Source organism: Saimiri boliviensis, chromosome X (genome assembly GCF_048565385.1).
Source record: "Saimiri boliviensis isolate mSaiBol1 chromosome X, mSaiBol1.pri, whole genome shotgun sequence".
Taxonomy (NCBI): Eukaryota; Metazoa; Chordata; class Mammalia; order Primates; family Cebidae; genus Saimiri; species Saimiri boliviensis.
Window position 1 is genome coordinate 101,250,000 of NC_133470.1, and position 288,358 is coordinate 101,538,357.

Consider the following 288,358-nt stretch of genomic DNA (forward strand, 5'->3'; position numbering starts at 1 on the left):
TTTCATTGCCTCTAGGCCTTTTCAGCAGGCAGATTAAGGAGATACATGTGTGCATACCAACCTATGCATTTATGCCTAAGTGTAAATATGTAACATCTGTATTTCCATTAAATGAAACGAGTTCCTATTGATGTTCAATCCATTACCACGTAGATTATTCTAACATCTTCCTTTGCATATCTGTAAACTTCTATTCCAACTGAGAAACGTGACTCCCACCATCGGCTCTCTTCTTACTTGAATTGTTTAATTCCAGTATACATATAAAGTGGCTTCAGAATTGTTAACCCATTCCCCCACAAGAAACAACTTTATCAACTAGAGCACAGTGATTATGTAGCTTTGTTGGTTGTTCCTTTGCTGCCGTTAATTTCACAGTCTCTACTCATTTTCAAAGTTACTTAGGTCAGCACCTTTGCCACCATCTCCTTCAGTGAGATTGTTTCATAAATTTGTAATAAACTTAGAGTGTTTTGTTACATTCTATATTCTATTTTGGTATTCCTCTGACCTCTCAAATGGTTTTTAAAAATGTATATACATTAAGGATCACTTTTTGTTTTCGGAAGTTCAGTGAGTTTTGATGGATCCATAATGTTATGTATCCACAATTGTATTATCATATAGAATAGTTTCATAGCCATAAGAATCCCAGTGCTTCATGTATTTATCCCTCCCTCTTCTTCTCCTGAGCCTTTATTAACCACTGATCTTTTTTTTTTTTTTTTAAATTTAGTTGTATATGGGCTCTGGGGTACATGTGCATGTCCTGCATCCTGCAGGATTGTTACATAGGTACATACATGCCATAGTGGTTTGCTGTCTCCATCCCTACCCACCTGCCCCATCGCCTAGGTCAGGCATTTCTCCCAGTGTTATCCCTCCCCATCCTCTCCACTGCCCCCCGCCCACTGTCCCTCCCCTCCCCTCCCCTCCCCTCTAGCCCTGTGAGTGTTGTTTACTTCCCTGTGCCCAAGTGTTCTCATTGTTCATCACCCGCCTATGAGTGAAAACGTGCAGTGTTTGGTTTTCTGTTCTTGTGTCAGTTTGCTGCGAATCATAGTTTCTAGTTTCATCCATGTCTCTACAAAGGACACGAACTCATAGTTTTTTATGGCTGCAGAGTATTCCATGGTGTATATGTGCCACATTTTTTTTTTTTTGTCCAGCCTCTAATCGATGGGCATTTGGGTTGGTTCCAGGTCTTTGCTATTGTAAACAGCACCACAATGAACATACGTGTGCATGTGTCTTTATGATAGAATGAGTTATAATCTTTTGGGTATATACCCAGTAATGGGATTGCTGGGTCAAATGGAATTTCTATTTCCAGATCCTTGACGAATCGCCACACTGTCTTCTATAATGGTTGAACTAATTTACACTCCCACCAACAGTGTAAGTGTTCCTTTTTCTCTACATCCTCTCCAGCATCTGTTGTCTCCAGATTTTTTAGTGATCACTATTCTAAGTGGCATGAGATGGTATCTCAATGTGGTTTTGGTTTGCATTTCTCTAATGACCAGCGATGATGAGCATTTTTTCATATGTTTGTGGGCCGCATATTTGTCTTCTTTTGAAAAGTATCTGTTCATATCCTTTGCCCACTTTTGAATGGGCTTGTTTTTTCCTTGTAAATCTCTTTTAGTTCTTTGTAAATTCTGGATATTAGCCCTTTGTCTGAAGGGTAGATTGCGGAAATTTTTTCCCATTCTGTTGGTTGCCGATTTACTCTAATGATTGTTTCTTTTCCTGTGCAGAAGCTCTTAAGTTTAATTAGGTCCCATTTGTCTATTTTGGCCTTTGTTGCCATTGCTTTTGGTGTTTTAGCCATGAAGTCCTTGTCTGTGCCTATGTCCTGAATGGTGGTGCCTAGATATTCTTCTAGGGTTTTTAAGGTATTAGTTCTTATATTTACATCTTTAATCCATCTGGAGTTAATTTTTGTATAAGGTGTAATGAATGGGTCTAGTTTCACCTTCCTGCATATGGCTAGCCAGTTTTCCCAACACCATTTATTAAAAAGGGAATCTTTTCCCTATTGCTTGTCTTTGTGAGGTTTGTCAAAGGTGAGATGGTTGTAGATGTGTGCTGTTGCTTCTGAGGCCTCTGTTCTGTTTCGTTGGTCTATATCTCTGTTTTGGTATCAGTACTATGCTGTTTGATTACTGTAGCCTTGTAGTGTGGTTTGAAGTCAGGTAGCATTTTGCCTCCAGCTTTGTTCTTTTTGCTTAGGATTGTCCTGGCTATGCGGGCTCTCTTTTGGTTCCATATGAAGTTTAAAGTGTTTTTTTCCAGTTCTGTGAAGAAGGTCAATGGTAGCTTGATGGGGATAGCATTGAATCTATAAATTACTTTAGGCAGTATGGCCATTTTCACAATATTAATTCTTCGTAACCATGAGCATGGAATGTTTTTCCATCTGTTTGTGTCCTCTTATTTCCTTGATCAGTAACCACTGATCTTTTTAGTGTCCCTACATTTTTACTTTTTCTAGAATGTCATGTAGTTGGAATCAGGCAGTATATAGTCTTTTTAGATAGGCTTCTTTCACTTAGTAATATGCATTCAGGGTTCCTCCATTTCTCTCTGTAGTTGAATAATTCATTTTTTCTTAACTCTGAATAATAGTTTATTATATGGATGTTCCTACAGTGTCTTTATCCATTCACCTATTGAAGGACATCTTGGTTGCTGCCAGTTGTTGCTGGTTATGAATAAAGCTCTGTAAACATTCACATGGAGGTTTTTGTGTGGATGTGATTTTTCAAATTGGTTGAGTGTAAATACCGAGGAGCAGAATTGCTGGGTTGTATAAGATTATGTTCAGCTTTATAAGAAATTGCCAGGCAGGATGCAATGGCTCATGCCTGTAATCCCAGCACCCTGAAAGGTCAAGATGGGTGGTCATTTGAGCCGAGAAGTTTGAGACCAGCCTGGGTGATATGGTGAAACCCTGTCTCTACACAAAATAAAATTAAAAACAAATAGCCAGGAATGGTGGTGCATGTCTGTAGTCCCAGCTACTCAGGACACTGAAGTGGGAGGATTGCTTGAGTTCAAGGCAGCAGTGACCCGTGTTGGCGCCACTGCACTCCAGCCTGGGTGACAGAGTGAGACCCTGTGTAAAAAAAAGTTGCCAAACTACCATTCAAAGGGGTTGTACCATTTTGCATTCCTATCAGCAATGAGCAAGAATTCCTGTTGCTCCATGTCCTTGCCACCAATTGGTATTGTCAGTTTTTGAATTGTAGCTATTAATAGGTGTGTAGCGCTATTTCTTTGTTTTAATTTTGCAGTTCTTTAACAAAAAATTATGTTAAGCATCTTATGTGCGTATCTGCCATCTGTATTTCTCCTGTGATGAGATACTGTTCAGGTCTTTTGCCCATTTTAAAATTGGTTTGTTTGCTTAATTGTTGAGTTGTAAGTTGTAAGACTTCTTTGTATATTTTGAATACAAGTCCTTTACAGATGTGTGCTTTACAAATATTTTCTCCTGGTCAGTGGCTTGTCTTTTCATTCTTGTAACAGTGTCTATCACACAGAAATTTTCATTGTAGTAAAGTTCAACTTACCGAGTTTCTCTTTCATGTATCATGCTTTTGGTGTTGAAATTAAAATTTCACTTCCAAACCTAAGCTCATCTAGATTTTCTCCTATTTTTTTTTTACAGATATTTTGTAGTTTTTCATTTACATTTAGATCTGTAACCCAGTTTAAGTTAATTTTTGCAAAAGGTGTAAATAAGATCCGTGTCTAGGTTCATTTTTTTTTTCATATGGCCATCCACTTTTCCCAGCAACATTTGTTGAGAAGACGATGCTTTCTTCATTGCTTTGCTCTTGTTCCTTTGTCAAAAACCAATTAACTGCAAATGTGTGGATCTATTTCTGGACTATCTACTTTGTTCCATTCGTCAATGTGTCTGTTGCCAGTTTCACAGCATCTTGATCATTGTACTTTTACACTGTCTCTTGAAATTCAGTACTAAGAGTACACCAACTTTGTTGTTATTTTTCAGTATTGTGTTGGCTATTCAGCATCATTCCTCTTTCCTTAGAAGGTTTATATTCTGTTTGTCAATATCTGTAAGATAGTTTTCTGGGATTTTGATGCTGATTGCTTTGAATCTGTAGATCCCTCTGGGAAGGACTGACAATAATATTGCATCTTCCAATTTGTGAACGTGGAACAGCTTTCCATTTATATAGACGTAGTTTTCCACATGTAGATCCTGTACATATTTTGTATGGATTATGCATATTTCATTACTCTGGTGCTCTTGGCAAGTGAAATTGCCTTTAAATTTCAAATTCCAATTGTTGGGATTTAGGAAAGTAATCGACTTTTGTGTATTAACCTTGTATCCTACTCGTTATTTTTAAGATTCAGGAATGGATCTTGAATGTTGTCAAATGCATTTTTGGAATCTATTGAAATAACCATGTTGTTTTTTTTTTTGAACAGAAACTCAAGATTTTATTGTCTTCATAAAAGAAAAGATGACACTTAGAACTGGATCACTTGGCCTTTCTCTTTTTATCTCCTCCAAGTTCAAAATGCTTGCATCTTTTCATAGTCAGAATTATCTTAGATCTGCAGTTGGACTCAACACACTCAAGCCTTAGCATAATCCTCTTTGTAGTTTTAGCCTTTTTCCAGAAAATCGGCTTAGTTTGCCTACCATCGCCACTCTGCTTCCTGTCATAATGCCACGTTCCCTGGGCATACAGAGAATCCTTGCCCTTCTTATACTGTGTCACTTTGTGGGGTTGGTGCTTACCACACTTCTTACAGAAAGGCCAGTGGGTTTTAGGAATGTTCACTACCTTTGCGTGAGCACTATCAGCACGGAAAGAAAGGTTTTTCTTGTTTTACCTATTAAAATGGTGAATTACAAGAATAGATTTTCAAATGTTGACCCATCCTTGCATTCATCAGATGAAACAAATATTCATTAAAAATAACAGCTTGCTAGGATTTTGGTTTTTAAATTTCCCTTATTATTAGTCCTGCTTTAATAATTCCTTTAAGCCATAGATTCACTAGAAGGAGGAGTATTCTGCTACAAGTTAGGCTTATTTTATTTTTATGATTTTAAAAGGGTACTGACCTTTTGCTTTGCCATAATTTATATGCCTTTCTTTTTGTAGTCAAATGTGTTAAATATACAGAGCATACATATATATAAGATGAAAATAAAAGGGGAATGGATTAATATACCATCAAATGTAAAATGAGAGTATTATCAATACCATTGCAGTAACCTGTTATGTTTAGCACTTTTTGTGCCCTCTTTAAGAAATATTTTTCTATTTTGAAATCTTAAGGAAATTCTTCCATAATTTCTTCTAAAGTCTTAATTTTTTTTTCACACTTAATACTTAATCCATTTGAAGTTGCTTTTAAAAATATGGTGTAAGAAAGAAATCCAACGGCATTATTTTTCACATGGATTGCCAGTTGTCCCAGTGCTGTTCACTACTACATGATCTATTCTTTCCTCCAATAATCTTCAATGATACCTCTGAAATGTGTCAAATTTCCACATATGCATAGGATGCTTTCTGGTCTCTGCTACTCTATTTCTTTGTTCAATCCATGTACCTCTGCATCCATATCACACTGTCATTATTATTAAAGTTTAATAATGTCTTACAAACAGCAAGTCAGTTCCCCCTAATTTGTTCTTCATGTTTATCTTGACTGGTCTTGAGAATTTACTTTTCCATATACATTTAATTAATTTATTTGTTTAGACAGAGTTTTGCTCTGCCACCCAGGCTGGAGAGAAGTGGCACAATCTCAGCTCCTGCACTGCAACCTCTCTCTCCCAGGTTCAAGCAATTCTCATGCCTCAGTCTCCTGAATAGCTGGGACTACAGGCAGCCTCCCTAGTAGCTGGGACTACAGCCATGCCCTGCTAATTTTTGTATTTTTAGTAGAGACAGGGTTTCCCCATGTTGGCCAGGCTGGTTTCAAATTCCTGACCTCAGGTGATCCACCCACCTCGACCTCCCAAAGTGCTGGGATTACAGGTGTGAGCCACCGCACCCAGCCCATATACATTTTAGAGTCAGCTTGTCAAGTTCCATGAAAGAAACGTGTTGGGATCTTCATTGTCATTTTATTGAATTTATACATTAAACTGAAGATGGGGATGGACACTGAGTCCTCCTATCCACAGTGTAGCCCTCCTTTTAAGTTTTCTCTCATGTCTTTCAGTAAAATTTTATAATTATCTGCATATGGGTTGGTATACCTGCTTATATTCATTTTATATATATACATTCACATACTTTATATATATACTCCATATGTATTCCATATATATGAGATATATTTATACATATATATATATCTTTATATACTTATTCCTTATATAGTTTTGCTAATGTTATCTTAAAAACTTACATTTCCTAAGTTTCTTGGTTCTCTTATATAGAAGCACAGTTAATTTTTATATTCTGATTTTATATCTAGCCACTTTGTTAAACGCTTTGTCTATAGATTACTTTGAGATTTTAGTTTAGACAAATAATTTATCTCAAGATACAAGCTGGGAATTCTTATAATACATTGTTGAATAGAAGTGGCACTAATGGGCATCCTTGTCTTGTTTTTGATTTTACAAAGAATATTTTTAATTTTTAATCACTAGAAGTAATGCACACTGTAGGTTTTTGGTAGATTCACTTCTTAACAATGCTTTAAATTTTGTCCCCATTAATAATTATTGCATTTCATTGCATGTTTTTTCTACATTTATTTTTCTCCAGCTTTATTAAGGTATAATTGACAAATAAAACTTGTATATTTTTACTGTGTACAGCATGAGGTTTTGATACATGTATACATTGTTAAATGACTACATCAAGCAAATTGATGTATCCATCATCTCATATGTTTATTTTGTGTGGTAAGAACATTTAAAGTATACTCTCTTAGCAACTTTCAAGTATACAATCCAATGTTATTAACTATAGCCACCATATATACAACAGGTTTCCAGAACTTATTTGCTCTTGTTATCTGTGCTTTCGGGGTCTTATCCAAAAAAGTATTGCCTGGAACAATGGTAAGAAGCTTTTCCTTTATGTTTTCTTGTAAGAGTTTTAAACTTTCAGGTCTTATGTTTAAGTCTTTAATCCACGTTGAGTTTATTTTTGTATATGTTGAGAGATCAGGTTCCAATTTCATTCTCCAAACTCAAATTCAAATGAAAACATTGCGTCTCCACTTGCTTGTCCAAGAAACATTTAAAATTCAACCCATTCCATTCCATTCCTTTTTTTTTTTTGAGACAGAGTCTCGCTGTCACCCAGGCTGGAGTGCAATGGCATGCTCTTGGCTCACCTCAGCCTCCACCTCCTGGGTTCAAGCAATTCTCATGCCTCAGCCCCTCAAGTAACTGGGATTACAGGTGTGTGCCACCACGCCTGGCTAATTTTCGTATTTTTAAGCAGAGACAGGGTTTCACCATGTTGGTCAGGCTGGTCTCAAACCCCTGACCTCGTGATCCACCCTCTTCAGCCTCCCAAAGTGCTGGGATTACAGGCATGAGCCACTGTGCCCGGCTCATTCCATGTGTTTAAACTGAACTCCTGAACTGTCTCTTCCAACAAACCTTCTCTACCTACAGCACTTGCCAACTCAGTTAATGACATCATACAGTAATATACTGGTAAAACTGTAACAATCCCCTGTCCACAGGCATGTGTAGGGTGGTAGAGTAGAGAAGCCCCGGTTTGCAGTCTTTGCAGATTACTATGTTGCATAAATTGATCCTGACATGGCTAGCATTGAGCTATCATGCGGTCACTGAACACTGAGTCCGGAAGAGTTGGGCACGGTCTGCTTTTGCAAGTTGTATGCTGGCTCCTAAACATTCCTGGCCCTACTATTTACCCAATGGTTCAGGCCAAAACAAAAAGAAACAAAAACAAAACCTTACAATAACTGTGATTTCTCTTTTATTCTTCTCTTACATTCAGTCTCTTAGCAACTCCAGGCAACTTTATGTCTAATATAATTCCCAAATGTCACAATTTCTCTGGACCTCTCTAGTCGACTCTGCCATGATCAATCACTGAGTGACTGGGCTATCTCCATGTTTCTCATTCTTGTCCCCATCAACATATGCTATCTAACCTTGCAGCCAGGTCATCATGTTGGCCTGTAAATCACATCACGCCATGCACCTCCTGAAAACCTGTCCTCAACTCTCCTAAGTACTCAAAACACATTATGAACCCCTGGCTCTGGTTTGCATGCCCTCCCCTCTGTCACCCTCTCCTAAAGTGGGTCTCATCCATTTCCTCCTGACTCTCTGCCTCTGTCCTTCACTTTGTAGTGCTCAGTCCATCCCCACTCCATCCCTTACCCTTGGCTTCACAGCAGCCTGGAACTCTTCCTCTGCCTCTGCACAGGCAGCTCTGCTTTTTCTTCCAAGCCCTGCCCAAGGGCACCTCCTCAGCAGACCCTGCCCAACCAGTTGCAGCTCCTGGTGTTCCCTCTGCTCCTGTCTCCCACAGGCCTGTGGATGGCTTCCCCAACACCAGCACAAGGCAGTTTGTTTCATTTGCTCATTGTGCACACACTGTCTGACTGTCCCGTGAAGATGTGAGCTCCACAAGGACAGGGAATGTTGCTCTCTGGGCTGCTTGCTGCTGATCACCAGCTCCCAGCATGCTGCCTGCCACAGATGATGAATAAATGAAAGTCAGACCTGGGGTGAAAAAAAGTCACTTTTCTGGACAGAAAAGAAGGATGAGGAAGATCATACACTAAAAGGGATTTTTGGTGATGGAGTGCGCATCGAACTTTCAGCACTAATGGCCACCTCTATTTTCTCAGAATATATTTGAAGTAGAGAGGAGGCAGGTCAAGGTGTATCCAAGCTGTCTGGCTTCCACTTCAGAAAAGCACGCAAAATTATATGCAAATTTCAGAAATCATGACATCACATGAGACTTTCAGCTCATCAACTTATAAAAGGCAAAAAGGCAACATTAAATAAAGAGTATCTTGGCTGGGTGTGGTGATTCATGCCTGTAATCTCAGCACTTTGGGAGGTTGAGGTGGGAGGCTCACTTGAGCCCAGGAGTTTAAGACCAGCCTGAGCAACGTGGTAAAACCCCCATCTCTACAAAAATAGAAAAATTAGCTGGTAGTGGTGGCACATGTCTGTAGTCCCAGCTACTAGGGAGGCTGAGGCAGGAGGATTGCTTGAGCACAGAAGGTTAAGGCTGCGGTGAGCCATGACCATGCTACTGCACTCCAGCCTGGGTGACAGAGCAAGACCTGTCTTAAAAAAAAAAAAAAAAAAAGAAAAGAAAAGAAAAGAAAAGAAAGAAAAAAAGAGTACCAGACAGGCGGGGTGGCTCATGCCTGTAATCCCAGCACTTTGGGAGGCCAAGGTGGATGGATCACGAGGTCAGGATTTCAAGACCAGCCTGGCCGACATGATGAAACACTGTCTACTAAAAAAATACAAAAATTAGCCGGACGTGGTGGTGTGCACCTGTAATCCCAGCTACCTGGGAGCCTGAGGCAGGAGAATCGCTTGAACCAGGGAGGCGGAGGTCACAGTGAGCTGAGATCGCACCACTGCACTCCAGCCTGGGCAACAGAGCGAGACTCCATATCAGGGATTTATTAATGCTTATTAGTTGTATAGTTTAACTCGATTTCTGTACGTATTCAGAGTGCCAAGAAGTTAAGAGGTAGTTTTGTGTATTATTTTTTCTGATCTCAGTTTTTCAGGTCTGTCTGGTTTATCATTTTACTTTATGAAATAGTAATTTCCTAGAAACTGCAGAGTACAATGATATCCCTGTGGGGTTGATGAAATGCACCTGCCTTGCAGCTCTACCATTTAATTTGGTTTCCAGATGCTACTGTCATTTGCGACGTCCATGAGGAGAAGATGGAAGTGGTCAAACTCCATCTGATGGAACCTTGTCAAAAATCTGCTCCATCAGAGGTTATGAACATGGAAGGAGATGGTATTCTACCCAATTAATTGAATTATCTATTTAATGAGTTAACTAGTCTCAGCAAATATGGGCTGATTGCCAATTGAAAACTCTACCCATTAAAACAATAACAACAACAACAATAACAAAACATTTCCCCCTCCCCTAACCCCTAGCAACCACTGTTGAACTTTCTGTCTCTGAATTTAACGAATTTAGGCTGGGTGTAGTGGCTCATGCCTTTAAATCCCAGCACTTTGGGAGGCTGAGGTGGGCAGATCGCATGAGGTCAGTAGTTCACCACCAGCTTGACCAACATGGTAAAACCCTGTCTCTACCGAAAATACAAAAAAAAAAAAAAAAAAAAAAAATTAACCGGGTGGTGGCAGGTGCCTGTGATCTCAGCTACTCAGGTGGCTGAGGTACAAGAATCGCTTGAACTCGGGAGGCAGAGGTTGCAGTGAGCTGAGATTGCGCCACTGCACTCCAGCCTGGGCGACAGTGCGAGACTCTGTCACACGCACACACAAAAGTATTTAACTAGTTTATGTACCTCATTATATAAGTGGAATCATATAATATTCATCTTTTTGTGACTGATTCATTTCCCTTAGCAAAATGTCCTCAAAGTTCATCCATATCATAGCTCGTGAGAGGACTTCCTTCCCTTTTAAGGCTGAATAAGATTCTCTATGTGTATACTGCATTTTGTTTATCCATTTGTCTCTTGATGGACCTTTGGGATGCTTCCACCTCATTGTGAAGAATGCTGCTATGAACATGGGTATGCATATTTCTTTGAGATCCAGTTTCAGTTCCTTTGGATATATATCTAAGTGGGATGGCTGGATCATATGGTAGTTTTATTTCGTTTTTTGAGGAGCCTTCGTACTATTTTATATAGCCACTGCATCAATTCTATCCACAGTGCAGAACAGTTCTAATTTTTCCACATTCTTACCAACACTTGTTATAGCCATGCTAATGGGTGTGAGGTTTTCATTGTGGTTTTGATTTGCATTTCTTTGATGATTATTCATGTTGAGTATCTTTTCATATACTTGTTAACCATTTATATATCATCTTTGGAGATATGCAGTTATGTTTATTCAAGTCATTTGTCCAATGTTTGTGCTACCCCAGAACATGCCAAACTTTCCTCATTTCTAACTTGAGTTATTTTCTTTTATTATTATTGTTGAGTTGCAGTGGCGAGATCTTGGCTTGTTGCAACCTCTGCCTCCTGGGTTCAAGTGGTTCTCCTACCTGAGCCTCCTGAGTAGCTAGGATTACAGTTTCACAACACCGTGCCTGGCTAAGGAGTTCTTTACATATTCAGGATATTAACCCCTTCACAGATAAACAATGTGCCAATATTTTCTCCCATTTCATAGGTTGTCTTTTCACTCTATTGATTATGTTCTTTGATGCACAAAAGTTTATGTAGTCCCATTTGTCTATTTTTGCTTTTGGTGTTGTATTCAAGAAATCATTGCCAAGTCCAATATCATGAAGCTATTCCTCTATGTTTCTTCTTTTTTTTCCCTTTTTTTTTAAAAATTGTACTTTAGGTTCTGGGGTACATGTGCAGATCATTCAGGATTGTTGCATAGGTACATACGTGGCAAGGTGGTTTGCTGCCTTCATCCCCCCATCACTTATATCTGGTATTTCTCCCCACGTTATCCCTCCCCACCTGCTGCCCCTCCTCTAGCCCCCCCAACTGTCCACAGTGTGTGATTCTCCCCTCCCTGTGTCCACATTTTCTTATTGTTCAACACCCGTCTATGAGTGAGAACATGCGGTGTTTGGTTTTCTGTTCTTGTGTCAGTTTGCTGAGAATGATGGTTTCCAGATTCATCCATGTCCCTATGAAGGACACAAACTCATAGTTTTTTATGGCTGCATAGTATTCCATGGTGTTCATGTGCCACATTTTCTTTATCTAGTCTATCGTTGATGGACATTTGGGTTGGTTCCAAGTCTTTGCTCTTGTAAACAGTGCTGCAATGAGCATATGTGTGAATATGTCTTGATAATAGAACAATTTATAATTCTTTGTGTATATACCCAGTAATGGGATTACTGGTCAAATAGTATTTCTATTTCTAGGTCCTTGAGGAATCGCCACACTGTCTTCCACAATGGTTGCACTAATTTACACTTCCACCAACAGTGTAAAAGTGTTCCTATCCTCTATGTTTTCTTCTGGGAGTTTTGTAGTTGTAGATCTTACATTTAGGTCTTTTATTGATTTCGAGTCGATTTTTGTATAATTTTTACGTATGGTATAAGGTCCAGCTTCATTCTTTCGCATGTGAATATCCAGTTTTTCCAAGATAATTTGTTGAAGACAATGTCCTTTCCCCATTGAGTGGTCTTGGCACTCTTGTCAAAGATCATTTGACCACATATGCCAGGGTTTTTTTTCTGTGCTCTTATTCTGTTCCATTGGTCTATTTGTCTGTCTTTATACTAGTGTCACAAGGTTTTAATTACTATAGCTTTGTATTATATTTTGAAATAAGGAAATGTGAGTCTTCTAACTTTTTCTTTTCCTAAATTGTTTTGGCTATATGGTTCCCTTAAGATTCCATATAAATTTTAGGATTTTTTTCCTATTTCTGCAAAAAACTGACATTGGGATTTTGATATGCATTGCATTAAATCTGCAGAGCTCTTTGGGTTGTATAATAGTATAATACCTTAACAATATTAAGTCTTTCAATCCATAAACAAACATGGGGGGCTCTTTCCATTTATGTGTGCCTTTTTACATTTCTTTCATTCATCAATGTTTGGTAGTTTTATGTGTATAAATCTGTCACCTTCTTGATTAGGTTTATTCTTAAGTATTTTATTCTTTTGTTACTATTATAAATGGAATCATGTTTTTAATTTGTCTTTTGGCTTGTTTGGTGCATAGAAACACAACTGATTTTTGTGTGTTGATTTTATATCCTGCAACTTTCCATGAGAATTTATTTCATAATCCCATGTACATAGTAAGCTTCTGTTTCTGACCCTTACAATGTCTTGCAGATCACATGTGCTCTAGGTATCTTTCCGTTAATAAAATGTCTCTTTATTTTCAAGTTTAAAAGAAGAGTCTTAATTTAGGACCTTTAGACAGTGTTAGAAGAAATAAATTTCCACCACCTTCACAACAAAGTTAACCACATCAAAACCATTTAATAATGTTTTCACAACTATCTGTGAGAAATGAGACAAGTTTGCTGGGCTGTAGAATGGATATATATTTTGGTGAAGTTTTCTAGAATGGGGCAGTCAAGGGAATTGCCTTCCATAGGCCAAGAAAAAACAGTGAAACTTTTTCATATTATGATTCTCTATCAGTACAAGCTCAACTTTTGTCCTAATAATTATCTTTGAAAATACAGCTTGTTTTTCCACTTGAGGAGGGGGTCTGTTATTAACTCATCAAGCTAAACGCTATTACAGTCTGGTTTCTATAGCAGTCACATTGTCATAGCTGGTATTTGTAACTGCCTTCTTCCATTGCCCTTGTCCTCAGGAAGCACCTCAGCTGTTCAAGGTTCTTTGCCTGGGGGGGGAGGATGACTGAAATCTTCATTCCTGAGTGGACTTTCCAGGATGTCCTGCCTCAGTTGGGTTATTAGAATTATCCATCGACTTGAATCACAAAACATGGGAGTACTAAGAAGCGCTCCACACATATCAGACATATTCCTCCTTAGCCCCCTTTGTAGTAGGCACTCAATTTGCCTTTGAGAGTCAAGTTCAATCACCCTAGCCAGTACAGTACAGCCCTTCTTTGCCTGCTGATTGAGAAGGATGGGGAGTCCAAAGCAGCCAGCTGGAAGTCTTAACTTCCCATTCAATGGAGTCATTGTTGTTTCCACTAATCAAAGCATTTCTCTCTTTGGAACTAAGATTTCTAGTCCAGAAGAGCATGGAATTGTGGGGATGAGAAGCAGCATTTTTCCTATTGTATCTCTAGGGATGAACAGTGAGGTGAGGCACTTTCATTTCCATACCTTGATTGCAAGACCTGTGAATGCAGGCTACGGGAGAAACAGCACAATTTATCTATGCATATAAATGTTTGGATAGAGTATTACCACCTCCTAACAGCTGTTGCCCCTCAAGTTATTGCCACCTAGCCAAAAACACAACTGAGTCTTCCAAAGGTCATTATACTTCAGGATGAGAGGAAGCATAATAAGACCAGTGAATTCTGTGAGTATTGCTCCATCGCCACACTCATTTTCTGTGAGGTGAGTTCCTTGTTTAGAAGTGGTACTGTGTGGAATACCATGATGGTTGATAAGGTATTTTTCAAATCCGCAAATATTGGTTTTCTCAAAAGCACTGCCAGTGGGAAGGAAAATCTGCATCCAGACTAAATATCTGTTCAGGTAAGAACAAAGCACTTCTCTTTTTATAATAGAAGTGATCAATTGTAATCCACCTACCACCTGGTGGCTGGCAGATCACTCTGGAGTCTGGTGCCATATTGGGAGCTTAGCGTTGGTCTCCATTTCTGGAAGATTGTTCACTCAGCAATGACCATAGCCAGGTTTGCCATGGTGAGTGGAAGTCCATGCTACTGGACGTAGCTCCAACCCTGCCAGTTTGACCATTTTGTTTGTTGAGCCTGTAAGATTGTGATACAAGTGTTAGGGAAAGAGGCTGATTAATAAATATCTAGCTAATAAGCACATTATCTATCCAATTATTAAAATTCTGCTTTGCTGAGGATACCCTTTGCTGAGAACTCTCATGAGACCCAAATATCTTCACATTGCATGTCTGTTTGGCCAGGTCTGTTCACATATTTTTTTTTTCTCAGACCTCCTTGTCACAAAGTTTTAATCATGTGTCCTCAAAGTCCCTGACAATTCAGCCAATAAATGGGACACAGCCTATGTGTGATACATATTTATATGTCTGGGTATGTCTCCTCCAAGAAGGTGCACTGCTCAAAGTTATTCCCTTTGGGAGGATTGCCTTTCACCACTGTCCTTCAGGCCTGTCCCAGTCAGGACTGTTGTAATGCAGCTGTCCACTTCTGGCTTGTGTGGTAGGCAGGATTCTAATTACGCCCCACCAAGATTCTAGTCTCATGGTTATTCAATCCAATACTCACATGAGTACTGCTGTGGTGGGATTTTTTTTTAAATTGTACTCTAGGTTCTGGCGTACATGTGCAGATCATGCAGGATTGATGCATAGGTACATACATGGCAATGTGGTTTGCTGCCTCCACCCCTCCATCACCTATATCTGGCATTTATCCCCATGCTATCCCTTTCCAACCTCCCCACCCCCAGGCTGTCCCTCCTCTGCTCCCCTCAGCAGACCCCAGTGTGTGATGCTCCCCTCCCTGTGTCCACGTGTTCTCATTGTTCAACACGTGGTGGGATTTTTTTAATGCAAAAGTGAGTATTTTATTTTGATAACACTAGAAGAAAAACCAACAAAACACCTGTGTTCCTACACTGAAGCAAAAACAATGTTTAAGCTTTCTCGTCAATCAAATGTATTCCACAAGAAAATGTGTTCTGTGAAGATTCCAAAGCACAGGCAAATCTTAATACAATAGGCTAGGAAGCTGTAATACTGAAAATGACTCTCTTCTGACAGGGTACTTAACAAACATACCTTTTAAATTAAAATTTATTTATTTATTTATTTATTTTTAAATATATATTTTATTGCGTTTTAGGTTTGGGGGTACATGTGAAGAACATGCAAGATCGTTGCATAGGTACACACATGGCAGTGTGATTTGCTGCTTTCCTCCCCATCACCTATATCTGACATTTCTCCCCATGTTATCCCTCCCCAACTTTGAGACAGAGTCTCCTTCTGTCGCCCAGGCTAGAGTGCAGTGGCGCTATCTCAGCTCACTAAAGCTTGTTCCTCCCAGATCCAAGGGGTTTTCCTGCCTCTGCCTCCCGAATAGCTGAGATTACAGGCGCCCACCACTATGCCTGGCTGTTCTGATCATGTCCACACATGATCGCCGCCCTGTGGGGTCACTCTCCGTCGGGGTCTTTATCTCAGCCCGCGAGGGACTCTTCGTTGGGTGCTGATGTTGGCCGTGGGGCACATTTGTCCTTGGATTTTGCTCACTCTCAGCTAGGATGTGTTGGCTTTTCTTTGGACCTATTTATCCCTGATGGGGACGCCTACCGGATGCTTTCTCTTGATGCTGGGTTTTTAAATTATCATCTATGGGTGCTGTGTCCCGGTGCTGCGAGGGAGTGGGGTGCTGTTCCTTGGATTCTCTAAGTCTACGGTAGGACTTGGGGAGCTCTGTGTCAGCCATGAGGGAGGCCACCTGACCTTGGGAGCTCTATCTCGCCCCGGGTTGGAGTGCTTTTCCTCGCTTGGTTCTCAGTCCTGGAGGAGCTCTTCCCGGGGTACTACCTGACTTTTCAGCCACAGCCTCAGGTATCTGTGTGGGAATCGGAGTCCAGAAATAGTTGAAGGTTCCAGCTGTGCCACATTCACCCACTCGCTGTACAGTTAGTCTTTCATTCCAGCCACTCTGATGGGTGTGCAGTGATCTCTCCTTATGTCACACTTGCATTTCTCTGCTGATTAATGAGATTGAGCACCTTTTAAAAAAAGTTTTTATTTATTGATTTTTATTTGTTTTGAGATGGGGTATCCCCCTGTTGTCCAGGCTGGAGTGCAGAGCCACCACGCCCAGCTGTTTTTTTTTTTTTTTTTTGAGCACCTTTTTATGTGTTTATTGGTCATTTAACTATGTCATTTATAAAGTTCCTTTTCAGGTCTTTTCCCCCAGCTTTTACTGAGATGTTTCTCATTTAAAAATGGATTTGTAGTTTACATATATTCTGGATTTCAATTATACACACATACACACAGGCAAACATGTACATATATAAAAATATATGCACAATTTTAGTATCTTCCATAAATTTGTTTTGTTTTTACACAATCTCAATAATGTGTTTTAGATGAACACATCCTCCTAATTTTATTAATCCATGTATTATTTATGGCTAGTGCTTTTCATTATTTTAAGAAACATCTTTGCCTCACCCAATGCCATGACAATAATATTCTTTATTGTTATTATTATTATACTTTAAGTTCTGGGATACATGTGCAGAACGTGCAGGTTTGTTACACAGGTATACACGTGCCTTGGTGGTTTGCTGCACCTATCAAACGATCATCTACATTAGGTATTTCTTCTAATGCTATCCCACCCCAAGCCCCCCACCCTCCTACAGGCCCCGGTATGTGATGCTCCCCTCCCTGTGTCCATGTGTTCTCTTCTTCAACTCCTACTTATGAGTGGGAACATGTGGTGTTTGGTTTTCTGTTCCTGAGTTAGCTTGCTGAGAATGATGGTTTCCAGCTTCATCTATGTCCCTGCAAAGGACATGAACTCATCCTTTATATATATCTGGCAACAAATGTATATATAAATATATATATATATATATATAAATATGTATATATAAATGCATATGTATATGTGTGTATAATATATATTTTAATATATGATGTGTACTCTATACTACATAATATATAATCTACAAACATGCTTTGCCTTTTCACTCTCTTAATAGTGTCTTTTGAGGAACAGAAATTTTCCATTTAATTTTGTCTAATTAAACAATTCATTCTTTTTAGTTATGGCTTTCTTATCTTCATTAAAAACATCTTTTCTTATTCTATAGTTGTTAAGACAATATCTTAAGTATTTTCTAGATTGTCTATCCATTTTTAATAAAGTTCTGTGGAGTGGGAAGAGGTAAGAATCAAGGTTTGTATTTTCTGTGCATTTATCAAGTGCATGTATTAGAAGCACTATCCTTTCCACAGTGATTTACAGCTCTTCTGTATTTTGTATTTCCAGATTCTTTCTGGCCTCTGTGTCTTCTTCCCTTGGTGTATTTGCCTGTATTGCTCCAATACCGCAATGTTTTAATCACTCTACTCTTATAGTAAATCTCATATTTAGTAGTACATACCTACCAACTTAGTTCTTTTTCTTAAAGGTTGTCATGGCTTTTCCAAATCTTTAATTTTCATATACTTAAAAACGATCTGCATGTCAGTTTTCAGAAAACATTTTGTTAACACTGTGGAGTTTTAAATATGATTCCTATGATCATTCTGAGAGCATTAACAATAATGCCTCTTAATAATGTCTTCCAATGCATGGCAAGATTATTTTTCTCCATTTACTGCAGTCTTGAATTTCTCTCAGTGATGTTTTATAATTTTTGTGTAGTACCCTAATGCATCTTGATTTGATTTATTCCTAAGTATTTGATGTTTTTGGCACTGTTTTTAGTAGCATTTGAAATCTCATATTCTGATTGTTACTAATTGTACAGAAACACCAGTGGTTTTTATTATATCTACTAACTTGACTAAGTTCGCTTATTAATCACAATGATTTTATTCCTTTACGTTTTCTACAGAACAATGTCATCCATGAATAATGACAGTTTTATTTCTTTCCAAAATTTATACCTACTATAGTTTCCTGATGCTACTGCAATTGTTAGAACCTCCAGTAAATTGTTGAATGGATAGTGGACATCTTTGTCTTGTTTTCAAACTCAGGGAGAAATTACTGACATTTCACTATGAAGTATGGCATTTACTATTTTTTTCTGTACATATGCTAGCCAGAATAGGAAAGTAGCCCTTTTTTCTTAGTTGCTGATACTTTTTAATCACGAATGGACTTTAAACATTGACCCATGTATGAAAATGATCACGTAGTGTTTCCCTGTTTTTATTTTTTTTATTTTTTTGTTAATGTGGTGCATTACATTTGTTGATTTTCAAATGTTAAATCAATGCTGCATTTCTGCAATATTCTCCACCATGGCTGATGTATGTCTTTTTTAAGTACAATGGCATTTTAGTTGCTCACCTTTAGTTTGGAATTTTTGTGTTTAAGTTCAGAGGTGATCTTGGCTTGTAGTTTGGCTTGATCTTGTAGTTTCTCTTTCTTCTAACGTGCTTGTCAGATTTTGTTATCAGCTTTGTATCAATCTCCTAAAATGAGGACAAAGAACAGGAACTATTTTTCCTAACAAGGGTTAATACAGATTGGTTTATACATCTTCAAATAGGTGATATTTTTTATCTACTTTTGGTTGATAAGAGCTGCTTATTCCACAAGCATTCTGATTGATTTCAGTTGTATCATCTTTCTTCTTTTTTTACTTAGTGTACATTAATATAGATTCCTTTTACAGAGAAAAGAGTGTTTGTTGAGACTTGGTAAATCTTGGCTGTTTTGTTGAGACTTGGTAAATCTTGGCTCATGATTAAAAGTGAAATCAATGATTTAAAGTCTTGGTTGTATACACATTTGCAGAACTGTTTGCCATTTTTTGATTGATAGATTTTTATTATTTTTGAATATGTTCATTGATGTTTTTCAGGAAACAATGACCAATGAAACAGAGAAAGTGGCTGGTGATCCTGAAACCGTATTTAAACATCCCAGGGAATCTGATAGTCCTCCTTATCAGAAAAGGCAGAAGATGGCCCTGTTGGCAAGGAAACAAGGAGCAGGAGATGGCCTTATTGGAGGCTCTGCCATGTCCAAAGAAAAGAGTAAGTCAGCCTGTCCTCCCCTCCTCTTCATGCTGTGTCCAGTGCAGTTGGCCTCCTGCCTGTTCCCCTCCAGAGAAACTGCCCTTGTCAAGGTGAACAGTTTCACCTGACATGGCCCTTAATTTCTCAGCAGCATTTCACAGTTGTTCACATGCTTCTTCATGGAAACTTTCTAGGATTTCCATTTTCTTCAATTTTTTTTTTTTTTTTAAATTTCTTGTCCTCATTGGTGAATCCCTATCATTTTTTTTCTTTTGAGATGGAGTTTTGCTTGGCCAGGCTGGAGTGAAGTGGGATGATCTCAGCTCACTGAAGCCTCTGTCTCCTGGGTTCAAGTGATTCTCCTGCTTCAGACTTTGAGTAGCTGGGGTTACAGGCACCAGCCACCATGCCCAGCTAATTTTTCTGATTTTAATAGGATGGGGTTTTGCCATATCGGCCAGGCTGGTCTTGAACTTCTCACGTCAAGTGATCCACACACCTTAGCCTCCCAAAGTTCTGAGATTATAGGCATGAGCCACCATGCCTGACTCCTATCATTCTTTTTTTCTACCTTTCTTTTTCTTCTCTTCTGTAAATACTGTAAAAAATTTCTGAACCCCAGCATATCTCTCTCCTTCCATTCTACTCTGCCATGATGAGTCACTGAGCTACTGTGACATCTCCATGTCTCCCGTTATTGCCCCCATCTAACACACACCCTCCAACCCTGCAGCCAGGTCATCATGTTGGCATGTAAATCACATCATGCCATGTCGCTCTTGAAAACCCATCCTTAATTCTCCTAAGCACTCAGAACCAACCGTGAACTAGCTTTAGTCTGTGAGGTTTTGCATGGCCTGACCTCTGTCGCCCTCTCCTAACACAGGTCCCATCCATCTCCTGGCTCTCTCTGCCTCTGTCCTTTACCCCGTAGTGCCCGGTCCATCCCCATTCCAGCCCCTATCCTTGGCCTCACTGCAGCCTGGAAATCCCCCTCTGCCTCTGCACAGGCTGCCCCACTTCTTCCTCCAATCCCTACCCAAGGGCACCTCCTCAGAAGGCCCTGCCCAACCAGCGGCAGCCCCTGTGGCTCCCTCTGCTGCTGTCTCCCACAGACCTGTGGATGGCTTCCTCACCATCAGCCCAATGCTGTTAGTTTCATTCGCTCATTGGGCACGTACTGTCTGACTGCCCCATGAGGATGTGAGTTCCACAAGAGCAGGAAACGTTGCTCTCTGGTGGTTTACTGCTGATCCCCAGCTTCTGGAATGCTGCCTGCCACAGACGATGAATAAATGAAAGAGGTGACAGACCTGGAGTGAAAAGAATGTAACGTTTTTGTGACAAAAAAGAAGGATGAGGAAGATCATACACTAAAATGGATTTTTGGTGATGGAGTATATATAGAACTTCCAGCACTAATGGCCGCCTCTGTTTTCTCAGAACATATTTGATGTAGAGAGGTGGCAGGTTGAGGTGTATCCAAGTTGTCTGGCTTCCAGCTAGAGTATGGCGGGCTGTTTGTGAATTTGAGAAGTCATAATGTCAACTGAGACTTGCTACTTTCACCTAATAAAGCATAACAAGCTGACACTAACCCATGAGTACCAGGGACCTGTGAATGTTTGTTAGAGTTGTACTGTCTTACTTGGTTTCCATCTGCATTCATAGGGCCAGAAAATACGGGGTGGTTTTATTATGTGTCCTGGCCTCTGTTCATCAGGCCTGGGGTTTCCCCCAGTACATCCTCCCAATTATGAAATAAATAATTCCCTAGAAACTGAGGAGCACATAGATGTACCGAGAGGGGTGATGAAACACACATATCCCACAGCTCCGCTTCTCAGTTTGGTTTCCAGATCTGTCATTCATGATGTCTATGTGGAGGGGAAAGAACATGGTGAAACTCCCACTGATGGCTTTTTGTCAAAATTTGTTTCACCAGAGCTTAAGACAGGAGTTGGTATTCCACCCAGCCAATTGGATTCTCAGATTGATGACTTCACTGGCTTCAGCAAAGATGGGCTGATGCAGAAACCTGGCAGAAATGCACCTGTCAGAGTCATTGTTACCAGCAGTTTCTCTGGAGATGACCTAGAAGTCACAGAAATACTCCCTTTTTCAAGAATCCAAAAAGATATTAATGCTGAAATAAAAGGCAAATTAATGAAGGAAATTCTACATTACTTTGGATGAAGTAAGTAATATAAGAATGTCTGTTTCAAAAAAAAAAAACTCTAGGAAGTCTCTCTTTTTATGATTTAGAAGATGTGCATGTTATCTGCTGAGGCTCATTCTTTGCCAGAGTTAAGATTGCATATAATTTATGGTTGTTTTTCTTTTCTTTGACTAAAATATAGTACACCTTCTCTTTTTCTTTTCTTTCTTGGTTATTGTTTACAAGGGTTTCATTCTTATGTATATGCAGGTGTTTTCTTTTTTTTTTAATTGTTGTATGAGCTGGTATCTTTATTTAAGCATTTAAAACATTTAGCCTATGAAGCATGATTGCTGAGGTATTGTTTAACCAAGATTCACTTCTATTCTTCTTGATAATACTGAAGTTTTTTTTTTTTTTTTAACATATTCAGAACAAGAAAAAAAAACAACAACAAAAACGTCAAATTGCCTGAAAGACTGCAAGCACCTGCAGAAGTCAAGGGACGCTATTTTGAATCCATCATCAAGGAAGCAGCAAGGTGGGTAGAGATAAGAACTGTTCAATTTCTTTAAGCACTTGGGCTCAACGCAGTACTGGCAGTGAGCGTTAGGGAACTGTCCCTGCCTTGAGTTTCTCACCCTGGCCCTCACTCATAGTTATGGCTGTCTCCACAGTTACTTAGGTTAATGTTATCTGAATCTAACTCATCCTTCCAAGCCTATGGAGACTTCCATTCTCACCGTAGTCTGAGGAGGGCATTGTCCCTCAGTTGGCAGTCTTTATATTTGCTAGATTACTGCTTTTTAAGAAATTTGTGTAGGTACATAGCAGATGCATATATTTCTGGGGTATATGAGACATTGTGATACAGACAACAATGTGTAATAAACACATCAAGGTAAATGGGGGATCTATCAGCTCAAGCATTTATCCTTCATGCTACAGGTAATCCAATTATACTGTTATTATTTTTAATGTACAATTAAATTATTACTGACTATAGTCACCCTGTCTTGCTATCAAATACTACATCTTACTCATTCCATTTTTGTACATATTAATCATCTGCACTTCCCCCCACCCCCACTAACCTTCCCAGCCTCTGGTAACTGTCATTCTACTCTCTATCTTCATTAGTTCAGTTGTTTAAAATTTTTGCTCCCACTAGTAAGTGAGAACATGCGAAGTTTGTCTTTTTGTGCCTGGCGTATTCCACTTAACATAATGACCTTCAGTTCCATCCATTTTGTTGTGCAAGACTGAATCTCATTCTTTTTTATGGCTGAACAGCACTCCACTGTACCACATTTTCCTTAGCCATTCATCTGTTGGTGGACACTTAGGTTGCTTCTCAATCTTGGCTACTGTGGACGGTGCTGCAACAAACACCGGAGTGCAGCTATCTCTTCGATATGCTGACTTCCTTCCTCTTGGGAGTATACCCAGAAGTTGGATTGCTGGATCATATGACAGCTCCATTTTTAGTTTTTTGAGGAACCTCCAAACTGTTCTTCATAGTTGTTGTAGTAATTTATATTCCCACCAAGAGTGTATGAAGGTTCCCTTGTCTCCACACCCTCGCCAGCATTTGTTATTGCCTGGCTAGACTACCTCTTAGCATGCAGATGCATTTCTGTCTCCATGCTGACTGTTACTTCATTCTTCTGTCTCCCACAGTGCTTCCTACAGCATAGGTTCTTTGACTATCTTTTGGCTAATGACATGTCTCTTTTCAGGTATATGAGAGGAGACTTAATTCAGAACTTTGAGAAGAAATTGGAAGAAATGATTTGTGGGTACTTGTAGAAGAAGGATCATCACACCCCTAATGCATAATCTTGTTAATGATTGAGGAGAAAAATGATCAGATTGCTGTTTTCTAAAATGGAGCAGGATATTGCCAAAGCCTCCAAGCATGTGTTAGTGAATAAAGTGGCCCCCCAGAGGCTAGGAAATATCTATTAGTAAAAGCTAGTCTTTTTCCCTACGCATTTCATTTGAAAGGATAACTTGTTTGTTGGTTGGTTTGTTTTCCCTCCTGTGCTGATAGACATTATTAACACATCAGGTAAATATTGTTACAGTCGTGGTTTCTGCAGCAGCCCACATTGTTGTAGCTGGTATTTATAACTGCCTTCTTTCACTGCCCGTTTCTCATTCCCTTTGCCCTGGGGAAAGCGTGTCAGTTGGTCATGGTGCTTGGCCTGGCAGAATGACTCAAACCTTCATTACTGGAGTCTGAACCATTAGATGTCCTGCCTAGATGGGGATGCTATAATTTTTCATTAACTTTAATCATAAAACACAGGAGCACTAAGAAGCTCTCTAGATATATCAGGTATACTGTTCCTTAGCCCCTTGTGTAGTAGGAACCTAAATCCGTTCTTTTTTTTTTTTTTTTCCACTTTCCATCAGCCGAGCCAGTAGCAGATCCCCTCAAGCCAGTCTCTTGGTTCAGATGTACGAAGAGTTCAAACTGGTCATCTTGTACACACAACTTTCATTTCAATAGAATCACTTTTGGTTCCCCTGTTGAAAAAATTTCTCAATTCGTAACTAAGACCTCTAGTCGAGCAAAGCCAAAAGTTAGCTTCTTGAGAGCAAAGTTTGGTTTTTGAGCACAAGAAGCAAAATTTTGCTACTAGATACCCAGGAGTAACAGTGAGAGGAGGCCTGCATATTGCCTTCTTCATTCTTGAAGTCATAGATGTAGCTATGGGAAAAATAGTTCCATATACTTGATGCTGCGATACAGCATTGCCACCTCCTAGATCGTCAGCCAAGCCCCGCAAGGCACTGCCCGGAAGGCATTACTACAACTCAGGCTTTAAAATATCGTTCCGCTGTATAATTGAGCCAGCCACTTCAGGATGGTGAAGAACATCAGGGGACTCGTGTAATCCATTAGCATGAGCTCACTGCCATATTCATTTCCTGTAAAGTGGGTTGCATGTTTAAAACTGGTGCAGTATGGGATACCACGATAGTGGATACAGCCTTTCCTAACACCACAGTGTTTGTTTTCTTGAAGTGCTGTGGGTAGGAATGTAAATCCATATCCAGAAGAAGTGTCTATTTGAGGAAGATCAAAGTGATGCCCCTTTAATTGTGGAAGCAGACCAAATTAATCACCGTGCCACCTGGAAGCTGACTGATCAGTCTGGGACATCATGCCATATTGGGAAATCAGTGTTGGTCTCTGCAGCTAGCAGGTTGAATAGTCAGCAGTTACTGTAGTGAGATGGACCTGGTAAATGAAAGTTCATGTTGCCAAGCCCATGAATAACCTCTATCTCAGCCACCATAATCATGATGCACCATTACTGCTTAAAAGATAGAGGGGTGCACCTAAGGACGTGTAGATGTGGCTCAAGTAGCTTACCGTGGCCTCAGCGAAGACCACAAGTATACGGCTACCTCAGTTCTACAAATTTAAGAAGTTAGACCTGCCAGTAACCCAAATGAGCTTGAAAACAGTTTCTCTCCGAGTCTTCAATTAGTCACCAGCCTGGTTGATACCTTAACTTTGAATTTGTGAGATCCTAGCAGAGAAACCAATCTAGACTGCTTGGAATTCTGATGTACAGAACTGCTTATATATTTGTGTTGTTCTAAGCTGCTAAATTGGGGATAATTTGTTTTGCAGCAGTAACAAACTAATACATGTGGTACCTGCATATTCTGAAGTAACAAATGAAAATCAGTCATGATGTTTTTTTATTTTCTAGTCATCTGGTCACAGGGAGCTACACATGAGATCATGGGTATAGGATGAGAGAATTTTCTCTTTTTCTGGGCCCAATCCATGCTACCAGGGTTTCAGTCACTTGTCAGTGGGTCACGGTACTGCACAACATTGAGGTATACCCTAAAACAAGCATCTATTACAAAAAAAAACAAACGCAAAACTTAACCTTGTTGACTTTGCGCAACTACCGAAGATTGGGGATATGCCAGACCTAGACCCTTGGAAGACTGGCCTGGCATCCCAGTACATCTCCAGGAACAAACTCACTGGACCAAAAAATGGGGACGGTCAATACTGTCAGGCCCAATGGTCAATACCAAGGGATTTTATTGTGTCAGGTCATGGGTTCCTTAAGTTCCTCCTCTTAATTATCAGCAGCAGTTCAAATGTTCCAAAAGGGAGAAAGTGCTTTCTTACATACCTTTTATCCAGAGCAGTTCCCCTTCTGCCTTTACAGTAATTATGCCAGTGCTGCCACTTTCGCAGAACTCCAGGAGAGACAATATAGCTGAAACTTTGTCACTGGGTCACCTATCTGAGTCAGTACATCTGCAGGAACTAAACTAATAAGTGGACACCTCACCCAGGAAACCAATTTTTTTGCTCTATAATGTCCCTGTACTGGCACCACCTCCATTTCCTGTCAGCAAAGCTACAACCTCTAGGCTTTGCTGAGGCCATCCTTGCATGAAAAGCTCTTATTTGCCCCATCTCAACGTATCCCCCAGGGACTGTCAACATATTCTATCTAAAGATAACTCTGCCTGTGGTCAAACCCTAAAAGGGGAACTTTTTTGAAAGATCTTATTAATGCCGCCACCGAACTCTACCGTTCACTAATGGGTCCAGTAACCACTGCCAACTTAGCTGCACAAAAGCTTTCAATTTTAGGCCACAAAACAGGAGACCCCTTTTATAGGCCCTCCACTGCTTTCACCACTTTAATGCAAAATATTTTGCAGCAGAAATTTCACCATCAAACAAATTTTTGTGGTTTGCGGATCTTCAGCATATCTACAATTACCCACTATGGAAGGGGCGATGCTCGATCACCTACGTTTTCCTTATCTTTCACACGGGCTAACACATCTCTTCCTTTCGCCATGTACCAGCATAGCAAGATTCAGCTCCCAGCAAGACCCTGTATTTCCTTAAGTTTACTACTGCCCTCTCTGTTGGGATTATCATGGTCAGCCGCGGGAGGTAGAGCCTCGACATCCAACATAACCCGTTTTGGGAGATGACGGTGGCCCTCCCACAAACAGCAGAGGGCCTCGCTACGCTTCAACAGCAGCTGGACTCCCTAGCCATTATAGTCCTACAAAACCGAAAAGCTTTCAATCTTCTCACAGCCGGTCAAAGAGAAACATGTTTGTATCTGAAAGATGAATGCTCTTTGTACATCAATCAGTCTGGTTTAGTCCAAGAAAATATCAGAAATATCACCACCCACGCAAATGAAATTAACACTTTAGGAACTTCCATGGGAACTGGAAGCATTAGCTATTGTCTGCTCTGCTCCCTTTAACATTGCCAGTCGTTAACATACTTTTAGCTTTGACTTTTGGTCCGACTGTGTTTAAAATGCTGATTTCTTACTCTCTTGCTTACAGCTTCTCCAGGTCCATATGATGGTTTTGCAAGGCTTTCAACCTTGGGCTGCTAATGAGCTATCTCATGTCTTGCCCACCAGTCCTGTGAACAACGTGGTTCACACCCTGTTAGATCAGGCAGGAAGAGACTTTAGGGCCCAGGCTAGGCAGGGAGAATATGCCCCACTCCGCAGGAAACAGCTTTAGAAGAACATTGAGCGGCCTAAAACACCACACGTGTGTTATCCACAGTTCTGCAAATCAAGACCAGGAAGGCTCAACTGGCCCCTCTGCTGAGTGTCTCCCTAGGCCAACTCAAAATGGGCCGGCTGGGTGCTAATGTGCAGACTCTGGAATAATCCACTTCTGAGCTTATTCAGGTTATTGCTCATTTAGATCTAGTTCCTTAAGGTGGTGGGAGTGTGGTTCCCATTTTTTGGCTGGCTGTCATCCAGGGACTGCTCTAAACGCCTAGAGACACCCTACACTTTCTTGGGAGCACTGCTTTATCCTCAAAGAGGGCCTGCTGTGTCACATCCTTCTTGTGCTTTGACTCTCTCAGCTCTTCTTCTGCTCCTGGGTGAGGAAAATGCTCTGCTTTTCAAGGATTCCCCCGCCAGGTCTGGCCCACCCACACCACATTCATGTCTCAAGGTTACCTGACTTGAGACCTTAATTCTCTGGCAAAATCCCACCATAGCACTATTAGGATTAGTGCTTGATTGCGTATACAGCAGATGGGAATCTGGGGAATCAGACTATAGCTGTTTCAGTCAGCTCCAGCTGCTATCACAGAATACCACAGACTGGGTGGCTTCATCACCAGGCATTTCTTTCTCACATTTCTGGAGGTTAGAAGTCCAAGATCAGGGTGCCAGCACGCTCAAATTCTGGTGGAGGTCCTCTTCCTGGCTTGCAGTCAGCCACCTTGCTATATCCTAACATGTTGAAGAGACACGGAAGAACAAATTCTCTTTTCTCTAATCATAAGGGCATTAAACTCAACATAGGGTCCCAACCATCATGACCACATCAAAACCTAATTACCTCGCAAAGACTCCACCTGCAAATATCATCCCATTGGGATTTAGGGTTTCATCATATGAATTCTCAGAGGTCACACATATTCAATCTGCTCATAATGCCTGCCTACCACACAAGCCAGAATTGGACAGCTGTATTATGACAAGCCCAACTGGGATAGCCCTGAAGGACAGTGGAGAAGGGAAATCCGCCCAGAGAAAAGAACTTTGAGCAGTGTTCCTGTGTGGAGGAGAGATGGCCAGACTTTTAAGTGTGTATCCTTGTACAGGCTGTGTCTCATTGATTGGCCGAATGATCCTGGACTTTAGGATACATGATTGAAAATTTGTGACAAGGAGGTCTGGGGAAAAATATGTGGACAGACCTGTCTAAATGGACATTCAGTGTGAAGATATTTGAATCTCATGAGAGTTCTCACCAAAGGGTAACCTCAGCAGAGCACAATTGCAATAATCTGATCGATAAGGTACCTAATATCTAGATATTAATCAGCCTCTTTTTCTAACACTTGTGTCATTACCACACGGGCTCACAAAGTGGTCAAGGTGACAGGGATAAAGATTATGCTTCAGTAGCACTGACTTCCACTCACCAAGGCCAACCTGTCTACAGTTGATAGAGATATGAAACAGCCAAGGGTCCCCCGTCAAATCCCATCTTCAAGCCCAAAATGGCCTGAAGGTTGAAAAATCGGACTGCTGGTGCCAAATGAAACCCGTGATCGAGTCGAAGAACTGGCACTGTTTCTTCACCCTTTCCAAACTGATTATTTCTTAAAAATGTCCACATGTGCACTGGGAGAACAGTGTGGAGCCATGGGAATGTTGCACCTTGTGCAGGGGTAGCGGTCGGAGCCTGATCTCTTCGCTTCCTGTGTGGTGGCCCCGAATCAATCTGGGAGGTGGGAGCCTGTTAATAGGACTCCCTCTCGCTTTGCTGAGAGTATTTTTCCTTCCTTTTTTTCCTTTTCACCCAATAAATTCTGCTCACACCTTTCAATGTGTGCGCGAACCTAATCTTTCCTGGTCATGTGAAAAGAACTCAGTTTTAGCTGAACTAAGGAGCAAAATTCTACAATACAGCCATTGTTGTATGGCTGCTAGTGTATAATCTGACAGAAACAGAGCAACACTGAGCCTCTTATATGGCACCTGCCTCCAGGGTGATCAGCCAGCTACCAGATGGCAGGTGATTACATTGGACCATTTCCATTATGGAAGGTACAGGGCTGTGTTCTTACTCAAATAAGATAGTTATTCTGAATATGGATCTTCCTTCCCACCAACAGTACTTTGAGAAAATTAACATTTGTGCACTTAGAAAAACATCTTATATACTATCAAGGTATTTCACACAGAATCTCCTCTAAACAAGGCACTCACTTCACAGAAAATTAAGTGTAGCAATGGACCCATTTTCATAGGAAATCACTGGAATAACTGGTCATATTTTTTATATTCTTCTCTCCCCCCATGATCTTTTTTTTTTTTTTTGAGATGATACTATGTTTCACATGCTGGTCTTGAGCACCAACTCAGCCTCCCAAAGTCTCTGCCATCATCTTAAAGTGACTGGATCAACAGAACAGTGGAATAGACTTGTGAAACTGTTACAGTGCTAGCTAGCTGGCAGTACCTTGCAGGTCTGAGAAATTATTTTTAGGAAGCAGCGTTTGCTGTATATCTGCATCCAACATACTTTTCTTTCTCTCCCATAGTCAGGATTCATGGGTCCTAGAATCAAGGGGTGTAACTGGGAGTGTCTCTACTCTCTATTCACCCCTGTGACCCACTAGCAAAATTGCTTCCTATTTAGGCATTGCTGAACTAGAAATCTTATTTCCAAAAGGAAGAATTGCTTTCGCCAAGGGGCACAACAGTGATTCCATTGAAAAGAGATTCATACTACCAGCCGGCCATTTTGGTCTCTTCATCACTTTCCATTTAGAAGCAAAGGAGGGGGTCATCTACCGGCTTGGGATGATAAACCTGATGATCAAAGGGGGATTAATTGCACTAAACCAGGGGCTAAAAAAGAGTATATCTGCTGTGTCTAGAGAACTTCTTAGTCCTCCCACGTTTTTTGATTACACTTAATGGAAAATTACAGCAACCCAATCCAGGCAGGATATCTAATGGTCCAGACTGTTCAGTAATGAAGGTTTAAGTCATCCTGCCAGGCTGAGCACCATAACCAGCTGACATACTATCTCAGGGCAAAGGGAATGGGAAGTGGATAGTGAAAAAAAAGACAGTTATAAATATCAGCTACAACAATGTGAGCTGCTGCAGAAACCGGGACTATAATACTTAATACCTTGGTGAGTTATTAACTCATCCCCCTCCTCAGGTGGAAGAACAAACCAACAAACAACAAAAGTACAGCTTTTACTTACTATCAGAGATTTATGAAACTTTAAAACCTCCCACTTATTTTTCTTAGCTTCTGGAAGGGAATTCTCTTCACTTCAAACTACAGGGAGCTTCAGCAATAACTTGTTCCATCCTACAGCATAATCTCCTTGTTTCTCCTTGGTCTTTGCACTAATGCAATTATTTTTTTCCTCATGTGCTTAACTTTTCTGGGATGGCAGTGGGAATCTATTTCTTTAAGCACCTTCTTGAATTGCTGAATTAACACAACTTTTTTAAACCTGAAATTAAAGAGGTATTCCGTTAACCAGAGGATACTTACAGCATCTATGATATGTAAGAAGTAGTAGTGGATAGAAAATAGAGTTTACAATCTACATGCAATAGAAAATGCATCCTCATGGAAAAATAAAAACTAGAAAAATAGGAAGTGAGTCAACTGAGGGCTCATGCCCACTTCCAGATTATGATAAATTTGGAAGGCTCCATGGCATTAGAAGGAAGTGTCAGAATAAGATAATATTAACCTACATGCCTGTGGAAATAGCATGAACTATGATTGAGGGCTAGGGATTAGGAAAAACAAAGCATGGTTTGTTCCTGCTCCTGTCCCAAATTGGGCACAAGTGCTTAAAACAATAGAAGAGTTTCCTTTTGCACCTACCTTGCTGCTTCCTTGGTGTTAAATTCAACAAATTGTCCCTTGACTTTCAGAGATCCTTGTACTTCTTCAAGCAAAATGAAAATTCTTTCATAATCTGAAGATACTTAAAAAATATTATTTCTACAATCATAAAAATGAAATATACCTCAACCTTAGTGCATCCACTACCACAGTATACATTTTCAATAGGCTACAATGTTACATAGTGTTTGTGTTTTGCATGTTTAAATCACAGCATCTGTATATTACTAAGGAAATTATCACGAACACTAACAAAAAAAAAAAAACACTTAAGCAGATGTATTAGAAATATTCAGTGAAATTAAGGAGAAGCCATGCTAAACTATATACAGATCCAATACAGCCAAACAATGAGCTCAAGAGGCAGCATAATTGTGTTCTAAATAATAGAATGAGAGACTTCTTATGCTTTGATTGATAGACATTCTTGCACTACTTACTTCGCCCAAACCTTCTAACTTCTTTCATTAATTGATATTTTATATCATCATTAATTTTCTTTGTCATAGCAGGAGATATTTGTGGCACATTTGGCAGAGTTTCCACTAAAGACATTGCTGTGACTGGTGAGTCACCTGCAGAGACGCTGTTGTTTTGGGTTCCTACCACAAACTCATTACTATTAATTTTGTAAAGCAGCTCATCTTTGCAGAGACTAGTGAAGTTATAAGGGAAAAGAATCCAGTGGGTTGGGTGGCATACGATCTCTTGTCATATTTATAAGGTCTGGTGGAGCAGAATCTGACAGGAAGCCATCAGGAGGGGTTTGACCATTTTCCAACTCCTCCTCCTTGATATCGTTAAAGACAGTAGCATTTAGAAAACAAATGTAAAAGCTGAGCTGTGAGGTAGGTGCATTATGTCACCCCCACAGGTATATCCCTCTGCTGCTCAGTTTCTAGGAAGTTACCTCATAAAGCAGGAGAATATACCAGGTGGCTATCTGAGATCCCTCAAACTGAGCTCAAGAAAGACAATACAGCAAAACCACCTACTTCCCTGCAGGACACTATGCATGCATACAGAAACCAGGTAGGACAGTACAACCAATACACAAAAATGCACAGATCCCTGGTACTCGTAGATGAAGTGCCAGCTCCTGACAGATTACTACGCCCTGGTGGAACCACTGACAAGGAGTTATCAGGTGCTTCTTGGCCATTTTTCATCTTCTTCTCATAGAGATTACGATTGCTGGTGGCATCCGGAAACAAAATGAAGAGGTCGAGCTATGAGGTAAGTGCATAATGACAACCCCACTGGTATACCCCACTGATGCTCAGTTTCTAGAAAATTATCCCGTAAAGAAGGATGATATGCCAGGTGGCAATCAGAGAACCCTGAGATTCAGGCAAGAAAAGATATTACCACAAAACCACCTTCTTCCCTTGATGACACTATGTATGTATATGGAAATGAACTAGGACAGTACAACTTATAAGAAAACATGTACAGATCCCTGATACTCATGGCTGGAAAATACCAGCTCCTGCCATATTAATAAACCTTGATGCAACAGTTGACAAGAAGTTATGAGGTGCTGGTTGGACTTTTTGTATCTTCTCTTCACAGACATTGTGAGTGATGGTAGCATCTGGAAACCAAATGAACAGGTTGAGCTGTGAGGTAAGTGCATTATGTCAACTCAGCAGGTATATCTCTCTGATGTTATGTTTCTAGGAAATTATTTCATAGAGCAGGAGAGGATATGCCAGGTGACAATCTGAGACACCTCAAATTGAGCTCATGAAAGATAATATAACAAAACCACCTTCTTCCCCTTATGACGCTATGCATTCATATGGAAACCAAGTAGGACAGTACAACTAGTAAAGAGACGTACACAGATCCCTGGGACTCATGGCTGGAATACCAGCTCCTGCCAAACTAATAAGCCCTCGTGTAACAGTGGACAGCAAGTTATCTGGTGCTGGTTGGCTGTTTTTATCGTCTTTTTGCCGACATTGTGAGTGATGGTAGCATCTGCAAATCTAATGAACAGGTTGCGCTGTGAGGAAAGTGCATTGTGTCAACCCCACTGGCATATCCCTCTGATGCTGAGTTTCTAGGAAATTATTGCACAAAGCAAGAGGACATGCCAGGTAGCAACCTGAAACCCCTTAAATTGAGCTCACAAAAGATAATAAAACAAACCACCTTCCCCTCTTCATGACATTATGCATGCATATGGAAACCAAGGAGGACAATCCAACTTACAAGTAAACATACAGAGATCATTGGTACTCATGGCTGGAATACTAGCTCCTGCCAAATTAATAAGCCCTGGCAGAATAGCTGACAAGATGGTATCAGGTGCTGGTTGGCCATCTTCCATCTTCTCTTCATGGACATTGTGAGTGACAATAGAGTCTAGAAACCAAAACAAGTCAAGCTGTGAGGTAAGTGCATTATGTCAACAACATGTATGTATGCCTCTCATGCTCAGTTTTTAGGACATCATCTCATAAAGCAGAAGGATACGCCAGGTGGCGATCTGAGACCCCTCACATTGAGCTCACAAAAGATAATATAATAAAACCACCTTCTTCAACTTATGACACTGCATGCATATGGAAACCAAGTAGAAACAACTAGTAAACAAACATACACTGATCCATGGTACTCGTGGGTGGAATGCCAGCTCCTGACACTCATGTAATGGTTGGCAAAAAGTTATCACGTGCTGGATGGCCACTATTTATCTTCTCTTCACAGACATTGTGAGTGACTGTAGCATCTGAAAATCAAATGAAAAGGTTGAGCTGTGAGGTACATGCACTATGTCAACCCCATAGGTATATCCCTCTGATGCTCAATTTCTAAGAAATTATTTCATAAATAAGGAGAGGATATGCCAAGTCTCTCAAATTGAGCTCACAAAAGAAAGTACAACCAAACTACCTTCTTCCCTTGATGACACTATGCATACATATGAAAACCAAGTAGGACAATCCAACTTACAAGCAAATGTACACAGATACCTGGTACTCATGGATGAAATACCATCGGCTTCCATATTAATAATCCCAGGTAAAATTGTTTACAAGACGTTATCAGGTACTGGTCAGCCATTTTGCATCTTATCTTCATGGACATTGTGAGTGATAGTAGCATCAGGAAAATATAATAGGTTTAAAATTTGGAAAGAAATAAAACCATCATTAGTCACAGATGGCATTGTTCTGTACATAGAAAATGTAAAACAGGCCGGACTTCCTCCAAGATGGATGAATAGGAACAGCTCCAGTCTGCAGTTCCCAGTGAGAGAGTGACAGATGAGTGATCTCTGCATTTCCAACTGAGATACCAAGTTCATCTCATTGGTACTGGTGAGACAGTAGGAACAGCCCAAGGTGGGCAAGCTGAAGCAGGATGGGGCATGCCTCACCTGAAGGGCACAAGGGGCCAGAGCACTCTCTCTCCCAGCCAAGGGAAGCCATTAGGGACTTTTCTGGACACTTCAGTACTCTGGCTCAGATATTGCACTTTTCCCACAGTCTACACAACCTGCAGACCAGGAGATTCCCTCTGGCACCAACAATGCCAGCACCCAGGTTTCCAGCATGAAACTAGGTGGCCATTTTAGTCTAGTGGCACCTGGAATGCCAACGAGACACAACTGCTCATTCCCCCTGAAAAAAGGGGCTGATGCCAGGGAGCCAAGCGAGCTGGCTCAGCAGGTCCCACCCCTACGAACACCAGCAAGCTAAAATCCACTGGCTTGAAATTCTCACAGCCAGCACAGCAGTCTGAGTTTGACCTGGGATGGTCGAGCTTGGTAGGGAGAGGGGCACCTGCTATTGCTGATGCTCCAGTAAGAGGTTTCAACATTGCTGTGTAAACAAAGCCACCAGGAAGTTTACACAGGGCAGCTCAACAAGGCCTCTCTGCAGACAGATTGTCAAGCAGATTCGCTTGCTGGAAAGGGCATCTCAGAAAAAAGCAAAAGAGAGCAGATCCTCAGGGACTTACAAAGCCTCCAGCTTCCTGGGATAGAGCACCTGGGAAAAGGGGCGGTTGTGGGTTCAACTTCAGCAGACTTAAACATCCCTGCCCGGCAGCCCTGAAGGGAGCAACGGATCCCCCAGCACAGTGCTTGAGCTCTGTTAAGGGACAGGCTGCTTCCTCAAGTGGTTCCCTGACTCCCCGTGTATCCTATCTGGGAGACACATCATACAGGAGAGCTCTGGCTGACATCTGACAGGTACTCTTTTGGGACAAAGCTACCAGAGGACAGAACAGGCAGCAACCTTTGCTGTTCTGCAGACCCTGCTGGTGACTCCCAGGCAAGCAGGGTCTGGAGTGGACCTCCAGCAAACTCCAGCAGACCTGCAGCAGAGGGGCCTGACTGTTAGAAGGAAAACTAACAGAGAGAAATAGCTTCAACATAAACAGAAAGGGCATCCACTCAGAAACCCCATCCGAAAGTCACCAACTTGAAAGACCAAAGGTAGATAAATCCACAAAGATAGGAAGGAACCAGCACAAAAAGGCTGAAATCACCAAAAGCCAGAATGCCACTTCTCCTCCAAGGGATCACCACCCCTCACCAGCAAGGGAACTAAACTGGATGGAGAATGAGTGTGATGAACTGACAGAAGCAGGCTTCAGAAGGTGGGTAATAATAACAAACTTCTCTGAGCTAAAGGAAGGTGTTCTAACCCAATGTAAGGAAACTAAGGATATTGAAAAAAGGTTAGATGAAATGCTAACGAGAATAACCAGCATTGAAAAAAACATAAACGACATGACGGAGCTGAAAAACACAGCATGAGAACTTCACGAAGCATACACAAGTTTCAATAACCAAATCGATCAAGCAGAAGAAAGAATACCAGAGATCAAAGATCAACTCAATGAAATAAAGTGAGAAGGCAAGATTAGAGAAAAAAGAGTGAAAAGAAATGAACAAAGCCTGCAAGAAATATGGGATTATGTGAAAAGACCAAATCTACGTTTGATCAGCATGCCTGAAAGTGATGGGGAGAACAAAACCAAGCTGGAAAACACTCTTCAGGATATTATCCAGGAGAACTTCCCCAGCCTAACAAGGCAGGCCAACATTCAAATACAGGAAATACAGAGAACACCACAAAAGTATTACTCGAGAAGAGCAACTCCAAGGCACATAATCCTCAGATTCACCAGGGTTAAAATGAAGGAAAAAATGCTAAGCGCAGCCAGAGAGGAAAGGTCAGGTTACCCACAAAGGGAAGCCCATCAGACTCACAGCAGATCTCTCAGCAGAAACCCTACGAGCCAGAAGACAGTGGGGGCCAATATTCAACATCCTAAAAGAAAAGACATTTCAATCCAGAATTTCATATCCAGCCAAACTAAGCTTCGTAAGTGAAGGAGAAATAAAATCCTTTATGGACAAGCAAATGCTGACAGATTTTGTCACCAATAGGCTTGCTCTACAAGAGCTCCTGAAGGAAGCACTAAACATGGAAAGGAACAACCAGTACCAGCCACTGCAAAAGCATACCAAACTGTAAAGACCATTGTTACTACGAAGAAACTGCATAAACTAATGGGCAAAACAACCAGCTAGCATCAAAATGGCAAGATCAAATTCATACACAACAATATTAACCTTAAATGTAAATGGGCTAACTGCCCCAATCAAAAGACAGACTGGCAAATTGGATAAAAAGTCAAGACCCATCAGTGTGCTGTATTCAGGAAACCCATTTCATGTGCAAAGACAGACATAGGCTCAAAATAAAGGGATGGAGGAAGATTTACCAAGCAAATGGAGAGCAAAAAAAAGGGGGGGGCGTTGCAATCTTAGTCTCTGATAAAACAGACTTTAAACCAACAAAGATCAGAAGAGACAAAGAAGGGCATTACATAATGGTAAAGAGATTAATGCAACAAGAAGAGCTAACTATCCTAAATATATATGCACCCAATACAGGAGCACCCAGATACATAAAGCAAGTTTTAATGATCTACAAAGAGACTTAGACTCTCACACAATAATAGTGGGAGACCTTAACACACCACTGTCAATACTAGACAGATCAATGAGACAGAAAATTAACAAGGATATCCAGGACTTGAACTCAGATTCTGGACTAAGTGGACCTAATAGACATCTACAGAACTCTCCACCCCCAAACCACAGAATATACATTCTTCTCAGCACCCCATCGCACTTATTCTAAAATTGACCATATAATCAGAAGTAAAACACTCCTCAGCAAATGCAAAAGAATAGAAATCATAACAAACAGTCTGTCAGACCACAGTGCAATCAAATTAGAACTCAGGATTAAGAAACTCACTCAAAACCGCACAACTACATGGAAACTAAACAATCTGCTCCTGAATGACTACTGGGTAAATAATGAAATGAAGGAAGAAATAAAGATGTTCTTCAAAACCAGAGAGAAAGAAGATAGAACATTCCAGAATCTCTGGAACACATTTAAAGCAGTGTCTAAAGGGCTCCACCAGAGAAGTGAGGAAAGATATAAAATCATCACCCTAACGTCACGATTAAAGGAACTAGAGGAGCAAGATCAAACAAATTCAAAAGCTAGCAGAAAGCAAGAAATAACTAAGATCAAAGCAGAACTGAAGGAGAGAGACGCAAAAAATCCTTCAAAAAATGAATAAATCCAGAAGCTGGTTTTTTGAAAAGATCAACAAAATAGATAGTCGGCTAGCCAGACTAATAAAAAAGAAAAGAGATAAGATTCAAATAGATTCAATAAAAAATGATAAAGGGGATATCACCACTGATCCCACAGAAATACAAACTACCATCATAGGTTGCTACAAACACCTGTATGCACATAAACCAGTAAATCTAAAAGAAATGGTTATATTCTTGGACACTTACACCCTCCCAACACTAAACCAGGAAGAAGCTGAATTCCTGAATAGACCAATAATAAGGTTTGAAGTTGAGGCAGCAATTAATAGCCTACCAACAAAAATATGTCCAGGCCAGATGGGTTCACAGCTGAATTCTACCAGAGGTACAAAGAGGAGCTGGTACCATTCCTTCTGAAACTATTCCAAACAATATAAAAAGAGGGAATCCACCCTAACTCATTTTATGAGACCATCATCATGATATCAAAACCTGGCAGAGATACAACTAAAAAAGAACATTTCAGGCCAATATCCATGAGGAATATTGGTGCAGAAATCTTCAATAAAATACTGGCAAACCAAATCCAAGAGCACATCAAAAGGCTTATACATCATGATCAAGTTGGCTTCATCCCAGGGATGCAAGGCTGGTTCAACATCTGCAAATCTATAAATGTAATCCACCACATAAACAGAACCAAAGACAAAAACCACATGCTTAACTCAATAGATGCAGAGAAGGCCTTCAACAAAATTCAGCAGCCCTTTATGCTAAAAACTATCAATAAACTAGACATCAATGGATCATATCTCAAAATAGTAAGAGCTATTTATGGCAAACCTACCAGCCAATATCATACTGAATGGGTAACAACTGGAAGCATTCCCTTTGAAAATCGGCACAACAATACCCTCTCTCACCATTCCTATTCAACATAGTATTGGAATTTTTGGCTAGGACCGTCAGGCAAGAGAAAGAAATAAAGGGTATTTAAATAGGAAGAGAGGACGTCAAGTTGTCCCTGTTAGATGACATGATTGTATATTTAGAAAACCCATTGTCTCAGCCCCAAATCTTAAGCTGATAAGCAACTTCAGCAAAGTCTCAGGATACAAAATAAATGTGCAAAATTCGCAAGCATTCCTATACACCAATAATAGACAGAGAGCCAAATCACGAGTGAACTCCCATTCACAATTGCTACAAAGGTAATAAAATACCTAGGAACACAACTAACAAGGGATGTGAAGGATCTCTTCAAGAACTACAAACCACTGCTCGAGGAAATAAGAGAGGACACAAACAGATGGAGAAACATTCTATGCTCATGGTTAGGAAGAATTAACATCGTGAAAATTGCCATACTGCCCAAAGTAATGTATAGATTTAATGCTATCCCCATCAAGCTACCAATGACTTTCTTTACAGAATTGGACAAAAACACCTTAAACTTCATATGGAACCAAAAAAGAGCCCACATAGCTAAGACAATCCTAAGGAAAAAAAAAAAAAAAAAAAAAAAAAAAAAAAAAAAAAAAAGCTGGAGGCATCACGCTTCCTGACTTCAAACTATATTATAAGGCTACTGTACTTAAAACAGCATGGTACTGGTACCAAAACAGAGATATAAACCAATGGAACAGAACAGAGGTCAGAAACAATGCTACACAACTACAACCATCTGATCTTTGACAAACCAGACAGAAACAAGCAGTGGGGAAAGGATTCCCTATTTAATGAATAGTGTTAGGAAAACTGGCTAGCCGTATGCAGAAAGTTGAAACTGGATCCCTTCCTTACGCCTTATACAAAAATTAACTCTAGTAGAGGCCTAACACCATAAAAACTCTAGAAAAAAACCTAGGCAATACCATTCATGACATAGGCATGGACAAGGACTTCATGATTAAAATACCAAAAGCAATGGCAACAAAAGCCAAATTAGACAAATGGGATATAATTAAACATAAGAGCTTCTGCACAGCAAACAAAACTATCAATAGACTGAACTATCAACCAATAGAATGACAAAAATTTTTGCAATCTACCCATCTGACAAAGGGCTAACATCCAGAACCTAAGGAGAACTTAAACAAATTTACAAGAAAAAACCAAACAACTCCATCAAAAAGTGGGCAAAGGAGATGAATAGACACTTTTCAAAAGAATACTTTTATGCAGCCAACGAACATACGAAAAAAAGCTCATCATCACTGGTCATTAGAGAAATGCAAGTCAAAACCACATTGAGATACCATCTCACGGCAGTTAGAATGGAGATCATTAAAAAATCAGGAGACAACAGATGCTGGAGAGGGTGTGGAGAAATAGGAATGCTTTTACACTGTTGGTGGAAGTGTATATTAATTCCACCATTGTGGAAGACAGTGTGGCAATTCCTTAAGGATCTAGAAATAAAAACACCATTCGACCCAGCAATCCCATTACTGGGTATATACCCAAAGGATTTAAATCGCTGTTATAAAGACATGCACACATATGTTTATTGTGGCACTGTTCACAATAGCGAAGACTTGGAACCAACCCAAATGCCCATCAATGACAGACTGGGTAAAGAAAATGTGGCACATATACACCATGGAATACAATGCAGCCATGAAAAAGGATGAGTTCATGTCCTTTGCAGGGACATGGATGAAACTGGCGATCATCATTCTCAGCAAACTGGCACAAGAACAGAAAACCAAAGACCACATGTTCTCACTCATAAGTGGGTGTTGAACAACGAGAACACATGGACATAAGGAGGGGAACATCACATACTGGGGCCTGAGGGTGTGGGGGGCTAGGAGAGAAATAGCAGGGTAGGGGGGGTTGGGGAGGGATAGCATTATGAGAAATACCTAATGTAGATGACGGGGCAATGGATGCAATGAATACCACCATGGCATGTGTATACCTATGCAAAAAACCTGCATGATCTGCACATGTACACCAGAACTTAAAGTATAATAAATAAATAAATAAGAAAAAAAGAAAATGTAAAACAATAAAATCAGTACAGTGAATAAGAAAATTTAGTCAGGTTACTAGATACTATAAAATGACTGGTATTTCTTTGTAATTAATAGCAACAAATAATTAGAATATAACATTTCAAATGTCATTAAAAACAGTACCAAAAACATCAAATACATAGCAATAAACCTAATCAGAGGTTGCAGTGAGCTGAGATCACATCATTGCACTCCAGCTTGGGCAACAAGAGCAAAACTCCATCTCAAAAAAAAAAAAAAAAAAAAAAAAGAAATAGAATTATGCTGATAGATATACCCTACTAAATATGAGATTTCCCATAAAGTTAGAGTAACTAAAACAGTGTGATATTGGAGCAATGACTGGCAAATACACCAAGGGAAGAGGATGCAGAAGCCAGACACAATCTGGAAATACAAAATAGCCAGATTTACCACAGAAGAGCTCCTGTAAACCACTGTGGAAATGACAGTGCTTTATAATAAATGCATTTCATAAATGCAGGGAAAATACAAACCTTGACTCTTACCTCATCCCTCTCCAAAACTTTACTGAAGATGGACAGACAATCTAGTAAACACTTAAGATATTATCTTCACAAGTATAGAATAGGCAAGGATGTTTTTAATGAGGGTAAAAAAACACTAGCCATAAAGAATGAATTGTTTAATTAAATATAATTAAATGGAAAACTTCTATTCCTCAAAAGACACTATTAAGACAATGAAAAAATGAAGTATATTTGTAGATTACATATTATATAGTATATAGTATAGGTTATACATATGAATATATATTAATTACACACACACCCTCACACACACACTGTATATGTGTATATATATGTGTGTATATATATATATATATATACACACACATATATTAGACAACAACTGAGTGGAATCCAGAATATATCCAGAACTATAAATCAATTTTTAAAAACCAACATCCCAATAAAATTTGGGGGGAAAGCTGAATATGCACTTCATAAGAGTCATACTCTAATATGACTTTAATAATCACATCAAATACACCAGAACTCTGACTTTACTCAATTCCATGAATATTTATTTGATATGAATGGAAGATCTAGAAGAATACTTAGAATATTATCATCATGGCATTGAGTGATGCAAAGATGTTCTTAATAAACAAAAAGGACTAGCCCTAAATAATGCCCTGATTAATAAATTTAAGATAATCTGTTCATCCAAAATACATTATTGAGATAGTCTAAAAGCAAAATAAATTTGTAAAAGATACTAAAATTGTATATGTATTTGTATATATGTACGTATGTGCCTGTTTATAACTGAAACAGAATATATGTAAACTACAAATCCATTTTTTTTTTTTTTTTTTTTTTTTGAGACGGAGTTTCGCTCTTGTTACCCAGGCTGGAGTGCAATGGCGCGATCTCGGCTCACCGCAACCTCCGCCTCCTGGGTTCAGGCAATTCTCCTGCCTCAGCCTCCTGAGTAGCTGGGATTACAGGCACGCGCCACCATACCCAGCTAATTTTTTGTATTTTTAGTAGAGACGGGGTTTCACCATGTTGACCAGGATGGTCTCGATCTCTTGACCTCGTGATCCACCCGCCTCGGCCTCCCAAAGTGCTGGGATTACAGGCTTGAGCCACCGCGCCCGGCCCAAATCCATTTTTAAAATACAAACATCTCAACAAAATTTGGGGAAAAAGACCTGAAAAGTAACTTCTGAAAAGATGTAGTTAAATGACCAATGAACACATAAAAAGGCACTCCCCAAAAAATCAATAAATAGCTGGGCGACATGGCTCAGGCTTGTAATCCCAACACTATGGGAGGCTAAGGTGGGTGGATCACTTGAGCCCAGGAATTGGAGACCAGCCTGGGCAACTTGGTGAAACCCCGTCTCTACCAAAAAATACAAAGATTAGCCGAGCTTGGTGGCGTGCACTTGTAGTCCCAGCTACTTGGGAGACTGAGAAAATAGAATCGATTGAACGCAGGAGGTTGAGGTTGCAGTGAGCCGAGATCACGTCACTACACTCCAGCCTGGGCGAAAGAGCGAGACCCTGTCTCAAAAGACAAAAATCAAGAAATAAAAAAATATATATTTTTAAAAATGGTGCTCAATCTCATTAATCAGCAGAGAAATCCAAGTGTCAACATAAGGAGAGATCACTGCACACCCATCAGAATGGCTGGAATGAAAGACTAACTGGCTGGGCATGGTGGCTCAGGCCTGTAATCCCAGCACTTTGGGAGGCTGAGGTGGGCGGATCACGAGGTCAGGATATCAAGACCATCCTGGCCAACATGGTAAAACCCTGTCTCTATTAAATACAAAATATTAGCCGGGTGTGGTGGCTTGCGCCTGTAGTGCCAGCTACTCCGAAGTCTGAGGCAGGGGAATTGCTTGAACCCGGGAGGGGGAGGTTGTAGTGGGCAGAGATCACACCACTGCACCCCAGCCTGGGCGACAGAGTAAGACTCCGTCTCAAAAAAAAAAAAAAAAAAAAAAAAAAAAGAGAGAGAGAGAAAGAGAGAGAAAGAAAAACAGAGAAAGAGAGAGAAAGAAAGGAAAAGAAAGAGAAAGACTAACTCTACAGGGATTGAGCCAATGTGGCACAGCTGGAACTTCTGAATATTTGACTCTGATTTCCACACAGACACCCAAGGCTGTGGCCCAAAGGTCAGACAGAAGGCAAAATAAGAGATCATTCAGGACTGAAATCAAGTAACGGAGGAAAAGCACCCCACCCCAGGGTGAGGCAGAGCTCCCAAGGTCAGGCAGCCTCCCTCATGGTTGACACAAAGCTCTCCGAGTCCCACCATAGACTTAGATAATCCAAGGAGTAGCACCCGACTCCCACCGTGGCACCAGGAGACAGCACCCACAGATAATAATTTTAAAATCCAGCACCATGAGAAAGCATCTGGCAAGCGTCCCTACCCGAGATAAACAGATCCATAGAAAAGCCAACACATCCCAGTTGAGAGCGAGCAACAATCAAGGACAAGGACAAATGCACCCCACGACCAAAAACACCACCCAAAGAAGAGTCCCTCACGGGCTGAAATAAAGTCCCCGATTGAGAGTGACCCCACAGGGTGACAATCAGGCGTCCGGGGCACAGCCACCCCCAACCCAGCTCCTGAGCACAGAGTCCCCAAGACAGAGTACCCACTCAGGGCTGCTACCGCAGAAACACCGGCCACACCCGAGGCGGACACAGGTAACCAAGGCAGGGTCCCCACCCCGGGCTCACATCACTTCAACAGGAAAAGTTCCTCACATTACCGAGAGGAAGCCCCCAAGAAAAGGCCCTGGCCCCACCACATAGCCGAGACGGGGTGCCCAGGGAAAACGCCCTCATGGCTGACACAGGAGCCCATGGCGGTGTCCGCAGAGTGGAACCACATCACCCAGGGAGCCCGTACCATACACCCAATGGAGAACACCCCAGAAAAGACACTTTCTGAAGACTGACCTTGCTGGAGAAGCTGTGGCGGCACCTCACAAAATGGCAGTGACGTTGTGGTGCCTCCCCCTGGTGGAACTTTCTAGAAATCTGCCTTCTAGGAGTTGTGGGAAATGTGCCCCCTAAGGCACTTGTGAGTGATGCGCATGGGATGCGTCTCACCAGAAGCATGGATCCAGTAGGGGATGGAAGGGAAGCTGCCGGCCACTGCGTGCCCTGCCCCAGCCAAACACTGTGAACCTGGGGGCGCCAGAGCCAGGACCGGGTGCCCCAGCCCTGACAACCAGGCAGCGGTAGCCGTCCCCTTCGCTGACTCTGGCGCCCTCTACAGGCGTCATTCAGTAACAACCGCACAGCCGTCACAGGGAGAGAAACGCAGAACCTTCTCATACAGCAGGTTGAAATCGCTTGGGTAACATAGCCAGATCCTGGCTTTACAAAACCACCAGCCAACCAAAAAGAAAAAGAAAATCACAAAAATTAGCTGGGCGTGGTGGCATGCAGCTGTGACCCCAATTACTCGGGAAGTTAACATGGGAGGATCACTTGAACCCAGGAGGCAGAGGTTGCAGTGAGCCGAGATCACCCCACTGCACTCCATCTTGGGCGACACAGCCAAATCCTGTCTCAAAAATAATAGGGTGAATTTCTAGCTGACAGCCAGTAAGTTGATGTCTGGCACACTATATAAATAAAAAAAGAAGAAACATATGTCATCATCGTTTTTAAAGCAGAAACTGTGTTAAACTGCAACAACCTATTCATGAGAAAAAAATGTAAACACATTTAAGCAAGGTCTCTATCATTCAGTGTGATACTAGGTGTGGGTCTGTCAGAAATCCACTGCACACATTATTCCTAGGGGAGAAACCTTAGATACATTCTATGTAAAACCAAAACATGACAGAATTGCCCACGGCCATCATTTCTGTGCAACACAGTCATATAGGAATTCCTAGCTTACACTTGAAGATGATGGATGGCATATTCACACAGAGCCAGCTATCAGACAATTTAATTAAACACAACCTCTGAAAATGATGCTTCTCAGGGAGTTTTGGTGGCATGCTAAATAATGGTGATTAGGCTGGCCGTGGTGGCTCATGCCTGCAGTTCAAGCTACTCAGGAGGATGAGGCGGGAGGATCACTTGAAACCAGAAGTTCGAGGTGGAGTGAGCCATGATTGCACCACTGCCATTCAGCCTGGGAGACAGAGGGAGAGCCTGTATCAAAATAATAACAATCTTAGTATAAATAGTGGTGATTGTCTGGAAATAGAGATTCTAGGGAAACTCCAACCAGTAGCCCCCTGCAGTGACTGATAGTTTGCTGGTATTCGGAGCTACCAGAGTTGTGATGATGTTTGTTCCAAGGCTACCATGGAGCAAGGGAGGGGCATGCGGGAATAGAGCAAGTTAAAACACTACAAAGCTTATGGTTTGTAGTGTGATTTAGCCATTTTTCTTGAATAAATATTCTTCAAATTGTTGGAAGCCTATGGTTAATTCCCAGAATTCCAAGAATCTTTATGTTGACAATATTTGACACTTTTTTTTAAATAAAGGAGTGGATTTTCACTGGTCTTTCCTCCATAATTCCAGTTGTCTTTTCCTATATGTTAAATTTTAACCTAACTATAAATCCAACAAATAATATTATAATTAATTTATGTTCTCTTTTTTCCTGTATGAAAACTAATATAGGTGGTGCCTGCATATCATTCACCTCTATTGGTAAACTAGCCCTGAGGTACTGTTTCTTCAAGCAACTGGTTATAGTGTACTCCCCAAAGGGATATAGGTACAGATTGAGAGAATGTATTAGTTTTATTGCCCTGTAACAAACTACACCAAACTTAATGGCTGAAAGCAACACCAAATTATTATTTATTATCTCACAGCTCTGCAGTTCAGAAATCTGGGAGGTCTTGACTTTGTTCTCTACTTCAGATATCAAAAGCCCAAAACCAAAATTTTGTGCATCACTGTTCTCATCTAAAACATAAGGGATGGAATGCAATTCCAGATCCATTCAGATTATTGACAGAATCCAATTCCTTGCTGCTGCGCAGAACCGAAATCCTTGATTCTGGCAGGCTGTGAGCTGGGGCTCACTCTCAACTCATAAAGATGCTCACCAGGTCTTTTCATGTGGTCCCTTCCCTAACTTCAAGCTAGCATCTGCATGTCAACTTCTCCTCATTCTTTGTAACTATCTCATCGTCTTGTGCTACCAGCTGGAGAAAAAGCTCTGCTTTTAAAGCCTCATGTGTGTAGGTTAGGCCAACCTAGAGAATTCCTCTATATTTAAGCTAACAGATAAGTAACCTTACTTATATCTGCAAAATCGCTTTTGTCATGCTACGTAACATAATAAGGGGGTGAAATTCATGGGGACCATTTTAGAATTCTCCCAATGGTAGATGGAGAAAGTTGTGTAGCAGGATTACGATCCGTGAGGCATTGGCCACTTCATCATGGAACTTACTTTTCAGGACCTGCTTGATCTTCTACACACCACTTACATTTAATAATGGGGTGCTTCTATGCATACCCATTGCTGTAATTTGGTGGGTCAGAAAGCTCCTAGGATAAGACAGGCATCTCTAAGTAGTATTATAATTTGGCATCCATGATCAAGGGTCACTAATAAATTAAATATGTTTCAAAAGGATCAGAATGATGTTTGTCTTCAAGACATTCATGTCAATTCAGAAGTGGGGTGCTGTAATCATTGAGAAATCTAATAATTTGTCTTTCCCATGTACTTTAACCTTAGTAAAGGGCTATGGGCCTTCTTAGAGTAAGAATAGGAGGAAGAGTAATGGTACAAGCTTTTTTTAAATTTTAAGTTCTGGGGTTCTTGTGTAGAGGGTGCAGGTTTTTTACATAGATATACACATGCCATGGTGGTTTGCTGCATCCATCACTCGTCATCTACCTTAGATATTTCTCCCAATGCTATCCTTCTCTCATCCCCCCCACCTTCTGCTATCCCTCCCCTAGCCCCCCACCCCGACAGGTCCTGGTGTGTGATATTCCCCTCCCTGTGTCCATGTGTCCTCGTTGTTCAACACCCACTTATGAGTGAGGACATGCGGTGTTTGGTTTTCTGTTCTTGTGTCAGTTTCCTGAGAATGATGGTTTCCAACTTTATCCATGTCCCTGCAAAGGACATGAACTCATCCTTTTAATGGCTGCATAGTATTCCATGGTATATATGTGCCACAATTTCTTTATCCAGTTTATCATTGATGGGCATTTGTGTTGGTTCCAAGTCTTTGCTATCATGAACAGTGCCACAATAAACATAACGTGTGCATGCGTTGCTATAATAGAATGATTTATAAAACTTTTTCAGTCTAGAAAGCTCACTCCTCAAGAGGCCTTGTCTTAATTCATGAGGTTTTAGGTCTATAAACTAGTCGAGTCTGCAGTTTGATTGAGGCACAACCCTTCAATCATCATGGGATTAAGGAGGGATATGTTTGAAATTCAGAAGGTCCTACAGAGCACCTCTTAGTACTCCTGTGTCCAGTGATGAAAATCAATGGAAACTACAATGGCCTAATTCAGTCAGGACTGCCTATGGCCATGAACCTCAAGAATGGAGGTTTCAGTCACCCCACTAGGAAAATGTCTGTCACCATGGAAGGTGCTTGCTGAGGAGAAAGGGAGTATGAAATGAGTAGTGGGAGAAGTGACTACATGACCACAGGCAGAAACAAGGACTATCCTAAGTCTTTGTTTCTGTTTTTGTTTCAGAGTAAAGAGTATCTCTTCCTTATTTTATATGAATTCATTTGCATTATATTAATGTTTCATATATGCCTTATATATATGTGTGTGTGTGTATATATGTATATATGTATGTGTGTATATATATATATATATATATATATATATATATATATATATAAAATATTTTTGGTTTTGATCCCCTTTCATCTCATCCCCTGATCTCCTAGCACAAGATGTGCTATTAAGTTGACTTTATTTTTCAGTATTTAAGATACAGGATATTAAAGGCACAGTGTGAATTAGGTAGCAGAAGTTTGAACAAGATTTAAGAATAATGCAGGACTTCAGTGTCTTCTTTTGATAAGGAGTTTGTGTTTTCTTGGTTGCAGGTGGGAGAGTTGTACCACGTTAGGGAGAATTGTGATTTGTTATTGTCTCTATGCAGAGATTAAGAATGGCATAAGGAGATGGCATGGATACCAAAGTGACAAGGGTATACATGCAATTTGTCAACTTGGCTAGGCAGAATTATATTAGCAACAATCCTCTTTCTGGGAAGTATCTGGTGTTCCCCGTTGAGGTTCTTTGAGCATTGTGCAGGGCAGAGGATAGGAAGCAGCAGCCCTTTGTAGCTCACACACATTGTTGCTACTCTCTCGATTCACCTTGTTGGTATGAAGCTGCAGTCAGACCTGCAATTTATCTTCCTTCCCATGGATGCTCTTTCACTTCTCTATCTTCTGGGTCAGGTGTATGTGTTTAGCTCTGTGACAAACAGCTCTTCCTGGCTTCTGCAGGACACCTTCGTCACCAAGATCAGAGGCAACAAAAATGAACATGTACCTCCATCTGCCCTCATAATGTTCCAGATCATGTTTGTGGGTTTCAGCCTGTTTGTTATGTCGCCATCCTCAGTAGAGATGACAAAAGCCTTATAGAGATGACATTACCACCTTTCACAATTGCATAAGACCAATTCTTTTTAACAAATCAATCAATCTGTGTATCTACCCACTGCCTTTATTAAGCCTCATCGTATCACCTGCTTATAGAGTTGTGTAGTTTTACTTTATGTTGATAACTAGTACACACGACCTGTCTTGAAATCCATTTTTTAAAATTTTGTTACTGTTAAGGTCCATATTTCATATTCAAGCATGAACAAATACCACTGTTGACACTGAGTGCAGTTTTTAATTCTAAATTATGTTCTTATTTTAATATTCTTAAATAAAACAGTACAATTTACTTTTCTATGGAGGAATAACAAAGCACAAGAAAGACAACTAGGCTGGGCGATGTGGTGGCTCATGCTTGTAATCCCAGCACTTTGGGAGGCTGAGGCAGGAGGACTGCTCGAGCCCAGGAGTTAGAGACCAGACTCGGTAACATGGCGAGATCCTAGCTCTTAAAAAAAAAAAAAAAAAAAAAATTAGGAATGGCGGTGTGTGCCAGTAGTGCCAGCGACTCGGGAGGCTGAGGAGGGAGGATCGCTTGAGCCCAGGAGGTCAGGGCTGCAGTGAGCCAAGATCCTGCCACTGCACTCCAGACAAGGCAACAGGGCAAAACTCTGTCGGAAAGAAAGAGAGAAAGAGAGAGAGAGAGAGAGAGAGAGAGAGAGAAAGGGAGGGAGGGAGGGAGGGAAAGAAGAAAGAAAGAAAAGAAAAGAAAAAGAAAGAAAGAAAAAGAAAGAAAGAAAAAGAGAAAGGACAACTAGAAGTTTCTCCAGCATTAATGGACTTGTGAAAATTTCAAAAATATTTTATTTATATATATGAAAAATCAAAATCTTTTTGTACACAAAATGTTTGTGAATGAATAAAAACATAACATTACTTATAAATTTAAACCGTTGTAAAACATTAAAGGAAAAAACACACAATATTTTGCTCTTTTTGTGCTTTAAAAGCATAGAATGGGCTGGGCGCAGTGACTCATGCCTATAATTCCAGCACTTTGGGAGGCTGAGATGGGCGGATCACTTGAGGCCAGATTTCGAGACCAGCCTGGCCAACATGGAAAAACCCCATTTCTACTAAAAATACAAAAATTAGCAGCATGATGGCACACACCCAGCTACTCATGAGGCTGAGGCACGAGGACTGCTTGAACCAGGTGGAGGCAGAGGCTGCAGTGACTTGAGATCATGCTACCACACTCTAGTCTGGGCAACAGTGCACAATTCTGTCTCAAAAAAAGAAAAAGCATAAACTGTCCAAGTAGTATCTAGAGACAACAGCCTTACAGGGACTGCTGCTACAGCTCCAAATTATTATATCAGGCCAATTCTAAGAACTTCCTTTATTATATATATCGGATACACCCCCCCACACAAACGTATATGTATATATATGTGATGGGGGTTATATATAATATGTTTAATGTGTATAATGTGTATTATATGCATAAAGGGATATTATAAAGTGTGTGTGTGTGTACATATCTGTCACACACAGATATCCTGCCAACATACACACACATAGGTATAATGTGTATTACATGTATAATGGGAAATTTTAAAGTGCGTGTGTGTAAAGTGTGTGTGTGTGTGTGTAGAGATTTTAAAGTGTGTATATACACACACACATACTTTAAAATATCTCATTAGTTCTGCCTTTTTGTGGAAACACACACACATATCTGTTGAAACATTCAGTCCATATATATATGTGTGTGTGTGTACATATATAGTCACCCTCCACTCTCATGACTTAATCACCTTCCAATGGTTCCACCTCCTCATAACATATATATATATTTGTCTGGTTTCTAACTCCTGGGCTCCAGCAATACTCCTGCCTCAGCCTTCCAAAGTGCTGAGATTACAGGCGTGAGCCACTGGTCTTGGCCTAGTTGTCTTTCTTGTGCTTTATTATCTTAGAATAGTTTGGTCAAAGTAAGGAGTATTAAGGGGTTGATCTCTTGTTTTTGATGTACTGTAGAACATGAAGAAAGAAGCTGTTAAAGTTTTTGCTCAAGGTCTGAATGAAGAACCTGAAAACATCTACGATTGGCCTAAAAAAAACTGCTATCTCCTATAGCCACCAGGCCAAGATTTGGGAAAATAAAATCCAGTCTACTCCTGCGAGTAGCTAAATTACAACACAAATTGAATTCACAACCTTTTCTGTTAGGGCACTAATAGGGAGAAATCAGATATTGAAAACTGCAATAGAAACATACAGGTTTATGCCAATCAATCTGGGCACCTCGAACTGTGTTTTAGTCAGTTAGGGCTGCCATAATAAAATACCATAGACTAGGTAGCTTATAAACAACAGAAATTGTATTTCTCACATTTCTAGAGGTTGGAAGTCTGAGATCAGGGTGCCAGCATGGTCAGGTTCTGGCGAGGGCCTCTTCCATGTTGCCAGGGCACAGAGAGCTCTCTGGGGTCCCTTTTATATGGACACTATTCCCATGCATTAGGGCTCCACCCTCATGGCTTAATCATCTTCCAATGGCTCCACCTCCTCATAACATCACAATGGGAGTTAGGATTTCAACAAATGAATGTGGCGGGGGACACAAACATTCAGTCCATTGCGAATCCCTAAATTCTGCCAGTGTCTTTGCCAATAGAAGCAGCCCTCCTGCTCCTCCTGCCTGAGGTTCCCCTTTGCCCAAAGTGCCTGTAAGGGTCTCACCTGAGATTGTTGCCTTGAAGGGCACCACTGCTCCTCCTCTGGAGCTACCACCGCCACGCTCCATTGCTTCTTAACCTATACTTAAACTTTAGCTTCTGCTGGCGAAAACAGTGAGTTAAAAACTGAGCCCTGTCAGGAGGTGTGATACTCACCAAAACTGCATAATTTTTCCAATACACAGTTTATATAGTAGTCAGGGGTTAACATGTGAAAACAGTTCTTAAGGCTGGGGTATGAAGGTGGACACCATATAATATTGGATGTGGCTTCAAATATTTGTGTGCAAGTTTTGCTGTGGATATATGCTTGCAGTTCTCTTGGATATTTTGCTAGAAGTGGAATTTCCAGATCATCTGGAAACTTTATTATTAAATCTTTGATGAAATGCCAGACTATTTTTCAAAGATGCTGCACCATTTTACATTCTCAGCAGCATCAGTGAAGGGTTCTAATTTCTCCACATCCTCTACAACACTTGTTAAGTACTTGTTAATAGTTACCCCAGTGAGGTGAAGTAGGATCTCCTTGTGGATTTGATTTCCATTTCCATAATGACGGAGGACATTGATGATCTATTCCTGTGTTTAAGGTTGTAGAAATGAGGTCCCAGTTTCTTTGCTGGGTGACACAGCCAGGGGCCACTCTCAGCTCCTAGGCTCTCCAGCACAGCTTCATCATGTATTCCTGCATCTTCAAAACAGTAAATCCCAGTCAAAGCCTTCTCGTCCTTTGACTATCTTGTACTTCTTTGTGTGCTCTCTGGTAGAGAAATCTGTCTGCTTTTATTTGTTTTAGTTGGGGTGTGGGTGGGGTGGAAGTGTTGTTCGTTCATTTGTTTGTTAGAGAGAAAGGGTCTCGGCTCTGTCTCCCAAGTTGGAGCGCAGAGCCTCAAATTGCTGGGTTCAAGTGATCTTCTTGCCTCAGCCTCCCAAGTAGCTGGGACTACAGGCATGCACTGCCACACCTACCTAATTTTTTAAAAATTGTGTTTGGAGACAGGGTTTTACCATGTTGGCCAGGCTGGTCTCGAACTCCTGGACTCAAGTGGTCCGCCCGCCCCACCCTTCCAAAGCACTGATTACAGGCATGAAACACTGTGCCCATCTCTGTCTGCTTTCAAAGGACTCAATTGAGTGTGACAGGCATATCCACAGGGACAACTCAGGGATAACTGAGATAGGGATATTATGCCATCTGCAAAAGCCCATCCCAGCCAGTCACTGCTGGAGTGGGCTCAGAGTGCGTGGCTGGGTCTTGCAGGTCCCTGGCTGTGGAGGGATGAATGTGCCCAGGAAGTAAGGCTGCTCATGGCACAGGGAAAAAAACGGCCTGGGGTGGAACTCAAGTGGGGCTTCTCCTGGGTCAGACCCGGGTGCTGAGGCAACACTGAGCCCCGGTGGCTCCTAGTCTGAGCTGCAGCTGCCAGGCGAGGATGTGGAACCCCGGTGTGGGGGACAGCTAAGAGCCCTTGGGCAGGCACCCCAGGACACAAGATAAGGGCAGCCACCAGAGCCAGCTCCAACTACTACAGTCCAAGGCAATGGCTGCGTGGCTATCCGTTCTACCAATGTTCTCTCCTTTCAGCGTTAGTTGGTAGTACCCCAAAAAGTTTCCAGGTAACGACCCCAGACATTGCCTCAGGTACCTGAAGAAGAATGCAGCTTTGAAGATGGGGTGCTTAAAGCCAAGAATCCCGACTCCTTTGGCCATATCAAATGACTTTGATATTGTAATTTGCATTTGTGTGGGAAAGGGTCAAAATACTCTAGGGGTACACTGGCATTTAATTTTTCTAGAGAACAATCACTACTTTACCTCATACTTTTACCTTCAAAAAGATGTGGCTATCAAAGTGGCAAGAGTGCCCTGAATGTGATGTTCTCTTTCTAAGGACTTACATTGCCACCTGCAGTTTCTACAGCACTGCTGATGAAGTACATATAAAAACTTGGAAAAGAAAGGAAATTAGTATACAGAAGAGGTATCTGCACTCCCATGTTTGTCGCAGCACTATTCGCAATAGCTAAGACTTGGAAGCAGCCTAAGTGTCCTCCAACAGATGAATGGATAAAGAAAATGTGGTACATACACACAATGGAGTACTACTATTCAGCCATAAAAAAGTATGAGATGCCATCATTTGCAACAACATGGATGGAACTGGAGGCCATTACATTAAGTGAAATAAGCCAGGCAAAGAAAGACAAACTTCACATGTTCTCATTCCTTTGTGGGAGCTAAAAATTAAAGCTACTTAACTTATGGAGATAGAGAGTAGAAGGATGGTTACCAGATGCAGAGAAGAGTAGTGGGGGTATTGGGAGAAATGGGAATGGCTCGTGGGTACAAAAATATAGTTAAGTAGAAGGAATAAGATGTAGCATTTGATAGCACAACAGGGTGACCACAGTCAATAATTTATTGTATATTTAAAAATCACTAAAAGATTATAATTGGATTGTTTGTAACACAAAGAAAGGATAAATGGTTAAGGTGATGGAAACTCTATTTACCCTGATGTGATTATTACACATTGTATGCTTTATCAAAGTATCTCATGTAATCCATAAATATATACATCTACTATGTACTGACCAAAAGGAAAAATGAAAAAAAAAAACCTGGAAATCCACAGAACACAGTATGGGTCTAGCCTTCACCTGGGATGCCAATCAGAAGTGGATTGAATGCAATTGAATGCACAGACATTTTCTCCTCTGCTGGTGATTATAACTAGGACTGAACTCTTCAATATTTGTACCTTGGCTTCCAAAATTCTGGAAAGCGCTAGTTGCTCAAGTTCCTAGGGTTATTCTTTCTCGAGACTCTAGTATGCACTGCAAGAAAACCTGCAGGCCATCCATCAGAGTGCCCAAATGGAGCCACTCTTCAATAACAAGCACTACACATTTCCAAAAACTCTAATTGTATCAGTGAAAAGTTTACTATGGCAGCCATTTCACCACCCAGGACAATTGGAGAATGGCAGATAATAGGGATCATTAACTCTGTCAAAGCTGTAGAAGACTGCAGTGAAGAATCACAGTTACAGAACCAAAAGTGATGGTCTTCTATTTTGGATGTTTGTACAAAGAGGATAGACAATAAAAGGGTCAAGGAACAGGTTTCTGCTTTAATACAAAAAACTAACATAGAAACCTGTAAAGGTGTCCAAGTATAGTAATCCTTTTCATGTATATCTGGATAAGATTTAAAACTGAAGCTTTCTTTTTTAAACTTTTAAAAATTATAGATGCAGAGGGGTACATGTACAGGTTTCTCACATGGGTATAATTGCATAATGCCGGGGTTTGGGCTTCTAGCAAACCCATCACTCAAATAGTGAACACAGCATCCAATAGGTAGTTTTTCAACCCTCTGACCCGCTCCCTCCCTCCCCTCCTCCTTCCTTTTGGAGCCCTCAGAATCAATGGTTTCTACCTTTATGTTCATGTGTACCCGTTGTTTAGCTCCCACATATGAATGAGAACACGCAGTATCTCATTTTTTGCAAGGCACACTGGCTCACGCCTGTAATCCCAGGATTTGAGTCAGAAGTGGGCAGATTGCTTGAGGTCAGGAGTTTCAGACAAGGCTGGCCAACATGGCAAAACCCTGTCTCTAACAAAACTACAAAAATTAGCCAGGGCCCGGCATGGTGGCTTGAGCCTGCAGTCCTAGCACTTTGGGAAGCTGAGGCGGGTGGATCACTTGAGGTCAGGAGTTCGAGACCAGCCTGGCCAACATGGTGAAACCTGTCTCTACTAAGAAATACAAATAGGCCAGGTGCAGTGGCTCACGCCTGCAATCCCAGCACTTTGGGAGGCCAAGGTGGGCAGATCACGAGGTCAGGAGTTTGAGACCAGCCTGGTCAACATAGTGAAACCCCCTTCTCTCCTAAAAATACAAAAATTAGTCAGGCGTGTGGTATGCACCTGTAGTTCCAGCTACTAGAGAGGCTGAGGCAGGAGAAGCACTTGAACCCAGGAGGTGGAGCTTGTGGTGAGCCAAGATTCCACCACTGCACTCTAGCCTGGGCAACAGAGTGAGACTCTGTCTCAAAAAAAAAAGAAAAAAGAAAAGAGATACAAATAATTAGCCAGGTGTGATAGTGTGTGCCTATAGCAGCTACGCAGGAGGCTGAGGCAGGAAAATTGCTTGAACCCAGAAGGTGGAGGTTGCAGTGAGCCGAGATTGCACCATAAACTTAATCAAATTGTTGTTCCAACTGCAGTTGCTATACTATAGGTGGTTCTGTTGCTTCAGCAACTGTAACATCCCTGGGAACCTGATATATAATATTGGATAGGTGAATGTTTTATTTTCTTTCTGTAATTGTCACAAACAAGAGATTGAGATCAGCTAGGAAGGACAGCAATGTACTATCACCTATTTCAAGCTTATATCAACTTTCTAGGCTTACATCCTAAATGAGTCCTTAGGGACCCTGACCACCATTCCCTTACACCAGATGTGACACCATTCTTTGAACTGATGACATTATGCTGACTGAACAGGAGGTAGCAACTAATCCAGACACATTAGCAACACACTTGCAAGACATTATGTGTGAAATAATTCCCACACAAAATCAGGGGCCTTCTAACTGAGTGAAATGTTTAATGATCTAGTAGGCCCACATGTCAAGATGGTGCTTATAAGGTCAACAGCAAGTTCCTACATCTTGGCTTTCATACCACAAAATAAGGAGCACAGAATGAGTTGCATAATAGATGCTTGTTTTAGCACATACCTCAATGTTGTGCAGTACTGTGACCCATTGACAAGTGACTGAAACCCTGCTAGCATGGATTGGCGCCAAGAAAAAGAGAAGCTTCCCTAATCCTGCAACGTGGTCTCACGTGGGGTTCCCTGTGACCAGTTGACTAGAAAAAAACAAAAAAACAAAAAAATATTATGCCTGATTTTCATTTGTTACTTCAGAATATACAGGCAGCACATGTATTAGTTTGTTACTACTGAAAAACAAATTATCCCCAATTTAGCAGCTTAAAATAAACACAAATATATATGCAGTTCCGTAGATCAGAAATCCAGGCATCCTCGATTTGTTTCTCTGCTTAGGATCTCACAAAATCAAAGTCAAATTATCAACCAGGCTGCTGACTGAAGACTCAGAGACAAACTGTTTTCAAGCTCATTTTGGTTACTGGCAGGTCTAACTTCTTAAAGTTGTAGAACTGAGGTAGCCATATACTTGCTGTCTTTGCTGAGGCCACTCTAAGCTACCTGACTACTTCCATATCTCCTTAGGTGCACCCCTCTATCTTCTAAGCAGTAATGGTGCATCATGATTATGGTGGCTGAGATAGAGGTTATTCATGGGCTTGGCAACATGAACTTTCATTTACCAGGTCCATGTCACTACAGTAACTGCTGACTATCCAACCTGCTAGCTGCAGAGACCAACACTGAGTCCCCAATATGGCACCATGTCCCAGAGTGATCAGTCAGCTTCCAGGTGGCACAGTGATTACTTGGGTCTGCTTCCACAATTGAAGGAGTATCACTTTGAACTTGCTCAAATAGACACTTCTTCTGGACATGGATTTTCATTCCTACCCATGTCACTTCAAGAAAACCAACAACTGTGGTATCAGGAAAGGCTGTATCCACCATCGTGGTATCCCACACTACCAGTTTTAAACGTGAAACCCACTTTAAAGGAAATGAAGTATGGCAATGGGATCACACTGATGGAATTTCACTCGTCTCCTGATGTTCTTCACCATCCTGAAGTGGCTGGCTCAATAGAACACTGGAGGATCTTTCAAAGCCTGAGTTTTAGTTGCAGCTTTGTAACAGAGCCTTGTGGGGCTTGGCTGACAATCTAGAAAGTGACAAAGCTGAATCCCAGCATCAAATATATGGAACTCTTTCTCCCATAGCCACATCTATGACTTCAAGAATGAAGGAGGCAATATTCAGGCCTCCTCTCACTGTTACTCCTGGGTATCTAGTAGCAAAATGTTGCCTCTTATGCTCAAGAAGCAAAATTTGCTGTAAAGAAGAAAACTTTTGGCTCTGCTGGACTAGAGGACATTTTACACATTGAGACATTTTTTCAACATGGGAACCAAAAGTGATTCCATTGAAATGGAAGTTGTGTCTGGCCAGGCACAGTGGCTCACACCTGTAATCCCAGCACTTTGGGAGGCCAAGGTGGGCAGATCACCTGAGGTCAGGAGTTGGAGACCAGCCTGCCAAACATGATGCAACCCCGTCTCTAATAAAAATACAAAAATTAGCCAGACACAGTGGCGCATGCCTGTAGTCCCAGCTACTCGGGAGGCTGAGGGTGGAAAAACGCTTGAAACTGGGAGGCAGAGGCTGCCACGAGCTGAGATTGTGCCATTGCACTCCTGAACTCCAGCCTGGTCACGTGATAGAGGGATATTCCACCTCAAAATCAAAACAAAACAACAACAACAACAATAGATAAAAGTCATGTCTGTAAGCTGACCACTTTGGACTGTTCATTCCGCTCCACCAAACGACAAAGGAGGACGTCCACTACTGTCTGGAGTGATGGAAACTGACAATCAAAGAGAGATGGGGCTCCTACTACACTAGGGGCTAAGAAAGAGCATGTCTAGACAGCTTCTTAATTCTCCCGTGTTTTGTGATTAGAGTTAATGGAAAATTACAGCAACCCCATCCAGGCAGGACATCTAATTATTCAGACTTTTCAGTAATGAAGGTTTGAGTCATCCTGCAAGGCCAGGCACCATGACTAGCTGACATGCTTTCCCCAGGGCAAAGGGAATGAGAAATGGGTAGCAGTTATAAATACCAGCTACAACAATGTGGGCTGCTGCAGAAACCACGACTGTAATAGTATTTACTTAATGGGTTAACAGTATCTACCAGCACAGGTGGGAAAATCAACCAACTAACAAATAATTTATCCTTTCAAATGAAATGCTTAAGGAAAACGATGAACTTTTACTAACAGAAATATTTTAGCTTCTGGAAGGCCATTTTATTAACCAACACACGCTAGGAGGCTTCAGCAATATCCTGCTCCATCATAGAAAACAGCAATCTGATCCTTTTTTCCTCTCAGTCATTAATGAGATCATGCATTCAGGGTGTGATGACCCTCCTTTGAATAGTAGCCAGAAATCTTTTCTACCAGTTTCTTCTCAAGGTTCTGAATTAAGTCTCCTCTCATATACCTGAAAAGAGACATGTCATCAACCAAAAGATAGTCAAAGAACCTATGCTGTAGGAAGCACTGTGGGAGACAGAAGAATGAAGTAACAGTCAGCATGGAGACAGAAATGCATCTGCATGCTAAGAGGTAGTCTAGCCAGGCAATAACAAATGCTGGCGAGGGTGTGGAGACAAGGGAACCTTCATACACTCTTGGTGGGAATATAAATTACTACAACAACTATGAAGAACAGTTTGGAGGTTCCTCAAAAAACTAAAAATGGAGCTGTCATATGATCCAGCAATCCAACTTCTGGGTATACTCCCAAGAGGAAGGAAGTCAGCATATCGAAGAGATAGCTGCACTCCGGTGTTTGTTGCAGCACCGTCCACAGTAGCCAAGATTGAGAAGCAACCTAAGTGTCCACCAACAGATGAATGGCTAAGGAAAATGTGGTACAGTGGAGTGCTGTTCAGCCATAAAAAAGAATGAGATTCAGTCTTGCACAACAAAATGGATGGAACTGAAGGTCATTATGTTAAGTGGAATACGCCAGGCACAAAAAGACAAACTTCGCATGTTCTCACTTACTGGTGGGAGCAAAAAGTTTAAACAACTGAACTAATGAAGATAGAGAGTAGAATGACAGTTACCAGAGGCTGGGAAGGTTAGTGGGGGTGGGGGGAAGTGCAGATGATTAATATGTACAAAAATGGAATGAGTAAGATGTAGTATTTGATAGCAAGACAGGGTGACTATAGTCAGTAATAATTTAATTGTACATTAAAAATAATAACAGTATAATTGGATTACCTGTAGCATGAAGGATAAATGCTTGAGCTGATAGATCCCCCATTTACCTTGATGTGTTTATTACACATTGTTGTCTGTATCACAATGTCTCACATACCCCAGAAATATATGCATCTGCTATGTACCTACACAAATTTCTTAAAAAGCAGTAATCTAGCAAATATAAAGACTGCCAACTGAGGGACAATGCCCTCCTCAGACTACGGTGAGAATGGAAGTCTCCATAGGCTTGGAAGGATGAGTTAGATTCAGATAACATTAACCTAAGTAACTGTGGAGACAGCCATAACTATGAGTGAGGGCCAGGGTGAGAAACTCAAGGCAGGGACAGTTCCCTAACGCTCACTGCCAGTACTGCGTTGAGCCCAAGTGCTTAAAGAAATTGAACAGTTCTTATCTCTACCCACCTTGCTGCTTCCTTGATGATGGATTCAAAATAGCGTCCCTTGACTTCTGCAGGTGCTTGCAGTCTTTCAGGCAATTTGACGTTTTTGTTGTTATTGTTTTTTCTTGTTCTGAAGATGTTAAAAAAAAAAAAAAAACTTCAGTATTATCAAGAAGAATAGAAGTGAATCTTGGTTAAACAATACCTCAGCAATCATGCTTCATAGGCTAAATATTTTAAATGCTTAAATAAAGATACCAGCTCATACAACAATTAAAAAAAAAAAGAAAACACCTGCATATACATAAGAATGAAACCCTTGTAAACAATAACCAAGAAAGAAAAGAAAAAGAGAAGGTGTACTATATTTTAGTCAAAGAAAAGAAAAACAACCATAAATTATATGCAATCTTAACTCTGGCAAAGAATGAGCCTCAGCAGATAACATGCACATCTTCTAAATCATAAAAAGAGAGACTTCCTAGAGTTTTTTTTTTTTTGAAACAGACATTCTTATATTACTTACTTCATCCAAAGTAATGTAGAATTTCCTTCATTAATTTGCCCTTTATTTCAGCATTAATATCTTTTTGGATTCTTGAAAAAGGGAGTATTTCTGTGACTTCTAGGTCATCTCCAGAGAAACTGCTGGTAACAATGACTCCGACAGGTGCATTTCTACCAGGTTTCTGCATCAGCCCATCTTTGCTGAAGCCAGTGAAGTCATCAATCTGAGAATCCAATTGGCTGGGTGGAATACCAACTCCTGTCTTAACCTCTGGTGAAACAAATTTTGACAAAAAGCCATCAGTGGGAGTTTCACCATGTTCTTTCCCCTCCACATAGACATCATGAATGACAGATCTGGAAACCAAACTGAGAAGCGGAGCTGTGGGATATGTGTGTTTCATCACCCCTCTCGGTACATCTATGTGCTCCTCAGTTTCTAGGGAATTATTTATTTCATAATTGGGAGGATGTACTGGGGGAAACCCCAGGCCTGACGAACAGAGGCCAGGACACATAATAAAACCACCCCGTATTTTCTGGCCCTATGAATGCAGATGGAAACCAAGTAAGACAGTACAACTCTAACAAACATTCACAGGTCCCTGGTACTCATGGGTTAGTGTCAGCTTGTTATGCTTTATTAGGTGAAAGTAGCAAGTCTCAGTTGACATTATGACTTCTCAAATTCACAAACAGCCCGCCATACTCTAGCTGGAAGCCAGACAACTTGGATACACCTCAACCTGCCACCTCTCTACATCAAATATGTTCTGAGAAAACAGAGGCGGCCATTAGTGCTGAAAGTTCTATATATACTCCATCACCAAAAATCCATTTTAGTGTATGATCTTCCTCATCCTTCTTTTTTGTCACAAAAACGTTACGTTCTTTTCACTCCAGGTCTGTCACCTCTTTCATTTATTCATCGTCTGTGGCAGGCAGCATTCCAGAAGCTGGGGATCAGCAGTAAACCGCCAGAGAGCAACGTTTCCTGCTCTTGTGGAACTCACATCCTCATGGGGCAGTCAGACAGTACGTGCCCAATGAGCGAATGAAACTAACAGCATTGGGCTGATGGTGAGGAAGCCATCCACAGGTCTGTGGGAGACAGCAGCAGAGGGAGCCACAGGGGCTGCCGCTGGTTGGGCAGGGCCTTCTGAGGAGGTGCCCTTGGGTAGGGATTGGAGGAAGAAGTGGGGCAGCCTGTGCAGAGGCAGAGGGGGATTTCCAGGCTGCAGTGAGGCCAACGATAGGGGCCGGAATGGGGATAAACTGGGCACTATGGGGTAAGGGACAGAAGCTGAGAGAACCAGGAGATGGATGAGACTTGTGTTAGGAGAGGGTGACAGAGGTCAGGCCACGTAGACCTGTAAAGCTGGTTTACAGTCTGTTCTGAGTGCTTAGGGGAGTTGAAGATGGGTTTTCAGGAGCAACATGACTTGATGTCATCATTTACATGCCAACACGATGACCTGGCTGCAGGATTGAAGGGTTTGTGTTAGATGGGGGCAATAATGGGAAACATGGAGATGTCACAGTAGCTCAGTGACTGATCATGGCACAGTGGAAAAGAAAGAGAGGCCAGCACTTTGGGAGGCCAAGGCGGGTGGATCACGAGGTCAAGAGATCGAGACCATCTTGGTCAACATGGTGAAACCCCGTCTCTACTAAAAATACAAAAAATTAGCTGGGCATGGTGGCACGTGCCTGTAATCCCAGCTACTCAGGAGGCTGAGGCAGGAGAATTGCCTGAACCCAGGAGGCGGAGGTTGCGGTGAGCTGAGATCTTGTCATTGCACTCCAGCCTGGGTAATAAGAGCGAAACTCCTTCTCAAAAAAAGAAAAAAAAAAAAGGAGAGGGAGAAATGCTGGGATTCAGAAATGTTTACAGTATTTACAGAAGAAAAGAAAAAGAAAGGTAGAAAAACAGAGTGATAGGGGTGCAGTAGCTCATGCCTGTAATCCCAGCACTTTGGGAGGTTGCGGTTGGTGGATCACCTGAGGTGAGGAGTCTGAGATCAGTGTGGCTGCCATGGCGAAACCCCATCTTTACTCAAAATATAAGAATTGGCTGGGTGTGGTGGCTGGTGCCTATAATCCCAGCTACTCGAGAGGCTCAGGCACGTGAGTCAGTTGAAACCTGGAGACGGAGGTTGCAGTGACCCTAGATGACGCCACTGCACTCAAGCCTGGCCTACAAGAGAGAAACTCCATCTAAAAAAAAAAAAAAAATTAGGGATTCACCAATAAGGACAAGAAATTTTAAAAGAAGATTGTGGAAAATGGAAATCCTAGAAGCTTTCCATGAAGAAGCAGTGAACAACTCTCAAATGCTGCTGATAAATTAATGGCAGTGTCAGCCAGGACTGTTGACCTTGACAGGCACAGTTTCAGTGGAGGGGAACAAGCAGGAAACTGACTGCACTGGACACAGCATGAAGAGGAGGTGAGGACAGGCTTACTGACTCTTTTCTTTAGACATGGCAGAGCCTCCAATAAGGCCATCTCCTACTCCTCGTTTCCTTACTAACAGGGCCATCTTCTGCCTTTTCTGGGATGAAGAACTCTCACATTCCCTGGGATGTTTAAATGCATTTTGAGGTTCTGCAGCAACCTTCTCTGCTTTAATCCATCATTGTGTCCTGAACAACATCAATGAACATTTTCCATTCATGACAAAAATATAACAATCAGAAAATGGCAAACAGTCTGCATATATCAATACAATCAAGAACTTCAATCATTAGTTTGACTTTTAATAATGAGCCAAGACTTACCAAGTCTCAGCAAACACTCTGTTTTCAGGAAAAGAAAACTAATTTTAATGCATGCTAAGAAAAAAAAAAAAAGAAAGAAAGAAAGAATGAATGAATGAAAGAAAGAAAAAGAAAACTACACACCAATATCCATGATGAACACTGATGCAAAAATCTTCAATAAAATACTGGCAAACCGAATCCAACAGCACATCAAAAAGCTTATCTGCTATGATCAAGTAGACTTCATCCCAGGATGCAAGGCTGGTTCAACATAGGCAAATTTATAAATGTAATTTACCACATAAACAGAACCAAAAATAAAAACCAAATGATTAACTCAATAGATGCAGCCCTTTATACTAAAGACTCTCAATAAACTAGGTATCAAAGGAACGTACCTCAAAACAATAAAAGCTATATAGGAGAAACTCACAGCCAATATCATACTGAATGAGCAAAAACTAGAAGCATTCCCTTTAAAAACTGGCACTAGACAAGGATGCCCTCTCTCACCACTCCTATTCAATATAGTACTGGAAGTTCTAGCCAGAAAAATTAGGCAAGAAAAAGAAATAAAGGGCATTCAATTAGGAAAAGAAGTCAAATTGTCCCTATTTGCAGATGACATGATCGTATATTTAGAAGAACCCATTGTCTCAGCCCAAAACCTCCTTAGGCTGATAAGCAACTTCGGCAAAGTCTCAGGATACAAAATCAGTGTGCAGAAATCATAAGCATTCCTATACACCAATAACAGACAAACAGAGAGCCAAATCATGAGCGAACTCCCATTTACAGTTGCTACAAAGAGAATAAAATACCTAGGAATACAACTAACAAAGGATATAAAAGATCTATTCAAGGAGAACTACAAACCAAATCAAGGAAATAAGAGAGGACACAAACGATGAAAAAACATTCCATGCTCATGGTTAGGAAGAATCAATATTGTGAAAATGGCCATACTGCCTAAAGTAATGTATAGATTCAATGCTATCGCCATCAAGCTACCATTGACCTTCTTCACAGAACTGGGAAAAACCACTTTAAACTTCATATAGAATCAAAAGAGAGCCCGCATAGCCAAGACAATCCTAAGCAAAATGAACAAAGCTGAAGGCATCAAGCTACCTGACTTGAAACTATACTACAAGGCTACAGTAATCAAAACAGCATGCTACTGGTACCAAAACAGAGATATAGACCAATGGAACAGAACGGCCTCAGAAGCAACACCACACATCTACATCCATCTGATCTTTGAGGAACCAGACAAAAACAAGCAATGGGGAAAGGATTCCCTGTTTAATAAATGGTGTTGGGAAAACTGTTGGGAAATTCCATTCTATTACATGCTAGCCATATGCAGGAGGCTGAAACTGGACCCCTTCCTTACATCTTATACAAAAATTAACTCCAGATGGATTAAAGATTTAAACATAAGAACTAACACTGTAAAAACCCTAGAAGAAAACCTAGGCAACACCATTCAGGACACAGGCACAGCAAGGACTTCATGACTAAAACACCAAAAGCAATGGCAACGAAAGCCAGAATAGACACATGGGATCCAATTAAACTTATGAGTTTCTGCACAGGAAAAGAAACAATCATTAGAGTAAAGTGGCAACCAACAGAATGGGAAACAATTTTTGCAATCTACCCATCAGACAAAGGGCTAATATCCAGAATCTACAAAGAACTAAAGCAGATTTACAAGAAACAAACAAACAAACCCATTCAAAAGTGGGCAAAGGATATGAACAGACACTTTTCAAAAGAAGGCAAATATGCAGCCCACAAACATATGAAAAAATGCTCATCATCACCGGTCATTGGAGAAATGCAAATCAAAACCACATTGAGATACCATCTCATGCCACTTAGAATGGTGATCACTAAGAAATCTGGAGACAACAGACTCTGGAGAGGATGTAGAGAAAAAGGAACACTTTTACACTGTTGGTGGGAGTGTAAATTAGTTCAACCGTTGTGGAAGACAGTGTGGCGATTCGTCAAGGATCTGGAAATAGAAATTCCATTTGACCCAGCAATCTCATTACTGGGTATATACCAGAAGGATTATAAATCATTCTATCATAAAGACACACGTGCACATGTATTCATTGTGGCACTGTTTACAATAGCAAAGACCTGGAACTAACCCAAATACCCATCGACAATAGACTGGACAAAAAAAATGTAGAACATATACACCATCGAATACTATGCAGCCATAAAAAACGACGAGTTTGTGTCCTTTTTGGAGACATGGATGAATCTAGAAAACATGATTTTCAGCAAACTGACACAAGAACAGAAAACCAAACACCACATGTTTTCACTCACAGGTGGGTGATGAACAGTGAGCACACCTGGGCACAGGGAAGGGAACAACACTCACAGGGCTCGGTCGAGGGGATGGAGGGGAGGGGAGGGGAGGGACAGCAAAGGGGGATGGGTGGATGGGGAGGGATAACAGCAGGAGAAATGCCTGATCTAGGCAACGTGTCGGGGGCAGAGGGATGGAGACAGGAAACCACCATGGCATATATATATATATATATATATATATATATATATATATATATATACCTGTGCAACTATCCTGCAGGATGCAGGATGTGCACATGTACCCCAGAGCCCAAATACAATTAAAACAAAAAAGAAAGAAAAAGAAGAAGAAAAATGGTACAACCAGAATCAATCAGAATGCTTGCGGAATAAGCAGCTCTCATCAAACAAAAGTAGATAAAAAACGTTATTACTGCTTTGAAGATGGATAAACTAATCTGTATCAACACTTGCTAGGAAAAATAATTCCTTTTCTTTGTCCTCATTCTAGGAGATTGATACAAACCTAATAACATTTGACAAGGACATCAGAAGAAAGAAAAACTACAAGATCAAGCCAAAACTACAAGCTAAGATCACCCCTGAACCCAGACTCCCAAATTCTAAACTAAAGGTTAGCAAATAAAATGCAATAGTACTTAAAAAGAACTCCATCAGCTGTGGTGGAGTATATTGTATAAAGGCAAGAATGATTTAAAATTTGAAAATCAGTAAGTGTAATGCACCACATTAAAAACAACAAAAATACAGAGAAACACCACATGATCATTATTATAGATGGGTCAATGTTTAAAATCTATTCATGATTAAAAACTATCAGCATCTTAGAAAAAAAATGGGCTACTTTCTTATTTTGGTAAGCATATGCACACACACAAAAAATAGTAAATGCCATACTTCACAGTGAAATATCAGGATTTTCTTCCTGAGTTTGAAAACAAGACAAATATGTCCACTATCCATTCAACAATTTACTGGAGTTTTTTTCTGAAAAGTGCAGTAACATCAGGAAAATATGAATAGGTTTAAAATCTGAAAAGAAATAAAACTGGCATTATTTAGAGATGACATTGTTCTGTACATAGAATATGTAAAAGTATAAAATCATTATGGTTAATAAGCAAATTTACTCAAGTCACTGGATATAATAAAAATCAATGGTATTTCTTCATAATTAATAGCAACAAATAATTAGAATATAAAATTTCAAATGTCATTAAAACAGTAAAAAAAACACTGAATACTTAGAAATAAATCTAATCAGGATGTGCTACAGCACTACACAAAAATTATAACACATCACTGAGAGAAATTCAAGACTGCAGTAAATGGAGAAAAATATTCTTTCCATGGAATGAAAGACAGTATTGAGGCATTATTGTTAATTCTTTCAGAATAACATAGCAATCATATTTAAAATTCCACCATGTTAACAAAAATTTTTCCAAAAATTGACAAACAGATCATTGTCTTAAGTATATGTAAATTAAAGATTTGGGAAAGCTGGCCGGAGGCGGTGGCTCACACCTATAATCTCAGCACTTTGAGGGGCTGAGGCGTAGAGATCTAGAGATCACAGGGTACAGAAATTGAGACCTTCCTGGCCAACATGGTGAAACCCCGTCTCTACTAAAAATACAAAATTAGCTGGGTGTGGTGGTGCGTGCCTGTAGTCCCAGCTACTTTGGAGGCTGAGACCTGAGCATCGATTGAATCAGGGAGGCAGAGGTCGCAGTGAGCTGAGATTGTGCCACTGCACTCCAGCCTGGCAACAGAGCGAGACTCCGTCTCAAAATATATATATTTAGGAAAGCTAAGACAATATTTAAGAAAAAGAACTAAGTTTGTAGACATACACTACTAAACATGGGATTTACTATAAGGGTAGAGGAATTAAAACAGTATGGTATTGGAGCAATGATAGGCAAATACACTAAAGGTAGACGACACAGAGGCCAGAAAGAATCTGGAAATGGAAAACAGCTAGATTTACCACAGAAGAGCTCCTGTAAAACACTGTGGAAAGACTAGTGCTTTTTCTTTTTTTTTTACATTTAAAAAAATTTTATTTTTGTACCTATTTCTAGGCAATTTCTTTTTTTTCTTTATATTTATTTCTTTTTATTTTTTAATTGCATTTTAGGTTTTGGGGTACATGTGAAGAACATGCAAGATTGTTGCATAGGTACACACGTGGCAGTGTGATGTGATTTGCTGCCTTCCTCCCCCTCCCCTATATCTGGCATTTCTCCCCATGCCATTCCTCCCCAACTCCCCACCCCCCATTGTCCCTCCCCTATTTCCCTCCAACAGACCCCAGTGTGTAGTGCTCCCCTCCCCGACTAGTGCTTTTAATAACTGCACTTCACAAATGTAGGGAAAATACAAACTTTGACTCTTACCCCATCCCACTCCAGAAAATATTACTAAAGATGGATAGTAAATCCAGTAAAAAACATAAGATATTAGCATTACAGCTTTAGAATAGGTCAAAGTATTTTTGATTAGGATTAAAAGGTACTAACAATAAAGAATACATTGTTTGATTAGACATAATTAAATGTAAAACTTCTATTCCTCAAAAGACAGTCTTAAGAGAGTGAAAAAGCAAAGCAAATCCGTAGATTACATATTATATAATATATCATATAGGTTATATATAAAAATATACATTAATCATATATATGTATATATCTGACCAAAAAATGAGTGGAAACCAGAATATAACCAGAACTACAAATCAATTTTAAAAAATAAACATTGCAATAAAATGTGCGGGAAACAGCTGAGTACTCATCCCTAAGAGTCATACTCAAATATGACTTCAATAATCACGTAAAATATACCCAGACTATGACTTTACTCCATTCCATGAAAATTTATTTGAGATGAATGGGAGATCTAGAAGACAGCTTAGAATATTAGCATCATGGCACTGGGCCAGGCAAAGATTATTCTTAAAATAATAGAAAGCAACAGCCCTAAACAAGAGACTGATTAATAACATTAGGAGAATCTGTTCATCTAAAACACAATATTGAGACAGTGTAAAAGCAAAACAGATTTGTAGAAGATACTGAAATTGTATGTGTATTTTAATACATGTACATATATGCCTGTATGTATGTGTGTAACTGAAACCGAGAACATATATGTAAACCACAAATGCATTTTAAAACTACAAACATCTCAATAAAATCTGAAGGAAAAGACCTGAAAAGGGACTTCGTAAAAGACATATTTAAATAACGAATAAACGCATTTAAAAAGCGCTCTAAAAATAATCAATAAATAGCTGGGCACGGTAGCTCACAGCTGTAATCCCAGCACCTTGGGAGTCTGAGGCAGGCAGAGGGCACTTGAGCCCAGGGGTTCGAGACCAGCCTGGACAACTTGGCGAAACGCCGTCTCTACCAAAAAATACAAATATTAGCCAGACTTGGTGGCGTGTACTTGTATTCCCAGCTACTCAGGAGGCTGAGTCATGAGAATCGATCGAGCCTGGGAGGTCGAGGTTGCAGTGAACCGAGATGGTGCCACTGCACTGCAGCCTGGGTAACAGAGCAAGACCCCATCTCAAAAAACAATCAAAACTTAATAAATAAACACCTTAAAAAAAAAGTCCTCAATCTCATTAATCAGCACAAAACTGCAAATGCAGACATAAGGAGAGATCACTGCATACCCATCAGAGTGGCTGGAATGAAAGACTAATTGCACACCGAGTGTGTGCATCTGGAGCCTTCAAACATTTCTGGACAGAAATGTTTCCCAGACACCCAGTGGGTATGGCTGAAAGGTCAGACAGTTCCTGGGGGAAGAGGTCCTTCAGGACTGAGAACCAACCAAGGAAAAGCACCCCAACCCGGGGCAAGATAGAGCTCCCAAGGTCAGGTGGCCTCCCTCATGGCTGACACAGAGCTCTGAGAGTCCCACCATAGGCTTAGAGAATCCAAGAAACAGCACCCCACTCCCTCGCAGCACGGGGACACAGCACCCATAGATGATAATTTAAAAACCCAGCACCAAGAGAAAGCATCCGGTAGGCGTCCCCATCGGGGATAAAAAGGTCCAAAGAAAAGGCAACACATCCTAGCTGAGAGTGAGCAACATCCAAGGACAAATGTGCCCCATGGCCGACATCAGCACCCAATGAAGAGTCCCTCGCCGGCTGAGATAAAGCCCGCGACAGAGAGTGACCCCACAGGGCGGCGATCATGTGTCCACAGGATGGCCACCCCCACCCCAGCCCTAAACACAGATTAGAGTACCTAAGGCAGAGTCCCCCTGCAGGGTCGTGGCCTAGCGGGGAAGAAGCACCACCACATCCGAAGCTGACACACGCGACCAAGGTAGGGTCCCCACCCCTGGGTTCAGGTCATTGCAGCAGGAAAAGTTCCTCGCATCACCAAGAGGGAGTACCCAAGAAAAGCTCCCCAGCCCCACAACATAACCGAGATGGAGTGCCCAAGGAAAAGACTCCACGACGGCTCACACAGGCGCCCACGGTGGTGTCCCCAGAGCGGAGCCACATCCCCCAGGTAGCCGTACCACTCACCGGACAAAGAACACCCCAGAAGGAGGCTTTCCGAGGAAAAAGGACACCTTCTGGGGAGAAATTAAAGCATCCAGAGAAAAACTGCCCACTTACGTAAAGTCCTGAAGTCTTGACCTTGCCGGAGGAGCTGCGGCGGCACTTCACAAAATGGCAGAGAAGTTGTGGCGCCTCCCCACTACTGGAACTTTCTAGAAACTTGCCCTCTGGGAGTTATGTGAAGTGTGCCCCCTCGGATGCCTGGGAGTGATGCTCATTAGGAGGCGTCCCACCAGAAGCACCAATCTGGTAAGGCTCAAGAGAGACAGAAGGAACAGAAGCTGCTGGCCACGGCATTCCCTGCCGCAGCCAAACAGCGGGAACCTGTTGGGTGGGAGGTGGGGGAGGGGGAGAGGGGGGAGGGAGGAGGGGGGGAGGGGGAGGGAGGAGGGGGGAGGGGGGAGGGGGGAGGGGAGGGGAAGAGGGGGAGGGGAGGAGGGGGGAGGGTGGGAGATAGGAAGAGGGGGAGGGGGAGGGGGGAGGGGAGGGGGAGGGGGGAGGGGGGAGGGGAAGAGGGGGAGGGGGAGGAGGGGGAGGGGGAGAAGGGGGGAGGAGAGGGAAGGGGAGGGGGGAGGGGGGAGGAGAGGGAAGGGGAGGAGGGGGAGGAGGGGGAGGGGAGAGGAGGGGGAGGAGGGGGAGGGGGGAGCGGGGAGGAGAGGGAAGGGGGAGGAGGGGGAGGAGAGGGAAGGGGGAGGAGGGGGAGGAGAGGGAAGGGGGAGGAGGGGGAGGAGGGGGGAGGAGGGGGGAGGAGGGGGGAGGGGGGAGGAGAGGGGAGGGGGGGAGTCCCGAGGGGAAGCCTCGTGCACTGTGAGACCGCCGGCGCCAAACGGAAGAACCAGGAAGCGTGGCGTTCCCCTCCCTTCGCTCACCCTGACCCTCTCTACCCGGAGGCAGTCGTTCGTATCAACTGTACAGCGGACATAGGCAGAGGAACGCGAAAACTCACACAACGGGATAAAAGGGTGAATTTGGAGCTGACGGGCAAATATATCTTATAATATGTTTGTCTAGCCTTGATATCAGGGTAATAATTGGCCTCATAGAATGAAGTAGTGTTCCTTCCTCTGTTATTTATTTTTTTTTTTGAAATCCTTTGCTAAGTATTGGTATTACTTCTTCCTTAAATGTTTGATAGAATTTACACGCGAAACCACCTCGGCTTGGCTTCCATTTGTGGGGAGATTTAAAATGACTAATTAAATACTTTTTCATGCTATAGTCCTATTGCAAACCTCTATTTCTTTTTGAGTCAGTAATTGGTTTTCTAGGAATTTTTCTATTTTACCTACGTTGTTTAAATTGTTGGCATAAAGGTGTTCATAATGTATTCCTTTAAATTTCTTGCTTGCTCTGTGTGTGTGTGTGTGTGTGTGTGTGTGTGCGTGCGTGCGCGCGCGGGCGCACGAGCGCACGTGAGACGGAGTCTTGCTCTGTTGCTGAGGATGGAGTGCAGTGGCGCGATCTGGGCTCATTGCAACTTCCACCTTCCTGGTTCAAGCGCTTCTTCTGCCTCAGTCTCCTGAGGAGCTGGGATTACACGTGGCACCATCACACTCGGCTAATTTTTTGTATTTTAGTGGAGTCGGGGTTTCACCATTGTTGGCCAGGCTGGTCTGAAACTCCTGACCTCAAGTGATCCGCGGGTCTCGGCCTCCCAAAGTGCTGGGATTACGGGAGTGAGCCACCGTGCCTGGCCCCTTTTAATTTCTATAAGGTCAGTGTTCATAACCCCCACTTTCATTCTTGATTTTGGTAATCTGCGTAGTCTTTTCTTTTATTCTTGGTCAGTCAAGCTAAAAGATAGTTATTTTTTTTTCAACTATTCTGTGAACCAATTTTTGATTTCATTGATTTTTTTTTTAATTTCACTGATTTTCTTATCTAATTTTCATCATTCCCCCTCTCTGTTTGCTTACATTAAATACATCAATTTAAAACTTCAGGAATGACAAATGGTTTGTTTCATAAAGGAGGATCTGAAACCTTAAACATATAGAAATTCTTATGATATTGCAAGTTGTAGTCATTTTGACCAGTTAACCAGAAGGAAATTTGGTATGCTGAAACCAGACAAGTTTTTTGTACCAGGTTTTGTTAATTTTAAAAATAGGAAGTCTAGTTGGTAAGAAGTTGTTTATTGCATGAGCACTTTGTTTTTTAATATTTTAATATTCAGAATTCCCATTTTCACTGAATCCCATAAATTTATTTTTTTTTTCAGGCTTAAAAGTGTGTATCAACCAGCACATACACTATCCTCTTTGTGCTTTATCTCTGGTATTCTTTATAAGAGCACCATGAGTTAGGTACTGTTTTATGCCCATTTTACGGAAATAGAATCTTAGGGTGCATATGTAAGTAGCTCTTTCAGGTTTAACCAGTTGGAAAAGTGACAGAATCTAGGTATGCCAGATTCCGGAGATTGCACACACAAATACCATATCACACTGCTTACTACTGTGAGTTTGGCAGAGAATTCCTCGTTTATATGGAAATCACAAAACTGATAGTATCCAGGATAATTGGCAGCAGTTTACAAACCTTCTTTACCCCTAATTTGGTGATTTTGTGTGGGGTCACCTGTCCACTAATCTAATCGGATCTTAACGCTAGTCATACTTCTGAATTTGCACACGAAGCTTGTGTGTAAGGGCACTTCTCCAGGGAAAAATATTTGTAGATTTCATCAAATTTTCCAAAGAGGGTTAGGCCCACTACTCAGCGTTCCCTGGATGATAAGAGAATGCCATGTAGCCTACACCCTTCCAATGGGGAGAATAATGTCGATTTCTTTGCCAGTTATGTTCCAGTTTTTAATCAGAGTGTTCCAGTCACATACACATAGTTAGTTATGACGCATATCGCAGATGCTGGTTCCTCCACTTCAAACGAGTCAGCCAGCTCCACCTGAAGAACTTCATACAGTTGGCTATGGGTTTACAAATGATGGGCAGGTAGGACAACTAGGAAAGTGCATGTGCTCATTAATACATACTTCTCCTTTAAGCCTGAAAAGATGAACTTGTGGAATTGTGAAAATTGGAATTCTAAATATTTAAGCATTAATATTTAGAATTATAGATTTTTAGTCGGGATGGTGGCATAAGGAAGGTCAGTCTGTTCTCAAACTGAGCTGGAGGCCTAAGGGAGTTGTTTAACCTAGTGGTGTGAACCTATGGGAAGTAGTGATGGTGGACTGAGTCGTCACTTAGATAAAGTGATTTATATTATAGATCACGGAACATGATATAGATTCTAGATATGAGATTCTAAACTCTGTTTGGTACCAAGGCACCCATTGCTAAGACAGTCTGTGATCATGTGCTCTCAGGAGGATCATATATTTCAGCTGTATAGTGCCAATTTATGTACCAGTTATGTTCCAGGTATAAATCAAAGTGTTCTAGTAACATACGTAGATAATTATTGGGCATATCTGCAGATGCTGCTTTCTCCACTTCAAAAGAGTCAGCCAGCTCCACCTGAAAAACTTCATACTGTTGGCTATGTGCTTACAAATGATGACCAGGTAAGATAACTTTCTATTTCTGCCCTGATTGTGACATTCTTAGTATAATTATTTTCTCATTGGAAAGATGAATATAAACTATATGTGTTAATTCTCTTGATTTAAAAGATAAGAATATGACACAGGAATTCTCATGTGAACGTAAAATGGGAACTTTTTGGTCCAAGAGTGGATTCATTGTACTAGGAGCTGATGTTTTTAATTTTCACATTTAATGCTCGTAATTGTTCTGCGGGTGTGTGTTACTATCTCCCCTGTAATGAGAAATCAAGGCTGACAGTGGTCAAATGGCTTGCCCCGCATGACACATGACAGGAAATAGAGCCAGGGTTTGAACGCATATCTTTCTGACTCCAGAGTCTATATTCTTTCCCACTCCTCAATTAATTAGACTCTTCCTTAATTTTCCGTGCCATTATTTCTCTTTTATAACACTAGAGATAAGAATCACACCTCACTCGTAGGGATTGGCCAAGTATTGAGTTAATACATGTAAAGCATTTTGAACAGTACCTGGAGGGTAGTAAATGTTCAGTAAAAATGTTTTCACACATTCTCAGCTCCTCTTTTATAGGATGTGAAAATGCTTTGGAAAATTTTTAAATCAAAATTATAGATTATATACATTCTATATATTACATTATATATATATATATATATATATATATAATACATATTTCATTAAATATATGTTGATACTCTTTCCTGTTTAATGCAGGAGCATATTCCTTTTTACTTCACCTATTAAGTTCTGGGGTACATGTGCAGGATATGCAGGTTTGTTACATAGGTAAATGTGTGGCACAGTGATTTGCTGCACCTGTCAACCCGTCACCTTGGTATTAAGCCCAGCATCCATTAGCTATTCTTCCTGATGCACTCTCTTCCCCCCACCCCTCCCCCGAAAGGACCCAGTGTGTGTGCCCTGCCTGATGTGTCTGTGTGTTATCATCATTCAGCTCCCACTTATAAGCGAGAACATGCACTGTTTGGTTTTCTTTCTCTGCGTTAGTTTGCTGAGGATAATGGCTTCCAGCTCCATCAATGTTTCTGCAAAGGACATAATCTCATTCCTTTTTATGGCTGCATAGTGTTCCCTGGTGTATATGTACTACATTTTCTTGATCCAGTCTATCATTGATGGCCATTTGGGTTGATTCCACATCTTTGCTATTGTGAATAGTGCTACAGTGAACACACCTATGCATATATCTTTATAATAGAATGATTTCTATTTCCTTGGGTATATACCCAGCAATGGGATGGGTGGATCAAGTTATATTTCTGCCTCTAGACCCATTGGGAATCACCACACTGCCTTCCACATGGTTGAAGTAATTTACATTCTCACCAACAGTGTAAAAGTGTTCCCTTTTCTCTGCAACCTTGCCAGCATCTGTAGTTTTTTGACGTTTTAATAATTGCCATTCTGACTAGCGTGAGATGGTATCTTATTGTGGTTTTGATTTGCATTTTTCTAATGATCAGTGATGTTGAGCTTTTCTTCATGTTTGTTGGTTACATGAATATCTTCTTTTGAGAAGTGTCTGTTCATGTCCTTTGCCTACTTTTTAACGGGGTTGTTTAGTTTTCTTTTGTAAATTTGTTTAAGTTTCTTGTAGACTCCGGATATTAGACCTTTGTCAGATAGACAGATTGCAAAAGTTTTCTCCCATTTTGTAGGTTGTCTGTTCACGCTGAAGATAGTTTATTTTGCTCTGCAGAAGCCTTTTAGTTTCATTAGATCCCATTTGTCAAATTTTTATTTTGTTGCCATGGCTTTTGGCATTTTTGTCATGAAATCTTTGCCCGAGCTTATGTCCTGAATAATATTGCCTTGATTTTCTTACAGGGTTTATATAGTTTTGAATGTTACATTTAAGTATTTAATCCATCTTGAGTTAAGTTTTGTATAAGGTGTAAGGAAGGGGCCCATTTTCAATTTTTGTATATAGGTAGCCAATTCTGCCAGTACCATTAATTAAATAGGGAATCCTGTCTCCATTGCTTATTTTTGTCAGGTTTGTCAAGATCAGATGGTTATTGTTGTGTGATCTTACTTCCGAGTTCTCTATTCTGTCCCATTGGTCCATGTATCTGTTTTTCTACCAGTACCATGCTGTCATGGTTACTGTAGCCTCATAGTATAGTTTGAAGTTAGGTAGCATTATGCCTCCAGCTTTCTCCTTTTTGCTTAGGATTGTCTTGGCTATTCTGGCTTTTTCTTTCTTTCTTTCTTTTTTTTTTTTTTTTGATCCATATGAAATTTAAAATAGTTTCTTCTACTTCTGAGAAGAATGTCAATGGTAGTTTAATGGGAATAGCATTGAATCTCTCAATTCCTTTGGGCAGTAAGGCCATTTTCACAATATTGATTCTTCCTATCCATGAGCATGGAATGTTTTTCCATTTGTCTGTGTCCTCTTTGATTTCTTTGAGCAGTGGTTTGAAGTTCTTTCTGAAGAAGTCCTTCACTTCCCTTGTTAGCTGTATTCATAAGTATTTTATTCTTTGTGTAGCATTTGTGAATGGGAGTTCATTCATGATTTGGCTCTCTGCTTGCCTGTTTTTGGTGTATAAGGATGCTGGCAATTTTTGCACGTGGATTTTATATCGTGAGAGTTTGCTGAAGTTGCTTATCATCTTCAGAAACTTTTGGACTGAGATGATGGGATTTTCTATATATAGTGTCATGTCATCTGCAAACAAAGAATAATTTCACGTCCTCTTTCCGTATTTGAATACCCTTTATTTCTTTGTCTTGCCTGATTGCCCTGGCCGGAACGTCTGATACTATGTTGGATAGGACTGGTGAGGGAGGGCATCCTTGTCTTTTGCAGGTTTCAAGAGGAATGCTTCCAGCTTTTTCCCATTCAGTATGATATCAGCTGTGAGTTTGTCATATATGGTTCTTATTGTTTTGAGACGTGTTCATTCAATACCTGGTTTATTGAGAGCTTTTAATATAAGGGGATGTTGAATTTTATCAAAGGCCTTTTCTGCATCCGTTGGGATAATTATGTGGATTTTGCCTTTAGTTCTATTTACGTGATGAATTACATTTATTGATTTACCTATTCTGAACTGACCTTGAGTCCTGGCAATGAAGCCAACTTGATCATGGTGGATAAGCTTTTTAATGTGCTGCTCGATTCAGTTTTCCAGTATTTTATTAAGGATTTTTGCATCGATGCTCATCAGGAACACCAGCCTAAGGTGTTTGCTGCTGTTGTTGCTGTATCTCTGCCAGATTTTGATATCGGGATGATGCTGGTCGCCTAAAATGTAGAAGGAGTCCCTCCTTTTCAATTTTTTTGGTATACTTTCAGTAGAAATAGTACCAAATAGTACTTTTTAAGTAGGCAGGAGCATATTCTCGGGTTATCCTTTGATGACAGGACCTTTTAGTTAACCTAGTATATCCTTCAATTTCATGTTTTATCTACCACTAGTATTTCAAAGCACCTCCTACCCCTACCTGGCTCCAAGGTGAACATATTTGAGTCTCCATAAGGTTGGAGGTGGGAAAATTTACCTTTTCAATCGATCCTACCTTTCACTGTCTACATATATTGTCTAATAAAGTATTAATCAGTATTTGTTAACAAGTAACTTTAAACAACTAAAAAATAAAAATGATATTTGTTTTTTTTGTCCCCTAACAAGGGCTGAGAGACAATTATGTGTACTATATTAGAGAGATAACCATGTTTCTTGCTTTGGTTGATAAAAGCCACTCATTCCCCAAGCACTCTGATTAATCATGACTGTACCATGTTTGACTTTGGATAACACCTTGTATTTTGCCTTCTCTTGTTTCACTGAGACTACATTATAGTTGGCTTGCCTTTTCTGTGAGCATCGTGTGCGATGATGAATCTTTGACCTTTGGCTAAAACTTAATGATATAAATGCATGGCTGTGTATGCATATGAAGACTGTGACTTTGCAATGGTTGTATTTGTCTTTAATGGAATATGTTCACTGATGTTTTTCAGCAAATGAGGAGTGACAAAGTAAATCAGGTTGCAAGAGGGCATCGAAGCAGAAGGAAACGTTCCAGAAAATCCAAGAGACACTCTTCTTTTAAGAGAAGGCAGAGTACGTCCCAGTGGTTACACCAACAGGAAGGTGAGGGGGAATCCAATCTTTGGGCTTCAATCATGTCAAAGGACATTTGTAGTCTTGTCCTTGAGGGATGAACAGATATGAGCACATCTGCAAGTGCAAGGGCAAGGTTCTAATTAGGTGCAATGATTTGGAGTTGCTGCAAGTGTGAGATGAATAAAGCAGTTTCCTGAGGCAGAAGGAGCTGGTAGGCACAACAAGAGGATGGGTCTGCTCACTTTCTGCCTGTCCTCACATTCCTCTCCAACCCAGTGCAGTATGGCTTCTTCTTAGTCTACTCCGATGAAAATACTGCCATCAAGGTCACCGTGTTTGCTGCACTTTGATATCAGTTTCTCAGCAGCATGTGACACAGTCGTTTACGCCCTCCTGCATGGAAAACTTCTTGGGTCCCCAGACACCCGGATTTCTTACTCTGTTACTAAGGGCTCATTTTCCTTCTCCTTTTTGTTTTTCTCCTCTTCCTTCCCACCTCTAAATATTTCAGGGCACCAAAGCTTGATCCTAGCCTCTCTTCTCTTTAATATACTATCTCCTTAGGTGATGCTATGCTGTCTTAGAATTTTAAATGATTCACACTACAAGAACTGTCACCATTATACTTCTAGACTACGACTTGCTCCTGAAGTCCAAACTCATAAACAACTACATGTGTGGCATCCCTATAGGGTGTCTAATAGGCATATAAATTTCAACCAGCTCTGCATGTTCAAATTTCTGACCTCCTTTCTCTCCAAAAATACTTTACTTGCAGCCTTCTCTATTTCCGTTAAAGACACTGTCCATTAGGTGACACATCCACAAAGGTGTAACAAGCAGCCGTTCACAGGTATGGGATACTCAGAAGTCCTGGTTTTAGAGTTTCAGCTGCCCACAGTACAAATAATCCTACCATGGCCTAGTTCAAGCTGTCGACATAAGGTCACTGAACCAGAATCAGGAAGAGTTGGTGGCACTCAGCTCCCGTAGTCGGTTGCCTGACACCTCCTGAACACCCCTGGTATACTTTTACTTAGTAGTTCACCTCAAAATACTTAAAGTCACTTAGGATTTCTCTTATGATTCTTTTATTAGTCTCTCATTTCCAATCTCTTATCAATTTCAGCAGTCGATGCCCAGTATAAACTCTGCATCCCACTGTTTCCCTCTATCCCTCCAGTGCACACTGCCGTGATCGCTGACCAAGGTGGTACAGTATCTTCTTAGCTCTCTTTCTAATCTTCCCTCGTTTGTAGCATACTCTCTAACCCTGTGGCTAGGTAATTATGTCAGCATGCCATTTCCCTCCTAAAAAACCCATCCTCAACTTTCCTAAGCACTCAGAACAGACCCTGAACTTGTTTTGGTGTGCAAGTCGAGCCTCTGCACGGCCTGGACTCTGTCACCCTCTCCTAACACGGGTCCCATCCATTTCCTCCCAGTCCTCTCTGCCTCTGTCTAACACCCTGTAGTGCCCGGTCCATTCCCACTCCAGCCCCTACCCTTGGCCTCACCGCAGTCTGGAACTCTCCCTCTGCCTCTGCACAGGACGCTCTGCTTCTTCCTCCAAGCTCTGTCCAATGGTACCTCTTCAGATGGCTCTGCCCAAGGAGCCAGAGCCCCTGAGGCTCCCTCTGCTGCTGTCTCCCTCAGGCCTGTGGACTACTTCCCGAACACCAACCCAATGCTGCTTGTTTCATTTGCTTATTGTGTATGTCCTGTCTGACTGCCCCAGGTGGATATAAGTTCCACAAGGGCAGGGACCATTGCTCTCTGTCCTCTTTGCTGCTGATCCCCAGCTCCTGGAATACTGCCTGCCACAGACAATGAATAAATGAAAGAGGTGATAGACCTGGAGTAAAAAGAATGTTATTTTTTCTAGACAAAAGGGGATGATCTGTAGAATCACGTAAAAACCAGGGACTTGTGACGATGGAGCGGAGATAAGAGTGTTGAACTCCAATAGCCACCTCTGTTTTCTCAGAATATTTGAGGTAGAAAGGAGGCAGGTTAACGAGGGCTCACTTAGTCTGGCTTTCCTGCTGCGCACAGCATGGCATTTATAGGTGAACTATAAAAATGATATCAAATGAGAATTGTAAAGGGCAGCGAGATGATACAAAATGATGAGTGCAAGAAATCTGTGAATGTTTATTCTACTGTCATACTTACTGCATACAATCATTATGCCAAGAGATACATAGGTAGTTTTATTGTGTAATCTGACCTGATACCGGTTTCCATGTGGTAAATCCTTCTGTTTTCATGAAATAAATAATTCCATAGAAACTGATTCACACATAGCTGTCTCTCTGTGGGATGATGCCACAAAACACACCTATCTTGCAACTGAGCCTCTTCATTTGGTTTCCACATGCTAGCATCACTCACAACATCTGTGAAGAAAAGGTTAAATATGGCCAACCAACACCTAGTAGTGTCTTTCCAACTCTTCCATCAGCACTTATTAATATGATAGACTTATAAAGAGACTTAGACTCCCATATAATAATAGTGGGAGACTTCAACATTAATATTAGACAGGTCAGTGAGACAGAAAATTAACAACGATATCCAGGACTTGAACTCAGATCTGGAACAAGTAAATGTAATTAACATTTATAGAACTCTCCACTTTAAATATACAAAATATACACTCTTATCAGTACCACATCATATCAACTTAGAAGTTTAAATGAAATATTGGTTGGCTCCTTGTTTGTTATTCTCTTCCCTCATTTTCTTTTATATCTCCATTATTGAGGACAATTATAGGCATACTCATATTTAGATTCCATTCTCGTCTGGGCAATAAAGCAATACCCCCATCCTCTCTCCCTCTTCCTCTTTCTCTTTCTTCCTCTTCTTTATTCTTTTTCTAAAAAAAAAAAAAAAAAGAAAAGAAAAAGATTTTCTCTCTGACCCATGGGTTATTTAGAAGTATATTAACAATTTCCAATTTGGGAGTTTTCTTTTTCTTTTTCTTTTTTCTTTTTGAGACAGATTCTTGTTCTGTCACCCAGACTGTAGTACAGTGGTATGATCTCAGCTCACTGCAACCTCTGCCTCCTGGGTTCAAGCGATTCTCCTGCCTCAGCCTCCTAAGTAGCTGGGATTACAGGCACCCACCACCACGCCTGACTAATTTTCGTATTTTTAATAGAGATTGGGTTTCACCATGTTGGTCAGGCTTGGGGAAGTTTTCTGTTACTGATTTCTTGTTTAAGTTTGGTATAGCCAGAGAATATGCTTTGTGTGGTTTCAATTTATTAAAAATTGTTAACGTTTATTTTATGATTCAGAATATGATCTATGTGTGGGCACTTGAAAAAAATATGTATTTTGTTGCTCTTGGGTAGAGTGTTTTATAGATGTCATTTGATTAAATCAGTTGAATGTTAATTCAGGTTTTACACATCCTTGCTAATTTTCCATCTATTTGTTTATCAGTTACTGAGAAAGGAGTTATTGAAGTCTCCCAGTTTTGACTGTGGATTTTTCCTTAACTCCTTCTAGTTCTATCAATTTTTGCATCATTTATTTTGGATCTTTGTTAGTTGCATACTATATTTCAGTGTTTATTTTCTTGGCGAATTGACCTTTTTAATCTTTAGATAATTTCTCTATATTTATATCTTTATATTCAAAATAGGTTTTCTTAAATTATAGGATATTTGAGAATTAAAAATAAAATAAAATAACTTTCTTGCAGATAGCATATAGTTGGGTCTTTTTTTTTCCAATCTAAAAAAATAAAAAAAATATGATAGCAGCTGGTATTTCATTCCTGAGTACCAGCAATCAGTGTAAGTTTGTTCACTCGTTGTACTGTCCTATTTGGTTTCTGTATACACGCATAGTGTCATGAGGGAAGATGGTAATTTGGCTGTATTATCTTTTCTGGCCTCAATTTTAGGATTCTGAGATTGCTAACTGGTATATCCTCCTTCTTTATGAGATAATTTGCTAGATACTGAGCATCAGAGGGGTACGCCTGTGCGGTTGACATAATGCACTTACCTCACAGCTCAACCATTTCATTTGGTTTCCAGATGCTGCGGTTACTCACAACGTCCATGAAGAGAAGACAAATAATGGCCATCCAGCACCTGATACCGCCTTCACACCTGTTCCACCAGGGTTTGGTAATATTGCGGCAGCTAGAATTTCATCCACGAGGACCAGAAATCTGCGTATGTCTGCTTATTCGTTGTACTATGCTCCCTGATTTCCATAAGCAGGCATATTTTCATGAAGGGTAGAAGGTGGTTTTGTTTTATATTATTTCTTAGCCTCAATTTGGGGAATATCAGATGGCCACCTGGCATATTCCCTCCTGAGTTTTTAGATAATTTCCTAGATACTGAGTGTCACAGGGGTATGCCTGTGTGGTTGACATAATGCACTTACCTCACAGCTCAACCACTTCATTTGGTTTCCAGATGCTGCGGTTGCTCACAACGTCTATGAAGAGAAGAAAAATAACGGCCAACCAGCATCTGATAATGCCTTGTCAACTGCTCCACCAGGACTTGGTAATGTGGTGGCTTCTGGAATTTCATCCACGAGGACCAGAAATCTGCGTATGTCTGATTTTAATTGTACTATCCTAGCTGATTTCCATAAGCAGGCATATTTTCTTGAAGGGTAGAAGGTGTATTTGTTTTATAATCTTTCCTAGCCTCAATTTGGGGAATATCAGATGGCCACCTGGCATATTCTCTCCTGATTTTTTAGATAATTTTTTAGATACTGAGCATCAGAGGGGTATGCCTGTGTGGTTGACATAATGCACTTACCTCACAGCTCAACCACTTCATTTGGTTTCCAGATGCTGCGGTTACTCACAACGTCCATGAAGAGAAGACAAATAACAGCCATCCAGCACCTGATAATGCCTTGTCAACTGCTCCACCAGGGCTTGGTAATATGGCGGCAGCTAGAATTTCATCCACGAGGACCAGAAATCTGGGTTTGTCTGCTTATTAATTGTACTATCCTACCTGATTTCCATAAGCAGGCATATTTTCATGAAGGGTAGAAGGTGGTTTTGTTTTATGTTCTTTCCTAGCCTCAATTTGGGGAATACCAGGTGGCCACCTGGCATGTTCTCTCCTGATTATTTAGATAATTTTCTAGATACTTTTTCTAGATAATTTTTAGATAATTTTTTAATTTTAGATAATTTTTAATAGATAATTTTTTAATTTCTAGATAATTTTTCTAGATAATTTTCTAGATAATTTTCATCAGAGGCGTATGCCTGTGTGGTTGACATAATGCACTTACCTCACAGCTCAACCATTTCATTTGGTTTCCAGATGCTGCGGTTACTCACAACGTCCATGAAGAGAAGACAAATAATCGCCATCCAGCACCTGATACCGTCTTCACACCTGCTCCACCAGGGTTTGGTAATATTGCGGCAGCTAGAATTTCATCCACGAGGACCAGAAATCTGCGTATGTCTGCTTATTCGTTGTACTATGCTCCCTGATTTCCATAAGCAGGCATATTTTCATGAAGGGTAGAAGGTGGTTTTGTTTTATATTATTTCTTAGCCTCAATTTGGGGAATATCAGATGGCCACCTGGCATATTCCCTCCTGAGTTTTTAGATAATTTCCTAGATACTGAGTGTCACAGGGGTATGCCTGTGTGGTTGACATAATGCACTTACCTCACAGCTCAACCACTTCATTTGGTTTCCAGATGCTGCGGTTGCTCACAACGTCTATGAAGAGAAGAAAAATAACGGCCAACCAGCATCTGATAATGCCTTGTCAACTGCTCCACCAAGACTTGGTAATATGGCGGCTTCTGAAATTTCATCCACGAGGACCAGAAATCTGCGTACGTCTGATTTTAATTGTACTATCCTAGCTGATTTCCATAAGCAGGCACATTTTCTTGAAGGGTAGAAGGTGTATTTGTTTTATAATCTTTCCTAGCCTCAATTTGGGGAATATCAGATGGCCACCTGGCATATTCTCTACTGATTTTTTAGATAATTTTTTAGATACTGAGCATCAGAGGGGTATGCCTGTGTGGTTGACATAATGCACTTACCTCACAGCTCAACCAATTCATTTGGTTTCCAGATGCTGCGGTTACTCACAACGTCCATGAAGAGAAGACAAATAACAGCCATCCAGCACCTGATATCGTCTTGTCAACTGCTCCACCAGGGCTTGGTAATATGGTGGCAGGTAGAACTTCATCCACAAGGACCAGAAATCTGGGTTTGTCTGCTTATTAATTGTACTATCCTACCTGATTTCCATAAGCTGTCATATTTTCATGAAGGGTAGAAGGTGGTTTTGTTTTATATTCTTTCCTAGTCTCAATTTGGGGAATATCAGATGGCCACCTGGCATATTCTCTCCTGATTTTTTAGATAATTTTCTAGATACTGAGCATCAGAGGCGTATGCCTGTGTGGTTGACATAATGCACTTACCTCACAGCTCAACCACTTCATTTGGTTTCCAGATGCTGTGGTAACTCACAACGTCCATGAAGAGAAGATAAATAACGGCCAACCAGCACCTGATAACGCCTTCTCAACTGCTCCACCAGGGCTTGGTAATATGGCGGCAGCTAGAATTTCATCCACGAGGACCAGAAATCTGTGTAGGTCTGCTTATGAGTTGTACTATCCTACCTGATTTCCATAAGCAGGCCTATTTTCATGAAAGGTAGAAGGTGGTTTTGTTTTATCTTCTTTCCTCGTCTCAATTTGGTGAATATCAGATGGCCACCTTGCATATTCTCTCCCGAATTTTTGGATAATTTTGTAGAATCTGAGCATCAGAGGGATATTCTTGTGGGCTTGACATAACACAATTACCTCGCAGCTCAACCTCTTCAGTTGGTTTCCACATACTACCATTAATCACAATATCGGTGAAGAAAGGATGGAAAATGGTCCACTGCAACCAGATAATGTTTTGTCAAATGTTCTGTCACGGCCTATTTATATGACACGAGCTGGTATTCTAGTGATGAGTACCAGAGATCTGTGTATGTTTTTTTGTTAGGTGTAGTATCCTCCTTGGACTCCATATGCATGCGTAGTGTCATGAAGAAAAGAAGGTGGTTTTGGTGAATTATCTTTCCTGACCTCAATTTGATGGAACTCGAATCATTATATGATGTATTCTCCTGCTTTATCAGTTAATTTCCTAGAAACTGAGAATCAGAGGGTTATACCAGTGAGGTTATCATAATGCACTTACCTCACAGCTCAACCTCTTTGTTTGGTTTCCAGATGCTCCCGTCACTCAAAATGTCCCTGAACAGAAGATGGAAAACGGCCAATCCCAAACTGATAACGTCTTGTCAACTGTTCCACCATGCCTTGGTCATATGACTGCAGCTGGTATTTCATCCATGAGTACCAGGGATCTGTGTATGTCTGCTAATTAGTAGTACTGAATACTTGGTTTCCCTAAGCATGCATATATTCATGAATGGTAGAAGTCGGTTTTGTTGTATTTTCTTTCCTAGTCTTAATTTGAGGGGTCTCAGATGGCCACATGTCATACATCCGTCCGTCCGTCCGTCCTTCCTTCCTTTCTTCCTCTCTTTCTCTCTCTTTCTTTCTCTCGTTTTCCTTTCTTTCTTTCTTTTGAAACTGAGTCTCACTCTGTCGCCTGGGCTGGAGTGCATTGGTGCTATCTTGGTTGCTGCAATCTCTGCCTCCCGTTGAACCCGGGAGGCAGAGATTGCAGCAACCTCTGCCTCAGCCTCCTGAGTAGCTGGGATAACAGGCATGCACCACCATGCCCAGCTAATATTTGTATTTTTAGTAGAGACAGGGTTTCACCATGTAGGCCAAGATGGTCTTGATCTCTTGACCTCGAGATTCACCTGCCTCAGCCTCCCAAAGCACTGGGAGTACAGGCATGAGCCACCGTGCCCAGCCATATCCTCCCCAGTTTCTTAGATAATTTCATAGAAACTGAGCATCAGAGGGATACACCTGTGGGACTGACATTATGCATTTACATCACAGCCCAAGCTTTTCCTTTGGTTTCCAGATTCTAATGTTACTCAGAATGTCTGTGAAGAGAAGATAAAAAATAAACAAATGGCACCTGATAAATTCTTGTCAACTGTTACAGAAGGGCTTATGAATTTCGCAGGGGCTGATACTCCACCCCTGAGTACCAGGGATCAGTGTATGTTTGTTTACTAGTTATACTGCCCTACTGGGTTTCCGTATGCATGCAGTGACATGCAGGGAAGAAGGTGGTTTTCGTTTTATTATTGCGGGGGTTAATTTCATAGAAACTGACCATCAGAGGGATATACCTGTGGGGTTGACGTAATGCACTTTCCTCATAGCTTGAACTCTTCATTTGGTTTCCAGATGCTACCGTCACTCACAATATTGATGAAGAGAGAACGAAAAATGGCCAGCCCCAACCTGGTAACGTCTTGTCAACTGATCTCATAGGGCTTTTTAATATGGTAGCAACTTCTGTTCTGGCCATGAGTCCCAGAGATCTCTGTATGTTCACTTATAAGTTGTACTGTCCTAGTTGCTTTTCATATGCATGCATAGTGCCTTCTGAAGGGAAGCAGGTGGTTTTGTTGTATTTTATTTTCTGAACTAAATCTGAGGGGTCCCAGAACACCACCTTAGATATCCTCCTGCTTTATGAAATAATTTCATGGAAACTGAGCATCAGAGGGATATACTTGTGGTTTGGCATAACACACTTACCTCACAGCTCAACCTCTTCCTTTGATTTCTAGATGCTACCATCACTCACAGGGTTCGTGAACAGAAGATGGAAAATGTCCAACACGCACCCGATAACATGTTGTTGACACTTCAACTAGGACTTATTAATATGGCCGCCACTGGTATTTCACCCATGAGTATCAGGGATCTGGGTAAGTTTGTTTGTTAGTATTACTGCCCTACTTGGTTTCCATATGCATGTATAGTGTCAAAAAGGGCAGGAGGTGGTTGTGTTATATTATCTTTCCAGGCCTCAATTTCAGGGGCCTCAGATGGCAACCTGGTATATCCTCTGGTTTATGAGATAATTTCCTAGAAACTGAGCACAGATATACCTGTGGGGTTACCATAATACACTTACCTCACAGCTCAGCCTCTTCATTTGGTTTCCAGGCGCCACCAAAACTTACAATGTCCTTAAGGAGAAGATGGAAAAGGGCAAACCCCAACATGGCAACGTCTCATCAACTGCTTCAATAGGACTTACTAATGTGGCAGGAGCTGCTGTTCCAGCCATGAGTACCGATGGTCTGTGTATGTTCACTTTTTAGTTGGGGTTTCCTACTTAGTTTCCATATGCATGCATATTGTCATGAAGGGGAGATGGAGGTCTTGTTGTATTATCTTTCTTGATGTCAGTTTGAGGGGTCCCAGATGCTGCTGGTGTCGCCTTGATTTGTGCAAAACTTTCTCAGGAGCTGAGCATCAGAGGGATATACCTGTGGGGGTGGCATAATGCACTTACTTGTATCTTGACTTCTTCATTTGTTTTCCAGATGCCACTGTCAGTCACAATGTCCATGAACAGAGGATGAAAAATGACCAACCACAACAGGATAACATCTTGTCAAATGTTCCAGCAGGGTTTATTAATATGGCAGGAGCTGGTATTCCAGCAATGAGTATCAGGGATCTGTGTATGTTCAGTTTTTACTTGTACTGACCTCCTTGGTTTCCATGTGCATGCATAGTGCCATGAAGGGAATAAGGTTGTTTTGTGAATTGTCTTTCTTGGCCTCAATTTGAGGAGCTGCAGATCATCATTTGATGTGTTCTTTTGCTTTATGAGATAATTTCCTAGAAACTGATCATCAGTGGGATATAACGGTGGCATTGATGTAATTCACTTACATCAAGCTCAAAATCTTCTTTGGTTTCCAGATGATACCATCTCTCACAATGTACACGAAGAGAAGATGGAAAATGGCCCATCCCTAAATGGTAATATCATGTCACCTGTTCCACCATAGCTTGGTCATATGGTAGCAGCTGGTATTCCATCCATGAGTACCAGGGATCTGTTTATGTCTGTTAATTAGTTGTACTGTCATAATTCGTTTCCATGTGATTTTATAGCATATACTTTCCTGGTATCAATTGGAGGGTTCTCACAGGGCCACCTGGCATATCCTCCCCTGCTTTATTAGATAACTTCCTAGAAACTGAGCGTCAGACAGATATACCTGTAGGGCTGATATGATGCACTTAGCTCACAGCTGAAACTCTTCATGTGGTTTTCAGGTTTTACTGTGGCTCAAAATGTCTGTGAAGAAAAGATAAAAAGTGACCAAACGGCACCTGATAAATTCTTGTCAACTGTTACAGCAGGGCTTAGGAATTTCTCAGAAGCTGGTATTCAACCCCTGAGTACCAGGGATCTCTGCACGTTTGTTTACTAATTATACTGTCCTACTTGGTTTCCATAAACATGCAGTGTGATGCAGGGAGAAAAAGGTACTTTGCCTGTATGATCTTTTCCGGCCTAAACTTGAGGGGTCTCAGATCACCACCTGATATAGCCTCTTGTGTGATGGAACAATTTCTTAAAAACTCATCGTCAGGAGGATACACATGTGGCATTGATATAAGCACTTACCTCACAGCTCAACCACTTCATTTGGTTTCCAGATGGTGCAGTCACTCACAAAGTCCTTGAAGAAAAGATAAATAACAGCCAATCAGCACTTGATAACGTCTTGTTAACTGCCCCACCAGGGCTTGGTAATATGGCAGCAGCTGGAATTTCATCGATGAGGACCAGAGATCTGCGTATGTCTACTTATTAGTTGTACTGTCCTATTGGTTTACCTAAGCTAGCATAGTTTCATGAGATTCATGAATGGTAGAAGGAAATTTTGTTGTATAAACTTTCTGAGCCTCAATTTAAAGGATATTAGAGGCCACTTAGCATATACAACCTTGCTTTCTTTGATAATGTCCTAGAAATTGAGCATCAGAGGCATACACCTGTGGGGTTGATGTAATGCACTTACCTAACAGCTCAACCTATACATTGGCTTTGCAGATGCTACTGTCACCCAAAATGTCTGCAAAGAAGGGATGGAAAATAAACAACCAACACCTAATAACGCCTTGTCAACTGTTCTACCAGGACTTACTTATTTGTCAACAGCTGGTATTCCAGCCATGAGTACCAGGGATCAGTGTATGTTTGCTTATTCATTTGTACTACCCTACTTCGTTTTCATAGGCATGCCTAGTGCCCTGAATGGGAGAAAGGAATTTTGTTGTATTATCTTTCCTGAGCTGCATTTGAGTGTTCTCCGATTGTCATCTGGCATATCCTCTCTGGCTCTATGAAATAGTTTTCTAAAAATTGATCAATGGCAGGATATACATGTGAGGTTGTCATAATGCATGTAACTCAGAACTGAACCTCTTCATTTTGTTTCAAGATGCTAGTATCACTCACAGTGTTTTTGAGGAGACTAAAAATGCACAAGCAGCACCCATTAATATCTTCTCAATTATTCCATCAGCATGTATTAATATGGCAGCAGCGGGTGTTTGATCCATGAGTACGAGGGATCAGTATAAGTTTGTTCACTTGGGGTACTGCCCTACTTGGTTTCTACATGCATGCATAGTGTCATGAGGGAAGAATGTAGTGTTGTTGTACTATCTTTCCTGGCCTCAATTTTAGGGTTCTCAGATTGCTAACAGGTACATCCTTCTTCTTTATGAGACAATTTCCTCGATACTGAACATCAGAGGGGTATGCCTGTGTGGTTGACAATGCACGAGACACACAGCTCAACCACTTCATTTGATTTCCAGATGCTGCAGTTACTGAAAACGTCCTTGAAAAGAAGATAAATAACAGCCAACCAGCACCTGATAACGTCTTGTCAGCTGCTCCACCAGGGTTTGGTAATATGACAGCAGCTGGAATTTCATCCACGAAGACCAGAGATCTGTGTATGTCTGCTTCTTAGTTGTACTCTTCTACTTAGTTTCCCTAAGCAGGCATAGTTTGATGAATGGTAGAAGTTAATTTTGTTGTATATACTTTCCTAGCCTCAATTTGAGGGGTCTCAGATGTCCACTTGCCATATTCACCCCTGCTTTCTTTGATAATTTCCTCAAAACTGAGCATCAGAGGGATATTATACCTGTGGGGTTGACATAATGCACTTACCTCACAGCTTAACCACTTCATTTGGTTTCCAGATGCTGCAGTCACTCATAACGTCCTGGAAGAGAACTTAAATAACACCCAACCAGCACCTGGTAACGTCTTGTCAACTGCTCCACCAGGTCTTGGTAATATGGCAGCAGCTGGACTTTCATCTACGAGGACCAGAGGTCTGTGTATGTCTGCTTGTTAGTTGTACTGTCCTACTTGGTTTCCCTAAGGAGGCATTGTTTGATGAATGCTACAAGTTAATTTTGCTGTATATAGTTTCCTAGCCTCAATTTGAGGGGTATCAGATGGCCTCTTGGCATATCCAACCGTACTTTCTTTGATTATTTCCTAGAAACTGAGGATCAGAGGGATATACCTCTGGGGTTGACATAATGCACTTACATTACAGCTCAACCTCTTCGTTTGGTTTTCAGATGTTCCTGTCACTCAAAATGTCCACAAAGAGAAGATGGAAAATAACCAAACAACATCTAATAGCATCTTGTCACCTGTTCTCCCAGGACTTACTTATTTAGCAACAACTGGTCTCCCAGCCATGAGTACCAGGGATCAGTGTATGTTTGCTTATTCATTTGTACTATCCTACTTGGTTTACATAGGCATGCCTAGTGTCCTGAATGGGAGAAGTTGATTTTGTTGTATTGTCTTTCGTGAGCTGCATTTGAGTGTTCTCAGATGGCCATCTGGCATATCCTGTTTGGCTTTATGAAATAGTTTTCTAGAAAGTGAGCATCAGGAGGATATACCTGTGGGGTTACCATAATGCACATAACTCAAAACTGAACCCCTTCATTTCATTTCCAGATGCTATGATCACTCCCAATGTCTGTGAGGAGAAGATTAAAAATGCCCAAACAGCACCCGATAAAATCTTCCCAACTATTCCCCCAGCACTTATTAATATGGCAGTGGCTGTTGTGTCACCCATGAGTACCAAGGATCAGTGTACCTTTGTGCAATTGGTTTACTATCCTACTAGGTTTCCATATACGTGCATAGTGTCATGAGGGAAGAATGTAGTTTTGTTGTAGTATCTTTACTGGCCTCAATCTTAAGGTTCTCAGACTGCTACTTGGTATATCCTTCTTTATGAGATAATTTCCTGGATACTGAGCATCAGAGGGGTATGCCTGTGAGGTTGACATAATGCACTTACCTCACAGCTCAGCCACTTCTATTGGTTTCCAGATGCTGCAGTCACTCACAATGTCCGTGAAGCAAAGATAAATAACGGCCAACTAGCACCTGACAACGTCTTGTCAACTGCTCCACCAGGTCTTGGTAATATGGCAGGAGCTGGACTTTCATCTATGAGGACCAGAGATCTGTGTATGTCTCTGCTTCTTACTTGTACTGTCCTATTTGGTTTCCCTAAGGGGCATAGATTGGTGAATGCTACAAGTTAATTTTGCTGTGTATAGTTTCCTAGCCTCAATTTGAGGGGTATCAGATGGCTTCTTGGCATATCCAACTGTGCTTTCTTTGATAATTTCCTAGAAACTGAGGAACAGAGGGATATACCTCTGGAGTTGACATAATGCACTTACATCACAGCTCAACCTCTTCGTTTGGTTTTCAGATGCTCCTGTCACTCAAAACGTCCACAAAGAGAAGATGGAAAATAGCCAACCAATTCCTAATAACATCTTGTCAAATGTTCTCCCAGGACTTACTTATTTGGCAACAACTGGTCTCCCAGCCATGAGTACCAGGGATCAGTGTATGTTTGCTTATTCATTTGTACTGTCCTACTCGGTATTCATAGGCGTGCCTAGTGTCGTCAAGGGGAGTAGGAGATTTTGTTGTATTATCTTTTGTGAACTGCATCTGAGTGTTCTCAGATCGCCATCTGGCATATCCTGTTTGGCTTTATGAAATAGTTTTCTAGAAAATGAGCATCAGGAGGATATACCTGTGTGGTTAACATAGTATACATAACTCAAAACTGACCTTCTGATTTCATTTCCAGATGCTACTGCCACTCACAATGTCCGCAAGGAGAAGATTAAAAATGCCCAAGCGGCACCTAATAATGCCTTCTCAGCTATTCCACCAGCATGTATTAGTATGGCAGCAGCTGGTGTTTCATCCATGAGTATCAGGGATCAGTGTGAGTTTGTTCACTTGATGTACTGCCCTACTTGGTTTCTATATGCATGCATAGTGTCAGGAGGGAAGAATGTATTGCTGTTGTACTACCTTTCCTAGCCTCAACTTTACAGTTCTCAGATTGCTAACTGGTATATCCTCCTTCTTTATGAGATAATGTCCTCGATACTGAGCATCAGAGGATTATGCCTGTGTGGTTGACATAATGCACGAGACACACAGCTCAACCCCTTCATTTGGTTTCCAGATGCTGCAGTCACTCACGACATCCTTGAAGAGAAGATAAATAACGGCCAACCAGCTCCTGATAACGTCTTGTCAGCTGCTCCACCAGGGCTTGGTAATATGGCAGCAGCTGGAATTTCATCCACGAGGACCAGAGATCTGTGTATGTCTGCTTCTTAGTTGTACTGTCCTACTTGGTTTCCTTGTGCAGGCATAGTTTGATGAATGGTAGAAGTTAATTTTGTTGTATATACTTTCCTAGCCTCAATTTGAGGGGTCTCAGATGTCCACTTGCCATATTCACCCCTGCTTTCTTTGATAATTTCCTCGAACCTGAGCATCAGAGGGATATTATACCTGTGGGGTTGACATAATGCACTTACCTCACAGCTCAACCACTTCATTTGGTTTCCAGATGCTGCAGTCACTCATAACGTCCTGGAAGAGAAGATAAATAACGGCCACCCAGCACCTGATAACATCTTGTCAACTGCTCCACCAGGTCTTGGTAATATGGCAGGAGCTGGACTTTCATCTATGAGGACCAGAGATCTGTGTATGTCTACTTATTAGTTGTACCGTCCTACTTGGTTTCCCTAAGGAGGCATTGTTTGATGAATGTTACAAGTTAAATTTGTTGTATATACTTTCCTAGCCTCCATTTGAGGGGTATCAGATGGCCACTTGGCATATCCAACCCTGCTTTCTTTGATAATTTCCTAGAAACTCAGGATCAGAGGGATATACCTCTAGGGTTGACATAATGTACTCACCTCACAGCTCAGCCACTTCTATTGGTTTCCAGATGGTGCAGTCATGCACAGCATCTGTCAAGGGAAGATAAATAACCGCAAACCAGCACCTGATAACGTCTTGTCAACTGCTCCACCAGGGCTTGGTAATATGGCAGCCGGTGGAATTTCATCCTCCAGGACCAGAGATCTGTGTATGTCTGCTTATTAATTGTACTGCCCTACTGGGTTTCCCTAAGCAGGCATAATTTCATGAATGGTAGAAGGGAATTTTGTTGTATACACCTTCCTAGCCTCAATTTGAGGGGTATCATGTGGCCACTTAGCATTTCCACCCATGCTTTTTTGATGATTATCTAGAAACTGAACATCAGAGGGATATACCTCTAGGGTTGACATAATGCACTTACCTCACAGCTCAACCTCTTCATTTGGTTTTCAGATGCTCCTATCACTCAAAATTTCCACGAAGATACAATGGAACATAACCAACCAACACCTAGTAGCCTCTTGTCAACTGTTCTACCAGGACTTCCTTATTTGGCTGCAACTGGTCTCCCAGCCATGAGTACCAAGGATCACTGTATGTTTGCTTATTCATTTGTTCTATCCTACTTGCTTTTCATAGGCATGCCTAGTGTCCTGAATGGGAGAAGTTGATTTTTTTGTATTGTCTTTCGTGAGTGCATTTGAGTGTTCTTAGATGGCCATGTGGCATATCATCTCTGATTTAATGAAATAGTTTTCTAGAAACTGAGCATTAGGGGCATATATCTGTGGGGTTCACATAATGCACTCAACTCACAACTAAACGTTTTCATTTCATTACCAGATTCTACCATCACTCACAATGTCCATGAGGCAAAAATTAAAAATGCTGAAGGAGCACCCAATAAAGTCTTCCCAACTGTTCCCCCTGCACGTATTAATATGGCAGCATCTGGTGTTTCATTCATAAGTACCAGGGATTAGTGTACATTTGTTCACTTGGTGTACTGTCCTACTTGGTTTCCATATGCATTCATAGTGTCATGAGGGAAGAATATAGTGTTGTTTTACTGTCTTTCCTGGCCTCAATTTTAGGGTTTTCAGATTACTACTTGGTATATCTTTCTTCTGTATGTGATAATTTCCTAGATACTACCCATCAGAGTGGTATACCTGTGCGGTTGACATAACGTACTTACCTCCCAGCAAAACCATTTCATTTGGTTTCCAGATGCTGTAGTCACTCAGAATGCCCGTAAAGAGAAGACAAATAACGACCAACCAGCAACTGATAACATCTTGTCAACTGCTCCACCAGGTCTTGGTAATATGGCATCAGCTGGAATTTCACCTGTGAGGCTCAGAGATCTCTGTGTGTCTGCTTGTTAGTTGTGCTGCCGTACTTGGTTTCCCTAAGCAGGCATAATTTCATGAATGGTAGTGGGTAATTTTGTTGTATATACCTTATATCTTAGTAGCCTCAATTTGAGGGATATCAGATGACCACTTGGCATATCCACCCCTGCTTTTTTTGATGATTACGTAGAAACTGAGCATCAGAGGGAGATACCTGTGGGGCTGACATGATGTATTTACTTCACAGTTCAACCTCTTCATTTGGTTTTCAGATGCTTCTCTCACTCAAAATGTCCGTGAAGAGAAGCTGGAAAATAAGCAACCAACATCTAATAACATCTTGTCAACTGTTCTACCGAGACGTACGTTTTTGGCCACAGCTGGTCTTCCAGCCATGAGTATCAGGGGTCAGTGTATGTTTGCTTATTCATTTGTACTATCCTGCTTGGTTTTCATAGGCATGTCTAGTGTCCTGAATAGGAGAAGGTGATTTTGTTGTATTATCTTTCGTGAGCACATTTGAATGTTCTCAGATCACCATCTGGCATATCCTCTCTGGCCTTTTGAAATAGTTTTCTAGAAACTGAGCATCAGGAGGATAAACCTGTGGGGTTGACATAATGCACTTAACTCAAAACTTAACATCTTCATTGTGTTTCCAGATTCTACCATCACTCACAATGTTCCTGAGGAGAAGATTAAAAATGCTGAAGCAGAACCCAATAATGTCTTCTCAACTATTCCCCCAGCACTTATTAATAGGGCAGCAGCTGGCATTTCATCCATGAGTACCAGGGATCAGTGTATGTTTGTTCACTCGATGTACTACCCTACTTGGTTTCTATATGCATGCATAGTGTCATCAAGGAAGAATCTAGTGTTGTTGTACTATATTTCCTGGCCTCAATTTTAGGGTTCTCAGGTTGCTAACTGATATATCCTTTTCTACGTGATAATTTCCTAGATACTGAGCATCTGAGGGGTATGCCTGTACGGTTTACATAATGCAAGTAACTTACAGCTCAACCATTTCGTTTGATTTTCAGATGCTGCAGTCACATGCAGCATCAGTGAAGAGAAGATAAGTAACAGCCAACCAGCACCTGATAACATCTTGTCAGCTGCTCCACCAGGTCTTGGTAATATGGCAGCAGCTGGAATTTCTCCTATGAGGACCAGATGCTTGTTAGTTGTGCTGCCCTACTTGGTTTCCCTAGGCAGGCATAATTTCGTGAATGGTAGCGGGGAATTTTGTTGTATATACCTTACTAGCCTCAATTTGAGGGGTATCATATGGTCACTTGGCACATTCACCCCTGCTTTCTTTGATGATTACCTAGAAACTGAGCATCAGAGGGATATACTTGTGGGTTGACAAAATATACTTACTTCACAGCTCAACCTCTTCATTTGGTTTTCAGATGCCACCGTCACTCAAAATGTCTGTGAAGAAGGGATGGAAAATAAGCAACCAATACCTAATAACATCTTGTCAACTGTTCTACCAGGACTTACATATTTGTCAACAGCTGGTCTTCCAGCCATGAGTACCAGGAATCAGTGTATGTTTGCTTATTGAGTAGTACTGTCCTACTTGGTTTTCATAGGCATGTCTAATGTCCTGAATGGGAGAAGGTGATTTTGTTGTATTATCTTTCGTGAACTGCATTTGAGTGTTCTCAGGTCGCCATCTGCCATATCCCCTTCAGCTTTATTAAATAGTTTTCTAGAAACTGAGCATCAGGAGGATATACCTGTGGGGCTGACATAATGCACTTAACCCAAAACTTAACCTTTTCATTTCGTTTCCAGATGCTACTGCCACTCACAATGTCTGTGAGGAGAAGATTAAAAATGCCCAAGCAGCACCCAATAATGTCCTCTCAACTGTTCCCCCAGCACTTATTAATATGGCAGCAGCTGGTGTTTCATCTATGAGTATCAGGGATCAGTGTAAGTTTGTTCACTTTGTGTACTCTCCTACTTGGTTTCCATATCCATGCATAGTGTCATGATGGAAGAATGTAGTTTTGTTGTACTGTCTTTTCTGGCTTCGATTTTAGGCTTCTCAGATTGCTACCTGGTATATCCTTCTTTTTTATGTGATAATTTCCCAGATAATAAGCATCAGAGGGGTATGCCTGTGCAGTTGATATAATGCACTAACAGCTCAGCCACTTTATTTGATTTCCAGATACTGCAGTCACGCACGACATCCGTGAAGAGAAGATAAATAAAGGCCAACCAGCACCTGATAACGCCTTGTCAAGTGTTCCACCAGGTCTTGGTAATGTGGCAGCAGCTGGAATTTCATCTATGAGGACCAGAGATCTGTGTATGTCTACTTATTTGTTGTACTCCCATACTTGGTGTCCCTAAGCAGGCGTAATTTCATGAAAGGTAGAAGGTAATTTTGTTGTATATACCTTGCTAGCCTCAATTTGAGGGGTATCAGATCTCCACTTGGCATGTCCACCCCTGCTTTCTTTGAAGATTATCTGGAAACTGAGTATCAGAGCGATATACCTGTGGGATTTACATAATGCAGTTACCTCACACCTCAACCTCTACATTTGGTTTTCAGATGCTACCGTCACTCAAAATGTCCGCAAAGAGACGATGGAAAATAACCAACCAACACCTGATAACATCTTTTCAACTGTTCTCCCAGGACTTCCTTATTTGGCAACAGCTGGTCTTCCAGCCATGAGTACCAGGGATCAGTGTATGTTTGCTTATTCATGTATACTATCCTACTTGGTTTTCATAGGCATGCCTAGTGTCCTGAATGGGAGAAGATAATTGTGTTGTATTATCTTTTGTGAGCTGCATTTGAGTGTTCTCAGATGTCCATCTGGCATATCCTCTCCGGCTTTATGAAATAGTTTTCTAGAAACTGAGCATCAGAAGGATATACCCGTGGGGTTGGCATAATGCACTTAACTCAAAACTGAACCTCTTCCATTCATTTTCAGATACTACCATCACTCACAATGTCTGTGAGGAGAAGATTAAAAATGCCAAAGCAGCACCCAATAATGTCTTCTCAACTATTCCGCCAACACATATTAATATGGCAGCAGCTGGTGTTTCATCCATGAGTACCAGGAATCACTGTATGTTTGTTCAATTGGTGTATGGTCTTACTTGGTTTCTATATGCATGCATAGTGTCATGAGGGAAAAATGTGGTGGTGTTGTACTATCTTTCCTGGCCTCAATTTTAGGGTTCTCAGCTTGCTACCTCGTATATCCTTTCTGTTTTTGAGATAAATTCCTAGATACTGAGCATCAGATGGGTATGCCTGTGCAGTTGACATAATGCACATAACTCACAGCTCAACCACTTCATTTGGTTTCCAGTTGGTGCAGTGACACACAACATCCATGAAGAGAAGATAAATAACAGCCAACCAGCATCCGATAATGTCTTGTCAACTGCTCCACCAGGGCTTGGTAATATGGCAGCAGCTGGAATTTCACCTACTAGGATCACAGATCTGTGTATGTCTGCTCCTTAGCTGTACTGTCCTACTTAGTTTCCCTAAGCAGGCATAGTTTGATGAATGGTAGAAGTTAATTTTGTTGTATATACTTTCCTAGCCTCAATATGAGGGATATCAGATGGCAACTTGGCATATTCACCCCTGATTTCTTTGGCAATTTCCTAGAAACTCAGCATCAGAGGGATATACCTGTGGGGTTGATGTAATGCACTTACCTCACAGCTCAACCTCTTCATTTGGTTTGCAGATGCTATAGTCAATCACAATGTCCATGAGGAGAGGATGGAAAATGGCGAATCCACAACCGCATAACGCCTAGCCAAATGTTCCTTCAGGGCCTATTAATATGGCAGGAGCTGGTCTTCTGGCCATGAGTACCATACATCTGTGTATCTTCTCTTATTAGTGGGATTTTCCTGCTTGGTTTCCGTATGTGCTCATAGTGTCATAAAGGGGAGAAAGTGGTTTTGTTGTATTATCTTCCTTAAGCGCAATTTGAGGGGTCTGAGAACACTGCCATCATGTCCTCCTGCTCCATGCAGTAATTTATTAGAAGCTCTGCATCATAGGAGTATACCTGTGGGTTTAAATAAGGCATTTATTTCACAGCTTGATTTCATCATTTTATTTCCAGATGCTACCACGTCTCACAACATCTGCGATGAGAGGATGGACAATGCCCAACTGCAATTTAGTAACATCTTGTTAACGTTTCCACCAAGGCATATTAACGTGGCAGCAGCTAGTATTCCAGCCATGAGTACCAAGGACCTGCGTATGTTTGTTTATAAGTTGGGTTGTCTCACTTGGTTTTCATATGTATGCATAGTGTCATCAAGGGAAGAAGCTTGTTCAGTAGTACCTTCTTTCGTGAACTCAATTGGAGTGTTCTCAGATCGCCACCCAGCATATCCTCTCCTGCTGCATGAAATATTTTCCTAGAAACTGAGCATCAGAGGGATATACCTGTAGGTTTACCACAATACACTTACCTTACAGCTCAACCTCTTCATTTGGTTTCCAGATGCTGTAGTCACTCACAATGTCCATGGAGAGAAGATGAACAATGGTCAAAGAGCACCTGATAACTTCTTGTCATGCATTACGCCAGGGCTTATTAATGGATCAGGAGCTGGTATTCCACCCATGAGTGCCAGGGCTCAGTGTATGTTTCCTAGTTGTTTCTACTTGGTTTCCTACTTGGTTTCCATATTCATGCAGGGTCATACATCAAACAAGGTCGTTTTATTGTATTATCTTTTGTGAGCTCGTTTTGGGAGATCTCAGATCGCCACCTGGTATATCCTTCTGCTTAATGAGATAATGTCCTAAAAACTGAGCATCAGAGGGATATACCCACAGGGGTGATGTAATGCACTGACCTCACAGCTTGACGTCTTCTTTCGGTTTCCAGATGCTACTGTCACTCATAATGTCCATGAAGAGAAGATGGAAAATGGCCAACGCGCACCTGATAACATCTTGTCAGCTGTTCCATTAGGGCTTATTAACATGGCGAAAGCTGGTATTCCAACCATGAGTAACAATGATCTGTGTATGTTAACTTATAAGTTGGATTGTCCTCCTTGGTTTCCATATGTATGCATGATGTCATGAAAGGGAGGAGGCAATTTTTTTGTATTATCTTTTGTGACCTGAATTTAGGGTTTTCAGAACACCACCTGTCATGTCCTCCTGCTTTGTGCAATGATTTCCTAGAAACTGAGCATCAGGGGAATATACCTGCAGGGTTGACATAATGTATTTTCCTCACAACTCAACCTCTTCACTTGGTTTCCACATGCTACCATCACTCACAATGTCAGTGAAAAAAAGACAAAAAACAGCCAGCTAGCACCTGATAACTTCCTGCCCAGTGTTACACCAGGGCTTAGTAATTTGGCAGGAGCTGATATTACAGCCATGACTACGAGGGATCTGTTTACTAGTTGTACTGCCCTACTTGGTTTCCATATGAATGCATAGTGTCATAAAGGGAAAAAGGTGGTTTTGTTGTATTATCTTTCGTTAGCTCAGTTTGAGGGTTTTCAGATCCTCACCTGGCACATCACCTCCTGCTTTATGGTATAATTTCCTTGAAACTTAGCCTCAGTGGAATATACCTGGGGGTTGACATAATGCCCTTGCCTCACATCTCCTCCTCCTCACTTGATTTCCAGATGCTTCCATCACTCACAATGTCCATGAAGAGAAAACAAAAAACGGCCAATCAGCAACTCAAAACTTCTTGTCAACTCTTCCATCAGGACTTATTAATATGACAGGGGCTAGCATTCCAGCCATGAGTACCAGGGATCTGTGTATGTTTCCTTATAAATTGTACTGTCCTACTTGATTTCCTATGCGGGCATAGTGTCATCTAAGGAAGAAGGTGGTTTTGCAGTATTATCTTTTCTTACCTCAATTTCAGGGTTCTGGGGTTGCCACCTGGTATATTCTCATGCTTTATGGGATAATTTTCTAGAAACTGAGCATCAGCAGGATATACCTGTGGGGTTGTCATTATGCACTGACCTCATAGCTCAACCTCTTCATTTTTTTTTCCAGATGCCACCACCTCTCACAATGTCCATGAGAAGACGATGAATAGTGGCCAAGAAGCACCTGGTAACTCCTTGTCAGCGGTTCCACCAGGGTGTAGTAATCTGTCAGGAGCTGGTACTTCATCCAGGAGTACCAGGGATCTGTGTATGTTTGTGTATTGGTTGTACTGTCTTACTTGGTTTCCGTATGCATGCATAGTTTCCGGCAGGGAAGCAGGTGGTTTTGCTGTATTGTCTTTTTTGAGCTCAGTCTGAGGGGTCTGGTATTGCCACCTTGTATATCCTTGCTTTCTGACATAACTTCTTCGAAACTGAGTATCTGAGGGATATACCTGTGGGAGTGACATAATGCACTTACCTCGCAGCTCAGTTTTTCCATGTGGATTCCAGATGCTACTGTCATTCACGATATCCAGAAGGAGGAGATAGAAAATGGTCAGACCCCACCTGATGGCTTCCTGTCAGATTCTGCTCCACCAGAGCTTATAAGTATGACAGGAGGTCGTATGCCACCCAACCCATTGGATTCTGTCTCTTACAACTTCACTGGTCTCCGCAAAGATGAGCTGCTTTACAAACCTGATAGCAACGAATATGTGGTAGGAACCCAAAACAACAGTGTCTTTGCAGGTGACTCACCAGTCACAGCAATGTCTTCTGTGGAAACTGTGCCAGATACATCACAAATATCTCCCGACATGGCAAAGAAATTCAATGATGATATAAAACATCAATTAATGAAAGAAGTTCAAAGGTTTGGGCGAGGTAAGCAGTGCAAGAATGTCTATCAATGAAAGCCTGAGAAGTCTCTCATTCTATGATTTAGAACACAATTACGTTGCCCCTTGAGCTCATTGTTTGGCTAAATTGGATTGTCTATAATTTAGCATGGCTTCTATTCAATTTCACTGAAAATTTCAAATACATTTGCTTACGTGTTTTTTTTTTTCATTAGTGTTCACAATAGTTTCCTTAGTAATATACAGATGTGATTTAAGCATTCAAAACACACTATGTAACATTGTAGCCCATAAAAAATGTATACTGTGGTAGTGGATGCAATAAGATTGAAGTATATTTCATTTTCATAATTTTAGAAACACTAATTTTTTTAAATATCTTCAGATTATGAAAGAATTTTCATTTTGCTTAAAGAAGTACAAGGATCTATGGAAGTCAAGAAACAATTTGTTAAATTTACCATTAAGGAAGCAGCAAGGTGGGTGCCAAAAGGAACTCTTCTATTGTTTTAAGCACTTGTGTGCAGTTTGGGACAGGAGCAGGAACAAATCATGCCTTGTTCTTCCTAATCCCTGGCCCTCAGTCATAGTTCATGCTATTTCCCCAAGCAGTTAGGTTGATATTATCTTATTCTAACACTTTTTTCCAATGCCATGGAGCCTTCCAAATTTATCATAATCTGGGAGTGGGTGTGGGCCCTTAATTGACTCACTTGGTCTTTTCTAGTTTGTATTTTTCCATGAGGATGCATTTTCTATCTGCATATAGATTGTACAGTCTGTTTTGTATCCACTACTACCTCTTACATATCACAGATGCTGTGGGTATCCTCTGGTTAATGGAATGTCTCTTTAATTTCAGGTTTAAGAATTTTGCCTTAATTCAGCAACTCGAGAAGGTGCTAAAAAAAATAGATTCCCACTGCCATCTCAGCAAAGTTAAGCACATGAGAAAAAATAATTGTGTTAATGCAAAGACCAAGGAGAATAAAAGACATGTGTTGTAAAATGGAGTAGGTCATTGCTGAAGCTCCCTGTAATTTGGAAGTGAAGAAAATTCCCTTCCTGAAGCTAAGAAAAAAAAAAAGATGGAGCTTTTGAAATTTAGTAAATTTCTGTTAGTAAAAGCTAGACTTTTGTGGTTGGTTTGTTGGTTTCTTCTTCTACCTGAGGAGGGATATGAATTGATAAATCACCAATGTATTTAGTATTACGGCCATGGTTTCTACATTGTTGCAGCTGGTATTTATAACTGCCTTCGTTCACTACCCATTTCTCATTCCCTTTGCCCTGAGATAGCATGTCATCTGGTCATGATGCTTGGCCTGGCAGGATGACTCAAACCTTCATTACTGAACAGTCTGAAGGACCATTAGATATCTGCCTGGACTGGATTGCTGTAATTTTTCATTAAGTGTAATCAGAAAACATGGGAGGACTAAGAAGCTATCTAGGCACAGCAGACATACTCCTTTTCAGCCCCTGGTGTAGTGCAATTAATCCGCCTTTGATCGTCAGGTTCATCACCCCAAGCCAGTAGACGGCCCCCTCCTTTGCCTCTAGATGGAAAGTGATGAAGAGACCAAAATGGCCAGCTGGCAGTATGAATTTTTTTCAGTGGAATCACTGCTGTGTCCCCTGGTGAAAGCATTTCTTCCTTTGGAAATAAGACTTCTAGTTCAGCAGATCCTAAAGTCAGGAGAATAGGAAATGTTTTTGCTAGTGGGTCACTGGGGTATAGAGTGAGTAGAGACACTCCCAGTTATACCCCTTGAATCCTGACTATGGGAAAGAAAGCAAACTATGTTGGATGCAGATATACAGCAAACACTGCTTCCTAAGTGATTTCTCAGATCTGCAAGACATTGCCACCTAGCTAGCACTATAACTGAGTTCCGCAAGTCCATTGCGCACTTCTGTTGATCCAGTCACTTTAAGATAATGTGGGACAGTTAGGGAGCCTGATTTGGAGTCCAAGGCCAATGTGGTAAGACAGTACCACCTCAAAAAAAAAAAAGCTGTTGGAGGATAAGGGAATATAAATATTAAGACCAGTGAATTCCTATGAGCATGGGCCCATCGCTACACTTTATTATCTGTGAGTGCCTTGTGTGGAATACCATGGTGGTAAATAAGGCATTTTTTTTTTAACTGCACAAAGGTCGATTTTCTCAAATTACTGTGTGTGGAAACAAAGATCCATAGTCAGTATAAGTGTCTATTTGAGTAAGAACACAGCTCTGTCCCTTCCATAGTGGAAGTGGTCCAATGTAACCACCTGCCATCTGGTAGCCAGCTGATCACCCTGGAGACAGGTGCCATATAAGAGACTCAGTGTTGCTCTCTGTCTCTGGCAGATTGTACACTCAGCAATGACTATGTTACAGAATTTTGTTCCTTAGTTCAGCTGAAACTGAGTTCTTGTCACATGACCAGGAAAGATTAGGTTCGTGGACACATTGAAGGGTGAGGAGGGGAATGTATTGGTGGAAAAGGAAAATTAAGAAGGAAAGAACTCTCAGCAAAGCGAGAGGGAATCCTGCTAACAGGCCCCTACCTCCCAGCTTGTTTCTGTGCCACCAAACGGGAACCAAAGAGACCAGGCTCCCCATTGCCACCCCTGCACAAGGCACAACCTTCCCGTGGCTCCGCCCCCTTCCCCCAGGTACCCGTCAGCATGACTGAGAAAGAATCAGTTGGGAAAGTGCAAACAAACATTGACAATTCTCCTTCTGGGTCGTGGGTTTCATTCAGGACCAGCGGTCTGGTTTTTCAACCTTCAGACCGTTTTAGGCTTCAAAGTGGGGTTTTGCCAGGGACTCTTGGCTGTCTCATGTCTCTATCAACTGTAGCCAGGTTGGCCTTGGTGAGTGGAATTCGGTGCATCTGAAGCATAATCTCTATCCCTGTCACCTTGGCCACTTTGTGAGCTCATGAGGCTATGACACAAGTGTTAGGGAGAGAGGCTGATTAGTATCTGGATAATAGGTACCTTATCCAGATTATTGAACTTCTGCTCTGCTGAGGTTACCCTTTGCTGAGAACTCTCCTGAGACCCAAATATCTTCACATTGTATGTCCATTTGGGCTAGTTTTGCCACATATGTTTCCCCAGATCTTGTCACAAATTTTCAATCGTGTTCACAAAGTTCCTGATCGTACACCCAACAAATGAGACACAGCAGATACAAGGATACATACTTACAGGTCTGGCCATCTCTCTGCCACACAGGAGCACTGCTGAAAGTTCTTCCCTCTTGGAAGGTTTCCCTTCTCCACTGTCCTTCAGGGCTATCCCAGTTGGTCCTGTCGTAATGCTGCTGTCCACTTGTGGCTTGTGTGGTAGGCAGGCATTATGAATGGACTGAATATGTGTGACCTCTCAGAATTCATACGATGAAACCCTAAATCCCGATGGGATGATATTTGGAGGTAGACTATTTGGGAGGTAATTAGGTTTAGATGTGGTCATGATGGTTGGGTCCCTATGATAAGTTTAATGCCCTTATGATTAGAGAAAAGAAAATTTGTTCTTCCGTGCCTCTTCAACATGTTAGGATATAGCAAGGTGGCTGACTGCAAGCCAGGAAGAGGACCTCCACCAGAATTTGAGCGTGCTGGCACCCTGATCTTGGACTTCTAACCTCCAGAACTGTGAGAAAGAAATGCCTGATGATGAAGCCACCCAGTCTGCGGTGTTCTGTGATAGCAGCTGGAGCTGACTGAGACAGCTATAGTCTGATTCCCCAGATTCCCATCTGCTGTATACTCAATCAAGCACTAATCCTAATAGTGCTATGGTGGGATTTTGCCAGAGAATTAAGGTCTCAAGTCAGGTAATCTTGAGGCATGAATGTGTGGGTGGGCCAGACCTGGCGGGGGAATCCTTGAAAAGCAGAGCATTTTCCTCACCCAGGAGCAGAAGAAGAGCTGAGAGAGTCAAAGCACAAGAAGGATGTGACACAGCAGGCCCTCTTTGAGGAGCTCCCGAGAAAGTGTAGGGTGTCTCTAGGCGTTTAGAGCAGTCTCTGGATGACAGCCAGCCAAAAAATGGGAACCACATTTAAGGAACTAGATCTCAATGAGCAATTACCTGAATAAGCTCAGAAGAGGATTATTCCACATCCTGCACATTAGCACCCAGCCGGCCCATTTTGAGTTGGCCTAGGGAGACATTCAGCAGAGGAGCCAGTTGAGCCTTCCTGGTCTTGATTTGCAGAACTGTGGGTAACACACGTGTGTTGTTTTAGGCCGCTCAATGTTCTTCTAAAGCTGTTTCCTGCGGAGTGGGGCATATTCTCCTTGCCTAGCCTGGGCCCTAAAGTCTCTTCCTGCCTGATCTAACAGGGTATGAACCACGTTGTTCACAGGACTGGTGGGCAAGACATGAGATAGCTCATTAGCAGCCCAAGGTTGAAAGCCTTGCAAAACCATCATATGGACCTGGAGAAGCTGTAAGCAAGAGAGTAAGAAATCAGCATTTTAAACACAGTCGGACCAAAAGTCAAAGCTAAAAGTATGTTAACGACTGGCAATGTTAAAGGGAGCAGAGCAGACAATAGCTAATGCTTCCAGTTCCCATGGAAGTTCCTAAAGTGTTAATTTCATTTGCGTGGGTGGTGATATTTCTGATATTTTCTTGGACTAAACCAGACTGATTGATGTACAAAGAGCATTCATCTTCCAGATACAAACATGTTTCTCTTTGACCGGCTGTGAGAAGATTGAAAGCTTTTCGGTTTTGTAGGACTATAATGGCTAGGGAGTCCAGCTGCTGTTGAAGTGCAGCGAGGCCCTCTGCTGTTTGTGGGAGGGCCACCGTCATCTCCCAAAACGGGTTATGCTGGATGTCGAGGCTCTACCTCCCGCGGCTGACCATGATAATCCCAACAGAGAGGGCAGTAGTAAACTTAAGGGAATACAGGTCTTGCTGGGAGCTGAATCTTGCTACGCTAGTACACGGGGAAAGGGAAAGATGTGTTAGCCCGTGTGAAAGTTAGATAAGGGAAACGTAGGTGATCGAGCATCGCCCCTTCCATAGTGGGTAATTGTAGATATGCTGAAGACCCGCAAACCACAAAAATTAGTTTGATGGTGAAATTTCTGCTGCAAAATATTTTGCATTAACGTGGTGAAAGCAGCGGAGGGCCTATAAAAGGGGTCTCCTGTTTTGTGGCCTATAAGTGAAAGGTTATGTGCAGCCAAGTTGGCAGTGGTTGCTGGGTCCACTAACGAATGCTAGAGTTGGAAGATGGCATTAATACCTTCTTTAATTAAAGCTCCTCCTTTAGGGTTCGACTCCAAGTCATAGCTATCTTTTGATAGGATATGTTGACAGACCTTGAGGGCTGTATTGAGATAGGGTGAATCAGGGCTTCCCATGTGAGGTGGCCTCAGCAGAAGCTAGAGGTTCTAGTTTTGTTGATAGAAAATAGAGGTGGTACCAGTCCGGGTACATAATAAAGTGAAAAAGTGGTTTCCTGGGTGAGGTGTCCACTTATTAGTTTAGTTCCTGCAGATGTATTGACTCAGATAGGTGACCCGGTGACAAAGTTTCAACTACATTGTCTCTCCTGGAGTTCTACGAAAGTGGCAGCACTGGCATAATTACTGTAAAGGCAGAAGGGGAACTGCTCTGGATAAAAGGTATGTAAGAAAGCACTTTCTCCCTTTTGGGACATTTGAACTGCTGCTGATAATTAAGAGGAGGAACTTAAGGAACCCATGACCTGACGCAATAAAATCTGTTTGTATTGACTGTTGGGCCTGACATCCCCATTCTATGCTCCAGTGAGTTTGTCCCTGGAGATGTGCTGGGATGCCAGGCTAGTCTTCTAAGGGCCCAGGTCTGGCATATCTCCAACCTTTGGTAGTTACGTAAAGTCAACAAGGTTAAGTTATGCATTTATGTATGTATGTATGTATGTATGTATTTATTTATTTGAGATGGAGTTTTGCTCTTGTTGCTCAGGCTGGAGTGCAATGGTGCAATCTCAGCTCACTGAAACCTCCACCTCCCTGGTTCAAGCGATTCTCCTGCCTCAGCCACCCAAGTAACTGGGATTACAGACATGTGGCACCACACCCAGCTAATATTGCATTTTTAGTAGAGACGGGGTTTCTCCATGTTTGTCAGGCTGGTGTCGAACGCCTGACCTCAGGTGATTCACCTGCCTCAGCCTCCCAAAATGCTGGGATTACAGTCATGAGCCACAATGCCCAGGCCTGAGTTCAGTCTAATAGACTAACAGCATGGTTAATGACTTCTCCAGCAGACAGGCCAGTGTCTCTAAAAGCCATTAGAGTATAGCAGGCACGTGCCAAGTCTTCCAGATTGGCTCTATCTGGAATTGTGTTCTTGAATGGAAGCTTTAGAGCCTCTATGGGCTGGCAGGTGTAACGAGTAGCTTCCTCTAGTTCCTGTAAAGGCTTATTGCAAAGTTTAATTCTGGTCGTGTGAACCTCACTGGCTATTCCTTGCAGCTTGACAGCCATTGGGGTGGTTAGTAGTACTTACTAAGGTCCCTTGCATTTAGGAAGAAGTTGATCTGCTGGGGAGCCTTTCTTTCAAGTTTTTAATAGGACCCTGTCTCCTGGTAGGATTTGGGGGATGTTTTTCACTCGTCCAGGTGAGGGCAGCACTGTATTGCTGTATTCCTGGATAGCCTGTTGTACAGGGCTTAGTGTTTTTTGGTTTTGTTTTTGTTGTTGTTGTTGTTGTTTGTTTCCAGCAGAGTGTCCCTCTGTGGCCCAGGCTGGAGTGCAGAGGTGCAATCTCAGCTCACTGTAAACTCCGTCTCCCAGGTTCAAGCGATTCTCCTGCCTCAGCCACCCGAGTAGCTGGGATGAAAGGCCCGTGCCACCACACCCGGGTCATTTTTGTATTACAGGGGTTTTAACATGCTGCCCAGTCTGGTCTTGAACTCCTGACCTCATGTGATCTGCCCCCTCGTCTCCCAAAGTGATGAGAGTGCAGCTGTGAATCACCGCGCCTGACCCCTGGCTTCGATTTTGAATATATTGTAAATTAGACTGGGTTTCTGGTTTGAATAACAGGTCTAAGGTAAGGAAGGGTCTCCCAGAAGTCTTTTCAAACGGACAAAGTTTTGTCTTTTCTTTGGGTGCCACTTGTATTCTCTTGAGGGCTATAGGCAACAGAGTATACCAAGATCCAGAAGTTCCCCGGCACAGTTTCACCAGGGTCTGCCTTAAAATTTGATTAGTCCTGTTAACCTTGCATGAGGAGTGTGGCCTCCATGAGGAGTAGAGATGAAATTTAATTTCCAAAGCTTGGGCTATCTATTGGGTCATAGTTACAAGAAAACACGGCCCTCTGTCGCTCTGGAAGGAGCAGGGGAGGCCAAATCCTGTTATGAACTCTTTTGGCAGTGTCCTGGCCACTCCTGTAGCTTTCTCTGTTCTGGTGGGGAAAGCTTCTACCCATTCAGTAAAGGTGTCTACAGAAACTAAAAGGTATTTAAAAACCTGGAAGGAGGGCCTTTGGGTGCAGTGAATTTGCCAGTTCTCACCAGGATAGGTTCCTCGCCACTGGACTGAGGTTAATAAAGGAGGGGACCTTTGTTTTGTTTGCCCCCATTGTGGGTAACCCCCCATATAGGCACCGAGGAAAGAGACCTAAGTAGAACCCTGGCACAGTTAGGGCTTGAAGAATATCTCAGTTTGTAGTGTTACTACTCAGCTATTTCCTTTTGTATAATTTTTTATATAATCATATATTAGTTTGTAGAATTAGGGCTTGAAGAATCCCTTTATGTAATCCTCTATATATAATCATATAATAGTTGATAGTATGAGTGCCCAAAGAATATTTCCCTACATTATATATATATATATATATATATATATATATATATATATATATATAAATTATATCTTAGTCCATAATTGGAGGGATGCCTAGAGTAGACACAGTACAGAGCATAAATTAAGAAATAAGCAGTTTATAATCGGAGCAGTGCCTAGAGCAGACACAGTGCAGAGCATGATTTAAGGGAAAAACAGTTATACTAGGACAAGAATCCATGGCCCAGGCGGCAGCGTTCAGTACTGTAAAGATACCCGCTGTATGGCAGGCTTGGGGCGAGAGCCACTCCTCCTGATAAAGGAGTTGTAGGACCTTGCTCCAGGTCTTGTGGAAGGCTGCCCTCAGACCGGCAATCCACCTTGGTGACTGTGAACTTTATCAGCTCTTGCTACTGTGCTGCTCAAAAGGCATCTTCCCATAGAACTCATTGGAAGCTGCCAGCAGGTGGCGGTAACCCTGACAGCTCTGTCACTCCTGTGTGACTTAAAGCATCCTCCCATAAATCTTCTTAGAAGTAATTTGCCCACAGATAGAAGTATTGCACACTGCACTCTCTTACTGCACACGGCCCTTGCCTTGATGGGAATGGGCCCCTTGCTGTGCACTGTCCACCTCCTAGCCTAGGTGACCTAACGGGGGTGCACCCCTTGTTTTGTTGCTCACGACCCTATCATTATCCTTAAAGATGATTTCACTCACTGCCCTGCCCCCTAATCTATACACAGTAAATACTCAGGCTTCTGGACATTTGTGGCCCCTCGAGCCCAGCTGCGTTTCCTCGTCCTTCTGTGTCCTGTCTCTTTATTTCTCGGATCCTGCGCCTCAGCACAGCATAAGGCACACCCCACGACCCTGTGGGGCCTTCAGCCCTACACCGCATGGTAATTCTGAGAGCAAAGTTCACAGTCCTAAGTGACCTTTTTATTGTGGTTGCCAGGCCTTTACCTCTAAACACATGGTCCATCCAGGTGGTCATAGCGTCCTGCCCCATAGAGATGGAATTCTGTAAATTTTTAACAATTTTTCATGGGTGGGACTAGCAAGAGCTTTTCACCTATGAGCCTCCAACCCTCAGGTGTTAGGATCCCCTGATTTTCATTTCAAAAGAATGAGGTCGGGCACGGTAGCTCACATCTGTATGCAATTCAGACCTTTAGGAGGCTGAGGCAGGTGGATCTCTTGAGGTCAGGAGTTCAAGACCAGCCTGGCCAACATGGCGAAACCCTGTCTCTACTGAAGATACAAAAATTAGCCAGGCGTGGTGGCATGAGCCTTTAATCCCAACTATTTGGGAGGCTGAGGCAGGAGAGTTGCTTGAGCCAGAGAGCTGCAGGTTGCAGTGAGCCAAGATTGGGCCGCTGCACTCCAGTCTAAGCAACAGAGCAAGACTCCATCTCAAAAAAATTAAAAAAAAATAAAAAAATAAATGAAGAGAATGGGAGAGAGGAATAAGGCCAGCTGGTCTACAGCTTCCATAGCCGACCTCCTAACTTCCCTGCCAGCCCTTGCATTGCCCAATGCGACCGAGGAGTTTCCTTTTTGATGTCCCTGACAGTGAATGACTGCCACTTGATTAGAATCATGCAAAGCCTCGTGAAACTGCAGTATTTCTTTTCCATGTTTAATAGGGGAATTCCATGCATTTAGAAGATCTGGCTCTTTTCAGATAGCTGCATGTGGTTGAAGCACGAACAAGGCATTCTTGGCATCAGTGTGTATGTTAAGTGCCTTTCCTTGACCTAGATCCAGGGCCCTAGGGTGAGGAACCAGGATCCAGAGTGAGGGCAATTAGCTCTGCTTTTTGTGCTGAGGTTTAGGTGGCAGTGTTTGGGCATCTGTTGTTTGGTGTAGACTAACCACAGTATATCCTGCTCTTCTCTTTCCATTTTTAAGAAAATTACTTCCATCAGCGAACCATTCATGGTCTGGGTTCTCAAGAGATGTATCTCTGAGATCTATTCTGTCTAAGTAGACCTGGTCTATCATTTTACTACAGGAATGAGTTAGGTTCTCTGAAGAATTGACTGGCATGAGCGAAGCTGGAATAAGGGTGCCACAGTTTTTATAGTAACCTTGTGGGAGTCCAGGAGGAGAGCCTGATATTTGATGAGTCTTCCTCTCAAGAGCCAACGGTGGCCCTTTATTTCTAAAATTCCCTGCATTCGATGGGGAATGGGGACCTCTAAAGTACGTCTAAACGTCAGCTTCAGGGCTTCCTACACTAGAATGGTGGTGGCCGTGACCACGCTAAGGAAACCAGGCCATCCATAGGCCACGAAGTCCATGTGCTTTTATTTATTTATTTATTTATTTTAATTTTTTTTGAGACGGAGTTTCGCTCTTGTTACCCAGTCTGGAGTGCAATGGCGCGATCTCGGCTCACCACAACCTCCGCCTCCTGGGTTCAGGCAATTCTCCTGCCTCAGCCTCCTGAGTAGCTGGGATTACAGGCACATGCCACCATGCCCAGCTAATTTTTTGTATTTTTGGTAGAGACGGGGTTTCACCATGTTGACCAGGATGTTCTCGAACTCTTGACCTCATGATCCACCCGCCTCGGCCTCCCAAAGTGCTGGGATTACAGGCTTGAGCCACCGCGCCCGGCCCCATGTGCTTTTAAACGTAGCCGACTGGATGGGGTGGTTCTTCCAGTTTTTGGCTAGGACTCCTAAGGCGACTCCCTCTTTCTCTGTCACATATAAGGTGCACGGAATTTCCAGGTCAGGAGATTAAATAAGGGCCTTTTTCCTGTCTTCAAATGTCCTGGTTCGTTCCCCTTCCCATTGTAAGAGCTCAGCGTCAGGCTCTTTTGGGACCTCAGATAGAGGATGAGCCATTGGTCCAAATCCAGGAATCAGGATTGTACAGAAAGCGGACATTCCAAGAAAAGTTCTGTGTTGTCTCTTGGTTTGCGGACTAGGCAACTCCAATGGGGCTGGTTTTATTTTTCCTTTGAGCTTCCTTGCTCCAGGGGTTTTAATGTACCCTTAGTAAGTTACTCTCTGTTTGGTTAATTGTGCCCTTTTATTTGAAAACTTATATCTGCTTGCTCCAAAGAAATTTAAGACTGTGATGGTATTCTTGTCAGATGTTTCCTCAGTAGGGCTACATATTAAGATGTCATCTACATAGTGTAGGACACTGCTTTCCCTAAGTTGTAACTCAAAGATCTTTGCCTAGGGCTCATGCAAACAGGTGAGGGCTATCGTGAAAGCTCTGGAGCTATAACACCCAGGTGTACTGTGGGTGTTCCCTGTATTTGGATCTGCCCACTCAAAGGCAAATCGAAACTGAAAGGACAGATGCACTGGGATGCAAAAAGACAGAATATTTAATGTCTAGTACACTAAACCATTGGCAATACCCTGGAATTTGGGTTAACAAGGTATAAGCGTTTGCTACTAAGGGCTGAAGAGGGTTCCTGCCTCATTTATGAGTCTCAAGTCTTGTGTAAGTGGATATTCCCCATCCGGTTTTATGACTGGTGGAACAGAAGTATTACAATGTGATCGGCAGGACCCTAGTAAACCATGCTGTCAGAATTTAGAAATTAAGGGCTCCAATCCTTTCTTTGCTTCTAACTTTAGGGAATATTGTTTTTTATTGGGGTACCTATTGGGGTCCTGTAGTTTAATGACCACAGGTTGAGCTCAAAGGGCTCTTGTGAGCACCCTGTCATCCCAGATGCAGGATTTACTTGTTGTAAGATTTACATTGGGAGGTAATCTGTTGGCACTGTAGTGAGGACCATTTGGGAGGGACTGGTGCCTTTGAGTGATGTGATGGCTCTCATGATATTTAATAAATCTCTTCCTGAGACTGAGGTAGGATACTCAGAATAAGCAAGAAAGAGTGGGCCATAAAGTGATCCTTATAATGACATGTCATTAAGGGAGTAAAATAGTAAGAATGGGGTCGCTCATTGACCCCAGTTGTAGTACAACTTTTTGAAGTCAGGGTCGCAACATGAGAAGTTAATACACAGTAGGTGGCCCCAGTATTCATTTAAAAAATCTGTATTCTTACCTGCCACATCAAGGGTCAGCCAGAGTTCCAGATTGGTAACTGGAATGTTCTTTTCAGTGGGGGCTGTCTGGATCCCTGGAGCTCCTCAGTCTTGAGTTAGTGCCATCTCGAGGAAGGATGTCCCCTTTCTCGTTTGGGACTGAGGAAAACCCATTCCCCAGTGACTATCTTCTTTACAGACTGGGCATGGCCCGGGTGCAGCTGTGTGCACCCTCTGGCCTGGTGCTTCAATTGTTTGCACTGAAAGCAGGCTCCTTGATTGTCGTTACCTTGCTGGTGATCGGTTTCCAAGCCACAGGGTTCCTGGGGGTGTCTTGGAGGTTGCAGGTCACTACTGACAGAAAGAGCTATCGTTTTAGCCCAGGCTTTATCTCACTTGTTCTTGCACTGGACTTTGCCTTTCTCCTCAGCCAGATTCCTATTATGAAATACTCAAAAAGCCATTTCTATTAATTGAGACATAGGTGTTTGTGGCCCTAGTTGTAACTTCTGCAGTTTTCCCCTGCTATCTGGGGTAGACTGGCTAATGAAGTTTAGTCCTGATAACACTTGGCCTTCAGAAGATGTAGGGTTTATGTTGGTGTACTTTCGGGAGGCCTCCATTAAGCACCCGTGAAAGACGGGAGGGTTTTCACAGTAGTTAACAAGTTTTTTAATACATTGTCTGATCCCTGCCAGGAGGCATTGGATCATGTAGTCCATCCGTATTCTTCATTTCTCCACACCTGTTGTAATTCCAATCTGGGTCCTGGGAGAGATCGGCAATAGCTGCCCCTTCATGGGTGGTAGGCTGGTCAGCTGCCCTGCAGTCTATGCATCCCTGACTGGCTAGTGAGATTCTCTGTTGTTCCTGTGGAGTACGGCAAGAAAAAGGGAAACTTGTATACCTTTCCAAGTTAAGTCAAAGGCCAAAATGAGAGCCTTGAATGTGACAGTAAATGCATTGGGTTCCTCTCAGAACCGTCTGAGGTGTTTCTTGCACTGGATTAGATCATTAATTGAGAATGGAACAGGTACTTAATGGTCCCTTCTCCATTTGGACTTTCTGTAAATGGAGAAGTTTCTCTGGCTCTGGATGCTATGAAGTCCCAGTGCAGGTTATTCCAGCTGGGTTAGTTCCTACTGTACAAGGCAAAGGAGAATAAAGAGAAGCCTAAGCAGAAGTTGAAATGTGAGTAGGTTCTACAGAAGACTCATAGGGCTGGGTGTGCTGGGGACTCAGAAGGAGGTGTGCGCCCCTGAGAGCCCCTTTGTGGAGCTGGTGCTGGACTGTGGGCCCCAGGGTCCCTTCCCCTTAATAAAAGGTGATCTTCGAATGCTTCTTCATGGTTTTCTGTCTTGCTGGCTTTAACCCTACAGGTGCTGCATAGAGTTGGGTTCTGTCATAAGGCCATGAAGGCCTGCACATGGGGAAATCCAGACCACTTTCCCTGAATAGTATAGAAATGATCTAGCTGCAGAACAGTGTTAAATATTGTGTTTCAATTATCTGGCCACTTTTCCTTCTTAGCTAACTTGTACCAGGCCAAACAGTGTTACAAAACAAGGTAAGTTTTCTTTTTCTTTTTTAGCTCGTCTAACCAAATGGTATTCCAGTTTTAAAAATATGCATCCAAGGGGTGTTTCGGTGAGAGTAGAGGAAATGGCTCTCATGGTGCCAAGAGAATCCTGCAATGACATACATATACCGAGTCCAGAAGGTTGTGGGTGTCCCCATGAGCCAAGCTAGACTATGAAGCGGTACAAGGCGTTTGATTGAATTCCCGTATGACTGAGGCCCTAGGAGGTCACAGGTGTTTGCCATGCACCGTGATAGGCCTCACCAGAACTGGACATCTCCAGGCTCAACTGAGGTGGCCTCCACTGCTGGCTGGGGGCCCAGATGTCTCACTGACAAGACTTTCCCTACCTCACTGGTTTACCATTTGTGATGCCCGATTATAATACGTAGAATACCTGGATGCAATCCCTGCAACCAGGCATCTACATGACTGCACATCTTTTTTTCAGCATAGAGTTTTTTTTATGAAAATTCATAAAGCCTGGAGGGATAGGGACTCTTCACGTACCCCTCAAAACAGAAAGTTTTGTAAACAGAAAACCGGATTAGAAAATAAATCACAACAGCCACTAAGTGGCAGTCGAGTATTTCCAGAGCAACAACAAATGTGCTGAGTCTGAAATGTGGCCAGAAATATGTGACACTAAGCAGCAAAATGGCTCGAATATTGAGGGCAACCCACATGGTTAGTATAATTATGAATAGTACAGAAGTAGCAGCCAAAAGGAGAGTGGTACTTCTATTCACATAAAGAATAAAAGCGATTTAAAAATTTTCTCCACAACTTCAATGAAACAACACTGGAAAAAGCAGTGATACACAAGCAGGTGGTCCGGGACTAGTGAAAGGAAACTGAAGTCAGTGAAGCAGACAAAACTCTGTCTGTGTCATGGCACCAGAAATGCTGACGGCTGCTGTGAGAACTCGGTTCTTGTTTTCTTGGTGTAAGAATTTAACCAAGCGACACACAGCAAAGGAGATGCAACACAGAGCAATTTATTGCAGTGGAAAAATAATATTTTCAAATTTAAGTGTAGGATAGAGAATACACCCCGAGACAGAGAGAATTCAGGGTGGACTGCTTGAAAGCATGAGACAGCACTGATTCATACTGGGGAAATTCCCTTTATGGGAGTCTTCTATGAATATTCACAAGGAGGTGGGATAAAGGTGTAGCTAGCAGGCATGTTCAGGGTGGTCCTCTGGGTGCACATTTGCAGTAGCTGCCCATGCTTGTTCATACATCACGGGTCTCATTAGTATCTTAACTCTCCACCGGGGATGTGTTTCTGATTATTATCATGAGCAAAGGGTCGGTGTGAGGACAGATAAAATCAAATCACAGAGAAAATTCCCGAATGAAGATAGCTTTGCCTGAATGTGCTTAGCTACAGTGGGGATGCTGAGCCTTATTGGTGTTGATTGTATGGTCACCACGATTGCTGTGTCCCAAGGACGTGGTCACTTCCTTGACTCCCTATCCTGCCTCAGTGTGACTAGGTATCATACCTTTGTATATAAAAGAATTTACCTCACGAAAGATCACAAGAAATTATTGTAAGTCCAAATGCTTTAAATTTCTAAATTTAGGTGAACTTACAGGTGTGTATAATGTTGTTATAGCTAACCATAGGCCATCATGGGTCTTATTGGTCTCAAAAATTCAAAACAAATATTTAATGTTTCTGGGGAACTGTGTTAAATCTTGTGAGAACCAAACAAGCAAACCGTGTATTCTCACTTCTTGATTGTACACCAGATGTGGCCAATTCTGAATAAATGTTTCAGATGATTAAGTATATTTTCATTAACAATAATGTCATAACAATAGAAGAATTTTTTTAACTTCATTGAAATGAAAAGAGGAAGGCTGGGTAGAGTCTAGTTTATAAAATGATTAACAAATTAGAAGATACTATTGGCATAAAAGTACTCAGAGCTAGGGATATGATAACAGAGCACTTATGGCAGGTGTACACAAGAGTACATACCTGCCAGAATTTATGCAAAAGTAATTATGCCAAATATGAGCCTCAGTGGGCTCATTTTTTTTGCATGATTTCAATGAGGATAGGGAAATTCTCGTGTCTGTTCCTAATTATACATTAAAGTATGTCTGGAAAATATATATTTATGGGGAGATATACTGGGCATCAAGATAACATGCAATTGAGACACTAGAAACTAAAGACGGTTATCGACTATTAAAACACATAACATGAAACGACATAAAACATTATGCCAAGCACCAAGTGGCTTGTCACATGTAGATTCAAATTTTTGTGTAACTTTTTTGTTTAATAATATTTTCTGCCAAGTAGAAAAAGTTAATAAAGCTCTATAATTTTTTAAAAACATAACGAGGCCAGATGCTCAAGCCTGTGATCCGAGCACTTTAGGAGGCTGAAGTGGGTGGATTGCTTGAACCCAGGAGTTCAAGACCAGCCTGGATGACATGGTAAGATACTCTATCTAACAAAATATATAAACATTAGCTACGTGTGCTAGTGCACACATGTAGTCCCAGCTAATAGAGTGGATGAGGTGGGAGGATCACCTGAGCCCAAGAGGTCAAGGCTGCAGTGAGCTGTGATTGTGCCATGGCACTCCAACCTGGGCAACAGATCAAGACCCTGTCTCAAAAAAAATCCCAATAACCATACAGACAAGAAAGCAAAGCTACCTTTGTTTATAGCAAGTGGAATAAAGTATGTTTTATGGAGGTGAAAGTTTAACAAGGTAAATGAATGCATTTCCTTGATTTGAAAATGTTGTGAACAGAAAAGTAGAGAAATTAGAAATGTCCAAATCACCAGCTAAGAATATAAATCTTACTTCAGATTCTTTTGGGAAAACTACAATTCAAACAGAAAATTGGATGTTTATAGATGTCCTAATTTCATATTAATAATGGAGATATGACAAGGTAAACAAAGTGTTTGGAATCTTTACCTGGAGAAATATTACTTCCTATGAATACATCTGATCTACAAAAGAAGCCACTGATGTAATTTGTAAATATTTGGTTGACAGGTCTTGTAGATTTTCATCTATAATAATTAGTTTGAAGCAGAACATAGTATCAATACTTTGTAACACGTCAACATCAGGTTTGGATCACTAATCTCCCTTTGCACAGTCTTATCCAAATTTAGCCCTAAGATTTTTATTAAACAATACCAGGTGGCATCTTGCAAAAGAACTTTCAGTAAGCTGAAATTGAAAAAAAAAATCACTTCAGGTCATCATTTTGTCAAGAGAAATTGTCACACATGGCAATTCTTCTCACTGAAAATGAGATCAACAAAGTAGTATATTTTCAAAGTATGATGAGTTTGCTTCTATTGGAGCCAGAAAATAAGATGTTAATAAATTCTTTTGGGAGCATAAATAAAATATTCCAATTTAAAATAATGTTGCAAGTGGTCCCAGTGTCTCACGCCTGCAATCTCAGCACTATGAGAGGCCAAGACAGGTGAATCCCTTGAGTCCAGGAATTCAAGACCAGCCTGGGCAATGTGGCAAAACCATCCCTACAAAATATACAAAAAGTAGCCAAACATGGTGGTATGCACCTGTAGTCTCAGCTACTTGGGAAGCTGAAGTAGGAGGATTGTTTGAACCCATGAGGTTGAGGCTGCAGTGAGCCATATTGTGCCACTACACTGCAGCCTGAGTGACAGAGCAAGACCCTGTCTCAATATATACATACATACATGTATATACATATATATGTGTGTATATATATATGCATATATATATATATATATATATAGAGAGAGAGAGAGAGAGAGAGAGCGAGAGAGAGGGTAAATAACAAAAACAAATAAATAAACTAATAATGTAAGATTTGTTCACCTACTTTCCAAATTTTCAATATCTTTGCGACAACTTTAATGCCCTGGAAACACTGTTTAAAAATTTATCAAAACATGTTTATTGAGGTGCACATTTCCCCTGTGCCCCGGGCTCCACTGTGACTGCACAGCACTAAGTGGGGGCAGGGGAGTACGGCTCCCCACATCCAGGCATCGTGAGCGACTCTTCCTGGAATATAAAAAGGAGAGAAATGGAAGAAGGTAGAGGTGGCTCTGAAAGCAGATGTTTTCCAAGACCATCTCAGATAACATCTCACTGTCAACAACTGTGTCAGAGGACCACCCACGCTGCAAAGGGTCCAAAAGGGAAAATATTTTTTTAAAAGTATGCCCAAAACAAAATCAGTGCTCCAATAGAGAGGAAGAAAGTAGAATGGATAGTATGTAGTTAGGTAGCAATGCCTGCCCACAAATGAGACACTGAACCATGAAATGGATAGACTATCTGCAAGTTGTAGTGCTGTGATGAAAATAAGGGGCTGAACTCACTGAGGATCTTACTTTAGATTGGATGACAAAAAGGTCTCTCCGAGGAAGTAGTATTTAAGGAGAAATAGAAAAGATGACCAGGCGTCGTGGCTCATGCCTCTAATGCCAGCATTTTGGGAGGCCAAGGCAGGTGGACTGCTTGAGACCAGGAGTTCAAGACCAGCCTAAGCAACATAGCAAGACCACATCTCTATAAATTTTTTTTTTTTTTTTTTTTTTTTTTGAGACAGAGTTTCGCTCTTGTTACCCAGGCTGGAGTGCAATGGCGCGATCTTGGCTCACCGCAACCTCCGCCTCCTGGGTTCAGGCAATTCTCCTGCCTCAGCCTCCTGAGTAGCTGGGATTACAGGCACGCACCACCATGCCCAGCTAATTTTTTGTATTTTTAGTAGAGACGGGGTTTCACCATGTTGACCAGGATGGTCTCGATCTCTTGACCTCGTGATCCGCCCGCCTCGGCCTCCCAAAGTGCTGGGATTACAGGCTTGAGCCACCGCGCCTGGCCTAAAAATTTTTTTTTAAATAAAATAAAGAAAAATGGACAAAATGAGAAAGAGTGATTTGGGCAGAAGAAAGAGCAACTGCAAAGGCCCAGCAGAAGACACATCCCTGTCATGTTGAGGAACAGCAAAGAGGTCAGAGTGGCTTCAGTACAGGGATGGATGGGACAGGAACAGGTAGGTGGTATCACGTGTGGTTGGGAATATGAAGCAGAGGCCTTACTGTGCAAAGCTCTTTTAACTGCCCTTTCTGTGACTGCATCATCAGTCCTTCTTGGCTGAAAGGTCTAAGATTATGATTTGGGTTTTTGTTTTTGTTTTTTTGGCCTCCATTCACAATATCCATCCTGCCCATTGCGGAGTTGAGACTGGCCAAGGCAGAAGCCCGTGATTCCTCCAGTTCCTCCAGAAGCCTCAGCCTGGGACTGGTTTTTCTGCCAACCTGCTAGCTGATGCACAGGGGATGAGGCCTCAGCCTGTGCTCACAGCATTCCCTAAAGCACTTTTCTTTAGACTTGGCCCAGCTTCTTGGAACTGCACTTCTGCTCAGTTTCCTTGACCAGTGCCTCTGGACCTTGTAAAATCTGGGGTCTACCAACCTTTCATGTATTTTTCTAAATTCTGGAATCTCTATAACCTTGCAAACATTATTCCACTGGAGGCCCAAGCCTGCTCTTTGTGTCTCCTTTTCTTCACTCTTTCTTAAAGAGACTGGCCAGGGGAAACCACCTGGACTATACTCTTCCAGTAAGCTTGCTTGTTGGGATCTCAGCTGTCCACTTAGGAAACACAATATTAAGGACCTAGGACCTGCCATCAAACTCTGGCCTTGTAGATGACAGATTCCCATGTCCCCTGGGCACTGGCCCATCCTAAATCCTTCTTTCCAGTTCAGAAAAAAAAAACCCATAGTGGCTATTCTGACTTCCGATGTAGGCACTACCACTTTGGGTTCAAACACAGGTTTGCATAGCCCACTGCTGGCTGCCTAACAAACACTGTGAAAAGGCAAACAAATATACACCCCTTTTTACATTTCTTTGGTCATCATGTTTACTAATCTCCCTCACAAGTCTTACAGAGCACTTAGAACTTTCTCGAATGGAAAGATCTCTGCATACATAATTTTACGTTCTGTAACGACTTGTTCAGAAACTTCATTCTTGCTCTGAGACTAATGCATTACATACATTGGACATCCCCCTTGTGAAAGTCAGCTTTAAGCAGAACAAGAATATTCATGGACCTGCTACACATCTGCAGGCAAAACCTTGTGGAAACCATGCTTTTCCGCCTTCAGAGGAGACCTACTTTAAAGCAAAAGCTCTTTTGAGAATCATCAGGTTGTATTTGGCATGGGAGCAGGGGCAGGGAGATTAGGCCACAGGTTAGTGTCATCCCCCCTCACCAAGGCTCCTAAAAGCATTGACTGGCTCCACTGTTCCTGTCTTATTGTCCTCAACCGTCAAGATTTGACTTTACCATCTACTGACACTGGGACTTGGGTCATCTCCTCATCTCCTTTGGCCTGAACTTCCTCACCAGAAAAGTAGGGTGAGCAATTTCTACTGCACGTATTCCTCAGCAGGAGTAAAAGATATGAGACATTCCAAGTATCTGTACTATGCCTGGGGATAGTTGGCACTCAGAAAATTTGTGGGCTAACAATTAGGGCAAAGATGAGTGATACTGGCTGAGCTCCAAAAGGGCAAGGAACTTTGCTCTATAGGCTGTTCTGCTGATCCTCAGATCCTGGCCTGCAGGCTACCACAGATGATGAATAAATGAAAGAGATGTCAGATCTGGAGTGAAAAGAAAGTCACTTTTTCTAGACAAAAGGGAAGGGTCTATAGAATTTTACAGGAAGGGTCTATTCCTGTAAAAACAGGAATGTTTGATGATGGAGTAGAGATAGAATGTTCAGTTCTAATAGCCACCTCTGTTTTCTCAGTGTTTGAGGTAGAAAGGAGCCAGGTTAAGGAGGGCTCACCTAATCTGGCTTCCTGCTGTATATAGCATGGCATTGATAGGCAAACTATAAACATAATATCAAGTGAGAATTGTAAAGGGCAGCAAGATGATACAGAATAATAAGTACAAGAAACCTGTGAATGTTTATTCTACTATCATACTTGTTTACTGCATGTACTCATTATACTAAGAGGTAAAAAGGTAGTTTTATTGTAAGATCTCACTTGACCTCTGACTGCAAGATCTGGGATTTCCACATGGTATATCCTTCTGTTTGATGATATAAATAATTCCCTAGAAACTGATTTGTGTATAGTTGTCCCTCTGGGGGAAGTATGGGAAAAAAAATCTGTTGCAGCTCAATCTCTTCATTTGGTTTCCAGATGCTAGTGTCATTCACAATGTCCATGAAGAGAAGTTGGAAAATGGCCAACCACAACCTGATAACATCTTGTCAATTGTTCCACTAGGACTTATTAATTGGGCAGAAGCTGGCATGTAATCCATGAGTACCAGATATCTGTGTATGTTAGTTTGTTAGTTGTACTCTCCTACTTGGTTTCCATATGCATGCATACTGTAATGAAGGGAAAAAGGTGTTTTGTTTTATTATTTATTGTGAGCTCAATTTGAGGGGTCTCAGATGGCCACCTGGCATATCCTCCAGTTTCATGGGATGATTTCCTAGAAACTGAGCATCAGTGGGATATACCGGTAGGGTTGTCATAATGCACTTACCTCACAGCTCAACCTCTTCTTTTGAACAGAGGATGGAAACTCACTAACCCCAAAATGATAACGTCTTATCAACTGGTCCACCATGGCTTGGTGATATGGCAGCAGCTGGAATTTCATCCACAAGTACCAGGAATCTGTGTATGTCTGTTTATTAGTTGTACTGTCCTACTTGGTTTCCATAAGAAGACATATTTTCAGGAACAGTAGAAGGTTGGTTTGTTGTATATTTTTTCCTAGCCTCAATTTGAGGAATATCAAATGGCTGCCTGGCATATCCTCTCCTACTTTCTTAGATAATTTTACAGAAATTGAGCATCAGAGGGATATGCCTGTGGGGTTGACATAATGCACTTACCTCACAGCTCAACCTCTTCATTTGGTTTCCAGATCCTATCATGAATCACAATGTCCGTGAAGAGCAGATGAAGAATGGCCAAACACAAATGGATAATGTCTTGTCAAATGTTCTATCAGGGCTTATTAATACAGCAGGAGCTGGCATTCCAGCGATAATTGCCAGGCATCTATGTACGTTTGTTTATTAGTTGCAGTGTCCTTCTTGCTTTCCATATGCATGTGTAGTATCATGAAGGGAATAAGGTGGTTTTGTTGAATTATCTTTCCTGGTCCCAATTTGAGGGGATTAGATCATTTTATGGTGTATTCTCCTGCTTTATGGGATAATTTCCTAGAAACTGAGTATCAGTGGGATATACAAGTGGGGTTGACATAAAATGCCCTTACCTCACAGTTCAACCTCTTCCTTTGGTTTCCAGTTGCTATCATCAATCATCAATCACATCCTCTCTTGGTGAAGAGAAGATGCAAAATAGCCAATCCAAAACTGATAATGACTTATCAACTATTCCACCAAGGCTTGGTCATATTGCAGCAGCTGGTATTACATCCATGAGTGCCAGGGTTCAGTGAATGTTTGCTAGTTATACTGTCCTACTTGGTTTCCATATGCATGCAATGTCATGCAGGAACGAAGGTGGTTTTGTTTTATTATCTTTTCTGTCCTAAATTTGAGGGACCCCAGACCACCATCTGATATAGCCCCCTGCTTTATGGGATAATTTCCTAGAAGCTGAGCATCAGAGTGACATACCTGTGGCATTGACATAATGCACTTAACTCACAGCTCAAACTTCTCATTCAATTTCCAGATGCTACCACGTCTCACGATATCTGTATAGAGAGAATGTAAAATGGCCAACCACAACCTGATCACGTCTTGTTAACTGGTCCGACAGTGCTTATTTGTATGGCAGCAGCTGGTGTTCTGGCCATGAGTACCAGGGATCTTTGTATGTTTGCTTATAAGTTATTACTCTCTTACTTGATTTTCATATGCATGCATAGTGCCATGAAGGGAGTAACGTGATTTTGTTGTATTATCATTTCTGGCCTAAATCTGAAGGATCTTAGATCACCACCTGATAGATCCTCCTGATTTATAAAATAATCTCATAGAAACTGAGCATCAGAGGGATATACTTGTGGTTTGGCATAATGCACTTACCTCACAGCTCAACCTCTTCCTTTGGTTTTCAGATGCTGCCATCATTCACAATGTCCATGAACAGAAGATGGAAAATGGCCAACCAGCACCTGAGAATGTGTTGTTGACTTTTCCATCAGGGCTTATTAAGATGGCAGCCACTGGTATTTAATCCATGAGTACCAGGGATCCAAGTAATTTTGTTTATTAGTATCACTGTCCTACCTGGTGTTCATATGCATGCCTATTATCAAAAAGGGTAGGAAGTGGTTGTGTTGTATTAACTTTCCTGGCCTCAATTACTACTTGCAATAGCATAAGCATTTCTACATATCTAAGGTTTCAAATCCCCTTTTTGAAACAAATCATTTGTTATCCCTGAAGTTTTAAATTGATATATTTAATACAAGCAAGCAGAAGGATGGGAATGATGAAAATTAAAGTAGAAGAAAATCAACAAAATAAAAAATAGAAAAAACAATGAAATCAAAAGTTAGTTCACTGAAAAGGTGAAAAAGACCTAATAACCTTTTAGCTTGACTGACCAAGAAAAAAACAAAAAACTATACAGATTATCAAAATCAAGAATAGAAGGGGGTATATTAATACTGACCTTATAGAAATTAAAAGGAATACATTCTGAACAACTTTCTGCCAAAAATTAACTTGGATAAAATAGAAAAATTCCTTGAAGACAAATTACTGAAATAGTACTATAGCATGAAAAGGGATTTAATTAGTAATTTAAAATCTCCCCACAAATACAAGCCAAGCCAAGGTGGCTTCGTGTGCAAATTCTACCAAACATTTAAGGAAGAAATAATACTAACACTTAACAATGTCTTCAAGAAAATAACGGAGGAAGAAACACTACTTCGTTCTATGAGGCCAGTATTACCCCGTCATCAAAGCCAGACAAATATATCACAAGATATATTTGCCTGTCAGCTCCAAATTCACCCTTTTATCCCGCAGTGTGAGAGGGTTCTGCATTCCTCTGCCTGTGTGTGTGGTGCAGTTGATATTGAAGGACGCCTTTAGAGGGCGCCAGAGTCAGCGAAGGGGAGCGCTGCTCTTCCTGGGTCTCTCTGGGCTGCCGCCCTTAGTCCTACTGAGCGCGAGGCTTCTCCTCTGGACTCTGGCGCCCCCAACAGGTTCCCAGTGGCCGGCAGCTTCCCTTCCTTCCATCGCCCTTGGGCACTACGAGATTGGTGCTTCCGGTGAGTCGCGTCCCATGCACATCACTCCCAGGTGCCCTAAGGGGTACATTTCCCACGACTCCCAGGGGCACTTTTCTGGAAAGTTCAACTGGGGGGAGGCGCCACAACAGTTTCACTGCCATTTTGTGATGTGACGATTCCACAACAGTTTCACTGCCATTTTGTGATGTGCTTCTCCGGCAAGGTCAGGACTTCAGTTTTTCCCTGAATGCTTTCATTTCACCGCGGGAAGTGTCCTTTGTCCTAGGAAAGCCTCTTTTCTGCAGTGCTCTCCATCGGATGTGTGGTATGGATTACTGGGCTATGTGTTTCCGCTCTGAGGACACCGTCGTGGGAGCCTGTGTTGGCCACGGGAGAACATTTTCCTTGGGCACCCCGTCTCAGCTATGTTGTGGGACTGGGGGGTTTTCTCAGGGGCTCCGTCTAGGTGATGTGAGGGACTTTTCCTGCTGAAATGACCTGAACCAAGACATAGGGATCCTGCCTTGGTTGCCTGTGTCGGTCTCAGGTTTGGGGGTGTGTCTTCCCTGCTCAGTCACAGCCCTGAGGGGAGACTCTGCCTTCTGGACTCTGCCTGTGCTCATGGGCCAGGGTGGGGGTGGCTGTGCCCTGGACGCACTATCACCGCTCTGTGGGGTCACTGCCGTGGGCTTTATGTCAGCCCACGAGGGACTCTTCTTTGGGTGCTGATGTCCTCTGTGGGGCGCATTTGTCTTTGGATGTTGCTCATGCTCAGCTAGGATGTGTTGGCCTTTCTTTGGTTCTGCTTGTCCCGGATGGGGATGCTTACCAAATGCTTTCTCCTGGTGCTGGGTTTTTTTAATTATCTGTGGGTGCTGTCTCCCGGTGCTGTGGGGGAGTGGTGTGCTGTTCCTTGAATTCTCTAAGCCTACGGTGGGACTCGGGGAGCTCTGTGTCGGCCATGACGGAGGCCACCTGACCCTGGGACCTCTGTCTCGCCCCGGGTTGGAGTGCTTTTCCTCCGTTGGTTGATCTCAGTTCTGAAGGAGCTCTTCCCCGGGGTACTATCTGACCTTTCAGCCACAGCCTGGGGTGTCTGTGTGGGAAGTGGCGTACAGAAATATTCGAAGATTCCAGCTGTGCCACATTCACATGCTCCCTATACAGTTAGTCTTTCATTCCAGTTGCTCTGATGGGTGTGCGGTGTGCAGTGATCTCTCCTTAAGTCACACTTGCATTTCTCTGCTGATTAATGAGATTGAGCACATCTTTTAAAAAAATGTTTTTATTTATTATTTGTTTATTTATTGATTGATACTTGTTTTTGTTTTGAAATGGGGTCTCCCCCTGTCTCCCAGGCTGGAGTACAGCGGCACTTCAACCTCCCGGGCTCGAGCAATTCTTGTGCCTCAACCTCCGGAGTACCTGGGACTACAAGCACGCCCCACCATGCCCGGCTAATTTTTTTTTTTTTTTTTTTTTTTTTTTTTTTTTTTAGAGAGGGGGTTTTCCCAAGTTACCCTGGCTGGTCTCGAACTTCTGGCTCAAGTGATTCACCCGTCTTGGCCTCTCAAAATACTGGGATTACAGGTATGAGCCACCGATCTCAGCTATTTATTAATGGTTATGGAGCACGTTTTTATGTATTTATTGGTCATTTAACTGTGCCCTTTAGGAAGTTCCTTTTCAGGCCTCTACCCCCAAATTTTACTGAGATGTTTGTACTTTAAAAATGGATTTGTAGTTTACATATATTCTGGATTTCAGTTATACACACATACACACAGGCATATATGTACATATATAAAATACATATGTAATTTTAATGTCTTCTATAAATCTGTTTTGCTTTTACAGCATCTCCATAAAGTGTTTTTGATGAACAGACTCTCTTACTTTTATTACTCAGTGTATTATTTATGACTATTGCTATTTATTATTTTAAGAAAAATCTTTGCCTTACCCAATGCCATGACAATTATATTCTGTTTTCTTCTAGGTCTCAAATTCATCTCAAATAAATTTTCATTGAATGGAGTAAAGTCAGAGTCTGGGTGTGTTTTATTTGTTTATTAAAGTCATATTTGAGTATGACCGTTAAGAAGTGTGTATTCAGTTTTCCCCCTCAAATTTTATTGGGATGTTTGTTTCTTAAAAATTGATGTGTAGTTTTGGATATGTTATGTATTCCACTCACTTTTTGTCATATATACATACATACATACATATGTATATATATGTGTGTGTGAGCTTGTGTGAGTGTGGTTAATATATATTTTTGCATATAACCTATACAATCTAATCTATGATATATAATCTACAAATATGCTTTGCTTTTTCACTGTCTTAATAGTGTCTTTGGAGGAACAGAAATTTTCCATTTAATTATGTCAAATTAAACAATTCATTCTTTATGGTTAGTGCTTTTGTATCCTCATTAGAAACACCTTTGCCTGTTCTATAGTTATGAAGATAATATCTCAAGTGTTTTACTAGATTGTCTATCCATCTTTAATAATGTTTTTTGGCGTGGATAAGAGTCAAGGTTTATGTTTTCCCTGCTTTTATAAAGTATATTTATTAAAAGCACAGCCCTTTCCACAATGATTTACAGAATCTCTTCTGTGGTAAATCTAGCTCTTTTGTGTTTCCAGATTGTTTCCAGACTCTGTGTCCTCTTCCTTTGGTGCATTTGTCTGGCATTGCTCCAATACTACACTGTTTTAATTACTCTACCCTTACAGTAAATCTCATATATAGTAGTGTATATCTACCAAATTAGTTATTCTTCTTAAAAATTGTCTTGGCTTTTCCAAATCTTTAATTCCCATATACTATTTAAAAAAATTTTTTTAGACAAAGTCTCACTCTGTCACACAGGCTACAGTGCAGTGGCATGATCGTGGCTCACTGCAACCTCTGCCTCCTGAGTTCAAGTGCTTCTGCCTCAGCCTCCCAAGTAGCTGGGACTACAGGCATGAGCCAGCATGCCCAACTAATTTTTCTGTTTTTAGTAGAGACAGGGTTTCACTATGTTGGCCAGTATGGTCTCAATCTCTTGATGTCATAATCAGCCTGCCTCAGCCTCCCAAAGTGCTGGGATTACAGGCTTGAGCCACCGTGCTGGCAATTCCCATATACTTTTTAAAAAACTATCAGTTTGTCAGTTTTTGGAAAATTTATTTTACATGGTGGAATTTTAAGTAAGACTGCCATGATCATTCACAGAGAATTAACAGTAATATCTAGTAATAATGTCTTCCATTCCATGTAAAGAATATTTTTTCCATTTACTGCAGCCTTGAATTTCTCTCAGTGATGTTTTACAATTATTGTGTTGTGCTCCAGCATATCTTCATTAGATTTATTCCTAAGTATTTGATGTTTCTGGTACTGTTTTTAATGACATTTGAAATTTCATATTCTAATTATTTGTCTCTATTAATTATAAAGAAATACCAGTGGTTTTTATTATATCTAGTAACTTGACTAAGTTTATTAACCCTAATGATTTTATTCTTTTACATTGTCTATGTACGGAACATTGTTGTATGTCAATAACAAGTTTCATTTCTTTCGTTTTTAAACCTATTATGTCTTCCTGATGCCACTGCACTTCTTAGACCCTCCAGTAAATTGTTGAATGGATAGTTGATATTTTTGTCGTGTTTCCAAACTCAGGGAGAAAATACTGATATGCTGCTATTAAGTATGATATTTACCATGATGTTTTTTGTGCATATACTTACCACCATTAGAAAGTTGTCTTCTTTTCTAAGTTACTGACGGTTTTTGTCATGAATAAATGTTAAACATTGACCCATTTATGAAAATAATCCTGTCGTGTTTCCCTGTTTTTTTTTTTTTACTTTTTGTTAATGTGGTGCATTATATTTATTGATCTTCAAATGTGAAGTCAATCTTGCCTTTCTGCAATATGTTTGACAATGGATGATGTACGTTGTTTTTAAGTACTATTGCATTTTGTTTGCTAAACTTTTGTTTAGAATTCCTGTGTTTATATTCAGGGTGATCTTAGCTTATAGTTTTGGTTTGATCTTATCGTTTATTTTTTTTCTAAAGTCCTTGTTAGATGTGGTTACCAGGTTTGTATCAATCTCCTAAAATGAGGACAAAGAAAAGGAATTATTTTTTCTAACAAGGGTTGATACAAGTTGGTTTATAATCTTCTAAGAGTTAATAATAGTTTCATCTACATTTGGTTGATGGTTGCTGCCTATTCTGAAATCATTCTGATTGATTTTGATTAAACTATCTTCCTTCTTTTTCACTTAGCATGCATTAAAATTAGGTTTCTTTTCATGAGAACAGAGTGTTTGTTGGGGCTTGGTAAATTTTGGCTCATGATTATATGTCAAACTAATGATTCACATTCTTGGTTGGATACACATATGCAGACTGTTTGCCATTTTGTGATTGTTAGATTTTTGTCATGAGTGGGATATGTTCATTGATGTATTTCAGGAAACCATGACTGATAAAGGAGAGAAGGTGGCTGTAGAACCTGAAAATGTGTTTAAACGTCCCAGGGAATCTGACAGTCCTTCATATCAGAAAAGGCAGAAGATGGCCATGTTGGCATGGACAAAAGGAGCAAGAGGCGATGGTATTGGACACTCCGCCATGTCTATGGAAAAGGGTAAGTCAGCCTGTCCTCACGTCCTCTTCATGCTGTATCCAGTGCAGCTGGTCTCCTGCCTCTTACCCTCCAGATAAACTATCTTTCTTCTTTTTCAAGGAAGGAAAAAGAAGTGGTACTCACTTCCTTCCTTTCCTTTCCTTGTCAAGGTCAACAGTTTTGGCTGGCATTGCCATTAATTTCACAACAGCATTTGACAGTTGTTCACTTGCTCCTTCATGGAAACCTTCTAGGATTTCCATTTTCCACAATGTGCATTTTTAATTTTTTTTTTTTTTTTTTTTTTTTTTTTTTTTTTTTTTTTTTTTTTTTTTTTTTTGTGACGGAGTTTCACTCTTGTTGCCCAGGCTGGAGTGCAATGGCATGATCTCGGCTCACCGCAACCTCCGCCTCCTGGGTTCAGGCAATTCTCCTGCCTCAGCCTCCTGAGTAGCTGGGATTACAGGCACGCACCACCATGCCCAGCTAATTTTTTTTATATTTTTAGTAGAGACGGGGTTTCACCATGTTGACCAGGATGGTCTCGATCTCTTGACCTCATGATCCACCCGCCTCGGCCTCCCAAAGTGCTGAGATTACAGGCTTGAGCCACCGCGCCCGGCAAAATTTCTTGTCCTTACTAGTGAATCCCTCTTTTCTTTTTTCTTCCTTTTATCTTTTTATTTTTATTTTTTTGAGACAGAGTTTCACTCTTGTCAGCAAGACTGGAGTGCAGTAGTGAATCTTGGCTCACTGCAAACTCTGTCTCCCAGTTCAAGCGATTCTCCTGCCTCAGCCTCCCAAGTAGGTGAGATTACAGGCGCCTGCCAGCATAATCAGAAAATTTTTGTATTTATTAATAGATATGGGATCTCACCATGTTGGCCAAACTTGTCTTGAACTCCTCTCCTCAGGTGATCCACCGATCTCGGCTTCCCAAAGTGCTGGGATTACAGGCATGAGCCACCACTTCCAGCTCCTATCATTCTTTTTTTCTACGTTTCTTTTTCTTCTCTTCTCTAAATACTGTAAACATTTTCTGAATCCCAGCATTTCTCTCTCCTTCTATTCCACTCTGCCATGATGAGTCACTGAGCTACTGTATAATGTCTCCATATTTCCCATTATTGCCCCCGTCCAACACACACCCTCCAACCCTGCAGCCAGGTCATCGTGTTGGCATGTAAATGACATCATGCCACATCACTACTGAAAATCCATCCTCAACTCTCCTAAGCACTCAGAACAGACCATAAACCAGCTTTGGTCTGTGAGGCTCTGCATGGCCTGGCCTTCTTCACCCTCTACTAACACAGGTTCCATCCATCTCCTGGCTCTCTCTGCTTATCTCCTTCACCCCATAGTGCCTGGTCCATCCTCACTACAGCCCATACCCTTAGACTCACTGCAGCCTGGAAATCCCCCTCTGCCTCTGCACAGGTAGCCCCATGTCTTCCTCCAATCCCTGCCCAAGGGCACCTCCTCAGAAGGCCCTGCCCAACCGGCTGCAGCTCCTGGGGCTCCCTCTGTTGCTGTCTCCCACAGGCCTGTCGATTGCTTCCCCAACACCAGCCCAACGTTGCTTTCTTTCATTTTCTCATTATGTATGTCCTGTCTGATTGTCCCTTGAGGGTGAGAGCTCCACAAGGGCAGAGAACGTTGTTCTCTGGGCTGTTTACTGCTGATCCCTAGCTCCTGGCATGCTGCCTGTCACAGACAATGAAGAAATGAAAGAGTTGACAGACCTGGAGTGAAAGGAAAGTCACTTTTCTGAGGCAGAAAAGAAGAAAGAGGAAGATCATATGCTAAAAGGGATTTTAGGTGATGAATGGGTATAGAACTTTCAGCCTATATTTTCTCAGAATATATTTGATATAGAGAGGAGGCAGGTTGAGGTGTATCTGAGTTTTCTGGCTTTTGGCTCAGTAAAGTATGGCGGGTTGTATGTGAACTTGAAAAATCATGATATCGGCCGGGCGCGGTGGCTCAAGCCTGTAATCCCAGCACTTTGGGAAGCCGAGGCGGGTGGATCACGAGGTCAAGAGATCGAGACCATCCTGGTCAACATGGTGAAACCCCGTCTCTACTAATGGTGCAAAAAATATTAGCTGAGCATGGTGGCGCGTGCCTGTAATCCCAGCTACTCAGGAGGCTGAGGCAGGAGAATTGCCTGAACCCAGGAGGCGGAGGTTGCGGTGAGCCGAGATCGCGCCATTGCACTCCAGCCTGGGTAACAAGAGCGAAACTCCGTCTCAAAAAAAAAAAAAAAGAAAGAAAAATCATGATATCAAGTGAGACTTGCTGCTTTCAACTTATAAAGCATAAAAGCTGACACTAACAAATGAGTACCAGGGACCTGTGAATGTTTGTTAGAGTTGTGCCATCTTACTTGGTTTCCATAGATATTCATAGGGCCAGAAAATAAGACGTGGTTTTATTGTATCATATGTCTTCACCTATATTCGTCAAGTCTGGGATTTTCCCCTGGTATATCCTCCCAATTATGAAATAAATAATTCCCTAGAAACTGAGGAGCACATAGATGTACCGAGAGGGGTGATGAAACACACATATCCCACAGCTCCATTTCTCAGTTTGGTTTCCAGCTCTATCATTCATGATGTCTATGTGGAGGGGAAAGAACGTGGTGAAACTCCCACTGATGACTTTTTGTCAAAATTTGTTTCATCAGAGCTTAAGGCAGGAGATGGTATTCTACCCAGCCAATTGGATTCTCGGATTGATGACTTCACTGGCTTTAGCAAAGATGGGCTGATGCAGAAACCTGGTAGAACTTCACCTGTAGGAGTCATCGTTACCAACAGTTTCTCTGCAGATGACCTAAAATGCAGAGAAATACTCCCTTTTCTAAAAAGCCAAGAAGAAATTAATGCTGATATAAAATATCAGTTAGTGAAGGAAATTCAATGCTTTGGACAAAGTAAGTAGTATAAGAATGTCTGTTTTAAAAAACTAGAGGAAGTTTCCCTTTCTATAATTCAGAAGATATACATGTTATCTGTTGAGGCTAATTCCTTGCCAGAGTTGAGTTTACCCATAATTTATGGTAATTCGTCTTTTCTTTGACTAAAACATAGTACACCTTTTTTTTTTTTTTTTTTTCTTTTCTCACTAGGTTATGGTTTACAAGACTTTCATTCGTAGGTAGGTGCAGGTGTCTTTTTTATTTTTTTAGATTTTGTATGTGCAGGTATCTTGATTTAAGCATTTAAAACATTTTAGCCCATGAAGCATGATTAGTGAGGTATAGGTTAAGCAAGATTCACTTCTATTCTTCTTTGTATTTGATAATACTGAAGTTTTTTTTTTTTTAAACATCTTCAGATTATGAAAAAATCTTCAAATTACTTGAAGGAGTGCAAGGACCTATAGAAGTCAAGAAACAATTTTTTGAATCCATCATCAATGAAGCAGCAAGGTGGGTAGAGATAGGAACTGTCCAATTTCTTTAAGTACTTGGGCCCAACACAGTACTGGCGGTGAGCTTGGGCGCCTGTGTCTTGAATTTCTCAAACCTTGGCCCTCACTTACTGTTATGTCTGTCTCCACAGTTACTTAGGTTAATGTTGTCTGAATCTAACTCATTCTTTTAAGCCTATGGAGAACTCCATTCTCACCATAGTCTGAGGTAGACATTGTCCCTCAATTGACACTCTTTTATTTGATAGATTACCTCTTTTTAAGAAATTTGTGTAGGTACATAGCAGATGCATATATTTCTGGGGTATATGAGACATTGTGATACAGACAACAATGTGTAATAAACACATCAAGGTAAATGGGGGATCTATCACGTCAAGCATTTATCTTTTGTGTTACAGATAATCCAATTATACTCTTTTGTTATTTTTTAATGTACAATTAAATTATTACTGACTATAGTCACCCTGTCATGCTATCAAATACTACATCTTACTCATTCCATTTTTGTACATATTAATCATCTGCACTTCCCCCCACCCCCACTAACCTTCCCAGCCTCTGGTAACTGTCATTCTACTCTCTATCTCCATTAGTTCAGTTGTTTAAAATTTTTTGCTACCACTAATAAGTGAGAACATGCGAAGTTTGTCCTCTGTGCCTGGCTTATTTCACTTAATATAATGACCTTTGTTCCATCGATGTTGTTGCAAATGACTGAATCTCATTCTTTTTTATAGCTGCATGGCACTTGACCAACTTGTGCATATGTACCACATTTTCCTTAGCCATTCATCTGTTGGTGGACACTTAGGTTGCTTCTAAATCTTGCCTACTGTGGACGATGCTGCAACAAACATGGGAGTGCAGTTATCTCTTCGGTATACTGACTTCCTTCCTCTTGGGAGTATACCCAGCAGGAGGATTTGTGGATCATATGATAGCTCCATTTTCAGGCTTTCGAGGAAACTCCAAACTCTTCTTCATAGTTGTTGTAGTAATTTATATTCCCAACAATAATGTATGAAATTTTCCTTTTCTCCACACCCTCGCCAGCATTTGTTATTGCCTGGTTAGACTACCTCTTACCATGCAGATGCATTTCTGTCTCCACGCTGACTGTTAACTTCATTCTTCTATCTTCCACAGTGCTTCCTACAGCATAGGTTCTTTGGCTCTCTTTTGGTTAATGACACGTCTCTTTCTTTTCAGATATATGAGAGGAGACTTAATTCTGCACCTTGAGAAGAAACTGGAAGAAATGACTTCTGGCTACTTGTCCAAGAAGGAACATCACACCCTAAATGCATAATCTCTTTAATGATTGAGGAGAAAAGAGGATCAAATTGCTGTTTTGTACAATAGAGTAGGATATGGCTGAAGTCTCCTAGCATGTTTTAGTGAATAAGATGGCCTTCCACAGGCCAAGAAATTTGTTAATAAAAGCTGGTCTTTTTCCCTAAGCATTTCATTTGAAAGGATAACTTGTTTGTTGGTTGGTTTGTTTTCCCTCCTGTGCTGATAGACATTATTAACACATCAGGTAAATATTGTTACAGTCGTGGTTTCTGCAGCAGCCCACATTGTTGTGGCTGGTATTTATAACTACCTTCTTTCACTACTCATTTCTCATTCCCTTTGCCCTGAGGAAAGCATGTCAGCTGGTCATGGTGCTTGGCCTGGCAGGATGACTCACCTTCATTACTGGAGTCTGAACCATTAGATGTCCTGCCTAGATGGGTTTGCTATACTTTTTCATTAACTCTAGTCATAAAACATAGGATGACTAAGAAGCTCTCTAGACATATCAGACATACTGTTCCTTAGCCCCTGGTGTAGTAAGAACCCAATATCCATTTTTCTTTCCATCACCTGAGCCAGTAGCGGGCCCTCTATTTTGTCTCTTGGTTGAGAGGAATAGAGTTCAAAGTGGTCAGCTTGCAGACACAACTTTCATTTGCTGTAATTTCCATTAACTCTAATCACAAAACACGGGAGGACTAAGAAGCTCTCTAGACATATAAGACATGCTCTTCCTTAGCCTCTGGTGTAGTAGGAACCCCATCTCCCTTTGATTGTCATTTTCAATCACCGCAGACACTAGCGGACCCCCTTCTTTGTCTCTTGTTAGAGAATGAACTTTCCAAAGTGGTCAGCTTGCAGACACAACTTTCATTTCAATGGAATGATTTTTGGATCCGCTGCTGAAAAAAAAAAAATCTCTCAATTTGTAACTAAGATCTCTAGTACCGCAGAGCCAAATGTTTGCAAGAAGCAAAATTTTACTACTAGATACCCAGAAGTAATAGTGAGAGGAGACCCTCATCTTGCCTCTTTCATTCTTGAAGACATAGATGTGGCTATAGAAAAATAGTTCCATTGAGCCTCACTCGGTCGATATCACCCTTTACTTCTCAAGACAGGACATCCAACTGAAAAGATCTCACCCACTTTGTGAAATGGCCCTGCTGTATCAGGTTGCAGCGGCAGAGAGCCATCTTTTATAGGTGACTGAAAGTGCCTCCTGCCATTAACCAGTTCACCCAGGCCCCGGAACGCCAAACAGGTGAGGTTCTGTGGTGTGGAAAGGAGTTTCTCAGGCAAAGACTCAACTCTGACAGTTCTAGATCTGAGGCTTTTGGGGTGAGGGTGGTTTTTGAAGTTGATGAGTTTATTAAAATGAATGAATCCTTATTTCATCCAGAACATGAGAGTGAATGGCCTTTGGTTTCTTGAACTGCGGTTGTCATTACATTATAGTCCTTATATACCAGGACAGCGATCTAGCATTTATATTAAGTGATAAGGATTATTTTTTTTTATTTTATTTTAAAAAAAAAAGAAAAAGAAAAATAGTTCCATATACTTGATGCTGGGATACAGCATTGCCACCTCCTAGATTGTTAGCCAAGACCCTTAAGGCACTACCACAAAGCTAGAATTACAAGTCAGGCTTTAGAAGATCGTTCCACTGTTTTATTGAGCCAGCAGGATGGTGAAGTACATCACAAGACTAGTCTAACTGGCTAGCATGAGCCTATTGCCTTCATTTCCTGTAAAGTGAGTTTCCTGTTTAAAACTGGTACAGTGTGGGATACCATGATGGTGGACACAGCCTTTCCTCATACCACACTGTTTGTTTTCTTGAAGTGCCATGAGTGAGAATGGAAATCCATATCCAGAGTAAGTGTCCATTTGAGCAAATCAAAGTGATGCCCCTTCAATTGTGGAAGTAGATTCAAGTAATCACAGTGCTATCTGAAAGCTGACAGACCACTCTGGGACATAGTTCCTTGTTGGGGACTCACTGTTGGTCTCTGCTGCTGGCAGATTGAATAGTGAGCAGTGGCTGTAGTGACATGGACCTGGTAAATGAAAGTTCATGTTACCAAGACCATGGATAACCTCTGTCTCAGCCACCATAATCATGATGCACCATTACTGCTTAGAAGATGGAAGGGCGCACCTAAGGCAGTTTGGAGGTGGCTCAAATAGCTTAACATGGCCTCAGCCAAGATTGCAAGAACATGAGTACCTCAGTTCTACAACTTTAAGAAGTTAGACCTACCAGTAAACCAAATGAGCTTGAAAGCAGTTTCTCTCTGAGTCTTCAATTAGTCACCAGCCTGGTTGATACCTTAACTTTGATTTTGTGAGATCCTAAGCAGAGAAACCAATCCAGACTGCCTGGATTCCTGATCTACAGAACTGCTTACGTATTTGTGTTGTTCTAAGATGCTAAACTGAGGATCATTTCTTTTGCTGCAGTAGCAAACTAATGCATGTGGTGCCTGCATATTCAGAAGTAACAAATGAAAATCAGTCATGATGTTTTTTATTTTCTAGTCAGCTGGTCACAGGGAACTCCACATGAGTCCACAGGTGCAGGATTAGGGAAGCTTCTCTTTTTTCTGGGCCCCAATCCATGCTAGCAGGGTTTCAGTCACTTGTCAGTGGGTCACGGTACTGAACAACATTGAGGTATGTGCTAAAACAAGCATCTATTACACAACTTGTTCTGTGCTCCTTATTTTGTGGTAAGAAAGGCAAGATGTAGGAACTTGCTGTTGACCTTATAAGCACCATCTTGACATGTGGGCCTACTAGATCATTAAACATTTCACCCAGTTAGAAGGCCTCTCATTTTGTGTGGGAATTATTTCACACATAATGTCTTGCAAGTGTGTCACTAATGTATCTGGATTAGTTGCTACCTGCTGCTCAGTCAGCATAAAGTCGTCAGTGCAAAGATGTCACATCTGCTGTAAGGGAAAGTTGGTCAAGGTCTCTAAGGACTCGTTTAGGATGTAAGCCTAGAGAGTTGATACAAGCTTGAAATAGGAGGTGATAGTGCTTTGCCAGCCTTTCCAGCTGAACCCAAACTCTTGTTTGTGATAATTACTGAAAGAAAAAAAAAAACACATTCACCTACTCAACATTTTATATAAGATTCCCAGGGATGCCACAGTTGCTAAAGGAACAAAACCACCTGTGGTACAGCAGCTGCAGTTGGAAAAACAATTTACTTAAGTTCATGGCGCAATCACAGCTCATGGCAACATCACCTCCCCAGTTCAAGCAATTCTCTTGCCTCATCCTCCTGAGTACCTGGAACTATAGGAGCACACCATCACACCTGGCTAATTGTTTGTCTTTTTTAGTAGAGACAGGGTTTCACCATGTTAGCCAGGCTGGTCTTGAACACCTCACCCCAAATTATCTGCCCATCTTGGTTTCCCAAAATTCTAGGGTTACAGGCTAGAATCCATATATTTCTGCACAGGACAAATAGTTCAGTTGAAACGGATGGCTGAAGAAATACCAGTCTGTGTCTTTCAAATGCTTGGTATTACCACCAATTACTACAGTCCCTCCAGGAAAGTAGTACTGCCTGTGAATTACAATTTTTATAAGTAGGGCAGTTTTAGTGGCTTCTACTTGGCCTTCCCATCCATAGCAGCCCTCACTCCACAGGTCAGGGGTATTCTGTGGGTATTCTGCCAATCACTGAGTATGTCCCCAACTATGCATTCTGAAACTGGGGACCACCCAGAGGGTGGATTCACAGAACAACTCAGTCCACTGTACATTGGACCCAATGTAAAACCACAGGGATTACCTGATGTAAAACCACATGATTACCAGAAACTACAGCTCTTATTAGAAGAGTTGACATTCTAATGGTGACATTTTGGGTTCCTGGAATTAGTACCAGTTCAAAGCCATTATCAAGTGATCCCTGAGAATTCTGGTTATTTACTTTTCCACCATGCACTGCCACTCTAATAACTGGCCACAGGTCTGTTGAGGAAGGTCGGGACAACGATTAACAGCGTAGTTGTTCGGTAGTGTAGCATGATCTTTCCTCAAGGGCAAGTAATGTCTCACTAAAGAAGAGAGCCAACACAAAGCTCCTCACAGATTTCTGTGCTCCCCTTACAAAGTAATTTCTCACTGCCTTAATGAAAGTCACAACCTCTGGACCTACCAGCATGCCTGAGCAGTTGTTCCATGATAAATTCACTCTAACATTCCAATGTCTTAAAGCCACTGGAGTATATCAAGAAAGTCCTTGAATTTCTCCTTAATTGACAATAGTTAACAATTGCTTCCTTATTTTAGTTAATGAACCAAGCAAACTGCTAGAGTCATCCTTAACCTCTCAAACAAAGGCACTGAATCCACAGCCTTGGCTTAATGACTCTATATAAATAAATTTGGTGTGACTTGAATTTATTTTTCTTCTACCATCATACCCCACTCTCAAGAACCATTTCCACACAAAGTCTCTAGGCTTCTGCATATTAGCACTGGGAAAAAAAAAATCAGTAGTTGTTGTAGTAAATTCTAACCCTACTAATGGGTCACACTCATTGTACCTTCCAGTTTGGGGCTGGTGGAAACCTGAGTCTTACAGGATTTTGAAGGAAGTAAACGTGGTGGGTGCAGTTTCTCAGGAGGATCAACAGTGTCTTGCAAGGTCACTATCTCAGATGAAACTATTGCGGGTCCTTCAGGCAGAGGAGAAATAAACTCTTCAGGCAGAAGTGAAGTTGTTTTTTTACTTAAAAATGTATCTCACAGAATTTAGGGGTTCAAGGTATCCAACTCTATCAAAGTCTACATATATGTCCCATTCAAATATTCAGGATCCCATTCATTCTCAATCAGTGCTCTAACATGAAGAGAAGATACCTTGAGAGACTAGGAATTGCATTTGTGTTTTAATTCAGCCAACCACAAGATTCGACTGTGGATCTGGTTTTCCCAAATCTCAGTCCTGTGGCTACAGGAGATAACTGGTTCTTCCATGGATGTTTTATATTCTTATGTGACAATCTGGACATTTCTAATTTCTCTACTTTTCTGTTCCCTACATTTTCAAATTAAGGAAATTCATTCATTTATCTTGTCAACCTTTTACCTCCATGAAACATACTTTCAATGATGCTTTCTTCCACTTTCTCTAAGTAAAGGTAGCTTTGCTTTTTTGTATGTACAGTTACGGGGTTTTTTGGAGACAGGGTCTTGCTCTGTTGCCCAGGTTGGAATGCAGTGGCACAATCACAACTCACTGTAATTTGACCTCTTAGGCTCAAGCACTCCTCCTACCTCAGCCTCTCTAATAGCTGGGACTACATGTGTGCACCAGCATACCTGGCTAATATATATATTGTTAGAGACAGTGTTTCACCATGTCATCCAGACTGGTCTTGAACACCTGGGCTCAAGAGATCTACGCATTTCAGCCTCCCAAAGTGCTGGGGTTACAGGCATGAGCCACTGCACCTGGCCTAGTTACATTTTAAAAAAATTATAGAGCTGGGACAGGCGTGGTGGCTCACGCCTGTAATCCCAGCACTTGGGGAGGCCGAGGTGGGCGGAACACCTGAGCTTAGGAGTTCAAGACCAGCCTGACCAACATGAAGAAAACCCGTCTCTACTAAAAATACAAAATTAACCAGGTGTGGTGGTGCATGCCTTTAATCCCAGCTCAGCTACCTGGAGGTTCATATAGAAGAATCGCTTGAACTCAGAAGGAGGAGATTGCGGTGAACCGAGATCATACCATTGCACTCCAGCCTGGGCAACAAGAGTGAAACTCCTTAAAAAAAAATTATAAAGATTTATTAACTTTTTCTACTTGGCAGAAAATATTATTAAACAAAACAGTTACATAAAAATTTGCAGTCTACATGTGACAAGCCACTTGGTGCTTGGCATAATGTTTTATGTCGTTTCATGTTATGTGTTTTAATAGTCGATAACCGTCTTTAGTTTCTAGTGTCTCAATTGCATGTTATCTTGATGCCCAGTATATCTCCCCATAAATATATATTTTCCAGACATACTTTAATGTATAATTAGGAACAGACACGAGAATTTCCCTATCCTCATTGAAATCATGCAAAAAAAATGAGCCCACTGAGGCTCATATTTGGCATAATTACTTTTGCATAAATTCTGGCAGGTATGTACTCTTGTGTACACCTGCCATAAGTGCTCTGTTATCATATCCCTAGCTCTGAGTACTTTTATGCCAATAGTATCTTCTAATTTGTTAATCATTTTATAAACTAGACTCTACCCAGCCTTCCTCTTTTCATTTCAATGAAGTTAAAAAAAATTCTTCTATTGTTATGACATTATTGTTAATGAAAATATACTTAATCATCTGAAACATTTATTCAGAATTGGCCACATCTGGTGTACAATCAAGAAGTGAGAATACACGGTTTGCTTGTTTGGTTCTCACAAGATTTAACACAGTTCCCCAGAAACATTAAATATTTGTTTTGAATTTTTGAGACCAATAAGACCCATGATGGCCTATGGTTAGCTATAACAACATTATACACACCTGTAAGTTCACCTAAATTTAGAAATTTAAAGCATTTGGACTTACAATAATTTCTTGTGATCTTTCGTGAGGTAAATTCTTTTATATACAAAGGTATGATACCTAGTCACACTGAGGCAGGATAGGGAGTCAAGGAAGTGACCACGTCCTTGGGACACAGCAATCGTGGTGACCATACAATCAACACCAATAAGGCTCAGCATCCCCACTGTAGCTAAGCACATTCAGGCAAAGCTATCTTCATTCGGGAATTTTCTCTGTGATTTGATTTTATCTGTCCTCACACCGACCCTTTGCTCATGATAATAATCAGAAACACATCCCCGGTGGAGAGTTAAGATACTAATGAGACCCGTGATGTATGAACAAGCATGGGCAGCTACTGCAAATGTGCACCCAGAGGACCACCCTGAACATGCCTGCTAGCTACACCTTTATCCCACCTCCTTGTGAATATTCATAGAAGACTCCCATAAAGGGAATTTCCCCAGTATGAATCAGTGCTGTCTCATGCTTTCAAGCAGTCCACCCTGAATTCTCTCTGTCTCGGGGTGTATTCTCTATCCTACACTTAAATTTGAAAATATTATTTTTCCACTGCAATAAATTGCTCTGTGTTGCATCTCCTTTGCTGTGTGTCGCTTGGTTAAATTCTTACACCAAGAAAACAAGAACCGAGTTCTCACAGCAGCCGTCAGCATTTCTGGTGCCATGACACAGACAGAGTTTTGTCTGCTTCACTGACTTCAGTTTCCTTTCACTAGTCCCGGACCACCTGCTTGTGTATCACTGCTTTTTCCAGTGTTGTTTCATTGAAGTTGTGGAGAAAATTTTTAAATCGCTTTTATTCTTTATGTGAATAGAAGTACCACTCTCCTTTTGGCTGCTACTTCTGTACTATTCATAATTATACTAACCATGTGGGTTGCCCTCAATATTCGAGCCATTTTGCTGCTTAGTGTCACATATTTCTGGCCACATTTCAGACTCAGCACATTTGTTGTTGCTCTGGAAATACTCGACTGCCACTTAGTGGCTGTTGTGATTTATTTTCTAATCCGGTTTTCTGTTTACAAAACTTTCTGTTTTGAGGGGTACGTGAAGAGTCCCTATCCCTCCAGGCTTTATGAATTTTCATAAAAAAAACTCTATGCTGAAAAAAAGATGTGCAGTCATGTAGATGCCTGGTTGCAGGGATTGCATCCAGGTATTCTACGTATTATAATCGGGCATCACAAATGGTAAACCAGTGAGGTAGGGAAAGTCTTGTCAGTGAGACATCTGGGCCCCCAGCCAGCAGTGGAGGCCACCTCAGTTGAGCCTGGAGATGTCCAGTTCTGGTGAGGCCTATCACGGTGCATGGCAAACACCTGTGACCTCCTAGGGCCTCAGTCATACGGGAATTCAATCAAACGCCTTGTACCGCTTCATAGTCTAGCTTGGCTCATGGGGACACCCACAACCTTCTGGACTCGGTATATGTATGTCATTGCAGGATTCTCTTGGCACCATGAGAGCCATTTCCTCTACTCTCACCGAAACACCCCTTGGATGCATATTTTTAAAACTGGAATACCATTTGGTTAGACGAGCTAAAAAAGAAAAAGAAAACTTACCTTGTTTTGTAACACTGTTTGGCCTGGTACAAGTTAGCTAAGAAGGAAAAGTGGCCAGATAATTGAAACACAATATTTAACACTGTTCTGCAGCTAGATCATTTCTATACTATTCAGGGAAAGTGGTCTGGATTTCCCCATGTGCAGGCCTTCATGGCCTTATGACAGAACCCAACTCTATGCAGCACCTGTAGGGTTAAAGCCAGCAAGACAGAAAACCATGAAGAAGCATTCGAAGATCACCTTTTATTAAGGGGAAGGGACCCTGGGGCCCACAGTCCAGCACCAGCTCCACAAAGGGGCTCTCAGGGGCGCACACCTCCTTCTGAGTCCCCAGCACACCCAGCCCTATGAGTCTTCTGTAGAACCTACTCACATTTCAACTTCTGCTTAGGCTTCTCTTTATTCTCCTTTGCCTTGTACAGTAGGAACTAACCCAGCTGGAATAACCTGCACTGGGACTTCATAGCATCCAGAGCCAGAGAAACTTCTCCATTTACAGAAAGTCCAAATGGAGAAGGGACCATTAAGTACCTGTTCCATTCTCAATTAATGATCTAATCCAGTGCAAGAAACACCTCAGACGGTTCTGAGAGGAACCCAATGCATTTACTGTCACATTCAAGGCTCTCATTTTGGCCTTTGACTTAACTTGGAAAGGTATACAAGTTTCCCTTTTTCTTGCCGTACTCCACAGGAACAACAGAGAATCTCACTAGCCAGTCAGGGATGCATAGACTGCAGGGCAGCTGACCAGCCTACCACCCATGAAGGGGCAGCTATTGCCGATCTCTCCCAGGACCCAGATTGGAATTACAACAGGTGTGGAGAAATGAAGAATACGGATGGACTACATGATCCAATGCCTCCTGGCAGGGATCAGACAATGTATTAAAAAACTTGTTAACTACTGTGAAAACCCTCCCGTCTTTCACGGGTGCTTAATGGAGGCCTCCCGAAAGTACACCAACATAAACCCTACATCTTCTGAAGGCCAAGTGTTATCAGGACTAAACTTCATTAGCCAGTCTACCCCAGATAGCAGGGGAAAACTGCAGAAGTTACAACTAGGGCCACAAACACCTATGTCTCAATTAATAGAAATGGCTTTTTGAGTATTTCATAATAGGAATCTGGCTGAGGAGAAAGGCAAAGTCCAGTGCAAGAACAAGTGAGATAAAGCCTGGGCTAAAACGATAGCTCTTTCTGTCAGTAGTGACCTGCAACCTCCAAGACACCCCCAGGAACCCTGTGGCTTGGAAACCGATCACCAGCAAGGTAACGACAATCAAGGAGCCTGCTTTCAGTGCAAACAATTGAAGCACCAGGCCAGAGGGTGCACACAGCTGCACCCGGGCCATGCCCAGTCTGTAAAGAAGATAGTCACTGGGGAATGGGTTTTCCTCAGTCCCAAACGAGAAAGGGGACATCCTTCCTCGAGATGGCACTAACTCAAGACTGAGGAGCTCCAGGGATCCAGACAGCCCCCACTGAAAAGAACATTCCAGTTACCAATCTGGAACTCTGGCTGACCCTTGATGTGGCAGGTAAGAATACAGATTTTTTAAATGAATACTGGGGCCACCTACTGTGTATTAACTTCTCATGTTGCGACCCTGACTTCAAAAAGTTGTACTACAACTGGGGTCAATGAGCGACCCCATTCTTACTATTTTACTCCCTTAATGACATGTCATTATAAGGATCACTTTATGGCCCACTCTTTCTTGCTTATTCTGAGTATCCTACCTCAGTCTCAGGAAGAGATTTATTAAATATCATGAGAGCCATCACATCACTCAAAGGCACCAGTCCCTCCCAAATGGTCCTCACTACAGTGCCAACAGATTACCTCCCAATGTAAATCTTACAACAAGTAAATCCTGCATCTGGGATGACAGGGTGCTCACAAGAGCCCTTTGAGCTCAACCTGTGGTCATTAAACTACAGGACCCCAATAGGTACCCCAATAAAAAACAATATTCCCTAAAGTTAGAAGCAAAGAAAGGATTGGAGCCCTTAATTTCTAAATTCTGACAGCATGGTTTACTAGGGTCCTGCCGATCACATTGTAATACTTCTGTTCCACCAGTCATAAAACCGGATGGGGAATATCCACTTACACAAGACTTGAGACTCATAAATGAGGCAGGAACCCTCTTCAGCCCTTAGTAGCAAACGCTTATACCTTGTTAACCCAAATTCCAGGGTATTGCCAATGGTTTAGTGTACTAGACATTAAATATTCTGTCTTTTTGCATCCCAGTGCATCTGTCCTTTCAGTTTCGATTTGCCTTTGAGTGGGCAGATCCAAATACAGGGAACACCCACAGTACACCTGGGTGTTATAGCTCCAGAGCTTTCACGATAGCCCTCACCTGTTTGCATGAGCCCTAGGCAAAGATCTTTGAGTTACAACTTAGGGAAAGCAGTGTCCTACACTATGTAGATGACATCTTAATATGTAGCCCTACTGAGGAAACATCTGACAAGAATACCATCACAGTCTTAAATTTCTTTGGAGCAAGCAGATATAAGTTTTCAAATAAAAGGGCACAATTAACCAAACAGAGAGTAACTTACTAAGGGTACATTAAAACCCCTGGAGCAAGGAAGCTCAAAGGAAAAATAAAACCAGCCCCATTGGAGTTGCCTAGTCCGCAAACCAAGAGACAACACAGAACTTTTCTTGGAATGTCCGCTTTCTGTACAATCCTGATTCCTGGATTTGGACCAATGGCTCATCCTCTATCTGAGGTCCCAAAAGAGCCTGACGCTGAGCTCTTACAATGGGAAGGGGAACGAACCAGGACATTTGAAGACAGGAAAAAGGCCCTTATTTAATCTCCTGACCTGGAAATTCCGTGCACCTTATATGTGACAGAGAAAGAGGGAGTCGCCTTAGGAGTCCTAGCCAAAAACTGGAAGAACCACCCCATCCAGTCGGCTACGTTTAAAAGCACATGGGGCCGGGCGCGGTGGCTCAAGCCTGTAATCCCAGCACTTTGGGAGGCCGAGGCGGGTGGATCATGAGGTCAAGAGTTCGAGAACATCCTGGTCAACATGGTGAAACCCCGTCTCTACCAAAAATACAAAAAATTAGCTGGGCATGGTGGCACGTGCCTGTAATCCCAGCTACTCAGGAGGCTGAGGCAGGAGAATTGCCTGAACCCAGAAGGCGGAGGTTGCGGTGAGCCGAGATCGCGCCATTGCACTCCAGACTGGGTAACAAGAGCGAAACTCCGTCTCAAAAAAAATTAAAATAAATAAATAAATAAATAAAAGCACATGGACTTCGTGGCCTATGGATGGCCTGGTTTCCTTAGCGTGGTCACGGCCACCACCATTCTAGTGTAGGAAGCCCTGAAGCTGACGTTTAGACATACTTTAGAGGTCCCCATTCCCCATCGAATGCAGGGAATTTTAGAAATAAAGGGCCACCGTTGGCTCTTGAGAGGAAGACTCATCAAATATCAGGCTCTCCTCCTGGACTCCCACAAGGTTACTATAAAAACTGTGGCACCCTTATTCCAGCTTCGCTCATGCCAGTCAATTCTTCAGAGAACCTAACTCATTCCTGTAGTAAAATGATAGACCAGGTCTACTTAGACAGAATAGATCTCAGAGATACATCTCTTGAGAACCCAGACCATGAATGGTTCGCTGATGGAAGTAATTTTCTTAAAAATGGAAAGAGAAGAGCAGGATATACTGTGGTTAGTCTACACCAAACAACAGATGCCCAAACACTGCCACCTAAACCTCAGCACAAAAAGCAGAGCTAATTGCCCTCACTCTGGATCCTGGTTCCTCACCCTAGGGCCCTGGATCTAGGTCAAGGAAAGGCACTTAACATACACACTGATGCCAAGAATGCCTTGTTCGTGCTTCAACCACATGCAGCTATCTGAAAAGAGCCAGATCTTCTAAATGCATGGAATTCCCCTATTAAACATGGAAAAGAAATACTGCAGTTTCACGAGGCTTTGCATGATTCTAATCAAGTGGCAGTCATTCACTGTCAGGGACATCAAAAAGGAAACTCCTCGGTCGCATTGGGCAATGCAAGGGCTGGCAGGGAAGTTAGGAGGTCGGCTATGGAAGCTGTAAACCAGCTGGCCTTATTCCTCTCTCCCATTCTCTTCATTTATTTTTTTATTTTATTTTATTTATTTTTTTGAGATGGAGTCTTGCTCTGTTGCTTAGACTGGGGTGCAGCGGCCCAATCTTGGCTCACTGCAACCTACAGCTCTCTGGCTCAAGCAACTCTCCTGCCTCAGCCTCCCAAATAGTTGGGATTAAAGGCTCATGCCACCACGCCTGGCTAATTTTTGTATCTTCAGTAGAGACAGGGTTTCGCCATGTTGGCCAGGCTGGTCTTGAACTCCTGACCTCAAGTGATCCACCTGCCTCAGCCTCCTAAAGGTCTGAATTGCATACAGATGTGAGCTACCGTGCCCGACCTCATTCTTTTGAAATGAAAATCAGGGGATCCTAACACCTGAGGGTTGGAGGCTCATAGGTGAAAAGCTCTTGCTAGTCCCACCCATGAAAAATTGTTAAAAATTTACAGAATTCCATCTCTATGGGGCAGGACGCTATGACCACCTGGATGGACCATGTGTTTAGAGGTAAAGGCCTGGCAACCACAATTAAAAGGTCACTTAGGACTGTGAACTTTGCTCTCAGAATTACCATGCGGTGTAGGGCTGAAGGCCCCACAGGGTCGTGGGGTGTGCCTTATGCTGTGCTGAGGCGCAGGATCCGAGAAATAAAGAGACAGGACACAGAAGGACGAGGAAACGCAGCTGGGCTCGAGGGGCCACAAATGTCCAGAAGCGTGAGTATTTACTGTGTATAGATTAGGGGGCAGGGCAGTGAGTGAAATCATCTTTAAGGATAATGATAGGGTCGTGAGCAACAAAACAAGGGGTGCACCCCCGTTAGGTCACCTAGGCTAGGAGGTGGACAGTGCACAGCAAGGGGCCCATTCCCATCAAGGCAAGGGCCGTGTGCAGTAAGAGAGTGCAGTGTGCAATACTTCTATCTGTGGGCAAATTACTTCTAAGAAGATTTATGGGAGGATGCTTTAAGTCACACAGGAGTGACAGAGCTGTCAGGGTTACCGCCACCTGCTGGCAGCTTCCAGTGAGTTCTATGGGAAGATGCCTTTTGAGCAGCACAGTAGCAAGAGCTGATAAAGTTCACAGTCACCAAGGTGGATTGCCGGTCTGAGGGCAGCCTTCCACAAGACCTGGAGCAAGGTCCTACAACTCCTTTATCAGGAGGAGTGGCTCTCGCCCCAAGCCTGCCATACAGCGGGTATCTTTACAGTACTGAACGCTGCCGCCTGGGCCATGGATTCTTGTCCTAGTATCACTGTTTTTCCCTTAAATCATGCTCTGCACTGTGTCTGCTCTAGGCACTGCTCCGATTATAAACTGCTTATTTCTTAATTTATGCTCTGTACTGTGTCTACTCTAGGCATCCCTCCAATTATGGACTAAGATATAATTTTTATATACATATATATATATATATATATATATACATATATTAAATGCAGGGAAATATTCTTTGGGCACTCATACTATCAACTATTATATGATTATATATAGAGGATTACATAAAGGGATTCTTCAAGCCCTAATTCTACAAACTAATATATGATTATATAAAAAATTATACAAAAGGAAATAGCTGAGTAGTAACACTACAAACTGAGATATTCTTCAAGCCCTAACTGTGCCAGGGTTCTGCTTAGGTCTCTTTCCTCGGTGCCTATATGGGGGGGTTACCCACAATGGGGGCAAACAAAACAAAGGTCACCTCCTTTATTAACCTCAGTCCAGTGGCGAGGAACCTATCCTGGTGAGAACTGGCAAATTCACTGCACCCAAAGGCCCTCCTTCCAGGTTTTTAAATACCTTTTAGTTTCTGTAGACACCTTTACTGAATGGGTAGAAGCTTTCCCCACCAGAACAGAGAAAGCTACAGGAGTGGCCAGGACACTGCCAAAAGAGTTCATAACAGGATTTGGCCTCCCCTGCTCCTTCCAGAGCGACAGAGGGCCGTGTTTTCTTGTAACTATGACCCAATAGATAGCCCAAGCTTTGGAAATTAAATTTCATCTCTACTCCTCATGGAGGCCACACTCCTCATGCAAGGTTAACAGGACTAATCAAATTTTAAGGCAGACCCTGGTGAAACTGTGCCGGGGAACTTCTGGATCTTGGTATATACTCTTTTGCCTATAGCCCTCAAGAGAATACAAGTGGCACCCAAAGAAAAGACAAAACTTTGTCCGTTTGAAAAGACTTCTGGGAGACCCTTCCTTACCTTAGACCTGTTATTCAAACCAGAAACCCAGTCTAATTTACAATATATTCAAAATCGAAGCCAGGGGTCAGGCGCGGTGATTCACAGCTGCACTCTCATCACTTTGGGAGACGAGGGGGCAGATCACATGAGGTCAGGAGTTCAAGACCAGACTGGGCAGCATGTTAAAACCCCTGTAATACAAAAATGACCCGGGTGTGGTGGCACGGGCCTTTCATCCCAGCTACTCGGGTGGCTGAGGCAGGAGAATCGCTTGAACCTGGGAGACGGAGTTTACAGTGAGCTGAGATTGCACCTCTGCACTCCAGCCTGGGCCACAGAGGGACACTCTGCTGGAAACAAACAACAACAACAACAACAAAAACAAAACCAAAAAACACTAAGCCCTGTACAACAGGCTATCCAGGAATACAGCAATACAGTGCTGCCCTCACCTGGACGAGTGAAAAACATCCCCCAAATCCTACCAGGAGACAGGGTCCTATTAAAAACTTGAAAGAAAGGCTCCCCAGCAGATCAACTTCTTCCTAAATGCAAGGGACCTTAGTAAGTACTACTAACCACCCCAATGGCTGTCAAGCTGCAAGGAATAGCCAGTGAGGTTCACACGACCAGAATTAAGCTTTGCAATAAGCCTTTACAGGAACCAGAGGAAGCTACTCGTTACACCTGCCAGCCCATAGAGGCTCTAAAGCTTCCATTCAAGAACACAATTCCAGATAGAGCCAATCTGGAAGACTTGGCACGTGCCTGCTATACTCTAATGGCTTTTAGAGACACTGGCCTGTCTACTGGAGAAGTCATTAACCATGCTGTTAGTCTATTAGACTGAACTCAGGCCTGGGCATTGTGGCTCATGACTGTAATCCCAGCATTTTGGGAGGCTGAGGCAGGTGAATCACCTGAGGTCAGGCGTTCGACACCAGCCTGACAAACATGGAGAAACCCCGTCTCTACTAAAAATGCAATATTAGCTGGGTGTGGTGCCACATGTCTGTAATCCCAGTTACTTGGGTGGCTGAGGCAGGAGAATCGCTTGAACCAGGGAGGTGGAGGTTTCAGTGAGCTGAGATTGCACCATTGCACTCCAGCCTGAGCAACAAGAGCAAAACCCCATCTCAAATAAATAAATAAATACATACATACATAAATGCATAACTTAACCTTGTTGACTTTACGTAACTACCAAAGGTTGGAGATATGCCAGACCTGGGCCCTTAGAAGACTAGCCTGGCATCCCAGCACATCTCCAGGGACAAACTCACTGGAGCATAGAATGGGGATGTCAGGCCCAACAGTCAATACAAACAGATTTTATTGCGTCAGGTCATGGGTTCCTTAAGTTCCTCCTCTTAATTATCAACAGCAGTTCAAATGTCCCAAAAGGGAGAAAGTGCTTTCTTACATACCTTTTATCCAGAGCAGTTCCCCTTCTGCCTTTACAGTAATTATGCCAGTGCTGCCACTTTCGTAGAACTCCAGGAGAGACAATGTAGTTGAAACTTTGTCACCGGGTCACCTATCTGAGTCAATACATCTGCAGGAACTAAACTAATAAGTGGACACCTCACCCAGGAAACCACTTTTTCACTTTATTATGTACCCGGACTGGTACCACCTCTATTTTCTATCAACAAAACTAGAACCTCTAGCTTCTGCTGAGGCCACCTCACATGGGAAGCCCTGATTCACCCTATCTCAATACAGCCCTCAAGGTCTGTCAACATATCCTATCAAAAGATAGCTATGACTTGGAGTCGAACCCTAAAGGAGGAGCTTTAATTAAAGAAGGTATTAATGCCATCTTCCAACTCTAGCATTCGTTAGTGGACCCAGCAACCACTGCCAACTTGGCTGCACATAACCTTTCACTTATAGGCCACAAAACAGGAGACCCCTTTTATAGGCCCTCCACTGCTTTCACCACGTTAATGCAAAATATTTTGCAGCAGAAATTTCACCATCAAACTAATTTTTGTGGTTTGCGGGTCTTCAGCATATCTACAATTACCCACTATGGAAGGGGCGATGCTCGATCACCTACGTTTCCCTTATCTAACTTTCACACGGGCTAACACATCTTTCCCTTTCCCCGTGTACTAGCGTAGCAAGATTCAGCTCCCAGCAAGACCTGTATTCCCTTAAGTTTACTACTGCCCTCTCTGTTGGGATTATCATGGTCAGCCGCGGGAGGTAGAGCCTCGACATCCAGCATAACCCGTTTTGGGAGATGACGGTGGCCCTCCCACAAACAGCAGAGGGCCTCGCTATGCTTCAACAGCAGCTGGACTCCCTAGCCATTATAGTCCTACAAAACCGAAAAGCTTTCAATCTTCTCACAGCCGGTCAAAGAGAAACATGTTTGTATCTGAAAGATGAATGCTCTTTGTACATCAATCAGTCTGGTTTAGTCCAAGAAAATATCAGAAATATCACCACCCACGCAAATGAAATTAACACTTTAGGAACTTCCATGGGAACTGGAAGCATTAGCTATTGTCTGCTCTGCTCCCTTTAACATTGCCAGTCGTTAACATACTTTTAGCTTTGACTTTTGGTCCGACTGTGTTTAAAATGCTGATTTCTTACTCTCTTGCTTACAGCTTCTCCAGGTCCATATGATGGTTTTGCAAGGCTTTCAACCTTGGGCTGCTAATGAGCTATCTCATGTCTTGCCCATCAGTCCTGTGAACAACGTGGTTCACACCCTGTTAGATCAGGCAGGAAGAGACTTTAGGGCCCAGGCTAGGCAGGGAGAATATGCCCCACTCCGCAGGAAACAGCTTTAGAAGAACATTGAGCGGCCTAAAACAACACACGTGTGTTACCCACAGTTCTGCAAATCAAGACCAGGAAGGCTCAACTGGCTCCTCTGCTGAATGTCTCCCTAGGCCAACTCAAAATGGGCCGGCTGGGTGCTAATGTGCAGGTGTGGAATAATCCTCTTCTGAGCTTATTCAGGTAATTGCTCATTGAGATCTAGTTCCTTAAATGTGGTTCCCATTTTTTGGCTGGCTGTCATCCAGAGACTGCTCTAAACGCCTAGAGACACCCTACACCTTCTCGGGAGCACTGCTTTATCCTCAAAGAGGGCCTGCTGTGTCACATCCTTCTTGTGCTTTGACTCTCTCAGCTCTTCTTCTGCTCCTGGGTGAGGAAAATGCTCTGCTTTTCAAGGATTCCCCCGCCAGGTCTGGCCCACCCACACATTCATGCCTCAAGATTACCTGACTTGAGACCTTAATTCTCTGGCAAAATCCCACCATAGCACTATTAGGATTAGTGCTTGATTGAGTATACAGGAGATGGGAATCTGGGGAATCAGACTATAGCTGTCTCAGTCAACTCCAGCTGCTATCACAGAATACCACAGACTGGGTGGCTTCATCACCAGGCATTTCTTTCTCACATTTCTGGAGGTTAGAAGTCCAAGATCAGGGTGCCAGCATGCTCAAATTCTGGTGAGGGTCCTCTTCCTGGCTTGCAGTCAGCCACCTTGCTATCCTAACATGTTGAAGAGGCACGGAAGAACAAATTCTCTTTTCTCTAATTAGAAGGACATTAATCTCATCATAGGGACCCAGCCATCATGACCACATCTAAACCTAATTACCTCCCAAAGGTTCCACCTGCAAATATCATCCCATTGAAGTCAGGGTTTCATTGTCTGAATTCTCAGAGGACACAATATTTATTCTGTTTATAATGCCTGCCTACTACAAAAGGCAGAAGTGCACAGCTGCATCCCTGTTACCCATGCCTGGAATACCAGCTCCTGCCATATTAATAAGCCCTGGTGTATCATTTGAGAAGATGTTATCTCGTTGGCATTGGCCATTTTTCATCTTCTCTTCATGAACATTGTGAGTAAAGGTAGCATCTGGAAACTACATGAAGAGGTTGATATGTGAGGTAAGTCTATTACGGTAACCCCACAGGTATATCCCTCTAATTCTCCGTTTCTAGGAAATTATCTCATAAAACAGAAGGATATATCAGGTGGCTATCTGAGACCTCTCAAATTGAGGCCTGGAAAGGTAATACACCAAAACCACCTTCTTCCCCACTTGACCTTCTTCCCTACTCATGTATATGGAAAACAAGTAGAAAAGAACAACTAATAAACAAACATACATAGATTCCTGGTACTCATGGATGGAATACCCTCTGCTTCTATGTTAATGAGCCCTGGTAGAACAGTTGACAAGACATTATCTGGTACTGGTGTCCCATTTTCCATCTTCTCTTCATGGACGTTGTGAGTGGAGGTAGCATCTGGACATTGTGAGTGGAGGTAGCATCTGGAAACCAAATGAAGAGGCTGAACTGTGAGGAAAGTTCATTCTGTCAACCCCACAGGTATATCCATCTGATGCTCAGTTTCTAGGAAGTTATCACATAAAAGAGGATATACTAGGTGGCTCACAAATTCAGCTCCCAAAAGACAATGCATTCAAACCTCATTGTTTCATTTATAACACTGCATGCATGTGGAAACCAAGTAGGATAGTACAACTAGTAAACAAACATACACTGATCCCTGGTACAAACATACAGTGATCTCCTGCCAAATTAATAAGCCCTGGTGTAACAGCTGGCAAGATGTTATCAGGTACTGGTTGGCCGTTATTTTTCTTCCCTTCCTGGACATTGTGAGTTACGGTAGCATCTGGAAACCAAATGGAGTAGATGAGCTGTGAGGTAAGTGCCTTATGTCAACCATATGGGTGTGCCCCTCTGATGCTAAATATCTAGGAAATTATCTCATAAAGAAGGAGTGCATACCAGGTATCAATCTGAGAACCCTTAAATTGAGACCAGAAAAAATAATACAACAAAACCATCTTCTTCCCTCATGACACTATGCATACATATGGAAACCAAGTAAGACAGTACAAATAGTAAACAAACTTACACTCATTTCTGATAGTAATGGATGAAATACCAGCTGCTGCCATATTAATAAGGCCTAGTGGGACAGTTGAGAAGACATTAGCGGGTGCTCATTGGCTATTTTTTATCTTCTCTTCACGGATATTGTGAGTGAAGGTAGCATCTGGAAATGAAATGAAGAGATAAAGATCTGAGTTAAGTGCATTATGTTAACTCCACAGATATATCCCTGTGATGCTCAGTTCCTAGAAAACTATTTCATAAAGCCAGAGAGGATATGCCAGGTGGCAATTTGAGAACACTCAAATGCAGCTCATGAAAGGTAATACAACACAATCACCTTCTCCCATTCAGGACACTAGGCATGCCTATGAAAACCAAGTAGGACAGTACAACTTATAAGCAAACATACACTGATCCCTGGTACTCATGGCTGGAATACCAGCTGTTACCAAATAAGTAAGCCCTGGTAGAACAGTTGACAAGATGTTATTAGATGGTAGTTGGTTATTTTCCATCCTCTCTTCAAAGACATTGTGAGTGATGGTAGCATCTGAAAACCAAATGAAAAGATTGAGCTCTGAGCTAAGTGTATTATGTAAACACCCCAAGTATATCCCTCTGATGCTTAGGGTCTAGGAAATTATCCCATAAAGCAGGAGGAAGATACATCAGGTGATGATCTGAGACACCTCAAATTGAGCTCATGAAAGATAATACAACAAAACCACCTCTTTCCCTTTATGACACTCTGCATTCATATGGAAAACCACTAGGACAGTACAACTAGTAAACAAACATACACTGATCACTGGTACTCATGCCCAGAATACCAGCTACTGCCCGATAAATAACCACTGGTTGAACAGTTGACAATACGTTATTAGATTGAGGTTGGTCATTTTCCACCTTCTCTTCATGGATATTGTGAGTGACGGTAGAACCTGGAAACCAAATGAAGAGGTTGAGCTGTGAAGAAAGTGCATTATGTCAGACCCACAGGTATGTCCCTCTGATGCTCAGCTTCCAAGAAATTATTGCATAAAGCAGGAGGAAATGGTAGGCTGAAATCTGAGATCCCTCAAATTGAGCTCAAGAAAGATAATACAACAAAACCTCCATCTCTCCTTCATGACAATATGCATGCATATGGTAACTAAGTAGGAAAATCCAACTTTTAAGTGAACATACACAGATCATTGGTACTCATGGATGAAATACCGGCTCCTGCCATATTAAGCCCTGGTGGAGCAATTGACAAGATGTTATCACACTGGGGTTGACCGTTTTTCCATCTTCTCTTTAGGGACATTGTAGGTGGCTGCAGCATCCGGAAACCAAATGTATAGGTTGAGCTGTGAAGTAAGTGCATTATGTCAACCCCACAGGTATACCCCTCTGATGCTCAGTTTCTAGGAAATTATCTCATCCAGAATTAGGATATAGCAGGTGAAAATCTGACACCCCTCAAACTGAGGCCATGAAAGGTAATACAACAAAACCACCTTCTTCCCTTCGTGACATTAGACATGCATATGGAAACCAAGTAGGACAGTACAACTAATAAACTTACACAAATGCCTGATACTCATGGATGAAATACCAGTTTTGTCTTTTTAATAAGTCCTAGTGGAACAGTTGACAAGATGTTATCAAGTTGTGGTTGGCCAATTTCCGTCTTCTCTTCACAGACATTTTGAGTGACACTAACATCTAGAAACCAAATGAAGAGGCTCAGTTGCAAGATAGGTGTGTTTTGTCCCATCCTCCCCCAGCAAGGCAGCTATGTATGAACCAGTTTCTAGGGAATTATTTACTTCATGAAACAGAAAGATTTACCACGTGGAAATCTCATGACATGTGGTAACATGTTTCTCTTGCAAACAAAGATCAGATCAGATAACACAATAAAACTACCTTTTTACATCTTGGCATAATGAGTACATGCAGTAAACAAGTACGACAGTAGAATAAACATTCACATGTTTCTTGTACCCATCATTTTGAATCATCTTGCTGCCCTTTACAATTCTCACTTGATATTATTTTTATAGTTCACTTATGAATGTCATGTTGTGCACAGCAGGAAGCCAGACTAAGGGAGTCTTCCTGAACCTGTCTCCTTTCTACCTCAAATATTCTGAGAAAACAGAGGTGGCTATTAGAACTGAACATTCTATCTCCACTCTGTAATCAAACATTCCTGTTTTTATACGATTCTACAGATCCTTCCCTTTTGTCTAGAAAAAGTGACTTACTTTTCACTCCAGGTCTGACACCTCTTTCATTTATTCATCATCCGTGGTAGCCTGCAGGCCAGGAGTTGGGGATCTGCAGTAAACAGCCCATAGAGCAATGTTCATTGCCCCTGTGGAGCTCACATCTGCATAGGTCAGTCAGACAGCACGTGCACAATGAGCAAATGAAACAAGCAGCATTGGACTCGTGTTGGGGAAGTAGTCCACAGGCCTGTGGGAGACAGCAGCAGAGGGAACCCCAGAGGCTGCAGCTGGTTGGCAGGGCCTTCTGAGGAGGTGTCATTGGGCAAGACTTGGAGGAAGAAGCAGAGCCTCCTGTGCAGAGGCAGAGGGAGAGTTCTAGGCTGTGGTGAAGGCCAAGGGTAGGGGCTGGAGTGGGAATGGACTGGGCACTACAAGGGTGAAGGACAGAGGCAGAGAGAGCCAGGAGGAAATGGATGAGACCCGTGTTAGGAGAGGGTGACAGAGGCCAGGCCATGCAGAGGCTCTCAGTCCAAAGCTGGTTGAGGGTCTGTTCTGAGTGCTTAGGAGACTTGAAGATGGGTTTTCAGGAGGGACATGGCATGATGTGATTTACTTGCTGATATAATTAGCTACAGGGTTAGAGAATATGCCACAGAAGAGGGAAGATTGGAAACACAGAGCTAACAAGTTATTGTACAACCTTAGTGAGAGATCATGGCAGTGTGCACTGGAGGGATAGAGAGAAATGGTGGGATGCAGAATTTATACTGAGCATCAGCTGCTGGACTTGCCAAGAGATTGGAAGTGAGAGAATAATAAAAGAATTATAAGAGAAATCATAAGTTACTTTAAGTATTTTGAGGTGAGCTACTAAGTAAAAGTACACCAGGGGTGTTCAGGAGGTGTTAGGCAACTGACTACAGGAGCTGAGTGCTGCCAACTCTTCCTGATTCTGGTTCAGTGACCTATGTCGACAGCTTGAACTAGGCCATGGTGGAATTATTTGCACTATGGATAGTTGAAAACTCTAAAAACCAGGACTTTTCAATTCCCCATACCTGTGAGCAGCTGCTTGTTACACCTTTGTGGATATTTCACCTAATGGACGCTGTCTTTAACTGAAATAGTGAAGACTGAAAGTAAAGTATTTTTGGAGAGAGGGAGGTCAGAAATTTGAACATGTAGAGCCACTTGAATTTTGGATGCCTATCAGACACCCTATAGAGATACCACGCGTGTAGTTGTATTTGAGTCTGGATTTCAGAAATAAGTTGTAGTCTAGAAATATAATGATGAGAGTTTTTATAGTGTGAATCATTTAAAATTCTAAGACAGCATGGCATCACATAAAAAGATACTATAGTGAAACGAAGAGAGCCTAGGATCAGGCTTTGTCACCCTGAAATATTTAGAAATGGGAAGGAAGAAGGCCGGGTGCAGTGGCTCAAGCTTGTAATCCTAGCACTTTGGGAGGCCGAGGCAGATGGATCACGAGGTCAAGAGATCGAGACCATCCTGGTCAACATGGTGAAACCCCGTCTCTACTAAAAACACAAAAAAATTAGCTGGACATGGCGGCACGTGCCTGTAATCCCAGCTACTCAGGAGGCTGAGGCAGGAGAATTGCCTGAACCCAGGAGGCGGAGGTTGCGGTGAGCCGAGATCGCACCATTGCACTCCAGCCTGGGTAATAAGAGTGAAACTCCGTCTCAAAAAAAAAAAAAAAAAAAAAAAAAGAAAAAAAGAAAGAAAGAAAAAAAAAGAAATGGGAAGGAAGAGGAGAAAAATAAAAAGGAGAAGGAAAATGAGTCTCTAGTAACAGGGTAAGAAATCCAGGTGTCTGGGGACTGAAGAACCTTTCCATGCAGAAGTGTGTAAACAACTGTGCCGTATACTGCTGAGAAATTGATGTCAAAGTGCAGCGAACACAGGTGACCTTGATGATAGTAGTTTCATTGCAGTACACGGAGAAGAAGCCATACTGCACTAGTTCGAGAAGAATGTGAGGACAGGCAGAAAGTGAGCAGACCCGTCCTCTTGTTGCACCCATCATCTCCTTCTGCCTCAGGAACCTGCTTTATTCATCTCACGCTTGCAGAAACTCCAAATTGTTGCACCTAATTAGAGCATTGCCCTTCCACTTGCAAATGCACTCATATCTGTTCATCTCTCAAGGACATGACTACAAATGTCCTTTGCCATGGTTGAGGCCCAAAAGATTGGATTCCCCCTCACCTTCCTGTTGGTGTAACCACAGGGACATACTCTTCCTTCTCTTAGATGATGAGTGTCTCTTGGATTCTCTGGAATGTTTCTTTTTGCTTTGATGCCCTGTTGCAACCTGACTTATGTCATCACTTCCTGTTTGCTGAAAAACATCAGTGAACATATTCCATTAAAGGCAAATCCAACCATTGCAAAGTCACAGTCTTCTTATGCACACACAGCCATGCATTTATATAATTAACATAAGTTTTAGTCACAGGTCAAAGATTTATCCTCACTCAACAGACATGATGCTCTCAGAAAATGCAAGCTAATTATAATGTAGTCTCAGTGAAACAAGGGAAGGTAAAATACAAGGTGTTATCCAAAGTCAAACATGGTACAGTCATGATGAATCAGAATGCCTGGGGAATGAGTGGCTTTCATGAACCAAAGTAATAAACTTATGGTTATCTAATGAAGTACGCATGATTTTGTCTCAGCCCTTGTTAGGAAGGGAAAAAAAGAAATATCTTTTTTATATTTTAGTGCTTTAAACTTACTTATTAACAAATACTGATGAATAATTTATTAGATGATACATATAGATAATGAAGTGTAGGATAGATTGAAAAGGTAAATTTTCCTACCTTCAACCTTATAGAGATTCAAAAAAATTGACCTTGAAGCTAGGTAGGTGTACCAGGTGTTTTGCAATCTTGGTGGTAGATAAAACATGAAATTGAAGGATATAGTAGGTTATCTAAAAGCTATTTTCATCAAAGGATAACCAAAGAATATCCTCTTGCCTACCAGAGGTACAATGAAGAGGTGGTACTATTTCTACTGAAACTATTCCAAAAAATTGAAAAGGAGGGACTCCTACCTAACTCGTTTTATGAGGCCAGCATCATCTTGATACCAAAACCTGGCAGAGATACAACAAAAAGAAATCTTCAGGCTAATATTCCTGATGAACATCGATGCAAAAATCCTCAGTAAAATACTGGTAAACTGAATCTAGCAGCACAACAAAAAGCTTATACTTCATGATCAAGTAGGCTTCATTTCCGGAATGAAAGTTTGTTTCAACATATGCAATCTATAAATGCAATTCATCACATAAACAGAACTAAATACAAAATCCACATGATTATCTCAATAGATGCAGAAAAGACCTTTGATAAAATTCAACATTCCCTTATATTGAAAGCTCTCAATAAACCAGGTATTAAAGAAACATACCTCAAAATAATAAGAGCCATATATAAGAAACTCACAGCCAATATTATACCGAATGGGAAAAAGCTGGAAGCATTCCCCTTGAAACTGGCACAGGTCAAGGATGCCCTCCCTCACCAGTCCTATTCAACATAGTATCAGACATTCTGGCCAAGGCAATCAGGCAAGACAAAGAAATAAAGGTTATTCAAACAGGGAAAGAGGATGTGAAATTATCTTTGTTTGCAGATGACATGAACGTATGTCTAGAAAATCCCATCGCCTCAGTCCAAAAGCTTCTAAAGATGATAAGCAACTTCAGAAAACTCCCAGGATATAAAATCCATGTTCAAAAATTGCTAGCATCCTTATACACCAAAAACAGGCAAGCAGAGAGCCAAATCATGAATGAACTCCCATTCACAATTGCCACACAAAGAATAAAATACTTATGAATACAGCTAACAAGGGAAGTGAAGGATTTCTTCAGAGAGAACTTCAAACTACTGCTCAAAGAAATCAAAGAGGACACAGACAAATGGAAAAACATTCCATGCTCATGGATAGGAAGAATCAATATTGTGGAAATGGCCATACTGCCCAAAGGAATTGAGAGATTCAATGCTATTCCCATTAAACTACCATTGACATTCTTCCCAGAATTAGAAGAAACTATTTTAAAATTCATATGGAACCAAAAAAGAGCCAGAATAGCCAAGACAATCCTAAGCAAAAAGAACAAAGCTAGAGGCGTCACACTACCTAACTTCAAACTATACGATGGGGCTACAATAAACAAAACAGAGTTTTACTGGTACAGAAACAGATACATGGACCAATGGAACAGAATAGAGAACTCAGAAATAAGATCGCACAGCAATAAACATCTGATCTTTGACAAACCTGACAAAAACAACCAATGGGAACAGGTTTCCTTATTTAATTAATGGTGATGGGAGAACAGACTAGCCATATGCAAAAATTGAAACTGGACCCCATCCTTACCTCTTATACAACAATTAACTGAAAATGGATTAAAGACATAAATGTAAAACCCAAAACTATAAAAACCCTAGAAGAAAATATAGGCAATACTATTAAGGACATAGGCACAGGCAAAGATTTGACAAAATGCCAAAAGCAATGGCAATAAAAGCAAAAATTGACAAATGTGATCTAATTAAACTAAAGAGCTTCTGCATAGAAAAATGAACAATAATCAGAGTGAACAGACAACCTACAGAGTGGGAGAAAACTTTTGCAGTCTCTCCATCTGACAAAGGTCTAATATCCAGAGTCTACAAGAAACTTAAACAAATTTACAAAAGAAAACCAAACAACCCCATTAAAAAGTGGGCAAAGGACAGGAACAGAAACTTCTCAAAAGAAGATATTCATGTGGCCAACAAACATATGAAAAAAATTTCAACATCACTGATCACCATAGAAATGCAAATCAAAACCACAGTGAGATAACATCTCATGCCAGTCAGAATGGCCATTATTAAAACGTCAAGAAACAACAGATGCTGGCAAGGTTGTGGAGAAAGGGACAGCTTTTACACTGCTGGTGGGAATGTAAATTACTTTAACCATGTGGAAGGCAGTATGGTGATTCCTCAAAGATCCAGAGGCAGAAATATTTGATCCAGCAATCCCATTACCTCGTGTATACCCAAAGAAATAGAAATCATTCTATTATAAAGATACATGCATGTGTATATTCATTGCAGTACTATTCACAATAGCAAAGACAGGGAATCAACCCAAATATCCATCAATAATAGACTGGATAAAAAAAAATGTAGTACATATACACCATGGAATACTATGCAGCCATAAAAAGCAATGAGATCATGTCTTTGCAGAAATATGAATGGAGTTGGAAGCTGTTATCCTCAACAAACTAACACAGGAACAGAAAACCAAATAGTGCATGTTCTCACTTATAAGTGGGAGCTGAATGATGAGAACACATGGAAACCTGGTGGGGGCAACACACACTGGGGCCTGTCACGGGGAGGGGTATTGGGTAGGGAGAGCATCAGGAAGATTAGCTAATGGACACTGGGCTTAATACCAAAGTGATGAACTGATAGGTGCAGCAAACAACCATGACACAAGTGTACCTATGTAACAAACCTGCACGTCATGCATATGTACCCCAGAATATAAAATAAAAGGTGAAGAAAAAAAGAATATACTCCTGCATATAAAGTATGCAGGAGCATATTTAATAAAATTTATATTTATTAATAATACATATATTTATATCTATTATATAAATTTTATTAATATTTAATAAAATTTAAATATCTCCTTTGTCTTCATGTTTTAATGGTGAAGTTAGAGTTAGTATGTCTCTCTTATATACAACACAAAACTCACATTAAGATCTCCATTAGGCCGGGCGCGGTGGCTCAAGCCTGTAATCCCAGCACTTTGGGAGGCCGAGGCGGGTGGACCACGAGGTCGAGAGATCGAGACCATCCTGGTCAACATGGTGAAACCCCATCTCTACTAAAAATACAAAAAATTAGCTGGGCATGGTGGCACGTGCCTGTAATCCCAGCTACTCAGGAGGCTGAGGCAGGAGAATTGCCTGAACCCAGGAGGCGGAGGTTGCCGTGAGCCGAGATCGCGCCATTGCACTACAGCCTGGGTAACAAGAGCAAAACTCCGTCTCAAAAAAAAAAAAAGATCTCCATTAGGACAATCCAATTATGGCAACATCACCTAGTGCTTCATATTCCAAGAGGAATACTTAGTCATTTTTTATTAATATAAATTGTATTAATATTTAATACTATATATTATTATCAATAATGTTTATTAATAACAATATATTTATATTATATAAATTTTATTAAATATAATATTTAATAAAATATATTTAGATATAATTTTGATTTGAAATTTTTCCAAACCATTTTTATTTTCTATAAGAGCTGAGAATGTGTGAAAACATTTTTACTGAACATTTACTACCCTCCAGGTACTGTTCTAAATGCTTTACATGTATTAACTCAATCCTTGGCCAATCCCTATGAGTGAAGTGTAATTCTTATCTCTTTCCTTAAGAAAGAGAAAATAAAGGCACAGAAAATCAAGGAAAAGTCCAATTAATTGAGGAGTTTGGGGAATGTGGTGGAATGACTTCAGTCTGGTTTTGTTACAGAAGAGATTATTGCCTATCTGTGTCCTTATACCAATGGTCTGTTCCATGACTGCAGATGCAATCCCCTTTATCTTCATGTTTTAATGGCGAAGTTAGTATGTCTCTCTCCTAGACAACACAAACATCACATTAATATCACCGTTAGGACAATCTAATCATGGCAACATCACTTAGTGCTTCAGATTCCAAGAGGAATACTTGGTCATTTCTTAGATAGAGCACTAGAGACTTGGATAACAGAAATGGAGGCAGTAGACTGCAATCTTGATATAAAGGAGTTATTGTGGTGAGTGGGAAAGAATATAGACTCTGGAGTCAGGAAGATATGCGTTCAAACCCTGGCTCTATCTCCTATCATGTGTCATGCGGGGCAAGCCATTTGACCACTGTCAGCCTTGATTTCTCATTAAAGGGGAGATAGTAATACACATCCGCAGAACAATTATGAGCATTAAATGTGAAAATTAAAAACATCAGCTCCTAGTACAATGAATCCACTCTTGGACCAAAAAGTTCCCATTTTATGTTCACATGAGAATTCCTGTGTCATATTGTTATCTTTTAAATCAAGAGAATTAACACATATAGTTTATATTCATCTTTCCAATGAGAAAATAATTATAATAAGAATGTCGCAATTAGGGCAGAAATAGAAAGTTATCTTACCTGCCCATCATTTGTAAACACATAGCCAACAGTATGAAGCTCTTCAGGTGGAGTTGGCTGACTCGTTTGAAGTGGAGGAACCAGCATCTGCAGATATGCGTCATAGCTAACTATGTGTATGTGACTGGAACACTCTGATTAAAAACTGGAACATAACTGGCAAAGAAATCGACACTATTCTCCCCATTGGAAGGGTGTAGGCTCCATGGCATTCTCTTATCATCCAGGGCATGCTGAGTAGTGGGCCTAACCCTCTTTGGATGACTTGCTTAAATCTGTAGATATTTTTCCCTGGAAAAGCCTGCTTACATACAAACTTAGTGTACAGTTTCAGAATTGTGACCAGTCTAAGATTTGATTAATTTGGTGAACAGATGACCCCACTTAAATCACCAAAATGGGGATATAGAAGGTAGGTAAAGTGATGTCAATTATCCTGGATATTATCAGGTTTGTGATTTCCATATAAACAAAGAATTCTCTGCTGAACTTACAGCAGTAAGCAGTGTGATATAGTATTTGTGTGTGCAATCTCTGAAATCTGACAGATCTAGGTTCTGTTACTTTTCCAATTGGTTAAACCTGGGAGAGCTGCTTAAATGTGCACTCTAAGATTCGACTTCCATAAAATGAGCATAAAACAGTATCTAACTCATGGTGCTCTTATAAGGATTACCAGAGATAAAGCACAAAGGGGATAGTGTATGTGCTGGTTGACACATACTTTTAAGCTTGAAAAAAAATAAATTTGTGGGATTCCGTGAAAATGGGAATTCTAAATATTAAAATATTAAAAAAACAAACTGCTCATGCAATAAACACCTTCCTACAAACTACATATTTTTAGCCGGGCGCGGTGGCTCAAGCCTGTAATCCCAGCACTTTGGGAGGCTGAGGCGGGTGGATCACGAGGTCAAGAGATCAAGACCAACCTGGTCAACATGGTGAAACCCCGTCTCTACTAAAAATACAAAAAATTAGCTGGGCATGGTGGCACGTGCCTGTAATCCCAGCTACTCAGGAGGCTGAGGCAGGAGAATTGCCTGAACCCAGGAGGCGGAGGTTGTGGTGAGCCGAGATTGCGCCATTGCACTCCAGCCTGGGTAACAAGAGCGAAACTCCGTCTCAAAAAAAAAAAAAAAAAAAAAAAAAAAACTACATATTTTTAAAATCAATAAAACCCGGTACAAAAAACTTGTCTGGTTTCAGCATACCAATTTCCTTCTGGTTAACTGGTCGAAATGACTACTACTTGCAATATCATAAGCATTTCTATATGTCTAAGGTTTCAAATTCTCCTTTATAAAACCAATAATTTTTTATTCCTGAAGTTTTAGATTTATGTATTTAATACAAGCAAGCAGAAAGAGGGGAATGATGAAAATTAGAGTAGAAGAAAATGAATGAAATAAAAAACAGAAAAATCAATGAAATCAACAGTTGATTCACCAAAAAAGTGAAATAAGCCTAACAATTTTTTAGTTTGATTCACCAAGAAAAAAAGAAAGGACTACACAATCATCAAAATCAAGAATCAAAGGGGGGTTATTAATACTGACCTTATAGAAATTAAAAGGAATATATCATGAAAAACTTTATGCCAACAAATTAAACTTAGATAAAAGAGAAAAAATTCCTAAAAGACAAATTACTGACTCCAGAAGAAATAGAAAATCGAAATAGAACTATAAAAAGAAAAGGGATTTAATTAGTAATTTAAAATCTCCTCACAAATACAAGGTAAAGCAAGGTGACTTAGCGTGTAAATTCTATCAAACATTTAAGGAAGAAATAATACGAATACTTAGCAGCGTCTTCAAAAAAACAACGGAGCAAGGAACACTAGTTCATTCTGTGAAGCCAATATTACCCCAATATCAAAGCCAGACAAATGATACATTTGCCTGTCAGCTCCAAATTCACCCTTTTATCCCACTGTGTGAGGTTCTGCGTTCCTCTGCCTATGTGAGTGGTGCAATTGTTACTGAAGGCCGCCTTTAGAGGGCGCCAGAGTCAGCTAAGTGGAACGCTGCGCTTCCTGGTTCTCTATGCTGGCATCTGCTGAGTGCGGGTTTTCTCCTCGGGATTCTAGCGCCCACACAGGTCCCAGTGTTCGGCTGGAGCAGGGCACGCGGTGGCTGTCAGCTTCCCTTCCTTCTATCGCCCTTGGGCCGTACCAGATCAGTGCTTCTAGTGAGATGCCTCCCTATGTGCATCAATCTCAGGCGCCCTAGGGGGCAGATTTCCCACAACTTTCAGAGGGCAGGTTTCTAGAAAGTTCCAGGAGCGTCGAGGCACCACCACAACTTTATTGCTATTTTGTGAGGTGCTGCCACACTCCTCTGGCAAGATCAGGATTTTTTTTTTTTTTTTTTTTCATTTTTATGTTTGAGATAGAGTCTTGTTCTGGCTCTCAGGCTGGAGTGTGGTGGCGGCAAACAGGGCTCACTGCAGCCTCGACTTCCTGGGCTCAGGTGACACCCCCGCCTCAGCCTCCCAAATAACTGGGACCACAGGCATGCACCACTACACTTGACTATTTTTTGTAGAGATGGGGGTCTCACTATGTTGCCCAGGCTGGTCTGAAATTCCTGGGCTCAAGCAATCTGCCCGTCTTGGCCTTCCAAAGTGCTGGCATTATAGGCGTGAGCAACCACACCCAGCAATGTCAGAATTTCGACATTGGTGATAGAATGAATAGGATAAATTTCAACATGGGGCAGGGAGTTGGGGGAGGTTATTTGAGTATTTCATTTAAGCTCTGTAGTGAGGAGCTCTTTCCAGGGCGCTGTATCTGAGCAGTGTTTCAGGAGAAACTTTTTTTAGGGTAATCTATCTTAGCTCTGGGCTAAGGGGATTCTTCCCTGGCTACTATACCTCAAATTCCCAACGGTATATTTCCAATGAGTTCTGCCAATGTGGCACCCCAACAAGTTCTCTGCCGTACATTGAGTAACAACTGGACCTACCTGATATGTGGAAACCTTTGGTGTGAGTGTCTTGATGGTGTGAGTGTCTCCTCATATGCTTTCCTCAAGCCTGCAGAGGACTTTCATGGCTTCCTCTATCTCAGTAAGGGGGTGATGGATCTCCCTTTTGGCTTTAACTTACTCCTGGGAGAAAGCTCTTCTCTTACCTGGGTACCCGACCCCAACCCTAGGTGAATGCTTCCTTGTGGGCTCTGTCTCATCCCTTTTGGATGGGGCTGTTTCTGTGGTGCTGTATCTTAGCCCTGGAAAGGATTTTCCATAATGCTGTATCTCAGTCCAAAGGAGTGACTCTTAGGGGCTCTATCTCAGCGCTTGGGGAGGAGACGTTTCCTTGGTTGCTTCATAACTGCAGTTGGAAGGCTCTTTCCTGGGTTCTTATCGTAATTATGTTAGGGGATGCCTTCCTTGGTTGCGCTATGTCAGCTATGAAGTGAAGGAGCTTCCTTGGATGCCCTGTTTCCCACCTCAAGTAGGGGAGAACCATTCCTTGGATGCTGTATCTCAGCCCTGCAGGGACTCTTCCTCATGTGCCCATCACAGCTGCGTGTGTGTGTGTGTGTGAGAGAGAGAGAGAGAGAGAGAGAGTGAGTGCGTGTGTAAGGGGGGCACTTTCCTTTGATATTTGATCTCTTCCTCGGGTGCTGTATATCAGCTCTAGGGTTAAGGTTTTTCCTTGGATGCTCTGTTTAAAGCCTAGAGTGGCACATCCTTAATGCTCTAACTCACCATTGCTGGAATTTTTCTTAACTCTGGGAGTAGAACTTTTCCTTGCATGCTGTATCTTCAAGTGGGGAAGTAATTCTTTGTGGTCTTTTAACTCCACCACCCAGGGGTTCTTACTTGTGTGCTCTGTTTCAACTCTAGGGGAGGGAGAGTACTTGTATTTTAGGTGCTCTATCTCTCCTATGAGAGAACTGAGATCCTTTTTACGTGCTCTAATTCATTATGGAGAGGACTCTTCTGTGGGCCTGTGTCTCAGCCCTGTGGGGAAGACTCTGCCTAGGAGCTCTAGCTCAGCTCTGCCATGGTGCGGGGGCATGGGGGTGGGGAGGGACTTGGTCTTGGATGCTCTATCTCAGCCTAGGCAGGATTCATCTTTGGGTGTGCGTTCTCAGTTTTGAACAGGAAAACCTTCCTTGTGGGATCAAACTAAATCCTTGGGCAATTCTGCCTCAAGTGTTTTCACAAGGCTAAGGAGGTGGGTTGCTATTTTCTTAACTGTTCTACCTCAGCAACGTCTAGCAGGTGGGAGGTGGAGTAGGGAGGACTTCTTTGGATGCACTATCTCAGTTGACTATACTGACCACTTCCTATATCTGCTTTCTGTAGTTAGAGTTACCTTTACTTCTTACTAGCCAATTTCCTGTTACTCTGTTCCCCTGTTATAGTTAATAATTCTATATGTTCAACTTTCCCTGTTTGAATTACTGTGTGGTTTCTCTCTCTTGATTTGATGAAGTCTGAAACAGAATTGTTACTGTGGATAGTCCCTGAGGTAGACCCTTTAGATGAGATTAGGGAATTTATCTGGTTGTGCCTTTGAGCTTAAACACAGCACCCTGCTTCTTGCCCAAGGGAAATGATACAAAAGTATGGCATGCATCAACTTCACAATTTGTCAAGCTATCACGATGGGTGATTGGGATGAAGTGCCAGTTGAAGTGATGGGGAGCCAGTGTATCAATCTGGTTCCAACCGCACAGGAGTTGCGGTTGCACCGTATCCACACAAACACATGGTATAGACCAGGCGTCCCCAAACTACGGCCCGTGGGCCGCATGCGGCCCCCTGAGGCCATTGATCCGGCCCCCCCGCCACACTTCAGGAAGGGGCACCTCTTTCATTGGTGGTCAGCGAGAGGAGCACAGTATGTGGCGGCCCTCCAACGGTCTGAGGGACAGTGAACTGGCCCCCTCTGTAAAAAGTTTGGAGACGCCTGGTATAGACTGTGGTTAGTTTTAGCTATTCTGCTGGGTGTTTAGCCATATCTCATATGGCTTTTATTTGCTCTTCTCTGATGATTAATGAGTTGGAGCAACTATTTATATATTCAGTGGCCAGCCATTTGTATATGTCCCTGTAAAGTACCTTTTCAGGCCCTTTTGCCCATATTTTATTTGGTTATCTTTTTCTTAGTGAATTGTAGGAGTTCTAAATTAAACTCCTTTATCAGATATTATATATAATGCAATATATATAATATGTATACATATAATGAATATCTTCTATGAATATCTGGTTTGCCTTTTCATTCTCTTAATAATGTCTTTTGATGATTAGACATTCTTAATTTAATTAATTCCAATTAATCTTTCTTTTTTAATCCATTAAAAATCTTTGCCAATCCCAAAGTCTTGAAGATGTTGTGTCAAGTTTTCTTCTAGATTTCTAACCCATCTCAAATGAATTTTGGTATATGTAATGAGGCAAATGTCAAGGTTACTTAGTGGACTTATTTAAAAGACTATCATTTCCACCTGATATGCAATTAAATTTTTCTGTAAATATGTATGTCTGTTTTTACTTTTTTTTTTTTTTTTTTTTTTTTTTTGAGACGGAGTTTCACTCTTGTTACCCAGGCTGGAGTGCAATGGCGCGATCTCGGCTCACCGCAACCTCCGCCTCCTGGGTTCAGGCAATTCTCCTGCCTCAGCCTCCTGAGTAGCTGGGATTACAGGCACGCACCACCATGCCCAGCTAATTTTTTGTATTTTTAGTAGGGACGGGGTTTCACCATGTTGACCAGGATGGTCTCGATCTCTCGACCTCGTGATCCACCCGCCTCGGCCTCCCGAAGTGCTGGGATTACAGGCTTGAGCCACCGCGCCTGGCCTGTTTTTACTTTTAAAAAATTTTTTCTACTTTTTTTTAAAATCTTTCCCCTTTTTATTTGCTGCAGGGTGGCCATAATGCTCCATGGAACAGAAATGTGGAGACCATCCCTAAACCAGGTCCAAGCATCTTCTCTGCAAGAGGCCCCAGAGACATCACCATTGACTGGCCAAGTTTCTAACTACCAGGGAAAGGCAGGGGAAATGACCACTTTCTTTATGCCTCTCCGTTATAATGTCTTTCCATCTTTCCCAAGCCCTGGCTCTCTGAGGTCTAGCGTTAAAAAATAAATCAGGCTTCCTTGGAATGGAACAAGCATGGGTCTTGTCTGTTTCCTGTGAGTTTCCAGGTACAGGTGGATTCTTCTCCTCTCTCCAATGGGCAGCCAGATTGGATCCAGACCCTAATATTGTTGTCGTCATCATCATCATCGTCTGTCATCATTGTCATCAGTCAGGAATTTGTAAGTCAGGCTATGCGATCTGGAGGCTTATGGACAGACTTGGAAGGCATGTTCATCCCAAAAGCAACTGCAAGTTGCAGTGCACAGACTGGAGGCAGTAGCCAGCACAGAGTCCACTGTCCCCTTCCAGAGAAGAGATGATGGTGGTTTGGGGAAGAAGGAGAGAAAGCTCCAGGACTGAGAGCTACTGGGAGCAGCACAGATCGACTGAGATAATGTGAGGAAAATATCCAGCGAGATGTTGGCACATATTAGTTGCTCTGTGAACAGCAGAAGTTTTTTTTTTTTTTTTTTTTTTTTTTTTTTTTTTTTTTTTTTTTTTTTTCTTAAATAAACTGCTGCAGCTGTTGGGAAGCCCCTGCCAGTCTTAGACTATGTACCTATGTACAGAGGGCCTGGTTTCCTTCATGCACAGACCTGGGCCCCTGGGAGGGATCGAAGAATAGAAGAATTCATCTCCAAATCTGAGACCTGAGTCACAAACTTTAAAGGAGAAGGGGGATATCTGCACAGAATTGGAGGCGGCAGCCTCCCCTTAAAGGCTATGTGGTTCTCACGACCCAAGGCACAGTTTGGTTCCCATCCCAGGGCACCAGGTGCTACCATGGCTGGAGCCCTCAGTCTACACATGAATCCAACAAGTAGTATGACAGCTTCTGGCTGATTAATGTGTGCTCATTCTATTCCCCCAGTTGTGCAGGATCAGAAAGTGTTCTAAATGTTGTTTCAAAAAGAGTGAGGTTTTAACTAGATCAGGCACTGTGAGGTGTTTTTATTCTTTTAAACACTTTTTATATTGAAGAAATTTTACATTTACGAAAGAGTTTCTCAGGAATAGCAGGGAGCTCACATAAATCCTTCACCTGCCATCAGGGGCTCCAGGCAGGGCAGTAACATGATCAGAATTCTGTCCTACAATGGGTTGCTGGTTAGAGCAATTACAGGCACCAAGACCAGTTAGGAGGTGGATATCAAAGTCCAGGAATGGTTGGCTGAGGTCTGAGCTAAGGCAAGGTGAAGCCTGGTGTCCCTCCTGGGGACAAGCAATCAAAGTGCCCACAGCTTCCAGGACTACACCAGGAAGCAAGAAACCACCAGCAACAACAGGGTAATGGTTACTGGGAGTCAGCCTGGGCACAAGCACCAACCACCATGTGCCAGTGGGACCCTGGACACATCATAATCTCTCATTGCCTCAGTTCCTTTATCTGTAAAATGGGGAGATCTCACTGCCCACCTCACAGAGCCATTGTGAGGATTAAATGAGCTAGTCATAAAAATAAAAATAACAAAAATTAAAAAACAAATAAAATTTTAAAAAATAAAAATTAAAAATTTTTAAAAATGAGCTAGTTGTGCTCGGAACAGGGTCTTTACATCTATGTGGTGCCAGGTAGTATCAATTCAGCATAAAGGGCTTCAAATGAAGATAATCCTAGCAATCCAGAAGTGGCCAGAATCCACTGGGCACCTCCTGTGTGCCAGCCCTGGCTCAGGGTACAGCATGCATCATCTCATTTCATGCTCTCAACTACATAAAAGGTGGGGATGTCACCAGCCCCCATGTTCGGGGAGAGTTTAAAGGCACACTGAGTCCATCAACCAGCTGGGAAAGACTCGGCCAGATACTCCAACCCAGATACTCCAAGTCCAAGTGCACATTTTCAACCCCATGCCATCCTGCCTCCAGGGCTGGCAGGGTGACCTTGGGGAGTGACTTGCACCATCATCTTTCAGTGTGGACACACTCCTCTGGGTGCATAAATGCTGCTCTGCTTGTTTTCTGCGAAGCCGCCCGGCTGGTTCATGGGTCCATGCGGGAGGTGGCCCCAGTGCATCCTGCTCCTCCTGGGCTCAGCTGCTGGTGCCCACACAATGCCGTCGCTACTGTCAACTTTTATTTTATGTTCAGGGGTACACATGCCGGATGTGGATGTGCAGGTTTGTTGCATAGGTAAACGTGTGCCTTGGTGATTTGCTGCACAGAGCATCCCATTACATGGATATTAAGCCAAGTGTCCATTAGCTATTCTTCTTGATGCTCTCCCTTCCCCCACATTCCCTCTGACAGGCCCCAGTGTGTGGTGTTCCCCCACCTCCCAACGTGCCCTTGTGTTCTCATCATTCAGCTCCCACTTGTAAGTGAGAACATGCGGTGTCTGGTTTTCTGTTCCTGTGTTAGTTTGCTGAGGATAACGGCTTCCAACTCCATCCATGTCCCGGTAAAAGACATAATCTCATTCCTTTTTGGTTGCATAGTATTCCATGGTGTATATGCACCACATTTTCTTTATCCAGTCTATCATTGATGGGCACTTAGGTTGAGTCCGTGTCTTTGCTGTTGTGAGTAGTGCTGCAATGAACATACATGTGCATGTATCTTTATAATAGAATGCTTTATATTCCTTTGGGTATATACCTGGTAATGGGATAACTGGGTCATATGGTATTTTTGCCTCTAGATCTTTGAAATTTCCACACTGTCTTCTTCCACAGTGGTTAAACTAATTTACACTCCCACCAATAGTGTAAAAGCAGTAATTTTTCTGTGCAACCTCACCAGCATCTGTTGTTTTCTGACTTTTTTTTTTTTAGATGGAGTCTCACTCCCATCATGCAGGCTGGGGTGCAGTGGTGCAATCTCAGCTCGCTGCAACCTCCACCTCCTGGGTTCAAATGATTCTCCTTCCTTACCCTTTGACTGGCATGAGATGATATCTCATTATGGTTTTTTTGTTTTGTTTTGTTTTGTTTTTGAGACGGAGTTTTGCTCTTGTTACCCAGGCTGGAGTGCAATGGCGCAATCTCGACTCACCGCAACCTCCGCCTCCTGGATTCAGGCAATTCTCCTGCCTCAGCCTCTGGAGTAGCTGGGATTACAGACACAAGCCACCATACCCAGCTAATTTTTTGCATTTTTAGTAGAGATGGGGTTTCGCCATGTTGACCAGGATGGTCTCGATCTCCTGACCTCATTATCCACCCGCCTCAGCCTCCCAAAGTGCTGGGATTACAGGCGTGAGCCACCACGCCCGGCCCCTCATTATGGTTTTGATTTGCATTTCTCTAATGATCAGTGATGTTGAGCTTTTTATCATATGTTTCTTGGCCGCATGTATGTCTTCTTTTGAGAAGTAAATGTGCATTTCATTTAAGTTTTTGAATTTAATATAAAGTTGTTCATAGGAGTTTCCCTTCTCTCTTTAGAATTTTTCTGGATCCATAGTTACATCATTTTTCATTCCTGTTATGTATTTGTGGATTTTTTTTCTTGATCAATCTTCCTAAAGCTTTGTCTATGCTATAAGTTTTCAAAATACTGACTTATGGTTTTGTTTATTTTGTCTTTTGCAATTTCTTTTCTATTTCACTAATTTCTGCTTTATGTTTATTGGCACCTTCTTTCTACTTTCTTTGGGTATATTCTACTGTTCTTCATCCAGTTTCTTAGGTTAGAGCTCAATCTTCAGGCTTTTTTTTTTTTCCTTTTCTAATATAAGCACGTAAGACTATAGTCTTAAGGTCGGCTTTCACTGCATCCAAAAGTTTTCACATGCAATATATTCCTTATCATTCATATCTAAGTACTTATTAAAAGTCTTTAAAAATTTCTGAATACATTTTGTTGTAGTTACTATTGACTTCTAATTCAATTTCGTTTTGTTTAAAGGGTATGTATGAAACTAGGTATTTGAACACTGTTGAGACTGTGGCCCATTTTTACGTACATGCTTGAGAATAGTTTATATTCTGATTTTTGGGTACAGGTTTCTATAAATGGCCACAAGTTAACTTTGTTCATTGTATTGTTCACATTTATGTGTTTATTATTTTTTTCTGTTCAACTTAACAATAAATGAGATAATTACATTTAAAATCTTCCACAATAATGGTAGATTTTTCAATTTCCCTCAATAGTTCTACTTATTGTTGCTTTATATATTTTTGAGACTATTTTATTACATGCATACAACTGTACAATTGTTAAATGTTTCTGGAGAAATGAATTTTGACCTTTACGTAGGGACTATGCTCAAATAATGGATTTTATTGGTCTCCTTTATCTGTTATCAATATAACTTCCTCATCTTCCATTCTTTTTTGATATTTGATATTTTAATCCAAATACATTGCTGTTTGCATTAAAATTACAGGACCCACGAACATGTAAAAGGTAATATGTGGTAAAAATGCTGAGCTTCACATGAGTTCACATCTAGCTCTGGTCCTGCCTGTAACCACTCAAAGAATCTAGGCAATTCATACTTCCTCATCAGAAAAGTGAGGGAATTTGATTGGATGAGTGCCAGACATTTTTTAAACTTTTATTTGAAATTCAAGGTACAAGTACAGATTTATTACACAGGTAAACTTGTGTCACAGGATTTTGTTGTACAGATTATTTCATCACTCAGGTGTTACACCTAGTATCCATTAGTTATTTTTCCTGACACTCTCCCTCCTGTCACCCTCCATCCCCAGGTAGATCCCAGTGTCTGTTGCTTCCTTCTTTGTGTCCATGTGTTCTCATAATTTAGCTCCCACTTATGAGCGAAAATATGCAGTATTTGGTTTTCTGTTCCTGTGTTAGTTTGTTAAGGTTGATGGCCTTCGGCTCCATCCATGTTTCTGCAAAGAACGTGATCTTATTCTTTTTATGACTGCATAGTATTCCATGGTGTATATGTATCACATTTTCTCTATTCAGTCTGCCGTTGATGATCATTTAGGTCAGGCGTCCCCAAACTTTTTACACAAGGGGCCAGTTCACTGTCCCTCAGACCGCTGGAGGGCCGCCACATACTGTGCTCCTCTCACTGACCACCAATGAAAGAGGTGCCCCTTCCTGAAGTGCGGCAGGGGGCCGGATCAATGGCCTCAGGGGGCCGCATGCGGCCCGCGGGCAGTAGTTTGGGGACACCTGATTTAGGTTAATTCTTTGTCTTTGCTATTGTGAATAGTGCTGCAGAGAACATTTGCATGCATATGTCTTTATGTTAGAATGATTTATGTTCCTCAGGGTATACACCCAGTAATGGCACTGCTGGGTTAAATATTAGTTCTGCTTTCAGTTCTTTGATGAATCACCATGCTGCTTTCCACCATGTTTGAACTATTAGGTTGATGCAAAAGTAATTGCTTGCTATTTTTGCCATTAAAAGTAATGGTAAAACTGCAATTACTTTTGCACCAATCTAATAATTTGCACTCCCACCAACAGTGTATTAAGTGTTCACTTTTCTCCACAACCTCAACAGCATCTGTTATTTCTTGACTTTTTACTAATAGCCATTTTGACTGGTGCGAGATGGCATCTCATTGTGGTTTCTATTTGCAATTTGCATTTGTCTAATGATCAATGATATTGAAAGCTCTGCTTTTAAAGGACTCATGTGTGTAAGTCAGACCCATCTGGAGAATCTCCCTATAGTAAGATCAAATGACTAGTAAGCTTAATTACATTTGCAAAATTATTTTTTTTCTGTAATATAATCATGAGAGTAACACCAGAGGGTAAAGGTCATGAGGACCATCTTAGAGTTCTTCCAAACAAAGAGAGAAGCTAAATATATCAAGAGTTGAATCCATGAATTTTGGGCCACTTTCTCTTGCAAAGTACTTATCGCTCTAGGACCTGTCTGAGTGTGATCTTTATATATCCCTTCTTTTTGATAATAGGGTGCTTCTGTACCTACCCACCACTATGATTTGGGGGGTCAGAAATCACCCTGGTTAGGATGGGCAGCTCAGCTGGCATGGTAATGTGATGTCCCATAGTCAGGGGTTCAATCTCTACTAAAGCCCAGTAGTAAGCCAAATGTTTCTTGAAAGTACAAGAATGGCAATTATTTCTCTAGGAAATTAGTGCCAGTAAAGCTGGTATCCTGTAATGACGGAGAAATCTGATTATTTCCCTTTCCCAATGCACCATCGCCCTAGTAAAGGGCTTCAGTCACCTTTGGGTAAGAATGGGAGAACGAGTAATAGTCTATACAATTTCCGCGTATAAAGGGTCCTTCTTCAGGAAGACCCCCACTTAATGCATAAATGTTTTGGATCTTTAACCAAGTCAAGTCTGGGATTTGATTGATTCAGGGACCCTTAATGATAATGAGACTAAGGAGGGATATGTCTGAAATGCAGAGGATCCTACTTCTGTATCCAGTCATGAAAGCCAACGGAAACTATGACAACCTAATTCAATCAGGACTGCTAATGGCCATGAACCATGAACCTAGGGAATGGAGTTTTGAATCATCCCATCAGAAAAAGGTTTATCACCAGAGAATATGCTTGCTGAGGACAAAGGGAGTATGAAATGGGTAGTGAAAGCAGTGACCACATGGCCATATGCAGAAACAAGGACTGTAGCAATTATGAGTATTACTTCCTTATCTTGATATGAATGTTTACATACATATGAACCAAATATTTTTGGTTCTCATCCCCTTAGCTGGTAATCTAAAATGTATTAACCAAGATTTAACTTTATTTTCAGTATTTAAGATATAGAATATTAAAGGTAGAGCGTGAATCAGGTTGAAGAAAAATGTGCAACATCTAGAGACAATTAGACTTTGTATTCTCTTTAGGAAAAGTGTTAACACGTCATTTGTAAGCAGGGAAAGTTTTATCATGTTAGGCAGAAAAATAACTTTGTTACTGTGTTTATTTATAGATAGATATGGCTTAAGGAGATGTGCATGGGTACCAGAATGACAAGAGGTACCATTGTAATGTGTCATCTTGGCTAGGTGAATTCATTACAGACAATTCTCTTTCCTGTATGTTTCCAGTTAGAGTGTACGACAGGGAGATACTATGGAGATTCAAGAATGTGGTGGAGGAGAAACAGCAGTCATTTTGTAGCTCATACCCATTGTTGCTGACCTGCTGATTTACCTTTTGGCATGAAGCAGCAGCTGTGCCTGCAATTCTTCTAACTTCCACTGGATTCTCCTTCAGTTTCTCTATCTTTAGGATAAGGTCTTTGAGTTTAGCTCCATTAGGCGGGGTCCTGGATTATACAGAATACCCTTCTCACCAAGATCAGAGGCAACAAGAATAAGGTCAGAGACAAGAAGAATGGAGACGTATTTGTCTGTCCTTATAGGTTTTCAGATCATGTTTGCAGATTTTATTAATTGCCTGTTCTTTTTTTCTTATGGAGGCTTTGTAACCACATTCCATAATTACATAAGGTGATTTTTTTTGTAACAGCAGCAGCAACAACAAATTTACGTATAACATATTTTTTCTGCTGCTACTTTTTTTTTTCTTTTTTTGAGATAGGGTCTTGCTATGTTGTCCAGGCTGGAGTGCAGTGGTGCAAAATCTCACTGCAGCCTTGACCTACTGGTCTTAAGAGACCCTCCTACCTCACCCTCCAGATTAGCTGGAATTACAGGCACCTGCCATCATGCCTGGCTAATTTATTTTTAGTACACATGAGATCTAGTTATGTTGTCCACACTATTCTCAAACTCCTGGCCTCAAGCAATCCTCCTGCCTCTATCTCCCCAAAGTGCTGGGATTACAGGCATGAGCCACTCTGCCTGGCCTTTTCCTGCTTCTTTAGTTGAACTTTGATTGTTGTAGGCAGGAGAATGACTAAACCCTTATTAAGTCTCCTTATACCACTTGCTTCTAAGTTTGGTAGTTTTTTCCTGTGCTGATATATTGTAGATAACCACTTTTTGGAATTCTTTTATAATTTCCTTGTTCCATTCAACATTTTCAAACCAAGTATAAACACAAATACCGTTAATTTTTAATGAGTTAATTTTTGTATGTGAGGTAAGGGTTCAACTTGTTATTAGTTTCTGATTTGACTCCATTATGGTGTAAGAAGATACTTTATAAGACTTTAGTCTTTTAAAATTTATTGTCATTTGTTTTGAAGCCTAATGTATGATACCATTACTAATGGTAAGCGATTTCTTATTAAAAACATGATTACATTTCATGATTTTCTATTCAGGAATTTGAGCAGGACTGGGATTGGCAATCATTCTGCTTAACATGGAATCACCTGACATCACTCAGTGATAGCCAGATGGCAGCTGGGCTGCTCTGGAGAGCTTTGTTGTTGTTATAAAATACGCATAACATAAACTTTATCAATTTCACAATTTTAAAGTGCATAATTCAATGGTATTAAGTACAATCGCAATGTTCTGCAACCATCACACAACTATCTAGTTCTAGAACTTTTTTCATCACTATCCCAGAAGGAAACTCTGTATCCATTAGCAGTTGCTACCCATTTTCCCCTCTCTCTAGCCCCTTGCAACCAGTAATCTACTTTCTGTCTCTGTAGATTTCCCAATTCTTGATATTTCATATAAATCTAATCAATCATGGTATATGTTCTTCTGCCTTCTTTCACTTAGCATAATGTTTCCAATGTTCAGCCATGCTGTAGCATATAATAGTACTTCATTCTCTTTTACGGAGATTATTACTGTATTGTATGTATATATCACATTCTGTTAATTCACTCATTAATGAACATTTGGGCTGTTTCCACCTTTTGGTTGTTATGAAAAATGCTGCTATGAACAACTGCATACAAGTTTTTGTTTGAACACCTGTTTTATTTTCTCCCTATTTTAAACTTTTGTTTTAGGTTTAAGGTTACCTGAACAAGTTTGTTATATAGGTAAACTTGTGTAATAGGGATTTGTTGTACAGATTGTTTCATCACCTAGGAACTAAGTCTAGTACTCAAAAGTTATTTTTTCTGCTCCTTCCCTCCTCTCACCTTCCACCCTCTAATAGGCCCCAGTGTCTGTTGTTCCTCTCCTTGTGTCCATGTTTTCTCATCACTGGGGCCTATTTTGGAGCTCTCTTGACTGGTGCATACATTTATAATTTTTACATCTTCTTGATGGGTTGACCAACTTACGAAAACATAAGGTCCTTTTTGGCCTCTTTTAACAATTTTTGGTTTCAAGTCTATTTTGTCTGATATTAGTAATAGATAGCCATCTCATTTTTTGTTACAATTTGCATGGAATATCTGTTTTCATCCTCTCACTTTCAACTATTTGTCACTTTGTATTTAAGGCGAATCTCTTATACACAGCATATAGTTGGATCACTTTTGTAAATTATTCTGTCAATGTTTAACAAAAAGCTTTATTTTACACCATGCAATTCACCCATTGAAAGTGTATAATTAAATGGCTGTTATATTACATTATTAATTTTTTAAAATTATGCTAAAATCTGTATATCATAAAATTTGTTATGTTAACCAATTTTACATGTACAATTCAGTGGTTTAAAAAATATTATTATTATTTTTGTGGGAGTAAAATGTATTATCAGTGGTAATTGTCAGTTTCAACCAGCAGCAGTTATTGCTCCCAAGCTTTGTAAATGGGAGCTTTGTTAATGCTGTCTTTAAAATTCCTTCCTGTTTCTTAGCTGGGAGAGGAGGCTGCACAACATAAAGAGTGAGGGGAGGGGCAAGCCAACGGGAAGAGGCACTTGGCCTTAACTCAGAGAAGAAGAAAGATGGTCACTCTATTTTCTTTCAGTGGCAGTAAAAGCTTTATCAAGGTACTTAGTGCCATCAGCTCTTGCACTGGGGAACCCAGGGCTCCAGGTCAGCAAGAGACAGGTCCTAAAAGACATTAAATTCTGGGAAGACAGCTGAGGAGGTAGGCCAGTCCCACAAGGGAGAGGACACTGCCTGTATGGATTGGATGGGGGCACACAAAATGATACTTCCATTCCCTAAACCTTGTAACCTGCAAATGTGATCTTACTTGATAAAAGGGTTTTTGCAAATGTAATGAAATTAAGCATGGCAAAATTAGATTAACCTAGATTTCAGGTGGGCCCTACATCCACTGATAGTCCAGTCTCTAACAAGATAAAAACAGAGGGAGATTTGAGACAGGCATAAGGGGAAGGCCATGGGAAGACAGAGGCAGAGATTGGAGTAATGCTGCCACAAGTAATGGAAGGCCTAGAGCTACCATGAGCAGGGAGAGGCAGGAAGGAGCCTCCCACTAGCAGTTATGAAGGGAACATGGCCCTGCCGACACCTTGATTTTTTGCTTTTGATCTCTAGAACTGTGAGAGAATAAATTTCTCTTGTTTTAAGCCACTCAGTGTGTGTAAATTTGTTACTGCAGTCACAGGAAACTGATACACTGCCCTTCTTGGTGGCAGGTCCTAGGCCCTCAAGAGGTCACCCAAGGTCAAGGTCAGCTTCCTGATATGATTTCTGAGCTGCTGTAGAAGGCGCCATTGACATAGAACTTCTGCATTGTTACCTGAGCTCAGACCACTCACCCTGGGAGGGCCAGCTCAGAAGGGTGGTGACAAGAGGAAATGTGGTGGTGGGGGTGGCAGGGGCAGAGGGGAGGCAGGCAGCAGCCAGGGGTCCTAGGGCACCAGGGTCACCAGCAGGCTGAAGGGCGAGAGCTGCCATGGCAGTGGTGGCAGTGGCTGTGGGGGCTATTATTTTTCAATAAAGATGGGTCTCACTGCGTTGCCCAGGCTGTCTCAACTCATGGCCTCAAGTGATCATCCTGCCTTGGTCTCCCACAATGCTGGAATTAAAGATGTGAACCACCACACCTGGCTTTTTTAAAAGGAATTCAATTCAGTGGCTTTAATTACATCCAAAATGTTATGCAACCATTACCACTACCTATTTCCAAACTTTTTCATCACTCAAACAGAAACTCTGTAACCATTCAGCAGTAACTCCACATTATCCTGTCCCCGAGCCCTAACTTAAAAGCCAAAAGTAACCTATGTGGTTATCTTGACTAGTACATTATGTTTCTTCCTGATTTCTAAGTACTCTCTTTTGTCCTTTCATTTCAGCCTGAAGAACTCTTTAGCCCTTCTTGAAGGCACTACTAGTGGCAAACTCCTTCAAGTTTTGTTTATCTGAGAATGTCTTAATTGCTCCATTTGTGAAGGTTAATTTGACCGGATATAGATTTCTTGGTTGACAGTTTTTTATTTTTATTTTTTTCCTGGTAGCACTTTAAACATGGTCTTCTGGCTTTCATTGCTTCTAATGAGAAATTGGTTATTAATCTTAGCAAGGATCTTTTCTAACTGACAGGTCATTTCTCTCTCACTGCTTTCAAGATTCTTTGTCTTTGAACAGTTTGTCATAATGTTTTTCAGTGTGGATCTGTTTGAGTTTATCTCCCTTAGAATTCCTTGAGCTTGTTGCATGTGTAGATTCATGTCTATTATTAAATTTGGGAGTTTGGTGCCAGTGTTTCTTTAAATATTCTTTATGCTACTTTCCCTCCTCTTGTGGGTGTCCTATTGTGTATATATTGTTATGCTTGATGATGTCCCATAAGACTCTTAAGTTATGTTCATTTTTCTTAATTCTCCTTTCTTTCTACTCTTCCGACTGGATAATTTCAATTGTCTTATCTTCAAGTTCACTGATTGTTTCTTTTGCCCAATCAAAGCTGCTGTTGACCCCTCCTCCTACCTTCCTCCCTTCTCTTCTCCCTGTCTACTTCCCTCTTCCTTCCTCTCCCTCCTTCTCTTTTCCCTCATTCATCCCTGCTCCCTCCTTACCACACTCCTGAAGGGCATGCTACATGGAAGATGGACTAGTTACTTGCTCCAGTGGTAGAGGAGCATGGTGTCACCTCAGCCCTGAGTGCCGGGAGCACCTGGCCTGCATCCAGTCTCCCTGATTGTCTCTTGTCCAGCCCCGCACCTGCATCTGTATGCCTAACACATTGCACACTGAGCAGCCATGGGCCCTGAGCAGCCACCACCCCGATCATGCACTGGCCCTCCTAGCAGCAGCACAGTGAATGATTTTAGAATCAAGAATGTAGACCACATAGCCCCTGTGGCTAATAGTTACAGAGGGACCCTCAGGCACCAGCCAGCCTCTGACACTTTTTATGGGTCTCTGTTTGCTGTTTTTCACCCTCTAAATAAAGAGAAAACACTGTAAGAAATGCCAACCGTCTTAACATTCAATTTTTCATGACTTGCCAACTGTGTATTGCCCTTGTTAACTGTGTAGCAAGACTGTGATGAATTCAGGCTTTAAAAGCTACCTTCAGTGGCTTCAAAAAGGAGAAAGAGTGCCGTGGCATTCCAAAGAAACCGTGGCTGTGGAGTGAGCAGCAAGTATGTCAGTGACTTCTCTGAACTACCAACAAGTTCAGTCTGGTGAACGTGAATCTCCAGAGGCTTAGCATGAGTGGCCAGGTGTTGTATAACCTTGGCAAGGAGTACTTTTGGAGCTTGCATTTGACTTGGTGGATGACATTTTCTGGGAACATCTGGACCAGATGACTGAAGAAAAACACAAAAGACAAAAGATCAATATAAAGAAAATTCATGCCTCAACTCAATTCCTCATTGGATTAAAAGCAATGCATTAATTGCTTTTAATCCAATGAGGAATTGAGTTGAGGCATGAATTTTGACATACAGCAGGTACGTTTTGACATACAGCAGGTACATGTTGAATGCAGACACACAATTACCCCAAAGGCAGCCTCCCGGACAGCATGTGTCCAGCTTCTGCACCCAGCGTGCTCAGCTCTGAACAGGAGTTTCAGATGTCCTCCAAGTCTCAGCTCAGCTCTGTCAGCCTCAACTATGCTCCATTAGTCAGGACTTTCTAGGCAACTTGAATTTGTTCACCAACAATTCTGGGAAGCCTAAAGACCACAAATCACCTGATAATGGTGCAGACATTTAAAGCTGTCTGCTTCTTTAACATTTAAATCACGAAGCAGACAGCTTTGAGAGCTCAGGCTCACAGCACCAGTCATCCTTGCTGGGTGTGCAGCGGGTTCCTTTCTTCGAGAGCTTCAAAGACAAATGCAGCCAGTCTCTCTGCCCGAAAAAGTTGACCATGCCTTTCAAGGATTACATCCAAGAGAGTAGCAACCCGGGGCAGCAAGGCAAACCAGTTACACTTGTGGCTGTGCTGTCCAGCTTCACAGAAAGTAGACCTATTTACCTGTGGCAGTTTCTTCTGAAATTTTTGTCAGACACATCTTGCCAGGTATTTCTTCAGCTGGAATAGGGACAGTGGGAGTTTAAGCTTGCCAACCCTGACAAGGTGGCCTGCCAGTGGGGAATCAGGAAAAATAGGCCCAAGATGAACTACAAGAAGCTGAGCGTGGGTTTACACTACTATTATGACAAGAACACCATCCATAAGCTGTTGGGAAAGTGCTATGTGTGCTGCTTTTTATGTGACCTCCAGAACTTGCTGGCGTTCACACCTGAGGAACTGTACACCATTCTGAGCTTCCAGCCCAACACAGAGGTCTGAGGTCTCTGGAACCACCATGAATCAGCCCCAGGCCCATCAACTGAGTGGGAAGCCCATCCTGACCAACTACTCCAAGCACCCATGATTGAATGTCCAGGAATGGCTCCAAGAAGCAGTGGCTTTATTACATCTAAAAACCATACCTCTTGACTAGGTTTTCTCTCGTGTGGCAGAGAAAGCACACCTAATACTACTCACAGTGCTTTTAAGTAAAAATGGTCAAGAAACAGGCACTCAGTAGCCATCCTGGCTCCTAGCGGGCTATGGGATGCGACGGTACTGGCTGTTTGAGATTCTCAAAGGAGCGAGCATATAATGGACGCACACAAATTATTTTTCCATTTTCTTTCATGTTTTGCAACCAGGAAGAGAAAATGCAAAAATTGCCTCCTTGTTTGAGCGGGGTTGGAAGGTGGAAAGTAAACAGCCATGCCATTTAAGAAGTCAGTTTGTTTATATTATTATTATTTGAGACAGGGTCTTGCTCTGTTGCCCAGGCTGGAATGCAGTGGTGTGATCACAGTTCACTGTAGCCTCCACCTCCTGGGCTGAAGCAGTCCTCCCACCTCAGCCTCCTGAGTAGCTGGGTCCACAGGTGTGTGCAACCATGTCCAGCTAATTAAAATAATATATTTTGGAGAGATAGCGTCTCATCATGTTGCCCAAGCTGGTCTTGAACTCCTCGGCTCAAGTGATCCTCCAACCTTGACCTTCCAAAGAGCTGGGATTACAGGTGTGGGCCACTGCACGTGGCCTCAAATTTCTTTTTTCCTCAGCCATTCCAAGGGTGGGATGAAATGCTACAAAGCTAGCCTACCATGTTTCAATGACTTTTCTCCTAATTCAGCATTGGCTTGGCTGCTGTAAACCTTTTACTATATTTTAGAGTTCCAATAAACTTGATTCTGACAGTTTTCCCCCCAGTGTTTTCCATGTTTCTTGAAAGTGACCACCCCCACTACTCACTAACATCACTCAATTCTGTGATGTTTTGAACTTTAAATCCTTATGTTAACATCTAAATTTAACAGCATACACTTTTTTCTGAAATGACAAATTACAAGAAACATGTAACGAGAAATTTATCCAGCATTAATGAACTTGTAAACATCAATAAAATGATTTATTTTATATATGCAAAGTCAAAATCTCTTTGTACACTTTAATTTTTGCAAATTCATACAAACATAGCAATATTGCTCCATATAAACTTTTATATAAACATTAAAGGAAATATATACATTTATTTGTTCTTCTTGTGCTTCCGAAGCACAGAATGTATAAGTCCATCTGAAGACTTTTTATCATCACATGCAAGAACAAATGTCAGAGGTTGGGGGCAGCCTCAAGTGCACTTTGTAATGTCTCTAGACAAAAGAGAAGAGAGTTGGAGGTAGATTGTTTGGTGACTCTCCCTGCCCCTTCCCACAGAGAAATAAGTTACCCAAATAGCAGCTTCTCACTTCTTTGATTCAAACTATCCTGAATATTGCATGATTTAAAAGGCACAACTAGGAATTGTTGAAAACTTTGTTCAGCACACATAAGATTGCCATTTCTTTCTGTACACCTGTTCTTTCTGAAGGACACAGTAAGAGCATCAAGCTGTGTTCCACTTGGAGGTGGCCCCTAGATACTCTAAGAATGTCCAGAATGGCAAAGTTCAAATGAGTAACCTCTCATTACCTGTGGTAGGGGCAGTGGTGTTTACTGAATTTAGCCTGCTGGATTAATAATGTCACCTTCCTCAATTGAGGGAAACAAAACAAAACAATTCATACTTTAAAAAATCATTAAGGCAAAAACCCAGCTTTCACTGCCAGATAATCATAAAATTCAAAATCCCCATTGCTTTTTCTTAGCATCTTGAAGGCAATTCCCTTGACTCAAACATTCCAGGAGGCTTCAACAGTTATCACGTTCCATACTACAGCATAGAAAACTTGTCACTTTTTTCTCATTGGTCTTTGCACTAACATGATGATCTGCTGTTGATGTGATTAACGTTGTTGAGAAGGTGGTGGGAATCTATTTTTTCTAGTACCTTCTCAAGGTACTGAATTAGGACTCGTCTTTTAAACCTGAAAATAAAGAGAAATTTTACTAACCAAAAGGTACTTAAAGTGTGCATGACATTCAAGGCACTGTGTGGGATACAAAGTGCAGCTTACGATCTACATGGAAATATAAAAATTATCCTCATGGAAAGATATGGTTTAGAGCAAGTACCAATAGTAGCAATTGAGGGCCCAATCCTACCTCAGACTATGATAAAGCTAGAAGGATGAATTAGTTGAGTTCAGATAATATAAAACTAAATACTTCTGGAGACAGCCTTAACTGTGAGTGAGGATCAGAAACGCAAGGCAAAGCCTGTTCTTCTCTTTGTCCTTCATTGGGCCCTATTGCTCTAAAAACAAAAACAAAAAACTAAGAGTTCCTGTTTATACCCACCTTGCGGCTTCCTTGATGGTAAATTCAACAAACTGTTTCTTCATCTCCAGAGGTCCCTGCACTTCTTCAAGCAAAATGAAAATTCTTTCATATTCTAAAGAAATTTTAAAAAATCAGTATTTTTATAAAGATGAATGAGAAATAAAATTTAATTGTTGTACATCCTTAGTAATTGTTCTTTGTGAGTGGAAAGTTAGATGCAGTTTGTATTTTAAACATTTAGATCAAAATATCTACATGCATTTACTAGGGAAACTCATGTTAACACTAACCACACGTAGCAGGCTGAATAGTAGCTGCTTAAAATTGTCCATATTTTAATCCCTGGAACCTGTGATTATGTTACCTTATACGGCAAAAAAGACTTTACTTTGCAGGTGCAATTAAGTTAAGGATCCTGAGATGGGGAGATTATCCAAGTTTATGCATGTGGGCCCAATTTAAGCACAGGTGTCCTTATAAGATGCAACAGTAGAGGCAAGGTCAGAGAGAAAACATGTAAAGACAGGAGCATAGGTCAGAGAGGAGAAAAAGTGCTAAGGCTGTTTTTGTGAAGATGGAGGAAGGGGCCATGGGCCAAGGAATACAGATGGCCCTTAGAAGCTCAAAAAGGCAAAGAAAGAAATTCTCTCTAGAGCTAGTAGAAGGAATGCTGGCCTGCCAACACTATTTTGGCCCAGCAAAAATAATTCCAAATTCTGACTTCCAGAACTGTAAGATAATAAATTTGTATTGTTTTAAGCCAGGAATCTTTTGATAACTTGTTATGGCAGCAAAAGGAAACCATTACAACAAATATTTTTTAAAAAAAGAGAGAAAAAAATATACTCTATCTTTTTAGTTAAAACAAGAGGAATTGCCTTAAATTACGTGAAAGCCCAGCATCGCTCCCAATGCACCTCAAGAGGTAGCTTGAATCTACAGTGAATCATAGAATGAGAGGGACCTCCTTGTGTATTGTTGATAGATGTTCTTTCACTACTTACTTCGTCCAAACTTTCGAACTTCTTTCATTAATTGATGTTTTATATCAGCATTGATTCCTTGTGCCATAGCAGGAGTGATTTGCAAAGCATTCGGCATAGTTTCCAATGTAGATGCTCCTGTCTCTTTTTGGTCATCTACAGGGAGATTGCAGTTTTTGGCTCTTCCTACAAATGTGTTACTATCAGGTTTTTGAATCAGCCCATCTTTGCTGAGACTCGTGAAGTCGTCAGAAAGAGAATCCAACTGGTTGGGTGGCATACCATCTCCTGTCATATTTATAAGCTCTGATGGAGCAGATTTTGACAGGAAGCCATCAGGTGGGGTCTGACCATTTTCCATCTTCTCCTCATGGCCATGATGAATGATGGTAGCATCTGGAAACCAAATGAAGAGTTTGAGGTGTGAAGTAAGATTATTATGTCAACCTCACAGGTACATCCCTCTGATGCTCAATTTCTAGTAAATTGTCTCATAAAGCAGGAGGATATACCAGGTGGCGACCTGAGATCCCTCAAATTGAGGCCAGGACACATAATACAGTAAAACTGCCTCTTATTTTCTGGCCCTATGAACACATATTGAAACCAAATAAGACAGTAAAACTTTAAACACACATTCACAGATCCCCGGTACTCATAGGTTACTGTCAGCTTGTTATGCTTTACTAGTTGAAAACAGCAAGTCTCAGTTGACATCATGACTTCCCAAATTGACATACAACCCGCCATGCTTTACTGAGCTGGAAGCCAGACAACTTGGATACACCTCAACCTGCCTCCTCTCTACATCAAATATGTTCTGAGAAAATAGAGGTGGCCATTAGTGCTGAAAGTTCTATATGCATTCTATCACCAAAAATTCATTTTAGTGTATTATTTTCCTCAGTCTTCTTTTCTGTGTCAGAAAAGTGACTTTCCTTTCACTACAGATCTGACACCTTTTTCATTTATTCATCATCTGTGGCAGGCAACACGCCAGGAGCTGGAGATCAGAGTAAACAGACCAGAAGGCAACGTTCCCTGTCCCTGTGGAGGTCAATCCTCATAGGACAGTCAGACAGTATATGCACAATGAGCAAATGAAACAAGCAGCATTGGGCTGGTGTTGGGGAAGCAGTCGACAGGCCTGTGGGAGACAGCAGCAGAAGGAGCCCCAGGGGCTCTGGCTGGTCGGGCAGGGTCTTCTGAGGAGGTGCTCTTGGGCAGGACTTAGAGGAAGAAGCAGATTCTCCCGTGCAGAGGCAGAGGGAGAGTTCCAGGCTGTGGTGAGGCCAAGGGTAGCGACTGGAGTGGGGATGGACCAGACAGTACAGGATGGGACAGAAGCAGAGAGAGTCAGGAGATGAATGGGACTCATGTTAGGAGAAGGTGACAGAGGCCAGCCAGTGCAGTCTCGCAGACCAAAGTGGGTTCAGGGTCCCTTCTGCGTGCTTAAGAGAGTTGAGGATGGGTTTTCAAGAGCAACATGGCATGATGTAATATACATGCTGACATAATTATCAGGCCACAGGGTTAGAGAGTATGTGATAGATGGGGGCAAGATAAGAAACATGAAGCTGGGATAAGAAGGTATTATAATAGCATGGTGAGAGGTCACAGCAGTGTGCACTGGAAGGATAGAGAGAAATAGTGGGATTAAGGAATTATGCTGAACATCAAGTTTCCTGGACTTGTGAAAGGGATCAAAGTGAGGGAAGAATAAGAGAAAAATGATAATGACTCTACGGTTTGCCACTGGAACCACTGGGTAAACAGTGCTGGGGTGTGGCAGAAGCCAGGGTGCAACTGCCCTCCAGAGCATTCTTTCTGACTCTGGTTCAATGACTTCAGGTTGATAGCTCGACATTGATAAATATTAGCATTATTTGCATGAAGGAAATCTGAAAACACTACAATCTAGAGCTTCTCTAACCTCCTCAACCCTGACAGACGTTAAAGCTTTACCAGCACATATCTGGATGGTGTTATTATCTGCAATGTGGAAGACTATAAATAGAGCTGTTTTGGAGAGGGGCAAGTTCAAGAGTTCAGCTGAAACTCATGAAACCTACTGAGTTTTACTTGTCTATTAGACACCTGAGTGGAGATGCATGTCCACAATTAAATCTGAGTCTGCAGTCGAGAAGCAAGTTATAGTCTAGAGGTATAAATATCGGAGCTATTAAAATATAAATCAAATCCAGAGCCCCAAGACTCCATGGGGTCACCTAGGAAGAGTACAGTGAAGAACAGGAGAGGTCCTAGAATTGAGCTTTGAGGCCCTATGATATTTAGAGATGGAAAGAAAAGACAAAACCAGAAAAAGAGGATGAAAGAGAGTTGCCATTAGGGGGAAAAGAAAGCTGTGAGCTTATGGTGTCTGAGAACCCAACGCACCCACGGGAGGATGGAGTGAACAACTGTGTCAAATGCTGTGGAGAAGGAATGGCAATGTGCCACAGACACTAGCGACCTTGATGAGAATGTTTCAGTGGGGTTGAGGAGGCAGATACCAGACTGCACTGGGATAGAGCATGAATAGAGTTGAGAACACATAGAGCAAGTGCAGATCCACTCTTGCTGAGTCCACTTGCTCCTACTGCCAGGGAAACCTGGTTTATCCTCCTCATCCTTGCAGCCACTCCAAAAGGTTGCAGCAAACATACTCGCCTCTCTCCATTTCTCCATTAATTACTGTGGTATTTACTTGCTAAGCAATGTATTCATTACTGTTAATTACTATGTGTTAATTACTATATAATTATAAAGTTTTTCACCTCATGTAGAATGAGATCCTTGAAACAGGGTCTCTGTTCCTTGTGGGGCTTATTGTATCTATCACATAGATGATTTAGTAATGGCTTATTTAATTAACACAAACTGAACACAAAGGAAGGAATGCAAAACAGAAAATAAAATTATTTCACATCTTAGTCCTCTAGGAGCCATAAAGAAATCACAACTACTACTCTATACCTGTATGTACAAGGGTGGGTTTTATGAGGTTTGGATAAGATGGGAACCACAAGGCTGAGGGTGGTCCCTTTCCGCCCACATGGTTAGTTATAGTAGGTGGTGTTTGTGGTTTCCTCAACAGCAGGGACATACTCCGCCTTCTCTTAGATGACATAGGACTGTTGGGTTCTCCTGGACGTTTCACTTTGTTTTGTGGCCCTGCTACAAACTCATCTGCTTCATCAATCATCATTCCCTAAAAAACACATCAACGAACGGATTTAATTAAAGACCAAAATTCAACTATTATAAAACTGCAAGCACTCTTAATATGCATACATAATCGATCTTGCATTACATCACTCATATGTCTTTTTTCCTTTCATTTTTTTAAATCCCATGCCAGATTAACTAACACCAATCTTAATCATGGGCCAAAGATCTACCTTGCCCCACCTCAACTTTGTTCTTAGAAAGATGCAAATCAATTTTAATACAATTTAAATGGAACAAGAGGAAACTAACATACAAGATGTTGTCCCAAGCAAAGCATCCTACAATAATGATTAATCAGAAAGCTGTCCTATAAGCAGCATTATTCAACCAAAATGAGAGAAGTACAAACCATTTTTCATCAACCATTCATAAGAGAAATAATTTCCTTTTTTTGTGCTTTAAACTCATCATTAAACAACATTATTTACCACTGTACAGAATGCCACATGTAGATGCTGAAAGGCAGGCAGGTGGAAAATGGAACTCCCAATCTGCAACCTCGCAGGGATTCAAATATGCCCACCTTGATGGTGGGCAGGCAGTGAGGAGGCTTTTCACTCTTGGGGATAGACGAAAGATGAAAGGCAGCAGTATAGAAGCTTAGCCAAGAGCTGTTCTTGTCCAAGAATAATACAAGAATATTTGCCCTCATTATTTGAATAAAATCATAATAAATGACTTTTCCAAAGGATTTTTTACTCATAAACAATACAAAAATGGGAAAACATTTTCACTGAGAATTTACTACATTGCCTGTTCATGTTGCAAACAGCATGTATGTACTCATTTAATATTATGCAGAGTTCGATTAGTTACATGTATTTTTTTTTTTTTTTTTTTTTTTGAGATGGAGTCTTGCTCTGTCACCCAGGCTTGAGTGCAGTGGCATGATCTTAGTTCATTGCAATCTGCCTCCTGGGTTCAAGTGATTTTCCTGCCTAAGCCTCCAGAGTAGCTGGGATTACAGGCACCCACCATCACGCCTGGCTAATTTTTGTATTTTCAGTGGAGACAAAGTTTTCCCACGTTGGCCAGGCTGGTCTTGAACTTCTGGCCTCAAGTGACTTGCCTACCTTAGTTTCCCAAAGTGCTGGGATTACAGATGTCTGGCATGGTTAGGTGCGATTATTATTCCCAGTGCTACAAAATGAGGAAAGGAAGGCATAGAAAGATAAAATGAGGATTTAGGTGAGGTGGACTACGATTAATTGAGGATTGAGGTGAGGTGGAATACCTTTGAACCTAGTCTTGTCACAAAAGAGATTATTGTGTGGTCTAAGCCTTAATACCAATGGTCTCCTCCACGAGTACAGCTATAATCCCATTTGTTTTCATGCTTAAATGGGCATGTCAATGTATCTTTCTCTCTCACACACACCCCCAACACACTCACACACCCCCTCCAACACACACACACAAACCCCACATTTAGATCTTTAGTAGGACCATTCAAATAAAATAACATCACTTAGTACTTCACATTTCAAGGGACACATTCATCATTTTCTAGATCAAGCACTACAGATATGAATCCTGGAAACAGGAAATAAACTGTGATTTCAATATTAAAGAAATTAGTGACTGGTGGAATGAATATAGACTCTGGAGTGAGAAAGACATGGATTAAAATCCTTGCTCTTACGTGATATGTCACAGGTAAGGTGTTTGACCACTGTGGCCCTTGATTTCTCCCTTTTAAAGGGCAAACAGTAACATTCATCTCACAGAAGAGTTGTGAGCATTAAATGAGATCATTTAAAACATCAGCTCCTATTATGTATTCAATATAAATATATGGCAGCTCTGACTTTATTCAACCAACACACTCTTGCATCAGGAGGCTCCCACTAAGAGCCTTGGTGTCATATTTTATTGTTTAAAGAAACAAATGGAGAACCTCTGATTTGTATTCGTCTTGCCAAAAAGAAAAGAATTCTGTAGCAAGAATATCCCAACTTAGGCAGACATAGGCATAGGTATCCTACCTTCTTATCCTGTTTAAATGGATTGCCAAAAGTATGCAGTCTTTTGGGTTGGTCTGGATCAATCTCTCGTAGTGGAGAAACCAATGTCTTCAGATATTCCTGATAGTTACCCATTTGTGCAACTGGAACACTATGAAGGGAATCTGCAAAGTCACAGGAAAAGGCATTGATGCTTATAGCTGAAGTGTATGGTCCTTTTGAGAAGTCATGATAATATAGTTTGGTTTAGCAGTGTGTGTCTTGGCATCAAATAGTGTTTAAAGTCTCAAATCTAGCATTCTAGGATCTAGAAGCATCTCTTCATTTCAATCATAACTTAGCCTACCATTACGACTGCCTACAGGCTCACATCGCTATGATCAGAACAACTCCCTTACCTTCAAACCAGGTTTGAGAATGGGCTGACCTCCCCTACACCACCATCCCAACTCAAATCACAACATATATTTTGCATTTCAAGGAGTCTAGGCTCTGAAGCATTCTCTGATCATCCAGAAAATCTTGGTTAGTGGGTATTAATCACTGAGAATTTGATTAAATCTGCAGGTTCTCTTCCTAGAAAAGCCCTTTTACACACAAAACTTAGTGTGTAATTTCAGGGGATTAGCCAGGATAAGATTTGCTCATTTTAGTGAACAGGTGACCCTGTTTAAAATTAACATAATGGAGTAAATGGGAATTTGTAAATAGTCACAATTATCCTGGATAGCATTAAGTTGATTACTTTCATGCAAATGAGGTATTCTACTGAATTTATCACAGTAATCTGGGTGTATAGTGTTTGGGTGTGCAAATTGAGAAATATGACAGACCTAGGTTCTGCCACTTTCCAAAGGGCTAAACTTGGGCAAACTACTAAAATGCTCACTTTCAGTTTCCATGTCCATACAGTGAGCATAAAAACAGTATCTATAGCCAGGCATGGTGGCTCACTCCTATAATCCCAGCACTTTGGGAGGCTGAGGCAGGCAGATCATGAGGTCAAGGCATTGAGACCATCTTGGCCAACATGATAAAACCCGTCTCTACTAAAGATACAAAAATTAGCTGGGTGTGGTGGCGCACATCTGTAGTCCCAGCTACTGGGGAGGCTGAGGCAGGAGAATCACTTCAAGCCAGGAGGCAGAGGTTGCAGTGAGCCGAGATTGCACCACTGCACTCCACCCTGGGCAGTAGAAGAAGACTCCATCTCAAAAAACAACAACAGGCCAGGCGCGGTGGCTAAAGCCTGTAATCCCAGCACTTTGGGAGGCCGAGGCGGGTGGATCATGAGGTCGAGAGATCGAGACCATCCTGGTCAACATGGTGAAACCCCGTCTCTACTAAAAATACTAAAAATTAGCTGGGCATGGTGGCGTGTGCCTGTAATCCCAGCTACTCAGGAGGCTGAGGCAGGAGAATTGCTTGAACCCAGGAGGCGGAGGTTGCGGTGAGCCGAGATCGCGCCATTGCACTCCAGCCTGGGTAACAAGAGCGAAACTCCGTCTCAAAAAACAAAAACAAAAACAAAAACAAAAAACAAACAAACAAAAAAAAACAATATCTATTTCCTGAGGTGGTTTGAAACTTTCAATAGTTAAAGCATGGCAAGTGTAGTGTATGTGCTGATTAGGCACACTTGCCCTTAACGTTGAAAACAAAAAAACCTGTGGCTGTCAAATAGACATAGGGATTCAGTGAAAATGGGCATTTTAAACATTAAAATACTATAAAATAACCTACTCATTATGCAATAAACACCTTTCTGTAAGTCACGCCTGCCATTTTCCTAAAAAAAAAAAAAAAAAAAAAAAAAAGTATTTCACAGTTCTTTTACCTTCATCTTGTCCAACAATAAACTTGTGCGTTTTCAGCAGATTGGATCTCATTCTGGTCAGCTGGTCTAAAAGACCTCTACGGGGAATATCATAAGCATTTCTATATGTCTGAGGTTTCAAATCCTATTTGAAATGAAACAAATAATTTCAGTTATTCTTGAGGCTTTTAATACAGAAATATAATAGTTATCCCTCTGAAAATGTTATTGAAGAGTGTTATGTCAATACAACTGACTACAGTGGAATTTTCCCAGGGGTAAAATTCCGCTTGCTAGCCTTGTTCTGCGTTCTAACACACCTACAGGGTATTAAAGCCACTGGGACTATCCGTTTTCAAGTATGTCATTTAAAATCCCAAATCCCGAGATTGAGACCTGTGGCTGCCTTGCAGGACCCACTGCTGGTACCCTAGCCGTATTCCTCAGGCAGCCATGGAGGGGAGGTGAACTGCTGGATCTCCCTTTAGGAAAGCAATGCCTGATCCTGCAAGGAGTGCAGTTAGCAGAGAGCCTACTGCTGCCGTGGTGCCCTAGGGATCCGCTGCAGCACTGAGCTGAGGCCATGCCCTTCCCAGGCTGCCCACGGACAGTGACAGAGAATGGCAGCGTGTTAGGGTCTGGTCAGCTCTGCCCAGCGTGGCCCTCCTCTATGGGAAATCTTGGTGCCAGAGGTCCCCCTAGGGCTGGCTAAGACTTTCTCCAAGCTACACCAGTGTCTGAGCTTCTTCACACCCAATCCTTTGTAGTTCCCCACTCCTCTCACAGGTGCTAGGTCAGCTTTGTGGCCTGGAGGCTCTCCCTGCCTACTCCAGCTCCCTCTCCCCTTTATCTTTCATGGGCATTACCCCTAAAACATTTCTTGTCCATTTAATTCCATATCGGTATCTGCTGACAATTCCTAAACTGGTCCATTAACTACTAACTTCAAAATAGGATTGTCTATTGTTTCAAAACTAAAGGAATATGAAAGACTAAATGTATCAGACAAGTTCAAACAAATACAAACTATTTATGTTTGTTCAAATAAATGCAAACTATTTATTTGTTCAAACAAATACAAACAATGTACCTTGTTTAAGAGCCCAACTTGGAAGCCAGCAAATTCTTTGGTATTCAATTCTGTCAGTCTAAGTGCAGTTTCCCCTGTGATTTCTTTCAATAGTTTTCTAAAATTTTTATTGTGAGTCAAGGACATGCCACCTCCGGAATGATTTTTCACTTTAATTCCAGTTTCCTGGGGAGGTTTCTTCCCCACTGATGCTAGTATTCGTTCTGACTCTAGTTTGGTCTAAAATGAAAGTACATAGTATGTTATAAAAACATCTATATTACCACTGTTATTTTTACTACTTAAGAAAGATAATACTTTCAGAACCCCACAGAAAAATTTTCAGTTACAAATCACACAAAAATAGATAATTAAACATTTTCCTGTGCTTCTCTGCACTACCACAGCAAACAGATAGGGGGCTGGAAAGACAAAAAATAATAATAATAATAATAATAATACTTTTTTTGTCTTTTCTTTGTCTAGTGTCAAAATTATAATTAAATCATGGAGAGAATAAAAATCATGAATAAGAATTTCATTCATAGACATTTGAAAGCAAATTTGGTACTATAAAATCTAGTCTAAGTGAACAGGTTCATTTCAGACCCAGACATAAATAAAGGTTTAAGACTGTATTTATACATGTAAACTAGTGCTAAAATTCAGATCATATTGATTGGAATTATATCTGAAAAAATTAATCTGTTTATCTCTAATACTGGACTATCCAAAAAGATCTTAGATGATAATGATTAATTTAACAGATATTACCAAGTAAATAATTTATGAAAAGCCTCTTAATAGGTATTATGATGCCATATTGATTAAAATTGTTTGAATGTATTATAGTAATATATATTTGGCATATTTTGTGTTTTACATACATCTGAAATGGTTCAAGAAACACTGGTGACCTAGTTATTAAATTAGTAATTTGAGCTATTATAAATTAACTATGATCTTCTCTTTTTCTGTAAAAGATGGAATTCTACCAATGTTCTGTAAACCCAAAATAATTTTGGATTTCTTGTGGTTTGGTCAGAGATATTTATTAATTTTCCCTAATTATTGGAATTAAGTCTATTTTATTATCTCTAAACAATTCTTAAGACATGAAATATGAGATAAGAGCAAATTAAGGGTCTGTTTCCTTAAATGTTCTTAGAAGTTCATTTATAAAATGATACATGTGCCCCAAAAGGTCCCAGAACTTGCTTTAATTAAGACCTCTGTGCACTATTCTTCCTTGTGGCATACCTTGCTGATACAGCCTTAAAGGCTTAGGTAAACATCAAATTTTAAAAAACATCAATAGATCAATAGATAGATAGATAAATAAATCAATAACTGAACCAAAACATTTACAACAACAACAACAACAAAAATCTATTAGCAGAGAGGAAAGGGGGTTAGGGGGACACTTGGTAGATTAGAAATCTGGGGTTGCCTTTACTTTCTTTTGTACTTATAAGCACACTGGACTGGCAGGAGCTGGTAAGCTCCAGACCGTATTTAAGGTGTTGTCAGTTCCTAGCAAGGTGTGTCGGCATCCCAATTGTGGAGCCACTTTGGTTCTTTAGTGAAATCTGATGTTATGCTCACTACTCTCCATTTTCTAAAGGCCAAACTTCCAAACACATCCACCTTGAAGCATTATCACCACTGCAAGTGCTACTACTGTCCACTACCTGGGAATACCTTGGTGCATAAGATAAGTAAAACTGCTGCATTAATTTGTCATATAACATAACACATTCATATGGTAGTAAAGCACTAACTCAGTAGTTCTCAAATATTTCCATCCTACAAGAATGGGCTAAGTAGAGGTGAGAAGTATGATAAGGAACGGTGAGTGGAGGATGAGGTACTAATAGAGAGGGGCAGGCAAGGGACAAGGTGAATAATGGCAAATGAGGAACAGGTGGAGGGTGAGAAGAGGGGAAACTGAGCTCCACTCTTCAGGTCTCCTTGGGGTCTATCACCCTCCAGTATGAGGAACACTGGTCTCATCTCCCCACTCTCCAGGGCAAAGCATATAGCTATTTATCCAAAGGCTAGCATGTGAGTATAAGTCCTTCATATTAATGACTCATTAAATGACTTGCCTGAAAACTTATCTTAGGCAAGTCATTTAACACATCATGCCTCAGTGTGCTGACCTAAACAGGAGGGATGCTCTAGCCCAGAGTGATCTGAGGAGGAACTAGGTTGAAGATAGACAAAATGTGACCCATGAGAGAAGTCTATTAAGCCTCTGCCCCGTATCAACCAGCTTGTGGGTAGGACAAACTGGCAGGCAAAAGGAGAAATGGCACAGCATCAAATGATACTGACAGACCCTTAACTGTAGCTTAATGGTGAAGCTAGAAGCCATAGAGAATCACATTATTACTAATCCATAAAGTGTAGAGATATATACACATTTAATTGGAAAAATTACAGTTACACTAAAGAATAAGGAAATGCACTTCTGAGGGCAAAGGATTTTTGTTTGTTTGTTTTTACCAATACTACCTGTTGGCTGAGTTTTTTAAGGTAAGAGATAACACTGTAACTAAGTCCACAATCTAAATTATCTGATATCAGATTTGGAGCTCCCATCATCCTTAGTGCTTTCTTTAATGGCTATAAGGAAACAAAATACACAACAGTAAGAATAGAATAAATCTTAAAATACTCAAAGTTCAGTTATAAGGGGCAAGGGGACATGATTCATTTCTTAGAAGTCAAGGTGCTGCACATAAAACCAAACATGGAACATTAAAAAGTGGCAATGAAAATAGCAGAGAAGTAAGGAGCAGAAAGTAAAAAAATCAGAAGAGAGTGGGATAAGAAGAGCAAGTAACAGCAAATTCAAACAAGTAAATTGCTTTCAGTCTTATTTCCCAAATCATCAAATCATTTCACATTGCATTTTACTGTTCGCCCCATTCCTGCCATGGTAAATAGTAACACACCCCAATTTCTCCTCCCAGTGAAACCAATGGTACCATTTAAGATTCCGCCTTTTCACCTCTAGAAACTTGGCTTAAAATTTACCACATCAACCTCTGAAATGATTTTGGTAATCTTAATTTAGATTATATTACCAGTTCAAAATCATGAATACTTCACATCATTATAAAAACCAAAATAAGGCCAAATCATTTCTTAACCTTTTTGGATTCTGCCTCCCACCACCAGTGCCCCAACTTCATGCTGTGTCTAGGACACATTTAAGAGGCAACAGGCAACCGTAACGTCTTCAAATTTTCTTTTTCCAGAGGGAAACCCCATACTGAGAATTTCTAGAGTTAAAAAGGGAAGTTGATCTAACATATGAATCCAGATCTATTTATTCTTAAATTCCAGTATTACAATTTCATAAGGTTACTTTTCATAAGAGAAACAGATGTGTTTTATAAAAACAACCATGGCAGTTAAAGGAATAAAATAGAGAAAACAGTTTTCTTTTGTGCCGCCATGACATCTCCAAACTCTTACACGATTTGAAAAGACAGTGACGACACAAATATCTGTAAAATAAAAAGATAACTCTCTTATTGCAAAAGTAAAGCTTTTGATCTTGACAAGAATCATCATTGATACAGTTAATACATATATACACACAAATACATACTAATAGGTAGTATGGAGGCAGAGTTTTTAAGTAGCTGTCAAAAGCCTGTCGCCACTTCAGATTTGGCTTAAGCTTGTGAACTTTAAACAAGTCATCTGTAAATAGAAAAATAAAATATTACATTATTGTAGTCTTGAGTTCTAAGGATCTAATCAAGCAACCCACATCTAGAAACTTCAACTTTTAATGTAGATAAAAATTTCACTGGTGTTTATTTGATTATCTTTTTTAGTGGTTGTATTATTTACCAAAATTATATACAGTATTTTTTCTAGAAAATGAAATAAATACTCAAGTTACATATTCCTCTTCCATCCACAATGCTACATAAAATACAATATTGAAACAATGATTTTGATCCACTTGAAATATTTTCCCAACCTCTTACATATTAGTAACTCTAGTAATTTTCACCTCAGGGGCAATCCATGGTCACTGGTTGATGGAATAACATTTATTTCTTTATTTCATTTAAACATAGAGAGTGTTACACATTTTGCTGAAAGGTCCAGGTAAGAGACTTTATAAAGCATGTAAGAAGAAAAGCTAAGCCTATAATTTCTAGGCAGTGATGAGCAAGCTCTAAAACTATATTTTGGACCAGGCACAGGGGCTTACACCTGTAATTCTCACACTTTGGGAGGCTCAGGCAGATGCATCACTTGAGCCCAGAAATTTAAGACCAGCCTGAACAACCCAGTAAGACCCCTGTCTCTATAAAAAATAAACAAATTTAGTCAGGTATGGTGGCATATGCCAGTAACTAGGGAGGCTGAGGCAGGAGAATTGATTGAGCCTGGGAGGTTCAGGCTGCAGTGAGCTGTGATCATACCACTGCACTCCAGCCTGGGTGACAGAGCAAGACCCTCTCTCAAAAAACATGGTAAAATTAAATAAAATATAAACATTTGGATTCTCTTTAATCAGTCTATGCTTTATTTCGCCATATTTCACTGCCTCTTCATTTTTTTTTTTTTTTATTTCCGTGATCACGTTTTGAGCCAAACTTTAGGTCACTCATTGAAGGTCACTAGCAGAAGTAAGTACAGATGTTAAGTTGAGGTTTAAAATTCTCTACAACTAAACATGTTTCTTGAATACCATGTACTAAAAATATTTGAACTAAAAATATCTAAAATAAGTAGACATTCTCTACCTTTTCACACTTAAATTATTTTAATAATTTAAATACATTTATATATACTGCATGAAAACTTCCTTCACTTCTCATTACTTCCTTCCAAATGTAAGAAAAAAATTTCTTTCTTTTTAATTTTTAATCTAAAAATTAAAAATTCCCCAGACATCAACATGAATGTGCCACACATACTGTAGGTACCAAAGACACTATAAATTCATCCTTTATTTTCTGTCTTAAGGTTTTATTAGTTTTTATTTGAAAAAACAAATTTACTTACAGAGACAAAACCATCCTTATCCCATATGCATAATTTCTTTACAAATAGGGCTATTCTTTGAAATTCTGAATTACTTTAGTTAAGAAAAGTGACTACCTATTTCCTTCCTTTTACTGCTATAATAAATTATTCACTCCTGCTGAAACAAATTTAAATGAATTTACAGCGCCGTAAAATGTAGGTCTTTTGTTAAAGATCTAAAGATACTTCTGGTTCATTGCAGCAAGTGGGGCCTTTAAAGACCATTCATATTTTGACGGAAAGGAATGAGAAACCACGGATATATCCTGTTATACCATGTCTTTATGTGGAGTCTGTTGGGAATTAGATTTTGGAAACTAACGGAGAAACGTAAATACTGAAGAAACTTTTAGATACAAATAGATTAGATAATTGAGTGAATAATACTCTTTGTATTTCTAACAAGGCCACGTGCAATGATTCCACCAAGAAGCTCCTTTAGGCGAATTATTTTCTGCCAGAGTTTTAAAATGGGAATTAGGAGAAGAAAGAAAATCTTCTGCAGTCTAGATTAAGGGTACAGAGCTCCTAGGGTTACACCGCCTTAGTCACTACCTCTGTAGCTCAGCAAATGATTTCCATGGCATTGAATACCCATTCACATGGACTCTCTAGGATAGTTCAGTAAAGGTGTCATGAGAACAATTAGCTGATCAACATTTGAAAGAAATGGTGATGAGAGTGTAGAATGAAAGTAAAATGATACTGCCAACACCTCAAAAATGACTGGTATTTTCACTTCCAGTTCCTTTCTCCCCATTTCTTTCTTCAAAGAGACGGAAGACCTGAGTTTGAGTTCAAACTCAGCCACTTCCTTAGCTCACTGAGTTTGAAGAAATCACCTTTGTAAGCCTCCATTTCATCTATAAAATGGGTTAGATGATCATTGCCTTACTGCAAGACTATTCTAAAGAACTACATAATGTATGTGTAAAAGCCCTGTACAAAATGAAAAACAAAAAAACAAACCAGTGTAAGTTGTGAAGTACCGGAAACACAGTGATTGATACACATCAATTATCCTGCTTCTATTCTCATATCTCTCCCTTTCTTCCTCCTGAAAACTGGTTTTAATATGGAACTAAATTTTATTTTTTACACAAGTCCTCAGTTCTTGATTTAAAAGAACAGGTGGATTGAATGTGGTGTATTTAAGAAAAGGAAAAAAATGTTGTTACGAATGCTCTTATTTTTGCAGTTATGGGTTCTCATTAGAAAAACTAATTTCCTAATTGGGAGAGAGTCCTTTGTTAACTACGACAATCTGGTGACCTCTTTCTTGACATGATTCTTCTGATAGCTCATTGATACAATTAAGCCTAATTTATCTATTACAGAAAATGAGATATTTTATATTTTGTGATAAGTTAAGTACTTAAACTTTTGTGACATTCATTTGATTGAAATCTAGTATTAATAAAAACAAAACAGGGGACACTATTATGAACAATTACTGTACTATGCAGTAATATAGTGATGCTTCTGGACTTATGGAGTCTGCATAACTCAACCTGCCCTTTTACTAACTGTCCATGTCCACTAAAACTGCAAAATTATACAATAGCCTTGCAGTAAGTATATTCTTAGTATAATATAGCAGTGCCTTCAAGAGATACTAAGTTAAGGTAGATATTAATAATGACAATAATAACAGCATTTATTGAGCACTTACTATTTGCCAGGCAAATATATATATGTTTCAGGAATGAAGGAAAGAATCAAGATATTCTCAGATGAACAGAAATGAAGAGAATTTGTCACTAGTAGACCTACCCTTAATAAAACAGCTAAAAAATGTTCTTTAAACAGAAATTAAACATGAATAAACCTTGAAATATCAGGAAGAAAGAACAGGATATGCCAAAATATGGTTTAAAACAATACACTTTGATCTGGAGTTTTCTAAATTATGTTTGACAGTTGAAGCAAAAGTTATAACACTGCCTCATGTATTTCTAAATGTACATAAAATAGTTCAGATAACTTTATTATAAATGGAGAAGGGTAAGAGAATATAAAGAGATAAAGTTTCTATATTTCACTCAAATTAGTAAAATAATGAGAACGAGTAAACTGTGGTAAGTTATATATATATAACACCTGGAGCAACACTAAAAAAGCTATCCAATCAGATATACTTGAAAGTAACTACAGGTAAAAGAAAATGGAATTCTAAAAAATGTTTAAATAACCCAAAAGATGCCAGAAAAATGAAAATAGAGAAAAGAAAAATAGATAGAACAAAGAGAAAGTGATAATATAAGATGGCATACTTAAGTCCTAACATAACAATAATCACATTAAATGCAGATATCTAAACACACCAATTAGAAAACAATGATTGGCAGAGTAGATTAAAAAACGTGATCCAAAAATGTGCTGTCTGTAAGAAACTCACTGAAACATAATAGTTATAGGCAAGTTCAAAGTAAAATGATGGGAAAAGATATATCATGTAAATGTCAAAGAAAAACAGTGGATACATTAGTATCAGATAAAGCAGACTTAAGAGCAACGAAAATTAGCAAAGGTACATTACATGATGATCAATCAAGGAAGAATACACAGTGATTCTAAATGTGTATGAACCAAGTAAAAGCTGCAAAATAGGTAAAGCAAAATTTGATGGAACTGAAAAAGAAAGAGACAAATCCACAATTATAGTTGGAAACTTCAACACTCCTCTCTCAAAACTGATAGAGCAAATAGACCGAAAATCAACAAGGATATAGCAGAACACCATCAACCAACAGGAACAATTTAACACTTGTAGAACATCCTACCAAACAACATGAGACCCTACATTATTCTTAAGCACTGCAGGAACATGCATTAAGACAGAAAATATCCTTTGCCATAAAGCAAATAGCAGCATATTTGTAAGAGTAGATATCATATACAGATGTGTCCTCTGACCACAATAGAATTCAATCTACCAACTAGTAACAGAAAGATAATAGGTACGTTTCAAAATACTTGGAAATCAAACAATACACTTCTAAATAATCTACGGGTCAAAGAAATCTCAGGAGAAATTAAAAGACAAAGTAAAGTGAATGAAAATGAAAGATAACATGTAAAATTTGTGGAAAGCAGCTAAATTAGTGCTGAGAGAAATTTAAGGGACTAAGTATTACTTACAATAGAAAAGAGGAAAAGCGTGAAACCAATAATTTAAGATCCCATACCAAGAATTTAAAAAAAAAAAAAAAAAAAAAAGCAAAACAAACTTAAAATAAGTAGAAAGGAAATAAAGAAATCAATGAAATAAAAAAAAGATAAAATTAACGAAACAGCTGGTTCTTTGATGAGATTAATAAAAGTGACAAACATCTAGCAAGGCTCACAAACACAAAGAAGACACAAGACCCATATTATCAATACCAGGAATAATATAGGTGATATCACTAAAGACTCTGTACACATCAAAAGGACAATCAGAAATTGCTAAGAATGACTCTATGCACACAAATTTCACAATGTAAATGAAATGAACAAATGGACTGATTCTTCAAAAGGACACATAAGCACATTTCACTCAATGAAATATATAATCCCTCAATGAAATATATAATTTGAATAACCCTATAACCATGAAAGAAACTGAATTAACAATTTTAAAATTCCCAACAAGAATATTTAGAAGCAGACAGTTTCACTAAGGAATTCTATCAAATGTTTACAGAATAATTAATAACAATTTTAAAACTCCCAACAGGAATGCTTACAACCAGATTGTTTCACTCAGGAATTCTATCAAATGTTTACAGAATAATTAATACTAATCATACACAATCTTTTCCAGAAAACAGAATAGGAGAAGCACTTCCCAATTCATTATATAAAGAGCTGTTATTACCTTAACACCAAAACCAAAGATAACAAAAAATGAAAACTACAGGCCAATATCTTTCATGAATATAGACACAAAATTACTCAATAAATTATTAGCACATAGAACCTAGTAATATATATGAAAAGAATTATATGCCATGACCAAGTAAGATTTATTTCAGGGATGGAAATGTGGTTCAATATTTGAAAATCAGTCGGTGTAATCCATCGTAGTAACAGACCAAAGAAGCAAAATCATATGGTCATATCAAATTATGCAGAAAGAACATTGAGGATGGGCCCAGTGGCTCGCGCCTGTAATCTCAGCACTTTGGGAAACCAAGTCAGACGGATCGCCTGAGGTCAGGAGTTCAAGACCAGCTTGGCCAACATGGTGAAATCCCAACTCTGACTAAAAATACAGAAATTAGCCACATATAGTGGTGTATTCGTGTAATCCAGCTACCTGCGAGTCTAAGGCTGGAGAATCACTTGAACCTGGGAGGCAGAGGTTGCAGTAAGCTGAGATCATGCCACTGAACTCCAGCCTGGGCAACAAAGCAAGACAAAAGAAAGAGAAAGGGAGAGAGAGAGGAGAAGAAGGATGGAAGGAAGGAAGGAAGGGAGGGAGGGAAAGAAAGGGCAGTTGAGAAGCTGTAACATCTATTTATGATTTTTAAAAACTCAGAAAAATAGAAATAGAAGGGGAACTCTTCAACTTTTTTTTTTTTTTTTTTTTTTTTTTGAGACAAAGTGTTGCACGGTCTCCCAGGCTAGAGTGCAGTGGCGCGATCTCGGCTCACTGCAACCTTCACCTCCTGGGTTCAATTGATTCTTTTGCCTCAGCCTCCCAAGTAGCTGGGACTATAGGTGCATGCCACCATGCCTGGCTAATTTTTGTATTTTTTTTTTTAGTAGAGATGGGGTTTTGCCATGTTGGTCAGGCTGGTCTCGAACTCCTGACCTCAGGTGATTCAACTGCCTCAGCATCCCAAAGTGCTGAGATTACAGGCGTGAGCCACCATACCCAGCCAGAACTCTTCAACTTGACGAAGAAAATCTACAAAAGAACTATGCTTAACGAAAGAATGAATACCTCCCCTCCCCAACACATAACACCGGGAACAAGGCATAGTTGTCAAGCACTGAAGGAACATACATCTTACCACTGCCATTCAACACAGTGCTGGAAGTTCTCTACAGTACAGTAAGGTAAGAAAAGAAAATAAAAAGCATACAGATAAGAAAGGAAAAGGTAAAATTGTATCTATTTGCAGATGACATAATTGCCTATATTGAAAATTCCAGGGAATCTACAAAACTCTCCTACAACTAATAAGTGAGTTCAGTAAATTTGCAGGATACAATATTAACATAAATATCAACTGTATTTGTACATTCTAGAAGTGAATATGTAGATACCAACATCAAAAATATAATACCATTTGCAATCACCTAAAATACGAAAGAGGTGTAAATATAACAAAATATGCACTGTATTTTCATGCAGAGAACTGCATAACACTGATGAAAGATCAAAAAAGATCTAAATAAGTATTCACAAGTCACCTGTCAGAGGACTAGTATCTACAATATATAAGGAACTCACAAAACTCAACAGTAGCAAAAGCAAACAATGTAATTAAAATACAGGGAAAAGTCAGTTTGCCAAAGAACATATGCAATGGCACATGAGTACATAGAAACCACAGTGCTGTATCACCATACACCTATCAAAATGGCTAAAATTTAAAAAATACTAACACCAAAGCCTGGTGAAGATGCAGAGAAACTGATTCACTCATACACTGTTGGTGAGAATGTAAAATGGTATAGCTACTCTGGAAAACACTTAAGCTGTTTCTTAAATAACTAAACATGCAACTATCATAGGATCCAGCAATTGCACTCCTGGGTATTTACCTCAGAGAAGTGAAGACTAATGTTCACAACCTGTATGTAAATGTTTACAGTAGCTTTATTCACAATAGCCAAAAAGCATAAATGACACAGATGTCTTTCAATAGGTAAATAGGTGGAGAAACTGTGGTATATTCATGTTATAGTATGTAAACTCAGCGGTGAAGAGGAACAAACTACTGATACCTGCAACAACCTGGAGGAATCTCTAGAGAATTACCCCTAGTGAAAAAAGCCAATCCCAAAACATTACATAATGAATGGTTCCATTTATATAATATTCTTGATATAATAAAATTGTAGAATGTAGAACAGATTAGTGGTTGCTAGTGGTTAAGGAGCGGGTGGGTACAGGAGGGAAGTAGATGTGGCTGTAATAAGGGCCATATATGGTTCCATTTATATAATATTCTTGATATAATAAAATTGTAGAACGTAGAACAGATTAGTGGTTGCTAGTGGTTAAGGAGCGGGTGGGTACAGGAGGGAGGTAGATGTGGCTGTAATAAGGGCCATATATGGTTCCATTTATATAATATTCTTGATATAATAAAATTGTAGAACGTAGAACAGATTAGTGGTTGCTAGTGGTTAAGGAGCGGGTGGGTACAGGAGGGAGGTAGATGTGGCTGTAATAAGGGCCACCTAAGGGACCTTTGTGGTGAGGAAAATGTTCTGTATCTTCACTGCATCAATGTTAATATCACAATTGTGATACTGTACTATAGTTTTGCAAGATTTTCATTTGGGAAAACTGAGTAAAGAGTACATAGGATATTTCTATATTATTTCTTTTTTAAAAATGTTATTAAAAATTGTGTTTAGGCTGGGCACAGTGGCTCACGACTGCAATCCCAGCACTTTGGGAGGCTGAGTTGGGCAGATCACTTGAGGTCAGGAGTTCAAGACCAGCCTGGCCAACATGGTGAAACCCCATTGCTACTAAAAATACAAAAGTTAATGGGGCATGGTGGTGTACACCTGCAATCCTAGCTACTTAGGAGGCTGAGGAAGGAGAATAGCTTGAATCCAGGAGGCGGAGGTTGCAGCGAGAGTGTAGTGATCATGGCACTGCACTCTGGCCTGGGCAACAAAAAGAGACTCTGTCTCAAAAAAGATACTGTGTTTAAAAACACGTAATACTTACCATCTTAACCATTTTTCACTGCAAAGTCCAATTAACTGTATGCATATTGCTGTGCCACAGATCACTAGAGGTCTTTTCCACTTACAAAATTGAAACTCTATTACCCACTGAAGAACAAGTCCTCATCTTCCCCTCACCCAGCCCCTGTTTCTATGAGTTTGACTACTTTAATACCTCATGTAAGTGGAATCATACAATATCTGTCATTTTGAGATTGGCTTATTTCACTTAGCATAAGTCCACTAAGTTCATCCATATTGTAGCATGTCACAAAATTTCCTAAGGCTGAGTAACATTCCATTGCACGTGTATACAACACATTTTCTTTATCCATTCATCTATAAATGGACTTTTTTTTTTCTTGCTAATGTGAATAATGCTGCAGTGAACACAAGGGTGCAAATATATCGTCAAGATCCTGGATTCAATTCTTCTGGATATATACTCAGAAATGGAATTGCTGGATCAAATGGTAATTCTATTTTTAATTTTCTGTGGTACTTCTATCTGTTTTCCATAGTGGTTGCACCATTTTACATTCCCAAGAGTGCACAAGAATTCCACTTTCTCCACATCCTTACCAACACTTGTCATCTATTTTTGTGATAGTGACCATTTTGAGGGGTGTAATGTAATGCCTTACTGTGGTTTTGATTTGCATTTATCTAATGATTAGTGATGTTGAGCATCTTTTGATATGATTGTTGGCCATTTGTACATCTTCCTTGGAGAAATATCTATTCAAGTCCTTTGCCCATTTTTTTAATCAGGCCATTTAGGGTTTTGTTTTTGTTTTGTTATTGAAATGTAAGACTTCCTTATGTTTTTTAGAAATTAAGCCCTTATAAGATATATTATTTGCAAATATTTTCTCCTATTCCTTAGGCTTCCTTTTCATTCTATTGATTGTGCTCCTTGATGCACAAGTTTTTAAATTTGATATAGTCCCCTGTGTCACTAGTTTTTGTAGCCTCTGCTTTTGAAGTCATCTCTTTCTATATTCTACATTTTCTAGATTATTTCTTACAACTGCATGTGAATCTACAATTATCTCAAAATAAAAAGTGTGTAAGTGGTATCATGTAGTAACTGTTCTTCTGTGTCTGGCTTATTTCAATCAGCATAACGTTTTCTAGAATAGTACCTCAAGTAAACAATACTGTCTTGTGTACTGAAAAGACCAGTAAGAGGGTAGATCTTATCAGGGCAGGAGGAAACTTTTGGAGCTGACTGATAGGTTTATGGCATAGATTGAGGTGATGGTTTAATGGTTATATACTTATCTCCAAACTCATCAAGTTGTATACATTAAATTTGTACAGTTTTTTGTATTTCAATAATAACTCAATAAAGTAGATCCAAAAAGTGTACTTAAAAATAGAAAAATAATGCCATTAACAGTTTAAGTGAAAATTACATAGTCTAATCTCTTCACTTTACAGTTGTAGAAATGGAAGTCATAAAGACATATTTAAGAAAAGGGATAAATAAATCTGCAAAATGCAGACTTTTTTTACTGGCAGTCTTATTAATATGAAAGGTATAACCTATATTTTATGTTAATGACAATCAACTCTTAGAGAACATTCCTCTTAGGTTAGACTGAGAAGTAAAGTAGAAAGGTTATATAAAATAATCATACTAATATATTTATGATGACTCATTCTTAAACTTAACATTTAAAAGTATTGCAATTTCAGTATATTCATTGCACACTGTATTTATAGCGCTAAAAGTCTTACAGTTTTTTTTTTTTTGTTTTGTTTTTTTTTTTTTTTTTTTGAGACGGAGTTTCACTCTTGTTACCCAGGCTGGAGTGCAATGGCGAGATCTCGGCTCACCACAACCTCCGCCTCCTGGGTTCAGGCAATTCTCCTGCCTCAGCCTCCTGAGTAGCTTGGATTACAGGCATATGCCACCATGCCCAGCTACTTTTTTGTATTTTTAGTAGAGATGGGGTTTCACCATGTTGACCAGGATGGTCTCGATCTCTTGACCTTGGGATCCACCCGCCTCGGCCTCCCAAAGTGCTGGGATTACAGGCTTGAGCCACCACGCCCGGCAAGTCTTACAGTTTTAACGATCACATGAAAATTTAGTAAAGGTTTGACGCTTTTTGCAAAAATTAAGAAACTCCACCAAATGTTACAATTAGAAGGATATTGCGCAGTATTACATTACTCTAAACAGATGTGGCTCTTCAAATAAGGGGAAAAAAATCTCCATACACATTTTCATTAGTATCTGAGTAACAGCTTCTTGAGTTGTTCCTTTTAGAATCTTGCTATAGAGGCCGGGCACGGTGGCTTAAGCCTGTAATCCCAGCACTCTGGGAGGCCGAGGCGGGTGGATCACGAGGTCAAGAGATTGAGACCATCCTGGTCAACATGGTGAAACCCTGTCTCTACTAAAGATACAAAAAATTAGCTGGGCATGGTGGCGCATGCCTGTAATCTCAGCTACTCAGGAGGCTGAGGCAGGAGAATTGCCTGAACCCTGGAGGCAGAGGTTGCCGTGAGACGAGATCGCGCCATTGCACTCCAGCCTGGGTAACAAGAGCTTAACTCAGTCTCAAAAACAACAACAACAACAACAACAAAAGAATCTTGCTATAGAAACCACAGTTCTACAACCACAGTCATTGCAGAATTTACTCTGGTACCTATTTCCTTAACTCACTACTTGGCCTAAAACAGATACCTCAAGAGCACTTATCTTATGAGGAGAGACAAGTACAAGCCAGTACTCGCACCCCATGGTAGCTCTGTTTTGGTATTTTTTGGCCCAAACTAGTCTACAAAAAAGCCAAGTGCACTTTAAACTGGGGGTTGGGGGCAGGGTGTGCATTGGAAGTTGCAACCTGAAGAACAGCCTAAGAATCCCGCAGTGAAGGTCAAGTGTCTCTTCTGTTTGCAGTAAAAACAACAAAAGAAAATAAAACAGAAAACAATATGCAAATTCTATCCTTTCAAATCGGTTTTTTACTTTCATCTACATTTAAAATGCTTAGTCCATTATTGATTTTTCATTTCTGTTGTCTTTTATAGATGATTCAATGGCACATGTTTCACTTACCTAAAAGAGGAAGTAAAACTGGGTAGTTATAAGGCATCACAAAGAGGTTTACACAAGTTAAAGTTGTACTGGCTTTTAAATAACCAAATGGATATCCAAGTTCATTGTACTTTCCACTGCTAGTAACAAATACCTAAGAGGAACATGAAGTAATGCACAGTGATGAAAATAAGGATTTTATGTCAAACCAAACCCACAGTAACATTCCATAGCAGCATCTATGGCACAATTCGATTGTAGTTTAAAAATAGCAATAGTGGTTTTAGCCTATGGTTATGTCAAAATGTATTATACTAGGCCAGGCTTATGTACTAGAATTATAGGTGGCTCATGGTTGTAATCCTAGCACTTTGGGAGACTGAGGTGGAAGGATTGCTTGAGGTCAGGAGTTTGAGACCAGGCTGGGCAACACAGGGAGACCTCATCTCTACAACAAATTTTAAAAATTGGCCAAGTGTGGTGGCATGCGCCTATGGTCCCAGATCCTTGGGAGGCTGAGGCAGGAGGATGGCTTGAGCCCAAGAGGTCGAGGCTGCAGTGAGCTATGACTATGCCACTACATTCTACCCTGGATGACGGAGCAAGACCCTGTCTCAAAAAAAAAAAAATCATATTAAATACAAGTGTTTAGATTGCAACTCTTCTATAAATTATATTAAGAAATGAAACTATACTATGTGACAACCATTCAGAGACCACAAGCCACATCAACAGTACCCAAATATTTACTTACTTAGCACAATGAAAAATAAAGTTGAAATACTGCTAAGAGGAAATCAGCCACCAAAACAAATAAACTTCTCAAAAGAACAAGTGGTAACCAGAGTGCAGACTGTCATGAAAATAGAACATGGTCCCATGCCTGAAGCATGAAATTACAGAAACAAATCCCACTTAAAGGATTATGTAAACAGTCTTCATTGTACTATTATTAAGTCTTTGCTCTATTCCTCTTTCTGCCCCCTTCCCCAACCCCTTTATTCATTTTTCATTCAATAAATATTTACTGAGTAACCCATTACAGTAAACCAGTCATTGGTGCTAATTATTTTGAGGCAGTAAGGAGATACTTTGGGTCAATCTGGAAGGCATTTTCTCTTATAAGTTATGCCAATAATGGCCAAGTACAGTGGCTCACACCTGTAATCCTAGCACTCTGGGAGGCCGAGGAGGGAGGATCACCTAAGGTCAGGAGTTTGAGACCAGCCTGACCAACATGGTGAAATCCTGTCTCCACTAAAAAATACAAAAATTAGCCGGGTGTGGTGGCATGCCTTTAATCCCAACTACTCAAGAGGCTGAGCACGACAATCACTTGAACCCAGGAGGTAGAGGTTGCAGTGAGCTGATATTGTGCCACTGCACTCCAGCCTGGGCGACAGAGAAGGACTCTGTCTCAAAAATAATAAATAAATAAATAAATAAAAATTAAGAAGTTATGCTGGTAAACATTCAGTGAAGATTAAAACATTGATCTTGATTCCATAAGACTATCTTCTTACTCCTTATTGATTACCTGATGTGATTCCTGTATCGTCAGCCCCCATACAGTTGATAACGTTGTGCTTGGGTCCCCTAGCTGCCATGTTTCCTCTGTTCCATGTTCAGAGTCTTTGCTCCAAACTATCAATATATACCTTTAGAGACCTGGACCTTTACTTTTCCTAAGTCCTTTGGCAGGATCGTTTACAACAAAAGTCGAACCCTGACATTTAACAGAATCCATTTGCCTTGCTAGTTCTTGGTACCAGCAATACCACCTACCAATTCACTATCTTCTTACAATATTAAGTTATCACCAAGAATAAATTGATATAATTTATGTAATGTAATTTATGACCCCATAGAATATGAGTTGTACTAAAACACGAGTCTACTAGATTTTGTGTCATAATTTGAACCATAATAGAAACAGATAACTGCAATAAAGCATGCTGGATTTTATTTCCTAAGTGTGTATAGTAGAAGAGAGGAAAAATTCATCAAAGAAAGATTAAAAAAAAAATCACATGCACAAGGCAGTCAAGGGTCAGATCTATGATTCCTATGAAAGGAAAAGCACTGTATTTTGTTTCTTTCTTTCTCTTTCCTACCTTCCTTGGCCCCTTGAGTTCCTCCTCCTTATCAGCCAAAGATTCATGGATTTTTAGGGCTCTAAAGGATCTTTAGAGCTAGTTCAGAGAAAGTAAGTGCCTAGTGCAAGGCCACACATTTGGTGACAGAACTAGGGTTAAGCTCCAGTCTCCATTGTGGTTTTGCCAAATTTGCTGGCTCCTGGTTCATTTTATTCTTTTTCACTCCCACTAATTCATTACATTAAGAATACTCTAAGCCAGGCACGGTGGCTCACACCTATAATCCCAGCACTTTGGGAGGCTGAAGTGGGCAGATCACCTGAGGTTGAGACCAACCTGACCAACATGGAGAAACCCCCGTCTCTATTAAAAATACAAAAATTGGCCGGGCGTAGCAGTGTATACCTATAATCCCAGCTACTTGAGAGGCTGAGGCAGGAGGATTGCTTGAACCTAGGAGGTGGAGGTTGCAGTAAGCCAAGATCACTCCATTGCACTCCAGCCTAGGCAACAAGAGCGAGACTCTGTCTCAAAAACAAAAACAAAAACAAAAAGCAAGAATACTCTAAAACAAAGTAACATACGGTACAGAAAAAAGGCATATGACATATTTAAGGGGTTGTACAGAAACAAGGACAGCATTTCTTAAGTTTCTCTAAAGAAAGTCTCCAAGAAATGTACATAGCAAAGAGGGGTTATTTGAGGGAAAAGCTATAATTTGGAATTGTATTTGTTTTCATTGTAAAAATGTTTTGCAACCCATAAATTCAAATGTCATATCTTTATTTTAAATTAGCAATCTGTTATCCATATCTCTACATTTCTAGCACTTTGTGGGCAAACTATAAGTATACAGCTCAATGAATGCTCACAAAGTGAATGTACATGTGTAAAAAGCACGAGTCAAAAAACAGAACATGGCTGGGCACAGTGGTTGATGCCATAATGCCAGCACTCTGGGAAGCTGAAGTGAGAGGATCACTTGAGCCCAGGAGTTTGAGACCAGCCTGGGCAATACAGCGAGGCTTCCGTCTCTATAAAGCAATAAAAACAAAAAATTAGCCAGGAACTGTGGTATGTGCGTATAGTCTTAGCTCCTCTCGGGGGCTGAGGTGGGAGGATCCCTTTGCTTGACCCAAGGACGTCGAGGCTACAGTGAGCTGCGATTGCCTTACTGCACTCCAGCCTGGGCAACGGGTTGAGCCCTCTCCAAAAAAAAAAAAAAAAAAAAAAAAAAAAAAAAGAAGAAGAAAAAAGAAAAAAAGAAAGAAAGAAAGAAACAGAACAAAACCAAACATCCCCTTGTGTCCTCTTCTGTCCACTACCTTGCATCCCCCCAAGAGAAACCACTATCCTGACTTCTAACAGAATAAGTTAGTTTTCTCTCTCTCTGAAAGTATATAATATGGAATTACACAGTATGTGCTCTTTTCCGTCTGGCTTCTTTGCTCAGTATTATGTTTATGAGATTATTCTGTTTCTTGTGCTTTTACATTCTTGCTTTAAGCCTGCTCCCTTTTTCTAACTAGTTGTGACATCTTGGGAGAACTTAAGTAGCTTACAGACAACTTGTAGCAATAATCTCACATTTTAGGACAAAACAGATGGCGGTCTGAAAGTGTTCCTTGCATAAATAGAGCCTAACAGTTACTGATTGCTATATAGTCCTATATAGCAATAGAAATAGAACATACATCTTTACAGTTTAGAAATAGAACACACATCTTTACAGTGTAGGACTTTTTTGTTGTATCCACATAAAAAGGCTGTGACTGCCATCTCTGAATTTTTACAAATTAAACTCCACAGGTGACTCTATTAACCAATCAGCAAGTCCTTTGGGCTTAAGGGTAACACTTGGAAGAACCAGTGTATGATATCTCTATGCATTTGTCTCATCTAAGTTGCAAAATCGACACTACCCACATTAGTGTGATTTGTACTACAGGAGTTTTGTTACATCACAGTAATACAGAAATTAGTTTCAGGGCTTATGATTTTTTGCCTAAACTATCCTGTACTTCCAATCTGTCAAGTTCAAAGTAAGGGCTGAACAACTTGCTTCAGCTGCAGATGCCATACCTGAAGTGAATTACATCCTTTATATTAGGGATTGTTAAGCTGGGTTCCATGGCTAAACTTCAAGGGGTCCTCCAAATACTCAAATATATAGGTTTCATCAGACCTTATTCCTTTAAATGGCAATATACAGTAGACTAATGATTCATATTAGTCTGAAATTATTTGTCCGGCCCTGTTGTTTATTTGACAGCATTCATGAGAAACATTATTAACAGAGTCAGTCCAATTATTTTCAGATTAACCTTTGAAGCTTCTTAAAATAATTCCCAGATCCTAGAGTGGTTACAGATATTTAGCTAATACATAAGGATAAGTACCTGCCAGCAGGTATGGGGAGACTTTCGTTCCAAGATATACTGAGTTAAGGGCGAAGGTTCAAGTTCATATTTGTCAAAAGGAAGTTTGTCTATTACCATTGGCTCACAATCTACACAGGAGAACCTCACAACAGGATGAGATGTTCGTGGAGGCTAAAACAAAGCAGAAAAAAGTGGTTAGGTCTCAAAGCAAGCTTATATTTCTGACAATTCTGCAGGTCCTTTTATATCTTGTTATACTATCACCGAGATACAGACTAGCATTTTTAGAAAGAGGATTACTGGATCTCTAAGAACCATCAATGGCTCCCATGGGAGAGGGGGATCAGATTCTTTACTATCTACTTGACATCAGGAAGAGGAAAGGTAAATAACAACACTCATAACTAGAATTTCAGTGAATTGAAAAAAAACTGTTTTGAATATGTTTGAGAAGTTATTATGATTTGTAAGATGAACGCTGAATTTCAGATCTATTTTGTGACCTCCAAGAATTGCCTGCCCTTCATTTCTTTTTACCATGAGGTTACAGGTAGTCCAGATACTGCTGAGGATGAAGAAATCCATACAACTTTCTAGTAAGGTAAGGAGAGGGCTAAAGCCATGAACAAGCAAGATGAAAAATAGTAGAGGCATAGAAAGGGCAAGACAGAGACTGATAATGAGCCAGTCATAACGCCAGGGCCCAGATGGAGTTTTGCAGCATTGCTAACACCAACGTGTTTGCCTTGAATAGCTGGAGCTGGGGATGCTTTGCACTGGGCTGCAAACGTCTGTGTACCTGGGGTACTGGAGCAGATTAATGGAGAAGCCATTTAATTAACAGGTTTAGCTTGTGTGATCGGAGAGCACCAGAGACAGAAAGGAGAACAGCGAGGGCAATATGGGGAGAGAAGGACACAGCACAAATCCCAGCGACAAGGTAGGAAGTGGGTCAGCCTATTCTTGTTGAGAAATCTGTAAGGTAATATGAATATGATAAAATATCTCTGCTTCCTTTATAAAAAAGAAAAACACATTCATTTGACTTTCTAATGTACAATTATAAGATGTCTGGGGGTTGAGAAAAACAGCTCTCAAATGAACTGTTAAAGATGGAAGAATGGTAACATGAGCTATATGTGAATTACTTGGAATGTCTTTTAGTCTATTTTTTTCCCGAACTTCATTTTAATTAATCTTGTGAAAGGTTTCTGACTCCTTAGATTTGAACAGGTAAAAATGCAATAAAGACATAAATGAAGCTTTGTTGCTAGCAAAAATGAAGTAAATTTGTCATAAAGCCTGTACTCTGGAGTGTGGAAGGGCTAAGGTTTGACAGGTCTAACACCGTGAAGCCCTGAGGAGAGGAGTGGGACATTTCCCCTCACTCACAGCAGGGGCTGAAAGGGCTCTTCAGGTCCTTCATGGCTACTTCTGAAAAAAGTGCAGAAGCCTAAAAACAGTAATCCAGGAGAAAATGCAGTTCACTGTCAGAAATTTCTAAAACTGAGACAGAATATAGATGAACTGAACTAGGAAGATGTTAAATAGAAGAAGTCATCATTTTTTTGCGTCCCCTCCCAAGCCCACACAAGGGAGATTACTTAGGCCTTCTTACAATTTGCGGGAGGGGAGAAAAGATAAAAGAGAGAGTGGATTTCATATCATCTCCCTTATTACTAGACAATGCCCACCATACAGAAAAAAAAAAAAAAACAGCCAATTGATCTGGCCCTAGGACCAACTATAATAGCAAAGCCTCTCCTACCAAATGCAGTGACCAAAAAGACAAGTCCTTGCTTAAAAATCATTTTTAAAATATTGCTGAATTACCTACCATTAAAAGGTATATTGCTACAAAAGTCCATTGATTACGAAAAGATGAAAAGTGGGAAGAAGTAGAATTTTGAATACTGTTTTTAATATGTTCCCAGAACCTATCCAAGGTGTAAACTATGTTCAACCTTCCTGAGGCTATGTACGAAAACCAAGGCCAGGACTTTTTAGACGTTGTGTTTGCCACGTACATCAAGTCAGCTGCTCTGAAATGAAAACCTAGTCACAGACTACAACAGCATCAAAAACAGCAACGTTTTAACATCCAAAAAGGGCAGCTCAAGTGGCAAAGGCAACTGAAGAATGACAAGTGTCAGAAAATAAAGGAAGTCCTCCCTTGCTTTTAGGCAGAAAGCTAGACTTCCAGTAAGAGACAGAAGGCAAAGGAGGGAAGGCTCACTTGCCTGTGGCATGGATTAAAGGCCTATAAGCCATTTTTAAAGGTTCACTGTAATCAGAAAATTGAAAATCCAGAATGATGTTTACCTTTTTGCTTTATGACACTTACTAGTGAAGGTAAATTCTGATCTGGCCAAAAAGATTCTGGAATTGGCCAATGTCCAACAGGAACACCAGTTTTAGAGTTAGGTCGTACATAAATGAGTTTATGACAACTATGCCATGGCTGAGCAGCAAATGAATTGCTTGGCCTAGATGAATCCATAAGTCCATCTACAAGTTAAACAAAAGACAAACTAAGGCGTGAATTTCTTTTTACAGCTGCTGATCTTCTTGTACAAATTTTCCAGCTGAAAGCAAAGTCCAAAATAAAACAAGAACAATGATTCATGACAAATGGAAGAAGAAAAACAAAAGTGACTCTACTAGGATTTCTAAATGTTCTCTCTGGTAACTTTTTTCATCTAATATATCCCTTCTAACCCAACAACCCCCACCGTTCTTCACCCAGTAAGAGAATATGTAGTTATGCAGAAAACTATTGTAAAACTAGTTCTAAATTTTCTGAAACTCAGACACATAAATTAAATACATCAAATCACTACAGTTATTTTTCAAGAATTCAATTACTAAATTAGGCAAATGAAATTGTTCGGTCCCTGGTATAGTTTTTACATTTCTGGAATCTGACAAAAATAGATCATAAATTCCATTTATATATTCTTTCTATTTCCAAATACATGAAAAAGTGTTCTTTACCAAACAATTAGACCCAATGACCACAGAGGCAAAATAAAAACTAGCCAAATTCACTTAAAGATAGAAGAAATGTTGACAAATGTGTATATAGTTGAGGGAAGCACAAAGCAAACACATCAAGTTTATTGTACGCAAATTCACTATGGTTTCTCCATCCACCATCAAAATTCCATGAACACTGGGCATTGTATAATACTGAATCATGTATCCTGAATGCCTTTTAATGATTTAAACTAGCATATTTCATTTCCTCCCCCCCACCCCCGCCCCCGCCAAAATCAGGGCAAGGCAGAGTTATATAACCTTTCAGTAATAATATTTGTAAAAGATATGTTTTAATGATTTGAGTCTCATTTTTCTTAAATTACCAGTCATTTGAATAACTTATTTAAGCATTACTTTAAACAAGTAATTTCTTTTTCTCTTTCTGATTTCTTTTTTTTTTTTTTTTTTTTTTTTTTTTGAGACGGAGTTTCGCCCTTGTTACCCAGGCTGCAGTGCAATGGCGCCATCTCGGCTCACCGCAACCTCCGCCTCCTGGGCTCAAGCAATTCTCCTGCCTCAGCCTCCTGAGTAGCTGGGATTACAGGCACGTGCCACCATGCCCAGCTAATTTTTTGCAATTTTAGTAGAGACGGGGTTTCACCATGTTAACCAGGATGGTCTCGATCTCTCGACCTCGTGATCCACCCGCCTCGGCCTCCCAAAGTGCTGGGATTACAGGTTTGAGCCACCGCGCCCGGCCTCTTTCTGATTTCTTAACATCCAAAAAGGGCAGCTCAAGTGGCAAAGGCAACTGAAGAATGACAGGTGTCAGAAAATAAAGGAAGTCCTCCCTTGATTTTATCCCAGTAAGAGATAGAGGGCAAAGCTGGACTTCTGGTAAGAGATAGAAGGCAAAGGAGGGAAGACTTAGTTGCCTGTGGCATGGCTTAAAGGCCTCAAAGCTAAGACATTTAATGGGTCCACTGTGCACTAGGGAAGAAAATGTGTAATGGCTTTCGAGGACCTCCCTGAAGTTGAGCTCACAATTCCGACAATGTGTATTTTTCTGAGGAAAGGGTTCGTTCATCAGAACCTGAAAGGTTAAGAACTCTGGACAAAGGAGAACTGGAACTAGAAAAAAAAAAAAAAAATCTGAGCCATTTACATGACATCAAATCCCACTAGGATTTCAATATGTAAGCTCCCAGTTTATGCTAAGGTAGTGAGCATGAAATTTTGGATTGCTAGCAGTGTAACATGCCCCTCCTACACAGTTAATTTACAATAGGCTGTGGGGCCTCAGTCTTTTATGGCAGGTGTTCTTAACTTGGAAGTCCAAAAAAACTCTGAGATTATACACAAAATTGTGGGTGTATATTTATAGGGAAAAGGGTCTATATTTTATCCAACAGTTTCTCAAAAGGATGGGGAACTAAAGAGCAAAACAGTAACAACAACAACAAAAGATCAGGAGCCACAGGAGCCACTGCTTCAGACAGAAATGTATAGCTTTCTGTCCTTGCATTTGGCTTCTTTGTTCTTGGTGAAGGCAATTAAAACATATAAATCAGGCTAGACAAGCACTGTGGTAATAATAATGGACTCTCTCTCTCTCTACACACACACACACACACACACACACACACACACACACACACACACTTCCTAGGAGCTCTGTTTTTGCAATGCATTACCATGGTGCTTTCAAATCCATTTGCATTCAAGTAATCACAAACATCCATTCACAAACTATCTGGAGATTCGCTATGATTTTACTGCCTCTATGCAAAAGTCAGTCTACTTTCATCAATTTTGGGATGTCGAACTTTCTGTGAAATCTCATTTAGAAAAAGTTTGCTCAACCCTTAACTTCAAAGTAAAAAAGTGACCAGGAAAATACTAGAGTAGGATCTTAGAGAAGATGAGCAATTCCTGGACAAACATTCACGATCTCTTGCTGAGGTGTAGAAACTAACAAGACAGATTTCATAAAAATGGCTTAGCATATTTGGCACTCAAAAAACCAACACCAGGTTATTTCTTAAGTGCATACTATAGTGAATCTCCAGACATTTTGTGAATAAAGAGGTGAATGAGTTAGTGTCATCCAAAGACTGGGAGCAGGGAATATAAAATGCACCAGGAAAAGGAAACATGTTTTTAGGAACATTCAACATGAAATTAAAGTTGTTAGAATTTGGCCACCTGACACATATATATAAGCAGTGAATGTATGGTAGTTGTTTGGATGGATGCTTGTAACCACTCAAATGCATGTGGATAGTGAAGACTGTGTCTATACAATTTATTTAATATCTTCTCATTCTCCTATATAATGCTTTAGGGTTAAAAAAAAAGTTATCTACTATACCTTCTCCAATAGGAAGTGGATCTGGTCCCGTTTTTTCAAAATTAATAACTACACCACTCTGAACTTTTTGAACTAGAGATTCTAAACATTGATTCAACATTCTTTGTGTTCTCACACAGTAGGAGCGACCTAACCCCAAAGGAAAAATAAATAGCATAAGTTTGATCAAATAAAATATGATTTCATAATATAAGCATTTTAAAATCCTAAAATATAACTTTTTTTTTTTTTTTTGAGACGGAGTTTCGCCCTTGTTACCCAGGCTGGAGTGTAATGGCGCCATCTCGGCTCACCGCAACCTCCGCCTCCTGGGCTCAGGCAATTCTCCTGCCTCAGCCTCCTGAGTAGCTGGGATTACAGGCACGTGCCACCATGCCCAGCTAATTTTTTGCATTTTTAGTAGAGACGGGGTTTCACCATGTTGACCAGGATGGTCTCGATCTCTCGACCTCGTGATCCACCCGCCTCAGCCTCCCAAAGTGCTGGGATTACAGGCTTGAGCCACCGCGCCTGGCCTAAAATATAACTTGAAATAATCATAACTACATTAGCAGCCAATATCATACCAATGATGACCTTAAGCAACAGTTAAAAGGCTTTGAAGGAAAACAAGTAAAGACTGGATACGGCATTTAATGAAAAATATACCCTGTGCTCTGAATTCTTCTCGGAAACATTAAACATTGCCAATACCTCCTGTGACTTCACACATCTGTGTGATGGCAGATTCATCAGTTGGTACACTCCCTAATTGCTCTGGTTCGGTAGAAGCCACTCCAGGCAAACGCAACACCAGGGCAAATAACCTTTGATCCCAACGAAAAGGTTCTTTGGTTAGTTCACTTCCAGGCAGAGGGGAATTCAAAGGAAGATGGAGCTGATAAGGAAAAAATGTGAAAAATGTTCATCATAATCATAACAACCCATGTAAAAATTAAGAATTAAAGGGTTCACCTTTCTTTCATGCAACTCAACAAAATTAAGCAATCTTTCAAGGATTACCAAGATGGGTGATTTGACCAAACTTATTCTTAACTGGAAATGCCTCCCACAGAAATAGCTGCATGTTCCCTGCCATTTAAGCAAAATTAAAAAAAAAAAAAAAAAAAAAAAAAAAATCTCACCTCTTCTTGAACACCAGCAGTACTTGTTAACTTGTTTCCATCTGTGATGGTAATTAAAATAGATGGTTCTAAAAAAAATGGATTTCTTCCCTAAAATACATTTAAAAAGCATTAGAGCCATGTAAAGTAATGAAAGTGTATTTAAACTTTTACATATGCCTTGCCAATGATCTCTTAAGTAAATGATAACATTTGTCTGGATAAATAAGGAGGAAATGATTAGGGAACGAAATGGGTGGGTATCAGAATAACAACCTCTGAAGAGGTAACATTCAGCATAACCTGAGGAATTCTTATAATTTAGGAACTCCCCAAACCATTAACTTTCAAATACCTCTTTCACTCTGCTTTCCAAGTAATCATGAAATAATATTACAAGATTTTACTGGCATTATCATCCATCCTCATGAATCCATTCACTTGAGTCAAAATCCTGCCACAGATAGGACACTAGTAACTTACACGCTGCAACCTGGAGAGTGACTTTGGTTACTGTGAGCACAGACTTTAGAGGAGAAAAGGACAATGCGAGCAATAGCAAATGCTACTCTGTCTTCTTATCCTAGAGTTTTTTCATCAAAATGGGAGGGACAGAGGAGTTAAGGACATCAAAAGTTTCTTTCCAATTGTCTTGTTCCGATATTTATCAGCAGTTTATTCACAACATTCTCAAATACCTGATTATCTCATGGCAGACAATTTTAGCTATTCTATTATCAAGCCATATATGAGAACCAAAAAAGAGGGATTTTTTTAAAAGTATATATTTAAAAGGTAATATGAATCTCATTAGGGAAGGTTATGAAAAGTAGCAGAAAACTTAGTAACTATGCCCAATTTTAAATTCTTACCCCAAGCCACAAAAATAAATTAGCTGTACTCACTCAAATTTTTTTTACCTGTCCATAATTGTCTATTCCAGATATTAATCTATTGAGATTTAACAAATCAAATGAGGATCTTAGAGCCTGACCCAGAGTAGTCAGTCCAGAAGCCTGAAGATTTTTTAGTTCGCTCATGAATGTTGCATGATTTTCCTTCCAACCAACCTGCAAACCAAACATTTACAAAGAATTTCTTGATTACACAATGAACAATATATAAAATGCAAACAACCACTAAACAGAAAGTATCACAAGTCTAAGAAATTAACTGCTCCTTAACCTAATTCTATTCTGTATCTTCACTGATCAGGTATAACTAAAGCAAGCAGTTTTGGAAAGACCTGCTAGGTTTAATAATCAAAAGCAAAGAACTAAAGCAAAAAATATTTCGTCCATTATGGCTGAAGGACTGTGGCTCAAGAGGTCCAGTTCTCTGTTCAGGCTCAACCAAACCTGCCAACACACCTGTTACCCTAGCTTGATGACAGTGATGATGAGAGTAAGAGGCAGAGGAAGGAGTAGTTATTTTTTAAATGCATTGTCCTTGATAGAGACAAACAATTAGCTATATTGAGTGTCTGAGCTACATTAATTCTTCTAACCAAGATTCTTTCACCCAAGCAGTATTTTCATTTTTAAGCAATAGTAATAGGAAAAGAGCCACACTTATTTGGATATAACCCTTCTGGCATCTTCAAGTATTCAGAAAGCTCAAGATCTAGAATAAGGGGAGAAAGAATAACAAAAAGTTTTGGCAAAGAAGCAGCATCCCCTAGCCACTCCCAGCAGCTATGAACAGCAGCAAAGAACCAAAGATTCAAGGTCAACAGCCAACATGCTGTGATTGATTGGCTTGTAGAATAGAAGGAAGGAAAGGATCATGCTGACTGGTCTGCAATGGCTATAAAAACAAAACAGCAAAAAATGCTGAGAAGAGAAGCTAAAAGAAGAAGGTGGCAGCTAACAGGAAGTCACAGGGGAATGGGCCAGCAAGGGAGAGAGCAGACAGCACAGCCTGGCCACAGAGTGGAACAGCCACTTGAGCCTCAGTGAGCCTGAGAGCAGCAGTGTGTATACTGAATGCTGAAGTTATGCCAAACAGGCCAGTACAGCTGGAGGTGGAAAGCAAGAGCAAATGATACTGAGATAAACCAAACCATTGGAATTTCACATTTAGCCGAAGGCATATAGTACATTACCCATGCAACTACATCCCTCTTTTCTGGTTTCATGGTCTTCCAAAGCAATTTGGACTGGTAGAATGACTGAGAGGCAAGAAAGGGGGCAGGTTATTGCCTATGGACCCTGTTATGAAATATCTGTGTGACCTTGAGCAAACCAGTTGGCTTGGAGGAAGATCTGATAAGCAGGGACACTGTGTAAGGCTGAGAATGATACCAACTTGCAAAGAGTCATTCATATCGTGATCTGTCAGAATGGTGCCTCCTAGGATTAAACAGAACACAACCTGCATAACCATACAAGGTCAAGGCAATCTTGGTTAAGATTCACTCCAAGGGCCAGGCATGGTGGCTCACGCCTGTAATCTCAGCACTTTGGGAGGCCGAAGCGGGCAGATCACGAGGTCAGGAGTTCTAGACCAGCCTGGCTGATACGGTAAAACCCCATCTCTACTAAAAATGAAAAATAAAAAAAAAATAGCCAGGTGTAGTGGTGCATGCCTGTAGTCCTAGCTACTTAGGAGGCTGAGGCAGGAGAATCGCTTGAACCCGGGACGCAGAGGTTGCAGTGAGTCAAGATTGTACCACTGCACTCTAGCCTGGGCAACAAGAGCAAGACATCAACTCAAAAAAAAAAAAAAAAAGCTTTCCAGGTGCTCCTTTGGCCAAATTGTATATATGACTTTTAGTACTGAGAATATAGGGGATGAGAATAACACTTTATGGCCCAAGGAAAATCTTATTGAACTAGACAAACTAAACTTCAGTGAAAAGGATGCATTATGATTTAAAGTATCTTTTCAAATATCTGGAACTATCAGTAGTTAATTATAAATCACACTGAATTAGGAAATGAGATTTCTTCTTTGGGGTAGAAGAGAAAGGTATACATTTGGGTGGAGGATAGGATCAATTCTTTTTTTTTTTTTTTTTTGAGATGGAGTTTCGCCCTTGTTACCCAGGCTGGAGTGCAATGGCGCGATCTCGGTTCACCGCAACCTCCGCCTCCTGGGCTCAGGCAATTCTCCTGCCTCAGCCTCCTGAGTAGCTGGGATTACAGGCACGTGCCACCATGCCCAGCTAATTTTTTGCACTTTTAGTGGAGACGGGGTTTCACCATGTTGACCAGGATGGTCTCGATCTCTCGACTTCGTGATCCACCCGCCTCGGCCTCCCAAAGTGCTGGGATTACAGGCTTGAGCCACCACGCCCGGCAGGATCAATTCTTTATTTTATTTTTAATTTTTTTTGGAGACTGAATCTCACTCTATTGCTCAGGCTGGAGTGCAATGGTGCGATCTCGGCTGGCTACAACCTCCGCCTCCCAGGTTCAAGCAATTCTCTTGCCTCAGCCTCCAGAGTAGCTGAAATTACAGGCGCATGCCACCATGCCTGGCTAATTTTTGTATTTTTAGTAGAGGCGGGGTTTCACCATGTTGGCCAGGCTGATCTCAAACTCCTGACCTCAGGTGTTCTGCCCACCTCGGCCTCCCAAAGTGCTAGGATTACAGCTGTGAGCCACCACGCCTGGCCCTTTCTTGTATTTATTCATCAAATTTTTACTGACTATGCTATACCTGGCAGAATGCTATGTGCTGGGGAGATAGAGAGGAATTAGCTCTTGAGGGATTCCTGCCATAAAGGAATAGGAGACGCACTTATGGAGACTGGAAGAACAAGTGACCAGAGAGTGAGGGAAGGCTTCTCACTGAAAACGGAACATTTGAGAAAGCCTTATGGGATGAAGCGAAGATCATGAAACTCACTGATGTGAGGGGTAGAGGGGACTGTTCAAGGGAAAAGAACAGATCTCGTAAAAGGATAGGACTCACTGGAGAACCACCAGTAATCTGAATATCATTGCTCTGGGCACATGGCAGGAGGTAAGGCCGATTAAAGGTAATTTGGGCTCTGGCTATAACGTGCTTTGTACACCATGCTCAGCAGTTTGGATTTTATCTGCTGGCCCTGGAAAGAACTCAAGGTTTTAAATCCAGGGAGTGGTATGATCAGACCTGTATTTTAATAAGATCTCTGCTGGTAGTTGGAGAATAAATTGTGGGGTGGAGGAGAGGCTGAAGCTTGAGGCAGGGAAACTGGTTTGGAGACTGCTGAAAGAGCTTATGAGAAAAGTGATGAAAGCCTGAGTTAGGGCAGCGGGGATGGAGAGGAGGTTGCAGATTAAAGAAGTATTTCAGAGGTAGAGTCCTAAGGATTTAGTAGCTAATTAGAGGGACAGGTAAGATAAAAAGGGTCATGCATTATGTTGAAGTTTTTGGCTTTGGCAAACTTGTAAATGGTGGGTGGGGATCCTTTACCCTGAAGCCACTATAAAAATTGATTCTTGTTTTTGTAGTTACTTCATTTAGCAATCTTATTTCCACACTGGAAACAATACTTATATATTAAATTTGAACTCCTGAAGGACCATGTGGTAGTTCAAGGTGTAATTAGAGAAAAACTAGTGGACTATTTGATTTGGTAAAGGGCTAGGATAAAATTTGGGTACCACTTTATGACTCATCAGTATTTAAAACAATGTGTCCTGATTGTTAGTTGTGTTATTCATCAATCTGTCAGAATATTACTACTCTTCAAATTTTCCTTTAGAATATGGAATGAAAGCACTTTACAAATATTAATAGTTTACTTCTCTCTCTCTCTCTCTCTCTCTCTCTCTTTTTGAGATGGAGTCTCACTCTGTAGCCCAAGTTGGAGCACAGTGGCATGATCTTGGCTCACTGCAACCTCTGCCTCCGAGGATCACGCGATTCTTGTGCCTCAACCTCCCAAGTAGCTGGGACTACAGGAGCGCGCCACCACGCCTGGCTAACTTTCCGTATTTAAGTAGATTCGGGTTTTCCCCATGTTGCCCAGGGTGGTCTCAAACTCCTGAGCTCAGATGATCCGCTTGCCTTGGCTTCCCAAAGTGCTGTGATTACAGGTGTGAGCCACCACACCTGGCCCAAATATTAATACTTTCTATGTCTAAATCTCTGACATTCTGTTTTTAGGTTAATTGCTATTCTTCGCAATGAATTGGATAATATGGGAATTTTTAATGCCATTATTACCTAGTACTACAAAGTATGTGGGCTACATTTACTAACAAGAGCAATGAATTCCTTGGTGGGGGTCCAGCTCCCTATATCAAGAGAAGAACCAAATATCCCTATGTCCATTGCTCAACATGCTGAAGAAAATAAGGCCCACAGATTTACTGAAGTATTTAGAGAATCTTATTAATGTGACAAATTTCTTCCAAAAAGATAATTATAAAGACATAGTGAGTATACCTTTATACTCTCCATTCATTGCTTATTTTTTCTCCACAAATGAAGTCAGGACAGCTAATTTGCCTCCTTAATGTGTTTTTTTTTTTTTTTTCTTTCAAATTACTGTACTCCAAAGATATTCTATTCTTATGTTAGTAAAAAACCTTTACTCCTGATAATAACTTCCGTACATTCTTCCAGAACTTTACTGCTTGCTTACAAAGCACTTTCACACTTCACATTGGCTGACGGCAACCCTATAAAATAGGCATGGCATCACCATTCCTATTTTAACAAACAAGGAAGAAGTGAAACATAGGTATGTCTTGTTTATGTGGTGGAGAGTCACATTCTACAGCTGCACTATCTGATATAGTAGCTTTTAGCTACATGTGGTTATTGAGAACTTGAAATGTGGCTAGTCTGGATGGATGTGTGATATAAGTATAGAATACATTTGGCATTTCGAGGATGCAGAACAACAAAATGCCAAAAATTTCATTATTTTTATATTGATTACACGTCGAAATGATGTATTGGATATTTTTGGTTAACTATTTTATTATAATTAGTTTTACCTGTTTTTCCTTTTTAATGTGGCTACTAGGAAATTTTAAATTATGTGTATGACTGACATTGTATTTCTATTGAACACTGATGTTCCTCAGAGACCTGCAGGTCAGGTATGAGAGGTTGGCCTTAAAGCAGCAGACAGTAGACACACTACAGAATCCAAGGCAGGGGGAAATAAGAAAATCAGTCTGACAGTGACATATAGGACAGCCTAGAGGAAAGTGAAGCTGTAGTCAGAAGAAGCTAGGAGGCTTGAGGCCAGGTACAATGGCTCATGCCTGTAATCCCAACACTTTGGGAGTCCGAGGCCGGTGGACTGCTTGAGCTCAGGAGTTTGAGACCAGCCTGGGCAACATGGCAAGACCCCCATCTCTATAAAAAATGCACACACACAAAAAATTGCTAGGCATGGTGGTGCACACATGTGGTCCCAGCTACTCAGAAGGCTGAGGCAGGAGGATGACAGAGCCAGGTCCTGTCTCAAAATAAATAAATAAATAAATAAATAAAGGGTGGGAGGGGAAGAAGCAGCTAGAAGGCTTGAATAATAAGCCACACCTGGGGAATCAAAACCTGAATTAGGATGGGAATGCAGATGAAAGAGTTAAATGAGAAACATGTGAAACAAATAGGACAGGATAAAGCACGGGGCTAAAGGTCAGACAGTAAAAGATGATTATAAGAAGCCTATAGAATGGAGGTTTATGACAAAGGAGTAACTTGGGATAGGTAGAAGTCTAAGCTAAGGGTTTATTATCTTCACAGGTCAAATTTTAAGTCTCTCCGAGGTAAAATGATCATGATGATCACTAATGATAGCTAATATTTATCAGGGCTTACAGGTTAGGAACTCACTTATACTAAGCATAGCATATATTCGACATCCTTCTTACATGAACCTCATAACCAGCCTCTAGGTAGGTGCTATTATTATCTCCACTTTATACATGAGGATACTGAGGCTTGGGAAGGCGAAGCAACTTGTTCAAGCCAAACAACTAGGAAATGCCACAACCAAGATTTGAATCCAGGTAGCCCAACTTCAGAGCCCACCAATTTAAACCACTGAACTAGAGACACTTCCACACATTCTGTATATCGGCATACCTCATTATACTGTGCTCTGCTTTATTGAACCTCAAAGGAATTGCATTTATTTTTTTTTTAAACTGAAGGTTTGTGGCAGCCCTGTATTATCAGTGCCATTTTTCCAACAGCATGTGCTCACTTCGTGTTTTTCTGCTACATTTTGGTAATTTTTGCAACATTTCTAACTTTTTCCTTATTATGGTCTTTTATGGTGATCTATGATCAGTGAGCTTTGATGTCACTATTGTAATTATTTTGGGGCACCATAAACCATACCCATATAAGATGGCAGTGAACTTATTCGATACATATTGTATGTGTTCTAACTGCTCCACCGACCAGCTGTTCCCTGTCTCTCTCCCTTTCCTCAGGCCTCACTATTGCTTGAGACAGAACAATATTGAAATCAGGCCAGTTAGTAACCCTACAATGGCCTCTTAAGTGTTCGAGTGAAAGGAACAGTTGCACTTCTTTCGCTTTAAATCGAAAGCTACAAATGATTAAACGTAGTGAGGAAGGCATGCCAAAAACTGAGATAGGTAGGCTAATAGGCGTCTTGCACCAAACAGTTAACCACATTGTAAATACAAAGGAAGCTCTTGAATAAAATTTAAAGTGCTACTTCAGGAAACACAGGAGTAAGAAGAGAAACGGCCACATTGCTGATACGGAGAAAGTTTTAGTGATCTGGATAGAAGATCAAACCAGCTACAACATTCCCTTAAACCAAAGCCTAATCCAGAGCAAGGCCCTAACTCTTCCTAGAGTTGATGAAATGAATCTTCAACTCTATGAAGACCGAGAGAGGTGAAGAAGCTGAAGAAGGAAACTTTGAAGCTAGAAGAAGCAGCCACTTCCATATCATAAAAGTGCAAGGTGAAGCAGCAGGTGCTGATACAGAAGCTATAGCAAGTTATCCAGAAGATCTAGCTAAGATCACTGATGAGGCTACATTAAACAACAGATATTCAATGTAGATGAAGCAGACTTCTACAGGAAGAAGATGCCATCCAGAACTTTCATAACTTGAAAGGAGAAGTCAGTGCCTGACTTCAAAGCCTCAAAGGACAGGCTGGCTTTTTGTTAGGGGCTAATGCAGCTGGTGACTTTAAGCTGAAGCCAGTGTTCATTTGCCAACCTAAAAATCCAAGAGTCCTTAAGAATTATTCTACATCTACTCAGCCTGTGCTTTCACAATGGAACAACAAAGCCTGGATGACAGCACATCTGTTTACAGCATGGCTTACTGAATATGTTAAGCCCACTCTTGAGACCTAATGCTCAGAAAAAATATTCCTTTCAAAATACTATTGATCATCGACAATGCACCTGGCCACCCAAGAGCCCTGATGTAGATATACAAGAAGATCAATGTTGTTGTCATGCCTGCTAACACAACATCCATTCTGTAGATCATGGGTAAAGGAGTCATTTTGACTTTCAAGTCTTATTATTTAAGAAACACATTGTGTAAGGCAATTAAGAAGTACATTTTCTAGAGCTATAGCTGCATAGATACTGATTCCTGTGATGCATCTGGGCAAAGTTGAAACCCTTCTGGGAAGGGTTCCCCACACCTAATTGTTCTAGATGACATTAAGAACATTCGTGATTCATGGGAGGAGGTCAAAATAACATCAGCAAGAGTTTCAAAGAAGGTGATTCCAACTTTCATGGATGACTTTAAGGGGTTCAAGACTCCAGTGGAGGAAGTAACTGCAGAAGTAGCAGAAAGAGCATGAGAATTAGAATTAGAAGTGAAGCCCAAGGATGTGACTGAATTGCTGCAATCGCATGATCAAACTTTAATGACTGAGTTGTTTCTTATGAATAAACAAAGATAATGGTTTCCTGTGAAGGAATCTACTCATGGTGAAGATGTTGTGAACATTGTTGAAATGACAATAATAAATTTAGAATATTATACAAACTGAGTTTATATATCAGCGGCAGAATTTGAGAGGATGGACTCCAATTTTGAAAGTTCTACTGTGGATAAAATTTTATCGAAAAGCACTGCATGCTACAGAGAAAACTTTCACGAAACGAAGTGTCCACCAATGCGGCAAAGTTCACAGTTGCCTTATTTTAAGAAATTGCCACAGCCAACCCATCCTTCAGCAACAACTACCCTGATCACTCAGCAGCCATCAACATCGAAGAAAGACCCTCCGCTAGCAAAAAGATTATGACTGGCTGAAGGCTTAGGTGATCGTTAACTTTTTTTAAAGCAATAAAATATTTTAAATTAAGGTGTATACATCGTTTTTTAGGCATAATGCTATTGCACACTTAATAGGCTACAGTATGGTGTAAACATAACTTTCCTATGAACTGAGAAAGCAAATAAATTCTTGTGACTCATTTCATTGTGGCGGTCTGGTAATTGAACCCACACTATCTCCATGGTAAGCTTATATTTACTTCACAGATATGTCTTGTTAGAGTAGTTTACAAGTTTAATAAAGTTTTCAAATTTCATTTTCATTTAAGCCTACTTTCTCTGACATCTAAGTACAGAACAATTAGGTGTGGGGAACAGTGAATTAGGAGTTAGAAGGGCCTGGTCTATTCCTAGCTGTCACTAAGTCGCTTGGCAAATGGTCCAGAGTAAGTCACTTAATCCTACTGGAGCTGTTTCCTCACCCAAGGAATGAAAGCACTGAAAAACCAACTCTAAGGACCCTTGCAGTTTTTTATATCCTATAATTCGATATTTTCCTTTAATATAAATCGGACTTATGTATCTTATAATTCTATGCCCTATAACAATCCCTTATGTAAATCTGACTTACAGAAAGAGAACAGAAAAGTCTCTGTCTCAGTAAATACGTTAATTCAGGCTAGGTTTAAATTTCCATAGTCAACTAAAAATGTCTTTTCATGCCAACAGAAAAACATAGGCCTTTCTATCTATCAGTGTGGCCTGGGTTCTTGTCACAGCTAGATCTGACTAGCCACTAGCTATTTATTCTCCACTTACATCACCACAGGAAGGAGAGAATTTGCACTTTTCTCCTCAGAAGGGCAAAGCCTAAAAGCAATATTTTCTATTACCCTCTGCACCCACATTTCCACCTTCTCATCTGACTGGTTGGTTTGCAAACAGGAAACTGGCATGCTCTCTGCAGGCCTGTTGCTGAAGCTCTTTTGAATATTCTGGTATGTTCTCTGATGTGGTGCTTAAGGGGCAGGTTCTGCCCCTATAACAGACCCATAGGGGAGGTGTGTCAATATGTGAACTACTCGGAAGCCTTTCATGAACACACATCTAGGCTATAGCCTATCATCTAGTTTTGATCAGGAATAAAGCTGTTATTTGGAACTCTGGCTGGCTTCTGTATCTTATTTCTCAATAGATTTCAAGTGGAGGAGGGAAAGGAAGGGGTGTTACTTAGCGGCTCCCCTAAATCTCAGTATCCCAGTACTTGTCCTTCCTGAACTTCATCCCATTTTAGCCAGGCCATTTCTCTGATTCATTTATTTTTATTGAGTTTTATTTTTTTTTTAAATAGAGAAGCCTTTTCCTCCATTTAAATCTTGCCAGGAAATAAAAACAAGTAAAAGAGATAAAAGCAGATCAACTGTCCTCAAAGGGGATGTGGGAGTGGTGTTAGAGGCCTTTCTGAAAACTCCTGTTCTATCTCTAAAGGTCACTTGCAGTCTACTTTTCCAAAATGTTAGCAACCTTGCTAACATTTGGGAAATGTTATAATGTTATAACCCAGTATAATATACAAGTTTAATAAACATACTGTTAATTTCCCCAGCCAAGGTAACGGTTGATAGAGATATTTAGGGCAGCTGTAACCTAATTTACCACAAAAAAAGTAACCCTTACAAACTGTATGTGAATTGACTATTTATTAATCAAAAAGAGTTGAATGAGTAAGATTCTCTAGAGTGGTAGCTATTTAAAGGGACTGGCAGTGAATTTTTCCAAAGGGCAGAAAGAATCCTTGTACATTATGAATTTTCACAAGCCAGGTTCCTTCCCACAGCAGTGACAGAACTTGCTGCTGGGAGGCTCCATTTGCTATGCCCCCCTGACTTGGTTCTGAGCCACTGCACTGACCAGTTTTAGGCACATACATCCCACAGCCTATCTGGACATTCCCCTAAGGAGCAGTGCAGTCCAATTCAAATCTTCCTAGCTTGTTAGGAAGTCCTTCACAATGAATGAATGAAAAACCTTGCTGACATCCGGAAAGCCAATGTATGCTGCTCTCCTCTCCTTGACAAAACTTTTTATCTTTTATTAAAGGAAATTAAGTCAGTCTGGTAATATTCGCCATTCGTAAGCCCATGTTAGAGGTCTATCCTGGATGTTGGGCTCTTCTAGGTAGTTATACAAACTAGATGATTAACAGATTTGAGTATTTTCCCAGATGTCGCAAGTTAAAGCCAAGGAGTCTAAATTTAGCAGGGCCATCATTTCTCTCGTTGAAAGATAAACTATTTTCCTTTTTCCATCTGCTCTCCATAAGTTTGGGGAAAACTTGCTCTGTAACAGCCCAGAAAATTTGCATAAATCAATTCCAAAAGTATTTTTCAACCAACTTACTTTCTTCTTCAATTTAGCATTCTGTCATCTTTGTCATCACAAACTGTTCCCACATTGGTAAACTCACCAGTGAGATGGAATGACACGAAAAATAAGAAGCCCTGCTTTTCCAATCAACTCTGTCTCCTGAGGAGACAAATGACTTTTCTCTTGGTCTTTGCCCTGAATATTTGGGCAAGTTAAAACTTCTCAACTTCAAGAATTTTCTCCTCACAATTAAAATGGACTCCAATTCGGATAACAAAGACAAGGTTTACTTGCTCTCTTAGGAAATAGAACACTGTGACAGCTGAATCACCTTAAACTGTTAATATCTGTAAAATGATTTTTACAGCTAGCACACTTACAAAGGAGGTTGTTACAATTATGAAGTACACATTAAAAATACATTACATCATTACAAGAATGAAACTGTTTGCCTTCTTGTACCTCCTCTAAAAACTTCCTTTTTGCTTATATTTTCTGACCCTGACAAAATTTTTTTCCCTGATACTCTGATAGCAATTTGGTCTGATTTCACTTTTTTTGTGCTTTTCTCACTTGACACAAGGTACTAATATACTTCAATGCTCAAAGGACGTATTTTACTGTTCTGTGTTTTAAATGTACTAGTGTAGCTTTAAAATAATTTTTTAAAGAATATCCAGACTGGGTGCAGTGGCTCACACCTGTAATCCCAACACTTGGGAGGCTGAGGAGTGAAGTTGAGCCCAGGAGTTTAAGATCAGCCTGGGCAACATAGTGAGACCCCTCTGTCTACAAAAAAATTAACATACAAATTAGCCAACCATAGTGACATGTGTTTGTAGTCCCAAGTGGCAATCTCTTGAGCCCAGGAGTTTGAGGCTGCAGTGAACTATGATCACGCCACTACACACCAGCCTGGGTGACAGAACAAGACTCTATCTTTAAATAATAATAATAACCAGTTCTCTTGGATTCTGTTTTGTAAAAGTTGCTTCTGCAAGGGCTTTTCTTGGTGTCTTGAACTTGCCAAAATGTGCAAAGTCCATTTTACCTGATTAAATCAGTTATCTCCCTGAGAACTCTGAATGCTATCATTCTGTGGTTCGATCTACCAATTTTCCTCCATTTGCTTCAGGAGATACCACCAGCCAAGAAAACATAAAACAAATCTATCTTACTTGAGCCTTCTACTTTTTAACAAAGTTCTTAAGAAATTGACCTCTCCCAATATATTGCAGAAAGGTATTTAACAGTCTGTGGCCTGCTGCCCTGATCTTCAGCAGACAGTTAAAGACTTGCATGATCACATCGTTCAACAAAATTGGATAAAAAAAAGATTCAGTTTGATTCCACTGACACATTGTTTACCATTTTGTGTTACTGATCTCTTTAAAGTAATACCTAGTATGAGGTTTTCTAGCCATAAAAACAATCATAACGATCTGGAAAATTTGCAAAACACATTTATGTTTTCGATTCTTACCCCAGGGAATTAGGATAAAATCATGAAGCAGCATACTTCTCAAAGTTTACTGGAAAACATGATAAGATCAAAAGAAATCTGACCTTCACCAGTGGACAGTAACATGCAGAAACCAATAATTTTAGAAGTTTTTCTCCTCCCTCCAAAAGTCAATTGCACTGCTACTGAAGCAGAAACATTTTAGAACTTACTAAACTTGGTCATATGTAAATGTGAAAAGTTTCCTTTCCCGCTCTCAGACTACTTCAGCTGCAGCTATCAACTAATACTTATTATCAGGAAAAAAAACAAAAACAAAAACAAAAAAAAAACCTGCTATTGTGAAAATCACACGTTCAGTTGGTTACATTTTGGGTCATTTTATGGACAAATACATAAAATAATAAAAAATGTTGGTCTTGGAAAAAACATACATGGACAGGAATGAGATTAAGCCACATAAGCATTGCAGAAAGTGTTGCACATATGAGATAGCAGAATGTCCATGTATTACTTTCTGAAGATTACACAGCATCTCTTTCCCCAGGACTAACTCTTAGGAAAAATTCTTCCATGAGAACACATGGACACATGGGGGGAATAACACACACTGGGGTCCGTGGAGGAGGCTGGGAGAAGGGAGAACGTCAGGAAGAATAGCTAATGGAGGCTGGGCTTAACACCTAGGTGAGGGGATGATCTATGTAGCAAACCACCACGGCACATGTTTACCTCTGCAACAAACCTGCACATCTTGCACATGTATCCCAGAACTAAGTAAAAGCTGATGAAAAGAATTATTTCAAAAAAATTGTTATGAGCTACTTTTTATCTGGTGAAAGTACCATGCATTCATTGTTGAACATCCCAACAAAATACAAAATCAGTCTGTCTGTTCACCAAACCCTCACTCTCACTCTTCCAAAGTAACTATTGATAGGACTCTGTCATGAACATTATCAAATTGTTCGCAGCAAACAGAATCAATAAGATGGAGAGACATTTACCAATGTAACCACTAAGTGTGTGATATAGCACATTAAACATATCCGGGACCTGTTTTCTAAAATTAAAAGGTTTTGTTGTTGTTGTTGTTGTTGTTGTTGTTGTTTTTGAGACAGGATCTTGCTCTGTGGCCCAGGCTGGAGTGCAGTGGTGTGATCATAGCTCACTGCAGTCTTGTACTCCTGGGCTCAAGTGATCTTCTCACCTGAGCCTCCTGAGAAGCTGAGACTGCAGGCATGTGCCACTATGCCAGGCTAATATTTTTTAAATTATTTTTTGTGGATACATGTTTCCCAGGTTGGTCTCAAACTCCTAGGCTCAAGAGGTCCTCCCACCTCAGCCTCCCAAAGTGCTGGGATTACAGGTGTGAGCCACCATGTCTTGCCTAAAGTAATTTTTAAGTCACTCTGAATTCCAAGCCTCAATTATTCCACTTCCTGCCTTTCAGTTATATAGCTCTCTCCTGTACTTTTTCGGAAGGAGCCCTGGAAATAATCTTTTCTAATCCCTTCATTTAATAGATGAGGAAACTGACACCATAAAAGGTTAAGTGACTTGCCCGGGGTCATGTGTGTAATTAGTAACAGATTCAGGCTAAGAACACGGATCTCTTGCCTTCCAGTCCAGCACTCTTGACAGAGCTACTGAACTGACAATGACACAGTTTGCCATATTACATGACAGTGGATGGTATAATCTAGACAGGATGTACTATGTCTACTTTTAAAAATCTGATTTTATAAAAGTACCTAGCAATAGCCTAAATCTACTCTTAACACACTCACTATGAAATGGAGTTTACAATGTCTATGTACCTATGTAAGCTATTAAGAAAAGTGAAGAGATTTGCTCTACATATAGTCAAATCCTCCTTCAAGAAATAAAACAGAAGAGGTCTCCACTTTTCAATGTCATGGCTATATCAAAGGCTAGATATTCTCCCTATCATCGTATTGTCCACTGTCTAGTTATGTGTGCTGTCTTTGGCAGAGACAAAAATTCCAAGACGGACTGGCCCTTCTGATTAAACTGCAGTGCCTCCAGGCAACTTCAGGCCAATTTAAATCAAACCATCTTGGTCTAGAGTTCAGGGTAATCAAACACTAAAGGTCATACTCCAGCTCCCAGCCCCGCTTCCTTCTGCAACTTCTCATCATTATAACAGCATTTTAAAGCATGTTCTGTCATGTCCTCACCCTTAAGTGACACCCTTAATGGAATGCTTTCAGTTCACTTCCTCTCCTCCCCCAGGCCTTCAGCTCTCCTAGCTCTGTATCTCTTTTTCCTTTGGTTAACTGATGTTCTAAGTTCTGGCATCAGGAATGGGGAGATACACTCAGAGGGTAGAAGAGACAGTGCAGGGCTTCTGTGGGAAATAAGTTTATACCGACAGTGGAACAGATCCTAGGGATCTCAGAATGGCGGGCTGGGGAATTTAGACTTGACCTCATAGTCATGGAGAGACTGAAGGCTGTTGGGGAGGGTGATATGATAAAACCAACATTTTTAGAAACTTAGCAGTTGATGTGAGTGGAGATGGGAATTTTGGAGGCACCTGGGAGTCCAGTTAGAAGGTTGATACAGTGGTCAAAGCATAAAAACATGAGACCTAGATTAAAGTGATGGTAGCAGAAATTGAGTTGAAGGAACACATGTAAGAGAAATTTCAAAAGGATAGCAGATAAGCCAGAGAAGATGGAATGCAAAACAAACAAACAAACAAAAACAAAGCTGAATAATGACAGAGGAGGTCTGACTGTGTGTTGATACCAGGATAGACGGTGGAGATGTGTGGAGATGTCCTGCAGTCAGTTGAGATGCCTGAGTGAGAAGATCTAGACGTTGAAGCATCAGTGTGCGCTGGAATATTTGGAACCATGAATGAAGCAGGATACACTCACCAAGGGAAAGACTTTGGAAGACAGAGAAAGAATTATCAGAGAGGGTTTGGAGCAACAGAATAAAGGAAGTGATAAGTTTCTGGAAGGGAGTGGTAGTTAGTTTCAAATGTAGTCAAGGACAAACAGGATAAATATTAGTAACTTTGCTCAAGCAGCTCAACAGTAAATCTTAGGACCTTAATAAATCATATTTACTTTTCTTAATAGTACCATTTTTTAGTTGCACAAACAGAAATGTTTCAAGTCTTTCGTTCAATTGCATTCAAATCCTGCGTTTGGCCCCTGGTACTAAGTTCACTGAACTGTCTGAGCTACAGGGCGGGATATAGATAATGAACGAGCAGCTGGCATTAAAGAGTAGTATAACCAGGGGAAAATGGCTTAAGATATAGAATTCTACTTTTTCTATAAACATCTGGCGCATCACCCAAAAGTCTTCATGCAATGTTTCTCTGTTTAAGACCCCACTGACTGACATCTCTATTTCTTCTCTAAACTCCACTCTTCTACCCCAGGCCATCTTTCCTTCTACCCCAGGAGGAAAAAAAAACAATGATTTGGCTACGACAGGGGTGTGGCTTGAGGAGAATGGGAGAAGTGGTTGAAATGAGGACCACACCAGCAGATAAGGCTCGGGCTGATACACAAAACTCTGTAAAGGCATAATGGTAATCCAGGCCTTTTAAAAAACCATGTCTACCTCCACCAGAGGCTGTGGATTAGAAAAGACAAATGGCTACTGTGGAGTACACTGAATATCTTTCTTTTTGCCACAAGAAAATCATTTATCAGGAGACTGGTAAAGTGAAGAAGGCATATCAGTTTCTAGTGGCTATTATTAATAGATAGCCAACGACTACCCTGCTGCTTTTACAAACCTACCACTATTCCTATAGGGCCTTCTCAGCCTATGCTCCCAGTTCACATCCTCCAGTCCTCAACTATCTCATACTCCATCAACTCAGAGTCTCAACAGCTCTACATCTGTCACTAGTAGGGGCATAACTGTGGGACATCAAAGGTCAAAGTGTTACATAAACAAATGCACCACAATATTCACCTAGCAATAGTCAGAGAAATATTAAAAATAATAGCACTAGCAGTAATAATTTTCATTCATTGAATGCTTGCTACAATACCAAGCACTATTACATTAAAAGCAGCTATAAATAACAGCATGATAATTACGTTTAAAAGATGATGGCTCTAGGACATGCATCATAATGAGAAAATACCAATTAGAAGTTATCAAAAAGAATGTCTGTCACAGTTGATAGGAAAAGTGAAGTGGTTAATCACTGAATAGACTGGCATACAGACAGACTTGGGTTACTATTGGTTGTGTAATTAACCTCTCTGGACCCTGGTTCCCTTGCCTATAAAATGAGGATAATAATAGTACCTAGTAATACCAGTACACAGGCTGACTAGGAAGAGAAACTAAATAAACATTTTACATTCATTGGCACGTTGCCCTGTACATGAGCATTACTCAATAAATGTCAGTTGCTATTATTTGAAAACCATTTTGAGATTGTTCATTATTGCAGGGAAGCAGATATAAGTCAAGTCATATCTGAAATACAGGGATATGCTATATAAGCTAGACAACACCTTTGACTATAAGATGGGATTTAAGAGGATCCAAAACTAGGGCTATAAAATGGTCCTACCTCTTACAGACACTATTCATCTGCCTATCTATAAATCCACCCAGCCTCAGAATTAGACATTGGTGCTTATTCCTTAAATGGGAGCCACTACAGTTACCAAAAAAATAACAATCAATCACGCCCGTAACCTTCACTAGGAGGATTAAGTTTTCAGAAAGTTAACGACTGTCAGAAATAAGAATCTTAGGAACCCTCCAGTTCTCTCCTTCCTTTTAATGCCACTGATGACCTGCCATGATATAAAATGAGGGCTCTGCTGGGCAACACCAAGAAAGCCTTCAAAAATAGCAGTGATACAGATTCCCCTTTGTTAAGTTTTACACTATGCCAAACTAGAGAATTTATTCTTTATCCTACACTTCCTAACGAAAACTATTCCTGAGAATTCTTGGGCAAAGTAGCTATATAAATCTAACAAGGGACATGTTACATATTTCTAATAACACTGAAAGCATGAAACGTTTAGTGCTATTGGTGAGCATATATCATAAACGGAATTCTGAATTACTGCAGTTACATTCGTTCACATACATATTCCACTATACTTAGCCCAGGAAAAGACTTCTAACCCAACCAGTTGGATCACCAACTGCATCCAAAAGACTAAGCAACCAAACTGGCTTTCAATACAAACAAGAATGGGATGCTTTCATATTTTGCCCCACAGGCAAGGGTTATCAAGCCATCAACTCTAAACTGTATGATAACCTTTCATGCACAAATGAGTCCTTTATGGGAGGGATGTTCATTTTAAACAGAACTTCTAGAGAAAGGATTGTCCTTCAGAAACAATTCCTAGGATATGAACATAATAAAATATCTTAAGAAGAAATATAGATGAACACTGCTGTCTAACCGAAATATAGTACAAGTCACATATGGGATTTTAAATTTTCAAGTCACCACATTAAAAAAATAAAATAAAAAGAAACAAGTTAGGTTAATAATTTACTCAATATATCCAAAATATTATATTTCACACTGTCTGTTGCAGCACCCACTGACAGACTAAACACCTTTCAAGTGCTCAATAACCATACATGGCTAAGTGGATGCTGCACTGAACTGTGTAAATGTAGCCAATCTATGAATAGGAAAAATTGACATATGTGAAGAACCACGCCTACCTCAGCTCCTCACCCTCTCTGCTGGAGCCCTTACTGTGTCCCCACCCCTCATGGAACCACAGTCCACACCAACTTGTGAGGAAGAAGGTGGAAGGAATATGTTTTCAACAAATCAAGTTGGAAACTCAAACCCATTTCCCATTAGAAACAATGATAAACACAATATGTCTATGGCTAAGTGACATCAAGGATTAAAAAGGCTTTCCTGGGGAGGAAGGTCTGGGAACCTAATCACCACTTCCAACATTGTATCCAGGAGATACTGTGTTCCAAGCTCCCAATATGCAGTTACAAAGGGACTGACTGCCTGGGTCTCTCATTTGCACTCTTTTGGTAAAAGAGAACTAGGAGGAGGCCATGTTTACAAAGAGTTTTTCATTTAAGGACTTAAATGAAACATGTAGTTTCCTTTTTTCACTGCCCTTCTCACTCCCATAAGGAGGGTCATTCAATCCTGCCCTTCCCTAGATAACATATTTCTTCCTAAGGTGTGGAACTGTTGCCGTATTTTTTCACTCTGTGAAACTGAGAACCCTGTGTTCTAAATCATAATTATCCTCCCAAAGCAAAGACAAACTGAAAAGGAAAATATCTGCCCTTTCCTTACCTGTGCCCACTCCCACCCCAATCCCAACTGTAAGGCCAAAAGCTCTCAAGAAGCAAGCAGTATTACAAAACGAGGCAATTTCAACTACAACCTCTGCGTTTCCCTAGCCTTTTATCCTCCTTTCCCTTTAGCTCGCTTAAAAGGTAATTATAACCAAACAAGCATACAGACAAGCTTTGTCCTATTTCTCTTCGATTCCACCTAAGAGCTCTGCATCCCAGAAAAAATGTACAAACTCTAGCTTGTAGGTTTCAAAGCTTTTCCGTGGTCCAGTCTTAACTAGTTATAGTCTTGAGACACATCAGATTCTCAGTACTGTGGATCCTCCTCCCCCGCCTCCAGGTCTTTGGTTAAGAGTCCACTGCTCTTGACATTTCCCATATCCTAAGCCACCTCCTCTAGTCAGCTTTTTCCAGTGACTATCCTCAAGACCTTCAATGACAAGGACCATGTCTTTTATTATTCTGGTCCCCGCTTAGGGCATATCTTTCTGGTTTCACCCTGGTGCAGAGGAGATGCTCAAGAAGTATATAGTAAATGAATGCCTAGACTGCTGTAATGTCGATCCACTGTTAGACTTGCCTTTTGGTAATACCATTTTGATCATATCACTACAATGGTAATAAAAGTCAGATCAGTCATTACATGCCGGGGAGAGATGGATTGCAAAAAGATGCAAGAGGCATTTTCCTGGTTGATGGAAACGTTATATATCTTGGCCTCGGATGGTGGTTACAATGAGTGTATAAATATAAAAATGCATCATATCATTAGGATTCATGTATTTTACTGTATATAAATTACACTTTGATAGAAAAGGAAAAAAGGGAAATATGTACAGTTATCTTGTAAAAAATACATTAAGATCCCACCATATTATAAACTTGAACCTATATGAACATGCTTGGGGCAATAAACATTAAATATATCAAATTGTTAATAGTGATTACTCTCTGGGGAAGAGTACTGGGAATGAGGTAAGCTTAGACATGAGGGGAATGAGTAGCTTTGACACTTAAATATTGCTTGAAATCTTTTTTCCATTTGTTGAGTACCTATTAAAACCTAAACACTCCCTTGAGTACTAGGGATACAAATACCCAGAAGTTCAAATATTTGCCCTTAAAGAGCTCACATTAGGGAAGTCAACATAAACACTAATGGTCACCATATAACATTCTAAATGCTACATAGTTAAGGTGTGGACAACATGTTAAAGGATAGCAGAGGGAGTTGTTATACTGCTTGGAGTAGGGAAAAGGCAGAGGGACAAGATGACTTTTGAGAACATAGAATAAAGACCTGAGGTATGTCAGGCCAGCCAATATGTCCCAGGCAGAGGGAACAACATTTACAAATGGCACAGAAGAAAGTGCCATAGTATGCTGGAGAGGAGGACCTATTTTCTCATTGTGGCTGAAGCCTCAGGTCCGTGAGAAAAGAATCGAGGGCAGAGACATGATAAGACTGGGCCAGATCATGAAGGGCCTTGGAGGCCAGGCCAAGAAATTTACTTTTATTGGGAAATGTAATGGAGTGCCACTGAAAGATTTTTTTCATAGGGGAATGACTTTATTTTACTTAAAGAATGATCAATCTGAGGGCAATGAGGGGAAGGAATCAGTGGAGAGCAGGACTGGAAGTAGGGAGAACAATTGAGTGGCTGCTTGTAAGTGGGAAATGATGAAGGTTGAAACATGGAGCAAAAAAGAAAGAATGGATACAAGACAGGTTGAGGATACAGAACACACAGTCCTCCACAGTTTTGTCAGTCATCTTCCCTAGTCATCTTCCCCCTGATCCCTAGTCTCAAGGTTGTATTGCACAGAGATCTAGTCTTCTACCATTAACTCTCCCCTTTTCTTATTGCAAAATAATTATTGCTGCATGCCTCAAATGGCCAGTAAAGGAAGGTGGATAAGAAAGCAAGATCATGGGAGAAGCAATCCATCATAAAGGTCAATGCACTGCCTGCATGGCATTTTGAATTTTTTTTTTTTTTAATTTATTGCATTTTAGGTTTTGGGGTACATGTGATGAACATGCAAGATTGTTGCATAGGTACACACATGGCAGTGTGCTTTGCTGCCTTCCGTCCCCTCACCTGTATCTGTCATTTCTCCCCATGCTATCTCTTCCCACCCCCCCACCCCCTGCCCCTCCCCCATTTCCCCCCTAAAAGCATCTTTCATTGTCTAAGATTGCTCTCACAGGCCATGTTGCTACCATTTCCTGTTAAGCTTTTCCATAGCTTCTTAACCACAATGAAAGGCTCCCCTAAAAGTCACTCCTTTTGCAAATAAGACCTATAAAATATATGCATTAGCACATGAAAAAGTTACATCTTAGTTAAAATTCCAAAAAATGCCTCTAACAGATATCATTTTAAAAGCTTAAATTTACTTCCTAAATCTGTAAGCTAAAATGTTGCTCTTTTCTGATACATGTTGGCAAAGGGACGCAAACACCAGTAAGTAAAGCTAGCTACAGGATGTGAAAAGGCAACACTCAAGGGAAAATTTTACTTTTTCAAATGTATGTTTTCAAATTACAGATTTAGGATATTTCTTTGTAACATTATCTTTTCCTTTTTATAAAAAACTTCTGGCCAGTATTTTATACATGTGTTTCAACTATTTCTAGAAAAGTCACTCCATTTTATGTTTAGAAAAATAATTTCCTTCAACAAAAAATAAATAATTTTAACAAAGTAGCTTCCCACATAAAACGATTTTGAATCCTTTTGTTAGTATACACCCTACTCTAATGGCTTACTTTCTTCCAAAGTGATAGTAGTACAAGCCTACGTCTTCTATTCACTGAATAAAAGGAAATAATGATTCATAGCAAAACAAAACATACAAGACGGCAGAACCTCAGCCAAGACTAATAAGAACTATTATACCAAAAAAAAAAAAAAAAAAAAAAAAAAAATCCCAAAACATAACAACACTTTAAAAAAACCACAGGTTAGTTTTATAAGGATACATTAGATATTTTAAAATGTTAAACAGGGTTTCATGCTAGCTAAGTACACTGAAGATACCACGGCATAAAGGTAGGGTGAACACGAGTAACACTGTGCATAAAACTTGTCTAGAAAGCAACATAACAGATGTAGCACACGATGCTTGCATTTCATATACTTTTTATATGGTACTCAAGTCAAACTTTATTCCATCCATGCAAACCTGGACTGCAAGTAACAGATATGGCTAATTTTAAAAGAACACACAGCTATATAGTAAGGAATATGCGATAAAAAGTTCCAAAGTCTTTGGTGAAATACTAATATTCACATATTCAACAGTATACATTAGTGAAAAATTCCAGTCACAGTAACTTTTCACAAGATTTATAGTCAGAGCTTGTAAGTGGATATACTGGGAAGAGTTACATGCTTATTAAGAAAATATCTTCTAACCAAATGCACAACTCATGCCTGTCACAAACACCAATAGGAACAAACCTTCCAGTAGAAAATAAAGTTCATTTTACAATGTTTAGACTTGGAGACAACCAAGACCCAGAAGTAAGCAGTTATTGTGAGAAAAGAGAAACAATGGCCTTTAACCTTAGAGAAATAATATATATATATATATATATATATATATACTCACATTCTGCAAAAGAATAAGGTACCAATAAAATCCTAACCAACATCACTTTGCTGAAAAGACCTCAGGCTCCTAATGAGAGTGAAGTTTTTAAGTAGGAACTAAGATGCCTGCTGACAATCAAAGAAAGACCTATTTGATAATCAGTGTGACAGAAAACAGACATTTATGGCTCCCAGCTATTAGCAAGTGAAAGACTAGACTAAATTTTAAGAAAAAAAAATCACCAGATGTTCTAAAATTTCAGACTTCCAAGCTGGTTAGATCCTAAAAGCAAAAGAACAAATAGTTACCACATGCTGAGAGGGTTGGAGGCAGGCTGGCAGGAGAGTGATTGAAAAGAGACTCAGAAAAAGAAAATGCTACCAAAATATGGCATATTATTAATAATTCAGGTATAGAGAGCAAAATGACAAGAACATCATTAAGATCATTAACCTTTTCCTAGAACATGTAGTTATCATCTAAGAGTACAATGAAAAACTTTGGAAGATAGACTAAGAAGATAACCAATGACTAATAATTAAACATATTACAAAACATATCTTTCCATCTATCTGACCTACATAATGAAAAAAAAAACATCAAACTCAACTTGGCAATGTGCTTTTTGCTTTAGGAAAAAAATGTAGTATATAAAATGACAGGATAAAAAGAGCTATCTGATGAAATTTCCACTAAAAACAAAATCCAACTTTCCCGTCTGTTCTATAGAACTATCTGGAGCCCTTAAAATAGCATGGATGAATTACACAGCCATTAAAATTTTTAAGTATGAAGACTATGTGGCGACCTGGAATAATTCATGAGACAAAAATAGGTGGAAAACGCAGAATACAAAGTAATATGTGCACTGTAATTACAATGCTAGGCTAAAAGATGTAATGACGGTTGTTAGGAATGAGGTTTATTTCCTTTCCCAAGTTTCTGTGAATACTGTTTTGATAAGTTTTATAGATGGAAAACTATCTTTAAACGATACTTCTCGGCATATGGAAACATGATAAATAAGTTGTTCCTTTTTTTTTCTGAGACAGAGTTTCACTTTGTTGCCCAGGCTGGAGTGCAGCACAGTCTCAGCTCACTGCAACCTCCGCCTCCCAGGTTCAAGCAATTCTAGTGCCTCAGCCTCCCGCGTAGGTGAGATTACAGGCGCCCGCCACCACGCCTGGGTGACTTTTGTGTGTGTGTGTGTGTGTGTGTGTGTGTGTGTGTGTGTGTGTGTGTGTGTTTTGTGTTTTTTTTTAAGTAGAGCCGGGTTTCACCATGTTGAATAGGCTTGTCTCGAACTCTTGAGCTCAGGCAATCCGCCCACCTCGGCTTTCCAAAGTGATAGGATTACAGCACTGCACCCGGCCAATAAGGCAGTCTGCTTTGTAGTTTATCTTTTTTTATTACTTCGAATTAAGGAGCATGTCTTCAAATCCATACTACAAATGGTGGCTTCTTATCTGTATTAGCAGTCAAAGGGTATAGACATTCAGACGTAGGATGTTTAAACATCTGCTTTTGTATGTGGAAAAAAATAATCACATCCTTTTGGGAAAACAGACATTTTTAAAAAGCTTATGGCATTTTGAAATATGTCTACTCAAGTTTTCTAAATGGCTAAAATAACAAACTGAAAACAAAGCATCCAAACCAGAGCAGTTTTAAGGGGAACCTACTAATTAAACTGTTAACCGGAGTTACAAAATTAGTTTCTCTTTGGTTTCCTTCTGCCTGAAGGAACACTCTCTTTGGCCGACTATTCAGCTTGGTAGGTTCCATTCATTAAAACACCTCACTCTACAGAAACGGATCACAACACATCCAGACTGCGTCTCCCTAGCACTATTAAGATTATTCTGACGAAAACAGAAAAAGCCTAACAAAAGACGTCAAGGATTGTAGAAATATTTTTTAAATTTCAATATGCAAGCAGGACTCCTATGCAGGTTGATTTAACAGTTTAAATTCTATTTTATCTGGCCACTGCAGGCAAAGCAGCAGTTCTTTATCTGTTCACCATAGGAACATAAATTACCCCACAGAGGCTGTCCTCCGTACTTTTCTCCTGTAGGTCAGAATCAAATCATCGAACTTGACTATTATAAATGCTCACATTTGAGTCCTCCCCTTCCTTTCTTTCTTGCCCCTGGATAAATTCCTACGTGGCTAGCACAAACCTAATTTATGATACAAATAGTTAGAGCGGGTCCCCAAAAAGCTCTGCTGCTGTGGGTTCGCACTCGGCACGTACCCCTACGTGTCGTTGCTTCGCTGGAATTTCTAATGAAACAGTAACAGTAGCTAAGGTAACTGAGAGCGGGGCTGAACCTGGCCAATTCCGGAGCAGAAACGCAGTGACTTGCTCCGGGTCTGGGGGTGGGGAGGTTGGCGGCGCGGACAGATTTCCGATTGGGCGGGGGTGGTGAGAGGCCATCGAGTGCAAAGACGGTTGTCTGGTCTTTGAAGGCCGGCGGCTGGCTCTGCCACGCTCTCAGCAGGAAGGGGAGGGGAGCGGGAGGAAGAGGGGGAGAAGGAGAAGCCGCGAAGAGCCCGAGGAGGGGGAGGAAGACCACGGGAGGAAGGAGGGGCCGGAGGAGGAGCCCAGGCTCCGGGAAAGCCCGCGCGCCCAGCCCGCAGGACCTCGGGGCGGAGTCGCAGGCTCCGCCCGGACCCCGGGCCGCAGCCGCCACCGCAGCCTAGCGCAGTGCGCCTCGAAGGGGCGGGCCCGCCTCGCAGCCTCCCTCCGGGTTTCGGGCCCTCCTTCCCCGCTCCTCCCTCCCCTCCCTCCTTTCCATCTCAGCAGCGCCCTCAGTCTCCCTCTCGCAGGCTCATACAAAAGCAAAATGTCCGCCATGTTCCTAGGCGGCTGCGGTTGTAGCGCCACGAGCTCGGCCCTCCTGCGGTTTCTCCCCGGGGCTGCTCGTCGCCGGTCCCCTCTCCCCGACCCCAGGCGCGACAGCTACTCCGAAGCCGCCGACGGCACCACTCAGCCCGCCCTCTGCGCCCCCCCGCCGCCCGCCCCGCCGGGCGACGCAGGACCGTCTCCGGCGGGGGCAGGGGTGTAAGCAGCCCCCGCCGACTTGGTCCCGCTTCCCGCCTGTCCCCCCACCCGTGCCCCTTTACCTTGATGCAGTACGGGGGTTCATCGTAGGTGACCAGCATGTACCTGTCTCCACGGCTGGCCGGGTCCCGGGAGCGCAGCTGCGGGGCGAGGGATGACGGAGGGGGTCGCGTAGGAAAGGAGGGGGGAGGGCGATACAAACGTTACAGAAGCACCTCAATCCACACCCCGAAATCCCTCGGGAGCTCTCCCATTTCTCCCCTCCCCTCCCTTTACCTTCAAGAATAACTCCACAGCGCCTTTGGCAATGTCTAAATAGGAGGTGCCCAGGTCAGTGCGCTGGTTCATAGAGGCGGACGTGTCTACGAGGAACAGCAGGATGGGCATCTTCCCCCGCACCCCTGCCTCCGCTTCCCACTCTCCTGGCCCTCTTGCCTCACTGCCACGTACGGCCACCCGAACCCGCAACTCTCGCAGAGCCAGGGGGCAAGGAGCAAGAGGAAGAGGGGGAGACGGGACGGGACGGATGGGACCGCTCTTGGCCTCCTCTTTCTGCAGCCCCACCTCCTCTCCCTCCAAGGGAACTTGAAAGTGTGAGCGTGTATAGCCCTCGGGGCCCTCCCCCTTCCTCTCTTCTGCTGCCACCACTACTGCCGCCGCCGCCGCTGCCAGGACTACTGCCTAAGCATCCGTCCGCGCTCACTAGAGCGCTCGCCCCAGACTGAGCGCCGTCTCTGTTCACTGACAACTTCTGTCTGCTCACCTACCATCGGTACCATGTGACCAGAACCCATGCCATTGGCTGCCAATTATGTGTTATTTGCATATTCATTACATGACAGGACTGGGGGAGGGACTTGGGCGAACGCTGGGAGTTGAAGTTTGTACCCAGGCAGAGGGTAAGAAGGGAAAGTATTAAGGACCCTTGCTAGGATTTTCCTTTATAATACTTGGAAACAGTTCCGATGATTAGTTCGGGTGGTTTAGATGGATTTTTCTATCGCTCTACAAAGAGGGTCATTCGAACGGAAGAGTGAATTTGAGCAACAGTTGTACAGAACCACAGAAGCAGATGCTTGGACAGTCTGCACAGAAAACGCTTTGCTAACTGCAATCGATCAATCCTGCCAGTGGAGAAGACGAAAATATTTCAGAAGCAGCAAACTTCTTTCCTGGCAGGACATACTCGCATTCCTTTAGATCCCTCCCACTTCTTGATCAGTATTTGTGAGTCGGTTGCTGGCCTTGCATTCCACATATATCTACTTAGAAAGGAAACAAAAGTTTAAACACAGTTACCTAAACTGGCCTTTTGTATGCACAGGCTTCTTCAGTTTCACTAACCTCTTTGAAACATTGGCCTGCCTGTGATAATTCCACCGCTGTTCTCTCTGCGCAGCCTTTACACTTGGGAGGTTTGCAAACCTAGATTCTGATTCAATTCACACATTGATTGATCGATTCATTCATTCATTCCTGCATTTATTTTTATCAATAAATAAAGAGGATCTTGCTTGATGACCTAGGCTGGAGTGCAGTGGCCCCATCATAGCTGCCTGCAGTGTCCAGCTCCTGGGCTTGAGCGATCCTCCCACCTCAGCCTCCTAAGTAGCTGGGACTATAGGGGCATGCTCTTAACTCACGTTTACTGAGCATCTGTGAAGTGCCAGGCACCCATGGTATCCTCGTTTAATCTTTCAATTTATTATGGCAGATGGCATTATATTCAATTTTCAGTAGAGGAAACTGCAGCTCCCTGAGGTTAGGGTAACAATGATGGATGCTCTCAGGTCTGGCTCTGTGAAGAGACTCAATAAGTGGCCAACCACACTTGATTGACTACTTCATATGACACAATTTTTAAATTTGCACATGTGTATTCCTGGCAATAACTATGCACAATGTGGAATCTGGGGCTTCAATTAGTTTGCAATTTCATTGAGGAGAGATGATGGCATATACATGTATAATATTTTATATATTCTGGCTGGGTGCAGTGGCTCATGCCTGTAATTCCAGCATGTTGAGAGGCCAAGGTGGGTGGATCATTTGAGGTCAGGGGTTTGAGACCAGCCTGGCCAACATGGTGAAACACTGTTTCATCTAGACTAAAAATAAAAAATTAGCCAGGCATGGTGGCAGGCACCTGTAGTCCCAGCTACTTGGGAGGCTGAAGCAGGAGAATCACTTGAACCCAGGAGGCAGAGGTTGTAGTGAGCTGGGATCACACCACTACACTCCAATGTAGGTGACAGAGCAAGATTCTGTCTCAAAAAAAAAAAAAAAAAGGTATTTTACATATTCTATGTACACATTATATATGTGTATATATATATAAGTTCTGTGAATTATATGTTTATATATGATATATACACATTCAATAATATTCTCAGAGAAATAAGATTTTAAAAGAAGTCACATGGCAGTATGTGAATCAGGGACAAACAAGGATGCAAATTAAGAAGAGCTATGGAAACAATGGTCTAGTGGTCTAGAAATTTAGGGGATTTTATGAACAAGGCACAAAGGAGGAAGAGAGGGAATATGGATTGGACGGAATGGTATGAACAAAGATTCAGCCAAAGATAGTACTATGTATGGTATATTTAAGACCATTCTGGTGGAATGTAGGAAATTAATGAAGAATTAAGGATGAAAAAGATACTAGAAGTCTCCATTTCCATTCTGATACAAATATCAATGTAGAAGGACAATGCCTACATGGGCTAGGGTACAAAAAGTATAGGACTGTTGGGGGCAGTGTGTTAGTTTTCTACTTCTGTGACAAATTTAGCAGCTTAAAACAACACAGGCATTTACTATCTCACAGTTTCTATGAGTCAGGGGTCTGGGTTTAACTGGGTTCTCTACTTAATCTCATACAGCTGTAGTCAAATTGTCATCCAGGCTGTTTTTATCTGGAGATTCAACTGGGAAAGAATTGGCTTCCGGTCTCATTCAGATTTCTGGCAGAATTCACTTTTTTGGGGCAGTATGCTGGTGACCAGAAGCCACCTTCAGGTCCATCTGCTGTGCAGGTCTCTGCCACATGACTTTCTCCACTGGCTGTTCACAACATAGCTGCTTCTTCAGGACCAGCAGAGAAATCTCTCACTCCAAGATGGAACCTTATATAATATAGATAATCTCAAGAGTGGCATCCATTACTTTGCCATATTCTATTGACTAGAAGCAAGTCACAGGTCCCACCCACACTCAAGGAAAGGATATTATGCAGGATGTAACACCAAGGGATAGAGAACATGGGACCACATTACAACTCTCCCCAACATTAGATAGGGATGGGATTTTAAGATGGGGATGGGATTATTACCTGGAAACAAACTTTGCCTAGTTCACAGTTTTTGTGAGACGAAGTCTTGCTCTGTCACCCAAACTGCAACATAGTGGTGTGATCTCAGCTCACTGCAACCTCTGCCTCCCAGGTTCAAGCAATTCTCCTGGCTCAGCCTCCTGAGTAGCTGGGACCATAGGCATGCGGCACCATGTTCGGCTAATCTTAAAATTTTGAGTAGAAACAGAGTTTCACCATGTTGGACAGGCTGGTCTTGAATTCCTGACCTCAAGTGATCCGCCTGCTTCAGCCTCCCAAATTGCTGGGATTACAGGTGTGAGTCACCACGCCCAGTCTGTTAAAGTCAATTCTGAGTAATACTATACAAACTTTCAGCCTACCAAATAAATGCATTGGGTTGATTGGTTGCTTAACCTATCCTTTGGTTAAAGAATTACAAGATTTCCTATTAGGAGTTTATATTTAATTTTGTGAATATCTATATGTGTATGTGTGTATGAGACAGGAGAATAAGGACTGCTGAGTCATGATATCCCCCAGTTTACAAATGGTATTCTAAGATGACATTTTAAAATCTCCTTTATACTTTCCTCCCAACTTTTCAATAAGTGTGCCTTACTTTTATAATCAGAAAAAGGGCTATGTTTAAAATTACATTAAAAGGATTGTAAAAATTTCTTCCAACGTGAATATTACTGACACAATTTTCAAAAATGACTTACCAGCATTAGTGAAGCACAAATAGTCTCAGTCACAAATGCTCCTGTGGTTGAGGATACGCACAGTCCCACAGAGTGACCTTCTAAGGACAAGATATTCTCCCCATGCAGGTGAATGCCTTTTAATGTATTTTTTTTTTCTAACAGGACATATTATTGATTCTTTTTGGCATAATCAAATGGAATTAAAATCATGTTAACATAGAGTCTGAAAAATATTTGTGTCTCAGTATAAACTACAAAAATGGCAATATACAAAAAAAAAAAAAACATGTAACGGATTTATGGGCTTATTCAGATTAAACCAAACCCCAAGCTATCACCAAGAAGTTTCTCTTTGTCACTTCCTGGAGGAAAGTAAGCTCTTTATTATGCTAGAAAGTGTGTAGACTGCTCCACTGGGTTTCTTTGGCACACATCAACACTAAACCATAGAGTGCCCTTTCTACATCTTTCCCTGCTACAGGACATCAGCCTCTTCATGTAATAGGTTCTTTCTGCCTTGGGTTTGTTTCTTGTACTAGAATGTAAACTACTTGAGAGCAGCTAGAGCTTATAACCAAAGCCTGGTGCAAAGTACTTGCTCCGAAAATGGTTATTAAAAGAAATTGTCAAATGTGCTGTGTTTTTCATTCTTTCATCGCCTTTCCAGGTGCTTGCATATTATGCTGCAGCTCCTTTCCTAGGTTTACCCAGCTCTCCCATCTTGCTCCCTGCCTGCCATCTCTCACAGGAGCAGGGTGGTAGGCCCCGCTGCCTCTTCCCTATGGATCCAGGGCCTTTTGGAATTGGGCTCCAGGAGGCCCCTTCAGGCGAAGGCATTGAACTGACAGTGTTCACTGCCTGCCCAAAATTCTGCTAACTTCCCTTTTGTTCTACTCATGTTTCCTCACGAAATGGCTGTTTTTTGGGCCACTACTCACTGTTTATCTCCTTCAGTCAAATCCTCTTCCCAACTGCTCCCAAATTTCAGACCCTATGGCCTGCATTAACCATCCTATCTTCTTTTCAGTTTTCTAAGGTTTTTTTTTGTTTTGTTTTGTTTTGTTTTTTTTGAGATAGAGTTTCGCTCTTGTTACCCAGGCTGGAGTGCAATGGCACGATCTCGGCTCACCGCAACCTCCACCTCCTGGGTTCAGGCAATTCTCCTGCCTCAGCCTCCTGAGTAGCTGGGATTATAGGCACGCACCACCATGCCCAGCTAATGTTTTGTATTTTTAGTAGAGACGGGGTTTCACCATGTTGACCAGGATGGTCTCGATTTCTTGACCTCGTGATCCACCCGCCTCGGCCTCCCAAAGTGCTGGGATTACAGGCTTGAGCCACCGTGCCCGGCCCTTTCCTAAGGTTTTTTGAACTTGTGAGCTCTTGAAATGAATTTCCTATTTCCTCTTCAAGTTCTTGCTCTTCATCTGCCTTTCATTCACTAGTAACCCCTAAATAAATTCATTTTAATACTACACCATACTCCCCCATGTCTGGAGTTACCAGATATCTCTCAGGAAGAAATTCCTACCGAATACTCCTCTCTTGGCCTTCATTCTCTTCATACAAATGTTCACAGACTTCGCTTCATGTTTACATTTAATGTTGTATTATGTAATGTCCATTACCATACAGCTGATGCTTTGTTTTGGTGAGAGTTAGTTTGATTTTTTTAATTGTCACCTCTTGTCTTTAAGCAGTTCCTAATCACTATATATACACACACACACACATATATATATATATATATCTTTGAGACAGGGTCACACTCTGTCTCCCAGGCTGGAGTGCAGTGCTGTGATCACAACTCACTAGAACCTCAACCTCCCCAGCTCAGGTGATCCTCCCACCTCAGCATCCTGAGTAAGTGGAACTACAGGTGCTTGCCACCATACCTGGCTAGTGTTTGATTTTTTTTTTTTTTTTTTTTTTTAGTAAAGATGGGGTCTCACTATGTTGTCCAAGCTGGTCTTGAACTCCTGGACACAACCAATCATCCCAATTCAGCCTCCCTAAGTGCTGGGATTATAGGCATAAGCCACCATGCCTGACCCTAATTACTACATCTTGACAAAAAGACCTTACTTACCCTCGTTACTACCCTCTCCCAAACCCACCTTTCATGGTTTAGAAGGGAGTGAAATCTCCCTGTCTGGTTTCTCCCCAACCTTCTCTCTACTCAAGCGCATGCAATCTTTCTCTCCCTACACTTCATGGAAATGGCTCAGAGGTCTCCAGTGGCCTACTTTCGGCCAAGTCCAATGGTGTGTTCTGCATTTCCCTTGTTGACTGCAGAGCTACTTGTTACATGCCTTCCTGAGTTCCTACTCCCACCTACCTTGTTTTTCATCTCCTGCCATTTCTCCTGAGATCTTCCCACACCTTGAACCATATGTTTACACCTTCACTGAATCTTAAACTTAATCTTTGTCTCACTCCATGGCTGCCTCTTTTCCTCTCACTGTGTCTACAAAGGACTGTGTTTTTCCACAATCCTATTCATTTAGTCATTATCCAAAAACTTCTTGGGTGGAACTTCTATATGATAGGCAATGAGTATGCATGTGGGAAAAAGGGAAACAGCATATTTTGCAGTGGTTGAGAGCTTGGATTTGGGGGTTCAAATTCCAGCTCTGCCATTTGCCAGCTATGTGACCTGGGACAAGTTTACCTAAACTCTTTCTGCCTCAGCTTCATCATCTGTATAACAGTAATAATAATATATTTCTTCGGATTGTAATGATGATTAAATGAATGCTTATTGTTTTATTATTATTATTATTATTTTTTTTTTTTTTTTTTTGTAGAGACATGGTCTTGCTATGTTGCCCAGGCTGGTCTCAAACTCCTGGGCACAAACATTTCTCCTGCTTCAGCCTCCCAAAGTGTTGGGATTACAAGTGTGACCCACCATGCCCAGCCCATAAAGAGCTTATAAAAATGCTAAACACAGAGTAAGCTCTATTTGTGTTACATAAAAGCAAGAAGACCTATAGTTCTGGCCTTTGTAGAGCTTACATTCTAATGGGGAAAATAGTCAAAAGAATAGATGTGATATTATATTGAGTGCCATGAGAGAAGAAATACAGGGAGTTATGGAAGCACCAAGAAGGAAATTATATTCTAGAGGGGGTGGAGATGTCAAGGGGGCATACAGAGAAGGTTTCTTGAAGGATCTGACTTTGCTTAGGAATTAGCCTGGTGAAGGAGGCTGGTGGGGTGTGAAGAATAACACAGGCAAGGAGGCAGAGTGTCCCCGGCAGGGAATAGGATGTGGATGAGATGGTGAGAGAGACTGACAGAGACCCCTTGGAAAAAAAGAAAGTTCCATGTGACTGTAATGAAGAGAAACTGGAGTGGGGGAATAGGAAGAGGGGAGAAATGGATAGGGACGAAGAGGTGAGCAGGAGGCAGATCATGCAGGGCCTTGTTGGCCCTGTAAGGAGTTGAATTTTATCGTGGAGTCAACAAGGAACCATTGAAGGATTCTCAACACATCAGGTTTTGGTGATATCATTGTATCTTTAGCACAGAGAATGGGTTAGATGAGGACAAAAATGAAATCCAGAAGGCAAGTGAGAAGTCCATTTCCATAATTTGGGGGGCTGAATTGTAGTGGTGACAAGAGGGTGGAGGGAAATGTATGGGTGCCAGGTACATTTAGATGGTAGGGTAGTCAGATCCTAGTCCTTGACTGACATGGGGTGTAGGGAAAGGAGGAGTCATGTGTGACCAGCATTCTGAATTGAGTAATAGGGAAATTGTGGGGCCACTTACTGAGACAGAAGACAAAGGAAGAGATGCATCTGGGGTCAGGGGTGGGCTATTCACAAATATTTTTAAAGCAGTGCCAGGCATTGTTCCAGGAGCTAGATACGCAGGCCAAGTTTCCCCGTCTTGGGGCATTTATAATAAATAAACAAATAAATATCTAGTATGTCAGATGGTGGTAACTGCCATGGAAGAAATAAAGTCAGGTAAAAAGTTAATCTTTGTGCAAGGGGCAAGGTGAGTTTGACATGTCTGTGGGCCACCCAAGTAAAAATAACTAGGAAGCAAACTGGCTGAGTAAAGTATAAAAATAAACCTCAAAGAGGGGAGAAGCTGCCCAGGCAGATTTTGGGGGAATACACTACAGTTGTGAGTGCTTCATTTTTTAGGCACTGACTAAAAGGCAAAGGCCTTGGCACTTTGCACATCTTATCTCAAGGCACCAATCTTGTGAGGTAGGGCCAACTATTCTTCCCAGGTGAAGGTGAAGAAACTGGGGTCCCTGCACCAGTCACCGGCCTGACCTCCGAGCCCAAGCTCTTTTTCTGCATTCTGCAGGAACAATACCAGAACGAGAGGGTATGTGCTGAGTGTTCAAGAGCCCGGACACACATTAGAAGAAGCCCAGCATGGAACCAGCTTACCAGGAGAGAATCTCAGGGAGTCCGGGCACTGCCCTGTAGGGCAGCAGGATGTAGAGGGGCCAGACAGAGAACAGTGAGAGTGAGTCATCCAGGCATGAAGACTACCCTCCCCCAGCCCACAAAAGACTGGCCTTGGATATTCATCTTGTAGGACTGCATGGGACCTGAGTTTGCTGTGATCTGCCTACGAACACTTGTTCTACCCGTGCTCAGGAAAATCTCTTTCTGAAACCTGCTGAGAGAACGACTGGTGAGGGGTGAGGGGTGGTGGCAATGTTGGGGTCCCCAGAGAGCTGAGGTGAGAGCCAGCCATCTGTTGATCAAGGGCATCCAAATGCCTAGCACAATCCTCAGTGGCTTCCTTCTGCTCGGGGCCCAGGCACAGCAAGTTATATGGACATTTATAGACTTGGTTACACTGAGAGGTGGCGTAGGCTAAAAATAAAAATAGCCGGTGATGAAAATTGGCCCAGGGCAGCCTGCACAAAGCTCCCCAGCGAGTCATGCCACTTGGGTAACTTCCTCTCCCAAGTCAGGGTGTTGGAGCCTCTGGGCTGAGTGAGGCCCTGGAATCTTGGTCTTTCCCCTTCACATTTTCTGTAGTGTTCTCCTCATACTTCACCACCCTGAAGCCACTGTCTATGCCCTCCTGTGGAACTCACAGGCAAGAGGGGCATTATTCTGTGTGTGGAACACCAGGGATGTACGCAGGGCATAGAGAGTAAATTCTAAGCATGCTGGTGGGGAGGATCTTGCCACAGCCAACCTCAGCCTCTCCTGCCTCCAGAAACCTAGACACTTCTGTCTCTCTCCTCCTCCACATCCACCAGACTATCAGGTACTTTTGAATTCCTACCTTCTATATCACTTAAATTCATCCCATCAGTGCTTTTCTCCTGACTGGGTTCTTTGCATCTTATTTAGTCCATAGTACTGACATGTTTGTAGTTTCCCTTTTAACTTCTGGGGAGGATTAGTATCTTGAAAAATCCTTAAACAGCTTCTACACCAAGACATTTACACGGAAAAAAAAAAAAAAAAAAAAAAAAGAAACATTTTGATTCTTGCTAAAGCGTAAGTTTCATCATTCTTCCCTCTTCTACTTAAGGCTACATTTTCTAAATGACAACATTTAAACTATGTTTGAACATGTCCTTTATCTTATTTTTACCTTTTATTTTATTTTAGGTCCGGGAGTACATGCCAAGGTTTGTTATATAGGTAAACTCATGTCACGGGAATTTGTTGTCCTAAGCCTAGGATCCAAAGGTTATTTTTTCTGTTCCTCTCCCTCCTCCCACCCTCTGCCCTCAATTTGGCTACAGTGTCTGTTTTTCCCTTTTTTGTAGAACATGTCCTTTAAAATGTAACAATAGTAGGATCATATTTTTACTTAGCTGTAGTGAGAACCCCTATACCTAGTTTATTTGTCATAAATCACTTAATTTTCCCAATTTTACCAGTTTCCCTTCTACCACACGGAGAATGAGGAGCTCTTGATAGCAGAGCTGGCTAGCCTTGTATGGCCACAGAAATCACTTACTTAGTGTTCAGTTCATCAGATATTTACTTAGGCCTGCTCTACTTGACACTTTGCTAAATGCCTGGGATGAAAAGATAAACAGGACATGGCTTCTGCCTTGATGAGCTTCTATTCCACTGGGGAAGGCCAGAATAGAAACAAATATTTTCAGTACAAATAGACAGAGAGAGAGAGAGAGAGAGAGAGAGAGAGAGAAATAGGTTCTATGTGAACACAGAAGGGTAGGACTTAGCCAGTTATCAAGGAAAGCCTCGTGGAGGAGGTGGTATCTGAACTTGACCTGAAAGGAAGAAGAATTCGTGATGAAAAAGGGGGATAGTTGAAGCCAGGTATGGTGGCTCATGCCTGTAATCGCAGCAGTTAGAGAGGCAAAGGTGGGTAGATCACTTGAGGTCAGCAGTTTGAGACCAGCCTGGTCAACATGGCAAAACCTTGTGTATATGAAAAATACAAAAATCAGCCTGGTATAGAGGCAGGAAAATCTCTTGAACCCAGGAGGCAGAGGCTGCAGTGAGCCAAGATCATGCCACTGCCCTCCATCCTGGGCGACTGAGCGAGACTTGGTCTCAAAAAAAAAAAAAAAAAAAAAAGAAAGAAAGAAAGAAAGAAAAAGAGAAGAAGTTGTCTCCCCAAATAAACGGACTGCTAGGAGCCAGGGTCTGAGGTCTTGAAGCAGATTAATGTGTGTGATGGCCCCAACTAGTGTTCTACTAAGGGGCTCTTTATTGGCCATTGCACCCATCCCACAGCTGCTGTGAATGTCGGCTGCCCCCTCCCCTTCTCTGGAAAGTTGCCCTCAAGAAAGGGAGGCTCTTTGGCACCAAGTCACATCTCCCCCCACTCCCCACAACCTGCAACCAATGGCTGCCTGACAAAGATGGGATCATTGTGGTGTCATCCATGCTTCCCAGCTTTGGGGAAGCAGGCGAACCCTGACTCCAAGTGAGTCCACGTTCTTGCTTACGTTCCTCCCCTGCCCTATCCTGCTTCCCGCACCCCCTCCTTCCTGAAACTCCCCTGTAGTAAATTACAAGGACCTTAATCCCTGCTTCTAGAGAAGCTGACTTCACATAGTATGTTCAAAGAACTTCTAGACATACCTTGTACTTCTTGGCATACCTTGTACTTAAGGTGTGAGTTAAGGAATAGTTGGAAGATTAAACCCAATTAGGCAAAAAGCCATATCATAGAGGACTTTGTATGCCATGTTAAACATTTTTTGAGTCTTTTTAATTTTTATATTGAGCCTTTTAAAGACTAAAGCACCTTTCCTCAAATCATGGTCCCCCCGTCCCTTAACAATGGAGCTTCCCCATCTTTAGTGAGTTACTCATTTAGGTAAGGCATTGGGGGCTACTGGGTTCCTTAGCTAAATGCCTATCTTTCTCAAAGTGATAATTCATTAAGCCATGAATAGTTTAATTCACCTTAAAGTACGATGTGGTGTGACAGATTCATTTCTAAAAGATGGTCATACGTATACATTTATCCCACCCCACATTCCCTTACAATGTAATGTGACTAACACTCTTCCCACTAGGAGGTGGGATCTGTGTTTCCCACTCTTAAATGTGGGGAAAGGGGCTTATAACAACGCTGGTCAGTGGTGTACAGCAGCAGCAATGCTGCGTGATGTCCAAAGCAAGCTTCTAAAAGGAAATATGGCTTCCATCTGGATCTCTTTCTCTCTCTCTTTTTCTCCCTCTGTCTGAATGCTCTTTTGGAACCCAGCCACTATGTTGTGAGGAAGTCAGGACACACGAAGAGGCTCCATGTTAGTGTTCTGGCTGACAGTCCCAGCTAGGCTCCCAGCTGACACCAGTCACCAGCCTGACATCAGTTGTGAGATATGTAATTGAAAGAGCCATCAGATGATTCTAGCTCTCAGCTTTTGGATCTTCCAGCTGAGGACACAGACATCATGAAGCAGAAACAACTTTTCCTTGCTGAGCCTAAGTCTGAGTTCCTGATCCACAGAAGCTATATACATAGTAAATGATTACTGTTGCTTTAAACCACTAAGTTTGGGGGTAATTTATTTTGTAGGCAACTAATACATTTTTCTAGGCTCTGAAGTTATGATACCCCTTTAAAATCAGCTCCTCTGGCTTCCCTACTCAGGTTAATGCTATCTCCAGAGTTCTTTCAGTGACTGAGCTTTTTTAAACTCACCCTTATCTCTGCAGTTACGTAGAATTAGTTGTCAGGTCCTATAGTTTTTCCTTCCTACAGTGTCTCTGCCATTTATCCTTGTCCTTGGTACTTGCCTTTCTCCAGATTAAACTAAGGCCCAGCCCTAACTGTTCTTATACTCCTGCTCTGAAACTGTCAACTTTCACAAAAACACAACTTCCAGATGGAATTTCAGGTATCTATTTCAAATGTATACATTCTAAACATATATATCCTGAATATATATATAGCTATAGAAATAATGCTTCACTTGTTCATTGTAACAAGTTCAGATTTGTGATAGCACAGATGTGTATCCAAAAGAGCAAATGTCTCACTCATCAGAGGTAATTACTGTTAACATTTGAAATGTTAATTCCAGACATTTTTCTAGGTGTGAGAATGTGTGTATTCAAGGTATGTCTGTCTATGTCTATATACATACATGTCACAAACGTTTTTGCAAAAATAGGACCATAGCTTACATATTGCTTTGCAATTTAGTTTAGAGTTTTCTTTTAACCTAATGATACTTCCTGGATATCTTTTTATGACAGCACATGCAGATCTACTTCGTTCATTCAAAAGTTGTATAGTATTGGAGCGTCATTTAAGGCTTTCAAAAGGATACTGATTATGTAAGTTATAATATACAATTGGCTATCCATTTCCATGAGTTCCACATCAGCTGATTCAACCAACCACAAATGGAGAATATTTTAAAAATAAGAATCAGCACTAAAAATAATGCAAGTTTTAAAATAATACAGTATAGCAATTATTAATATAGCATTTACATTGTTTTCATTATTGTAAGTAATCTACAGATGATTTAAAGTATATGGGAGGATGTGTGTAGTTGATATGCAAATACTGCCATTTTATATAAGGTACTTGAACATCCCCCAACTTAGGTATCTGATGGGGTCCTTGAACTAATCCCCTGTGGGAGGGATATCAAGGGACACCTGTATACATACAATATAATACCATGCAATCATTAAAATAGAAGAGGTAGATATTTAAAGTGTTGACACAAAAAGATGTTCAACGTATTAACTAAAAAAGACAGAAGGTATAGTGTGATTCCATTTTTGTATATACGCATAAAATATCTGGAAGTATACACATCACAGAAGTTATTTCTAGGAAGTACAAGAGTCTGTGAATAACTTTAATTTTTTTCTTTGTTGTTTGAATTTTTTAAAAAAGCTGTCAGGAGGGAGATTTTCCATTTTGAAAAACATTGCATAAGTGTTGTAAATGTTAGAAATGTGCTACATATAGATAAAAGGAAGAAGGAACAAGATGGGAGAAATGATGAGAAAGCAGTTAGAAATCTGCAGTTGGCACGAATTCACATCTGTTAACTGTGGGAACTAACTGCACATACATAATTAGACTTAAAATCGAATGGACTTTACAAATGCACAGACCGTTTCTCAATGTTTAACACAGCAGAAATACACTTAACTGCTCCTTGACAAACATGTGTGATAAATTAAAATTCTGGTTAAATTAACTCTAGTCTAATAAACTACCAAAACAATGAGATATTTGAAAAAATAACAATATTCAATTAAAAGATAAAAAGATTTCCTTGGCTTCCCATCATTTAAGGCTATTTCCCAAATTTGCTTGAACATCAAAATCACTCCAGGAAATAAAATGGAGATTTCTCAAAGAACTGAAAGTAGATCTACCATGCATTCAATCCGGCAATCCCACTACTGTACTGGGTATTTATTCAAAGGAAAAGAAGTCACTATATGAAAAAGACATTTGCACACATACATTTATTGTAGCGGAATTCACAATTGCAAACATATAAAACCAACCTAAGTGCCCATAAACCAATGAGTGGATAAATAAAATATGGTATATACTGAGTATATATGGAATACTACTCAGCCATAAAAATAACAAAATAATGTCTTTTGCAGTAGCTTGGATGGAATTGGAGGCCATTATTCTAAGTGAAGTAACTCAGGAATGAAAAAACAAAATACTGTATGTTGTCACACACAAGTGGGAGCTAAGCTATGGGTACACAAAGACATGCAGAGTGGTATAATGGACATTGGTGACTCAGAAGAGAGGAGGATGAAAGGTGGAAGAGGGATTAAAAAAACTACATATTAGGTACAAACGTACACTACTTAGGTGATAGATGCACTAAAATTTCAGACCTCACCATTGTGCAAGTCATTCATGTAACCAAAACCCACATGTAGCCCTAAAGTTATTGAAATTAGTAAAAAACCAACCACCCACAATATCACTCTAGGTATTGTTTAATTTAAAAAAAAAAAAAAAAAAAAACAGGTTAGAACGCTGTATTTTTAACAAGTTCTCAGGTGATTCTTCTGCTCAGAAAAGTTTAGAAAACATTGGCTTACAGAAATAAATACAAATCCTTTACCTGGACTTTAAGAAAAATCTCAATCATTCCTGCCAGCATTTCCAACTTCTTGTGAGGTATAATGCTGCATTGTTTCAGTTACTGGAGTATATTGGATATCACCTGGGAGGGATTTTTTTTTATTGCAATAGAATTCACATACCATAAAATTCATCTTGTTGAAGAATACAATTCAATGGTGTCTAGTATATTCACAAGGTCATATAGCCATCACAACTCTCTAAGTCCAGGACACTTCTTCACCTCCAAAATGAAACCACTCTACAGCCAATAGCAGTTACTTTCTGTTTCCCCCGTCTTAGTCCGTTTTCTGTTGCTTATAACAGAATACCTCAAACTAGGTAATTTATTTTAAAAAACAATTCATTTCTTGCAGTTATGGAGACTGAGAAGTCCAACGTTGAGGGACTGCATCTGGTGAGAGCCTTCTTGCTGGTGGGCACTTTCTAGAGTCCCAACATGGCAAGGTGGCTGAGCATGCTTGCTCAAATCTCTCTTCCTCTTCTCATAAAGCTACTAGTCTTGGCTGGGCCCAGTGGCTCACATCTGTAATCCAAGCACTTTGGGAGACTGAGGTGGGATGATCACTGAGGCCAGGAGTTCAAGATCAGCCTGGGCAACATAGGGAGACCCCATCTCTACAAAAAATAAAAAGCTGAGCCGGGCATGGTGACATGCACTGGTAGTTCTGGCTACTTGGAAGGCTAAGGCAGAAGGATTACTTGAGCCCAGGAATTGGAGGCTACAGTGAGCTCTGATCCCATCCCTGCACTCCAGCCTAGATGACAGAGTGAGACCCTGTTTCTATAAATAAATAAAGAGATAAATAAATAAAACAAGCCACTTGTCTCACTTCCATGGTAACCCATTAATCCATTAACTATTTAATCCATTATTGCATTAATCCATTCATGATGGGAGGGCCCTCATGATCCAATTGCCTCTGAAAGGCCCCATTTCTCAATACTGCTGCTTTGAGGTTAAGTTTCAACATGAGTTTTGAAGAAGACATTCAAACCATAGCACCCGCCTGCCACAACACTACCAGCTCTGAAAACCACTAGTTTGGGCTCTATGAATTTGCCTATTCTAGACATTTCATGTACATGGAATCATATACTATGTGACCTTTCATGAGTGGCCCCTTTTACTTCACATAATGCTGTCAAGGTTCATCCATGTTGTAGCATGCATAGTATTTCATTTCTTTTTATGGTTAAGTATTATTCCATTGTATAAATATAACACATTTTTATTATCTATTCATTAGTTGATGGACATTTAGGTTATTTCCACTTTTTAGCTATTATAAATAACTCTGCTGTGAACATTCATGTCTGGGAAACTTTTAAAACCAAAGAATTCCCAGGTCTCACTCCACACCAACAGAATAAAAATATCTGGAGGGTAAGAATAGGTGGTGCTTGGACAGTCTTTAAAATAATAATAATAGTAAGCTCACCAAATGATTCTAACAAGCAGCCAAAGTTGAGAATCATTGAGCTAGATATCTTAAGGCAGTAGTTTTTTTTTTTTTTTTTTTTTTTTGAGGCGGAGTTTCGCTCTTATTACCCAGGCTGGAGTGCAATGGCGCGATCTCAGCTCACCGCAACCTCCGCCTCCTGGGTTCAGGCAATTCTCCTGCCTCAGCCTCCCGAGTAGCTGGGATTACAGGCACGCGCCACTATGCCCAGCTAATCTTTTGTATTTTTAGTAGAGACGGGGTTTCACCATGTTGACCAGGATGGTCTCGATCTCTCGACCTCGTGATCCACCGGCCTCGGCCTCCCAAAGTGCTGGGATTACAGGCCTGAGCCACCGCGCCCGGCCAAGGCAGTAGTCTTAAAATGTGATCCTTAAACCAGTAGTATTGGATAGGATTTGTTAGAAATACAAATTCCCAACCCCCACCCACATTTGCTCAATCAGGATCTCTGGGACATGAGCCCAGAAATCTGTTTAAACAAGTTCTCCAGGAAATTCTGATGCACACTCATTTGAGAACCATTGGGCATCACATTAATATCTTAAAATTCCCCAAATTCCGAATATCAAAATAAATTTGGAGACTTCCATTTATAGAAAGATAGAGTAGATATTCCCCCCAACAACACACACACACTATTCTTCTCACTAAGTACAGCTGAAAACTTTGAACTTTAAAAAATAGAACAAGCTGGGCACAGCAGCTCGCTCCTGTAATCCCAGCACTTTGGAAGGCCAAGGTGAGAGGATCACTTGAGTCTGGGAGTTTGAGACCAACCTGGGCAACACAGTGATATCCCACCTCTCCAAAAAAGTCAGCTGGTTGTGATGGCACATGCCTGTAGTCCTAGCTATGTGGGAGGCTGAGGTAGGAGGATCACTTGAGTCTCAGAGGTTGAGACTGCAGTGAGATGTGACCATGCCAATGCACATCAGCCTAAAGAGACAGAGTGAGAGCCTGTCTCAAAACATAATAATAAAAACATAAGACATTGAAAAGTGGAAAGAAGGTAGCAAATGGGGTAGGGACCTTGGACCTATGGCACTGCATGGTAGTGATTTCTTTCAGTTTCCTTTTTGCCTCACATATCCCAGACTGAGTACTAGGGAAACTGGTAACCCCAAGTGCCAAATGGTGTAGACAAAAAAGCCCCAAAGACAGCCTCGTCTCTTTAGCTGGAGGCCAAGGAAAGGGGCAATCTAGCAAGAGTGGAAACTTTTAGGTAATAACCACTCTACTCCAGCCAAATCCCATAGAAAATATTGTAACATAATTCACCCATGCAAGTAAATTCCTAGTGGGGTGCCTAGACTTTCATCCCTAACAGGCTTAACAAGGTGCTCCAGTGTACCTTCTAGGGCAGTGGCAGAGGAGGCCTAGTGGAGAGTCAGGACTTCATCACACCCAGTAGAAAATAATCCACTGCACACTCCCATACCTGCCTTGTGTCAGTGACTCCAGATGAAAAGCTGTATTAAGGCATTGTAACCCCTCCCAGACAGTTAGGTATAAAGGAGACCATATGAGGAGCCAGAACTACCAATGCTTCACAGCAGTAATGATCCCATCACCCCCCACAGGTATCAGTGGAGGCCAACTGGTGAGCCTGGACTTCTTCCATCTGTCGGTAAGAAGGCAGTGTCTCCCTTTTCCCTGCTAAAACAGTGTTATAGGAAACCAGCTAAAACCAAAGGTTTAAGAGCCAAAGTCTCTGACATAATATAAAAATGTCCAAGATTCAATAAAAACTCACTTGTTATGCAAAGAACCAGGAAGATCTGTAACAATGGAGAAACATAATCAGTAGATACCAACTATTGTTGATGATAGAGATGTTAGGATTAGCCAAAAAATATTTTAATGGGGTTATTATAAAAATGCTTCTAGAAGGGCCAGGCATAGCGGCTCATGTCTGTAATACTAGCATTTTGAGAGGCTAAGGTGGGAGAATTGCTTGAGCCCAGGAGTTCAAAACCAGCCTGGGCAATATAGCGAGACTCTGTCTCTACAAAATGTTTTATTGAAAAATTAGCTGGTTGTGATGGTGTAAGCCTGTTGTCCAAGATACTTGGGAGTCTGAAGTGGGAGGATTGCCTGAGCCCAGGAGTTCAAGGCTGCAGTGAGCCATGATCACATCACTGTACGCCAGCCTGAGTAACAGAGCAAGACCCTGTCTCTAAAATAAATAAATACATATATACAACATGGAATACTATGCAGTCATAAAAAAGAGGAAGACCATGTCCTTCATAGCAATAAGGATGGAGATGGAGGCTATTATCCTAAGTGAACTACTGCAGGAACAGAAAACCAAATAATGTGTGTTCTCACTTATAAGTGGGTGCTAAACATTGAGAACACATGGACACAAATAAGGAAACAACAGACACTTTGGCCTACATGAGAGTGGAGGATGTAAGGAGGGAGAGGATTCAAAAAACTACCTATTGGGTACTGTGCTCATTACCTGGGTGACAAAATAATCTGTACACCAAACTCCTGTGATATGCAATTTACCTATATAACAGAACTGCACATGCACCCCGAACCTAAATTAAAAGTTAAAATAATAGAAAATATCAGAAAAGAAATGAAAGATACAAAGAGAAAACGAAATTGAAATTTTAGAGTTGAGAAACACAAAAGGAACACAATCCACTAAGAATCCTAAATGTGTATGCACCGAACTGCAGAGTTGAAAAATTAGTGAACCAAATACTGATAGAACTGAAAGGAAAATTAGGTCCACAGCTGTAGCTGAGATTTCAACACCCCTTTCTCAACAAGTGGTAGAATGACCATGCAGAACATCAGCAAAGACATAGAGGAGCCCAACAACACCATCAACCAAAAGAATCTTATTAACATTTATAGAATACTCTATCCAACAACAGGGAAATGCACCTTCTTTTCAAGCACCCATGGAACATAATACCAAGATAGACTATACTCTAGGCCATGAAACAAACCTCAACAAATTTAAAAGAATTTAAAGTGTTCAGAGTTTATTCTCTGCCACAATAAGATCTTACCAGAAATTAGTAAGAGAAAGATAACAGGAAAATTTCCAAACATTTGGAAACTGCAGAACACATTTCTAAGTAATCCATGTATCAAAGAAGAAGCCTCAGGGAAATAAAAAATACACTGAACTAAGTTAAAATGAAAATACCACATGCTATAATTTATAGGATCCCACTGAAGTAGAGTTAAAGAGAAAATGTATTGTACTAAATGCTTACATTTGAAAAAAGGATCAAATCGATAATCTAAGTTTCCACCTTAAGGGTCTAGAGAAAGAAGGGCAAAACAAAGCCAGCAAGGAGAAGGAAAGAAATAACGAAGAGCAGAAATCAGTGAAATTGAAAATAGAAAAAATAGGTACAGAAAATCAATGGAACAAAAACTTGCTTCTTTGAAAAAGTATATAAAATTAACAAATCTCTAGCAATACTGAAAAAGAAAAAAAAGAAAAAAGAAAAAAAAAGGCCGGGTGCGGTGGCTCACGCCTATAGTCCCAGCACTTTGGGAGGCCTAGGCAGGTGGATCAAGAGGTCAGGAGTTCAAGACCAGCCTGACCAAGATGGTGAAACCCCGTCTCTGTGAAAAATACAAAAATTAGCCAGTTGTGGTGTCGGGCACCTGTAATCCCAGCTATTTGGGAGGTTGAAGCAGGAGAATCGCTTGAACTTGGGAGACAAAGGTTTCAGTCAGCCAAGATTGCACCACTGCACTCTAGCCTGGGCAACAGAGCAAGAGTCCATCAAAGAGAGAGAGAGAGAGAGGTGGCACAAATTACTAACACCAGGAATGAAACAAGGTATCACTACTGACTCTGTAGCCATTAAGAGAACATAAAAGAATACTATAAACAACCATACATGCATATATTTGAGAACTTAGAGTGGATCTATTATTTGAAAAGCACAAACTGCCAAAACTCACTCAATATAAAATAGAGATTTTGAATAGTACTGTAATTATGAATGAGTTTGGATTTGTAATTTTAAATCTCCCTAAAAATACATCTCCTGGCCCAGTGGTCTCACTGGATATGTTTACCAAGTGTTTAATGAACAATTTACAAAATTATCCACATATCTTCCAGAAAAGGGGAGGAACATGCTTTTTTCACTCTGTTCATGAGGCCAATTTTTCCCTGATACCAAAACCAGACAAAGTGCAAAAACAAATAATATCACTATAGACCAGTATCCCTCATAACTTAGACACAAAAATACTAAAAAATATTTGCAAATAGAATTCAGTACTATGTAACAATTCTACACCATAACCAATGGAGTGTATTCCAGCCATGCAAGGCTGGTTCAGTATTTAAAAACTGATCAATGTAATCAACCATAATTACTGTCTAAAGGAGAAAAACCATATGATTCTATTAAGCAATGAAAAAAAAATATTTGACTAAATACAACATCTATTCATGATTTTTTAAACCCTCAAAAATAGGAAGAGAGGATAATTTCCTCAATTTGATAAAGAGCATCATCAACAACAACAACAACAAAAAACCAACCTTTCATGTTAGCTGTATGTTGTTCAGCTAACATCTTTCCCCATCTTACTTAATGAGGAAAGAACGAATGATTTGTTTTACAAAGATGCAAAAGCAATTCAATGGAGGAATGATAGTTTTTTCAACAAATGGTAATAGTGTAATTAGATATCCATAGGCAAAAAAAATTAATCTTGATCTAAACCTTATACCATATACATAAATTAACTCATGAGCCCCCCAAAAAAACATGATTCATTTTAAAAAATTGATAAATTGGACATCATCAAATTGAAAAACTTCTGCTTTGTGGAAGAACCTGTGAAAAACCTGACAGACTGGAATAAAATATTTGCAAACCACATATCTAACACAGTACTAAATGTCTAGAATATATAATAAATTTTGAAAACTCAACAGTAACAAAGCAAAAAATTCAATTAGAAAATGAGAAAACCAAATGAACAGACGTTTCACTGGAGACAATATACGAATGGAAAATAAGCCAATAAAAACATGTTTGTCGTGGCCTTTTTTTGTGCTGTTATAGCAGATTAGCTGAGATTGGGTGGTTTATAAAGAACAGAGATTTCCTTCTTTTTATTTTACCTATTTTTCAATTGATACATAATGATTATACACATTTCTAGGGTACAGTTCTGGAGTCTGGGAAGTCAAAGTTTGAGGATGCTGTGTCTTGTGAGGCCTTTGTTGCTGCATCATCCCATGGTGGAAGGTGGAAGGGCAAGAGAGCATGTGAGAGAGAGAGAGGAGGGAAGGGGATCCAAACTCATCCTTTTATCAGGAATCCACGCCTATGACAACTAACCTACTTTCATGGTAAACTGCATTAATCCATTCATGAGGGCAGAGCTCTCATGGGCCTCATCACTTCTTAAAGGTCCCACTTCTCAGTACTGTTGCATTGAGGATGAACTTTACAACACAAAATCTATAGGGGACACACACAAGCCATAGCATTATTCAACATCATTAGGCAGTAGGGAAATGAAATTAATACAATAATGAAGTATCATTATAATACAGTTATCGGAATGGCTAAAATCAAAAGAAAATAGTAACAACAACAAATGCTGGAGAAGATGTAGAGAAACTAGATCACTCATACCTTGCTGATGGGAATGTAAAATGGTATAGCCCCTGAAAAACAGTTTGGAAATTTCTTTAAAACCAAGCATATACTAATTATATGACCCATGATAAGTGGCATCCCTGGGCACTCATGTCAGAGAAATAAACACTGACCTCCGCACTAAAACCTGGCACTATCAGCCAGGCATGGTGGCTCAGGCCTGTAATCTTAGCACTTTGGGAGGCCAAGGTGGGCAGATTACTGGAGTCCAGGAGTTCAAGACCAGCCTGGACAACATGGCAAAAACTTGTCTCTCCTAAAGAAGAAAAAATACAAAAATTAGCTGGGCATGCTGGCACATGTCTGTAATCCCAACTACTCAGGAGGCTGAGGCAGCAGAATTGCTTGAACCTGGGAGGCAGAGGTTGCAGTGAACCAAGATGGTGCCACTGCACTCCAGCCTGGGCGACAGATGAGACCCGGTCTCAAAAACAAAACAAACAAGCAAGTGAACAAACAAACAAAAACAACAATAAAACCTGGAAATATTAAGTTGCAGTGCTCCAGACCAGGAAATGAGAATGGTGATATGGGCCTGACCCTTCCTTTCTAGTCCTATTTCCACCTATTAAACTTTTACCAATCCTTAAAAATATTTAAATCAGCAATTTCATATATATATATATATATATTTTTTAACCTAAATGCCTCTGTCATGGCACCTTTTTACTTTTACCATGACTTTCGGTTATTCATGCACAGCTTTTGTCTCCCCTACTAGGCTGTGAGGTCCTTTCTCTGTGTACTCCACCACATCATCTAGAACAGGGCTTTGTAGCCCCAGTTAGTGGAGTGGCCAATTTCTAGTACCCAAGGTTCTGAGACTGTCATGTGCCTCAGAGCCATGGAGGATGCCTGTTTCAATACAGAAACAAGGGCCTCATTTCAGATCTAAAGAATCAAAACTTCTGTCTGTAGAATCCAAAAGTCTGCATTTAACAAACTCCTCAGCAGATTCAGGCAGAGGATCACACAGTGAGAGCCTCTGGCTAAGGCCGAAGCTTTCAGCTGAGAGTAAGGTCTTGTTAAAAATTACAGACGTCCAAGTCTTATTATATCTCTCTTGCAGTATTCTTTTTTATACAGCATCTATACAGCATCTCAACATTGGCTATACATAAGAATTGCCTTGGGAACTTTAAAACATTTGCATGCCCAGACCACACGCCAGAACAACTAAATCAGAATCTCTGCGGAAGGGCAGCCCAGCATATCAGTATTTTTTAAACCACCTTAAACAATTCTATTGTACAGCTATAGTTGGGAAACCACAGTGAAAATAGAAAGGGTAGTAACATGATCAGAATTCACTCTAAAATAGCAAGAAAGCTGAGAGAAGCAAAGTGATCAGGCCAGGATGATACTTCTTGGTACTTGCTAGGCCTTTAAGTATGGAGGTGGAGATGGAGTAGGTAGAGCTGCTGCTACAGATTGAGCCCTGGATTATCACTACGCTCTGGACGTTATGTGGCACTTTGCCTATTTTGTTTATTTTCTCTTGCTCTCCGCACTAGAATGTGAACTCCACGAAGGCAGGAACTATCTTGTTCCCTGCTGTCTCCCCAACACACAGTGCTAATCAAGTATGTGTGGAATGAATCAAAAAGAATGAGTTACATTTGAGGACCACCTGCCTCAAAATTGCCTAGGGCACTCATTAAAATAACAGATGCCCTTCACTGTTGCACTGTTGCTCTTCTTTCTGCTCTGTCCAGTAGAACATACATTCTCCACTAATATTCCCTTTTCTTACTCATTACACCAGCCTTCATAATCATCCCAAATAAACCCTTTCAAGCTAGTTACTAGGATGAGTGCATTCATTCATTCATGCATTCACCAAATATTTATTTGTGAATAAGTGCTAGACTCTGGAGAAACAGCATTCTAGTAGAGAACACATACAATAAACAAATGAACACACTAATAAATATATAACTATAAATGATTATACGTTCTGTGAAAGAGAAGAATAGAGTGTACTGTAAGAATGAATAAAAGGAGACCTGAACAGACTGGAGGATCAGGGATGGCCTCTCTGAAGAAATAACATTTCATCAGATTTGCAGAATGTGGGAGAGTTAATTAGTTGAGAAGGATTGGGGAAGGCGGGCGCGGTGGCTCACGCCTGTAATCCCAGCACTTTGGGAGGCCGAGGTGGATGGATCACGAGGTCAAGAGATCGAAATCGTCCTGGTCAACATGGTGAAACCCCGTCTCTACTAAAAATACAAAACATTAGCTGGGCATGGTGGCACATGCCTGTAATCCCAGCTACTCGGGAGGCTGAGGCAGGAGAATTGCCTGAACCCAGGAGGCGGAGGTTGTGGTGAGCCGAGATTGCGCCATTGCACTCCAGCCTGGGTAACAAGAGCAAAACTCCATCTCCAAAAAAAAAAAAAAAAAAAGAAAGAAAGAAAGAAAAGGAACGAGGAAGAGCTTTCTGGGAAGAAGAAACAGGTTGTGTGAGTGTCTAGAGTCAGGAAAGAGTTTGGTGCTTTTGAACTGAAAGATGGGCAGAGTAGCTAGAACACAGTAGTAAGTGGTAGAGTAGCTGGTGAGAAGGGCAGGGCCAGTTCTGTGGGGCTTTGTAGGATAGAGGAAAGAGCTTGGATCTCTTCCTAAATGTGAAGGGAAGGTGTAAATATGGGAATGATATGCTCTGATTGGTATAGCTTCTGTTTAGAGAGAAGACTGTAGCAGGGCAGGATTGGAAGCAAGGAATCCAAAAGGGAGGCTCCTAGTGTACCTGAGTGGAGGAGTGGAGATGGGGAGTAGTGGGTGGATTCAGAATGGTTTTTGCTGGAGAAATGAGTCTTTTTCACCGCAGGTTGTGACAGTCTTACTTCAACCATTTCAGTTGGAAAGAAACAAGTATGTTAGGTTAAACAAGTGACACATGGATTCTTTCAAAGCATGATCTATACTTTGGTGTGTTAACTTACTTTCTTGAGGTACAAATTAATTCATTTAAAGGCACAGATCTTAAGTGTACAGTTTTGTGGTCTTTGAAAGACATATACATCCATGTTACTGTTATCCAAATAACTTGGAAAATTCCCTTATAGACACCTTCCTAACAATCCCTTCATAGACATCCCTGTTCTGAATAACCATTGGTTATTTTTGCCTGTTCTTGAACTTTATATAAATGGAATCATATTGTATACATTCTTTTGTGTCTGGCTTTTTAAACTCACCATAATGATAAGATTCATCCAAAGTTGTATATAACAGGAGTGTATTTCTTTCTGTTGCTAAATAGGATTCTGTTATATGAATAATCACAATTTGTTTATCCATCTTTCTGTTAATGGACATTTGAATAGTTTCCCATCGGTTAACTTCCAGTCTGAATTGTTTCATTAGTAGACTAGGATACAGTTTCAATTTACTTTTTTGTGTGTGAAATGGATTCTTGCTCTGTCACCCAAGCTGGAGTGCAGTGCAGCAATCTCATGCGATTCTCCCGTGTCAGCCTCCTGAGTAGTTGGGATTACAGGCACCTGCCACCATGCCCAGCTAATTTTTAGTATTTTTAGTGGAGATTGGATTTTTGCCATGTTGGCCAGGCCGGTCTTGAAGTCCTGATCTCAGGTGATCGACCCGCCTCAGCCTCCCAAAGTGCTGGGATTACAGGTGTCAGCCACCATGCCTGGCCTCAATTCACTTTTTAGTCAGATCCTATCATTTTCTTCTTCAAATTTCCACCCATTATTACATGTTGCCCCTTTTATTCATCAATTCCCTTTTTTAAAAATTTTTAAACATTTTCTATAGGAAATGTTCTCCTCTTTTTATCCAAAATCAATTCTAGTTAAGAACACATCTTCTGAGCCAGGTGCGGTGGCTCAAGCCTGTAATCCCAGCACTTTGGGAGGCTGAGGCGGGTGGATCACGAGGTCGAGAGATCGAGACCATCCTGGTCAACATGGTGAAACCCCATCTCTACTAAAAATACAAAACATTAGCTGGGCATGGTGGCTCGTGCCTGTAATCCCAGCTACTCAGGAGGCTGAGGCAGGAGAATTGCCTGAACCCAGGAGGCGGAGCTTGAGGTGAGCCGAGATCGTGCCATTGCACTCCAGCCTGGGTAACAAGAGCGAAACTCCGTCTCAAAAAAAAAAAAAAAAAAAGAACATATCTTCTGGAAGTCCTCATAGTCTTGCTCTAGGTGTGTCTGTCTCTAGAAAACAGATGACAAAAGTCAGCTAGATTGTTACTAGAAAATGCATAACATGTTTTCTTTTGGAATGATGGTTCTTAGATATGTAATACAGGTAAGTGATGAGGGCTGTGTCCCATTTGTAATTTTAATTTCATATTGAATTTAGGTATTTCTCAAAACTGGTAAAATAAATGTTAAAACTCTACATTATCTAAAACAAACAAACAAACAAAAAACTAATGCGAAAAGTGGCATTGTTTTGCATTTGTTGCAAATCTCTTCAATATCTAGAATAATTAGGGAATGCTGGGAAGATGGCCGCCTAAGAACAGCTCAGGACTTCAGCTCCCAGTGAAAGTGCAGAGGGTGAGTGGACGCCGCATTTCCAGACGAACTCTTATTGCCCACAGGCCAGGAGATACCCAGGCAGAGGGGTCGCCAGCATCGCAGTCCCAGCCGGTGCGGCTGTTTTGGCCCCCGCGGGGCTGATTCCGCCCGCGCGGCTGCTGTGACCACTCCCTGTTGCTGCGGTTCTCCGTACAAAAGCCAATGGTCTGGGAGCCCTCTTAGCTGGCGAGCAGAGCCCTGAGACGGCAGAATAGCCCATTCATCTGAAATAGCGAGTCAGGCCAGGAGATTCCTAGGCAAAAAATCCGCCAGGAGCCGTTCGAGCCGACTCCGTGAGTCGCAGCACGGGAGATCCCGGCGCCTTTTCAACAAGCGACCGGAACGCGGGGTCGTTCAACTTAAAAGAAAAGACTCTGAGTCAGGGAGCCAGGTGATCAGGCTCGGTTGGTCCCACCCCTCCACCCCCAACAACAACCAAAACAAAAACAGCAATTGGAAACCCTCTGGGTTGAGCCCTTCAAACCAAGCACAGCTGAACCGGGACGGTCCGGCTCCGTGGGGGAGGGGCATCCGCCATTACTGAGACTCTCCACCGCTACGGAGGCAGGCTGCCGTTGCCGAGGCAACCCGCCGTTGCCGAGGCAACCTGCCACAACAGAGAGAGTCCGCCATAACAGAGGCGGGGCCACCATTGCCCAGACAGTTCTAACTACGCCCATATAAAAAGGACTGCAGGGAAGAGCTCAGGGCAGCTGGGTGGAGCCCACAGCAGCTCAGCAAAGCCCCTGCGGGCAGGCAGAGGCTAGGCGTGCTGCTAGCTGGGCGGGTCCAACCTGAAAGAAAAATCAAAAAAGGCAGTAGTGCAACGGAAACTCATAAAGCTCCAACTCCCTGGGACAGAGACAGACAACAGGTGGATAAACCCACAAAAATGGGTAGAAACCAGCGTAAAAAGGATGAAAACTCCCAAAACCAGAACACCTCTCCTCCTAAAAGTGATCACAACTCCTCACCAGCAAGGGAACCAGACCGGATGGAGAAGGAGGGTGATGAAATGACAGAATCAGACTTCAGAAGGTGGGTAGTAAGAAACTACAATGAGCTAAAAGAACATGTTCTAACCCATCGCAAAGAAAATAGGAACCTTGAAAAAAGATTGGACGAACTGCTGACGAGAATGGACAGCATAGAGAGGAGTATGAGTGAATTGATGGAGCTGAAAAACGCAACGCAAGAACTTCGTGAAGCATGCACAAGCTTCAACAGCCGAATTGACCAAGCAGAAGAAAGGATATCAGAGGTCGAAGATCAACTCAATGAAATAAAAAGAGAAGGCAAGAACAGAGAAAAAAGCGCAAAAAGGAATGAACAAAATCTTCAAGAAATGTGGGACTATGTGAAAAGACCTAATCTACGTCTGATAGGTGTACCTGAATGTGATGAAGAGAATGAATCCAAGCTGGAAAATACTCTTCAGGATATTATCCAGGAAAACTTCCCTGACCTAGCAAGGCAGACCAATATTCAAATCCAGGAAATACAGAGAACACCACAAAGATATTCCTCAAGAAGAGCAACCCCAAGGCACATAATCGTCAGATTCACCAGGGTTGAAATGAAAGAGAAAATGCTAAGGGCAGCCAGAGAGAAAGGTCGGGTTACCCACAAAGGGAAGCCCATTAGACTCACAGCAGATCTCTCAGCAGAAACCCTACAAGCCAGAAGAGATTGGGGGCCAATATTCAACATCCTTAAAGAAAAGAACTTTCAACCCAGAATCTCCTATCCAGCCAAACTAAGCTTCATAAGTGAAGGAAAAATAAAATCCTTTGTGAACAAGCAAGCACTCAGAGATTTCATCACCACCAAACCTGCTCTACAAGAACTCCTGAAAGAGGCTCTACACATATAAAGGAACAACCAGTACCAACCACTCCAAAAACACACCAAATGGTAAAAAGCATCAACACAATCAAGAATCTGCATCAACTAACCAACAAAACAGCCAGGTAGCATCAAAATGACAGCATCAAATTCACACATAACAATACTATCCCTAAATGTCAATGGACTAAATGCCCCAATCAAAAGACACAGACTGGCAAATTGGATAAAAAGCCAAAACCCATCAGTGTGCTGTATCCAGGAAACCCATCTTACATGCAAGGATACACAAAGGCTCAAAATAAAGGGATGGAGGAAGATCTACCAAGCAAATGGAGAGCAAAAAAAGGCAGGAGTTGCAAGTCTCATCTCTGATAAAATAGACTCTAAAGCAACAAAGATCAAAAGAGACAAAGAAGGACATTACATAATGGTAAAAGGATCACTGCAACAAGAAGAGCTAACGATCCTAAATATATATGCACCCAATACAGGAGCACCCAGATACATAAGGCAAGTTCTTAATGACTTACAAAGAGACTTAGACTCCCACACAATACTAGTGGGAGACTTCAACACCCCATTGTCAATATTAGACAGATCAACCAGACAGAAAATCAACAAGGATATCCAGGACCTGAATACACACCTGGAACAAGCAAACCTAATAGACATTTACAGAACTCTCCACCCCAAATCCACAGAATATACATTCTTCTCAGCACCACATCACACCTACTCTAAAATTGACCACATAATTAGGAATAAATCACTCCTCAGCAAATGCAAAAGAACAGAAATCATAACAAACAGTCTCTCAGACCACAGTGCAATCGAGTTAGAACTCAGAATGCAGAAACTAACACAGAACCGCACAGCTTCATGGAAACTGAACAACTTGCTCTTGAATGTTGACTGGATAAACAATGAAATGAAGGCAGAAATAAAGATGTTCTTCGAAACCAATGAGAACGAAGACACAACATACCAGAATCTCTGGGACACATTTAAAGCAGTCTCTAGAGGAAAATATATAGCAATGAGTGCCCACATGAGAAGAAAGGAGAGATCTAAAATTGACACCCTATCATCAAAATTGAAAGAGCTAGAGGAGCAAGATCAAAAAAACTCAAAACCTAGCAGAAGACAGGAAATAACTAAGATCAGAGCAGAACTGAAGGAAATAGAGACACAAAAAAACTCTTCAAAAAATCAATAAATCCAGGAGCTGGTTTTTTGAAAAGATCAACAAAATAGACAGACCACTAGCCAGATTAATAAAAAAGAAAAGAGAGAATAACCAAATTGATGCAATAAAAAACGATAAAGGGGATATCACCACAGATTCCACAGAAATCCAAACCATCATCAGAGATTATTACAAACAACTCTATGCACATAAACTAGTAAACCTGGAAGAAATGGATAAATTCCTGGACACCTGCATCCTCCCAAGCCTAAACCTGGAAGAAGCCAAAACCCTGAATAGACCAATAACATGGTCTGAAGTCGAGGCAGCAATAAAGAGCCTACCACCCAAAAAAAGCCCAGGTCCAGATGGGTTCACAGCTGAATTCTACCAGACATACAAAGAGGAGCTGATACCATTCCTTCTGAAACTATTCCAGACAATCCAAAAAGAGGGAATCCTTCCCAAATCATTTTACGAGACAAACATCATCCTGATACCAAAACCCGGCAGAGACTCAACAAGAAAAGAAAATTTCAGGCCAATATCCACGATGAACATAGATGCAAAAATCTTCAATAAAATACTGGCAAACCGAATGCAACAGCATATCAAAAAGCTCATCCACCATGATCAAGTAGGATTCATCCCGGGGATGCAAGGCTGGTTCAACATACGCAAGTCCATAAACGTAATTCACCACATAAACAGAACCAAAGACAAAAACCACTTGATTATCTCAATTGATGCAGAGAAGGCTTTCGACAAAATTCAACAACCCTTTATGCTAAAAACCCTCAATAAACTAGGTATTGACGGAACGTATCTCAAAACAATAAAAGCTATTTACGACAAACCAACAGCCAATATCATACTGAATGGGCAAAAACTGGAAGCATTCCCTTTGAAATCTGGCACTAGACAAGGATGCCCTCTCTCACCACTCCTATTCAATATAGTACTGGAAGTTCTAGCCAGAGCAATCAGGCAAGAAAAAGAAATAAAGGGTATTCAAATTGGAAAGGAGGAAATCAAATTGTCTCTATTTGCAGATGACATGATTGTATATCTGGAAGACCCCATCATCTCAGCCCAAAATCTCCTGAAACTGATAAACAACTTCAGCGAAGTCTCAGGATACAAAATCAACGTGCAAAAATCACAAGCATTCCTATACACCAGTAATAGATTTCAAGAGAGTCAAATCAAGAACGAACTGCCATTCACAATTGCTACAAAGAGAATAAAATACCTAGGAATACAACTAACAAGGAACGTAAAGGACCTCTTCAAGGAGAACTACAAGCCATTGCTCAACGAAATAAGAGAGGATACAAACAGATGGAGAAACATTCCATTTTCATGGTTAGGAAGAATCAACATCGTGAAAATGGCCATACTGCCCAAAGTAATTTACAGATTCAACGCTATTCCCATCAAGCTACCAATGACCTTCTTCACAGAACTGGAAAAAAACACCTTAAACTTCATATGGAACCAAAAGAGGGCCCGCATAGCCAAGTCAATTCTAAGCAAAAAGAACAAAGCAGGAGGCATCACACTACCGGACTTCAAGCTATACTATAAGGCTACAGTAATCAAAACAGCATGGTACTGGTACCAAAACAGAGATATAGACCAATGGAACAGAACAGAGGTCTCAGAGGAAATACAACATACCCACAACCATCTGATCTTCGACAAACCTGACAAAAACAAGCAATGGGGAAAGGACTCCCTGTTTAATAAATGGTGTTGGGAAAACTGGCTAGCCATGTGCAGAAAGCAGAAACAGGACCCCTTCCTGACACCTTACACCAAAATTAACTCTGGATGGATTAAAGACTTAAACATCAGACCTAATACCATAAAAACCTTAGAAGAAAATCTGGGCAAAACCATTCAGGACATAGGCGTAGGCAAGGACTTCATGACCCAAACGCCAAAAGCAATGGCAACAAAAGCCAAAATAGACAAATGGGACCTAATCAAACTCCACAGCTTCTGCCTGGCAAAAGAAACAGTCAGTAGAGTGAGTTGGCAACCAACAGAATGGGAAAAAATTTTTGCAGCCTACCCATCTGACAAGGGGCTGATATCCAGAATTTACAAAGAACTAAAGCAGATCTACAAGAAAAAAACAAACAAGCCCATTCAAAAATGGGCAAAGGATATGAACAGATACTTTACAAAAGAAGACATACAGGAGGCCAACAAACATATGAAAAAATGCTCATCATCACTGGCCATCAGAGAAATGCAAATCAAAACCACATTGAGATACCATCTCACACCAGTTAGAATGGCGATCATTAAAAAATCGGGAAACAACAGATGCTGGAGAGGATGTGGAGAAATAGGAACACTTTTACACTGTTGGTGGGAATGTAAATTAATTCAACCATTGTGGAAGACAGTGTGGCGATTCCTCAAGGACCTAAAAATAGAAATCCCATTTGACCCAGCAATCCCATTACTGGGTATATATCCAAAGGATTATAAATCATTCTACTACAAGGACACGTGCACACGAATGTTCATTGCAGCACTGTTTACAATAGCAAAGACCTGGAACCAACCCAAATGCCCAACGATGATAGACTGGATAGGGAAAATGTGGTACATATACACCATGGAATATTACACAGCCATCAAAAACGATGAGTTCACGTCCTTTGTAGGGACATGGATGAACCTGGAAACCATCATTCTCAGCAAACTGACACAAGAGCAGAAAATCAAACACCGTATATTCTCACTCATAGGCGGGTGTTGAACAATGAAAACACATGGACACAGGGAGAGGAGCACTACACACTGGGGTCCGTTGGGGGGAAATGGGGGAGGGGTGGGGGGTGAGGAGGTGGGAAGAGATAGCATGGGGAGAAATGACAGATACAGGTGAGGGGACGGAAGGCAGCAAACCACACTGCCATGTGTGTACCTATGCAACAATCTTGCATGTTCATCACATGTACCCCAAAACCTAAAATGCAATAAAAAAAAGAAAAAAAAAACCATATCTAGAATAATTTTAAAAATCTGCTCTGTGTTTAGTCAGTTGCCAATGTTGTTTTGGTTGCAGTATGTGAAAGAGAATCAGGACTCACATATATGCAGAGTTGGAACAAAGAGGAGTATTTTATAACTTTTGAAGATAATTGTGGATATTCTTTGTTGATAAGCACCAAAACTCAACAAATGGTAGTTTCTTTTCCTTGTTACAGTTTTACTGAAGTATGATTAACATATTTTAAAAACTACTAATACATATAGGTAAAGAGAATAATTTGATGTTTTGATACATATACATATATATGCAATACAATACATGAATGTAGATATATGTAGTGGTTAAAAATTACTCCAAAGTTACTGGCTTACAACAATAAACATTTATTATTTCACAGTTTCTATGGGCCAGTAATCCAACAGTGGCCTAATTGGGTGAGTGGTTTGGGCTCATGATCTCACGAAGTTGCAGTCAGAACCACAGCTGGGGCTGCATCCAAAGGCATGACTGAGGATGGAGGATTTGCTTTAAAGATGGCTCTCTTGCATGGCTATGAGCAGAAAGCCTTACTTTTTGCTGCCTATTGGGAGTAGGTCTCAGTTTTTTGTCACATGGGCTTCTTCATTGCACTGTTTGAGTGTTCTTATGCATGGCTACTGGATTCCCCCAGATTGAGTGATCCAACATAGAATGTACTCACTGTGCTGCAGTGCCCTTTAGGACTTAATCTTAGATGAGACATACTGTAAATTCTCTCATATTTTATTCATTAAAAATGAGTCACTAATACCAGCCCATACTCAACAGGAGAAGTAAACTATGGCTCTTGAAGGAAGGTATATCAAAGAATTTGTGGAGACATTTTAAAAACCACTATATCCATGAAATCATTGCCACAATCAAGATAATGAATATATCCAGCATCTGCCAAAGTTTCCTTATGACTGTTTATAATCACTCCCTTCTGACTTCTCAGCTCCCCCACTGTTCCAGAAACCACTGATATACTTTGTGTAACTACAGATTCATTTGCACTTTCTTGAATTTTGTACAAATTGAATCAATAGATAAACTCTTTATTGTTTGTCTAATTTCACTCAGCATGATTATTTTGAGATTCATCCATGCTGTTGCATGCATTAAAAGTTAATTCCTTTTTATTGAGAAGCAGTATTCAATTTTAAGGACATATAACAATTTAATTATCCAATCACCTGTTGATGAACATTTGGGTAGTTTCCAGTTTGGAAATATTACAAAGAAATTTGCAAATAAATAAAGACTTCATGTCCAAGTCTTTAAGCATATGCTTTCAATATGAACATATGTTTTCATTTCTCTTGGGTAAATACTTAAGAGTGAATGATTAGGTCATATGGTAGGTGTATGTTTAAAAGAAATTGTAAAACTGTTTTCCAAACTAGTTATACCATTTGAAATTCCCACCAACAATGTATGAGTTTCAGTTGCCCTAAATCCTCACCAACATTTAGACTAATACATTTCTATAATTTTAGCCATTCTAATGAATGTGTTGTAGTATTCACTGTTTTAATTTAAAGTTAATGATGATTTCAGTTAATGAATAATGATATTGAGAAATTTTCATGTATTTATTTGTTATCTGTATATATTTTTTGGTAAAGTGTCTGTTAAAATATTTTGCTCATTAAGAAGTTGGAATGGGGGCTTCAAGATGGCTGACTAGAGGCACCTGGCAACCACCTCCTCCACAAAGAAAAATGAAAATAGCAGTAGATAACCACATGCTAAATAGAGCTTCTAAGACAGAACACTCAAATTCAGCAGGGAAGGTACAAGGCCCCTCTGAGAAAGAGAGGGAGGCAAAGCAGCTGGCTCAACCACGATAGGCTCAGAGCCAGGAGAAATTCCCTACTGTGGGAAAAAGGTAAGCAAGATATCCTCAGGGGTACACATTCCTACCATAAATTCCTGCAATCTTAGCTGTAGGAGTGCCCCTTGGCATTTGTGGGCCCTGAGCCTAGTATAGAGAGCTGTCTGGAGTGGCAGGTGGTGCAGGTCTGCCCACAAGAATCTCAATCATGCATGCAAGTGCCAGCTGTGGCGAGTGGGGCCAGGTGATCCTCAGGCCCCCAGATGACATGCACAAGCACTGGTGGTGGCAGAGGTGGGGCATGCCTGTCCTCAGCCTCCAGGATGATTTGGGGGCAGGCTGGTCTGTAGTGTAAGTCCTTCAGCTTTGTTTTTCTTTTCAAAATTGTTTTGGTTACTTTGAATCCTTTGCATTTTCATATAAATTTTAGAGCAAGCTTGTTAATTTCTATAAAAATGCATGGTAAAATTTTGTCTAGAGTTGCATTGAATATGCAGATCGATTTGGGAAAGAGTGACATCTTAACAGTATTGATTCTTCGAAGTGATGAACACTCTTCCTCTCTTTATTTAAGTATTTTAAAATTTATCTCAGCTATGTTTTGTAGTTTTTGGTGTACAGCTCTTGCATTTTTTTGGTCAAATTTATTGCTAAGTGTTTCATACTATTGATGCTACTATAAACAGTACTTTAAGTTTCAATTTCTCATTGTTCATTTCTAAGTATAGAAAAGCATTGTATAGTGATCTTATACCCTGCAACTAAGCTAAAGTCACTTCTTAGTTTTACTAACTTCTTTGTAGATTACACTGGATTTTCTGTATCATTTCTTCTGAAAATAAAGATAGCTTAATTTCTTCCTTTCTGATCTGGATGCTTTTGCTTTTCTTGCCTTAGTGCACTGGTCTGAATGTCCAGTACATTGTTAGAAGTGGTGAGAGCACACATCCTTGCTTTGTTCCTGATCTTAAGAGGAAAAATGGTAATTTTTCATCATTAAATATGATGGTATATGTAGGTTTTTTCTAAGTGCCATTTATGTTCGGAAAGTTCTTTTTTATTCCTAGTTTGCTGAGACCTTTTTTTTTTTTTTTTTTTTTAAAGTTGGGAATGGGTATAGTTTTTCCTTAAGTCTACTGAGGAAATTACATGTTTTTAGTTTTTTAATCAATTAATATGGTGAATTGAATTAATTTCCAAATGTTAAATCAACTTTGCCTCCCTGGCATAAACTACATTTGATATCAATGTATTCACTTTTTAAACATATCCTGTTGGATTTGATTTTCTGAGATTTATTAAGAATTTTTGTATCGAAGTTTATAAGGGATATTAGTTTGTAACCACAGACGTTTGTTTTTCTTTGTAATTTCTTTTTATAGCTTTGGTGTCAGATATATGTAGTCCTTAAATAATGAGTTGAGAGGTATTCTATTGTCTCCAATTTTTTGGAAGAGTTTATATAGCATTACTATTATTTATATTTAAATGAGTAGTAGAATTCACCAGTTAAGTCATTTGTCTTGATAGTTCTTAAAGTTTAATTGCAATGTGGAATATGAAGTCATATCAATGAATGTCTTGCATTTATCTTTCCACTCAAACAACTGGACAAATGCTTTCCACTGAAACAACCACTATACTTCATTATGATGTGGGAGTACTTTATGTATACTTCCCATTTCGTAACTATGCAATATAAAAGGATTTAATAAAATTAATAATTTTTGCTCTTTCACCAAAGGCATTCTTAAACGAAACTGCTTTTTTTTTCCCACTGAGTATGTGGTATTGAAGACTACAGTACCATGTGGTATTGGAAGACTACAAAAACCACTACAAATTAGTGGTTTAGTTACACTGTCTTGATTCATTCTAAGGACCGTCAGTTTTATTCACCACTGCTTTTGCGCTACCTGTGCAAATTTCAACATAGTGAAAAAAGCGAGTAATATTTTTATATTATATTAGTTTTGATCTTGTGGACTCCCTGAGAATGTCTCAAGAAATTGTATGGGTCCACAGACCACACTTTGGGAACCACTGCATTATAACATGAGCATAAGTATTCAAATGTTTAGCTTGGATTTAATATCCCAATTACATTCCATGGTGCCTGCACTGATGGTTCCTCAGTGAACATATGAAAAATAAAAAAAAAAATGAGAAATTCAATAAGAAGAATTTCTCTCTACTCAAAATAAGATCTTAAAGCAAGTAAATCACAACTGGAGGAATATAGGCCTTTAAAATTATATTAAGCCAGTTGAATCTGTTTCTCCCAATTGACTTACACCATACTGCAGTCATTTATGTTTGGTTAACAAAAATAAACTCTCAAGTTTCAAGAAACTAACCTCAATTATTTGCATATCACCTCACCTCTTCCACCTCCAGTTTCCTTATCTGTAAAACTGTGTGTGGGAGGTGGTGGTGATTGTAATAGAATCTACCTCATAATGCTATAGAAATAAAATGAGATCCAGAATGTAAAACACATGAATGTTGAGTTAATATTAGCTATTATGCTAATGTTCCATCTCATTCCTTTTATGATTGCCTCGTATTCTGTAGTATGAATGGTTCAAAATTTACCCTGGTCATGCTATATATTCTTTTTTATTTTTTTATTTTTTTAAACAGGGTTTCACCATGTTAGTCAGGCTGGTCTTGAACTCCTGACTTCAGGTGATCCGGCTGCCTCAGCCTCCCAAAGTGCTGGGATTACAGGCGTGAGCTACCGTGCCCGGCTCATGCTATATATTCTGAGAGCTCTGGGAACTTTGGAAGATAGGAGTCATAGGGTTAGAGTAATATAATTTTGAAGGTGTTAAATTTTGCACCAGTTTCATTTCATGTAATCACTCAGTGATTTAAAGTAGGTTAAAATGTTGAATAATAGAGATTCTTACAGGATTTCTGTTGTATGGATAAACAAAATTAGTAATTCATTCTTGGAGCACTTAAAATTGCTTAATTCTTTCAAGGAAGTACTTCTTGCCATTACTCCTCACCACTGTACTAATACATCCACATAGACACAGACACACACACATACATCTTGTTTATATTAATTATTTGCCTAAAAATTTCATGATGACAAATTTAGGCTAGGTCTGACTGAACTGTCACAAAATCTGAAATATAATTGTTCAAAATCAGAAAAAAAGTTTTCGGAGGGGTTGAAGAAGCTATGTACTTCAACCAAGCCTGGCCCAGCATTTATTAGAAAGTACATAGCTCCTTCAACCCCTCCGAAAACTTTCTCAACTTTGGCTCTTTTCCATTTTGTACTGTATAATTCTTTGTTGTGTGTGTATCTGGGGTAAGGGTACTGTGCACTGTAGGATGTTTAACAGCATCCCTGGCCGCTACCCACTTGACACCCTTCACTCCATGTCATGACAACCAAAACATCCCTAGACATTGTCAAATATCACCCAGTGAGCAGTGTTGCCTCCAGATGAGAATCACTGATCCAGGCTCTCAGGAAAGACCCTTCTGGCTGGACTGAACAGTACAGAAACAGAATTGAATAAAGAAGATGGTTTTTGTAAATAATTTTACTTAAATATCTCTGTTGGAAAAGACGACAGCAATAATAACAGCTATCATTTACTAAATGCTATTAGGCACTTTGCAAGCGTTAATCCTCACAGCAACATTATAGATATGAATATTCCCATTTTACAGATGAGTAAAACAATACTCAGAAAAGTTAAGTTACATGCCTAATAGAGGGACAGAGCTAGGATTAGTATCTGATCTAATTTACTTCTAAGCTCATGCTCTGAACCATGACAGTATTAATTTTGTCAGAAATGCAGTTTCCTCTGTGGTATGCTAATACTTAGTGTGCCTTGTATAATCCTGTCTGGTGACCCTATTGGGATAACTGAGTAGGGCATAATTTTAGATGTTGGATGAGAAATTGAATAGCGGGTGACTTTCTGACCCAGTACATAGGATAGTCTTGGGATAAACTTAATTGAAGTATTGCTTTGATGGGTTACAGAGACTTCTGAGGTAAGATCAAAGAGACATTTGTATAAGGCCTTGAGGGACCAAATTAGCCATCTCATTGGTTCTAGAAGTCATGACAATAATTAGTCAAGCAGCCTTTCGAAGGTGCTGGTAGGACTTTCCTGATACCTCTGATTATCTCCCTCAAGGGGGAATGACATCACCTTTGATTGACCCTAGAGCTGGCTGCTAAGTGCCTTGGTTGAGTTGAAGAGAAAATGTTTGGGGAAATGTTAACCGTGAACTCTAACCTCTAGGGCAGGGTTCTGCCAACTGCCTGTCACAACCCATTAAGGGTCATGAAATCAATTTAGTGGATCATGAACAACATTTTTTTAACCCAATTTATACAACTCCTTTTATTTAACACATTCATGGACCAGACCATTCTAAAGTTATGTGGATAACTAAAGATAGCATTTTTATGACATCATTAATGATTATTTCCTGTGTTCTTTGTGTATTTACATGGGTTATACTTTTTTCTTTCCTTTTCTTTTCTTTTTTTTTTTTTTTTTTTTTTTTTGAGACAAGGTCTTGCTCTGCTACCTAGTCTAGAGTTCAATGGCATGATCACAGTTCATTGCAGCCTCAACCAGGTTCAAGCAATCCTCCCACCTCAGTCTTCCAAGTAGCTGGGACCACAGGTGTGCTCCTAGACAATTTTTGTGAGAGATGGGATTTCACCATGTTGCCCAGGCTGGTCTGTAACTCCTGGGCTCAAGCGATCCACCTGCCTCAGCCTCCCAAAGTGCTGGGATTACAGGCATGAGCCACCACATTTAGCCGTTTTCTTTTACTGATACATAATGTGTTACATATTTATAGGGTACATGTGAGTGTTTGCTACAGGCATAGAATGTGTAATGATCAAGTCAGGGTATTTGGGGTATCCATCACCTTAAGTACTTACCATTTCTATGTGTTGGTATCCATGGGCAACATTTAAAAACAGAGAATACCAGAGTAGAAAGTATTACGGATCTCATACATTATAGGCAGGACCAGCTAAATAATTCGTGGGGCTCACTGCAAAATGGAAATATGGGACTCCTCAATTAAAAGGCAGAAAATACTGTTGCAAGAGGGACTCAAATATAAGGCTCTTTTCTTTCTTCTGCAGTCTCTCTCTTGACTTGACAGCCATGTTGGACTTTTTTTTTTTTTTTTTTTTTTTTTTTTTGAGACGGGGTCTCACTCTGTCACCCAAGCTGGAATGCAGTGGCACAATCAAGGCTCACTGTAGCCTCAAACTCCTGGGCTTCAGCGATCCTCCCAACTCAGCTTCCAGAGTAGCTGGGATTACAGGTGCACACCATTCCCAGCTAATTTTTTAATTTTTGGAGAGACAAGTTTCACCATGTTGCCCAGGCTGTTCTTGAACTCCAGAGCTCAAGTAATCTGCCCACCTTGGTTTCCCAAAGTGCTAGGATTACAAGTAAGACCCACTGCACCTGGCTGCCACACTGTTTATTTGCTATTTATTACCACCCTAAGTTTAAAAATATAATTTGGATTATTAATATAAATTTTACCATTAATCTTTGTTTGACAGGGCCAGTTTAAAAACACAAATATAAAAGAACTTAATTTACATGCAGAATCACCAAAACTACACACTTAGTATTTTGTAGCTCTTACCAGAACAGTGGAAATGCTGCACAAAACGAATTGAAGTGTTTTTATTTCACTTCCTGATACAACCACATACTAAAAATAGTCTCTGCCTTTGGTTTACTGATGAGTAAGGCAGGATGAAAGAGAAAAGGTTGATGCATCTTTTCCCTTTTCTTCTGTGTCATCATTTTCAGCATAACTGGTTGGATAATATAGGAAAGTAACACAACAGGATATAATAGGGTTCCTTGGTTTTCATATTTCTTATAATTCCATTGCATTGCATTCTTTCTGCCTGTGAAACCAGGTATCTTTCAAAAGGTAAGTGCGACCTGTTTGGTCTGTCACTACCCTACTCCACCCCACCTTAGATGTAGAGGGAACACATCTTCTTCTTCCCTGGAGACTTGCTGAACTCCCAAGCATTTCCAGTTCACTGCAGTTGTGTTCTCCAGGGGTATCACAAACACTATATGTAAATGAGGCAACAAGAAACACACATTGTCCGCATCTCCTCTGCTCACTTGCATGCTCCACTGTTGCATTTGACTTTATTTATGAAATACAAGTTCAAAAATAAAATTATTAAAGATTCCTACACAGTGGTAGCACAACATTAAACCCACTATGGGGCTCTTCTGAGCACCGGACCCTGTGCTACTGTAACAGGTCACACACCTAGGAAGCCAGCCCTGAGGATAATGTATTGTTTGTGAAAGCTTTACTTCAAGTGTGTGTTTGGGGGGTAAGGGAGTGTGTGGTATATGTGTACTGGGGTTGTTGTCAAAGTTTGGGAATCCCTGCTTTAGGGGAAGGCCAGGCTTCTCCCTTTCCTTCTCCTACTAGGGATTAGAGCTTTCTCTGGTAAGAGTAAAGTGATTTTAGTTAGAACAGGACTGGGGCTGATCTATTCAGTGTGGTGCAAGTTCTCTCTGTTCTGTGTTCTCCCCTGCCCCTGCATCTCATGTAGCTGGTATGACCAGACAGCCGAGGGTGGTCTCCTGTTTATAAGTTTATTTGCCTTGTCCTTGCCCAAAAAGGAAATCAGGATGGGCCAAGGAGAAAAAAGCAGACCTGTCTTGTACCTGCTTAGGCTTTACTTCTAGCCTAAGCTCATTTAAGCTCAAGGGGCAAAAAGGGTCCTTTCATCTCACACCCAGAAGGCCGGTTTACCAGGGTAAGTAACTATTAATTTTAATGGCAAAAACCACGATCACTTTTGCACCAACCTAATACTTCAGTGATTCAGCAATAAATAGGCAGTCTCCTGAGGCATCTTTGTGATTATATCCTACCCTTGGGAATCTGTTGGAATATGGGCAGCAAGATGGGCTTCAAGGATCCAGAGAACCTTAGCCATCCCTACCTTTTTCACTATTAACATAGTAGGCCTTGACACTAATTTTACTTTTTACATTGTAAACGTTCTCTAAGTTCCACAGAGAATTCAAGATAAAGAAAATTATACAGAAGAAAAGTAGAATTGCCTGTTATGTAAAACTCCATCACAAACACTGTGAACATATTTTGTATGTTTTCTTCCACTCATTTTTCTAAGTGTATATGTTACAATTAAACACAACGGATCACATTGTCTATAGAAGTTTAATCTGGTTTATTTCACTTAGTATTATATTAAGAAATTGTTTCTTTCTCCTAGAGAGTGCTGCTGCACATGCACAGAAAAATTTCTCTTTCTCATGCACACTTGAGATGCATTGATATCATGAGTTAAGGTTAAGTTAAATCAGTTGTTTCTTGTAACTAAAAAACATTTTTCTTTCCCTATTAGTTTCCCTTTCAGAGGAGATCCTTATTCCAAATTTACTCCTTGTTCCAGTAATTTGCACTCTCTGCCACAAGATAATAAGAGTGAAAATGTTTTCTGGTAGCTAGAATCAGACTTCTACACCAAGTTCAACTCTTTATCAAAATAACATTTTCCTTTATTACATCTTTCTAAGTAACAAAACTTTAAATGTGATATCCATTATATCTGTTAACCAAATATAAAACCTCAATTATTTGCATCTTTTTTTTTTTTTCTAAGTAATGCAGCAGCCCTTTGTCCCTTCTTGCCTTTAAAACCTGACATACACGGAAAGACTTTCTCTCTCCTGATGCTTACCTGAAGTTACCCTGGCCTCTAAAATGTGTGCCATTTTGCTCCAGTTTCTGGCTTCCTGCTTCCTATCTTTGACGCAGAGCCTTCTCTCCTCAGCTGTCCACTCTCCAATAGTGTTTTAGGGACA

At 40.8% G+C, this 288,358-nt stretch overlaps 4 protein-coding genes and 1 pseudogene across 8 annotated transcripts; 3 read left to right on the plus strand and 2 right to left on the minus strand.

The window, feature by feature from the left end:
- Nucleotides 1–19,420: 19,420 nt before the first annotated feature.
- Nucleotides 19,421–23,538, plus strand: LOC120361810 (cancer/testis antigen family 45 member A6-like). The gene is made up of 4 exons (XM_074391573.1): nucleotides 19,421–19,589; nucleotides 21,517–21,748; nucleotides 22,208–22,270; nucleotides 23,469–23,538. The coding sequence occupies exons 1-4, from the start codon at nucleotides 19,421–19,423 to the stop codon at nucleotides 23,536–23,538; spliced, it is 534 nt and encodes a 177-aa protein (XP_074247674.1).
- Nucleotides 23,539–28,722: 5,184 nt separating this feature from the next.
- Nucleotides 28,723–163,463, minus strand: SAGE1 (sarcoma antigen 1). The gene is given in 18 exon segments (XM_039463914.2): nucleotides 28,723–28,888; nucleotides 30,626–30,769; nucleotides 31,153–31,246; nucleotides 31,614–31,848; nucleotides 31,850–32,014; nucleotides 32,267–32,326; nucleotides 32,724–32,767; nucleotides 33,017–33,121; nucleotides 33,124–33,156; nucleotides 33,403–33,543; nucleotides 153,031–153,141; nucleotides 154,172–154,312; nucleotides 154,563–154,703; nucleotides 154,951–155,051; nucleotides 155,436–155,472; nucleotides 158,217–158,349; nucleotides 163,252–163,368; nucleotides 163,371–163,463. Coding segments are annotated over 18 exon segments (2,061 nt in total).
- On the plus strand, nucleotides 129,456–134,868 carry LOC120361800 (cancer/testis antigen family 45 member A6-like). The gene is made up of 4 exons (XM_039463905.2): nucleotides 129,456–129,630; nucleotides 132,302–132,550; nucleotides 132,955–133,048; nucleotides 134,263–134,868. Exons 1-4 carry the CDS (start codon nucleotides 129,462–129,464, stop codon nucleotides 134,360–134,362), a joined length of 612 nt encoding a protein of 203 aa, XP_039319839.1. The 5' UTR covers nucleotides 129,456–129,461; the 3' UTR covers nucleotides 134,363–134,868.
- Nucleotides 163,464–181,291: 17,828 nt separating the features above from the next.
- LOC101036170 (protein C-ets-2 pseudogene) lies at nucleotides 181,292–182,839 on the plus strand (annotated as a pseudogene).
- Nucleotides 182,840–183,940: 1,101 nt separating this feature from the next.
- INTS6L (integrator complex subunit 6 like) lies at nucleotides 183,941–247,046 on the minus strand. 5 transcript variants are annotated; one of them, XM_039464101.2, is made up of 18 exons: nucleotides 246,559–247,038; nucleotides 246,345–246,422; nucleotides 221,205–221,354; nucleotides 220,306–220,395; nucleotides 219,875–220,058; nucleotides 219,182–219,310; nucleotides 216,176–216,339; nucleotides 213,850–214,002; nucleotides 209,376–209,508; nucleotides 197,961–198,055; nucleotides 194,360–194,578; nucleotides 193,291–193,414; nucleotides 191,475–191,617; nucleotides 189,235–189,469; nucleotides 186,280–186,654; nucleotides 185,294–185,387; nucleotides 184,884–184,920; nucleotides 183,941–184,206 (listed from the first exon to the last, which is right to left on the minus strand). In XM_039464101.2, exons 1-18 carry the CDS (start codon nucleotides 246,667–246,669, stop codon nucleotides 184,147–184,149), a joined length of 2,574 nt encoding a protein of 857 aa, XP_039320035.1. In that variant the 5' UTR covers nucleotides 246,670–247,038; the 3' UTR covers nucleotides 183,941–184,146. The 5 variants fall into 5 exon arrangements, with proteins under 5 accessions (XP_039320035.1, XP_003940798.2, XP_003940799.2 ...); XM_003940749.4 differs by adding an exon at nucleotides 196,856–196,966 and having other exon boundaries at nucleotides 183,941–184,920; XM_003940750.4 differs by having other exon boundaries at nucleotides 183,941–184,920; nucleotides 246,559–247,037.
- Nucleotides 247,047–288,358: the final 41,312 nt, after the last annotated feature.

Bases quoted from the DNA above. Each gene is read 5' to 3' on its own strand.
- LOC120361810 (XM_074391573.1), top strand. From the start codon at position 19,421: ATGACCAATGAAACAGAGAAAGTGGCTGGTGATCCTGAAACCGTATTT. The intron at 19,590-21,516 runs GTAAGTCAGCCT...TTGTTTCACCAG, and splicing joins TGCCATGTCCAAAGAAAAGA to AGCTTAAGACAGGAGTTGGT. The intron at 22,271-23,468 runs GTGGGTAGAGAT...GTCTCTTTTCAG, and splicing joins ATCATCAAGGAAGCAGCAAG to GTATATGAGAGGAGACTTAA.
- LOC120361800 (XM_039463905.2), top strand. From the start codon at position 129,462: ATGACTGATAAAGGAGAGAAGGTGGCTGTAGAACCTGAAAATGTGTTT. The intron at 132,551-132,954 runs GTAAGTAGTATA...AAACATCTTCAG, and splicing joins AATTCAATGCTTTGGACAAA to ATTATGAAAAAATCTTCAAA. The intron at 133,049-134,262 runs GTGGGTAGAGAT...CTTTCTTTTCAG, and splicing joins ATCATCAATGAAGCAGCAAG to ATATATGAGAGGAGACTTAA.
- INTS6L (XM_003940749.4), bottom strand. From the start codon at position 246,669: ATGCCCATCCTGCTGTTCCTCGTAGACACGTCCGCCTCTATGAACCAG. The intron at 220,059-220,305 runs GTGAGATTTTTT...TTTCCTTATCAG, and splicing joins CTGCTGGTGTTCAAGAAGAG to CTCCATCTTCCTTTGAATTC. The intron at 185,388-186,279 runs GTAAGTAGTGAA...AAATTTCTTTAG, and splicing joins AGTTCGAAAGTTTGGACGAA to AATATGAAAGAATTTTCATT.